The sequence below is a fragment of the Dipodomys spectabilis genome, unplaced genomic scaffold (genome assembly GCF_019054845.1).
Source record: "Dipodomys spectabilis isolate Male_0828 unplaced genomic scaffold, ASM1905484v1 ptg000002l, whole genome shotgun sequence".
Taxonomy (NCBI): domain Eukaryota; kingdom Metazoa; phylum Chordata; class Mammalia; order Rodentia; family Heteromyidae; genus Dipodomys; species Dipodomys spectabilis.
Genome location: NW_024870679.1, coordinates 8,555,085 through 8,843,442, shown reverse-complemented (window position 1 = coordinate 8,843,442; position 288,358 = coordinate 8,555,085). Strand labels below are relative to the sequence as shown.

Genomic DNA, 288,358 nt, shown 5'->3' with positions numbered 1-288,358 from the left:
TCAAATTATCACTTAATGTACTACTGAAAATCCAAATTGGAGAACTTGACAGCTACAATCATATTCTAAATATATCACATGGCATATCTAAGGTATTTTCTACCACATCAAAGTTCAGCACTAAAAGTTTATGTTCTCTCCATGATGACAGAGCCTTACTATTTCATCCAGCTACATCCTTATTCATCCAACTGAAACTTCGACTCACCAAAAATACAAGTCACTCTTCTCGTGGATCGGAGATGCAAAACCAGAAAGAAAACAACCAGCTTCCCTTTCCACACAACAATACATGTAGAGAGCAGGACAATTGATAGGGACAGAGGACATAAGAACATTTATAAAATATAGTCTATTAAACTCATCTCTCTTCCTAGACTTCCTTAAAAAAATCACACATCTTCATTCTATTAAGTTTTATTTCCCTCTTTATCTGTATAACCTTAGGAACTAGGGTTCATAAGACATGCTTTGAGAGATCATTTTCCAAAATCTGTTAGTGACTTTGAAAAACTCAAAGGGAGTCACATCAAATTAATCAATTCTTTTGATGATGCATCTGCCATGTTGTAAAACATTCTATGTATTCTCCTTACTGCTTTATGAACAACAAAAAAATATGAAAATGGTCACATTTTATGGAATCACAATATCAGAATTGGATGGCGGAGGAGAAGCTGGAATCTGAACAAGCTCTTGCATAGAAAACAGTTTCAGAGTTCCAGTGAACAGTCCCAAGCCAGAGAATCACACCAAGTGTGCCATCACAGGACAGAGAGTTAGTCAAGAGAGGGGAAGCCAAGCAGACACATCTGAGCAGCTGCCGCTGCGGCGGCAGGGTCGCAGCGGCGACCACCGCCGCGGAGGCATACCTGAGACGCAGTCCGGGACGAAGGAGCCAGACGCAGCGGACGAGCGGATTCTACTCAACACCAGCAAGAACCGACAAGGAGCGGACAACTTCATCCTGCACTTTGCAGACCAGAGACGACCCGGGATCCAAGACTCGGCGTGAGTAGAAGCCCGACTTCCTCACTCCTTCTCTGGGAGCAGAGGAGGGAAGGCCAACCTTCCCCCCCCAGCACCGGTGATCTCCATCTTGGATACCAACAAAGCTCAGAGGAGCGGCTAGCTCCAGCTCAGGCCTTGGAATAAAACTAGTCATTTAGCAGGTCACAAGAACTTAACGGCAAAGTGACCTCACAGACTCAGTTCCATCCAGGGAAAAGTCACCCAGCTCAGGCGCCAGCCATTGGAGTGGCTCTCCTCACTGGGTAACCAGAGCCAGAGGCTGCCCCTCCCTCTAGCAGCCACCACAATCAGTTGAAAAACAGAAACCCTGAGAATGGCTCCAGGCTGGGTGCTGTGAGTTTTTTTTCACAAAATAGCCCCAGGGAAAAGCTACTGTTCGTTGAAAGGCCTCAACTCTACCCAGAACCTAGCCTCATCACTGCATCCCCCTCTTTTGTGATTCTCAAAGCAGATCACCCTCCCAGTAAACTAACCTGGGAGGGGGATCTCAAAATCTTGGGTAAAGCAGAGCATTTTTCTGCCTGTTCCAACAAACTGACTTAAGAAACCAATCAAGCCACAGGACCTCAAGCTGACCAGAGACTCCAACCAGACTCTGGTTACAGACAAAAGGGAGATACAGGACTCTTCCCACCCCTCCCAAAAAAAAAAAAAAATCAAAGAACTTTTTTTTCTTCTTCTTCTTTTCTTTTTTTCTTTTTTTTGTTTTGTTTTTTTTTCGTTTTTTGTTACCTTATATATATAAAAAAAAATTTTTTGTTTTTCTAAAACTTTTATTAATCTTTAATTTTTGCCTCTTCTGAAAAAATAATTGTTTTCCATTAACTTTTTTTTTTCTCCTCTTATAATTTTTATTTTAGGAATACGTGAATGTGTGTTTTCCTTTCTTTTCTTGTCTTCTTTCTCTTTTTCTTTCATTCTTAATTATCTTTTTGTTTTTTTTTTCTAGCTCTACTGAACTTCTGATCTTTTCTTCTCACTTTCCTATCCTTTCCATCTTTTCCTCTTTGTTCTTCTTTATGTGACTTAACTCTTGTCCTGCACATCCTCATATAAACCCGTAGTTAACCAGTAGACCCTATCCCCCATTGTGTACACACTTAATCCACAAACTTATTACTCAATTCAAAACCTCTGAGACTTAAATTCATTAATAGCAGTACTACCTCTTTATACCTATATAATATTTTAAGCATTTTTTTAAAGTTTTTCTCATCTCCTCTATGTCCCTCCCTTTCTCTCAACATATTCATATTCCTCTATAAATAGATGGTCTTTTAATCTCTAAAATAACATTAATTTTTACGTTTCTATTTTTTTTTCTGCTCTCTTTTCATTCCCCTTTCCCTTTCTTCTTTTTCTCTCTCTCTCTACTTGCATCCTTCCCAACCTATTTCCTGCATTGTGATTAGGACATAGTTAACTCTCCCTGTGCCTCCCCACACCAATCTATTCCTATTTTTTACCCACATCTCTCCCTAACCCTAATAATTTCTGGTTTTCCAAATTCTTCTCTGCGGTTCGAAGTCCTTTAACATATAGTTGTTTGATGTCGAATAGATGTATCTGTTGAACTAGATTGTATCTGTAGACTATTGACTGTACAAATGCAAACTTTGGTTGATGGTTGCCTTAAGATAGTGTTCTAGCACAAAACTGGTGCTATCTTCATCTCAAATGGGCAGAGTAAGCCGGAAAAACACAAGAAAAATGGCAAATTCGGGTATCTCAATTCCCAATCCTGATAATCAGGGGTTAGAACAGATAATGAATAATCCAGAGGAGAGTTCCCAAACAGCTCTACAAACACTGCTGGCAAACATGATAAATGAAAAGTTTGACAACGTACAAAGGACTCTGTATGAGCGTGATAGGGAGAGAGAGGAGGCCAACCGACTTCAACAATTCATCCAAAAAATCATACACCACGATCAAACAGGATTCATTTCAGGGATGCAAAGCTGGTTCAATATACGCAAATCAATTAATATTATTCATCACATCAACAGGAGCAAGAATAAGAACCACATGGTTATCTCAATAGACGCAGAAAAAGCATTCGACAAGATCCAACACCCCTTTATGATGAAGGTTTTGGAAAAATTAGGAATCCATGGAACATTCCTCAATACAATAAAGGCTGTATATGACAAACCTACAGCCAGCATTATACTCAATGGTGAAAAACTAAAGCCATTTCCTCTTAACTCAGGAACAAGACAAGAATGCCCACTCTCTCCACTTCTCTTCAATCTAGTATTAGAATGCCTAGCTACAGCAATAAGACAAGATGCAGACATAAAGGGGAACCAAATAGGGAAAGAAGAAATAAAACTCTCCCTCTTTGCAGATGACATGATCTTGTATTTAAAGAACCCGATAGACTCCACTCCCAAATTACTCAAGCTGATTCAAAACTTTGGCAAAGTAGCAGGTTATAAAATTAACCCCCCAAAATCAATGGCTTTTCTGTATGCCAACAATGAGAAAAGTGTGGCTGAAATTAGGAAAGCAACTCCATTTGTAATAGTCCCACAAAAAATAAAATACCTAGGAATTAACTTAACTAAAGAAGTGAAGGACCTCTATGATGAAAACTTTAAAATCTTGAAAAAGGAAATCAACACAGAACTTAAAAAATGGCAAAACCTCCCATGCTCCTGGATTGGAAAGATTAACATCGTGAAAATGGCAATACTTCCCAAGGCTATCTACAAATTCAACGCAATACCTATCCAAATTCCACCCTCATTCTTCAAGGAAATAGAAGAGGCAATCCAAAAATTCATATGGAACAATAAAAGACCCCGAATAGCAAAAACGCTCCTCAACGGAAAGAACACTGCTGGAGGAATATCAATACCAAATTTCAAACTCTACTATAAAGCCATAGTAATCAAAACAGCTTGGTATTGGCATAAGAACAGACCTCAGGACCAATGGAATAGAATTGAAAACCCAGAAATGAACCTACAGACCTATAGCCATCTAATCTTCGATAAGGGAGCTAAAACAATAGAATGGAAGACAGACAGCCTCTTCAGTAAATGGTGCTGGCAAAACTGGTTAACTACATGTAGAAAACTAAAGCTAGATCCTTATATATCACCCTGCACCAAAATCAACTCCAAATGGATCAAAGACCTTGAACTCAAAGCAGACACTCTGAAAACATTACAGGATGGAATAGGAGAAACCCTGGGTCTCCTTGGCTCAGGCTGAAATTTTCTGAATAGAGACCCGGAAACACAACAAATCAAAGAAAGGCTGGACAAATGGGATTGTATAAGGTTGCAGAGCTTCTGCAGGGCAAATGACATAGCTAGCAAGATCAATAGAAAGCCCACGGACTGGGAGAAGATCTTTACTAGCCATACAACGGACAAGGATCTCATATCTAAAATATACTTGGAACTCAAAAAATTAAACCACCCAACAACAAATCCTCAAGGAAACAACTGCCCAATAAGTAAGTGGGCGAAAGACTTAAAGAGAAGCTTCTCTGAAGAAGAAAGAAGGATGGCCAATAGACACATGAAGAAATGTTCAACATCCCTAGCCATAAAAGAAATGCAAATCAAAACAACATTGAGATATCACCTCACTCCAGTTAGAACAGCAAAAATCAAGAACTCTAACAACAACAGATGCTGGAGGGGATGTGGACAGAAAGGTACCTTACTTCATTGTTGGTGGGAATGTAAACTTGTTCAACCACTTTGGAAAGCAGTATGGAGGTTCCTCAAAAGACTCCACATAGAGCTCCCCAATGACCCAGCAATCCCACTTTTGGGCATTTACCCAAATGATCACAAACAAGGCCACACTAAAGCTACCAGCACAACTATGTTTATTGCAGCATTATTTACCATAGCTAAGATATGGAACCAACCCAGATGCCCCTCAGTAGATGAATGGATCAAGAAAATGTGGTATATATACACAATGGAATTCTATGCCTCCATCAGAAAGAATGACATTTCCCCATTTGTTAGGAAATGGAAAGGCTTGGAAAAAATTATATTAAGTGAAGTATGCCAGGCCCAAAGAAACATAGGTCCCATGGTTTCTCTTATTTGCAATATCTAGTATAGGTATGAGTCAAGCGGAAAAAGTCAGATAATGTGATGTTAGGAAAACGAAACCTCAAATATGTATTTTAATGTTTTTGTATCTTTCATGCATGTGTTTCTAACGCATTTATAAGATTATTTCTTTGTTGCTTTGTATGTCCCTCCCCCACAGTGTAACCCCCGCTTTCACTATATTTGATGTCAGTATAACATGTGGAGGAGATGGGGACAAACAAGTCGTTTAAGGATTCAGGTGGACCTGTTGCAACAATGAGAAGTACAAAATGTCATGTCAAAACCAGCTTTACAATGTCGGTGGGGGGGAGGGGGGGTATGATTGGGTGGGAGGGAGGGGGGAGGCTGGGAAGGGAGGTGAAGGGTAAACAAAGGAGGAGGCTGCAATGCTTGGTAAGAAATGTATGCATTATCCTGCCCATGTAATTGTAACTCCTCTGTACAGCATGTTCTCAAATAAAATAAAATAAAATTAAAAAAAAAATATCAGAATTTGGGGACAGCTGCCAGTGGTTCAGGCTTGTAATCCTAATTACTTAAGAAGATGAGATCTAATGATCAAGCTTCAGAACCAGCTAGAGCCGAAAAATTCATGCGACTCTGTTTTCCAATTAATCACCAAAAGTTGGAAGTGGATCTGTGGCTCAAGTTGTAGTGTGCTAGTCTTTGGAATTCCCAAGGCCGAAGTACACACACACACACACACACACACACACACACACACACACACACACACACACATATACACAAAAACACATTGATCATCTAAAAGGCCATCAAACGCAGTATCCTTATTTCATAAACTTGCCCAATGTCCTGTGAGATGCTGGTTTTATTGATTACCGAGATGAGAAATATCCATCACCAGCTATAACTGATTACTTTCTTTGACTTTCAAAGCAACCTATCTATATGATATATGTGGTAAAATGAAAAACAGGTAGGCAGCTACCAGTTTTCTTCTTCTGGACACGCATCCCTTGCTGTGTACCTTTGTGCTCCCACATTGACCCTTGTCTTGGCTAGGTTAACTTGCTCTCAAGCATGGGGATTTATGAAGTGTGATGCATGCAAAAGTTTGGGAACGTTTGTGAGTAGGATGCTTCTTTTGCAGCTCTGGAGACACTCTCCACTACCATGTGGAACATTCAGGCTCCCCGTGTGACTTATGGCAGCCCAGTAGACATGAGGGTCTGTTCTCCCATACCAGTGAGCCCAGTCCTGACCACACACACGAATGAATCAAGCCAAGTTTAGTAGAAGCATCTGCCATCAGAGGTCAGCCCTCACAATTCCAGCATACGGAAGTCAACAAAACGTTATGCTACACAGAAAAAGCAAGCCAATAAAACTGGTTTGTGAATACACTGGTTTTTTTTGTTTGTTTGTTTGTTTGTTTGGTGTGTGTGTGTGTGTGTGTGTGTGTGTGTGTATTAATTCTGGGGCTTGAACTAAGAACTTCTGGTTCTCACTTGGCTTCTTTGCTCGTGGCTGGCACTCCACCACTTGAGCCACATCTCCACTTTGAGCTTTTTTGCTGACTAATTGGGGGTAAAAATCCAATACACTTTTTTACCCGCGCTGATTTTGATTTAGCCTTCTGAATAGCTTGGATTACAGGGTGGGCCAATAACACCTGGCTTTGTGAATTCGCTGGGTGGCTCAGTGGTAGAGTGTTTACCTTGCGTGTATGGGGCCCTGGGTTCAATTCCTCAGCACCACATAAGCAGAAAAAGCCAGAATTGGCACTGTGGCTCAAGTGGTAGAGCACTAGTCTTGAACTGAAGAGCTCAGGGACAGTACCCAGGCCCAGAGTTCAGGCCCCACAACCAACAACAAAAAGGAAAAAAAAAAAAAATCAAATGGCAAGTCTCCCCAGTTCATGTACTGTCATACACCGGAAGGTACAAGCTGTTTTCCTCCAAACAATACAATCACTTACTAAAAAGAAGAACATCACAGACCCTGATATAAAATTTAAAAATTTTTGTCCTGAAGACTTGTTGGTTGTTCATTTGTTGTATCAGAAAGATTTTATTCCTTCAGTAGCCGAGTCTCTTTGTTACTGTTCTCTAGTCCTTTTCAACTTACCAATTGATTTTGGCATGTCCTGTGCTTCAAAAAGAAGCAAGGAAGCATTCTGTGACAAAAAAAATCCACTTTTGACAGTGCTCAGGAAAAAATAACTATGGTACTTGAAAGCCATCTAACATATTCAGAGAGGGTGCTTACGTGTATGACATGCTTCATAGACATAGGTAGAATGTCCATTTACATTCCTTTAAGATCTTATCCATTTATATTCCTTTAAGAAATTATAACATTTCTTACTCTTACATTATTGTGGAAAGCATCAACTAGTTGTACTGTTTATTGACCTTGATTGTGGTTTCATAGTGTTCTTCATAGCAGGCAGAGTGCTAGATTAGGGCACAAAAATGGCACACAAATGATTAAGGCACACGAATGATTATTTAGCTTTTATTTTCCCTCAGATTTCCAAGAAATCCCAAGAAGTATTTCATTGGCGTTACTGTAAGGTAAGTGAATGTTTATCAAGGACCTTTTAATGTGCTTTTGAATATATAATTTATTCTGGAAGTACATGCTATAAATTTAAAATATGTGTTTTTGTGTTGCCCCAAATATATGTTTTTATTGGGAAATTGACTTTCCATTTTCCAGTAACTTTTAGATATTTTCCCTCATGTGTAGTATTAGGTAAACTATACATAAATATATATGGTGTTTTTAAAAGTAAACTTCACCTTACAGGATGGAAGCAATGAATGTAGACCATTTGGCTGTGTATAGCATCATGGAAAAGAGCTGGTATACTTGAACTACCAAAAGAAGGTAAATAGAAAAAATGTAAGGAAGTATTGTTTTATCTTGTGTATAAACCACAGAAGACAACGTTTCTACATCTATTACAAATAAGCTACACAATGGATTTCAGCTATATTATAATCTTGAAGAGAGAGGATGATGTCAATCATAAAGCAAGCAATAAAAACACATCAGAAAGATAAAGCAGGACTAAGTGATTTTCAGGTGGTGAATACACAGGCAAGGTAAATAAATGAATATGAATGAGATACGCTGGGAAGCTAATGTTGATTCAAGGGTATCTATTACAGAACTTGTATTTTAAATTATTTTAAATGTTCTGTTTCCCAAGGGACAAAGTCCAGCCTTTAAGTTGCAGGTGTTACAAGATGATGCCAGGATATGATCCTGAAATTATGAACTCAAAGCTGGGATAGATGAAAATGAGTATGAAAAAAGACAAGAGAAATACAATACATAAGAGTAATTGCTCAGCCTTTAAACACATTTTTGTGAAGAACGCACCATACCCAAAGCATCACCTCAGTGGATGGTAGAGGTCTAGCGCAGAGGACCTACAAATGATGATAAAAGAGTTTAGCTAGAGTAGTGAACTGTTAACACATGCTTAGCTTTTAGTTTTAGTAATTTTATATATTTGGCCCCGTACTTCAATATACATAATTGTTTACATTAAGCTGGTAAATTGCCTTTCCTACTTTCGTAGGGCCATTTACTAATGAGCATTAAACTCCTTAATTATTATTTGTTGTATCACAAATTACATATGAATGACTATTGACATTAAAGCATTGTTTTCTCTACTTATAAATACCAAGCAGCTAAATGCTAATGGATATATTTTGCTTTCACAAGCTAAGAAAGTGTCTCTCACTGTACCAAGGACATGACTTCTTTTCAAAGGTTGGCCATTCTCGTGGGTATTGTTCTTCTTGAATAACCAGAACAGGATCCTTCTCCTTGGGTCACGGACAGTTCTTAAACTTGCATATTATACTGTGTATTTTGTATTTTAAAATGCTGACTCAAAAACAGAAAAACAAAAAGAGGAAATGGAATTTGAGCTGCATCTCCCACAGACAGTGTTACTTCATTTCTGTCTTTCCAATATCCATTGGCATGCCTGATACATACCATGTTTCATAATTATTTGTGGAATAAACAAATTATGGATTAATTAATCATGAGGCCAGTTCTCGCTACTCTCTATTTTGATAAGACTGTCCACTCCAAAAGAAAAGGAATGTGAAATTATAAGTAATGGATAGATAGAGAGATAAGGAGAGAGAGAGAGAGAGAGAGAGAGAGAGAGAGAGAGAGAGAGAGAGATTGCTCTCTTTATCTTGATCTTGGCATGAAACTCCTAAAATCCTTGTAATTTCCTGATCAATAAAGGGGTGCTAAGATAATTTTGTCTGATACTTGGTTTTAGATCCCAATTCCCTACATAGAGCTCTTAAGACCTTATAATTTCCTGAAGATTTGGAGCAAGTTACACACAGTTATTACATCCTCTGGAATTGGGTGAGCTATTATTCCATTGAAGAAATTCTGATGGGTCCTTGGCCAGAGGCTGTATAGAATCTTGAAGATTTCAGCCCTAATCCTCTTTTCCTGGGGTGAGAAGAGCTAAAAATAAATTGAATGATATATTAAACCAACATGTTGAAATACCCTTAAAATTCTCTGAATTTAGGGGTTCACAGTGCTTCTGGGCCAATGAAGACATCCTTTTTTTGTTGTACATTTTTAACTGAAAGAATACTGTAGAGAGGGGATACAGTTACATGAGTAAGGTAATACATGCATTTCCTATCAAGCATTGTTGCCGCCTCCTTTGTTTTCCAGTAAGATCCCTTCCCTCCCACCTCCAAAACTACCCTTCCCTCCCCCCTCCCTCCCCTTACCCCTCCACCCTGCCCCCGGACAAAGTTGTAAAATTCTTTTACTTTTTTTTTAAAAAATAAGTTTTTTATTGTGAAAATTCTGTACAGAGGAGTTAGTTAAATGAGCAAGGTAATGATTACATTTCTTATCAAGCATTGTTGCCTCCTCCTTTTTTTTTCCCCTACCATCCCTTCCCTCCCATCTCCACAACTACACTCCCCCCCTCCTAAATTGTAAGGTTCATTTTTTGACATAACGTCTTGTACGTCTCATTGTTGGGTCAACCTGTATCCCTGTTTAAACAATTTGTTTTTTCCCTTCCACTCCCCAAGTTATACCAACATCAAATACAGTGAAAACAGGGGTTATACTGTGGGGTGGGGGGGAACATACAAAGCAACAAAAAAATCACGTGGTACCTTATAAATACATTAGAAACAATAGCAAGAAAGAAAAAAACATGTGAATACTTATCTTGGGGTTCATTTCGCTTAACATCAATTTTTCTGACCTTTTCTGTTTATCTCCAGACATATACTAGTTATTGCACATAAGGGAAACCATGGGACCTATGTTTCTTTGGGCCTGGATTATTTCACTTAATGTATTTGTTTCCAGGTCTTTCCATTTCCTAACAAATGGTGCAATGTCATTCTTTCTGATGGAGGAATAGAATTCCATTGTGTATAGACACTACATTTTCTTGATCCATTCATCTACTGAGGGGCATCTGGGTTGGTTCCATATCTTAGCTATGGTAAATAATGCTGCGATAAACATAGTTGTGCTGGTAGCTTTAGTATGGTCTTGTTTGTGATCATTTGGGTAAATGCCCCAAAGTGGGATTGTGGGTCATAGGGAACTCTATGTGGAATTTTTTGAGGAATCCTCATACTACTTTCCAAAATGGTTGAACAAGTTTACACTCCCACCAACAATGCAGTAGGCAGCATCTGTTGTTATTAGAGTTCTTGATTATAGCCATTCTAACTGGGGTGAGGTGGTATCTCAATGTTGTTTTGACTTGCATTTCTTTTATGGCTAGAGAGGTTGAGCATTTCTTCATGTGTCTATTGGCCATTCTAAAAACCTGAAAAGGAAATCAAAACAGAACTTAAAAAGTTGAAAAACCTCTCATGCTCCTGGATTGGAAGGATCAACATCATGAAAATGGCAATATTTCCCAAGGCTATCTACAAATTCAATGTGATACCTATTCCAACGTCATTCTTCAAGGAAATAGAAGAGGCAATTCAAAAATTTGTATGAAACAATAAAAGACCCTGAATAGAAAAAACTTTCCTTAAGAGAAAGAACAATGCTGGAGGAATATCAATATCAAATTTCAAACTCTACTACAAAGCCATAGTAATCAAACCAGCTTGGTACTGGCACAAGAACAGACCTCAGGACCAATGGAATAGAATTGAAACCCAGAAATGAACCCACAGACCTACAGCCGCCTAATCTTTGATAAGGGAGCTAAAAAATAAAGAATGGAAGAAATGGAAGAAAGACAGCTTCTTCAGTAAATGATGCTGGCAAAATTGGTTAATCACTTGTAGAAAACTAAAGCTAGATCCTTATATATTACCCTGCAACAGAATTAACTCCAAATGGATCAAAGACCTTGGAGTCAAAGCAGACACCCTGAAAATAGTACAGCACAGAATAGGAGAATCCCTAGGTCTTCTTGGCACAGGAGACCCAGAAACACAACAAATCAAAAAAAGGTTGGACAAATGGGATTGCATGAAGTTGCAGAGCTTCTACCTGGCAAAGGACATAGCTAGCAAGATCAACTGAAAACCTGCAGACTGGGAGAAGAACTTCACTAGCCATACAACAGACAAGGGTCTCATATCTAAAATATACCTGTAACTCAAAAAGTTAACTTAAAATTTTTTAATTAAATTTGAAATTTAAAAAAACTAAGGACCCCAACAACCAATCCTCAAAGAATCAACTGCCCAATAAATAAGTGGGCTAAAGACTTAAAGAGAAACTTCTCTGAAGAGGAAAAAAGAATGGCCAGTTAAGTTTGTTTTCAACATAGTGTTTTGTATGTCTCATTGTTAGTTCAACCTGTATCCTGATTTAAGCATTTTGTTTTTTCCATTACTCTCCCCAAATTAGAGAAGTGTATATACAAGATGTCAAGCAGAAAATGTCAATGTGACCATATAAGAATATGTTATGGGAGATGAACCCCAAGATATGGACACAAATAACTTCTTTCTTACTTGCTATTGTTTCTAATGTATTTATAATGTACCATGTGATTTTTTTTTGTTTCTTTGTATATTCCACCCCATGGTATAACCTCTGTTTTCACTGTATTTGATGTTGGTTCCCTGCATCTTGTTTATACACTTTCCTAATTCAACAAAGACATCCTTAATGTAAAGATGATGATATCTCCCACTTCCACTAGGACAAAAGGTCTGACATTGTGGGCCCTTCCTAATTTCATCCAATATATCTCTCCATGTAACTCTATCCTTTATTATGGTCTATATTAATATTACAATGGGCAAATTGTACATGTTTTTCTCAGTTTGTGAGTCATACAATGAAATTAAGTGTACCCAAAGAAAAAGGTCATGGAAAACCTGAGACAGAAGAATGGGTTAGAGATTTCTATGATGATTCTGGAGAAGGAATCTGTCTTGCAGAACTGAGACCTTAATCTTTAGTCTCAGGCCCAAACTCCAGGCAGAATTCAGTATTGCATTTAATTATAAGGCACCCATGTAGTTTAAATTATAGAATGTAATAATAAGCTGAAATATTTGGCATCAGATGAAAAATATTCCTTACTATATTGAGGGTTCTGAAAGATGTAAAATATCTTTGCCTGGCAGGAGATGGACTTCTAAATTAAACAAGAAATTTTTGAGAGGAAATAAAAATCCCATACCTTTAAATTAAGGAGAGGAGAGAATGTGTCCGTCTTTCTAGATGTATGAACACCAGTTTCTATTTAGAAAGAGATCCAAGGAAGTGTTGTAAGGCAGAAATTTGAGCCTTGTCATCTAGCAAAATCTATTTATTAACTGTGTTGACACAAACCTGAGGATGTTGGAAATTGACCAGATGGGACTCAAATAATGGGCATTTTTAGTCCTCAGGAACTGCCATTTCTGAAAGCTGTCTCTTCTCTCTCTATAGAGGGGGCAAATCCCTTTACCCTCAAGATAGAGGCAGCATGTTCGTGGATATGATGGCTCCTTCACAGGGTAGTCAGCTTCCCAAGTCATTCTCCACACGTACAATGTCCAGGCTTGAATGATCTGTAAGATTAGGAAAATTTTCTATTCCCTCCTATTGTTTTTATCCTCTTTTCCTCCTTGTATAGTTAAACAGTGAAACAAAGACACTGGGAAGAAAGCAAATTGAACTTACTTCAAGTTAATTAATTTACTTCATTTAATTCATCTGCTTCACTACATAAATGAAGCGACAACTACAAGTTCCCAAACTCTGTGTATTAAAAACAAGTATTTGGTTAAGTCATCTACACAGTATATTGGCAAATGCCAGGCTAAATAAATTAAACCAAATCTGATAGCAGGGAAAGAAGATCTATTATCCCAAATGAACATTCAACTACAAGAAAAAGTAATAAATCTTCATGCAATATACAAACCAATCTGGGTGGTATAGTATATCTCAATAAGAGCTGTTTTATTTTAACCTTATCTGAATTACTTGCTTGAAATTTGAATGTCCTTTTTTCTAGGGCCAAAGTAACAAATTCTAAGTTTTGGTCAAGGTTGGTTGGTGGACTGACTATTCTTTGCCACAATGGAAGTACCCATAAAATGGAATGAAGCTTCAATTCTCATCTTGATAATGATATATGCATGCAATGCCAACTATTTAGCAAAATGAGTTAATTAGGGAATCCCATTGTGAATGATTAAAGGCACATTAAATAGCTAATTTGTAATGTAGTCTCCAGATCATTGTTACATTTGTGCTGTAATGAGTTAATGTGTTTAAAGAAAGAAGATGTGAGGCTACAGTTATTTTAATTTGAAAAGAAGGAGGCTCTTAATTAGAATTTTCATAGACTCTCCTTGTTAAACTTCTTGCGTTTATAAAGGAATTAAAAAAGAGCACAAATAAATTTTGAAAATGCTAATGAGAGGACATGATAAAACAATGACCAACTGGGTTATAAAAAAGGCCCAGTTTCATAAGAGTTTAATCAGAATATCTAGAAATTAGAAGAATGATAGGAACAGCAGGAAATAAACCTCCTCATAAATGTAATGTCAAGAGAGAAACTTTAGACAATGTGAATTATAGTCTGAGCACAAAATAATTCACAACATGGGCAGCCCTTGGAAGTGGAGAGGTTGTGTAACTTCCCAGGGCCAGATGATATTTATAGACAGAGAGAGGGAATTGAAGTATAGACAACAGATGTGAATTACACAGAGTTCAAATAGACAAAACCTACTGTTTTCCTTAATTGAACCTAGTTTGATTAAAGCTGGTCCATTGTGATTGGCTGATATTTACTATATGTTTTGATGCCAAATTCCTGATAGCTTTGTTTGCATGCTGAGGAAGGTTACAGTTTACTACCTAACGAAGCTTATGAATATAAGGTTTTCTTTGGAAAAATGGGGTATAGATGAATTCAAACTAACTAATTTGACCTTGTTACCCAGACAAATTGTGTGTTAAATACTTAAAGTGTCATCTTGCACTCAATTCATATAGGTAAGGATTGTATTATCTTGTAGATTGCATTGCACCTGATATATAGAGCTGTTTTAGGAAATATCTAATCTATAAAAATTTTTGAATACACTCCGTAGACCAAATATGCTCAGGTTTGACTTGTGATAGCGACAGTCTGGTAAATCAAATTTCATGAGACTATATTTTATCTTTGAGATTATGGTTTATCAATTCTGAGTTTCAGGAGAACTACTTGAAGGGAAAAATAAATATTATTTATTTTGTCTCAATACCTAGCAAATCATATGTTTAAGCTGATTTATAAATGATAAGCAAACCCTGCATGGAAAGTGAGTCACCGTATTTTCACGATAAATCATTACTTCAGATGGATGCTATTTCTGACAGAAAGCAAAGGATACATCAAGTGATTCTGTTTTTGTCATTATCTTCCTCACCACCATCACAACAATCATTCAAATTATTTGTCACCATCATAGCTTCAAAGGATTTGCACTCATTGATTGTCATTTTAAATGCTAGCCTAAGGATTATCCTAGATAACAAAGTGGGATCATTCTCATCTATTCCTAGAGGTGTCATTCACAGAGAACTTCCAAATTCATTAAATCTGTAGGCTCATCTTGACTGAAAGCAGGGAACAAAATATTAGTCTCTGTAATAGCTTCCCTCTTAACTTTGATAATTCATTCTTTCACATAGACGTGATAAAACTGATACTTTTTTCTTGCCTAGCATGGTGGCTTAAGCCTGAAATACTAAATACTTAAAGGAAGAGATATGGTCAGCCTGGGGAAAAATAAATAGTTCATGAGATTCTATCTCAAACAAGTAGGCCCATTGGCATGGACATGTCATCCTAAGGAAATTGTGGAAGAACAAATCAAGAGAATTCTAGACCAACCCCACCTAGTCCTAAATGAAATGCTACCCCAAAAATAACCAGTGTAAAAATAAAAGGGGGGGCTGGGGATGTGGCTGCAGAGTATAGTATCAACCTCGCAAGCAAGGCTCTGATTTCAATTACACATACTATCTCTTTTCAGAAAGAGAAAATATATTGGTATTTGTATCATATTAATAAGTGCATTCACAGAGGAAAGAGATATTTTATAACACTTTTAACATTTTTTGGAAGCATGGTTTATTTAATGGATATTTCTTCCCATCCAAACTAATTTCAACCTGACAAGTTATATAGAAAATCATTGGTGATTCTACTTCTACATTTCATTTTTATGGTTGAATTGAAAATCTAAATAAAGTGATAAAATAAGGGATTTCTAGCCTGGAAAAGCAAGTATGTTTGATTTTGATATTTTAATTAGGGAACGTTCTCTCATACAGCTTGCTGATTAAGTCCAGCAAGGCAAATATAAAGAATATAGTGTTCCAGTTTTATATTTTTTTCCATAAAGAGAATGATACGGAGGGACAGTAATTATTACTATTTATTTGGCTCATTAACTGGGGACCTTACTAAACTTATAAAGCAGTGAATTCCTGGAGATTCAAGAAAGCAGAACGGTCATTCTCTATCATGTCGAGCTCTTTTCTGGAAAGTAGTCACACAATACAGGTGGTTATTTATTGTCTTTCCAAATACCATAAAAACTTAACTTTCAATGGGAAACCGGGATCTATAAAATCAAGCAAATTTGAAATATAAAATCCATCTAGCTCACAAGTGATTAGAATTCCTCAGTACTTTTCATTCTAGAAATTTGAATCTGAAAAGTTTTAGAGCCAGCAACAAAATGTCAAATACAAATATATATTAAGAACTGGATGTGGAAAAATTTTGAACTGAATGACATTTTCAGAGATATAGAAGGCAAACTTAGTTAAACACTGAGCACTGGTTGGGGCAAACAATGTGATACAAATTAGCATAGACAAATAAGCAAAGGTTTGTGGTAGATAAAATCTCAACATGTAATTTGTAGTATAAAATTTCCAATTCAGAGAGGAGAGTAAGAAAGCAAAACTATGCATATTATAAGTTACAGAAACAAAGGAAAAGTAGACGGTCCATAATTAAGGTGGTAAACTGGAAGCCTCAAAGAGAAAATAAGAAGAGATGAAACAGAAATATTTTCGTAAAAATTTACAGGAGACAAAGTTATTTTCAAATGATATGATCAGATGATGTCACACCATGGTAGATTCTTGGAAGTAAAATGAATTTCCAATCAGAGAACAAAACAAGAGTGAAATTTTCATTAAAACAGAGATATTAGAAGATACTAGCAATCCATTTTCTTTGTTCAGGACACATTCTATACTACTAAGAAATTGTTTGTTACGTTTATTTCCTTTGAATCCTAAAAAAAATTACTAACCACACAAAATTGGTAATATCAGCAGTTGGAATGTATTGAAACATACACATTGTTCATGTGTATATTACAATACTATAGTTACTCAAAAATGTCAGAAGGTTGTTCACTTATTAGAGAGAAAAATAGCTTTAGTGGGACTCATACGGCACATGAATTATAGCTCTTATCCACAATGCTGCCCTCTGTTTGTTTCTGAACTTTTAATGTAAGCATTCATAAGATTTTTTTTTTTACTTAGCTCACACCTAGAAGCCTCACTACTTGGAAATTAGGGAAATTGTGGTTGCAGAAGCCTGGGAATAAAAGTTCACAAGATTTTCTCCACCAATGGCTGGGCACAGAGATGTGTTGTCATCACCAAGGTAACACAAATAAACCAATCAGGGTGCAGGCTTCCTAGGCGTGAAGTGAGACTCCCAAATATAACTGACTCTGAAAAATGCGCAGGAGGAGTAGCATGCATAGGGAACCACTTGCTTAGTAAGTGTGAAGCCCTAATGAACTTCTCATTAATGCCCTTTGTATATGGGTTAATATTAAAATATCTGAGCATGCCTGTAGACTTCCCCAACTTATTAAGGCAGCTCACTGGGGCTCATTAGCCTCTACTCATTTCCACAAGCACAGGACTAATCATTGATTTTTTTTTCTTATTTATCCTCTCAGAATATACATACTACTCACAGGAATTTTTACACTTTGTCCACTCAATAGAATTTCTATTTTTGGTAGTACTGGAGTTTGAAATCAGGGGTTCACAATGGCTAGGCAGGAGTTCTGATTTGAGCCACACCAATATCACTCCACCATAAATAACTCACATTTAATTCATTTAGTTTGTGTTCTCATGGAATATCTCTTTTAATTTAGTAATTACAATAGATTTGCATGGGAACTGCATGTAGATGAGAATAATAAAAATTTGGGATAAAAAAAAAATTTGGGATAAATAAGTTAGTTTATGTAGACTCTCTAGCCTTTAAAATATGGCATAATACGGGGCAAATTTCCTTGAAAACTCAAAGAAACATGAAGATGTATAGGAATGAAACATTAGGAAAAAAATGAAAATTTATGAAACTTTGATCATGAAATTTGGCTGCATTTTACATAAAGGATCTTTGTGATGACTGATAAAGTATAAATAGAAGGAATGGAAAATGTATTAATCAGAACTTCTGAAATTATATATATATATATATATATATATAGTCACATATATATAGAGAGAGAGACAGAGCATCTGTATTTGAAGTAAATTGGTATGAATAATTGCACAACTACCACAGATCTTTTTTGATATATTAAACATGGTGTTTGGCTTTTATCTGTTGATAGTTTCTTTGGTATAGAAGTTTCAACATACAAAATTATTGAACAGAAGGCTTCCCATACTCACACTTTGTCCCAACCAGCATTAGAAACATTGAGAAGAAAATTTCAGCTTCTTTGTTAATCTAGATACTTACTTCAAACTTCTTTAGCACCATTATGTAATGTTTTGAGGACAGAAAAGTACCATTCAGAATATTCCAGAAGGAATATGTGCAACTAGTGCCAGCAAGATGCACGGAAACCAACATGGTGATCTCTCAGGCAGAAAGAAATGATCTAGAGAGGGCTACTCAACCTTGAGTGAATTGAGAGACTAACAATGACTATATACCATAAAAGAAAAAGCTCTAATTCAAAAAGGAGAAAGTTTCCCTCAGCCTGATAATCATTTAGTCAGAGATACAATCATATGACTGGATCCATGGATAATCAAGGCTCTAAGATTTATTCCCCCATAGTCATCAAACTATACTTTCAATTTTCGTTACTAATTATTTTTAAAAACTAGTAAAAGTAATTGTGTGTTTCTCACATGTTTTTGTTTTCTTGTATGTGTTAGATAACATTAGGTTGTAAACCTAACTTCTTAAGTGAGAAACAACTTGAAATTCTTTATTCAATTTTAATTCCATGTTCAAAAGATCGAGTATTATTTCTCTACAATTAGGTGTGATAAATCATGATATTCTCGATATTATTTTCATGTGGTACACATAAATAGCTTTTCCACACAATTCATAAATGCATGGCTGATTCCTTTAGGGAGAGCTTGAGTAGCCTCTTAAAAATGTAGCCAGATGCATTTATGAGCTTTCTTTTTAATCTTCAAGCCCTTTCTTGTTTGTCACTGTTTTTCATTATTAAAATTCAAGGAGTGTTTACTTCAAAGATGCTCTTCTTAAAGAGCACCTTAAAATTGCCTACACGGAATACTTTGAGTTGTTGTTTCTATAATAAAATAAAATAAAAGCCAGGGAAATTGATTATTATTTGCTTTCATCTTGTGACATAAATTATGTTTAATGTTGTCTAACAACAAACTTTTCTTGAAAAATTGAAAAGTTTACTTATAAAAGATCTTCCATATACAGGTGGACCTGTTGCAACAATGAGAAGTACAAGTTGTTATGTCGAAAATGAACTTTACAACTTTATAGCGGGGGCAGGGAGGATTGAGTGGGGTGGGCGGGGGGAGGATGGGAAGGGATGGGAAGGAGAAACAAAGGAGGAGGCTACAATGCTTGATAAGAAATGTACTCATTATCTTGCCCATGTAATTGTAACCTCTCTGTGCAGTATTTTCACAATAAAAAATAAATAAATAAAAGATTTTTCAGAAAATTTTACTTCAAAGGTAAGATCTCAATACCTACAAGAATCATTGAATTGAATTTAAACTGGGACATCACTAAGTTTTGGTCAAAAAGAGATAATTGACTATTTCACGAGCTTTCAGGAAAATTATATAACAGAAATTCAAACCTCTCTAGTAGGTGCTAATGAGTAATGCTGAGCTATTTCAGACTATGAGTTTATCCTGAGAATAGAAACAATCTCTAGGTACCTTATGACTTTATCAAGTAGCCTTATCAGATAGTGAATTCCATAATAATTCTCCTAAGAGAATACATATATATATATATATATATATATATACACACATACATACATACCACTACAAAACTGTATTGCAACCTATTGTAAATTTGGCTCTGAGGTTGCTACTCAGGAAACTCAATTGATTGGTTCAGGTAACAAGATTTTGTCTTTCAAAATTATTATCTACCAAAATATACTTTAATTCACTTTCCCTACATATACATAAAGGAATATGTAGCCAATTTGTGAGGATAATGTGTAATGTATATATCACATATACATCGCATGTATACATATTATCACACATATAAATCATACAAATGATATTATGTTATATATATCACATATAACATAATATTTTGTGTGATCTTTGACTCAAACACTTCTCAACAATGTGAAGATTAAAAGGCATAAAGTTTTCTTTAATCATTAATATGTGATTTTAAAAAAAAGTAGTTCTAGACTAAGAAGGTGGCTTATTGGTAGAGTGCTTGCCTAGCATGCATGAAGCCCTGGGTTCAATTTCTCAGTACAAAATAAACAGAAAAAGCTGGAAAGTGGAGCTGTGGCTCAAGTGGTAGAGTGCTAGCTTTGAGTAAAAGAACAGTGACATTGCCCAGGCCCTGAGCTCAAGCTCCAGGACTGGAAAAAAAAGAGAAATTCTATATCTCCCTTTGTTGTTGTTATTATTATTATTACTATTATTAGTCAGTCATAGGGCTTGAACTCTGGACTGGGCTCTGTCCCTGAGCTCTTCAGCTCAAGGCTAGCCCTCTACAACTTGAGCCATAACACCACTTCCAGTTTTCTGGTGGTTAATTGGAGATGAGTGTATTAATGGACATTCCTGCTTAGGCTGGCTTTGATCCATAATCCTCAGATCTCAGTCTCCTGTGTAGCTAGGATTACAGGCTTGAGTCACCAGTACCTGGCTCTATCCCTTTATTTTTAACCAATATGTAATATACTGGGGAATGTCAATCAAAATCATCAAAATATATTAAAAACCTATACAAAATACGTGGCCAGGTGCATTAATGCGACTTATCTCATTGAACCTAAAAGGAAGCAGAAAGGGTTGTTTATTAACTTCTTTGTATAAGTGATTTGTGGTAGGTTTCAAATGGATACAAATAGAGTTCTCATGATATAAAATTTAATTTCCTTACTATGAAAACATTGTGCATACATTGGGGAGCATACATGATTTAACAGAAAGTTTCTCTCATGGTTTGTTCCAGAATTAATTTTGCAATGTAGAATAACAGAAGTATATCTGAGAGAAAAGTTGAAGAATTTACTTTCATCCATTCTCCATTTGAGGTGACCGAAGGATATTGAAGGCGATAAGGAGACAATTGATTAAACAGGGATAAAGCCAGGACAGAGGACACAAGACTGACAGGGAGATTTGAGAGTCATTAGCATATAGATGAAAAAGAAGGCTGCTATATCATCAGGCTGTAACACTGGAAGAGCAGTGGTCCAAGAATGGTACTGTGGCATGGGCAGATGAGGAGATGCCCATAAAGGAAAATCAGAATAGGCAGGGGAGAACACTAAGGATCAGGTGAGGCGAGAGGACAGGACAGAATCCCCTAGAAGGACACAGTTCACAGTGTTAACATCCCAGGGAAGGGTAATGACATAAGAAACAACAAAAATGTGTTGGACCTGAGACATGGAAGAAGACATGGAAGAAGACTGAAGATTAGAGGTTAAAAATTAAATGAAAAATACACACACACGCGCACACACACACACACACCATTATCTACATAAAGATATTTTCCTATAGTATGGTAATTCTTATTTATACTATTTCAATTGCTATAGACTTTCTCTTGGCTTAGGTCAAATTCCCCAGAACCAGATTCTATGGCAGGATATGTGTGCAAGTGATTTATTAAAGCAGTACTCCCAGAAGTAATTTATAAGAAATGCGAAAAGCAGAAAACAGAAGGGAAAAGCAAAAATCTCGCCTTCAGTCTTATCCCATGGTGAATTTGGGGGCATAAATTATTCTACGTTGTTTGACCTGCCTAAAGTAAAACAGTCAGATTTTCAAATTCACTCACCAGTCCATCGCTGATTAAGGGACACATGGAGGGATACAAATTCCAAAAGTCTAAAAATACTTCCAACTCTCAGAAGCACAAGACAATTCCTCTGAAAAAGGTCACAGGTATAAGCCTAGAAGGAAGACACACAGAAGGAGATGGAATGTCATATAAAAGAAATCAAGGCATCTAAATAGATCTAACACCTATCATTTTGCTGTGTTTTCTATCACGATATCTCACACACAATGAAATGGAATTCATGTTTTCTAACTAAGAAGATTCTGAGAGCTCTTAAGGTGGTACTGGACATTGGATGCTCTTATCTTTAAAATCATAAATTATAAAACTGCAAGGACACAATTTAACAAAACTAATGTGCTGTCTATGTCCCTCGTCTCCAAAAAGAAGATGAAATGCAGCTGAAATACAAAGTATAATGCCTAAGAAGAATAAGATGATAAATATTTTTGACCACTCAAATGGAAAATAGTAATGGATGAGCCTCTTATTGGTCCAATGATGAGTAGTTACTTTTACGTGTCTGCCAATGTACTTATGGTCCATATTTATTTGACCAGGAAATTGAATTTATGGAATGAAATCCTTAATTTCTCATTACTTAGAAAAATTGACAGCTGCTCCTATTGGCTCACAGTACTTAATCTTCATTCAGAATTTTAACATGGTTGCATTTGTAGTCATATGCACACACAGTCTGGGCTGTGGGTGAAGTGTAACATTAGAAAAAAATTAAACCTGAAATTTGTGATTTGTATTTACTCTAGATAAATATTTAGAAAAAAAAGTGCCTTATTAAATTCACATTGAAAAGCATGACAACTTTGCTTACTTAATGTCCTTAATATGTACTAATACAACCAAAAGACCTAATCTTTTTCTAAAAACAACAATAACAATATCAAGTATGAAATTTGGAGCGAAGCATACCAAATGTTTCAAATATTAAACACTCTAAAATTTCAGTTTTGAAAACATCATATTTTTACCAATTCATGAAATAAAATAGAGTAGCAAAATTGTAGCCATATTTTTCAGTCTCTACATTTCTGAAAATCAACTCTTGAATAAGAAATAAAATGAGACTAGTACTGGTGACTTATGCCTGTCATCCTACTCTGGAGAGTGAGATCTGATGATCAAACACAGCCCAGGCAGGAAAGTCCATGAGATTCTTATCTCCAAATAACAATAGAAAACTGAAAGAGGAGCTGTGGTTCATAGTGGTAGAGTGATAGCCTTGAGTATAAGAACTCAGGGACTACGCCTGAGTGCAAGCCCCACAAATGAAAAGATAAGTAAGTAAGTAAATAAATAGGATGTATGTCTTTAAAATGAAGATCCTGCTTTACAATGGGAAACCTAAGAGATATCTGGTATGATTTTTAAGAATGAATTCCTAACAGATGGTTAAACATTAGGTTAGGTTAGGTGAGTACAGGGTCATTCAAATTTGGTCAGAAGAAGTTTGAAACATGTGTTTAAACTGCTGAAGAGTCTCAGGGTAGGTTCCTGTCCTCATCTTTAGATAATTTCACAAGCTTGTAGTCCCTCCTGATCGCCCTTCCAGTCCCTCCTTTGGGCACTTTTAGAAGGAAGTAAGATTCTTTCTGATTAATCCTGCTTATTAAAATATTTTTTTCTGAGGTCAAATGTGTTGCATAAGAAACATTATAAATGCTCAAAAGGTGATAGTAATTTAACTACTATATTATTATACCTGGAAATTTCTGGTTAAGGAATCATTTTTGTTGTTATTTTGTTGTTTTGTTTTTATTCATTATGTTGAATAGAGTGGACTTCAAATTTCACATTCAACAGACGTGTACTATTTCCCAATAATTAGAATAATTAGATTTCTATGCTGCTGAGTATGGATTATTTTAATTTTGGCCACAATAAGAGCATTTTATAATGCTCAAAATAAAGCACTTCTTTTAAACCTTAAATATCTTTCCAACTCTCTAGTAGAACAGAAACATAAACACCAATACTGCAGAGAATTCATGATATTCTAACTTTAAATTCATCACTATTAAAAATTGTGTATAGCTGGGTGCTGGTGACTCACCCTTGTAATCCTAACTACTCTGAAGGTTGAGATTTGAGGATTGTGGTTCAAAGCCAGCCCAGGCAAATAGTCCTTGAGACTCTTATCGCCAATAAACTACTCAGAAAGAACCAGAAGTGGGGCTGGGATTCAAGTACTAGAATGCTAGCCTTGAGCAAAAGAAGCTCAGGGACAGTACCTAGGCCTGAGTTCAAGTCCCAGGAGGGACACACACACACACACACACACACACACACACACACACACACACACACACACACACACACATATACACGGTTGTGTATTAGGAAGTTATATTATTAAACACAATTTTTTTAAAAAGTATTTCAATGGAAAAGCCATGGAAATAGTAGGATATTAATATAAATAAAGTGTTAATTGGCACAATGACAATATAATAGGGCCAACCACAAAGGTTATTTGAAAATGTGATAATGAATAAATCATAGTTTTTTTGTTTCTTTGTTTTGTTGTTGTCGTTGTTTTTGTTTTGTCTGTCGTGAGGCTTGAACTCTGGACCTGGACACTGTCCCCAAGCTCTTCAGCTCAAGGCGAGCACTCTACCACTTGAGACACAGCACAGCTTCTGGTTTTCTGGTGGTTTATTGGAAATAAGGGTCTCATGGACTTTCCTGACCAGATTGGCTTTGAATCGTGATTCTCAGCTCTCAGCCTCTTGAGTAGCTAGGATTATAGGCATGAGCCCCCAGTGCCTTGCCTAAATCATATTTTTTTATTGACCAGAAACAAAACAGATAGATCATATTCAATTTCACATTAAAATTGTTCATTTATTAGCATTTCAAATATTGTAAAGTAAGGAGAAGGGTTAAAGGAGTTATATAATTGCAAGTTAAAATTATTTTCCCCACCATTACAGAAATAGAATTAGCTTAAAACATAGAGTCCAATAACTGAACAGGGAATAAACAATAGATTGTGTGGGGAAAAGCAATATTTGCTATAATCTTTTTAAAAGGTTTTTACCACATAAAATCAACATGATTTGTGTTTAGAAATAATAATGCACAGGAAAGTTGTAAAAGAAAGTACAAAAATAACACTTCAACATCTTTCTTAAAGGACATTAGTATCTTAGATAATATTTTCTGCAACAAATTTTGCAAAAAATATCCATTATTGAAAATTAACCATAAGACTAGTATTTGAAATTGAAGGGAGATTAAGGAGAAGGTATAGACTGATGAACAGTAAAAGGGGAAATGGAATCATGACATTCAGTATATATCCTATAAATATAAGAAAATTGAGAGGAAGGGATAGGTTGGAAGGGAATGGGGGAGCATGCTGAAAGGTGGGACATTTATCAAGATGAATTGTATTCACAAACTAATTTGTTGAATATTAACTCCTTTGTACAACTACTTAATGATGACAAAAATATAATAACAATACATGAACCATACACTTTAGTCAAAAATGAACTGAAATTCTGATTTCTAGATTATACTTGTATTTAGTAGTTTATATTGCCAGGGTTATTAAATCTTCTTTGAAATATCTACAAGTAGTCTAAAGCCACTTCAAAGACATTAGTTGGAACTCTTAGGGGGTAATGGCAAAAATCTAAATTGTCATTTATATTTTAGTAGCTATTAAAGGGAAACTCTTCCTCGGGGAAATATTCAATACCAATGAAGTAGTTCACTAAAATCAGAAGACTGCATAACTTGAAGAGTTTTTTTTTTCACCTAATTTCATCTACCATGTTCAATGTGTACATTTTGCATATTTAAAAAGGAAAAGGAAACTTAAAAAAAACTTGAAGCATCAGTTAATTAATATTCCAATCCTCTTCCTAAATGCTGTATTTTTCTCTAGGGTTTGCTCAGGATGAAAGACAGTTGTTCAACAAAAATGCTAACAAAGTGTTATGATAAACCCATCTGTGAGAATTCCTTGGGCACTCATACTGGAACAATTAGAGAAGCTCACATGATCAACTCAGCAGCATTTCTTGGCTTTCAGGAGCAATGGTGCAGACAACATTTCAACAATTTCCTCAGAGGGACTTATTTCAGGAGCAACTGGGAAATACTCACCGAAGATTAAAGTATAGCAAGAAACTGTTCCGACTTAGAAATGCACTCCTTTGGACTTTGAAGCATGAAACGCTTTAAGGACATGTTTAACACAATAGCATGGGTACACCTTTAAAGCATCGGGGAAAAAAATAATGCCTTTACCACATCAGTCACTTATTTCAAGTAATGTGTTCCTAAGTCATGAATCATTTTTCGATGAGCAATATGCAGTCCTGAAAATCAAGGTCAACGTGTGAAAATTTGTCAAGAGTACTTGTGTGTGGTTAAGAACAATAGGCCCTGGAACTGAAATGAATGAAATAGTTTTTATAGGTAAAAGCTGTGTCAGGAGATGATTTGGTAAAGATAAATATTTTTTTCTTAATCTCAATTGTTTTGCTGACTAAGAAATATCAGTAGATTTCTTCATTATCTCCTCTCTTCCTCAATATCTTTGCTGTGAAATTTGCCACTTAACAGCATCAGGAATATCATCACAATCATAAGGTGAAAATAACTCAATTTCATGGTGTGCAGCAATATGTTTCTAACAGGATGAAGTACGGGGTCAGTATTGTATTATATCTCAAAGAGAAAAATTCTTACACTCATAGAATTTTAGATTAAAGGTCAAACCCAGCATTAATGAGTAAGGCAGAAGGTGCTAAAATGAGCAAGTTCGAGGTGACCAAGAATATGTTATCCTTGGTAGTTTTTCCTATCTGAATTTTTAAAACCATCTGATAATAAAGACAATCTGCTATGTAATAGTCAATAGGCATCAAGCTCAGCAGAAAATGCCAATTAACCTGATCCCAGCTATTTGGGTCAAATGCTTAGTCAGTCACTTTTCTTAATGTTTAATAACGCAGAACTCTTCATCAATTTTCAGTGTCACAGAAAGGAAATACAAATCGTTGAATTATAAACCTTCTATAGTAACCTGAAATAGTCTATATAAAATAGCATATTTCTTTTTGTTAGAACTCAAAACATTGTGTTTGCTTATGCTCTTGTCACGTACTAAAGCCCTGTTGCTTATTTGTTTGTTTGTCTGTTTATGCTGGTTTGGGGACTTTTTTGAGCCATTAAAGGAACATAAATTATTAGCTTTGCACTCTCTCTTACCATTTTTTTTGTTTTGGTCGGTTGTGGGACTTGAACTCTGGGCCTGTGAGATGTCCCTCAGCTCAAGGCGAGTGCCCTACCCCTTGAGCCACAGCGCCACTTCCAGTTTTCTAGTGGTTTATTGGAGATAAGATTTTCACGGACTTTTCCTGCCCAGGCTGGCTTTGAACCGAGATCCTCAGATCTCAGCCTCCTGAGTAGCTACGATTACAGAGAACGCCACCACCTCTCTCATGGCTTTCTCTTTGCTTTTTTCACTCAAGGCTGCCACTGTATCACTTGTGCCATAGCTCTACTCCTGGCTTTTCTTCCTCATTAATTGGAAATAATAGTCTCTAGATATGTCTGCCTTGGCTTCCTTCAAATTGGGAAATCAGATCTCAGTCTCCTGAGTAGCTAGGATTATAGGTTTAAGCCATTAGTACCCAACTTCAGTTCTGGGACTTGAACTCAGATCCTTGGATTCTGGCTTGGCACTTTTTTTGTACATGGCTGGTACTCTATCATTTGACTCAACCTTCCCCTTCTGACATGGATATATGAAGAGTCTCACAAATTTATTTGCCAGGCTGCCTGTGAACCATGATTCTCAAATCTCAGCTTCTTGAGTCACTGGGCTTATATTTAGGAGCCACTGGTTTCTGGCCACTCTTTTTTTATTTTTATTTTTGGTCAGTCGTGGGCCTGGGCACTGTCCCTGAGCTCTTCAGCTCAAGGCTCTCTACCACTTGAGCCACAGCACCACTTGAAGCTTTTCCTGCTTATATGGTGCTGAGGAATCAAACCCAGGGCCTCATGAATGCAAGACAAGTGCTCTACCACTGAGCCACCTTCCCAGCCCCACTCTTGATATTTTTGAACAAGGTTTCACCTTTTCCCAGCTCAGTGTTGACCACACATCCTCATTATTTATGCTTCTCACACATCTTGATGCCAGCCCCATGGCACTGTCCCTGGGATTTTTTTTAATTGCTTGAGTTAGGATCTCGTGAACCTTTTTCTCAGGCTGACCTCAAATCACAGTCCTCCAGATCAGATCTCATTCTCCCAGCAACTTTAATTCCACATGTAGACACTGCTTATTGTTTGCATTTTTAACTTTCATGACAGTCTTTTTTATGTTTATGCATTTTCTCCCTGTCCACTTTGTCATTTCTCCCTAGTCTCTCTTGACAATGGATCAAGGAAGCCCACACTCTTATTAACAGCAGTGAGTACTAAAAGCACCCGAGTGACATTTTAAATGAAGACAAATTACCTGCAGAAAATCCAGTGGCTACGTATTCTGCAAAGGAAAAGACTGTTGTAATGCTCCAAATTAAAGTGAAAGGAAAATAGAAGCTATGTCCTTTGCTGTGCACTGACTGTGCTGTGCACATCCATAGTGTTTACTAAAGGTACCATATTATTATCTCTTTGATGATAATGGCATCCTTAACAATTTATGGAATCAAATACAGTATCTCTAAGTGGTATTCATACCTGTAAAACACTAAGTTAAATGTATTTTTCATTGCTGTAGGCCAGTAAAAGAAGCACAAATATTCCACATTTAGTAAACAAATCACCATGATCAGCATCTTGATGAGTACACAAAGAAGAAAGAAAAGAAAAATACTAAGAACAACAACAACAAAACATTAAAACGGCAAGCCTTTCCTGGAAGAGCACACCGATATGCACATACAACAGCACATTGATTGTAGGCTTTGTTTAGGCATTCAAAAATGTATTCCGGAACTCTACAATAAACAGCAAGAGCGAGATAACCATTTTTTCAGTATGCAAGACAGGAAATTAAAACTGTGGACTGTTGCTTACTGATACCTGAGCTGATGAGTGGGAATAATTTACTATGGGGCTATCTTACCAAAGATTTAAAATGTAGCAGGGCTCTGAAGGAAAAAAAAAGAAAGTGCAACAATAAAAATAAGATATGCTTGGGCTTCAATGTCTCAGGCCTACAATCCTAGCTATTTTGGAGTTGGCAATTACAAAAAGGACTTCAGTTTAAGGCTAGTTGGGCAAGGGGTTTGGGGATTAGGTTGTGGTTCTTTAAGTTGCTACTGACAATGTTTGGTTGAGATAGCTAATATATTTGAGGACAAACGTTTCCAAGGATCCAAAATCTGAAACTGACAAAAAATTAGAAAGTATCTATGATATCGGAGGAAAAATAGTTAAATTTAGGTTCAAAAGTTGCATTAAGTAGCTACACAGATAGATATTTCTGTATATATGGTAATGTCTGAGAAAGAAAGCTGTTTCGAAGCCAAATGCTACTTGCTCATAGCTATAATCTTAGATACTCAAGAGGCTGAGTTCTGCAAAATCGAGGACTGAAGGCACTCAGGGCAGAAAAATCTCTTTGAGACACCATCTTTAAAAATCACTGGTTAAAAATAAATGGACTAGAGGTATAGATCAAGTGGCTAAGGACAAGCAATTTAAACAAGGTAAGCAAGAAAGATGCCCTGAGTTTAAACCTTGGTACCAACAAGGAAGGAAGGAAGGAAGGAAGGAAGGAAGGAAGGAAGGGAGGGAGGGAGGGAGGGTGGGAGGAGAGGGAGGGAGGGAGGGAGGGACGAACAAAGGAAGATAGTTATTAGTGAGTTTCTTTTTGATATATATGTATATATATCATATATATGTGTGACATGCATATGCATATATACATATATACACATACCTTTTCCATACTTGTTTCTTTCTGAAAAATCCCTCCCCCTAAAATAACTAATCCCTTTTTTTACAATAATGCCTTGTACATTTCCTTTGCTCTAAGATTGTACATATAAGCAAAATCATGCAGCATTTGTTCTTCTGAATTTGGCTCATCTTATCCAATACTATGATATGCCGAACAGTATATTACTCATGGAAATAGTATTTAAGAATTTGATTTAAAAATCATCTAACTTAAATAGGGATACAGGTTGATCCATTGTAACAATGAGATGCACAAGATACTATGTTGAAAAATGAACTTTACAATTTAAGCGGGGGGGGGGGGGGGGGGGGGGGGAGGGGGGGGGCGGGGGGGGAATGGGGAGGGGAGAGTATAGTTGTGGAGGTGGGAGGGAAGGGAAGGTAGGGGAAAAACAAAGGAGGAGGTAACAATGCTTGATAGGAAATGTACTCATTACCTTGCTCATGTAACTGTCACCCCTCTGTACAGTTTTTTTTTTACAATAAAAATGTATAAAAATCATCTAACTTTCACAGTGTTACCTTTCCCAGGGTGTGCACCTTGGCAAAAGAGCTGTACTGTATCCTTCCTCTTAGACATTCAGCAATGTGTGGCATATTTAGTGTCCTACATGACTCAAACCAGCATCATTACAGATGGCACATGGGCAGCCTTTGGTTGTGGCAACCAAAAAACTGAGAGAATATTTAATGCCATTGGAATCCTTCCTCTTTTACTAAGACTTTACAGATTCCTGGTTAGTAGATTCCCCCAAGTGTAATATTAATTCTCTGACTATTCAGATTCTCTGAGTCAGTTTAAAAGGTACAGGCAGGTAATTGATTCTACAAATTGTTCTCCAATAAAAGGGATGGCAGCCTATCAATTGACTGCTTTAAAGCATTAAGAAATACATGTCATGTTTTGACCTCAGGACAGTTCACTTTTGAAAATGTAATGGATAGCAGATTGCGTATTTCAAGCTCTACAAACCACGTGTACACCTAGGAACTCATGGACAAAAGGAGATAAATGAGCCCAAGTAAAATGACATCACTTTTAACCTAATACAGTACAAAAGTCAACTCAATTACACTAGAAAAAAAATCAACCCAAGAAAATATATTCAGTCATCGAAGTTAGTGAAACTAGGAAGAGGACTGAATATTTGCGGAAGTTCAGAACAATTCACTCTTGTTTTGCTTGTAAATGAAAGATAGCAGTGCAGTTGATGCTTCTTTAAGCATTACAAACATATCTGCGTGAGCCAACTGGATTCAATTTATTCCGAGTTAATTTGAATTAACTTGATGGATCTTTTGACACATGCTGAACAGACTAATTGTTGCTTATTTGGGTGCACTGAGTCAAGGAACTTGGCAATCAGATTCTAGACAGATGTTCATAGTTTCTTTGATTGCCCAGAGTCTGAGGTTGGGAACTAAGGGAAAGAATTACTCTGCTGATTTACTTTGGTTAGTGTCTGTCACAGAACAGACAACATTCCAGATACCACTGGTGAAATAAGCAGTCATGGCAAATGAGTTTGGAAGAGTGGATAGGAATAGTAATAACAATTTTACCTCTTGACATATATAAAGTAGTTTCTAAACAGCAAGATCTGGCAATGGCCAAAAAAAGAATATAGCTACCTATGCGTCGTCAAATTTCCTTTTTATTTTACCAATATCTTCATTAGTTTCAAAGTTATTATTAATTTATTGTGGTCAGTTTAAAGGATAACTATAACTAGAGAGTTATTTTTAAAGTGCATATTCCCATCTCATTACCAACTTTGTCAAATCTTGTATTATGCACCATTTAACGCATGGTTTTTTTGTGTGTTTTTTTTTTTAATGTCAGTCATGGGGCTTGAACTCTGGGCCTGGGCGCTGTCTCTTAGCTCTTCAGCTCAAGGCTAGCTAGCTGTACTACTTGAGCCACAGTACCACTTCCAGTTTTCTGAGTGATTGATTGGAGATAAGAGTCTCACAGACTTTCTTGCTCGGGCTGGCTTTAAGCTGCTATCCTCAAATCTCAGCCTCCAGAGTATCTAGGATTACAGGCGTGAGCCACCAGCACCCAGCAACGCATGGTATTTTTAAAAAACTAGGAAATTATAAATTCGAATGCATCATTTTGGGTGTATGAGAGAAATAATTGCAAATCAACCCACTTCATAAAATGTTTACATTTGTGCTGCACAATATGTATTGTTGTCAAGAGCAGAATAAGTTACACAATGCAGAGGGAAAGGTAGAAAAATAACAATGAGTTGCATAAGAGTGAAAGAAATTCAGAGTTCAGCTCTTTAAAATTTTGAAATAACTGCTTAAAACGGTAAAGGATTCATTTTATCACACAATTGTAATTTATCTTTACTCAAGCTTCATTATTTATGCTTTTCTAAATTATTAGAGATCTGGGTTGAGGATGTGGCTTAGTGGTGGAGTGCTTGCCTAGCAGCATGAAGCCCTGGATTCGATTCCTCAGTACCACATACACAGAAAAAGCCGGAAGTGGTGCTGTGGCTCAAGTGGTAGAGTGCTAGTCTTGAGCAAAAGAAGCTAAGGAACAGTGCTCAGGCTCTGAGTTCAAGCCCCCGGACTGGCCAAAAAAAATAATAATAATTATCAGAGATCTAAAGTCGCATATGTACAAAACACAATATTTAGTATTTTAAGTTTGGCTTATTTCACTGAATATGATGAGCTCCAATTCCATCCGTTTTCCTACAAATGGTATAATTTCACCCTTCTTCATTGCTGAGTAATACAGCCGTGTGCATATAATCTATAATTTCTTTGTCCACTCGTCACTTGTTGCGTACAAGTCTGTTTCTACCAATTGGCTATTGTGAATAGCGCCTGCTGAGCATGGCCATTTAGGTATGTTTCTTTTGGCATTGCAGGTCATGAGATAGGTTTGTCTTTAACTTTTTGCCAGTATTATCCTATAGTAATCATAGTCTATGACTTTCCATTAAAAAAGTCTGTTCAGAAGTAGCCTTTCTTGACCATATCTTTATGTGTGTGTGTGTGTGTGTGTGTGTGTGCGCATGTGTGTGTAGGTCCTGAGAATGAACTCACGGACTGTGCATTGGCCTTGAGCTTTTATGCTCAAGGATAGAGCGTTACCATTTGAACAACAACTCTACCTCCAGCTGTTTCTGTGTGTGTGTGTGTGTCTGTGTGTGAGAAAGAGAGATAAAGAGAGAAAGAGAGAGATTAATTAGCGATAATCTCATGAACTTTCCTGTGCAGACTTCCTGTGAACCACCATCCTCAGATCTCAGCTTTTTAAGTATATAGGATTGTAGAAATAGGCATCTGACTGTAGTTTTTATAACTTCTATTGTTTCAGTCTTTGAAAGTTTGTCTTTAAAGAAAAACTAATTCATTTCATTATTTTGATTGCCAGATCTGGATCTTGTCGTTTTATCTTTTTTTTTTTGGTCTTGGAGCTTGAACTCAGGGCCTAGGCACTGGAGCTGCTCAAGGCTAGCTCAAGGCTAGCATTCTACCACTTTGAGCCACAGTGCCACTTATGGTTTTCTGACAGTTAATTGTAGTAAGAATCTCATGGACTTTGTAGCCTGGGCTAGCCTTGAGCCACGATCCTCAGCTCTCAGTCTCCTGAGTAGCTAGGATTGCAGGCATGAACCACCAGTGCCCAACTTTTGTCTACCTTTCTATCTTTCTCTTCCAAATTTCCTACTGTACATATGAGATCTCATTTTTTCTACTTGATATTCTTTTTTTCATATTTTACCATTCAATGTTTTTCCTGTGTTATAGCATGACAACTACTTTCTGTTTAATCAATCTGTTAGCATTATATCTAATTATCATCCAAATAAATGTATTAATGGGGAGTTGAGGGCTACTCAAAACAATTAATATGGTGATCATTCATCCTTGATGCTACATATAAACAGTAGCAAATGGTGTAAAGCATAGGATAAAAGAAGGTGTGGAGATACAGGAAGTACATAGAAAATCATCCGTGCTTATCCCTAACATTTTCTAATTGGAAAAATGCTGCATCTGGCCAGTATGTATCAATAATTCATTAGGTTTTTTTCCAGTGACTCTTTTTTCTATCTCTAAGACTATTTTTTTTTGTTTTCATTCTTCTAAGCCAACATCCTGATTACAGTTTACTTCCCAAACATTCCTGACTCAACATTCTGGGTAACAGACACATCATGGCCTTGAAAATGTGTACTCAGCTAACTAAATTAATGTATGAGATAGATCAGACATGTGAAAATCATGTATCTGCACCTTGTAAAAATGCTTGCCAAGCAAATATATAGATATAAATATCTCTAACCACCTCAAGAACTATCACAATACCTCAAGACCCTGTTCTGCCATTCCTAATAAATGACTCTCTTGAGGCTGGGAAGGTGGCTCAATGGTAGAGTGCTTGCCTTGCATACATGAGGCCCTAGGTTCGATTCCTCTGCACCACATAAGCAAAAAAAAAAAAAAAAAGCCAGAAGTGGCCCTGTGTCTCAAGTGGTAGAGTGCTAGCCTTGAGCTGAAGAGCTGAGGGACAGTGCCCATGCCCAGAGTTCAGGCCCCATGACCGGACCCAAAAAAAATAAAATAATAATAATAATAAAACAAATAAATGACCCTGTCCCCTTCTTTAGAATTAACTGCTAATTTGACTTTTGGTCATTCATCTTTAAGACTGTTTAAAAGTTTTTTTATTAGTTTATGTTAGTTGTTTAAGAGGGATTTTAAGGTAATATTTCTATGCATGCATAAAATGTCTCTTCTCTTTCTTTGTCTCTCTCTCTCTCATGCTCTCTCCTTACTTTTTCTTCTTTTTTAAAAAATAATTTTCTTATCTTTTTTTTTTTTGTCAGTCATGGACTTGAACCCTGGGCCTGGTGCTGTCCCTCAGCTCTTTAGCTCAAGGCAAGCACTCTACCACTTGAGCCACAGCACCACTTCTGGTTTTCTGGTGGTTTATTGGAGATAAGAGTCTCATGGACTTTCCTGCCCTGGATGGCTGTGAACCATGATCCTTATATCTCAGCCTCCTGTGTAGCTAGGATTATAGGTGTGAGCCACCGGTGCCCGGCTTACTTTTGTTATCTTAAGTAGTTGTACAAAAGAGGTGCCTGAATATAGTGCATCTTGATCAATGTCATCCTTTTCAACATTCTGGCCTGCCCCTTCCCTTACTTAACTTCATTTTAGGTTACGGATTTATGTTTTGGGTCTCCTTATTTCTTAAAACCATTTCAGCAGGTCCATTATTCTATTTCATCCCTACATATAAATCATTTCAACTTTATGTGCATATATGAAAATAACCATCCCCATTTACCCCCTAACATTTTAGCTTTTAATGAATACTTTACTCTGTAGTTTATTTTGGGTTACAATATCTTTTCTCTTCTTAGCAACTTAAATCATTATTTTTATAACTTCTTTGTATAACTGATGTGTGTGAGCGAAAGTACAAATTTCTTCCCAAATAATGTATTTCTGAATAAACAGCTTCATGATGATATATTATCAAGTTTAAACATCATTAGTGTAATCTTTTAATATATTTCAGGATTAATGATTTATTTTATTAATAAAAGATCTTGACCATCTTTAATCTTAAATAACTTTAAAAGAACTTTAGGTCCAATCTTAATTACATATAAGAGAACTTTAGGAACAGACTTATGCTTACAAATTTGAGGATTAACGTCAAATAATGAATTTCTTGATAAAGGCAGCCTGATCAATGCAGCCTGCCAAAACTCACATTAGACAATATTCAAAATCTCAAAGATTTATTCTTCTGCATGTGTGTGCATGTGCATGTGCGTGTGTGTGTGTGTGTGTGTGTGTGTGTGTGTGTGTGTATACCTGTATGCTAGTAATGGGTCTTGAACTCATAGCCTGGGCACTGTCTGTGAAATATATATTTTTTAGCTGAAGGCTAATGTTCTTCCTCTGTAGCCACACTTCCACTTCAGGCTTTTTTGGTGGTTAATTGGAGGTTAAAGTATCACGGACTTCCCTGTCTGGGCTACCTTTGAACTTTCTTCCTCAGATTTCAGCCTCCACTGCAGCTAGAATTATAGGTGTGAGCCACCAGGCAATGGCAATTTATTCCTTTTAAAAACAAATAAACATGAAAGCAAGTTTCCTCCAAAAGGAAATTTCTTCATTAATGATCTAGATCTAAATGCTAAGGAAAATTAGCAACAACCTACAACTAGCTACACTTGAGCTCCTCTTCATGTACCTTTTAGCATAATCTCAGGTTTATCATTGATTTGAAATGTTGTTCAAAAGTAAGAATAACAAAATGTTGTTTTTCCACAGAACAAACAAACTTACATAATAACTGTAGCACCCTCTCCCAAGAGGTATTTTCTAACCACCCCTCCCCACCCTACTCTAGCATAGAGACATCCAAAACTGTATTTGGTATTCATGTATTATTTCTGTCTCTAGACAGATTTAGTTTATAAATTAGGCCCAGTAGGAGATGAATGAAAATACCAAATAAATGCCAGAATAATGATAACAATATGCTGTAATAAAAGCTGTGAGTGGGATCTTTTGGTCTCTCCTCAAAATACCGTATTATACTGCATTCTCATTTCTTGTGATGGTATGAGCTGACTCGTATCTCTGGGTGCTGAGGGAATAACATAGCATTAAGATGCAGGCTGTAACACTGGGCTGCTTTGCAAGCTTACCTCCTCCTCCTTGTTCTTCCTCTTTCTCCTCTTCTTCCTCTCCCTTCTGACATATATCATTTGTATGTTTCTATGGGTCAAACTGTAGTAATTCAAAATATATGTCCGGTGTTTAGTAATCAAATCAGAGAAACAATCATTTCCAGTGATTAAAATATTAATCATTTTTATGTGTTGGGAATTTTCAAGTTTTCTACTCATTCATAATGCATTATGGATTGTTTTAACTCATAGTTACACTAGGCACCAAGAACGTACAAGTGCAAGACATACTGTTCAATGAATGATACAACAAGTAATCCTATATATTATTGACCCTGTACCTCAGAGGTACAGGGGTATAAATGAATTAATAGTCTGCCTCTCCAAAATGTCCGCAGCATGTCCATTGTTATTCTTTCCAACATTAAAGGAAGTGTCAGTTATGAAGTGTTTAAAATTCTGTAAATACCAATTTCCCATACATAGACTTGAATCGTTGCATATGGTTACAAAGAAATATAAAACTTATGCCTAACTCTGTTTTGCAGCTAATTTTATCATAATAATCATAGTTAATTTGGAATTAGACCAGATCTCAGCTGCTTCTAGAGAGTAATCTACACACAGTAATTACAAATTATACTAAACATGGCAAATAAGCAAACAAAAACTCATGATTTACTTAATTTTATAAATGCCACTTAAACATGTTTTTCTAAAACTAGGCACCCAATACAAAGTATAATTTTTAAGTTAATATTTTAAAGATGAATGTATTGAATAGTTAAATAGGGCTATATCCAAAGAACATTCAATATTCTACAATATCATTTGAGAGAACATGATATGTTCAAGGAAACAGAAGTCATAATACTTGGCCAGATACCAGCCAGGCTCTGGTGGCTCACCCCTTTATTCCTAGTTACTAAGGAGCCTGAGATCTAGAATCACAGTTTGAAGCCAGCCAGAATAGAAAAGTCCATGAGACACTATCTCCAATTAACCACCCCCAAACCAGAGGTGGAGCTATGGCTCAAGTGGTAGAGTGCTAGCCTTGAGCAAAAAAGCTCAAGAACATTAATCAAGCCTTGGGTTCAAGCCCCAGGACTAGCAAAATAATTAAATAAAGCCAGATGCCATTGGTTCATGCCAATAATTGTAGATGATCAGGAGGCTGAGACTTCAGAATCCTAATTTGAAGTCATCCAGGGCAATAAATCCAGGAGATTCATCTCCAATTAGTCAGTGATAATGTCCAGAGTGTTGGTGTAGCTGAAATAATAGCATTCCAGCCTTGACAGAAAAAGCCAAGTTAGAGCACAAGGCACTGAGTTCAAGCTCCAGTATTTCCATTAAAAAAAAAAAAAAAAAAAAAAAAAAAAAACAAGGCATAGACATACTGAGGTGAAGGTGACGAAGCGTGGACCATAATAAATATAGAGATGTGAGTTATTTGGAGAATACATCACACAATGATCTAGGTTATTGTTCTTTCTCTTGTGGGCAATAGGAAGTCCTTGAAATCAGATCCTGGTGTTAGAAGGACAGTGCATATGGGAGGAATTTACGGGTCCTTTGTTTGAAGGTTCAGGCACACTTAGAATTTGAATGGTGAGCTCTACAGGGAGGCAATCCCAAAGAAAAAGTAGAAGAGTTAGGGAATAAGCCAGAAATTGCATTGGACCAGACAATGCAAGACCATGTGAGATGCACTATGGAGCTTGTATTGATCCTTTTCCTATAGCAAATAATGAGATCAGAGGGCCCTACAGGCTGACCACAGACAAGATCATATTTAACTGATTGAGCCATCTAGATGATCTAGATGGATGGCGAATTATTAACCTGTGAACAACAAATGAAGCCTTTTAAAAGTCTATATTATTATTATAAAACAAGGCAAGAATTATCTTTGTAAGCAAGTTAATCAGCTGTAAAATCAAGAATTTTTAGATTTATTATCTCCCTTAAAAATAATTTCTTAATATGATATGTTAGTCATGAAACAAGAATTATATTCCCCATAAAATATGAAGATAATAAGGATGTATTAGAAGCTAAATAAAAAGTTATATTTGAGAATTCCTTGTTTAACAGGTAAGCATCCATTACATGATCTTTTTCAAACAAGACCACACCAAAGCTACCAGCACGACTATGTTTATTGCAGCACTGTTTACTATAGCTAAGATATGGAACCAACCCAGATGCCCCTCAGTAGATGAATGGATCAAGAAAATGTGGTATATATACACAATGGAATTCTATGCCTTCATCAGAAAGAATGACATTGCCCCATTTGTTAGGAAATGGAAAGACTTCGAAAAAATTATATTAAGTGAAGTAAGCCAGGCCCAAAGAAACATAGGTCCCATGGTTTCCCTTATTTGCAATAACTAGCATATGTCTGAGTCAAGCAGAAAAGGTCAGATAAGGTGATGTTAGGCAAATGAACCCTAAGATATGTATTCAAATGTTTCTTTTTCTTTCATGCGATTGTTTCTAACACATTTATAAGATTATTTCTTTGTTGCTTTGTATGTCCCTCCCCCACAGTATAACCCCTGCTTTCACTGTATTTGATGTCGATATAAGTTGTGGAGGGGAAGGGGAAAAACAAATCATTTAAATAGGGATACAGGTGGTCCAATTGCAACAATGAGATGTACAAGTCCTTATGTCGAAAATGAACTTTACAACTTCGGTGTGGGGGGGTGGGGGACAGTAGCAGGGAGGATTTGGTGGGGGGGGGGCTGGGGGAGAATGGTAAGGGATGGGAAGGGGAAACAAAGGAGGAGGCTACAATGTTTGATAAGAAATGTACTCATTATCTTGCCCATGTAATTGTAACCCCTCTGTACAGTATTTTCACAATTAAAAAAAAAAGAAAAAAAATGTTGATATTTTCAGCTCTATTGTGCAGTTCTTTCCGGTTTTGAGGAATATATGCTGAGTACTAGTTATAATGCAAAACAACCAGTTGACTAAAAATCAATCAAAGATGTTGCAGTACAAAAACATATACAGAAATGAGCAGAGTAAAGATGCCAGTCCCCAAACAAGCTAAGCAGAGGCGATACAAAACTGTGAGGCAAGCAAAATTGCTTGATATGATTCGTAATGCAATTAAGTCCATTCAGCAAACCGTGAATAAGTTCTGTATGCCAGCTTCTGTGCTCGTTATTTGGGATACAAATGTGAGTGTTATAGTTACTGACTTCTAAGACATTAACAATCTACTGGGGAAACAGATAAATGCAAAACTAAGTATATCATGAAATTCTAACAATAGTATAAATGATAGAATTAGATTCTCAAATGAGAGTTGGAGTATTTATAAACATTCACAAGAAGTGACTAGGGATGAGACTTTGAAGGTAAATAATACATCGTCAGGAATCAAATGATTGAAAAGTGTACAAGAGAGACAATGAGAAATTCACAAAATGCCACCTCTCCCATGTATTCCTGGGGCCTGGCCCTCCTACAGAAGCCATACATATATTCTGTCACCATGATGCTAAAGCACTGACTCCACTACTTATTTGTAGAGGTGTCAAATCTTTGATCCAACCAAGTGAAAAATTCTTCACAAATATTATAGCCCCAGTAGCCAGCTACTGTGTTGACAAGATTATCTAGTGTAGAAGACCATAACCTAAAACCATGATGCTATACCATATATTGCATATGTTCTTTCAAGAGGCACTGAGCAGCTAAGGGTGTTTACAGCACAGAGCAGAATCGTTATGTCTCCCTTCACTCCTTAGAATGTCTTTTCTTCCTTTAGGATACTCGTTGGAACTCCATTTCCCTCCACCCACCATGTACTGATGAGCAACTTCTGTCAACTCTGTTTAACTATGGGATGGGAGTAATTGGTGGGAACAGCCCTGCTTGGACTGCTTCAGTAACTCTGCTGCTTCTGGTCTCATCTGCACTACTTTTTCCTAATGCGTGCTCTTCAGACATAGAAATGATTTACTGTGCACTCATTTAGGGAACCATTCTTGTTACTCTTGCTATTTTTTGGGTCCAACTCTGCACAAACCTGCAATCTTGCTGCCCACTTTTCCTCATGCTTTATGTTACTTCTGGAGGAAAAACATACATCTCTATTTTAAGCAAGAATTGAAATTAAAAAATATGATTTATAACCTCAGTTATCAAGCTCTGTTTTGTTTTACTTCTGCATATGCATTACAAACCACTATTTGGTCAGGAATTTAGCACTTCTAAGTATATTGTCAATCAAAGACTATTTTAAAAATTACAATGTTGTCACTCAAGATGTTGAAACCTGTAATCTCTCCTTTTTTACCATTTTTTTAAAAAAAATTCATTCTGTCTTCTGCCTTTCAATTGACTTCAGAGTTTATATAACAAGATCATATCCTAGAAGTTTGGAAGTTAAAGATAGTGAAAACATACTCTCACACACCAAAATTATTTATCCCTAATAATTAGAATATCTGGTATATCAGACTTTTCAAATATCTAGTGAATGTTTCTCAAACTTTGTTTAAAATTGTTCTGTACTTGATATCTACTGTATTTTAATTTGATTCTCTTTTCCATACTTTGTTTTTTCTTTTAAGTTAGGTAGTTATTTCAAACTTAATACCTTATCTCCAACTAGGCAGATTTCTTATTTAACCACAATATTCTCATGTGGATAGATATAACTCTACAAGCCACTTTCCCTAAGCCTATTAAAAGTTATCTAAAAACATAAACATTACAGTGATCTGAATTACTCAATGAAAATATTTTAAAATTCTTCTCACATCATGAAATATCATATAATGGAATTGTAAAAAATGATCTTGTGATTTTTGCCAGATGAAATATTCCCACTCAGTGGAGTAATAACATATTACTCCATGTCATAACATTTACAAGTTAGACTATCCCTCCCCCCATACACACATTCAAAGAGAAGGGATTATTGATAGCATTGGACTAGCGGATAGAGATGACAGGCCTCTGACTCTTCACTACTTCTCAAATGGTCCATCAATGTCTCCTTGATAGATTTTAAAGATGATTTTAAAAATGGATATGCTCATGGATGTAGTATTTCCTTTTTTATTTAACCTCTGAATTTTATAAATACAAGTTTTGCTTCCTTTCATCTCAGAATATCCACAAACAATGTAGTCTAAAGTTAGAAAGCATCTACAAGGAAATAAGGCCCATCAAGGCAATTTTAGAAGAGTTTACTCTTTCAAACATCAATGCAGGGCAATCTCCCTTGACAAATTTGTCACAAAAAGCATTTGAGATAATGTTTCTAGGAAGGGTAGAGATTTCTTAACGTATAAGAGCATAGAATGCTGAAACATCAATAGAAAAGGAATAATGTTTTGCAATGACATCCTCTCATATTGAGTGAGTATGTTTTGCATTTGTCAAATTTCACTTGGTTAAAAGTCTTTGAGATCTAATGGCTTCCAATTATTCTCCCATCTCAGGCTGTAAAGAAAGCTACTTGGAACAGTGCTGTTTGGAATATGCTTAGTAAATGGAACCACATTGAATTCTAAACAAAAGACTAGCAGCTGTACTCCAATCATCTTCTAGAATTCATTCTTTTTAATCAATAGAATTTGTATCTTTTTCTGGATATTTTTAACAACAATCATTAGATATTTTATTTTTCTTTCTTTTTTGTATGGTGCCCATCTTGGGCTTGAACTCAATATATGGGTGCTGTCCCTGAGCTCTTCTGCTTAAGGCTAGCTTTCTACCACTTGTAGAGCCATAGTTCCACTTCCTGCTTTTGGGTGATTAATTGGAGATAAAATTCCCATGGACTTTCTACCCAGGCTGGCTTCAAATTGTAATCCTCAAATCTCAGTCTTCTGAATAAGATTAACGGCATGAGCAACTGATGCTGGCCTATCTATCGATCGTATGTATGTATGTATGTATGTATGTATGTATCTATCTATCTATCTATCTATCTATCTATCCATCTATCTATCTATTGTTATATAGAGAGGGGTTGCAGTTACTCAAGTCAGGTAAAAAGCACATTTGATTTTTTTTCTTTTTTTTTAAAATAAGTTTTTATTGTGAAAATACTGTACAGAGGGGTTACAATTACATGAGGAAGGTAATGAGTACATTTCTTATCCAGCATTGTTGCCTCCTCCTTTGATTTTCCCCTAACATCCCTGCTCCCCCTCTCCTCACCCTCACCAAAGTTGTAAAAAACGAATTGTTTAAATAGGGATACATGTGGACCCATTGCAACAATGAGATGTACAAGATGCTATGTTGAAAAAATGAACTTTACATTTGATTTTGAACCATGTCAGCCCTTCCCTTGCTCACTCCCAGTTTTTCCCTCCCATCAAAAAGTTGTATAGGTCATTTTCAACAAAGTGTTTAGTGAGTATCATTGCTGCATTTGTTCACCCTTTGTCCCTCCATTTCTCTGCTCCCAAAGACAAATAAGTGAACAAACAAGACAGAGTCATAGTGACCATGAGTTCATGCAAGGTTGTTGTACTAGAAATGATAGTTTTTTTTTTCTGTAGGTCGAGGGGCTTGAACTCTGAGCTTGGGCACTGTCCCTCAGCTCTTAAGCTCAAGGTGAGCACTCTACTGCTTGAGCCACAGTGCCACTTTTGGTTTTCTAGTGGTTTATTGGAGATTCTCACTGACTTTCCTGCACAGGCTGGCTTTGAACCGGGATCCTCAGATCTCAGCTTCCTGAGTAGCTAGGATTACAGGCATGAGCCACCAGTGCCCGGCTAGAAGTGATTCTTATATATAATCTATGTGCTACAACCTTTCTAAATTCATTTATTAGTATGTTGTTCTTGTTTGTGTAAATCCTTTGGAATTTCTACAACAATAATCACTGTGTTTGTAAATAGGATCAGTTTTATATTTTTCCTCTTCAGTCTCTTTTGCTGTGTAATTTTGTGCTTTCTCTTCAGCTTTAAAGACTCCAGAATGGAGTTTTTATTCCAGTAAATAGGTGCACCTTATTCCTGTATAAATTTATTTTACTTTTTTACATCTGCAAAGAGACCACTTCCAATTAAGGACATATTCTGCGGCTCTAAATGGACATGATGGGTTCTTGGACACACTATTCTAATCATTATATTTGAGAGTTTTATGAAATTGAAGAAAATAGGAGCCCAGAAACACCAAGGGGTATGGATATATATATAAAAAATAAAAAAACAGAAATGGGCTGACCAGTAGTAGCTCATGGCTTTCATTCTAGCTACTCAAGAGGCTGAGATGTGAGGATCATGGTTCAAAGCCAGCTGGAGTAGATAAACTCCCAAGATGCTTATCTCTAATTAACCTGCAAAAAAAACTGGACGTGGAGTCATGGCTCAAGTGGGAGAGTGTCAGCTGCAGAGAGAGCATGGGGGCCAGAGTACAAGCCCCAGGAGGAAAGAGAGTGAGAAAGAGAGAGAGAGAGAGAGAGAGAGAGAGAGAGAGAGAGAGAGAGACAGAGAGAGAGAGAGAGAGAGAGAGCCCTTATCCCTTTACCCAAAGGAAAGGAGAAGCGTGACAAGACAGATGATGTCTAGACAATAACTATTTTACTATCCAAAGTATGACCAATCTCATTGCCACCTCTAAGACCAGGCAAGGCTCAGGGAGGCACCTAAACTTCCACACTCTCGAGGCTCTGAATGAACCTCCCTCAAGTAGTGTCAGAGATCAGATGACTTGTGTCATGGAAACCAATGTGGAACGGGCACATCTTCTCTATTGGAGTAATGTCTACAACCAGAAGCAAGTTAACCTCCACTCTCCCTTGCTGGAGACTGCCTGGGTGGAGGGCAAAGCTCATTACCATTCTTGTACACTAGACGACCTGCCATATCCTGTCTGATCTTCCAAATCTTTGTATATTTGTCAGTATGAATTACAAGACTTTCACTCAGTGGAAGGAATGAGAAAACCCCATTTGCTCTGTGTGTTCACTATCAGAAATTGTCTTGGCTTTTTAGAAGAGTTGTAGAAACTTTTCCCATGCAACTTTCTTGTCCATATCCTGAAGATATCTTTAAGAAGGACCAAGTAAAATGAAATAAAATAAAAATATGCAAGCACAAGTAACATTACTTCCAAAATTTTAACCCAGGTAATGGAGTGGATCATCATTCCAATTCAGGCATATGATCTTTATTGTCAGTCCATCAGGCTTGCCTCTGATTTTAGGAAAGGTTGTTTTGTGTGTCACGTTTTGACTGTATTTTGCCTCTCAAACAGGGGTGAGGAGCTGGGTAGAAGCATCATGTACAGATTTCTCCAGGCCTTTCTTTAGGAAACCAAAGGAATAAGGAACTCACCCTCATTTCAAGGCTGAGTTCCACAAGCCTTAGGTTTCTTTAGAAACATCAGTGATCTGTTTACACTGATTTTTCAGAGCATGAAGGATTGAAAGCTACTCAGAAGTATCATGATGCCCTTCCAATGGCTCTGATAACCTCTCAAGCCTCATGAGTTTTATTTTCAGTCCCTTCTCATTTTTGTCATTACTTGTCATGACCATACTCTTTCCATTTCTCCCGCCTAAATGAAAATAACTAAATTAAATATAATCCAATGCCAAGTTGCTGATGATTTCATTTCCCAAGGATATTCAAGTTACATTGTCATCGGCCAGTGTCATGTAGAATCTCCAACTAGTGGAGCAACTGTAGATTGAAAAGCTTATCTGGAGACTTTCACTTTGGTGAGAGTTTCTTTTGTCCTTAACTGTCTTTACTATTCTAATTAAAGACTATAAACCATCCTATAATACAGCCTGTTTTATGGCCTTTATTTCTCCTTCTTCAGACTTAATTTTCTTTCTTCAGTAATTCTATTGAATTTATTCATATGCCTTTTCTGGACTTTTTCTCCCCCATCCCTCAACCCGCAATGTCTACCTTATCTTCCTCTCCCTTTGCTTCTTTCCTGGCCCAAAAGTAACACTCTCTTTAAGAATCAAATACGTAGAAGGGCTACCCAAAATAATGCAAATCAGATAAACATGCAACTTAGCCAGTATTTATGATCTGTGTAAAAGATTCTCTGGACACATATTTTATCTGAAACTCTCTATTTACATGAAAATCAGCCTTTTAAAGGTCAGCCACTAATTAAAAAAAGAAAAAAATGCAGTGAGATATATGTGAGCCAATATTATTCAGGAAATGAACGATAGGTCTGAGAGATGAATTTGGCTCTTGGTGCCCAGTTGAGAAATACTACTGTTTTCTCTTTAATGATTTTTCAAAGGGATCTTAGTGGTTATCATGCAAATAGGCCTCTGGTGGCTCATATTAATATCCCTAGGTGACATTGGAGATCTGGCCAATTTAAAGCCTACTTATGGAAGAATCATGACTCATGTCTGTTTTCAGTTCCATCTGGTCAGTGGCTCCCACCTGGTTCAAAGAATCATTGTACAGCTGACTGCTGGCAGTAGGAAAGTGCTCCTCCAAAGAACAGAGCACAGGATATCTGCCCAAATCCCCTCATCCTGGCCACGAGTCTGTCTGTATTTAATAGTTTATTCTTCCACAAGCCAATAAATAGCTTTGCAGCCACCTCTACCACAGCAGCTAAGTGCATCTGTCACACAAACTGCAGACATCAATGGCATTGTTATCTTAGGCACTGGGATTTTCTCTTCTTCGATACTTTATTTACTTCATTGGACAATATTGGATTTTCTTCAGCCTGAGTTTGGTGGGGAAGACTAAATCATCCACAGATGCCTCAAATTGTTCTCTCGATGACTGCTTGCTTCTATTCTGGGTTTCAGGTTATCTCTGAAGTACTGGTTTGTATTTTCAGACTTGGGCTTCTCTCTCTGCAGAAATAGAAGTATGTGTCTGACGCATGTCTTCTTATTTTACTACTTGTTTCTAATGTGTCAGGCTAGGATAGTTAGCAACCAACAGAAAGTAGTCAGCAATGACAGAAAGTGTCAAAGCTACACTGGAGCCAGGGGCTGATGGCTTGCATTTTTAATCCTAGCTACTTAGGAGGCTGAGATCTGAGGATCATGGCTCAACTTCAGCATGGGCATGAAAATCCATGAAACTCTTTTCTCCAGAAAACTATCAAAAAGCTTTAAGTGGAAGAGGGACTCAAGTGGTAAAGTGCCAGCCTTGATCATAATGAAAAAGCTAAGGAACAGCGTGGAAGCCCTGAGTTCAAGACCTACTATTGGTGCGCGCACGCACGCACACACACGAACTAAGAGGAAGTCTTCAAAAGAAACAGAAGTCTGCTCAGGCTTTTTGTCCTTTCAGAAATTTTTTTCCCTCTCTAATTCACAATGTAATCACTGTTTTTCTCTGTTCTTCTCTTTTCATCTCTCTTTTACTGCCAAGATAGAAAATTTCTATTCATTTTTGGGATCAGACATCCTTTCTGGTTTCCTAAGTAAGTTTTGAGCTCCTACCATTTATTACTTCAGGTCTCTGTCATTTGCTTGTTGTAAATTGTATTTCTTTTCTTTAATATCATTGTCATTGCAATTGTTTTTGATTTCCTTTTTATTTTGTTAGTCCCCTGGCTCAGGTTTCAAGTTTCAACAGTCAGGGATTATATCTATTTTATATCCCTATGCATCCCATGAGAAGAATAAATGCATAAATGCCTCCATTCAATCTATTGTCCTTGTATGTACCCACATTAATATTCAATGCTTAAGTCATTTATATTTAGCACCTTTGTGCCAAAGCAAAACAGAGGATATAGCTCATGTCACTCTCTCAATTCACTATTACTTGGCCTACTTTTTGTCATAGATATATCCTTTCCTTATGTTTATGGTATAAGGCATACTGGTCTGTCTTTTTAACTGTTGATGATTAGAACCATCTTATATACCAGGATGTAAGATTCATAATTTATAAGTTCTTAAGAATCCAGGCAAGGGGCTGGGAAGGTGGCTCAGTGGTAGAGCATTTGCCTTGCATGCATGAGGCCCTGAGTTCGATTCCTCAGCACCCCATAAGCAAAAAGAAAAAAGCCGGAAAAGGCGCTGTGGCTCAAGTGGTATAGCACTAGCCTTGAGCTGAAGAGCTGAGGGACAGTGCCCAGGCCCAGAGTTGAGACTCCACGACTGGATCCCCCCCCCCAAAAAAAAAGAATCCAGGCAAAAAAACACATTATTTATTAGTTAGTACTTATATGTCTTTCATCTGCTTTATAAGTGAAATAAGGATTTATTTAATACTTATTTAAAGATAGATGCTGGTAACTTGCTAAGGATGCTAGCAAAAAGTATTAAAACAGAGTGACTTAAACAACAGGAATTTATTGTCTCATACTTTTGGAAGGTAGATTGGCAGCAACATTTGTTCCTGGCTTTTCTTCTTGGCTTATAGCTTATTCTCGTCTTGTGTCTCATCCCACAGTTTTCCAAGTTTCTTTGTCCAAATTTCCTACTGGCTTCAATCTTAATGGTCCATTATTATCACTTCATTTAAATTTGATAACTTCTCCAAGCACTGGTGTGTCTTGCGTACAATCTTAGTTCCTCAGGAGCCTGAGATCTGAGGATCCAGATTCAAAATTAGCCTTGGAAGGATAGTCTGAGAGACTCTTAAGTTAAGCAGCAAAATATCTGTAGGGTAGCTGCGGTTCAAGCATTAGAGCAACAACCTCAAGCAAAAAAAGCAAAGCAGGAATTGAAGCCCTAATTCAAGTTCCAGTGCTGGCACACAACAGAAACAAACCCAATTACCCCTGTAAGGATTCTCTTTCCAAATACAACTCCACTTTGGAGTTTAACTCTGAACATATCTATTGTATTAACAAATTTTAGTCTTTAAGGCAAATACATGTTTTACTTTTATTAGATAGGCCATGCAAACATTCATTAAAATCAGGAGATGAGACAAATACCTAAGCCTGGAATTGTGAAGAATTCATTTTCATGCTATATAAATTCAAAAATGAAAGTAGCACTGTACAAAAGAACATTCTGAAAGCATTCAAAATGTTAATAAAGGCAGAAGTTTAAGACAAAGCTGGACTTTGATGAAAATGGAATCTTAATAATCTCTAAAAATAGCAATAGGCATTTCATGTTTGGGGTATGGGTGTTAGCACAGTGAAAGAACGAAAAAAATAAGGAGAGTGCGCTGTTCTCCATGATGAGGGCATATGAGTCAGAAAGAGGGACCATACTGAGAAAAATTAGAGAAGAAGGTTAAGTCAGAAGCATAATAGAGGGCAGACCATCTATAAGTCAGTTTTGGATGTGAAATTTTGAGAGCAAAGTTTGTGCTTCACAATAAAAATAGTTTTTTGTGCAGATTGACAGAGATCATAGTCGAACGGACAAATGGCCAGCAGCCCAATCTTTTCCTCCTTCCCTCAACCATAGGTAATGTAATAAGACTTTCTAACTTCTCCCAGTAGAGAGAGATCCCATCCCTTTTCCAGGCAACTTTCTTGTTTATGATTGCTTTGAACCAGTCGAATGTGATTTACTTAACACTGTACTTTTCTTATATAAGTATGTACCCAAAACAGAACATTTCTATAGCTCAAATACTTTCTTTGTTTCACTTTATTTCACTTAAAAAATACCTAGTTATTTTGTAATGCTAAGAAGAGGATAACTTAAAAAATTCTATAAACTATATGATCGAGGTTAGACTTTACGGAAAAATTGAAAACTAATATTCACATACTAAAGACAGCTTAGTGTTCAGATACCAATGTGCATAAGATGTCTTTGTGCTTTCAGATGACAAGATTCTCATATATGTTCCGGTTCCATAGTCTGTAAACCAAATACTAGGCCAGAGTCCTACATGTCAGAGCCATCCTTGTCACTCCTGCATACAAAATGAGAACAGTTGTGAAAAACAGGAAGGAGATTTATTACATGGGCCTTCCAAAAGAAGTGGTAAAGGGAGCATTTTGGCCCAGGTCAATGTACAGATATGACTATTAGGCTTAAACAGAATTGAGGTGGTGCAATATACTCCTAAGTATTAACTCTCCTGATTACATGTATGCCCTGGTGGTTAGGGGTATGGTCCAATAGATGTTATCACAGGAGTGGTCCAGTAGGGCCAGAAAGAAAAAAATCACTTGTGTCCCTAACTTTCGGTTTATTTCACTTAACTTCATCTTATCTGGTCATATGTACATAGCTTTTGACCTTTTCTGCTTACCCCAGACATATACTAGTTATTGCAAATAAGGGAAACCATGGGACCTATGTTTCTTTGGGCTTGGCTTACTTCACTTAATATAAATTTTTCAAGTCTTTCCATTTCCTAACAAATGGGGCAGTGTCATTGTTTCTGATGGAGGCATAGAATTCCATTGTGTATATATACCACATTTTCTTGATCCATTCATCTATTGAGGGGCATCTGGGTTGGTTCCATATCTTAGCTATGATAAATAAGGCTGCAATAAACATAGTTGTGCTGGTAGCTTTGGTATGGTCTTGTTTGTGATCATTTGGGAAAATGCCCAAAAGTGGGATTACTGGGTTTTAGGGGAGCTCTATGTGGAGTCTTTTGAGGAACCTCCATGCTGCTTTCCAAAGTGGTTGAACAAGTTTTCACTCCCACCAACAATGCAGTAGAGTTCCCTTCTGTCCACATCCCCTTCAGCATCTGTTGTTATTAGAGTTCTTGATTATAGCCATTCTAACTGGGGTGAGGTAGAATCTCAATGTTGTTTTGATTTGCATTTCTTTTATGGCTAGAGAGGTTGAGCATTTCTTCATGTGTCCATTGGCCATTCTTATTTCCTCTTCAGAGAAGTTTCTCTTTAAGTCTTTAGCCCATTTATTTATCAGGCAGCTCATATTTGTAAGGTACCATGTGATTTCTTTGTTGCTTTGTATGTCCCTCCCCCATTGTATAACCGCTGTTTTCACTATATTTAATGTTTGTATAATTTGGGGAGGGGAAGAGAAAAAACAAAATGTTTAAATAGGGATACAGGTTGACCCACTGCAACAATGAGATGTAAAAGACATAATGTTGAAAAACGAACTTTACAATTTAGGGGGACAAGGAGTGTAGTTGTGGAGGTGGGAAGGGAAGGCATGGTAGAGGAAAAACAAAGGAGGCGGCAACAATGCTTGATAAGAAATGTACTCATTATCTTGCTCATGCAACTGTAACCCCTCTGTACAGTATTTTCACAATAAAAAACTTATTAAAATTTTTTAAAAAGAAAGTAAAGGCTTTGCCAGCTGGTGAATATTTTAACCTGTGTCTCATGATGTTACCCATTAGTCTTCTCCTTTCTGGAATCCAAGGTCATTGCAAGTCGACTTCAGAGAGGACCTTGTCCAGCAAAGATGGATACAAAGTGGGAACAGAGGTCCTCACATTTTGTGTTGCTTTTAGCCATTTGTTGGGGCTTGCAAATGAGAAGTCAGTGTATTTATTAAGAGCTGTTTCTAAGTACCTGTTGTAACACATCAAGGATAATTCCAGCCTACATGTTTTCTTGACTAGATCCTTGGCTTTTACCAGTGTCTTACTGCTTATTTACATTCTTCTAATCAAAATTAAATTCTTCCTAAAATTACATTTAAAAATGTGCTGTCTGAGTTCCGAAAGTTCTAAGAAAACAAGTACTGGAGTGCACAGGATGTACATAAAACAATAGAAGTATGAATAAAATTTCTCAGGGATTTTTTTTATCTTAATGGTTATGGATAACAAGGAATGAAGATAATCAGTAGAATAAAAAAGAAATGAAGATAAGTATTTAGTATTTGAATAGTGGTAATGGGTATATGTTTCTTAAGACAGGAAAATAATACTATTAGGTCCTTTACAAACATCACATTTTTAGTCAGGTAATTTTGATTGATCTAGAGTTCTTTGAAGATACATGATGCAAATTTCCTTTAAATATCAAATTTCTTTTCCAAATCAATTATCCTTAGATAATTGTATTTGTTTATAAAAAGCTTATCTCATACAAAGCATTCAATTAAACATAAATTCAACTTCAAGAAGAAATTAGTAAGTAAGGAGGACTGAATAAAGCCTATATCTACATATACATATATAAATATACATACAAACACACACACACACACACACACACACACACACACACACACACACACACACACACATATATATCCACTTTGTTCTCTGTTTCTTGTTATTCTTCAAAGATCCAAACATCTGTACATCAGATATCATTTACTAAACATCTATGTTACTTAGAGAAAACTTGAAAATTCCAGGAATCCTAGTATTTTTGATAAAAATGTGGATTTGACTCATCGATGTCCCTATGAAGGAGGCCAAAGACTCTGCCTGAGGATCTTTACACATTCACACACTGTACAATGAGACTACCATTGAGCCTGAGTTCAGATGTCTGTCTGAATAGCGGTAACTAGAATTATCATAAAGAGCTTCTAACTTTTTTGTGTTTATTTGATGATTCATCCCTTCTTGCTTTGTTGTCATTGCAAATGAAAATTTTTACTTGGCAAGAACTGATTTCCATGATAAGAGTCAGGATATTTGTAGTTTGTTCCCCCAAATCAAAAGATGATTAAGAAAGCAAAATACAAAAAAGCTGAAATATCATTTATCTTCAGAATATGAAAAATTACCCTTGAAAGCTATCTTTTAGACTTTTACCTTTTTCCACATAGAAGCATATAGGATGATCTGTACGTTTTCTAATGATGACTTTTACAGTTTTATCATTCAGTATACAGATGAGCAATGGCAATGTTATCTTCTTTCAAAAGCCATTTCCCCTGTACTAAGCATGAAAATTATGTTTTCATTGATGTTGGCATGACTATTGAATTTTTAAGTGGCATCTTTGTGCACACAATAGCTTGACATATTTAACTTGCACAACCATGGCAAGTCACATTGTAGTTAGACAAATGAGACCAGAGTGAGCTCCTATGAGCAGAGCTCAGTTCCCTTGATCATGGGATGTCTGGTTCTATAGTGTGAATAATTCAACACGAGGGTAAAACAAGAGAACGGTATCTTAAATACTCTTTCTCTTTAATGTGTTTGGTATTTATTTCCCAATGTTTCCACAAGTAAATATTTTATCACTTTTATGAGTATAATTAATATCTTCTAGAATGAATTGCAATAGCACAGAATGGGAATATTACGTATTAGGGTGCATCACAATAAATATGGGTTCAAAAATGTTATTTCAGTTTTGTGTGTTTCTTTAAGATAACAGAGGGAGAAGGAGAGGAAGAGATTAAGAAGTATTTGTTTTATGAAAAGAATGATACAAACAAAACCAATATTGTAGGTTATGGACATTAAGTGAAGAATTTTATGTATAGGTTTTAAGGGTTTATATTGGAATTTTTTTCTTTTTTTTTTTTTTTAATGTCAGTCATGCGGCTTGAACTCTGGGCCTGGGCGCTGTCCCTCAGCTCTTCAGCTAAGGCTAGCGCTCTACCACTTGAGCTACAGCACCACTTCCTATATTGGAATGTTTATAGAAGCCTTTCTTGGAATGAGTTTAGATATAATGTTGAAAGGAATGACAGCTTTTATAATTTTGTGCTTAAAAAACCATATTACTTCGAAAGTGTCTGGTAATGAAGATGGAGAGGGAAGAAGAGGCAAGGAAGATACTCAAGAAAAGAAAGTGACAGAAATAGATGGCTGATGAATAAGAACACAAAGAGACTTATAATGACTCCTCGTGTCTTTGGATAGCATATTCCAGGGAAATAGAGCTTAGGAAGGAGAGCAAGTCTTGAAATGAGCTGTCAACTGTGGAAAACAAAATACACATTGGGTTGGTGAACATTCTCTTACTTGTGTCAAGAACTGGTTAAAGTATTAGTGAATACATTTGTACCTGAATTTATTGTATGTAAAAATTGTATATAGGTTCTACCTTTACTTTTGTGTTCCCCATTTACTTTTCATCAGACATCAAAATGTGTACTTCAGATGCGTGACTCCTTCCTCAAGACCCCTACATTTTCCATAATTTTCACACAAATAACTCACAGATGATAGGGCCTGCACTAAGAGTAAAAGGCCCTAAAATAGTTCCTAACAAATACTCATTTTTACTCCATTGAACTCAACTTTGTCCAGATTAAATCAATTATAAGGGATTAAAAATGTCAGATATTATGCAGAAAGTGCTATCCGTGTACAATAGGAAAAAAATAGGACATGTCTACTCATTCACTCTATACCCACTGTGTTATTCATTTAAAGATATAATGATGCATCTCAGATGAAAGCTTATATTCTCTTATTGATAGTAATATTTTCATCAAATGTAAATTGATGTATAGAATCCTTGATAAAACCTGGTGTTCGATGTATGCTTATGAATATATATAAAATAATATGTTCGAGACTGATTTTTTGAATGCTAAAATCAAGAACATATATTTGTGACATAAAATGCTTACTGCTAAAAAATCTTTTTATTAAATTGGAAATACCTAGTATTCTTCTATAGAAAGACAGCATTAACACATAGTGTTTAATATTTTACCCATGTGGAGAATTTAAGCAACTTGTCTCTGGAGATGGATTCATTTTTCATAAGTACAAAATTATTCTAATCTGGATGGTCATGAAAGAGGATCAAATTTATTTACTACAAAAGAGAATAACTGGGAGGCTATTTAAGAAAGAAAATGACCAATCCAGGTAGACAAGACTTGAGTTTATTTATAAGTTCATATCTCCCTTTTTGAAAGGACATTTACAAAATTGATTCCAAAAATAAAAGAAATTCTGAATGACAAATGTGCACGTTTGAATTTCAATATTACAAGTATGATCTTTTGTGATAAATTATCAGTTGAAAATGCTCCAGTGGAGTTTGGTATTAATTTAACACTTCATATAAGAAATAATAAAACATTTATTTCCCAGTCTTACATATATTACTTAAAATAGATACAAATTCAGAATGTAATATTTAATTTTTCTTTTATTTCAAGCTACCTGAAAGAACATACTGTAGTGGAAAAATGTTCATTGTCTTGAATAAGTCTAAGTTGTAAAACAATCCACCCATATGTATTTAGTCATTAGGTTGGTCAAATAATAAATGCAGTTATCTTGAAAGGAAAAAAAGAAGTATTTGTTGGGAAGTAAAATATTATTTGAGGCTATCATAATATGCAAATCAAATTCAAAAAATTGGCTGTTTAAAAATCTAATATTGCACAAATCCTTAATAATTGTTTAGTTTCCACCTTTCATATTAACCTGAAGCACTGAAGTACTGAAACACACTGAAGACAATGAAATCAGATAAAGTAGAGAAAAAATGAAAATGTACATATGGTTCTTTTCTTTAATGAAGACATCCATTTGTTCAAATTCTCTGACATACTCTCCTGTCCAAATATAAACTCACTTGTTTTCCATATACACAAGTATCCTGTGAAATCCTAAATTCTGTGGAAAAAAATTGAGGTATAGCATTGAATAAAGCATCTAAATGCGTGATATTTTTGGCTGAAATTCAACAAACACAGCATCAGAAACAAGAGTTGATTGGAGTATGTTCCCAAGTTTTTCAGGTTTTTGCTCTGTGAGAAATCTTTTAGTAACATCAAATAACTGAACTCTTCAACATCAATATATACAAAAGCATTTTATTATTAATCAAAGAAAGGGAATTAGAGTCATCTGGAATTGCAACTTTTAATTTTTTTTTTTTTTTATTTTGTCTCACAATATTCATTGCCATCACAGTTCTGTCACTTATAAAAATTAACTTGGATGGAATTCAGAGACACGTGCAAGTTTTGGAAATGGACACAGAAAACAGTGTAGAACTGTACATAAAATAATTACAATTTATTAATACACATTTTTAGCGTGTCCTTATGGACGGGAATGAGCACCATTATTTTAAGGAATATATAATTTTTCTCTCTTTTTTTTCTACAGCACCAAAGAAATCCAAATAGGGAAAGGAGAGATGAAGGTCAAGAATCAAGATTTAGCCTTGTCTCAATGCCAGCCACCTTAGCTCATATCTTTTTGATTACCAAAGCTTTCTTGGGGTGATCAGTATTTCCTAATTGGTACATGTATGTATACCAAATTGTATTCTATACCATCCTTACTCAAAGTTTGCATGTGGCATAAATTGGTTTGGTGGCATCAAGGCATATTTTCTGTTGATTTTGTGTGTTCTTTGTTTAGTCTTAGCCAAGGAAACAAACTGGACCAACTTCAAATCCAAACTTCTGATTCTGATCACCAAAATCATTGATCATGACATCAATGACAGGTACTTGATCAATTTTCGGTGTATTGATTTCAATCACAGTCTTCTCATAGCCTTTTCGGGACTGTAAAATTAAGCAGAAATTTAACGTTACAGCACTATTTAACATTGTTGAGACATTATTTTCTTCTTAGTTATCTGAGTAGGGGTAGGAAGATGGCAGAGAAAAGAATACGAAGTCTGATTTGACAGTTATTATGTAGTAACACTTCTTTTATGACAGGTGACAAGTATCTATTGTTGATCATTAAATTTAGTATTTAGCTTTAATTATGTGACTATTATACTCCAAACTATTTCACTGCTAAAATGTATCCTACTAAATTGACCAGTATGGTTTATTGTTGAATTTGCTGTTGGTACTGATCCCATCATATAAATAATGCAATCTTACTATTATAGGTATTTGAAAATTATACCTATATGTATAATTACATATAATTTACAAAATATGCCTATTATATATAATATATCTATAATATATACAATATATGTATAATATTATACATACACATATGTACATTGAAATTATCTTAAGGAAAATTGAAACACGGCATAGGAGGTCGAAAGCCAAAATATTCCTATTGCTATTGATTTTACAAATAGTTAACAATATACTAAACTAGGAAAGTTGTCCACAGTTTTTGAATCATTCATTTACTTCATTTTCTTTTCTCGGTTTTACTTGTATGCCAATCATTTCTTTTTGTGTGTTTGTTTGATCTGCAAAATTTTATTAAGCAATAGCTGGACAACTCAAAATTTCAAAAAGCAAAAGCTCACTTAATTGTACATCATTTCCTTTCAGTCATTACTATGGAGCTTAAGCAATTAGCTACCCAGGGAATCCGCATGGAGTGTTCTAGAGTATGGGAGCAAAAATGAGAGTAGCTTCCAAGCTGATATGGCAACGTGACAAATAATAAGCTCTACTGTATAGATGACAGAGTGGTTATTTGTTTTTCTGTCAATTTTAAACTCATGGATCAAGGCAGTATAGGCTACATCACTTTAAATTTGGCCTTCTATGACATAAAAATGCATGGCTGTTGTATTTTAGAGTGTCCGGCCATGCACAAAGCTACGTGAACACATTGCATCTTCCTGTCAGTGATAAGCATCAGCTCTTAATAATGACTAACATCCGTTCCACGGGAGAAATCTGTCTTCCCCAGGAAGTGGGTGGTTCCCAGCTTCTTCCCATCTCTGTGAACGAAGGCGGCAAAGGTCACACTCACCGCGCAGCCGTCATACAGAGCCTTGATGTAGGGGCTGTTCTCATAGGACATCTCCTCATCATTGGACCCCAGGAACCGAAGCGCTTTGTCATAGCTTCCCGAGGATGCATCGTACCAGGCAGCTGACTGATGACAATTGTAGGTGAAGTTCTGCCGTGCAGAGGCCGTCAGAAGTTTCAGGAATGTCATTTGCACCATATTAATAGAATTGCCTTCAACATCTAAATACGAAAGCTGGGAATAAAATAAAAACAATAAAAATCACCTCAAGACTCTTCTTTGATGACACCAAGGATCAATCACTGCTGACAGTGACGTGAGATGCCAGACACTTCAGAGAAGCAACAGACCATTTTATTCAAATGAAAAATGTGTGCCACTATGGAGAAAACACCTGGAGACAGGGATTTTAGGATCTGAGGATTGCAGCCCCTGCTCCCATGTACTGTGACTCTTACTCAACTGGTCAAAATCATCTTACCTGCCTGCATGCTCTGATTACTTATCAGTAAACACTACCAGAAAGCAAATGCTTCTGTTTCTAGGAAATAATAACATGTTTGTACAACTTTTTAACAGTGTTAAACAAGCCAGGCACTGGCTCACGCCTGTCATCCTAGCTAATCAGGAGGTTTGAATTTGGGGATTGCAGTTTGAAGCTAGCCTGGGCAGAAAAGTTATGAGACTTTTATCTCCAATTAACCACTAAAAAGCCAGAGAAGTGTAGCTGTTGCTCAAGCAGTAAAGTGCTAGCTTTGAGCAAAAAAAGCTCAAGGAGTCCTATATAATTTCATGTTCCTGTGTGTGTGTGTGTGTAAATATATATGTAAACATATATGATTACTATATACATAAATATATGTGTATGTATATCTATATATATATATAAATACACTAATCATTCAGTGTGTTTACTTGTAATAAGCCCATTCTAGCCTATATTTCTTCTGTTCTGGCTTACTTCACGTAATACAATTTTTTCCAAGTTTTTCCATTTCCTTATGAATGGTACAACATCATTCTTTCGGATGGGTAAATAGAATTCCATTGGGTATATATACCACATTTTCTTGATCCAGTCATACTCTAGACATTCACACACTGAAGCCAAAGGAGGATATGCATAGGAATGGTTGACCAAGACTCAATAGCCATGTGCATATGATCATATAAACTGTTATTTTATGAAATGAACTCCAAGGAAAGGAAACAACAGACATTTTTAGTTGCCACTGTTGCTGTTTTTGTTTTCTTTTTCTTTTGTCTTGCTTGTTAATTTGTTTGTATTGGGGAGGGTAACGGAAGGCACAGAAAAGATGGAACAAGGGTGAGCACATACAACAGTGGTACTCATAGACACTACATGGAAAATGAACTGGTTATCTTGAGGGTGGGGATAGGAGGGAAAGTCTGGGCAAAAGTGACAGAAGGGGAGACATGGTTCAAACAGAATTGTTCTCATTACTCATTACCTGACTCATGTAACTGTAACCCCTCTGTATATAAATGCTGCAACAACAATTTTTTTTTAAGAACTCAAGAGCAGTGAACTCCAAGAAAGGGACACAAATATTTTTTTTCTTTCTTGCTAGTGTTTCTAACATAGTTATAAAGTACCATGTGGTTTTTTTCTCTTTGTAGTATGCTCCTCCCTAACAGGTAAAACTCCTGTTTTCACTGTTTTTGATGTTGGTGCCTTGCATCTTGTCTATACAAGAGGGGAAGGGAAAAAACAAAATGCTTAAATAAGCCAGGACCAAAGAAACATAGGTTCTATGGTTTCCCTTATTTGCAATAACTAGCATGTGTCTACGACAAGCAGAAAAGGTCAAACGCTATGTACATATGACCAGATAAGATGATGTTAAGCAAAATGAGCCCCAAGATAGGGACGTAAGTGGTTTTTTCTTTCTTGCTATTGTTCCTAACGTATTTATAATGTACCATATAATATTTCTGTTTCTTTGTATGTTCCTCCCCCACAGTATAACCCTGGTTTATATTTGTGTATTTGATGTTGGTGCCCTGTATCTTGTATATACATTTTTCTAATTTGGGGAGGGGAAGGAAAAAAACAAAATGCTTAAATAAGGATACAGGTTGACCCATTGTAACAATGAGATGTACAAAACACTATGTTGAAAATGAACTTTACAGCTGGGGGGAGGGGTAGTTGTGGAGGTGGGAGGGAAGGAATGGTAGGGGGAAAACAAAGGAGGAGGCAACAATACTCAATAGGAAAGGTACTCATTATCTTGCTCGTGTAACTGTAACCCCTCTGTACACCATTTTTCCAATAAAAAATATACAAAAACAATAGCCTTGCTGTATATAAACAACGTACAAGTTGAGAGAGAAATCAGGAAAACAATTCCATTTGCAATAGCCTCAAAATATAAAATATTTAAGAATAAACCCAACCAAGGAAGCAAAAGACCTCTATCTTGAAGACTATTAAAAATCTGAATAAGATAAATTATATTTCATATGCATTAAAAGTTTGTTTTATTTAAAAAAAAAATAGTAGTCAGATCTTGACTCTAAGCCCCAGTATTGACACACACATAAACATGTGGTAAGAAAGTAAAATAATGAAAATGGTCTAAAGTCAATTCAATGCAGTATAGTTTCTAACTGCTGTTATGTTGTCTGATCTTACCTAAGTCTTTCAAAAGTTTCAAAACATATTCACTCAAATCTTGAGTCCTGTCCCTCGGCTTCATTTTCAACATAAATGTGTCTTTGTCCATTCTTACTTTACTATCATTTTACCACCAACATAAGCATAGTGTCCAAAATAACACAACTGAATATTTGGATCAATGTATAATATATAAATATATAAAAAAATTTATAAATGCTTAAGTAGCCAAATAAGAAACTTTGTACCATATTCATAAACTATCTTATTGGGCATATTGTCATTCTCTGGTTTTAGATGAAGTATATAAACTTAAATTAAAAAATTAAATTCATCTATATTATAGATTAACTCAGTAAAGTGTTCTTTGTGACTGCTTCCTTGTAAATCAGTTTATGTATTCTTTGCTGATTAACCAGATGATGGGGATCTTTGTGAGATTAAGAGAAATAAGTTTGAGAAACTCACTGTAGGCCATGCAAAACAACATTAAACAAAATAAACACAGTTCCATCTGTGTATGTTTTTAAAACTCATACAAAAGTAAGAACATGGATATTTAGTATGTAACTTGAAAACTGAACTAGAGAATTATAACTCAGGTACAATGCTTCACTAATAGCCATTATTATGAGTAGATTTGTTCAAGAAAAATAAACACAAGTTGTCATCAGGGGATCATAATACTTTTTTGAAGAATAATGAATAATTCATTATTGAAATAAATGGGAAATACATTAATTTGAATAATCCTTAATTAAACATATTTTAAACAGCTTCTGATATGAAGTTAATTTTTGCATCAAATCTGAATATATCTTGAGAAAATGATTAAAGTGAATTAAGTAATTGTAAAGCATTATTTAAGTAAATGTGAGCTATGATCAGTGAGTTCCTTCATTTCCAAGATAACAATGAGAAAAGAAAACATACATTCTAAAATTCTTCATGTAAATCGAAATAAAAGAATAAAGTTGGTTTCAAGTAAACACAAAATTAGCACAGAGGAAGCCAGAGACACTTATATCTTGTACTTTAAACAAAATCCACTCAATAATACGTACTCAGCTAGCTAATGGTTTGTATTCATTATGAAAGCTAACTTTTAGTAAAATTTCATGTAAACCCTGTATTTTAGTACTAAAACCTTTAGATTATTTTTAGGTAGCAAAGTCATCTAAGAGATGATATCAGATGGATAAAGTAAAAATCACATGGAGCCTGTTCATTATAATCTATACATGCAAAAAAAATCTAAGCTGTCCATAAATAATTAGGTGGAGGTTAAGATAAACCATTTCATGTTGAGGTTATAACATACCAGTTTTCCTCTTTTAAATTCACTAAACCAACTTCCTGGTTTCTCTTTTGGCCACGAGGAAATTCTTACCTGTTGAAAAGGAACAGAAAAATTAGTAACTAAATTAAGATTATAAACAATATTGCTCATGGATAGATCAGAAAATTGAGTCTTGTTGAAGACAACTGTCTATTCTGTTTTATGCAAAATGGGATAATGAGCATAATTTTAAATCGATCTTGTGAATTTCCTGTAAATAAGATTAAGTCATTTCCTTTTGGATATCTTTCCTAGATTAAAAAATGAAGGAAGAGAACCAACAAGGAGGGAAAAAAAAGAGCTCTTAAGACAACCATAGAAACCTTAGAATCCCACTCAGAATCAGTCAGCAAGGCAAGTAGCATCAGCTTTCTGCAGCAAAAAGGAGGCATTTTGAAAATATTTAACCAGTAAGGAAGGCATGATCTGGAAAAGTGATTGGCAGAAAAAAGACTAAAAATTCCCTACTGGAAAGAACATGTGGGATCTAACATTGATCTGATTTATTTATTCTTTTTTGTAAAAATCAGCCAACTATACTTTATGAGACCTCTCAGTTGGGAATTTGAATAAATGGTCCAAGGCAGGCATTTCCCATTTCTTTGAGGTCAGAGGCCTTCTATTATGCTTTGTCACATGTCACGTGAGCTTGGGAAAGTAAAATTGTTTTTCTCTTTCTCTTCCCACCCAGTCTTCATTCACAAACTTAACTTTTCTCTTGGAAAAGATTAACCACATAAAGTCATCTGCCTTAAGGAGCTCTCCTTGCTGTAGATACCTACAGTATTTCATTTTTTAAAAAGAAGAAAATGTTTTATGAATATAATAAACAGGTAAAAAATGTTTACTTATAAAGTACCTATAAAATACAATTATACTCGTGAAAACCCATTTTTTAAATTAATGATTCAGGTGAGGTTTTAGAAATACAAAGTCGCGCACGTTGCAAGTGCTGGGTGGAAAAATATTGGTTTGAATAGATCAATTAAGAACACATCTAAAGCTGGAGAACATTCATTTGATAATGAGATTCCTTCTTTATAAAATCTTGCATTTTGAGTGTCCTCTGCAGCTGTGGGTCTGTCATGTGGTAATTTTGAAGAGTTCTGTGCATGCACTACAATGTGAGATTCAGCTGTGTCATGGAAAGGCACAACATTTTAGAGAGCAAGCAGGTGCCTACAGAATACATCTGGGTGAAAATAAAGGAAAGAAGTATTTGTTAACTCTGTGTATCACTTTGGTGCTATATTCATGTTTATGCAAATGAAATGTTCTAATTACCCTGTAAGAAAAGCAGATAAATGAAACTATGACAGTATAATTTTCCTGTTTAGTTCAATATTGCAAAAACATGGCAGGAACTGTCAACATTCACCACCAAAACAGATTGCTACTTACTCCCTCAGACTTTTTGTCCGGATAAATGCAAGTCTCACCACCAGATGTGAAATTACAGTAAACTTTGAAGGAATCTCCTGAACAACCTTGATTTGGATCAATCCAATATTCACCTAGAAGGGAGGGAAGAAAGATAAGCCATTTGAAAATGTATTGATACCAAAAGGAAATGCTTTAGATACCAGATTTTATCATAAAGATAAAGGAAATGAGTTTTCATACATCTCTTTCCCTTCTTATGTTTTGGGCATATGAAGATTTGTAAATTATCTTGTGTTTCTCAGCCCCAAATCTTTACAAATGGCCCCCACAGTCTATCTGAGATACTCTTTATAATTCTTCACTATTAATCCTTTTCAAGTTTTACCTTCTGGTATCAGCTTTCCATGTAAGAAACATTTAGCACTAAACATATAAAATGTTAAAGTTCAAATTGATTTGTTTAGCACTGGAATTCTCAAAAGCACAATCCAAATACTTAATTATCTTCTACTACAAATATATAAATGGGGATAGCACTTTAATCATCAACAAATTTACTATTTATCAAGTAACTTGGATACCTTATTTAGCACAAAACATTCCTGTTTTTTTAACATAATACCAAAATGGGCAAAATATTACTATTTTTAGTAATAAAATTTGAGAGTGGAAGAGTTTATATAGAGAAATTATTTAATATTGTATTTAGAATTATAAACTCATTCAATTAAAAAGAATGGCAAAAAATAACAGCACACAAACGAAAACCCTAAATGTACACAAATTTTCAAATAAGCCATGACAGAATATTTTATAGTATATAATTTCATTGATCGTGTTTTTTTGTTATTATTCTCCAATTTTGGAGAATGTTTAAAAAATATTTTGGTGGTACTGTCTAGGGGTATGATTCAGTCTTCTGCTAGGTAAAAATGAAGGGTCAGAGGGATAGTGAAATATAGTAAAGCAGCAAGTGTATTAAAAATGAAAGTATAGACTCTTTAGAGAAGGGTCCCAGAGCTAGAAATCCATTGGAATATCCTAGGGAAGTAGCCTTTGTGCTTAATTCCTCTCCTACCCTGGGATATGATTTGTCAATGAGGATCCATTGGTCTCTAGCACTGGGTATGAGTATAAAAGTGAGTCTTTGGCCATGCCCAATCAAGCTTAAGTATGGAAGTGGATTTGATTAGCCATGCCCAGTCATGCACAAGCATCACCTCACCACTGAGGTAGGATTTTGAGACCTTGGACATTATGGGAGAACAAGCAACATTTTGTGCTGGAGCCCACTGCACTATGCAATCAAGAAGCACCATGATGGATCACATGTTGTCGGCTACATGTTAGGTCCACAATTTTCTATTCCTAGCTACGTAACATTTCCTGCTGGACCAGTGACTTAAATTCAGGGCCTGGACCCTCTCTCCAAACTTTTTTTGCTCAAGGAAAGTACTCTGCCATTTGAGCTACAGATCTACTTTTAGCTTTGAGCCACAATCCTCACATCTCAGCCTTCTAAGTAGACAGGACTATAGGTGTGAGCCACCAGGGTTTGGCTAACAGCTCCCTTTTCTCTCCTTCAGTACAGAGGATTTAACTCAGGGGCCTACGCTTGCAAAGCATGCATACCTAACACTTGAGCTACACTCACAGCCCTTTTTAATTGTTTATTTCAAAACACTGCAACTCTTCTGTACCCATTTCCTGGACTGACCTTGGAAATCTTATCCTGTGTGTCTCTTCAAGATTTTAGATTAAATAAAATTCTTATTTGCATAATAACTATCACAACATTTATGTCTATTACTTATGTTTGTTTCCCTTCTCTATTCTGTTAGATAAGGGCATTATTCTTTCTATTCATCTATGAATCCCTGTATGAAAAACAGTACTTACAACTGTGTAAATAAATATGTGAGTAATTAAATATTTAATCTTATTTTATCAGTACATAGTAGGATAAATGAATCTGGCTGTTTTATAGAAGGTGCTGGGAAATACAGTCCACAGTAAATTTACCATTACTAAAGTCATGATAGTTTTCTTATCTGCTCTGTTTTTAAATCATGCCTTTATAATGCCATCTTTCACATTTGATTTTCAGTTGCATATGATTACCTTAATCTGAGCTCTGACAGATAAAACAGACCGTACCATCTAGTTATGTATTCCATATCATCATCTAAATGCTATAGGAATTCAATTTGTTGATCTATAAGTATTTCTATTTGGGGGAATAGAAAGAGACATTTTCCAAGTCAGATTCAAACTAAATCATCTACGTCTTTGATCATATAATTCCTGTTAAAAATAAGAACCTAAGCCCGGTGCTGATGGATTATGCCTGTAATCCTAGCTACTCAAGAAACAGTTCTGGGGATTGCAGCATGAAGCCATCCTGGGCAAGACAGTTCTCAGACTCTTATCCCCAAATAATCACCAGAAAACTAGAGGTGGAGCTGTGGCTCAAGTGGTAGAGCTCTAGCTTTAAACAGAAAAACTCAGGGACAGAACCCAGGACCTGAATTTAAGTCTTAATACTGGTACACGCACGCGCACGCGCGCACACACACACACACACACACACACACACACACGACTGTAAATCACTGAAGTAAACATATCAACATTTGAAAATCTTGGATACCAGTACACGTAGGATCCTTAACATTCCTTTGTTTTGTGATGTCTTCCTTGGACTTTTTTTTTTTTTTTTTGGTCCGGTCATGGGGCCTGAACTCTGCTGTCCTTCAGCTCTTCAGCTCAAGGCTAGCGCTCTACCACTTGAGCCACAGCACCACTTCTGGCTTTTTTCTTTTTGCTTATGTGGTGCTGAGGAATCGAATCCAGGGCCTCAGGCATGCAAGGCAAGCGCTCTACCATTGAGCCACCTTCCCAGCCCCTTCTTGGACTTTTATATCTGCGTTCAATTCTTTAAATCATAGTTAGGATCTTCATTTATAGTTGATAATGCAAAACAGTACTTTCTTAGGAGCAAAGAGGAGGCAAAGTATTTCCGTATAAAAGAAGATTTAAGATCAGATAATTATCTATTGCTAGTTAGTTTGTAAGTGTATGACTTAATTATCTTGGCATACCTAAAACGGTTTCTCCTCAGAAAAAAGATAGATATTTAGAGGTCTTCTCAAACAGTAGGCATAAAAAATTGTGCTGATTATTGCTCAAATGCAAGCTGCTCATAGTTTTACAAGTTATTTATGCATCAATAAGAGATAATTTTTTTGTCTGAAGCTATCCTGATTCTTAAACATCCTATTCATTAACTATTGTTAAACTATTATATCAAATATTTATCTGTTTTGCTATTTTATCATATTTATATATGTCCATGAACAGTTGTAATAATTGATGTTAATGCACTAATACATCAATAATAATATATATCAACATGAATAATTTAATGTAACAATCACAGATATAGTTAATATGCTAGTAACAATTGTATCATAACATGGAAATGTGTGTGCACATAAAAGTTCCATTCTGTGAGCTATTTATAAGGCAAACTAAAGCTATGTTAGCTATAATCATCCAAAATAATCCTTTCACAATTTAATAAAACCTATAACACACAAGGATGGGTTTTTTTTTAAAGAAGATCATGAACTACACAGTGCAAATAATATTTTTCAGTCTATAAGGCTAGAACTAATAATTGTTTGCTTTAGTGTTATGGAGAGACTATATTAATTACACCAACTGAAATTAATAAGCAGACAAGGCACTTGAGCAACTTGGTGACTCAGTATGTTTGCTTTGCCACGTATTATTCACATACCATCTGGGAAGTCAGGATGGCTGAGTTGCAGATCTTTGCATGTCCGAGCTGGATTGCTCTGAGTGCCCATTGGAAATTTCATGTGCTCAATGTCTTGCTTCAGAGAACTGAGGGAACCAAATATCTCCTCCATTCCATCTGAGTAGTCAAGAATGTTATCCACTGCATCTGCCTGCACACTCTCAGTATGTCTTCTTGTTTTCTTGGGTGACAGGATTGGTAAAGGTTGAATGACTTCACCAGGTGGACCCTGTAGATGAGATAATGTGAGTGTCACAGTTCCATAAAGTAAAATGCTCTTCACATTTAGTGATTACTGACTGTGCTTTATAGAAGAAGGAATTATGTAGCTTTTCAGTTGCTACAAAGTATATAATATATAAAAGTTTATAAACATATATATTTAAGTTTATAGATATAGATAGCTAGATATCAGTAAAGATATGTTTAGGATGTGAAAACCTTTGTGAGTTCTTTTCTAAAAACCTAGTAACTTCTAGTGCTTTATATGTATCGTATCATATAGTGCAGATTCATGTGGAAATGTTACATACTATACTCTTATAGAGGAATCAGCCCTAATTTATGCCATCTCACTCCACAACTATAGATTTAATGTCTCTGGCATATATAGTATATTAGTATATATATATACATATATTAATATATACATATATAGTATATACATATATGTATATGTAGTATATACTGTATATATACTATATACAGTATATGTATATATTCTACTATATACATATATTGTATATAGTATATATACAGTATATACTACATATATACATATACATATACTACATACAGTATATATACATATACTGTATATAGTATATATACAGTATATACTACATATATACATATACATATATACTATATATGGTATATACTATATATACATATATACTAATTCATATATATGTATATATACATATTTATGTATTTATATGTTTATATGTATATACATATACTAATATATGTATATATACACATATATACATATATACTAATATACTTTATATATTAATGTTCTATGCTTCCCAGAAAGCTATAATATTTCATACCAATATACTATGAAAGGTATATTTCATATATATTTATAATCTAAGTATATATCTAATATATAATCTAAAATTTTGTTTTTTAACTTTCATACATTAGCAAGCATCATATGCCTAACTTAAATTTTTATAAATGAACACTTGACATAAATGCATTCAGACTTGACTTTACATACATGTAAGTGTAAAACCACACCAAATAGTTATAAGCTGAATCCTGCCCCACAGATATATGCTATGTTGAATTCTAAACCTTCAGTACAACAGAATCTGATCTTACTTGGGAACAGCAGAAAAGGATTATTCGTTAAAGTGCAGTCATTTCATGGGCTCTAGTCAAACTTGACTAATATTCTTATGAAAAGGGGAAATTTGGTCAGGGAAAAACAGGGATGATCACGAAAAGAGACACATAAAGAAGAATGCTATCTGGAAGTGAAAGAGAAAAGTTCAGAACAGACCCTTCCGTCCTCACAGCTCCAGAAGGAACCAAGACTAATGACACAGTGATGTAAAACTTTCAGCTTCCAGAACCTAGACATAACACATTCTGTATCCATTCAGGTTATCAGGGTAGCCTAATCAAATTTATCTATATGCAGATTTTAACTCAAGAAACAATAAACTTTCCTTTTCACAGACCTGTGTTTTATTCATTCATCTATTTCACGTATTGATTTTACAGAGCTGAGTACTGAATTTAGGGTCTTGCACTTGCCAGGTGCTCTTCCACTGAGCTAAATCCCCAGCCCTTAGAGTTGTATTTTAAATCTATCATTCAATAGTGTGTGAAGCTAGGGAATTGTCAGTATTAATGAGGGAGGGTAATTATTATTCCTTTTTACTATTGTCATTATATGAATTAGACGCCTGCATCTTAACTCTCTGCAGGTATAAATGTATCTTTGTGGCATATAAACTGTTGATTCCATTAAAATGTGACCAAATATATATGATTTTCTTTGAACAGTCATAAGTATCTAATTATAACTTATAATTAAGGTATCTCAAGATTTCAAGAGTAAAATCAATTCACAGGTATGTCTTGGCCAGTTGACTGTATTACTTACTTGCCATAGTTGTGTTTCTATAAAATCAGCACCTTGGACAGATTGTGCTTTTGCATTCATCTTACGAATTCAAAGAAATCAATTCCACTCTCTGGATACAAGTTATCAGAAGAACATTCTCACTGACACTCACCGGAGGTCCAGGCGGTCCAGGAAGGCCACTGTCACCCTTCTGGCCTGCAGGTCCCTATTAGAAAGAAAACAGGACAGACTATAAATAGGAGCAAAACAATCTAACAGGATTTGTGGAAAATCTAAAATGTCAAGGAGAAAAGTACTTACGGAAGAGCCTTTGTTACCCTTGGGGCCTTGAGGACCCTAGAAAGAAGAAAAACAAAAACACAGATAAAACACCGCAGCATTTGTGCCCATGGTATATTTGCAACTTGACCTGTGCAATTCATTTGCTGCATACTTACTGGTAATCCTGGAGGGCCAGGGGGGCCTATGGGGCCAGCAGGGCCTGGAATTCCCTAGTGGAAGAAGCACTCAATTTAGTAAGCTTTTCTATTTATTCCTTTTCCATGTTTTTCATATGCAATACCAATTAGAAAATTTGATAACACAAATATGATTAAGAACAGTCTAAAAATTTACCATTGTGAATCTAAGAAATAACTTGTGAGCCAGGCGCCGGTGGCTCACACCTGTCATCCTAGCTAGTCAGGAGGCTGAGATCTGAGGATTGCAGCTCAAAGCCAGCCTAGGCAGGAAAGTCCGTGAGACTCTTTTCCCCAATTAACCACCAGAAAACTGGAAGTCACTCAAGTGGTAGAGCGCTAGAGCCTTGAGCTGTAAGAGCTGAAGGATAGCGCCCAGGCCTAGAGTTCAAGCCCCTGACAAAAAAAAAAAAAAAAAGAAAAGAAAAGAAATAACCTATGAAAAGTAATCCCATTTGTCATGATATAAAACTCTCTTATTATACGTCTGACTCTAATGCTAAAGTATGAAGATCTATCTATCTATCTATCTATCTATCTATCTATCTATCTATCTATCTATCTATCTATCTATCTATGCATCTATCTATCTATATCTGCAGCATGCAGTTTAGGATCTATATATGATGAGGATTCAAGATGTTTGTACACAAGCAACAAGTGGACTCTTATTTTATCTTAACTTAGATAATAGGTTTAACCCAGTAATGCAAGAACATTTCTCTGCTGACTTTATCTTCTACTTTTTTTTTTCTTTTTGTCAGTCTTGGGGCTTGAACTCTGGGTCTGGGCATTGTCTCTGCACTCTTCAGCTCAAGGTGAGTGTTCTACTTCTTGAGCTACAGCGCCACTTCCGGTTTTCTAGTGGTTTACGGGAGATCAGAGTCTCAGGGACTTTTCTGCCAGGGCTGGCTTTGAACCATGATTCTCAGATCTCAGACTCCTGAGTAACTACAATTGATAGGCGTGAGCCACGGGCGCCCGGCTTCTTCTGCTTATTTTTAAACAATTTGTGTTATCTTTAAGTAATTGTACGAAGGATTTGCCATGCAACACAGCCATGGATGAATGCTTCTCAATCAACATCATCCTTTTCATCATTTTTCCCCAACCCTCCCAACTACACCTCTTCCCTCAAGAATATTTTTTAAACATCATTGACAAAAGCCCATTCAATGAAATATGATGTAAATTACTTCCCTGGCCCTGTTGAATGGATGTGTGCAAATATGTGGACCTATGTACGTATTATTGGAAAGAAGGAGGAAGGTCATCTGCTTTCACTCACCCCATCTCCCTTTGCTCCTGGAGATCCCTGAGTACCAGGGAGACCCCTGTCACCCTTTTCTCCTTGTTCCCCTGGAGGACCAATCAGGCCAATTAAACCAGGATGTCCCTTTGAGAGAGAGAAAGAGAGGAGAGAGAGAGAGAGAAGGAATTTAGTAACATATAAGCTATCATTATATCTTAGTCATAATATATTTGCATATCAAATTCAAGAAACAAAAAGAAAGCATAATTTAACTAAAACTATGAACGGAATTTGAGAATCTCCTCCAGTGGACCATTCAATATTACTATTAGGTCTTTATTAAGGGTTGAGGATATTTCTAAACAAAGTGATTTCTACAAATATCATCTATAAGAAAAGCAATGATAGCTCATGCATACAAGTCCTGGCTACTCTACAGGCTGAAATCTAGAGGATTGTCCTCTGAGGCCAACTTGGATAGAAAAGTCCAAGAATTTCCATTTCCAAAACAGCCAGTGAAAAGCTGCTCTGGGATCATGACTCAGAAGGTGTAGTGTTAACCAAGCAAGTGCAAGGCCCTAAATTTTAACATATTTAAAATCATCATCAATGTTACATTTGAAGTTCTTTAAACTTAAGAGACCAACAAAATGCATATATAATATTAGTGGCATAAACAATGAAAAATTCTTTCTTTAAAGAAATCTCAATATAAAACAAATCCTGGGGTGGGAAGGTGGCTCAGTGGTAGAGTGCTTGCCTTGTATGCATGAGGCCTTGGGTTTGATTCCTCAGCACCACATAAGCAAAAAAGAAAAAAAGCTGGAAGTGGCGCTGTGGCCCAAGTGGTAGAGTGCTAGCCTTGAGTGAAGAGCTGAGGGACAGCGCCCAGGCCCAGAGTTCAGGCCCCAGGACTGGACCCCCGCCCCACCCCACCCCCAAAAAAACCCAAAAAACAAAAAGCAAAAAAAAATCCTATTTTTAAGGATTCTGTAGTTTTGAAAAGACATTTGTAGGCTTAAAAATAACCCAACCAATGTTAATGACATTATAAATATGTCTTATTTCTGTATTTGTTGCATTAAAGAACCATTTTTGGAAAAAAATCAAATTGCTCCTTGAAAGATCTTTCTACTTTGTTTTCAGTCTTGAAAACATAAAAGCAGCCATTTCATTGTTCTATTTATTTTCTGAATAGCTATTTTAGTAGAACCATATGTTTTCACCATATGGTTCCTAAATCTTGCTATACCTCACTATTGCTTTGAGTCCTTTCTCTTTTCTAACTACTTCTGGGAAGCTGAGAATATGTAGTTTTCTGTGGTCAGAATCACAAAAAATGTGTTAAATTTCCATTAGTGTGGTTTTAATCAGAAAAAAAAAAGCAAAAACAGTTGCTACTATTATCCCAGTTGTTTTGCCACCTCTTCTCTTACCTTTTCTCCTTTGGAGCCAGGGTCACCTTTGAGGCCAGGTAAACCAGGAGGCCCCTAAATAAGAAGAAGAAACACAGGAGGATAGAGTCAGCATGGATTTTAAAGGATAGAGTACATGGATTTCCAAAGCCTCTCAGTAGTCAAGGAGCTAGTTTGGTTTTTGCAATACAGAGTTCAAACAAATTAATAATTAGGATTCTGGATGAATGTGTATTTTAAAAAGCATGATTTAGTCCTGGCACTGATGGCTCACAACTATAATTGTAGCTACACTGGAAGCTGAGATCTAGGATCACGGTTCAAAGCCAGCCTGCGCAAGAAATTCTATTTGACTCTTATCTCCAATAAACTACCAAAAATCCAGAAGTGGAACTGTGGGCCAACCGGTAGAGTGTCCTAGCCTTGAGCAAAAGAAACTTAGGTATCATTCACAACCCTGAGTTCAAGTACCAGAACCAGCCCAAAACAACAACAACAACAACAATATCAACAACAAATATGATTTAATATGGAATCATAATATTGACAATTTTGGTTAAATAAATGTGAGATCAGAAATAGGTCATGTTTTAATGTGGATAAGTAGCTGTCAAGAAAAATATAAATTTTGAAGTATACCGGTTTGGGTAGAAGTGGATTCTAAATTACATACCGAGATAATCAAATCTTTCTAGGCCAAACCTCAGTTTTAAAGAATACAATATTTTCAGTCAAATTTTCAACAACACCCCTCAAACTTCTAACAGTCATTTGATTTTTTTTATAAACTACAGGACAAATTAGAGATTTTAATACACTGGTGTGTTTATAATTAAACAGCAGCTCATGGCCTGCAGTATTTGTAAATATAGTGATGGAACCAGATATACAAAGACAACTTTGTATATACTAACTTAAATTTGGGTGCTGTGTAATTCTACAAGGAGAAGAGCTAACTTTCTGGATTCTGATATCAATTTTTGTTTCCTGTTTTTTTGAAAATGAACAACTTTCATTATAATTATTCGAGAGACATATACACTAAGAATACTTAGTAATCCCAATGACATTTCAGATATTAACAGTATTTTCAATATTCACAATACTGATAAAGTAGATTGTTGGCTCCTCTTGACTTGGAATAGAGTCATTTATCATGAGTATCAAAGCTGGCATTCAAGTCTAGGTCTCTGATGTGCAAAATTCTTTTCCCATATGACACTGGATTTCTTAAGAGTGGTAAAATGAGCAAGGATATGATAGCGATCAGAAAAGAAATAAGAAATACATTACAGAAAAGTAAGGCAATTTAGCAAACTACTAAAGAAAGTACATCTCCCAGGAAGTGGACTTATTTAGACTTCAAAAGCTTTGAAGGAATAAAGGCTTCTGTGAGGCTCTTTCTTTTGTGCTCAATATCCCCAGACTCTATTAAAATAAACAGTCATGCAACTTTGTTGATCCACAGACAAAAACGATGCTTTGAGGAAATTACCTATTTTTATTTAAGTATATGTTAATGGTGTCTTTCAGCACCACAACTCCATCTAGATTTAGAATAACCTTGTTATTTGATCTCAAAGAGTAGTCTTTAAAACAGCAGTGGTAGCTGTAAACATCTTAGGTAGCACTTTCTTCCACCTCACTAGACCAATGGAATGACTGTCTTTGGGATACAGATTAGTACTCTGTCCCATGCTTCAGATGCTCATTAAGGTTTAAGAAACACAGCTTCAAAACTCACTGGTATGAGGTGCCAAATTCAGTCACATCAATATGCAAAACAAAAGTGCATAAAGGATCTGAGGTATCTTAAAATAACACATGGTCTAATTAGCTTTCTAATTTATTAATTGTATGATTAAAGTAGTACTGTTTTTACCTTTACTATTTTCTGCTCTCATCAGAAATGCTTGGCGAATTATCAATCGAGAAAAGAAAATAACATTACCTGATAGCATGCATTTCAACAAAATCTTTTTGTGAGTTGTAGTACCATGTTTTTAAATAAACAATATCAGCATTATACTTTCCAAGGTCATGGCACCATCAGGTAAATATCAGACTCTGTGTCAGAATAAAGAGGCCTAGAATAGGCCCAGAAAATAGTTCTAAGAGAAGTGAAATCGTATCACAGAACTACATACTTGGAACAAGAAGAGGAAACATTTAGAAATAGTGCTTAAACCTGACCTATGCCAATTTTACAAATCAACACATTACAACCCAACACCTTCTCTAGATTGAAAATAAAAATCTATGAAAGAGATTGTATTCTTTTCTTCATTCCTGATTTTATGTTCAAACTCCCACATACCTGATACATTTAGCAGTGAGAGAATCAATGGGGCATGTTGTCTGATGAGCATGAATATTTCAACCACTGCCACAGGCACTAATTTTCAAGTGAAATATAACCTACATATCTCAGTTGTATCCACAAAATATCCTAAAAAGTGATTGTGTGCTAACATTATAATGAAAGCAAAATTAGGATAATAAAAACTGAGTAAACAATATAGCATAATACATATTCATTATTTTCCTTAGTTTTATTCATGCTACAGATGGGTATCTATCAACTTTCTCATTCCATTGTACTAGAAGACATTAGTATTTGTAATTCAAAGTGCTCATGTTTAATATAAAACATACTAAACTTTGAGTTGTAAATGCATTTTCAAGATTTTCCACACATTATTGGTGGATTTTAAAGAATTTTAATTAATAAGCTCACATGGAATTACAGTATGTATGTTCTCATATAATGATGAATTTGCCAAGCAAACACAGTTTTTTTATTTTCCTTAGGTAAAGTAGAAATTGGTAATATTATAATATTGAGAACCTTATAAATATCCCTCTGAACCTAGAACAAATAAAAAACATCAGCTCTGTATATAAAAATGTAATTCCAAGTATATGTTTTCTATTTGTTCTGAAAGTTATTGTAAATTGAAAACCCTTAGGGAAATTCAGAATTCATAGGCAATAAAGAGAAAAAGAAAACAGGGATCATACATTCTTAAGTTTTGAGAATACACATCAAATATTTTCCCGTCAACACTATGAATTATGGAATATTTGCCTTGATCTGTATCTCAAAACTCTAGTGCATTGGTGTTTAAAGAAAGTACAGATCCCACACTACATTTAGAATATAAAATCATAGCAAATTGTTTATTTTGGTGAAAAGCAAATGCTTTATTATATACAACTATTTAGTCATTATAAAATGCTTTGCATCTCATGCCTGTTTTCATGTAGCATTAAAAAAATCAGTAATGCATCCAGTCTTTTATTCAGGCTATTACTGCTTGAAAAATAATGTTCTCAGATATTTATTATTTTGTGGAAAGTAAGAATATATGATAACATTAAGATAATCTTGTCACAAGGTAAAACAATATTGTTTTCATACACTGGAATGAATAGGTTCTTAAAATAAAATAATATGAAACTAAAGCCTAAGACTAAAACAGATGATAATTCTGCCTCCAAAACATCAAATATATTTGTGAAGTTATTCAATTATGATAATTTTGCTTTTGCAGCACATGCATAATGCATTCAGTATTATTCTTCCTTTTAAAATAGTATTATTCTCATTTTGTCTGCTGACCACCTACTCAAAAACCATCAGCTTCTCTTCTTTAAAATGTACGTGAACAGAATTTTTTATCCAGGATCTTCATTGTACTTAGCTCTCTGTTCATGCTCCATGAACTACTTATCTACCCTTTTAGAATATCCACCCAATGTTTCTAAATGATTCTAAATGTGTGTCCATATGCATAATGAATTAATGCATGTGGCGAGATTTCAAAGAAATTTTGTTGTGAGAAAAAAAATAACTTTTGAAGCAAAAACATTACTGTAGAACTCCAACAGAGCTAATGACAGAGTGAGCACTGAGCAAACAGAATTTTTTTTTAATTTTCTTCTCAAGAAGATTCTGATACAATTGTTAGACAGTTAGCCATGTGTGGATGCCCTGTTTCATAGAATTCAGTTGTCTAAAGAGGCAACAGCCATTCTGGAAAGATGAAAGAAGGTAAGATTACTTGTAGCTAAGTGTTTGTTTAAAAGCGGAGAGAAATGGAAAGACCGAGCACCTTTGAAGAGAACATTACTGCTACAAATTGCCGGTATCTATGAGGAGAAGAAAAAGAGACCAATAGGTAGCTACTGAACGCTAGTGATCAGCAAGCTGTAGTCTGAACAGACATCAATGTGACAGGGAATGTATTCCTATTTACAATGAGGCAAAAATAAATTGTGGAGAAAGTGTTTATCATAAATGTCACACGGCCTCTCCTATTGGAGTTTAATGCTCACTTGTATCTTGTATGAGTTTTCAAATTTCTTGTTTGTCTCACTTCTCATATCCACACGAAAACATTCTTTTCCAGCTTAACTAGTCTGATCATACTTGCAATCAGGGAAGAAGCTCCAGAGTGGATGACATTTATGTAGCTCCACTTTGGGTGTACTTAGAATCCTCTGCTTAAAGTGTATTACAGTACTGTTGATACTGTGCTCTAATTGCTGCTAAGCGTATTTTTTCATATTTTTTATTTGATTTCTTTTAGTTTAGATTTTGGTGCTGGTCCTGGAACTTGAATAAGAGTCTCATAGACTTTCCTGCTTGGGGTGGCTTCGAACCATGATCCTCAGATCTCAGCCTTCTGAATAGCTAGGATTACAGGTAGGAGCAACTGGCACCAGCACTTTAGTATGCTTTTATAGCTAACTACTTCTAACCCAGATTGTTGGGTATACATAAACATGAACCTCAGTCCATGCTTACTTTTCATCATAATACAAAATCGACTATTTAAACAATATTTGTCATTGTACTTTCAATTAGTAATTACTTGATGCTCAATGGTTCAACCATTTTTTTTAACAAATAACTCATTTAATAAACATAAAACTCCCATACAGTAGAATGTATCAATATATCAATTTTATTTGTTTACCCTTCATAGCACTTCATGGGACAGTTGTTAAGACTACTCCCATTTTACACATAAAGAAACTGAAGGTAAAATACAAAAGAGAGAGATACTTTCCTGAGGCCATCTCACTAGATGACTGCACTCCGTTTTGAAAACAAGGAGTTTGGCTTGAGAGTTGAGGATCTGAACCACTAAGTTACTTTTAAGCACAGCAAATTACTTTTCACTCATCAAATTAACCAATTCACTTTACTCATAGCTCAGTTGAAAAGCTCATTATGTTGCCATGAATAGAATTTGAAGATGGTTTCTCCATCCACACTCACCTCAAAGCCCTGTGGGGCATTTCTGAGTGACTGAGAAATCATACTCATTATATCCAGAGCAATTATCAAGTTGCAATATGTCCATCCATGTGCTCCTCAACAAAACCCAGACAAGGAAGCGGACCCATGCTGCTTTCTCTGTTGTTAAGCATTCCAATTTGCCTATAAGGATTTTGGTTGCTCATCCTTCTCATCCAAGGAAATAACATTTACTTTAAGACTCAGAAACATGAATTTGCCAAGCTGGAATCAGCCTGGAATCATCATGTCTGATGGTTTTATTTTTATTTTTAATATTAATTGAAAGAAAAACATGGTGCTTTTTTTTCATCTGCAGAAAGGTCATAATACTAATGGAAAATGCAAAATAACAAGGAAAAGACCATCTCTAGCAAATTGGAGGATGACATTATGTCAAATTCTCTTTTCTTCCAGTCTGAGTCTGCAGCTAGGAGTTCACCTTATCTAAAGATAATATTCCCTAAATAATATTGAGAACCCTGAGCTGAGATTGTTTCAGTCAGAGCCCTATTTCTATGATGATGATTTTGTAGGCAAAACTTACTCTAGATAACCTCACGCTTTCATTCCATTAGGAACTGACATTTATGCAGTTGCAAATAAATAATCAGCAATTCCAGTTTAAAAATAAGCCCTTAATATTTATGAAATATGTGGTAAGTAAGCTAGAGGAAATTACTACAGAATCCTTATTAAGAGGAATAGCTGAAATTCTTCCTAATTAATTGGTATTTTGAATCCAGGTCTAATGGCTGAGTATGTACTATGAACAAATGAGATAATTAGTGAAGTTCATAAGGGATACTTGAATAAAGCTCAGGTTACTTTACGGAAGACTTGACCATTTAACCTATTTGCATTCATGCTTAGTCCTCCAAGCATTGTTTATTGTTTTGATTAATCCATTGTGCATAATAGTTTAGAATAATCCATTTCAAGTGTCTCTACCACCAAATAGAATCTGTGTACAAAGCAACCGAGGGACCTACTAAGCAAGTGTTTTGAAGGACAGGCTTTCCATTCTCATTTTCTGTCCATATTTTAGTAACCTTAGCTTGGGAGCCTGTCATAAACTGCTTACCAACTGAGGCTTTATTGCATTTCTCAAATGTAGAGTTTATTAGAGAGTGAAAAAATGACATTGTTTAAAATGATCATCTCTGGTTTTTTTTTTTTTCCTTTTACTCCCGAGATTTAGTGTCTTATCTCTCAGCTTATTTCTCTCATAAAGAGAACCATCTGTTTGGTCAAGAAGTCACTGCCTGTTTGTGCCAACAGTGCTCTTTCAAACGGACTGCCAGGAAACAAAGTTTAATTGCATGCATTTGGGGGAACTGTCTGTACCAGGAAAATGATGAGCTGGGCCATTAGTGACATTTTATTCTGCGTAGAAATAATATGTTTTCCTCAAAGGGTACAAGAAAGAAAAACTAATCCACCATGGAAATCCCCCAGTTAGATCAGTTGTGATTATTTTCCTCACTGTAGGACTGATGTATGAATATATTTCTTTTGAGTGTAAGACAATGTACATACTAATTTGTAAGCTAAAATTTCAGGAGTTTGAACTTGTAAGCAATTTGGTTTTAAGAATTCTCTCTTTAACCAATGATGAAAATGATAGATACTCACAATTGGGCCTGGAGGTCCATCTTGACCTGCAGCTCCTGGAAGACCTTGTTCTCCCTACAGAAAAAGAAAATGATAATCTTTTAAATTCACAGAAGAGTATTACATTTTCATTTTGAAATGTCAAAGAAGGGAGTAAACATCACCTACCAATTTATACTAGCTTAAGAATATATATGCTGGAAGGAAATTTTTTTTTTTGGGGGGGGGGTCTGGTCGTGGGGCCTGAACTCTGGGCCTGAGCGCTGTCCCTCAGCTCTTCAGCTCAAGGCTAGTACTCTACCACTTGAGCCACAGTGCCACTTCTGGCTTTTTTCTTTTTGCTTATGTGGTGCTGAGGAATTAAATCCAGGGCCTCACGCATGCAAGGAAAGCGCTCTACCACTGAGCTACCTTCCCAGCCCCTGGAAGGAAATATGTGTGTGTGTGTGTGTGTGTGTGTGTGTGTGTGTGTGTGTGTGTGTGTGTGTGTGTGTGTATGCACGTGCGCGCCACTTCTGGGGCTTGAACTCAGGGTCTAGGCTCTGTCCCTGTCGTTTTTGACTCAAGGCTAGTGTTCTACCACTTGAGCCACAGCTCCACACCCAACAGTTTTGGTGGTTAATTGGAGATAAGAGTCTCATAGACTTTCCTGACTAGGCTAGCTTTGAATTGTGATCCTCAGACCTCAACTTCCTTAATAGCCAGTATTCCAGGCATGAGCCACCAGTGCACAGCTTTCAGTGCAGTATCTTTTGACTGTGTGAATACATCTATAGACATGTATGTGCAGGCAGACACGCATTCACACAAAATTTACATCTGTGAGATGTTAGGCTTACTTGTCTCTTTTGCTTTTATAAGTTAATATTTTACTGTCAACTCATTAAATAGATGGCACTCTTAAACACTGTAAGGGCATCTGACATCATTACGCATTATTTAGTGAGTTCTCATAAAACACCCTTACTACCACTCAGGAAGTCATCCCTTCATAAACATTTCCCTCCGCTGTTGAAGAACTAGAATGTTCTATTCCAGTAGAGATGCTCACCACGGGCCCAGGGATGCCACGAAGACCTTCAGGACCAGGCTTTCCAGAAGGGCCTTGAGGACCCACAGGACCAGTTTTCCCAGGGGGACCTTCAGCACCTGCCTCTCCCTGTTGGAAAAGAAAATGTGACCAGAGTCACAGTGAATGAATTGTGAATGGTGAGCATTCAGTGTTCTGATAGATTGCAGACCCAGCCTTTACCTTAGCACCTTTTTCTCCTTGCCGTCCCTCTGCACCTGTAGTACCAGGAGGACCCTGGAAAGACAAAGGTACATTTTAGTTAAGTGCCACCTAGGAAATGAACACCACTGAGAACTGATGGACAAATACAGTCCCCTTACTGGTAACAGACTCCTGGGTTGGGAGTTAATTGGTGGTAGATCTAAAACAGTTTCCTTCATTTGTGGTAGATAGAATGTACCTGTAAATCTCTAAGTAGACATGATGGGTGGTATGGAAGTGGTAACAAATGAATTTCCTGAAGTAGCTCAAACAGGATAATCTCTCAGAAACACCAGGTCAAAGCCCAACAAAACTACTACCAGGAAATGGGTACCTTTTGTAAGGTACCAAGGGCCAAGGAGGGAGGGTTAGAAGGATGAGTAGGGGGGAGGAATGGAAGTAAGAATGCAGTCAGGAGAATTCATTGTATATAATATGAAATTAAGAAAAGGAAAGGAAAGGGTAAGTAGAGGAGAGGGGAGGATGTTGAAGAGAAGCATATTCATAAACTTCTTTGTTATATGGCACCTCCTTTGTGCAACTACTTAAAGACAATAAAAAGAAAGGAAAGGTAAACACAATAAAAAATGAGAAACAATAAAGCACATGGTTGACCACGATGGAGGGGTTATATTGATCAACCGGCGTTGTGTTTGTAATGCATTGTATTTGGCTGTGTTGAACTGACACTCCTTCACACTACTTCAAGATGATAAAAAAAATAAACAGAAAACCACAATATTGAATATCACACAATGGCTTACTTTTTGGTGAAACTGGGGTTTGAATTCGGAGCCCCAAGCTTACCCTGATGCACTATCACGTCACTGAGATACCCCCCGCTTCTTTTAATGGTTAATTGTAAGGATAGGGTCTCGCTTCATGCCAGGCAGATGCCACCAGCCTACGGTATCTTCTGTCTACTTTTAGGTTTGGAATTGGCAGGATCACAGGCCTGTTCCTCTAGGTCCAGATTCCTTACTATGAAAGCAGAGCCTCAGGGACATTTCTGCCTTCGCTGGCCTGAACATATGGTTCTCCAAATCTCAACTTCTCGTGTCATTCTGGATGGCAAGCACATGAAACAGAACTGAGCTATGCACTGCAAAGCAGGTCTCACAAACTTTTCCGCCTTGAAAAAAGCAATAGTTCCAGCTGGCCTTCAGCTACAATCCTCCCATTCTTAGCCTCCCAAGTAGTCTGTATTGAAGGGATAAGCTGCCAACAACTGGCTCTCAGAACTACCCTTTTACATACAAACTTTCACTTAGAATACTAAAGATAGAGTACAGAATTTAGTAGACTACAGATAATCATATACTATCAACATGAGCCAACATAAAGGAAAGCTTAATAAATACTGATGAATTAAAATATATTAAGTGCCCACATCCACAAATCAGCCAACGACAAATGCTGGAGGGGATGTGGAGAAAGAGGAACCCTATTACACTGCTGGTGGGAATGTACACTTATACAACCACTTTGGAAAGCAGTCTGGAGGGTCCTTAGAAAGCTAAAGATTGACCTCCCTTACGACCCAGTCATACCACTTCTAGGCATCTACCCTGAACAACAGGAACCAATATACAAGGACACGTGCACCTCCATGTTTATTGCAGCACTGTTCGCAATAGCTGGGATACGGAAACAACCTAGATGCCCCACCACAGATGAATGGATCCAAAAATTGTGGTATCTATACACAATGGAATATTATGCAGCCGTTAGAAATGACAAAATAATGGCATTTGCAGGGAAATGGATGGAGCTAGAAGGAATCATGTTGAGGGAGGTAAGCCAAGAACGAAGAGACAAACGGTACATGGTCACCCTGATAAGTGGATGCTAAATCCAAAATGTTAGGTGATACGACAAAACTAACAGGACTTAAGAAACAAAGAACTCCCACTCATCTGGTTGAACCACTACTAAATATCCCCATGCTGCTGATCACAAATATGGTATATAACATGTGAACACTGTTATATATTACAGACTGTGGTAGACAATTTGCTCCAGGGAAGTTAGAATGAACTTGTGACTTTGAAATTATGTAATCACTTAATCACAATAAAAAAAAAAAGAACCTCGGGGAAGGGAGGGAGAGAGGGGATGGTAGGGGGAAAACAATGGAGGGGGTAACAATGTTCAAGAAGAAGTGTACTCATTACCTCACTCATGTAACTGTAACCCTCTGTATAGTATCTTTACAATAAAAAAAATATATATATTAAGTGAAGTAAGCCAGGCCCAAAGAAACATAGGTCCCATGGTTTCCCTTATTTGCAATATCTAGTATATGTATGAGTCAAGCAGAAAAGGTCAGATAATGTGATGTTAGGAAAATGAACCCTTAGATATGTATTTAAATGTTTTTTTTCTTTCATGCATTTGTTTCTAACGCATTTATAAGATTATTTTTTTGTTGCTTTGTATGTTCCTCCCCCACAGTATAATCCCTGCTTTCACTGTATTTGATGTCGGTATAATTTGTGGAGGAGAAGGGGAAAAACAAGTCCTTTAAGGATACAGGTGGACCCGTTGCAACAATGAGAAGTACAAGTTGTCATGTCGTAAACGACTTGTGGGGGGGGGGGGGGGGGATTGGGTAGGGGGAGGCTGGGAAGGGATGTGAAGGGTAAACAAAGAAGGAGGCTGCAATGCTTGATAAGAAATGTACTCATTATCTTGCCCATGTAATTGTAACCCCTCTGTACAGTATGTTCACAATACAAAAAAAAATCACAAACAAAAAAAATAAAATATTTCCTATGAGTATAAATACTGAGCTATCATTTATTATGTGACACTGAAAGCTAATTACTAGAAACTAACTGAATATACAAAATTTCTCTTCTATCACACATTTGTTTTAGGAATAGCCTCTTTCTTAATCTAAGAAGATCTATATGTTTATTTTTATGGGATCATGTTGCAGCTAAAGAAAATAACATTTACAATTATGATAGCAAACATACCTATTCATGTTCTGTGGAACTGTGTAAATCACAAATAGAATTAATAGAATAAAATACCACTTTTTAATTTCTAGTATGAGAGTAAGGATAGTAAACAATGAAAAACACTCGTTATACTTAAGAAATAACATATAAGCTTAAGTACTGGGACACTAATTAGAAACTTAATGATCTCAAAGAAATTGCATTTAATTTCCTTCCATTTCTTCTTGTTCCTCATCTGTTACTCTCAAAGTCATTAACTGAAATTGTGGTGGGTGGATAGAAGGAATAATTAAAATTATGTCACTTGATGAGGCAAAGTTGAGGAAAGCAGCTCATGTTTTAGGTGCTCTTTTTATATTCTACCAGTGGATACAATATAGGCTTTCACATCAGATGTTAAAGTCTTAGTTGAAATGAGTATCAAGGATCTCATCAAACCCAGAGAATTCCATGAACTTGTTTTCTTTTAACAGACTTATGAAGATATCACTAGCAATCACATTATTTTCTATATACAAAATTTATTGGGCCTTAATCCCAAAGTATAAAGGTATAAATTCTATGAAGTATAAATGCATAAAGGTGATAGAAATATGATGAACAAAAATAGAAACATAAAAGCTCTTTATAAAGTCTGTATTATTTATATAAAAGGATTTCTGTATTGAAATATAAATACTGAATTTTTCTAGTGGTTAAATATTAAGCCATAAAATAGTAACCAAATATTAGCCAAAAGTAACCTATACAAAGTAAAATCATTATAGTGACTACTATTTTGGAAATAGAAATAATAAGATTCAATGAAAGGATAGGTAATTATTCAGCAAAGATGACACAAAAATATTGAAATAAGTGTCTGTTGTCTGTTGCCTTGACCTCAAAATACTGTACTTAGACACATGAACTTTATAGTGTAAGATTTAGGAATATCTGAGCTTAAAAGAAGAAACACATCTACTTACTAAAAACACAGGGATAAGAGAGGAAAACTATCTGAGTGGGAAGTGCTAAGAGAAATTTGACACAACTAAACTACAGCATGCCACAAATCTGTAATAAAAACAAAGGGGTTCTCCACTTCCAAAGGATGTCATGCAGAGAGTCTACATTAAAGGACTCTTCTATTCATATTTTCACGTTTTCTTTCTTTTTTTTTTGGTCCGGTCGTGGGGCCTGAACTCTGGGCCTGGGCGCTGTCCCTCAGCTCTTCAGCTCAAGGCTAGCGCTCTACCACTTGAGCCACAGCACCACTTCTGGCTTTTTTTTTCTGCTTATGTGGTGCTGAGGAATTGAACCCAGGGCCTCATGCATGCAAGGCAAGCGCTCTACTGAACCAACTTCCCAGCCTTCATGTTTTCTTTTTAAAAAATTTATTTCTTATTTTTTTTACCCCAATGCTATGTAGGTTGGTTTTGATTTTACTAAGATAAAAGTAGAAACCCTTTTACTAGGAGAGTTAAAAAATTACTTTTGTAGAATCTTATTGTCTTCTATTGTTGAGTGTCTTGAAAAGGCAGATATTGTGATTTTTTAAATAAATACTTCAGAGAAAGAGTTTGGTATTATTAAATTTACTGCCACATCAGACATGGAGGGCAGCAAGACAAATGAATCTAATCATTTACGGGACAGATCAGAGTTCAAGTTCCATTTACACGATTAACTCTTCACAGCATCCCTACCTGTTCATGTGCCTCATTCACCCAACAAATGAACAGAGTGGCTGTAGGATTACACAATACTTTATGTTCCCAACTATTTCCTCTCTATGACTCTCAGTTTAATTATTTTTATTCACAAGTTGTTCCTAAATTGCTTTTGTTTGGCAAATCTATTTCAGTTAAAAAAATAAAATGCAACTGCTATGAATTTAAATGCTCCCACTTTTGCAGTAGTTTTCCTGGGCAATCTCTTTGTAATATGTTACACGAATTTACATTTAGGAATACTCTTTTTATAGGTAACTGACATTTTTTAACAGACTTACACTATCCTCCTTTATTTTTAAAATATATTTAATTATTATATTAATGGTATTTTCTTTATGCATTGCTCAGTTAGTTCAGCACTGATCATTGTACAGCTAAAATAAAGCAAACTTCCAAAATAAAAATTGCATTGGCAAAAGTTACCAAAATATGTATTGCTAATAAGCTTTCCTATAACTTATATACCTGGGAAACTGGCAGAAAATGTTTTAATCTTGATTAAGTTGACACACAATTTTATTTGGCAACATGTTTATTTAACTTGTAATGGCCCAATTTGAAACTCTATGTCCGTTTTAAGAACAGCATCCACTTCATATTGGTGACAAATCCAGGCATTTGGCTTTATGCTTTTGCCACACACCACATTCTGCTAACTTACTCTCTTTAGCTTTAGAAATTAATTATTGTGCCCATTTATAAAATGAGAAAACCAAGACAGAAAGATGAGTTATTGTATGTCACGTTTTTTCCTTTAACAAAACATAGATTTGAAATCAGACTTGTCTGATTCTAATGCACTTTCATTGTCATCTATTTTTTGATGATAGTAAGATATGAAAAGTTTTATCCACTAAGCTGAGAAAAGCTCAAGCAAATAATTTCTCACTTAGCCTAAACAAAAAGGTGGTTAGAGAGAAAATAAATCATATACCTTTTCCAGTTCAAAATTTGATGAAGAATCATAGTGCGGTTCTTGAAAAATGCCATATATATATATATATATATATATATATATATATATATATCATATCATATGATCCATGTCTCCTTTGGATTTTATATATCCAAAGGAAATAAAATCAGTCTACCAAAGACATATACCTGCACTGCATGTTCCAAACAGCACTTTTCAGAACTGTTAAGAGAAGGAGTCAACTTTGGTGTCCACAGGTGGATCACAGGAAAGAAACAATGAGTATGCAAATCTCACATGTGTACCCTGAACATGATGACTCTGTTTGTCCATCCTCCCTCGCTCTATTTGCCTGGTCCACTTTCCTTTGACTCTACCATCTCCCAATAAAGGATGTGTCAACTTCCTGGTATTTTTGTATGGTTTTTTTTCAATTGTAAAAATGCTGTATAGAGAGGTTATAGTTACATGAGCAAGGTAATGAGTACATTTCCTATTGAGCATTGTTGACTCCTCCTTTGTTTTCCCCCTACCATTGTTACAATGGATCACTCTGTATCCTTATTTAAGTATTTTGTTTTTTCCCTTCCCCTTCCCGAATTAGAGAAGTGTGTATACCAGAAACTGTAAAGTTGGTTGTTCAAAGGAGTGACAACATTGGAATCCTCTCCTGTGCATGCCATGGTATAGTTTGTTTGTGTATATGTGCATGCCTCTATGAGTCTTATGTACTTTACTTAACCTAATATTTTGTACATCCACGCATTTCCCTCCAAATGACACATTATCATTTTTTCTGATGGATGGACAAAATTTTAAATAAAGCTTGGTTATATCAGTGAAAAGGAGAGCACTGAATGCCTATAAGTGCAAAGTTTTGAGTAGAATTGGCATTTCTGGTTCTTTTTTAAATTGATTACTTAATTAATTTTTTTTTGTAAAGGTGATGTACAGAGGGGTTAAAGGGAGGCTAATGAGTACATTCCTTTCTGAACAGGGTCGCCCCTTCCCTCCTTTTCTTCCAGGTTTTCCCTCCTGACCCTTCTCCCCCACAAGCTGTGTGGTTCATTTTCTACATAGTATCTAGTGAGCATCACTGCTGCTGTCTGATTCTGTTTTTGTTTGTTTGTTTGTTTGTTTTCTGTGTTTTTCCCCCTCATCAGTGGTTTTGTTTCTGTACTTTTTGTCTTGTATGTAAGTGTATCTAGTTTGAGGAGGGTAAGAAGGAACACAGAAAGGATGGGACAAAGGGTGAACACATACATTTCTTGTAATTCTTGCAGTTAGGATGAAATGGCTAAAGTGTGTTTGCTTTGTTTCAGGAAATATTTTAACGTGTTTAAGGCACTATATGATATTTTTCTGCATGTCAGAACTTGCCGCCTACAGCTTACATACATAATACATGTGTAAACATACATTAGCTAATGAGCAGAGATTTCAAAGAAAAAATTCAAGAAACTTACTCTTTTTCCAGGAGGACCTGGTGGGCCAGCCTCACCAGATGGACCAGGAGGACCCTATAAAACATACACACACAGCTGTGAAACTCTTCTTTTAGAAATCTGAACATTATGGGACTGGGAAGGTGGCTCAGTGGTAGAGCGCTTGCCTTGCATGCATAAGGCCCTGGGTTCGATTCCTCAGCACCACTTAAGCAGAAAAAGCCAGAAGTAGGGCTGTGGCTCAAGTGGTAGGTTCTAGCCTTGAGCTGAAGAGCTGAGGGATCGCACCCAGGCCAAAAGTTCAGGCCCCACAATCAGCAGCAAAAAAATCTGAGCATTATTTCATGGCCCACATCATTTCTTAATATCTCAGCCAGAATGAATCTTTCCTCATTTCTACCAATCCATCTTTCCTAAAACAGGAACAAATCAACAAAACTGAACCCTATTTAATATAGCTAAACTTCTTGTAGACATGTTTCAATAGAGCTAGTAAGTTCATATGGAAAATATCACTAAAAAACAATCATATTCTCTCTCTCTAAAGGTGACCTTTTAGAAAGTACTAATTTATATCCACAGCATCTGCCACAAACATTTATTAACAGAATCTTACCATTGGTGATAATACTAATAACATATAAATTAGACATATACAAATTGCCTCTAAATTTCTCCCTGTAAAACACCAACATTTTTATACCGAAGTGACAGACCAGGCCTATATCTCTACCTGCAAATATTCAGGACATATGTGTTAGGAATAGAGTTCCACTTGGTTCCTACTTAAGTTAATGCCTTCCTCTGCTTTCTTCCTAAATAATCAATATGGTCAAATTACCCTCTTGTCTCATTCCAAATCTGAAAACACTGAATAAAAAGGTTTCTATTATACTACCTTCATTTACTTCCTAAATGAATACTGGATGTTCCTGGTAAATTACTAACTTGACTTGCTCCATCGGTCTAACTTACATTTCTGAAATAATATTATTTAACACAAAATGCATTTCTTATGGCAAAATTATGAGCATAAGTATGGTTTTGATGAAATCTTTGCTGTTTATATTTCTTTGTTGCTTATATTTATTCCATGGAAGACTGATTTTCAACTAAAATTCAAACATTTTTGACAATTCTTTTAGGAAATCAGAAACACATTGAACTCTGCTTTTGAAAAGCTGAGTGCTTCTGATTATTTCTTTAAAAACGAAAGAGAGAGAGAGAAAAACCCAACTCAAGACTAGTCGAAGATGGGAAAAATAAGTGTGTGTGCTCACCGGCTGTCCGGGGTCTCCATCTTCTCCCTTATCACCTCCAACACCGTCTTGACCCTAGAATAAATTGGCAGTAGAAAATCAACCCAAATATTTCTGTGATTTTTTTTTTCTTTTTTCAGGGGGAAAAAAAAAAACTTTGCTAGACTAAGTGCATTCTTGCGATAAAGTTTTATCTGATGGGCAAATAAAATTACTATCCTTTATTTTCTTAGGATTGTAGTGCCTCTCATTCTCCATAAAGGTTTGTAAAACTGATTCACCATCAAAATGGAAAATGCATGAGGTTCTTGATTCAAAGAAAGGAAAAAGATGTGATTTGTGTCAGTCCTCTTACCAGATAAGGTGACGTCTAAGATAGGGTTTCTACTATAAAAGAGACGAAGACTAAAAACAAAGATCTCGTGACTTCAAAATAGCAACAGCTCTACTTAGAGTTATTTGTACAGTTAAAAAGGAGAGGGAAACTAATAAAAATGAAGACTTTAATCATGTAATTTATGCTACATCTAATAGTCTCCAGTGGCAGGGATGTTCTCATAGTTATGATTCCCATTTGCTTTATTTGCCTTTCTGTTTTTAATCAAGAAGGGATTTTTCTTTCTTTATTAACCCTAGCCAGAATGGAAAAGGAGCAGCAGGTTGATCCCTTTCTTTTTTTCATGATACTTACTGCAGGGCCGGGCTCCCCAGGAGGGCCGGGGTCTCCAGGAAAACCAACAGGACCCTAGAATGAGGTTTGTTAGAGGAAAATAATTAAGTGCAAAGTGATTTTCTTAATAATGTTAACATATCTTGAAATATCAGGCATTAAAAAGCTTGGGTGAGCATATTTGTTCTCCCTAGATGGAACATTTCTTGCAAGTGAAATCAATTAATAATGGTTGTGAATATAGAAAAGGATAAAACGTCCATGTCAGCAAATAGAAGCCAGAGTCTCAAATGTCTACTCTTCTCAGAGAAACGCTTCAAAGTGAGTTCGGTGTGAATGCCTCATGAAAGGGGACACAACTCACCGGGTTTCCCTTAGGACCATCGTCACCCGGTGGCCCTTTAGCACCTGGAGGTCCAGCAGCACCCGGTGGGCCAGCTTCTCCCTTTTCTCCTCTTTCTCCTTTCGGACCCTACAGTGCACATGAGCGCAGAAGTTACTTTAAAAGCTTACGATCCCATGCTCCCCACATTACCTCTCTCACTATATTGGTAGCACTAAGGTAGGAACTCTCGATCTTATGCAACTTAGTCCTTGAGTCCACGTGTTTAATGTTAGTACACATTATGCCAACCAATTCTTTGTGGTAAGAATCTGTTATATATTTCCAAGTATGCCCAATCTAAATTCACTTAATGCCAATAGCCACCACATCTTCAAGTATGCCAATCAAAAATGTCCCTAGATATGGTCAAGTGTTTCCTGGGGTTTGGGAGGGGGTTAGAAAACCCACCCCTTGTTTAAACCCATTTATGTTATAACAAGACATCCCGAAAGAAGTCATCAATATATTTATTTGATGCAGCAAATAAATTCAATACAAAAAGTAGAGCCCACCAGTGAGAAAGCAAATGGTAAACACCTTACAGTTTTTAATGCTTTAATGTTTATAGTTTTTGGTACAAATGTGATCTTTTTTTTTCAACTACATGTGAATCAAGATATACAGAACAAATGCACAGTTATTAAATATGAAGATTCTGCACTTGCACTTGTGAATACTTTTAGTGGGTGGGAAAAGGAGAATATAAAATGAAGTTACAACTAGGTAGTAAGCTACAAGCTTCAAGTGTCTCAAGGGTATTCTTTGTAACAACTGCCATCCCATACTGACACCAAGACAGCACTTACACCAGAACCTGCTTCACCAGGAGGTCCGGGGTTTCCTGCTTCTCCAGGTTCACCCTACAAAGGAAAAAAATAAATAAATCAAGTGAGGCTTAGAACATAGCAATGATAAGTTGCATCTGAAATGCTTCCTTCACCTCTGGCCATACCATCCATCGGTATACTGTTCAAAAGGCATTTAACAAGTTGAGTAAGCAAAGGAACTTTTTTGCCTTGTTCACAACAATGTACTTCTGTTTCTCAGGTGAGGAGATAGAACCAGACAGGAGGATGCCACATTTCTTGCAGATTAATCAGTGCTCTTCCCATTAAACCATGTTAACACCATATCATTATAATAATACATGTCTGCCTGTTTCCTAACAAACTATGTACTTGGTATGGTATAGAAATTCATATTATAACCAAGTGTACTGCTCAAACCTCCCAAGTGCTTGTTTTCTTTCTTTCTTTCTTTCTTTTTTTTTTTTTTGAGGTAAGGGGTAGGTTTATTCAGTAGACCTGCTGGGACCAGGCAAGGTTGGCACTCCACGTGGCTGGGAAAGGCCTGGGAAAGAGTGAGAGCTGGGAAAGAGAGGAAAGAGAGAGAAAAGAGCTACAAAAGAGGAGAGAGAGCATAGAGAGAGCCCAAGTGCTTGTTTTCATAAAAATATAAATTTTAAATGAGCAAATAATTTGCTAGTGTATTGATATTTCTGTAGAATATGCTTAGTAGAAATCTAAAGGATATAGAGAAAAGAATATGAGATCTAAAAGGTGCTTAGATGAAAATTAAAATTAGGCAATTTGAGTAATGTATGTTATATATTTGATAGCTTTTTATGATTTCTTTGTTTAGATAGCAATGGTTAATTTTTAGGTCAGCTGACTAATTAGGAATCTCCTAGATTAAAAGGTCTTAGTGAAAAAAGTCCAATTTTAACGCCTCAAATTTAGGAATGTATAAAACTGTAACTTTCTCAAAGGACGTTTTAGTGAGTTCAAGCAATACAACATTTTGCATTTCTTCCCAATACTATGGGACTGGAAATTCTAGAATTGGCGACTCTAGCAATCTCAAAAATCAAGGACTGAATTTTCTGAATTTTTTTAAAACTCCAGCATTTCTAATATTCCCATCCCAAATTTCTCCTAAATTAGGATTTGAAATTTGCTATATTAAATATAAACTTACTTGTAGGGACAATTTTGTATATAAAACTACTTGTTCTTTGAGAATAATTAATCACATTTTAAATTCTTACATTATCTATATCATGTCAGAAGACTTTCCAGGAATTTATTAGTAGTAATATTGCGTATGAATTTTGGCCTCTCACTAGATAAATAGGAAATATTTCCAATATTTTTGTGTAGAAATTTATGAGTAAAATATTACAGTTACATTATTTATAAAGAAAGTAATCATTCAGCCATCTCAGATGATGGAATGAACTATAAGTAACATTTTATAAGCCATTATTCACATATTTGAAATAACTAGTTTGCCATTCAAATCAACTATCAACTACATATTTTATATTTAAAGTCCATAAATTATTTAGAAATACAGGGAATTTACTGAATATGTACAATATATTTTCTATGTACAATACGATTTCATGGTATTTTAACAGAAAGTTAAAATTAAAGGCAGAAATATTAAATATTTTTAGGCAGTCTCTAAATGGTTGTTCTTCACTTTGCAAATGCTAAGTTAAAGCTATATATTGAATATATCACTTTGATATCTTCAAATAAAGGGTAGATGGTGACGAGGTATGTTTTAAAAAACAGTCACAATTTAAGAATGAACTTTGTTTACTACAAAGTCTCACCATATTACATGCTCACAGCAATGCGTGAGCTTGAATTTCTCCACATCTTCCCAATGGATGTTGTTTTCTCTTTGTTTGTATTGCAGTATTGATCATTCTAGTTGGTATGGGATGATACTTCTTTTTTGGGGGGGTCCCGTTGTGGGGGCTGAACTCTGGGCCTGGGCGCTGTCCCTCAGCTCTTCAGCTCAAGGCTAGTGCTCTACCACTTGAGCCACAGCGCCACTTCCGGCTTTTTTCTTTTTGTTTATGTGGTGCTGAGGAATCGAACCCAGGGCCTCATGCATGCAAGGCAAGCACTCTGCCACTGAGCCACCTTCCCAGCCCTGGGATGGTACTTCTTTGTGGCTTGATTTAAGTTTATCAAAAACTTAATTGTTGAGTCAATTACCCTTTTATGGCTTTCTATCATTGAAGAAATGTCTGTTCTTTGGCTTATTTTTAAAAATTGCATTTTGTTGTTGTTTTTGAGTTGTAGATATTCTTTGCATGTTTTGATTGTTAATACCTTATGATTAGTACTTCATGATTTGCAATTATTTTCTCTAGCATCATAACTTATGTAAAATATTTAGAAAAAAGAACAAAATGAGCACTAAATATTTTTAAAATGAAGAAATATTTTAAAAATGAAGAACAATGTATAAAGGCCCTTTTCTCATAAAGGACTTGGAAAAACTACCATTATGTATATTAGAAAAAAACATTCACAATATAAATAGTAATAATTGAAAACAATATTAATGTTCCCTAAAGTATCCATTGTGTCAAATCTTTTGAAGCTAGGTAGGGCATAAGTACAAGTAAATACAACAATGCAACAAGATTATATTATGTTCATTAAGACTATGTTTACAGTAACAAGGAGATTACACATTACACATTCTTTTTGTTTATTTTTGAGGGCAGACTCTTGGTCTTGAATTCAGGGACTGGGTGTTATCTCTGAACATTTTTGCTCAAGCTTAGTACTCTACCACTTGAACCACACCCCCACTTCTGGCTTTTTGGTAGTTAATTGAGATAAGAGTTTCATATAGATAGAGTTTTCTCAGATCTCAAGCTCTTGAGAGGCTAGAATTATAGGCATGAGCAATTAGCCTCAGCTCATTCTTAAGAATAATAATGCCAGATTGATCATATGATTTTGTACTGGTATGTAGGTGATACACAAGATTGTAACGTCCTCACTACTCACCAATTATTTAAATTTATGTCATTATCTAATATGCTTGATTAGGTAAAGTTTCTTTTAGATGCAGCAGTAAATCATTTTGTCTAGAATTATAACCATGGAGTGAATATTCAACAAAGGTGTTGATATGCTTGATTCAAGAAATTTGAAGTGCAGATGCCAGCTAGAGAAAATTTACACTACATTGAAAGAAATTGAATATCTGGGAATAAAGTATAACTAAAGGCTTCTATTTTAGTAAAGTGTCAATTCCAAAATAGGAATTGAAACATTTAATGAAAACCAAAGGAGATATCAGAAATCTGCATAATCTGTAGCAAATATTATACTACCTCAGACTCATATTGTTGTTTAGAAGTACTGAGTTTTAAACTCAGGACTTTGTACTTATTGGGCAAGTACTCTGCACCCAACTCTTTTTGTTGTAGTTATTCTTCAGATGGTGTTTCCTGACTTTTACCTGGGCTGCCCTTAGACAAAATAACCCTGTGTCTATCACCTACCAGGATTACAGGCAGCCTTACCATGCTCAGCCTCCCCAGATTCTTAAAAATATATGATTCAAGGCCTGATTATATCCTGTTTTCTGTCACATGGAAAATTGTAAATAGAAGAGTAAATTAAAACCGTGTTGTGTCATGTAACAAATTTGAGACAGGACTTTTAAGGATGTAGGAGTTAAAATCACCCAGGGGAATGAATCTTTTTCCTAAGATACAAAGTGAGCATAGTGTCACTAAACCAGGTTTTAACCAGAATGAAACTAAATAGAACTTCCCTCAAACTCCAGACACCTGGCATCAAAGTCGTCTTCAAGTATCACAGAAGCAAGAGCATAAAAATAAGCAAAGGAAGTACTTAAAACTACTCCCTCTGCATTCAGAGTCTTTAGAGATGAGTAAAATGCGCTGAGACAGCTACTAAAATAGACTATTTCTCACAACTGTCTAGACAGAGTTGGAGCCAAGAGGCGCTGGAGAAGGGAAGAGGGAAGGGTGCGAGGTTGCCTTGCTTTGCTGAAACAGCTGTATCCGCAAAGACCTACTTAACATTGTCACCTGTGCCATTCTTCTTAAGACAGCTGAGCTCCGTGAAAAATGATCTTAATCCTACTCCCATATACCAGAACAGTTTCAAGACCCAACCTCCCATTTAAAATAATAAAAATTGAGAGTGCCAAAGGATCTATACTTCGTCCACCAAGAACATGAAACTCTCAATATTTTCCAATTTAATAATTAAGAAGCTAGTTTGAATAATCATATAAGCTGAATTATAATAATGTGAATATGATTAAGCCTAAATTAACAACAAAATAACATACTTATATTGTATTTTCTGAAGGTTAAATTCTTTAATTAAAATCAATGAAGTTAGCTGGGTGTTGGTGGCTCAGGCCTGAGTAATACAGCAATACAGGAGGCTGACATCTGAGGATCATGTTCACATCTGTGAGAATCTTTTCTCCAACTAACCTTCAGCAAGTCAGAAGTGGAACTGTGACTCAATGGGTAGAGCATTAGCCTTGATCAAAAGCCTTGATTAAAAGAAGCTCAGAGCCCAGATCCTGAATTCAATCCTCAGGACTGGCAAAAGTAAAATAAAATAAAAATAAAATAAATGAATTTAGCATCATGATAAAATACACTAAAAAGAATTGAGAACAAAAAACAAAGTCACTTTTAAGAAAGTCGGATAAATCTGTACCACTGATATCCTTTAGTACTTAGTAAATTCAGAAAAAAAAACCTTGGTTTTTCCTATCTTAATGTTATATGATATGGCAGTTAAGAATTCTTCACTCCTTCAAAACTGTCCATTTAGTTTTTAAATCAAGCAAGTATCGATGATGGCTTTCTTGAAAATTCCATTAGGACATGAGCATGATGCATAAATAAGCAATCAGTGAATCATTTTGACATTTCCATGAGAGGAAGACCAGATTTTTCTGAATGAAATCATGCTTACCAGAAAAGAAAGAGATTCCAAGTCAGTTGCTATGGTCCATGCCAAGTACTTTTAGAAGTGCCAAAGACAAGTGGTAATATTGGTAATGGAAATATAACTCAAAACATGACAAAAATCAATGGTCCATTGTTCTAAGATGTGGAGAACTGTTTTCCCCTTTTAATTCAGTTAGATTAATTGATCTATTTTTCTTTACTGAATATTAGTACTGAGAAGCACTGTGTTCTCAGATATTGGTGGTTTGGAATGGATGCTCATTTAGTCACATTTTAATGATAAATATTAAATTTTGATGAGATGACTCAATGTCGAAATCTCAACTTTCTAACTTTCAAAAGCACATAATGATGTTAGCATCCTCATGAAGTAGATGCATTGCTTAAAATGTAGCCCACACATACCATTCAGTACAGAATAAAAAATATATATCATTCAAATCATTTCAACTTTAGTTAGTGCAAACAATGGAATGGATGAGATGTGAGTCTTACAAGCATATGTAAGATACTTAGAACCACACTACTATTAGAAGCAAAAAAAGTGCCCTAATATTATCAAAAGCCCTTCTTGATATTTCAAATTGTATTATCATTAAGTTCCTTACCTTTTGCCCAACACCACCAACTGAGCCAACAGATCCTGAAGGTCCTTGTGGTCCCTGCAGTGTAGAAAATACAACAAAATTATCATTATTTCTATAGTGAAATAGTTGAGTTCATGAATGTCTCCCTAGTTCATTTTTCAAATACAAATATATGTGAGAATAGTATGCAATTTGAGAAATGGTATAAAACCCATGAATTATTGTGTTCACAAATTTACTGATGGTCAATATTTGATTGCATTGCCTTTCAAAATCACTAGAATTTTGAGCATAAAACACCAGTTTCTTACAAGGCTCTGGATGTTACATGGACCATAAATTCCATCTCTCTGCCAATAAAAGTCAGGTCCAGGTCACAGGATTTGAATTTATAATGGATCAACAATGTGACTGCATCTAAGAATTACATAATTTATGTAAAAAATTAACTTAAAAACTGTCAGCCTTATAATTACTTCAAGGAAATTATACCAAAAAGCTCTTTTTAATTCAACTATTCCTAGGATGGTTGATTGAGTTCTGACCTCTAGAATTTAAATGCAGACATGAAAGCCAAGCCAAAAGAGATAGTGGCACAGACTCATTCCTTATTATCCAAACATGAAGTGAGAAGTCACTCAACCTAGAAATCCCTTAATGGTTTGCATTTCCAAACTCTAAAACACTGGATTAATTTCAGACTGGGAGAATATCTTCTTAAACAATAGCAAATCCTCCAAACTGATAAGAAGCCCAGTTAGTTACGTACTACCCTAACATGTTTTCTACATTGCAAATACAAAAGCTTTTGGATTAAAGCTTTTATAGAGATGCATACGTGAAAGAAGTTCAGAATGTAGACCAACGCCTGCACAGTTCAATCAATTATAAACCATATCTTCATGTCACTATTAGAGATGCAGCTTAAATCTGAAAGAATTCAGCAACTGCTATTAAACAGTTACTCCATGCAAAGCCCACAGTAAGAGAGTTACTCAGAACAACGTGATCGACTATAATCCAAACAACACAAGTAATATCGCTATTCTGACTATGAAACCTGTCGATGCTTGTGTGACTATTAGCTTACAAAGTCTGCAGAACCCTATAAAATGAAGCGGGGTGAGGAGGTAATCCTCAAGTCCTCATCCACTTCTCACCACACCTCAGAAAACATCTGTCCTGTTTAAATACCAATACTTAAAGCATTCAAAAACGATTAGTATAGACTCCACAGTTCTTACATCAGCTCCATTAGGGCCTTGAGGGCCTCTGGGGCCAGGAGGACCAGGTGGACCCTATGAAAGATAAAAAAGATTACAAAGACATAACTGAAATACATTTCATTTTGATGCTTTTTAAATTTTATTTTATTGTAAAGATGCTGTATAGAGGGGTTACAGTTACATGAGTAAGGTCATGAGTACACAGAAAATACATGTGTAGGATCTTTATTCGAGTGGAAGAAAAATGAAAGTGGTTAAGACTGTGAATTCATAGTCTATGAAGCGTATCAATGTGAAAGCCAATCTTGACAGAGACAACATTGTGTTATACACCATGGAAATTTGCATTTCAAAAAAGGGGGGGCAAGAAATCCTATTGCTATTATAAGACTCAATGCACTCACAAGACAATTTGTAATTTGTTTTCTTTGTGTGTGTGTGAAATCAGGGCTTGAGCACTGTCCCTAAGCTTTTATGCCCAAGACTAGTCCTTTTTTCACTTGAGACACAGCTCTACTTCCAGCTTCTTGGTGGTTATTTGAAGATAAGAATCTCATGGACTATCCTGTTCGGGCTAGCTTTAAAACTGCAATCCTCAGATCTCAGTCTCCTGAATAGCTACGATTATAGGCCTGAGGCACTAGTGCCCAGCTACAAAATTCTTTTTATGCTCTATCAACACTTGCTAATTTTGCAAATCTTGATGGAGATCATTGATTCTTATATCTCTTCTCATAAAAATCCAAAGCTAAAGGTTGAAGACTGGACAGTGGCAAATGATTAAGAAAGTGCAATGGGAGAAGTAAAAGTAGCCATGGTGCTTTTTGTAGCATATGTGTGTATTCCTATGTATATAACATATTCAGAAATGATAAACATATATAAATATTTTCAATATTTAATGACCACACACAGAGATTGAGTGAGGTTAAAAATGAGAAAGCCAATACAAAAACCATCCTAAACCTTGGACCATTTAGCCATATTGATAGTGTCTCGGGAAGATGTGAGCAGTGTGGAAATGAACCATATCCACCAAACACTAGAAATACCACTTACCATGGGGCCAACGTCACCATTTTCTCCTTTCTCACCAGGTGGGCCTGGGAGACCCTAAGAAAGTAGAAGGAAAGTTCTTGTAATTAAAAAAGTGAGTGAGGCATGTCAGCGATCCTAAATACTTGAGGTACAGATTGGCAGAATTAGGGGTTGAGGAGACCCTAAGCAAAGGTTAATTTGGACCCATCTCAAAAAGTAAAGCCAGCCATGGGGAGGCATATCTGTAAATTAATTGAAATCTTGTATTGTTATAGTAAGATGACAATAAGTAAATACATACATTGATCTTGAAATTTATGAAGACAACTATTCAATCTATGTAGCCATGGCACAACTCTTCTGAAAATTCAGCTGCCATCCACTTTAAACAGTGCGATTTTATTTTATTTTATTTTATTTTTCTTGCTGGTTGTGGGGCCTGAACTCTGGGCCTGGGCACTGTCCCTCAGCTCTTCAGCTTAAGGCTATCGCTCTACCACTTGAGCCACAGTGGCACTTCTGGCTTTTTCTGCTTATGTAGTGCTGAGGAATCAAACCCAGGGCCTCATGCTTGCAAGGCAAGCACTCTACTACTGAGCCACCTTCCCAGCCCCGCTGAACAGTGCCATTTTAAAAGCAAGCAACAGGTTGACCCATTGTAACAATGAGACATACATGAAGCTATGTTGACAATGAACTTTACAACGTTAGTGTGGGGGGAGGGAGGAGTTGGGGAAGTGAGAAGGGAAGGGATAGTAAGGGAAAAACAAAGGAGTGGGTAAGATGCTCCATAGGAAATGTACTTATGACCTTACTCATGTAACTGTAACTCCTCTGTACAGTATCTTTACAATAAAAATATAAAAAATAAAACAGCAAAACTTTTCTGAAAAATAAATATTCCAATACAGTTGCAAGGTGAAAATTTTTGACCTGTTCTTTCTTGGAATCATAAAGATTCACAAGATCATGAAACCTATGGTATTCTATTTCTTCTGCTACTCGAATTCTGTTTCCTTTATATCTAATCACATGGAAATTGCTGTATGCGATGATCTGTATTGGAACTCGAACTCATAGCAGGCTTAACTTCCTGGCTGTGTCTTCATGAGAAAGTCATTTTATTTATTTATTCATTCATTTTCATGCCTCACTTGGTCTTCCCTGTGCATAACTGTCTGTATTTCCTATTCTTTTTTCTATGTGATCTGTAACAGTGACCCTATCCCTTCTTTGTATACCTGTAATCAGGTAATCAGGGACTGCAAATGGTAGTGGTTTTTAAGCATTCATTTGTTTTAATCTCTTGCAAATGGCACTAGCCTTGTAAAAACAAGGATCTCACACATTTTTAGGGGCAGTGCATGAGATTGCTTAATGGACCATTTGTAAAATTGTTAGTAATTGCTAATGTGGCATAAATAATATCCAGATACTACATAAATGTTAAAATACATAATTGGCATTATAGTGCATTATGTTTGTTTTAGTCTTTCAGAGAATCACTGGGTAGGCACAGAATAGCCAGATGGAAGGGAAAAATCCAGATGTTTTCTGAGTCTGTAGGAATCAGAAGACATCAAGTCCAGAGGAAACCATGCAGAAGAATAAAATGTCAACCAGGTAACTTGAGTGGCTGGGTATGGTTGGAAAAGATAGGGGAGGAGAGCATGAGGGATGAGGGGGCATTGATCAAGATGCCTTGTACTCAAAATAAGCATATTGAATTGAAACCCCTTTATTCAACAATCTAAAGATAACATAGATAACTGGCCCCAGTGCAATGGACTGCCTGTGTCCAGGCATATTTGAATGAAACTTTCCCAGCCTGTAGTATTTAATTTAATATTTCCTTTCTCAAACCACCTCTATAAAATGTAAATTAGCTTTTTAATAGTAAGTTGTTTTCAACCATCAATTTACTGTTAGCCAAAAACAGTTTTCCCTATTACTGGTGAATAGCTGCTGTTCTGAGTTTGTCATTCCTCCACATGTTTTCAAATTTTGTTATGTCTTCTTAAGTACTAACTGCTTCTGATGTATTCCAAATATCTTACTTTTCATTATCAAGGACCACAAGTTTGTCATTCATTTTTGAAATAAAATAGGAAGACAGACATTAAATACACCTTAGAAACAAGTCTGTGGCTGACACATGTTCAGAGAAATTAATAATACTTGATTTTAAATCAGGAACAAGTTATAGATATTGTATATATATATATACACACACACACACACATATATATATATATATATCATACATGTACATATATATACTTAAAATGTATATGATATGTATATGAATATTTATAGTGATTATTATGGTTACGTATATACAAAGGATATATATGCTATGTTTTACTACCAAGAGGAAACCAGGTATGAGGATTGTATGAAAATGGTCAAGCCAACTGTGTGAAGAGCATCTTACCTGAAGGCCTATGGGACCAGGGGGACCTGGGAAACCTCGTGCTCCCTCATCACCCTTTTGTCCGAACATGCCCTGCTGTCCTCTAGGACCTGGTTCGCCATCACCTCCCTAAATAATAGTAAGGAAAGTTATCACATATGGAAAAGCCATTATGATAAGCTATGATAAAAAATGTGGCATTTTTAGTGTATTCAAAGCCAATCTGCCTGAAAAAGTTAATTACAATGTAGACTGAATTTCTATCATCTGCTGCGAATTCTATCATTGTTTGCTCTCAAAACATTCTTTGGTCCTGGAACATGGTTGACTTTGATTTGTAAGCCAAGTGAAGTTGTTCAAAGTTAATTTGGCATTTTTGTTCAAACGATTGTGTTCTTCAACTTCAGACATAATGTTTTAGGTTTCACTTTAATAATGTTTTTGTTTTTACTTTAATAAAGATCTGTTTGGTTCTATTAAATCATTTAAAAAGGATTCAGTGGTATGGTAAGCATATAAAATGAAACAACAACTACAAAATATGTACATGTTATATGATGGCTTATTTATTCAAGAAGCTATAAGGATTTCCCTTTGTGGAACTCAGCAGAATGAATACTTACAGCAATTCCAGGGGCTCCAACAGGTCCTTGAAGCCCTGGGGGACCAGGTGGGCCCTGTGGTACGATAAATAGCAGTGATTTTATAAGCAAGGCCATAAAAGGTCTCAACAAAATAAAACAACCCTTTGTCTCATCACAACCTATTAAACATCTGTACTTTCCTTTGGGAGAAGAGAAACATTAGCTAGAAATCTTCTGTAGCTGGAAAACCTTTACAATGGACACTGGCTGAAAACATACTCATCCAATGTACATAACTAGAAATGCATTTGTGTGCCAATACTAATTTGAAGATTCACGTGTGAAAATTTTCAGAATCTCAGGCTTGCTAATGATATATGTGTGAATCTGAGAAAGCACATGAAAAATGTATCTGTCTAGTATGTCTAACTGAGCCTCAAGATTCTAAGGCATCTATACAGAAAAAGGTAAAACATATGAAAGTTAGGAAGTTCTTTAATATATAAATTTAGTGTCATGTTTAATGTGTAGAGAATGCCTTATTTTGAGAAATATATTAATACCTGGTCAAGCTTTATAAAAAAAAATTCTAGGCACTATAGAAATAATAGTCATTGGATTGCATTGTGCTTCATGATAGCTTCCTGTTTAGGTGAAGACTTTTTAAAGCAGGTGTCTACAGAACATCAAGGAGTACATAGAAACCTTTCAGGTTTCTGCATATTCAGATCTTCCCATCACAGCTCTAAGACTTCATCATTAAGGCCACATAGACATCAGCACTAAAGATATGGAATTAATGCTTAATAAGACTACCCTCCTAGCACCAACTATATATGATAGCAACTACAATATCAGCACTGTCCCGAGAAAAACTGTCTATTCTATAAAATTGGTGTGCTTCAAAGTTCCTGCTTTGGTGTACTGATTTGGCTTTTGTTGATTACTCTGCTAAGACAGTATCAGCAAGTACAGAAAAGAGGAACTGTTTTGAGATAAGAGTCTGGAGGCAAAAACATTTGAGAATTGATGACTTCAATGACAGTCACCCAATCCTACTCAGGAGTAGGTTGTAAGAAACAAACTTTTGCAAATATGACTCTGCCTAGTGCATACAAGACTCTAGACAAATAGCATTTCTCTATTATGAAGGTAGCTAAGCAAAAATTTGAGTATGTTATTTGCTGAAGCGGAATGTATGAATTTATGTCTAGGAGTAACTTCACCAGCCACAAGCAGCTAGCTTCCTGAACAGTTTCTTATCCTGATTTTGCTGCATAAAGCCAGACATCACTGTTGCTATTTATTAGCTTAAGTTTTGTCCCACAGATTGGAAAAAAGTAACAGAAGAGCCTATTATGGGTTAAATATTGTAATGGTTTGAAGGTGGTTTGTATTTGATGCTGTTCTTCAGTTAGAAAGAAAAGAATTTTTCAGGATTTGTAGGATTTGGGGTCATTATTTCAGTCAGAACACAATCAGTTCTTGCAAATCTTTTATACAAAGTGTGGCATTTACAAATGCACTTACTAGGTGTGAGTAGCGCCTGCCTTTAATTCTCATTAATTCTGGAGGCTAAGATCTAAACATTGAGATTTGAAGCTATTTATGGCTGACAAACCTGAGATAACCACCAAACAGCCAGAAGTGGAGCTGTTGCTCAGCTGGTAGAGCACCATCCTTGGAAAAGTGAAGAGGACAGTACTGAGGAGCTAGTTCAAGCCCCAGGACTGGCACTAAATTAATTAATTAATTAATAATAAACAGTAACATCAACTCTAATAGCATGAGATGACAGATAGATCTCAGGAAATAATTATAGTGGGCTATTAGACTGCAATTGCTCAAATGTAAATTTCTATCTTGCATAAAACGTAAGTGGAAGACAGTAATATGTGCATATTAATATGTGTATTAATGTGTATAAACATATTAACATGTGCAAACACAGAAAAGGAATGAAAAATCTAAAGAACAAAATATTTCTACTTCTTTAAAGAGCATAAATTCATTAGAAAGTGGTAAAGTGTGCCAGATAACAGCATATAATTTAATCTAAAAGGGGGGGAAATTTTTAAAAAATATGCATAGACAAGGATAGTACCTGTTTAACAGTGAAGCAAAAAGTCCTAACTATATGAATTAACTGAAAATCAGAAATTATTTTGATAGAGCCATGATCTGTTAAGGAAAATTTCCAAAGTAACTATTTCTAGTGGCTAGGAACAGATTTTTTCCCATGTTAAAATACACACTGTACACATGTACATCAAAATAGTGATAATTCCTTGGGCATACACGTATACATTATTTCTCAGAATCATCTGAAAAAGTAGCTTATTTCATATCATATTAATTTGTTGTAGTGGAACTATGGGTAAGCAGCAATCTACCAACATCATACTGTATTTCATTACACAACTAGAAAGCCTCATAGATGTACATACTGTTATGGATTATGTAATCACAGAGGTCATCACTTGACTAGGAACTGAAGAACTATAATACTTGACTAGGAACTGAAGAACTACAAGGTTTGCCATGGAAAATAACAAAAGATGTTAAATGAACCAAGCCTCCTAAGGAGGAAACTTACATTCTCTCCTTTGTCACCCTTGCTGCCTTTCTGTCCCGGTTCACCAATTTCACCCTGTGTAGGAAAGAATTTAAGTTAATCTCTGGTGTGTCATACCAGCCACTGAACTGTCTTTTTCCATTTATATCCTATTTATGGAAACATAGTCAATTCCTAACAACTAAACAGAAACTTTCGAATATATAGGAGTTACAGAAAACTTTGAAAAAGGAAACATTCTACTTTCCATCTAATTTTAGGAAAATTAATTACAAAATTCATGGGAAAAAAGAACTGCATTTTCTTGAATGATTTAATAGAATAATGAACACGAACCTTATCTCCATCTTCTCCCGGGGAGCCAGCAGGACCAGCTGGCCCAGGGAGACCCACAGGGCCTTGGACCCCATCTCTTCCTGCAGGGCCTTGAGGACCTTTCTCTCCCTGTATTGAGAACCCAAAAGATCATCAATTTGCTGTAAAAACTTTTCCATTAACTATTTGCTACATGTTTAAACTGCAGTTTAGGTGGGAATGTGGATATGTTTTGGTTTTCATATGTAAATGAAAAAAAAGGTATTCTAACACTGCATTTCAAATAGCAAATAATAGTTGAAGAAATATGTACATTTTCCTTTAGTGAATTCTTCAGGAATTTTATCTTTTTTTATTTAATTCTGGGGTGAGCAATAGTAGAACTTGAACACTCTTGTGTAGCTTTTAAGCTTGAGGCAGGTGCCCTACCAATTGAGCCATACTACCGCTTCTGGCTTTTTGCTGGTTAATTGATGGTATCGCACAGACTTTCATGTTCTGGCTGGCTTCAAACCATTATCCTCAGATCTCAGCTTCTGAGTAGCTAGGATTATAGGCATGAGCCACTGGCACCAACTAAATTCTTCCTTTCAAATCTGATTTTCCTGAAACTTTGATCTGTAAAATTAATGAGGACTCAGGAATCCCTCTCAGGAAGAAAGAAATATTCATTCTCTTTACTAAATATTTCTATCAGTCAATGTAGTAATTGGTAGTCAGTTTTAGCTCCACTATCCAGAGCTACATTCAAGAGTATGTAATTTGACTGATAACTCAGGGATTTTGACTAGACCTTCTGCATTGAAATGAGTTAGTCATGTGGATAATTTTGGTTCAGGTTGGCCACGTTTTCCAAGAATCTTGAAGGTCAGGTAAGCAGACAATCATCTTGAGTTCCATGTGCTCATCATCTAATCCATTTCCTCATAGAAGCCTACATCTGCTGATAATTACATGCCATTTTAATAGCACAAGCTAGTCAGAGAAAGCAAAATTCAGAATGCATATTTAGGAAGATTTTACATTCATCCACCTCTCAGGCTATCTCTCAATTTCTCCTTGCCATGAGTGGCTCTGACAAGACAAGGCCACTTGATTTTAGACTTAATAGTCTCCAATTAAAAATATCCAATCTCTTGTATTCTGTAATAGTAACACAAAGCCAGACCCATCAGAATACTGTCACAGAATATTGAGAGAAAATACACGGACAATGAACTCAATGTATCTGCAGAGTTAACACTGCTCAATCAAGTCATATCTTTTGAAAAAATTGTTTGCTTATACTAGTTTCAAATTGGAGGAATCTGTTCCTTTTCTACACATATTTACTATATATATTTAATGAATATATCTGTATATATACATTTACTATATATGTATATATTCCAACTTCAACCCCTATCTCTTTCTCTGTCTCTCCACATCCCAAAATGATTTCAATTTTTTTTATCATTTTTACAAAAGTATTGAGCTTACATTTTTGTATATGATAGACAGTACTTTTTTAAGCTACTTTGTATTGAATCAGTTTCTGTTTTTATCTTGGAGGACAAGAGATTGCTTTTGAAAAATTAAATGACCACCATTGAATCAAAGGCAAAAACAAAAATTAAAGGGACTTCCCAGCTTCACTTCCAAAAAAACACCCTGTCAACTTGGTGAATAAAGCCCAAATCATTGAAATATAAAAGTTTAAAATCTGATAAGGACATCATGAAATAATTGGTCAAATGTTTTCTGGGTCACTTGAGAACAAAGTTCAAACTACAGGAAAAAAGCAGTTCCTTTCTTCCATACTCATTTATGAGCTTAAACAGACACTGCATTAGAGGAAGGTATTAGAGGAAGCAGGAAGGTATGGTTTTAATCAAAACTCCCAATTTTCTTTCTAAAAAAGGAGCAAAAAGAGAAGGCTTTTACATTAATAATGCTAGACTCCCACCCAGATATTAGGGTCTCATACAGTGTGCAAAAATGTCACCTCATTTAATTGAATTTGAAACGTTATTATAAATAAAAAAGGAGTTGGTTTTCTTTTTTTTATAACCCAGGCACATACTCAGAGAGAAGGCAGTGAGGTATGAGGAGCTAATATTCCTGAATAAAATGTAATAACCTGTGCAGGGCAGTCATATAGATTTTTCTCCTATGCATTACTTACTGGTGCACCTTTTTCTCCAGCTGGGCCTGGGGGGCCTTGGGGTCCCGGTCTCCCAGGCAACCCAATGGGTCCTGCGGTGCCTGCTGATCCACGTTCTCCAGGTGAGCCCTGGGAACCAAGGAAAACAGAGAAGGATTGTGTTACTAATCATGGATTATTGCTTAACGATTGCTTACCTAACCATGTGAACTTACAACCTAGCAAACGTACACACACAAAAAATGTAAAAATAACTTTGAGACAATTTTGAATCACAAAATAGAATAGTCAATCCACTTTGTGATTTATTTTGGTGTATGTGGGGGCATGTAGATGGATTCTGGGTCCCACATCTGAGCTGTTTTTGCTCATAGCTAGCTCTCTATCACTTAAGCCACATTTCCATGTCTGGATTTTTGGTGGTTTATGGGAGATAAGAGTCTCACAGGTTTTGCTTCCAGGGCTGGCTTTGAATGGTGATTCTGAGATCTCAGACTCCTGAGGAATAACCACTATTGGAGAGATGAATTCCTAGTCCTAGTACTTCAGAATGCATGAACCTTTAATATTTTATGGATGCTACCTACCATTGTAATTGTGTGCTCATGATTGTCAGTACGCATCATAAAACATGTATCCAGATAATGCCCTTTTAGAGTTTTCTTGTATCATTAGGGATTGACAGAATATTTACTTCAAACTTGCCAAATGAAAACTTCTAAATCTAGAATATGAGTTCAGAAATTCTCAAGCATAAACTTTTACCTATTGAAGAACTGAAGTTTGAAAATCTAGATGCTGGATTTTTTTCAGTAAATACTTTTTCTGATCTATCTTGGTTTTCTAGAAACATTTTGATCTTATAAGGAACACTAATATGATTCACTTTAATTTTGTCTGTATGTGTGTAGTGTGTTGTGTGTTCTACTTTGGAGGCTTTAACTAAAGACTTGTACACTGTCTCTTCACTGCTTTGTAGCTTTTTTTTTTTCACTTGTCCTAGGGATTGAACTCAGGGCCTGGGCACTGTCTCTGAGCTTCTTTGTGCTCTAGGCTAGCGCTTGACCACTTGAGCCACAGTGCCACTTCTGGCTATTTCTGAGTAGTTTATCAGAGATAAGAGTCTCACGGAGTCTTTTCTGCCATGGCTGGCTTTGAACTATGAACCTCATATCCCAACCTTCTGAGTAGCTAAGATTACAAGCACGAGCCACGTGAAGCCAGTTCGTTTCTTAGTCTTTTCACTCAAGGCAGATTCACTTTTGGCTTTTTCAGTTTAATTGAAGAAGAAGAAGAATCTCTTGGACTTATTTGCTAGTTTGGCTTGGAACTGTAGTCCTCAAATCTCAGCCTTCTGAATATCTAGGATTACAAGTTAGGTCACGGGCACCTAGTTTTAACTAATTTAAGAATATATTGAATGTAAGGTGTTGTTTGTTTGTTTGTAAATAATCTTATGGATATTGTCTATGAATTGCTTGTACAAAAATTTCAGAAAAGATTTAAGAATAAAAGAAATTCAGAGATATCTTTACTAAGTTATGTAGAGCTTGAGCAAATAAATTATTTCCAAGTTTATTTAATCAAATCAAACATCATGTTGTCTTCATACTATATTCTTGGATGGATAATTAAGTTAAATGTTATCATATCATTTCCTGATAGAATAAAATTTACAAATTAATTCCAAATAAGTTCCATTAGGAAATATGAATAACAGTATTTTTCTTCAATAAACTAACACATATAGAGGGTATCATTTCAAAACTCAGAGGAAGTTATTGGTAAAAATGGGAAATATATCACATTAGAATTTATTCACTAATATTTTCTCTGTATAAAGAATGTTATTGGAAAACCATGAATTTGTTCTCACATTATCATTCCCCAAAGAACAAATTAGATGTGAATATGAGAAATATGGTGATAATGCCGACAATTTATATTTACATAATGCTTTACAATTTACAAGTTGATTTCCATCATTTTGTCATTTGAGTCTCACAAAAGATCCAACCAACTGACAGTAATGTTGTGGCAGCTCATTTTCACAAGTGAAGGACCTGTAGTTAACTGCATTACATGTAACTAGGTCAAGGAACCCTATCCTTGAAATCTAGAGAATACTTCCTCTAAAACATCCCACCTTCTTGCTACTCTTTCATGAGGACATCAATAAATCTACTAGACTTATTTTTTATTATTTATTTATTTAATATTTTCACTAGGAAATTCTTTTTTTTCTTTTTGTCTGTTGTGTGGCTTGAACTCCGGGTCTGGGTACTATCCCTGAGCTCCTCAGCTCAAGGTGAGCACTCTGCCACTTGAACCATAAGGCCACTTCAAGTTTTCTGATGGTTTACTGGAGATAAGAGTCTCATAAACTGTCTTGCCCAGGCTGGCTTTGCACCATGATCCTCAGATCTCAGCCTCCTGAGTCGCTAGGATTACAGGATTGAGCTAGCATATTCTTTAAATTCACATCCTAATCAATTTCACTGGCCAATTAATTTATTACAAGTGTATGAGGAATTACTTTGCCACTTAATTTTCTTGACCGTATTTTCCTGACCTAATTCTCTGAGCTACATGAATATTTCCTATTTAATAAATTTGTTGATTATTAAAACACATAAAAGGAGTAGATACAGATCGGATGTTGTAAGAGACAAGAGACAAGTAAAAAATATGATGATCTTTCCCTAAAATTGTTTTCATGACTAACTGAACCACTACTTTTACTATCTTATAGTGGGTAATCTTAAATTTAGGTCAGATGAATAATTTGAAAAATACTTGCTAAAACTATGGCTAAAAACATAGTTTAAACTTGATTTAAATGACAAATGTATTTAGATCTATGTATACATGTTAACACATGTTAAGAAAGAATTTCCATATTGCATACTAATTCATGAAGAATTTTGTGAAATAACTTGTTTGCAAATCGAATACACCAAATACTATTTATGAGGACTTACAATGGAAAAATGTAGTTAGTACTTTTTAGATAACAAATGTTTACACATCCATCAATACTGATTACATTTAGTGTGATATTAAACTATTTCAACTAAGAAAATCCACAACATGTGGTATATTATAAACCAGATAACAGATTTCTGGTAAATGACTCTGGAGGACAGTGTAGAAGAAAGAAATAATTGTTAGATTTTCTTAGTATTTTATGTACAAAAAATACAGTCCTAAGTATAAAAATAACATAGATCTGTACCTAATTTTTAGAGGAAGAAAAAGAGAGAAAATTCAGGAGGAGAGGAGGCAGACAAAGAACAAAAGAATATTTCCTGAAGTAGGAAGAGTGCAAAAATATTCCTTACAAGTCTAATAACAAAAATATCCTATTTTTTCTATAAACACCAGCACTAGACAATGTGTGATCCAACTGTAGATTTTCCAATTGTCTCTGACTAAAAGCAACACCCTCAAGATTAATCCTTAGAGACAACCAATGATACAAGATGCCTTGGCTTTATCTTTAATTTAGCATTTCACTTATATAACTAGGAAAGGACATAATGCATATTGAATGCAAATAAGTTAGTATGTAAGAAAGTATGAGGATGTTAGATAAGTTTCAAAAATATAGTCTCCAAAAGTCTCATGTGAAGTCAGCATAAGTTTTCAAATTTTGCAGAACATTATAACAAATGTACATTTTCCTCTAGTATATAGAGTATCAATATTTACCAAAAAAGCATGTATTGTTTAACTGAATGTATTATGGTTGAATTATCCTATGAAAATAACTCATGGGTTTTACTAAAGAACTAATACTTGTTAAGTTAATCATGAAGTATGTTTAATAGAATTAATCAAGATATCTAAAATAATTAAGATATCTAAAATTAATTAAGACATATAAAAGTGTTTCTTTAGATATCATTTTAATGTATTGCAAGTAAGGACAGAATGATTAGACTCACTGAGAGTATATGTAGTTTGTAGCTACAATATATTATACTTTATTACAAAGCATAACTATTTTAATTTCTCCCTTAGAGCATTCATAAGATTAGATTTTTAGATTATCATCTTACTTGTGGGCCCTGCATTAAAATTAATAACAAAATATATTACTTGTCTGTGGTTAAAATATTGCTCATGATCTTGTCACAGCTCATAAACTTTTAAACAAGTGATCAAAATTCAGAGAATTTTTTTGATGGATATTTGTGCAGAAATTGCAATTGAAAGTTCCTCTTCTACTAGTTATTACAAATATTGGGCAGGCCTGGATATCTATAATAGCAGTGAGCTCTGCAGTGATTTAATTTTACACATAAATAAATGAAAAGTGAAAAATCTCTGATGGTACCAATTGATTAAACAAATAATATGGAGCAAATTCGCAAATCTTAAATATCTCCAAGTAATCTTTTTAAAGAATAAGCTTTTCAAATCCTTTAAACTCACTGGAACTGCTGAGAAGATCTATCTCATGTAAAATTAAATTTAAATCAGATATTAAAACATGGAGCCACTTACAGATTCAAAATAAATACGGTGGGAATGGTCCATCTTAGGACACTAACCATCAAGACAAAATGTATTATACTAGATGCCATCACTGAGAGACTCAAAGTGTAGATGAACTTTCTTCCATAAAGGGTAAGTACTTACTAGCAATAAATTTTTTGCATTGTTATATAGGTGGCTGTAGTAAAGATCAAAAGGTTATATAATTGTTAAATAAATGAACAAATGTATGTAAGCAAAATGTTGAGATTTAAATTTAAGATAACATAGATAATAATCAGTTCCACCAAAGAAGAGATTTCTGGTATTTTCTTCAAAAACAGAAAGCCTTATATATAAAAATAGTGTCTGAATCTGTAATCATTCTGGTGCTAGTATAAAAACCATATGAATAATTATGAATAATTGATTATGAAGAATCGATTCAGAGCCTTGTGATACTACAGACACTGGTCTTTGGTCCCCACCAAAGCAATCTTTCTCTGTAGTTCATTGCTAGTTGGATATAATTGTAGCTTACTGACATCCATGTGAACAGCATAGTGAACATATGATTTTCCACTAAAAATAATACTTGACCTAATATGAATCACAGAACTTCTTATATTTCGTAATATGCATAATATGCATTTTACTCTGCTTCAATTGTTCCAGTTACTTCAAACCTTCACTTCCCTCCCATTTGCCACTTTAGAACTTTGATAATCGTATGCCACATTATATTTCCGCTTTACCTTGGTGTTCTGTAAAATACATAGCAAAGTCGTTGGTTCTTACAAAAATTCAATGAACCTTGCGTCTCCCAAAGCATGTTCTACTTTAGGAAGAGTAGATGCTTCCATAACCATCATATTCTTCTGCCTAACATTTTCTTTATCTTAAATAGTTGTACAATCTTCTGTCATCTGTGAGGACAAGGTCTAGTGAACTCCAGCCCTGGCCTTTCCAAGGATTCCCTTCCCTGAAATCATAAATTCACTGTTATGTCCTTTCTTAGCCTGTTTCTCACCCTCCAACTTATAATAATATTAATCACATCTTTCATGTGTTATTTCATTTGCCACATATCATGTACATTGGGTCAGCACTATCTTCTGTGGTGCTTAACTGTTGCTAATTGTCAAATAAAGGATTTCTGAAGTCAATTAAATGGATAACATATTAGAACATTCCATTTGATGCATTAGTCTATAAATAACAGGATAATTATTCATGAATACTTCTATCTCCTGGAGATATACATTGGCTACAACCTCTGCAAATGCCCAGGACAATTTGCTTTCTTAATCCCTAAAATGATGGCTATAAGTCATTTAATCCTTGCTGTCATGATTCAGTTTTCAATGGTTCAGTGATTCCTGATTTAAAAATCATTTATCGTTTAAATGAGATTACTATAGAACCTGAAGGGCTGGCTAAATGGATGGCATTTTATTGGAAAATTGAAGATTTTGTGTCCAAAGTATAATTTTCCTTATTCAACAACTTACATTTCCTGGTAATATTATAGCTACTCATTTATGATTATATTTAAAATATTCTACTCAATTTTATCAATCTCATAAAATTCCAGATCTAATAACTGGAGTATTTCCTTAAAAATTTTTCAGGAGATGTCCAAAATTACATAAATCTGTGACGTTACATTTGAGTAAACAAGTCTACATTTCTACATCTCTAAGGACAGCATCAATCCACTTACAAAAAACACTAGTTACTATATCCTCAGAATCTTTATGCTTTACAAGCTCTTTTTCTTTTCCTTTTTTTATGTGCTGGTCCTGAGGCTTAAACTCAAGGCGTGGGCACTTTCCCTCAGCTATTTTGCTCAAGGATAGCTCTCTACCATTTGAGCCATAACTACACTTCTGGCTTTTTTGGTAGTTAATTGGAAATAAGAGCCTCAGGGACTTTTCTGCCCAGGCTGGCTTTCAACCAATATCCTCACATCTTAGCCTCCTGAGTAGCTAGGATTACAGGCATGAGACACCTGTGCCTGGCTGTTTTTCAAGCTTTATTTCAATATTAGTCTTGTGCTAATTTGAATAGTTAGAAAAATATGATTATTTGGGTAAATGCACAAAAGAGGGATTGCTGGGTCATAGGGAGCTCTATGTGGAGTCTTTTGAGGAACCTCCATACTGCTTTCCAGAGTGGTTGAAAAAGTTTACACTCCCACCAATAATGTAGTAAGGTTCCTTTCTGTCCACATCCCCTCCAGCATCTATTGTTATTAGAGTTCTTGATTATAACTGTTGTTATTATAGTTCTTGATTGTATGGGGTGAGGTGGTATTTCAATGTTGTTTTGATTTGCATTTCTTTTATGGCTAGGGAGGTTGAGCATTTCTTCATGTGTCTATTGGCCATTGTTATTTCCTTAAAGAGAAGTTTCTCTTTAAGTCTTTAGCCCACTTATTTATTGGGGGAGGAAAGGGGGCAGCAGGGGTGTGGGATGGGAAGGGGAAACAAAGGAGGAGGCAATAATGCTTAATAAAAAATGTACTCATTACCTTGCCGATGTAATTGTAACCCCTCTGTACGATATTTTCACAATAAATAAATAAATAAATAATAAAAGACTTTGAAGCCAGGCAAAAAAAAGAAAGAAAAGAAAAAGAAAAAGAAAAAAGATGAGTGCTATGTTCCAAGCACTGAATTGTAAACATATCCACAATAATATAGGAAGCTCACCTCTTAATGAGAGATATGATTTTTAAAATACTAATCATAACAGGAACTCTGAGGGGTTAAAATGGAGGCAATCTGTCTATAGAGAACTTAGTATTTGAACATTAGCACTTTGTTATTGAGGATTTTCACCAACAGAGTGGAGTATTTTAACAAATGGAATGGAGTATTGTAAAATTAAGGAGAGATGTAAATGCATACTCACAAAGTAGAAAATATCATAGTGATTTGAGGGGCAAAACACATGGCTAAGTACCTGTAGCTCATGCTTATAATCTTAGGTTTTCTGGAGGTAGAGACTGGAAGTATCATGATTCAAACTAGCCTGAGAAAAAAGTGCACAAGAACACATCTCCCCCAATAAAAGCCTGTGCATGGCAGCACACATCTGTCATTCCAGCTTCACAGGAAACTGGAAGTAGGTGGATTGTGGTTCCAATGTGGATGAAGTTAAAAACAAAATGGAGGGGGGGTACCACCTCAATAGAAAAAGAAGCAATCATGAAAAGACAGTTTTTATGCAATCTTATTATAACAAATTCTGAACATGGTGAGCCACATGTGTCATTCCAGTTATGGCAGGGGTGTAAAGACAAAGATGATGATGGAGGGCAGCGTGGACAAAACCAACAAGACCAGCACAACAGAAAGGAGTAGGAGCCATGATTCTAGTCAGTGGCTATACCACTGACTAGTAAGAACAAAGTCTTCAGTTAAAACCCCAGTACCATCAAAGGGAAAAGAAGTTTGATAAATTAGACTGGATAGAACTAAAATAAAAATGCCTTAAGAGAATAAAACCTCAATGTAAATAATGAATGAAAGGTTTAGAACAATGGACTCAAGGAGATGAATGAAATCACTGTCAAAGAAAGAATGAAGTATTGGAACAAATACGACCGGAGTCAGAAATGAAGAAAGAAAGATAAATCAAATGGTTTGAATGTGTAATTAATATAGATGCAATACAATGTGGATGGAAGTTGTAAAGGGATTTAAAAGAATGTTCAGCTATTCAAGATAAAGAAATAAAATCAAAAATGAGAAAGGCCATTGCATACTGGATTGTGGATGTTCTAGTGACATTTCACAGCCCAGATGGAACAAAGGTGAATTTGTAGAGAAAGCAAAGGCTGTATTCCATACTTCACTGTGCAGTATGTATGTGTGTATTTGTATATGTATGTATGTATACATATGCATGTATATGTATATATATGCATACACACAGACATATATATATATATATATATATATATATATATATATATATACATCATCAGAAGAGTCAATGTACGTATTTGCAAATGGAACTAGGATGGGTGGGGTTGGAATAACTGGGGGGAATGATGGAAGGGGTGACACTGATCACTCTTCATTGTACTCAGAATTTGTAATGAGCCTGGCACTGGTGGCTCATACCTATAATCCTAGCTACTCGGGAGGCTGAGATCTGAGGATCATAGTTTAAAGCCAGTCCAGGTAGGGAAGTCTGTGAGGCTATCCCTGATTAACCACAAAAAGCCAGAAGTAGAGCTGTGGTTCAAGTGATAGAGCACTAGCCTTGATCAGTGATCAGAAAAACTCAGAGGCACCACCCAAGCCCAGAGTTCAAGCCCTAGGACTGGAAAATTAAGAAAAGATAGAAAGAAAGAAAGGAAGGAAGGAAGAAGGAAAGAGGAATGAGTTACAACCATTTTTCACCTTATTATTTTACTACCTTATAAGATTACCTTATTAAAGGTAATAAAAATATTTATTGAAAAACAAGAAGAAATTAGGAAAATCTAATGTTTACTTATTTTTCCATTATTACATGTTTGATAATTACCATAAAACAGCACAGATAACAGAGTACACATATTTGTCATATTTGTGAGGTTTTTCTATATACCTGAAAAAATTCAAGTCTTGTCAATTACTTAGAATCAGATAAACTAAGGCTTTCTAAAAATGAATGGCAAGATATAAAAAATAAGAAATTGAGTCTTATTTTACAATCTTTTATATTACATTTTTAAATAAGAGGAAGCCCTTGAATGAATAAAAAACTTCAACCTATATTATTTCCAAACCTTCCATAATCTTGACAGAGGCAGAAGCAAACATTTCCAATTGTCTAAACCTTCCTGTTTCTGCACTCATTAGTGCATGCAATTAGTAGAAAGCAAGCATTGACTGGTTTGATTGACATGTGTTTATTTTCTCTCCCACATGCTGTGGGATCACAGCAGGAGAGTAATGAAAGAAGGGCTGTAATTTGCAACCACAGATAGCAGGTCTATTTATTATCACCATACTTACAACTGGACCTGGTGGGCCCTGGGGGCCTTCTCCTCCCTTCAGTCCAGGTGCACCCTGGGAAAGTTTAAAAAAAGAGAGAGAAACGAAGCAATGAGGAATGAATATAAATAGGAGACATAACTGACAAAATGCACCCATAAATACTATTTGACACAAATACAAACACCATGATATTCAAGTACTTAGGTTTGTATATTCCCTCTTAATTATTCATGATGCTTTAGTGAAGCTCCAAGAAAAGTGCTTCAAAGAAGAAATCTGACTTATTGGCTCATGTATATGTTGATGGTACCTGAGCTCCAGGAAGACCTCTTTCACCTGGGAAACCGCGTAACCCTGCTGGTCCATCTTTTCCTGAGATACCTTGAGGACCTGGGTCACCCTAAAAAAAATGCAACATGTATCTGTTAATTCAAAATATTTTCTACAAAAAAACTGTGATGATTTCCAACCTATAAATAAAACCTGTAAGCCAAACTTGAATATTATTTAATCATGAGACTATTCTGTGGTAGGCCACATGTATGTGTATATATATAAATACATAAAGATGAAAGAATGATATGTAGACAAGAATAAGCAAGAATTAGTTTATGGTCAGTGAGCTAATTGGTTGTATAGTACTATTTGGTAATATCTACAAATATAATAACCTTACATTAAATGTCTTCCTGACACACCTTAGTGACACTATGGCAAACTACACAGAATGAAGGGAACATGGTGAGAATTATAAGGGAAGTAAATGGATGTTCTGAGTCAAGAGGAGACCATAGGCATTCAGTACCTTGGCACCTTCTTTTCCTGCAGCACCAGGAAGACCTTGCTCTCCAGGTGGTCCAGGAGGTCCAGGATGTCCACGTTCACCTATTGGACCAGTCTCACCCGTTGGTCCCTAAATTAAACCAATCAAACTCTGTTAGAGTTTTGTTTCAATATTGTCCTTTCAATAATAAAGAGCACTGCGTATCACACAAGTTCTCTATTCTCTTTTAGGTTTCATGATAACCTTTGAAGCACATCTCATAATACAATGAGAGAATCGGATCGGGTAAAGTTCTGAGAGGATGACACTCCATCTTGTTTAGAATAACCAACCGAAAAAACATAAAGTCTGAAGAGATATTTTCTTTAATACTAGAATTGCTTCAGCGTGAGAGGCTGGATCGGGTATTAAGACTGTATGAATTTTGTTGGTTTGTTTTTGTTGGTCATGGGGCTTGAACGCCAGGACCGGGTGCTGTCTCTGTTCTCCTAGCGCTCAACCACTTGGAGCCACAGCACCATTTCCAGTTTTCTGGTGGTTCATTGGAGAGAAGAATCTCAAGGACAATCCTGCCCCAGCTGGCTTTGAAGCACGATCCTCAGATCTCAGCCTCCCGAGTAGCTAAGATTACAGATGTGAGCCACCAACTCCTGGCAAAGACTGAATTTTTTTTCTTTATAAATGCGGTTTCATCCCATTTCTCTTTTTTACAAGGTGCCAAACTAATTTAAGAATAAATGGATAAATGGCACTGGTTCCACACTGGTAAAGACTCAATGAATCCCTGCTTGCTAATAAGCCAAGATCCCTGGAAACACAAACAACCTAAAGTGGCTCCCTTTGGGGGCTCCATGAACTAGAGACCTCCCGAATGTTAATTTATATTCATTTGACAAAGAATGTGGCAGAGGCATCTGGAAGTCAGTGTGTTGGGGCCCACAGCACTTCCAGGCTGAAGGCTGTAACAAATAGCTGGCTGTTTTAAATTGCAAGCAATGCCAATGTGAAAAATGTCAGGCTGTTTACAAGTCCCCAAGTGGTGCTGTTTTGTGGTGCTCAAGTATAATAAGGTTTGAAGTATAAATAGAAAATGGTGACCAGTGGCTTTCTGTCTCCACTTAGAGCAGAAAAGCAAAGCAAAGGATTTAAGTCAAAGAGAAAGATTCCAGATGCTGTGGTCATTAAATGGTAGACTATATGATCGAAGCTGCTCTGTCATAGCATTCCCTGATTTTTTTTCTAAAATGGGAACATATTTCTAACTTTCAGTCTTGGAGACAGAAGAAATGATGACATAAAGCTCTGAATTTAAATGCCTTTATCTCTGTAATTACGGAAAATCTCCAAGGTATCATTAATGTGCAAACACATTCCCCCAAATGGCTTTTTTTTTTCCTTGAAAATCTGGACACTAAGATTAGAACTTCAACAACAAAAATTAAAAACATGTTAATTCAATAGCAATCATCACTGAAAAAACATGAGCCAGGTGCATCTTAATTCAAAAAGCGACAGGTGGAGTTAAAATTCCTTTGTGCAACTAGGTAAAGATAATTAAAAAAATAAAGATTAAAAAGTGTGCTGGGTGCTAGTGGTTTATGCCTATAATTTGAGGCTGAGATCTGAGATCTGTAAGACAATCTTATCTCCAGTTAACCACTGAAAAGCCAGAAACAGAGATGTGGCTCAAGTGGTAGAGTGGTAGTGTTGCACAAAATAAGCTAAGGAACAGTGCCCAAGTACATTCATTTTTTGTGTGTGTGCGAGAGTGCTGAAAAGTATTTTGGGGCAAAGAAAAGAGTACTTAAAGAAATTAAGTAAGACACTTATTAACTGCTCTGATTACTTCACTGAGGTAAAATCCCACCTTAATAACCTAAATCTTCTTTCCAGTCAATACATTTTGATAAAGAGGATAAGTATTATGTTCTATTCCCATGATTTATTATCTCTTGCTAAGAAATAGTTTAATTCAGGCTATTGGGCTAGATTTGAGACTGTGTCCTATCTATATTGAGCGCTACTAGAAATTGCAATTACTCATACATATTCCCCCTGCCAAAAATCTAAGATTTTCATTCTGAGGTAAATAACAGTTATAAAGTCAAAAAAAATCTTAATTTTCAAATATCTTAAAACTTAAAATGTAGTTCATTGCAAATACTAAAATACCTGTGGGGCAGTGTATTAAACTCACTATCATAATTATATTTCTAGTTCGAATTAATACTCAAAAGTTCTTATGCTATGATAACTTATGGGTGGTTAGTTCATTTAATTAAAATCCCTGGGTTTAAAATTGGATGTTACAACATAGAGGTTATGTGTTAATGTCAATTTCTCTGTGAGTTTTCTGTTTCATTATCATTATTGTCTTTCATTCATTTAGGCAAATGAAAACTATCTTTAGTGACACCAGTGAACTGAGATACATTGGATCGTGGCAACTTCCATGTATTGAAATGTAATCAGAAATCTAAAATGAGATCATTTGGAATTGTAATCAATGGATATATTTCTATGCACTTGGTAAAGTGTAAGCATACACATAAGAAATGAATCTTTAGAAAAATAAAGGAAAGCCACATACCTGTGGTCCAACCACACCTCCTGGTCCAGGGGGACCTGTCTTGCCTTGAAATCCCTAAGGAAACAAAAGCATAATCTATAAAACCTGGAGGAAGAATTAAATGTAGAGATTTAACTTGACAATGGGATTGCTACTTAAGATAAAAGAAAGTCATCTTTTGGGTAGAAACTCTTCTTTTCAAATATTAAGTATAAGTTATACTGTCCAGTTCTCCTAAAACTCAATTTGTTTTGCTCTCCCACATATCAAGTTATGATGAAGCTACCACTTTCAGTAAGCTTTTAAAAAATTAAGTTAATATGATGAAGCTGGTGTCAAAATATGGACTTTATTTTTTTTCTTTAGTAATGTAGTCCAGGCCAAAGAATATATAAAAATTTAACCTAGTGACAACATCTATATGGATGAAGTAATTCATAATTTAAACATATTGATTTTTTTTCCTTCCTTCCTTCCTTCCTTCTTACCTTCCTTCTTTCCTTCCTTCCTTTCCCTTCCTTCCTTCCTTCCTTCCTTTCTTCGTTTCTTTTTGCTGTTAATACTTGAGGTTTGATCTCAGGGCTTGTGCTGAATAGGCAAGTACTCTACCACTTGAATCCTGTCTCAGCCTTTTTTGCATTTCAGTTATTTTTCAGATATGACCTCGAGTCAGTAGTCCAGGTCAGCCTCAAACTGCAATCCTCCTAATGATGACTCTCACATAACTGAGATTTCTGTGTGCACCCTTCTGGCAAGAGTATCTATTGAGTCAGGGTTTTTGCTAACTCTTACTAGCCAGATTTGTCTCAAATATTACAGGGACCCCAAATAGATTTCTCTTATTTTAAACATCCAAAGTAAAGGGTAAGCCATGTGCTGGTGGCTCACTCCTAAAAATCTAGGTACTAAGGAAGCTGAAATCTTGAGGATCCCAGTTCAATGCCAGCTGGGGCAAGAATGTCCTTGAGACTCTTACTGTCAATTGTCTACCGAAAAAATATGGAGGCAGAGCTGTGGCTCGAGGGGTAGAGTACTATCCTTGAGCAAAAAAAAAATGTTCAGGGACAACATCCAGGCTCTTAGCTCAAGCCCAAAGGCTTGCACACGCGTGCGCGCGCACACACACACAGAACAAGACAAAAAAGAAAAAAAAAGTGACTTATTTCAAAATACATGGTCATGATAAAGGAAGATTAAAAAAATAGTTCTTCCAACTCCCAAGTTTCAAATGGAGCTGTATTCTCAATAGTTAAGCCAATTAATGCTGAGGAAAATAATAAGAAAATTTCTTTCCTGAGCCTCCACAATTAGTCATTTAATCCTTATGAAACTCTCAAAAGATAGTCTCTTCTCCTATTCCTGTAAAACTCATCTTATACAAAAGGTAATTTTCTTTTTTTCTCGGCAATTACAACACTTTTCCAATCAAATTCATTCACTTGTCCACATTAGCTAGAATCACCATCTCCCATCTCACAGAAAGACAGCCAAAACAAGTAATAAGTATGCATCAAGCAACATTAGTGGCAAAGTTCAGCCGAGTCTGCATCTCTAGTCACATCTTCAGCTTTGAAAACATGTCCTTTCTAGCTGTGCTGATTGTCCCTTTGTCTTTGAAGTGCTACACACTACATATTTGTGTGAAATGTTCACTTGATTTGCATTACCATCTTTCCAACAGTTATTCAGTAAGTGTGACTTGAAGGGGATGATCTAATTCTCAACCTCAAAAAGTTGAAAATTTTATAGAGCTTTTTGTCTTAGTAACTATGAGATCAATAGCACACAGAAACAGTTATACTAATAGATTGAAATTCATTGATTAATTAATTTGCAATCCACACATGTACTGGTATATTCATTTTCTTGTTGCCCATGTGTGCAGATCTTAGATATATACATATGTATATGTGTATATGGATATATACATATATATGTATACATATATATACATATATATATTGTAGCCCACGTGTGAAGGTCTTAGGTTTGTGTGTGTGTGTGTGTATATATATATATATATATATATATATATATACATATACATATACTTATATATACATATATATATATAAATATATATACACACACACATATATAAATACAGTGGGGAAAGCGAACTACTCAAGCTGGTATTAAAGCTTAACATTGTCCATGTGATGCTGGCTTTGCAAGCATACAGAATTAGAGAGTGATGAGGCTGCAGACATTTCCAGCCACATTTCAAGTGGTCTGGGGGATCATGCAATGTCTGCCATGGTTAGAATCCCTACCAGCGTCCCCCAGCTGGGGACTGTGAGGGGGAAGCTGAAAATGCAAGAAAGGTCAGGAAACTAGAGGTGCCATGTACATGGAATATCTGACAAGGAAAGCTGCAGACAGCAAATGAATACAACCAGCCTGAGAGAGAGGACATGAGTATTACAAAAGCAAAGGTCATAGGAACAAGGCTGCCCAAGTCATGTAGTGTCCACAGTCCCACCAGCATGTGCCTTGAACACCAAGCCCAGAGCTATAAGTTTTAATGTCTACCCCACAAGGTTTTGGTCTTGCCTTGGTTTCATCTCTTATTCCCGTACCTTGTTGCACTGTTTTGGAATGGTACTGTTTATACTGTGCAATTGTGCATCTGGAGTATGTAACATACTTGTATCTTTAGAGATTTACAGCTCAGAATCTACCTTGAGTGTAATTTGAGACAGTGTTTGAACTATGGGGATTCACTGACATTGACTGAATTAGTTTTGAATTACAAGGTGGACATGAGCCTTTTGGCTCAAGTCAAAAGGCTTATATTTGGCTTAATTTTAAGGAAGAGCTTGATGAGTGGTAAATTTATGATCTGGATTATAATTTGACCGGATACAGAGATACCTAGGAAACTGGTCAAGCACATCCCTGGATATATCTGTAGTAATATTTCCAGACAGAATTAACCACATGGGTAACACCTCCCTGAACATAGTTTTAACTATCCAATAGACGGGGAACTGGTGGAAAAAAAGAGGAAAGAAAGAAGAGTGCTCACTATGACTGGCCTTCCCCTCTCTCCTTCCTGGCATCCATGAGATAACCAGCCTCTTCCACACATGGTCCCACTGCCCCAGGTCCTGAAACTGGAGCTATGGATCTTGGATGGAAACTTCTAGGATCATTAGCTAATATAAATCTTCCTTCTTTCAAGTATGTGTGTCAGGTATTTTGTTGCAGGAATGTAATGTTGAACACAATTGGTTACAGTTGTCAGATAAAATTAAATTATATACATTTTTTTCAGTCTACATTTTCCTTTTAAACATTTGATACAGTTTCTGGTGCATTGCCCCTAATGGTTCTGACATCATCAACCATGTCATCCTTGTGGAATTGGAGGAATTGTTCTGCTATTATTCTCACAACATGCGTTTGTTTTGTATCTTTCTTTTCTTTTAGATAGGAAGAAGGTGATAAGTTTGGGAGTTATGTATCTGTCAATAGATCTCAGAGAAAGGGTCAAGGACAAACCCTGGTGGAACTATTCAAAATACAAGGGTGCCTCCCCTGTCTATTCAATCTTAAAACTCTGGTCTCAATAATAAGATTAATCATATCAATTCATACTCTGTTTTTTCCAATTTGACTGAGTATAAGCTTTGCTTTACTTATGCATTTATTTAAAGATATTAATAGAGATCCAATGCAATTCATGTACCCTATTGTCCTAGAAATGGTAATTTGATTGTTAGTGATGAAGTTATCCTTTATGACCTGCGGAGGTAGTAGAAATAGGAAATTTCAATCAAGAAAATGCTGCTACTTACAGTTTCCCCACGTTGCCCAGGGTGTCCTGGAAGCCCATCTTTCCCAGGGGGCCCCTGAAATCACAAATATTAAACACTCCATGCCATCAATAGTTCCTGGATTATCATTTAAATGCAGTATATTTAAACAGTTGTCCTTTATACCATCACTTAATGTTCTGTTTATTTTGCAGATGTTCAGGAGAATTTATATATAAGTGCATAAGTCTGCTAATATAATTCTCTAGCTCTAACTGAGGCTAATTTTTTAAAAAATAGAATATATTCCAAACATGTTTTGTAACTGGGCTCTTTATACATTGAAATAAGGATAACAGAGAAAGCTAGTGTCCTCTAGTGGTGATCTGTAGTTTTAACCAAAATAAGAAAGAAATGACAAAACAACAACAACAAAAACCACCAAAACAATGCACTGTACCCCTTAATCTGTTTTCAGTAAAGGAAACAATATGCTAGGATTAAGTCTACATGTCACCAGATCCAACTTTTCCTTCAGATTGTCTAAAATTGCCCTTGGAAAGCAAAAAGTTAAGTACTAAAGAGCAAATCTGTTGTGCTATTTATTCCAATTACTGCTATTTATGGCATTTAATGCCCTATCTTTTTCAGGTCATGGGGATTAATAAAAGAAATTATCTAATTATGTAACGCAAACTGCCAAGTTCCTATATTTTAGTGACATAGTAGCAAGAGATTCCTTCCTGATTTGTCTTGTAGATTACTTATTTGCCCCCAGAATCTGTTATTTAGGAATTCAAATGTCAAAACATGGTTAACAGGGAAGAAAAGAAATATTCTCAACTCCCTGAGAAATTGAATATGGATTCAATAGTGACACTTTTAATGATAATAGACTAATCTATTATAACATGACAATTATGGAAATAAATTTTCATATATATGTATATATATGAAATAAATATATATGTATATATTTGAAATAAATATGTATATATATATATATATATATATATATTTCTTTTTTTTTTTTTTTTGGTCAGTCATGGGACCTGAACTCAGGGCCTGGGTGCTGTCTCAGCTCTTCAGCTCAAGGCTAGGACACTACAGCTTGAGCCACAGCGCCACCTTGGCTTTTTCTGCTTATGTGGTACTGAGGAATAGAACCCAGGGCTTCATCCATGCAAAGCAAGCGTGTATGTGTTTGTGTGTGTGTGTGTGTGTGTGTGTGTGTGTGTGTGTGTGTGCATTTACACAGTGGGTCTGAACCAAAGATTTAGTTCAAAAATACTATCAATTTCACAGATAGCATTCTTGTACCAATTTCACCTAAGTAACACTTCTTTGGAGTTGCTAGTGGAGACACAGGCACTCTTGTTCTCTGATCACATCTGCATTGCACATTGTCATGGGAATTACCAGATTTAATTAAAAACTGCTTTCTATTTCACAGAAGCATGGCTTGTTCATGTTTTTCAGGACCACCGCAGTGATTCTATTGTAATTCCTCTCCTTTCAAGACTGGACTGTTTCTAATAAAGAGTGTTTAACTATATTTCTTAGGTTTCCTTTCAAAAACATAAGACAATGGATCAATGCATTAGTCTCTAGGTATATAGCAATGTCATACTCCTCTCTGCTCTCAGTTTTGACATAAAACATAGAAACTGTTCACTACTAGAATCTTTCATCTACATCAAGTTTCTCAGAACATCAAATATCAACAATTTTTCTTCTTTGTCGCTATTTTAAGTCAGATGGGAATGAATGTTTTCTAATTTAGGTCAATACTGAAGGTTTTACTAAATATAGAGCATGCCCTCCAAAGTAAATGTGGGTCCATTTCCCCCCCAATAGAAAAAATAGCTCTAAGGTGAAGTATATCATAATCACTAAACAAGAGACCCATTTCCAACACATTCATAAATATAGACAGCTAATACCTCTGCTGTTTGCTGACAGAGATGATCAGCATTAGGTTGATGTGCACTTTACGTATATTGATATTCAGTTCAAGTTATTCATGATAGTATGTACCCATGTGACTTTACTAGGATTCTATCATGATAACTAAGCATAAGAAAAAGATGTAGAACTTTATCCTGAACATCAAACATTTGAATGCATTTCATTCACTCTTAACTTTCAAAAGCAATATTTGCATTGGTTTACTTTTTTAATTTCTTTCAAGCTAGTATACTAGCTCTTCGATGTTTGACCAGTGAATAACTTCTCTTTTTCAACTCATCTGTACTTCTCTTATAAAATTTAATCCTTTAAAATAGAGATTGTAGATGTAAATGATGTCATTTAGGGATGGGCATTACAAGATGTTTAGTTATGATCTTAGTTTCAGGGAATAGAGCTAATGGCTTTAAGATTAACCATTATCATTTATCTTGACTTAAGTCTGCATTTTTAATATAAGCAATGACTCTTAATTGTAGTGGCTTGATATTACCATTTAATAAAATAAAGCAAACCAATTGTCATGAGATTTCAAAAAGTTTAAGCATTATTTAAAGGACAACTACTATTCATTAAAATCTGCTGCCTTTTTATCTACTGGGTAAAAATCAGAGACAATTCATAAAAAGAAAATATAAATAGTTGTCTAAGAATATTTCTTCTCTTCTAATTTCCAATTTTCTTAGAATATTCCTTGTGTGTGTACATGCACACACACTCATGCAAGCATGTACCTTCCTGAGCAAATTAATTCCTGGTACCATAAAGATATACTACTTAGTATGTAGATTAATCTTCTTCCTTCACCTCCATTTTTTATTTTTATGCCAAAGAGATAAAGGTATTTTTTCCAACTACATAAAAACAATGCCAGAGAAATTGTGGGTACTTCTTATTTCATGCTTTAATATTTCATTCTACAGAAAAGAGTATAAAAGCCATTCTGTTTAGCCATGAGAGCAGTATTTCTAACAGTGTCGTGTCATTCCAAGTAGGCTACATGCATCTTGAGTGTAGGTATTTATTATGCTGCTAGTACCCCTTAGAGATAAGAATGAATGCATGGTGATCAATGGCTCACCCTGCCAGAAAGACACTTAAAAGAATAGACTGATAAAAGTCTCAGGAGACATGATGCAAATGTTTCTTTTTTAAAGAATCAATATCATGTGATATCAGGAAAATAATTCATACCCACATAGGTGAGTATAAATGGAAAGAAAAGGTTGTATATCTCATGACATTTTTTGTTACTAAACATTATTGAAGCATATGGCTTCAAAATACCTGTTGTTGATATTGCAGGGCTATATTGGATTAAGAAGCTGACCAGATTGCAAATGAAAGGTAAACAATAACAGCTGAACATCAGAGACTATGCTCTTTTCCCATGAACATGTAAGTATAAAAATAATGTGTTACAATTAATTTGTAAAGAGCTGTGATGATGATATTCTAAAGAACATTTCTGTGGGATAATTTTATGAAAGAGCTATTATTCAGTAAGGGTTTTCCTTGTATTTTCTCACAATGCATTATACACACAAAAACAATATGAATGAATTATTAAATGAATCTTCACGGCATGTAAATACCAGAATGCTGAAAGGAAAACTGGGGAAATAGTAAATGAAGGAAGATGAGAAGATTCCATTTAATAATGGACAATAAAAGTGAGTTTTATAAATAGGCAATATTTGTTATCTGATAACAGTTTTACTGCCTTAAATTATATTCATTGCAATAGAGATTAGTTAACAAATTTAGATAGACAGACAGATAGATAGATAGATACATAGATAGATACCTTCAGGTGACTGGTATATTGTCAAGAGTACTTAATAAGAGGAATTTAAGTTAAATTCAGCTTAGTATTTATAAATGAAATACAGGATATGAACTTTGTACATTAAAATACATTCTTTGACACATTAAATGGAATTTTACTTTATAGAGAATTTTACCAATCTTTACATCTAAAAACTATTTAAATTGTAAACTAAGCCCTCCAAAAAGTGAAAACAATATCAAATGAAGAAAAAGAGGACCTGTGACACTTACAGGGGGGCCTTTGGGTCCTGGGAATCCGACTGGACCCTGAGGTCCTTGAGGGCCCTGAAAATTAAAACAAAAAAGGGGGGACATTTTATCAATGTGTTTAAAAAGCCATAATCTATCATGTGCAGATTATTTCTACAGACTAAATACAACATGGTGTCCAACTTCTACAGAGGAATAGAAGAGTGGTTATGCAACTTCATCATCACCCATAATCACATGGCTGGATCTTTTTCATGTGATGGAATCCCCTTCAAATCAGTACTCCTATCATAGGGATAATTTCAATATTTACAGCTCTTATATACAATGAATAGCATGTACATTGCAATGAAAAGTTTGACTGATTTGGTTTTTTACTTAAACATTGGATAGAAACATTTATGAAATATATTTCGATTCAATTCTTTAGCACTCCAAAAGAAAAATGATGTCTAAAATTACCTCTATCAAAATTCTGGCTCCAGGAACACATGACCCAAAGAAAAGTATGCAATTATCTCAACAAGATCATAAAAGATATTTCTAATTAGGCCAGCTATGTTGTGGCATTTTCGCTATCATTTATAACTTGTGTGTCTAATATATCAGGCATTTTTCTAGACAAGCTAAAAAAAGAACTTTATTGTACAATTATTCTTATTAAGATTCAATCCAAATATATATTTATATTGTTATTCCTGTTTAATGCTTAATTGGCTGTATTATTCAACTCTCACTTACATGTCTTTCAAAAGCATATAGCAGACCCAGTTACAATGATTGAACTGGGGGCAGAAAAAGAAGAGAAAAAGATAACATGTCCAAAATATAGTCCTAGTTCTCAAATGAAGATATGTAAAATGGAAGATAATATAAGTAATATTTTCTAAGTAATACAATTAGGATAGGATTTACCTATTTTCTAATTAAAAATGAAACTTACTGGCATTGGTCTTTAACAGAATTTGCTTTTGAGTTACTACTTTATAAATTAAGCTTTCATAAGGAAAATTCACATTACCAGTTCTCCTCCAATGCTACCACAGAAACCAACACAATTTTTTTTTTTTTACTATTACCAGCATTTATCCTAACATCAAAATTAATGTGACATAAAATTACCAAAGCACTGGGGAAATGTAAAGAATTTATATGTTTAAAAAATCTCATTAAACTAGAAAATACCGATTTTCAAAAGCTTATCATAAAAATCATAAACAAAAATCTATTTAAGCATAAAATTTTCAGACAGAATGCTTTAAATTTTGTGAATAACCCTGTTTTCCTAATTTCTTAAATGTCCTTGCTTTACCAAACTTTCATAGGTGTCAGAAGAATTAAATTTCATTTTAATTCCTTTAAGGAAACAAAAATAAATCTCTAGGAAACTAGATTTTGATTTGTGAATTCCATCGAAAAATGTTCACAGGTTCTTTAGTGTTAATCAAAATATAATATCCCATTCATATCTGAGGTTATACGTTACTCACTACCAGGTACCTGCTCCTAACTGTACTGTGAAAGTGGTAAGTGGAAGATTCTAGATGTAAACGATCAACATGTTTTAAACTATGCCCCATTGTGATTAACATGATGAAACCTTATGCTATGGGGTTCAGGAGAACCCCAGATGTAACTCACCCTCTGTTCAGAATATCCACAGTACATCTACGACATACTTGTCAGCCATTCAGCCTGGGCTAACATGGTACTGCTGTGTTTGTGTTCAAGCCCCCATTATTTTACTTAATAATAACCTCAAAGCACAGGAGGAACGATATTATTAATTTTTCAATAGTGCGCTACAGTTCTTCTAGTACATTTTAGTTGTTCTTGTTAACTCTTATGGTGCCTAATTTATCATCTAAACTTGATTATAGGCATATCTGAATAGGAAAAGGCAGAGTTCATTCAGTGCAGAGTTCAGTTGGCAGCATTCAGTGCTGGCTGCTGTTTCCAGTACCCCCTGCTCTAGTCTATTCTAGTACAAGTTTATAAAAACTGTGTAAAGACTGTTTTGGAACCCATTTGGATTACCCAAGCCTACTGAGAGTTGAACTGTAGGTAAATCGTGAAAACGTTTAATATGCTGTAAATCTTGCAAGAGTGTTATTTAGGTCAAAAATTACTCACTTATAGATGTACAAAACACCATGTTGACAATGAACTTTACAACTTGGGGTGGGGGAGGGAGTAGTTGGGGAGGTGGGGAGGTAGGGGCAAAACAAAGAAGGGGGTAACAATGCCTGATAGGAAATGTACTCATTACCTTACTCGTGTAACTGTAACGCCTCTGTATAGTCTTTACAATAAAAAATATAAAAAATTTTAAAAATGACTAATTTATGTAAACTTGAGTTTTATTTTTATATCTACCCTTTTGTTATTTTGGTTTAGTTTTGGTTTCCTAAATTTAGCAAACTCAGGCTAATTAGAAGCTACAACTGATACTTTAACAAAGACATAGTTAGCAAATCAGTAGTATGAGGGGTCATGTTTAACTAGAAGAATTTCCTAAAGAATTTAGATAGCTATGTATGTATGTATATATGTATGCATGATGCATTCATGCATGTTGGTAGACAGATGATAGATGTACACAAAACACATACATATGTCATATATATAGTTAACTATCGATATGTTAGTTAAAGATGTAGTAATTTAAATGGTCAAAAATAAGTGTCATTTTCTCTAATTGAATGACACTAATCTACTTCAATATACCTATTCATATATTTTAAAAAAACATTATGATATGAAAATACTTATATCATTCTTTAACTGTGTGCTTAAGACAAACTAAAATAATTCATAATATTCAAAAATGCTTGCCAATAAATGAGGTCAAGTCAGAATGCAGTGTGCCATGTAATTTGGAGAACATGCAAAACAGGTACTCATTATACAAAAACTGAATATATACAAATGTTTATTGTGATTATGTGTATAATAACCCTAACTTTGAGAGTGGTTTTACAGTTACTAGTACTTCAGCTGTTGGATTGCACAAGTGTGTTCCACATTAAAGTATAACATCATAATATAATCATTGTATTCAATTTTAAAGAGACACTGATAAAACACACAAATGTAAGACATAGGAAGAGAATAATTGCTATTTTAAATAAAAAACTAAATTGTGCTATAAATAATTCATTCATTTTAAGTAATTTAGCCGAATTCTCCCATTAAAATGTCTTAATCCATAAATATATCAAATATTTGTATTACTTATGATTTCAAAATGTACGGCATGAATAGACCTAATTAGGAATAGTTCATTGAGAATGAGAAACATTTAGTAATTTAATTTAGTAATTTAATCTAATTTATTGTTAGATGACGATGTAAGGACACTCTAATTAAATGTTTATTCTGTGACTTAGCTAGTTATACTTCTATTAACCAACAGAAACTCAGTTTCACTTACTGCTTCTTACAAAAAAGAAATATTTATGCTGTTTTAAGTTTAAAGTAACATAATACTTGTGATTTTCTGTTCATCAACCATTTTAAGTTTCAAATATGTGATAATATATGAAAATACATGAAATGCCCTCATGATACTTAAATTATTTTTAATAGAATATGAAGAAAAGTTTCAATTTTCTTTGTATGTAACAGATTTTAGATTGAAAATTCTTACAGAAAAATCTAGCTATCAAAATGCTGCTTTTTGAAAAAAAAATAAAAGCCAAACAAAGGATATGCTTACTCATCTGTATTTGAATTTATTTTACATCAATAGCAAGTCAATTTACTAATTTTTTTTCTAATTACTGGAATAGATAGATGTTTTATCCTGACTTGAATGTGTATTGATTCTGGCTTAATGGCTATGGTAGCTTGTATACTACCAGCCTAATATAGTAATGTCACTGGCAAAACCTGAGGCAAATTGACTACTAATAAGGACAAGAAGACACAGGGTATATGTAAAGGTACTTAAAAACATATTTAAGACAAAAATCTTTATTTGTCCTGAACTTAAGAGTGATGTCTTAGGCCAATTGCACATAGTATTCTTTATTTCTATAACAGAACTCAGTGCATATAACCAGTTTAACTTTTTAAATTATGGAGTAAAAACAAATAATTGAAGAACAAGAATTTCTTAACTGGGACTAGATTATGAGGATGAATGTGTGCGTGCATTTGCATATCTACATATGTGTTTCCATATATGCATTTGCATATTTTTCCCAGAATTTTAAATACTGGTACACACACACACACACACACACACACACACACACACACACACACACACACGATTTTCTCTGATACATACCCTTTCACCAGGAGGGCCTGGAGGGCCATCTCCACCAGAAGTGCCCTGGCAACAAGAAAAGAGAGAATAATAATTGAAAAGAAAGAGTCTCGGTTATTTGCCACAGCCTCCATCATCTGGAAGAGGAGATGAGGCAGGCACCCAATATGACATTTGCCAAAGTACCTTTAGGCCCGGCTTCCCAGTGGGGCCTCTGGCTCCCCTCGAACCTCGAGGACCCTACGAATGAGAGCACAAAAGAGATGTGATCTAAACACTATCTTAAAATTATTAATCCCGAATGAAAGTCAATGTTGTGAAACACAGTACCCACCGTTGGACCACGCTGACCGCGAGGGCCTGGTTTCCCAGCTACTCCCTGCCAAAGACAATGCAAACTCCATCAGTACTCAGTGAGGGTAACCACATTAGTGAGTTTCTTCATGAGAGATGGGTGCTCATTCAGGGACATTTACACCAACTAGTTCAGAACAAAGTAAGTCATACCCGTGCACCTTTCTCCCCGTTGGCACCTGGAAATCCGGGAAATCCAGTGGAACCCTAAAATTATAAAAAAAAAAATACATAAATAAAAACAAAAACACTCTACCATGTTCAAATGTGCGGGTCGTAGCTGCCATTCGTTTGGAAAGCAGTCATATGGCACAGCTGACTATATATATATATATATATATACACATATATGTGTGTATATATATATATATACACACATATATGTGTATATATATATATATATATATACACACATATATGTGTATATATATATATATATATCCAAACATATAAGTAAACATATATGTAAGTTTAGGATATCATAAAATACCTTTCACATTGTAAACAAAGTTTATAACAAGTTTATAAACAAACTTACAATGATATCTGAAATCCTGGAAGCATGGAAAAGTATGAATGGATTAAAAAGGAACACATATTTTTAGTATTTAACTTTACAAGTAAGATAATCAAATATTATCATATCTCATTTATTAGGGAGCAATTAAAGGATATCACTGTAGAACTCAAAATATATTCATTTTCTTCCATGGAAGACCTTATTCCAATTACAAGGCAGTAGCTAACTGCACTTCTCATGATCCTATTTCCCATGATCTTCCAATCCCAGATTGCCAGGGTTCCTATTATCCCTGCACTCCAGATGTCCACATGCCCTATGTATGGCCCTTTTCTATCTCACACACACACACACACACACACACACACACACACACTCACACACACACATATACAAGCATATATACACACATCTGTAATAAACATGCATAATAAGTTTAATGTTTAATATATTAATACTTTTTATTTGCAGTCCTGAGGACCAAACAGAAGGAAACTGAATTTTAAGTCTTTATTTTCTCTTTTACAAACTGTAAAGGAATCATAAGTGATTAATTTTAATGTTTTTCTAATAGGCTGAAAAACTATATAAAATAAATGAATAATTTTACCTTTGGACCTTGTCTTCCTGGATATCCTGGTAATCCTGGAACTCCAAGTTTTCCCTAAAATTAAAAAAATAATGTATCTATATGTATCTATGTATGTAAATATAACATATATAAATGCCCTAAATAGAATTGCTTTTGTCAATCTGAATCAATTTTTAGATATAGAACATCAACACTGTACATGTGAAAGCAAGATTTCCAATATTCATGTTAATGTACTTTTGTTATTCATATTCATTTTCACAAGAAATGAAAAATCACTGCCTAGGACACATTTCCAATGCTTTTATCTTGCTTAATAGTCTCTGTTTAGAAAGAAATATACCATCTTTAGAAACACAATACCCTTAACTAAAGAGATCTCACTATACCTTTATGACCTCAGAGGTATAATAGTAAAAAAGCAAATCCTAGCCGGGCACCTGTGGCTCACGCCTGTAATCCTAGCTACTCAGGAGGCTGAGATCTGAGGATCATGGTTCAAAGCCAGCCAGGACAGGAAAGTCCATGAAACTCTTATCTCCAATAAACCACCAGAAAACCGCAAGTGGCACTGTAGCTCAAGTGGTAGAACACTAGCCTTGAGCTGAAGAGCTGAGGGACAGCACTCAGGCCCAGATTTCAAGCCCCACAACCGACCAAAAAAAAAAAAAAAGCAAATCCTAATCTCTGTTATTTCAAGTCAGTTTATATAGATGGAAGCATATTTAGATGTTATAAGTAGGATTATTTCATTGTTTTGTTTTTCCAATTCTAAATGTAAGTATATGTAACTTTTTCCTCATTCAGTATAAATGATATAATTAAATATAAATATTTGTGTCAATAACATGGATCAAGAGGCATTTTCCTAATAAATAGATATATTGAACTGGAACCCCTTTGTACAACTGAAGATAAGTTTTAATAATTAATTAAATAAATAAAAAGAAATTTTGTCAGGCCAGGGGCTCAGGCCTACAATCCTACTACTAAGAAGTAGGTAGGGATCAGGAAGATTAAGGTTGGAGGACAGCGTGGACAAAAAGTTTGCAAAACTTTATTTCGAACCGTAGCTGAGAGTTGTTGTAGGCATCTGTCACTATAGTGACCTGGAACACTATGATTAGGAGGATCATGGCTCCAAGCCAGCTCAGGCAGAAAGAAAAACACTGGTCTCCTGGTGCATGTCTTTTATCTCAGCTACTAGTGAAGATTAGAAGGATTGTAATCCAGGTTAGCCTAGCAAAAAAGAAAGATCCTATCTCAACAAATATCCAAAGGGCTGAAGGCATGACTTAAGCACTACAGTATCAGTGTAGCAAGCACAAATCCTATGTCTAAACCCCAAAACTGCAAAAGGAAAGAAAAGGAAAGGAAAAGGAAAGGAAAGAGAAGGAAAAGAAAAGAAGGAGGAAGGCAAGCAGGCAGATGGGCAGAAAGGCAGGAAGGAAGAGAGGGATGGAGGGAAGGAGGGAGGGAAGGAGGGAGAGAAGGAAGGAAGGAAGGAAGGAAGGAAGGAAGGAAGGAAGGAAGGAAGGAAGGAAGGAAGGAAGGAAGGAAGGAAAGGAAGAAAAGAAACAAAGAAGAAATTTCGAATTTCATTTTGAACAAAATTTGCTTACTTGTTCAAAGATTAGATTAATCTGAATTTATAAATATACTACCTGTGGAATGCTGGAAATCAAATGCTACTTTTTGTGGAGCGTTAAATTCTTAAAATAGATACTTGAATGTGACAGTACTTTGTCACTGTACAGTGAAGTAATCTCTCAATCTAAAATAGCTGGATAAAATGTAGTGCAAAATCAGTTTCCACAACACACTACAAATACTAAGATATTTAAAACATTATTCTAAAGAAATAGCCCTCCCAAAGTTGTTACATTAGTAAAAATACAAATAGGTTGATAAATAAATGAGCTAAAGAAATGTTTGTAAAATTTTACTATGCATTGTGTTCTGCAATAAAAGTGTGCATGTATAATTTTACAAAATATTATGCCTTACAGTCTTAAAGATTAGTAACCATAAGTTTATCAACATATCCAATGAATGATAAAATAAGAAAGGCCACACACATAAAGATTAGTGTATGCAATGCTCAAAAGACTAAAAGGTGAAGAACAACTTAAAAATTGTAGTGGGTGAAGCACAGCAATAAATTCAGAACATAGTTCGTGACTTGTTATACACTGAATTAAGGAATTGTGCACAGATAAGCCATGTTCAGATGCAAAATATGAAAACTAGCCCCAAGAAGCATACTGATAATGATGTGGCCTTGGGGATATTAAGGTTTCATAGTATATTCTGTGTCACTAATGTTAAGGTTAATGAAATTCTCTGATTATGATCCCAAAGTTATCTCTGTTCTCTGATAATGGCTACATTAGAATGTGCACTCATTCGTTTTTGAATCATGGACAGGAAAAGTGGTTGTATTTTCAATAGGGTGATAGATAACTAATAAGTGGGGATGTATTAGTGAACCGTGGGCAGATGCGATTCCTAATGCCTGAGACTAGTGTGGGAAAGAAAGCACAAACAACAGTGTGGGGCTGGCAACCAGGCCAAAGAGCCTTTCACTCCAATAACTGGGCAGTAAGTGCTGGGTGCAGGGCTTTGCCGGCCCCGTGGTGGAATCAACTGCATGGTTCATCCAGTCACACATCTCAAGCTTTTTCATTTGTGAACCTTTAGAAACTGTCCCATCAGAAAACATGAGAAAATGGTTTGTTTTTCATTTGTCCCACAATCTCTATAGAATACCTATAATGATTTTCTCCTGAGGTAGGAGGTATAGAAGCGGGAAAAATGACTTCATTGAATAGCATGGAATTGCTTTATTTTATAGCATGCTCACTGTAAAAAAACAAAATGTGTTTAGAGAAGTATTTGAATTAAAGCACCAGCATACAACAACTACTTATCTTTGGCTTTAATGTGCAAATGGGATAATGCTTATCATAGATAGCTCTAGCTTATCTCTCTTCAATCTGTTGCAAACCTTTTGGACCTAGCATGTATGGTCCAGTGTGTCTCAAAGCTGTAAATATTAGAATTATCTGGGAATCTTTCAAAACATTTAAGCTGGTGTCGATAATGGCCTAAAATTAAAATCTCTTAAAGTGATTTTACCATAAATACTCTTTGTTCCAGGTTATGTTTCTATGTAACATAAATGGACCTGGACACAAATACTTCTTAAAATACTACTTGAAAATATGTTTATATTTAATTTCGAAAAAGGATATTTACAGACCAAGTACAATAAAGACAGTTCTGCTTGGTACAAACAATAAATAGATCATCACACCATTGGTTCTTTGATACTTTAATCATACTCAAATTCTCAATATTTAATGTGGAAGCTTTAACTCTGGCTGATCCCACATGAGAAGACAAGAAACAGCCTGGGTAAAAATGGAAAGTGTGCCTATTTCATGAGTGTATTCTCAGGAGTTCATGGACATGTTTCCAATATCATACAACCCTACCATTTCCTGGTGTCCGTGGTGAAAATCATTCTAAAGTGACACTACAGTATTATCCAGAAAAGAACTGGAGGAGTTCATATTACCAACCTTCTCTCCTGCCTGACCAGAGGGACCAGGGTCTCCAGTTGGCCCTGCACGACCTTTGGGGCCTTCAGGACCATCTTCTCCTCTTGGGCCTAGTTGACCAACTTCTCCCTGAAATACAAAGTAATAACATTCTCCTCACTTAAAATGCATTCAGATGTTTTGATAGGCAGAGATTTCAGATGATCAATAATGTATTCTTGGAGTCTTACGTTTTTATATATGTTTCATATGTGACCAAAAGAGGTTTGGAAATATTTGGCTTCATAAACCATTTTGTTACTGAATAAGAAACAAAGTATCTTCCGATGCTGAAAACTAATAGAATCCTGATGTTACCACATATAAGATGAATTTGCTTACTAAATTGTGGTGGGATCCAGAAAAAAAAAGATGTTGGGGAAAAAAAAGGAGAAAAAAAAAGACAGGAGAAAAAGGAATAGGAGGAAGCAAAAAGGAGGAATACGGAAGAAAAAAAGGAAGAAAGGAGATGAAAGATGATAAGGCAATTTGTTGAAAACCATTGTTTATAACACACAAAAATCATTAATTTGGACATGCTGTTTATATTTTATGTATTAAGAACTGTTGAGAAAGTTATTTTTCCCAACTGGACAAACTTTCTATACATTTAGGGAAATAAAGCTATCTCACAATATGGCTCTTACAACAGTTGTGTTGTACGATTATGAAAGTTATTGAATAAATCTTCCCAAGAAAGCATTTAATTGGCTTTTGTTTGCTTTCTAAAACTCCTTACCAGATATACTTTATTTTTCAACTCTGAAATTGCAGACCACCATAACAATGAATAATCATGAAAGTTGCTGGCTTATTGTTTTGAGGAAGCATGGTTCACTATGCATGAAATTTAGGGGAAAATAAAAAAACTACCCAATCACTTATTTGAATTAAGCAGATCATTATTTTAAAACCACCCATGAAGAATAATATCCAATAATATATGATAAATATGATATGGTAGAGTTTTGTCTGCATTAGAAATAATATTCATGAGGACCTCAGTTGAAATCCCAGTAATCCCCAAAGCAATATATATTTAATACATCTAAGCTTCTGAGATTCATAGCTAAACCAAGTCTACCTAAACCATGTTCAAAATATTTACAGTTGGGGGAAAAGTATCCAACAAAAAGTCTATTCTATAAGGAAGCGTTGACTATGTAAGTTACCAAATGAGAGTTACTAAAAACGAGAAACAAAATGATTATGTGATTTCACTATCATGAAGTTAAAATAATGTTGGAGTCAAAATCAAGTCAGAGATTATTTTTATAAACCTAGGAAGTATTTGTAAAGACATACGGACTTTGCTTTACAGATTTTTGGATTTACAGAAATAGTGAAAGAGCATTAGGTCATTGGATTTTTGAATTTCCAGGATAGGAACACAAGGTGAGCTAGTATACGTCAAAGCTGAGCAGCAACTCAGAATATGGATCTCATTCACCATGTGATCCTGAGGTGAACCAGTCATTCTCTACAATGAATTACTGTCGCTAAAGTACATGTTTAAAATTATTTGTGTGTGAGTGTGTGTGTGTGTGTGTGTGTGTGTGTGTGTGTGTGTGTGTATGGTAGGGAGGTGCTGATGCTGGGCTTTGAACTCAGGACTTCACATTTCCTCTGGGCTTTCTCTGCCTAACACACTGGTGCTCTATCACTTGATCCACAGCTCTACTGCTAGCTTTTGCCTGGTCACGTGGAGATTAGAGTCGCATAGTCTTTTTTGCCAAGTTGACATCAAACTGTGATCCTCTCATCTTAGCTTCCTGAGTGGCTAAACATGAGCCATAATAGTCCAGCTTTTCAATGCATATTTAACTTACAATATTTCCAATACAATGGATCTATGGAGCCATTACTTTATTGAAAGTAGAGAAGGATCTGTATAAAGACTTCTGTGTACAGACATGACCTATAAAAAGTTTGCAACATTGCTTCTAGAAAACCATTAAAACGGGCTGGGAAGGTGGCTCAGTGGTAGAACACTTGCTTGCATGCCTGAGGCCCTGGTTTCGATTTCACAGCACCACATAAGCAAAAAGAAAAAAGCCGGAGATGGCATTGTGGCTCAAGTGGTAGAGCACTAGCCTTGAGCTGAAGAGCTGAGGGACAGCGCCCAGGCCCAGAGTTCAGGCCCCATGACCGGACCAAAAAAAAAAGAAAGAAAAGAAAACCATTAAAACATCATCATCTTTCCAAAAATCGTAATCACTAACCTTCACATAAAACCTTAAATGAGCAAATTCTTTGGTATTATGAACATTTTATAGAACCAGAGCTGGCTGTAATCAAAATAAGAAAAGATTACGTAAATATATAGTTTTAGATATCAGTGCAGATTTTCTTGTTACTCACTCTGTCACCTTTGAGACCCATGTCACCTTTGAATCCTGGAAAGCCATCTTCACCCTAAAAACAACAAAGCAACAAACAATGAATAAACAAGAGTTTAATTCATCATTTGGTAGCATCTATATTACATATGGCTATGTAAGATAAGTAGATATGTAAGATATTAGGGGAAAGTTCTTTTAAGTCATAGGAAGCCCAGTAGAAAACCTGCTTACTTCTTTTCCATTTCTGTTCTCTTCCTTTTATCGCCAGATTCTTTCCATGTCCCTATACTATTGCTGTAAACTACAGAACTATTCACAAGTATGGCTGTGATGGCTTCTCTATCTCAAGGAAAAAACGATCTTTCTCTCATAATAACATTTATCTGATGCTACTTAAATAAAAAATAGTAAATACTTAAAATAACTTTAAAATCAATTTAGTGGATTATGAAACCTTAGCTGAGAAAATATTTTTAACCATTAATTCACTATTTATACTTCAGCTTATTTTTTAATTATTCTTTTGTAATTTACTTTTTAGATGAACCTTCTAGTTCACCTCCTACTCCATATTCTCATCTCTTCTCAGGTGAGAACTATGCAAATAAATTATTTTCTAGAGAGCGATTGTTCTTTGTGATATCATTTGTCCAGCAACAATGCTGGAAACAGGTATCTACTTGCAAAGAAGACCAAAAATATTTATAGTATTTCTATAAACAGCTATACTTTAACAATAGGTATTTATAGAGATGGAATTCCCACTGAAGTCTGAAAGCTTCAGGATCAACATCATTATTTTTTATTATTATTTTATTTATTATTTTATTATTATTTATTTTTTTAATTTCAAGAAAATACTAAATTCCTAAAGGATAATAAGTTGCATTTGGATAATATTAAGTGAGCATGAGCATTACTGTATTTTAATAATTTGGATTTACCAATGACAACGAAACAGTAAAGAATCAGCTCTAATTGTGGTACCAGGGAGGCGGAATGAGGAAATAAGCTATTAGCATAATGATGATGGTGGTGGTGGTTAGGCAAGAAGTGAATCAGAGAAGTTTTGAAGGAGGATTGGTGTTTTGCTTCCTTGAATGAAATGGATACTACATGCAGAATTTGAGGACAAAACTTTGGAGGTTGGTTATAAAAACAAAACTAGGCAGGACAGACATACATGCATCTCCATATTTATATATTTCCCAAAGTAACTCCAAATCTCAAAAGCTGATGAAGTCAGCTTTACTTTAAAAGTCCTCAATACTTCCAAACTGCCCAAATATGATGTGTGCCTTTTATGCGTTTTATGCTTTTATGTTTTTTATGCTTTTTCAGCCATTATGTCTGGAATTCCCCCTCCTTCCTCACATAAGTCTGAGGATTGACTTCTAGAAATAAACATAGAATTACTTGCATTTCCTTCACAACACACTTGTAAGTACTGTCTCTTCTCTGCATATCTGGTGATTTTTTACTTTTCATTCTTCAAGTCTCAGCTTCTGTTTATGTCTGGGAAGGATTTTCCTGATCTTAATTTTTTCCTCCTAAAACTGACCTGTCCATTATGTCTGCCCCAGATACCTACTCATTATTGCAAAAGTATGCCTTCTGGCACTTATTAGAGAGCAGAGTACTTTTGTTTCCACACAAGAAAGATTAAAACCAAGAATCATAAACAACTTGGTGGCTAATACTCTCCTGACCTTCAAAACCATGATGCTTAGTAAACACTCCATAAATATCTGGAAAACACACAGTGATGTTAACTTTCACCTACCTCTGCCTAGTTTTCATGTACTTCCCTCCTCATAACCCTTTCACTTTGTATGTAACATAGTGATGCATGACTTCTTTTTCCACCAGTTGACTTACTTAGAAGACGTTTAACTTTATATGTTACAATACATTTTGAATTTGGTGGACTTGGGTATAGAGTAAAGAAGAAATATTCCTCTGTCCAAACACTAGCAGAGCCATTCATGAGGCGACTCATATGATTTATAAAAGTTTAAGTAAACCTGGGAAACAAGACTAACACAAACCTTTGCTTCTGTCCTACAATTTAACCTTCACTCTAGGATACAAAGAGTTACTTTTTCTAAGGTTTGTAGAATACAGGTTACAAAACTAAACTTTTATTGTCTGCTACATAAATATTCAGTCTATTTCAGAAAGAAAATATAAGTTGAATAAGTTGCAATTTTATATACCAGAAAAAGAAGGAATGAAAAATGGCCTAACAATGATAAGTGTACCTTTTCGCCTTTAGATCCCTTGAGACCTCTAACGCCATCCGCTCCCTATGGAAGAAATAAGAAGTATTAAGTGTCTAGGCATGCCATGGTGAAATTGAAGAAGGGAAAAACAGCTGAATATTTACCTTCACTCCTCGGGGACCAGGGTAGCCAATAGGACCTTGGGGACCAGGAGGACCCTGCAAAGAATTCATTGCAATTTAGATATACGGCACATTGACAAGATACTCACACAAATACTATCATGTTAACCCCATATGGTATATTTGTTCCTAATATTCACATTTGGCAATATGTCTTGGTTAGTTTATCATTTGTTGTGGTAGCCAGCTATGATCGACAGAGATGAGAAAGGTGAAGGGGTCTTTGAAGGGTATAGGACTGGTAATAGGCAGCTGCTCATTGTGAGGGACAGATGTAATTATTCCCTTGGAAAAGGTTAATGCTGTGCTCCCCAGAACTAGGAAAGCAGGCAACTGGAGAAAAGCCCTCAGTCTCCTCTGGCTTCATCATTTGATCCCTTTGTCTCTCACACATTGCACTTACTTTATGAAAATGGACATTTTGTGGTGCAGCACAGAGGGCCTCCACAGAGACTACACTGTGGGATCACTTTCCAAAGTATAAGCTGATTAAACCTCTCTTCCTCATACAGTACCTAGCATGCAACATTTTGTTATATCATATTAGGAAATATATCCATATAGTAACGGAACTAATTCATTTGAGTGACAGAAATATCATTCTAATGAATCACTTAAACAATTCATATTTAGATACATTAATAACATTTAGATAATGTTTGGGGGGAAATTTTCATTGTGTCTACTGTCTACTATAGATAAATTAAACAACTGAATCAATATTTTCTAATACAGAGTTTATATGTTTGTAGCATTCTCATCATTAAAAACACAGTCAAGAATAAACAGTTCCCATAATTGAATCCATTGTCTAGTAGGTCTAAAAAATAAAGTATAACTTAGCATAACTTACATACATAAAGCATAACAGTACTTCTGTAGTAATAAGAAGAATCTCAGTGCTGTGCTTATAATACTAAAGTCGTGTATCTAAACAAAAATGATCGTGCCACTACTACTATAATCTAAAATAATTCTAATAGTTTTTATTTTGATGTCCCATTGAGAAATTTTGATAATTATTTCTTTTAAAGATTAATATCCTCTTCCTTAAATGTGACAAAAAATAATCCGTAGATATAAAATGGGGGTTACATAAAGAATTTAATGATATTCAGTAATTATTATTCAATCTCATTATTACAATTATGATTACAAACTACATATATGCCACATATGCTGAACATAAGCAATGAGTATGAGATGAATTTTTATAAAATGGAAAGTATACTCTATTTTGTAAATTTATTAACATAAAATTAAAATTACACAAGACATACTTTTATATTATATGAAAAATGACCAAGACCTGGTTTATATGAAAACTATAGAGAAAACCATTTAGTAAAATAAACATGATTCACAAAGAGTGACAATATTTGCTGGTACTCATTTCCTAATATTCACATTCCTTGGACAAGACAGAAAGCATATGATGGAGAATAAATCCAGACATCCCTTACTTGGAAACAAGTTGACAGTCATTGAAATGAATACTTTATCACCTACCAGAGCACCCTTTTCCCCAGACTGGCCTTCTTTTCCTGGATGACCCTATATTTAGCAAAGATATATACATTGATAAAAATACAATGATAATGACAGTAGCTATTAGTATGAATTTCTTCCTCTGATTTTTGTTCAAATCTATTGAGGTCATTGTTTAAACCTTTTCAGAAAATATTTTAAAAAATTGCTTCAGAGTTTCCAGCTCAAAATAATATTGGAAATTATTATATTTAGAAAGAAATACAGTAAGTCCAGATTTGGTTGGTATCTATTGCATTCAATAGGCGATGTTTTTTAGAGAGTTTGGATAAAAAGCACTTTCAAGTAAGATAATATGCATTCTTCATTTTCAATTCAATTATATTTCAGAAACATATGCAAAGTATTTTAATATGACATATTTTGCATATCAGGGAGAGCATGCATATCTTCAAAAGCAAGAAGCAGCATTTGGATGAGAAATGTAAACACATAGCAAGATCTAAAATACTGATAGCATTAATAATTGCATCAGTAAATCTACATAACTGCATTACAATTACACTCAACAAGCTGAAGGAGGATGAGGAATTTTGTATTGTGGCTCTCATAAATCTGACTACATAGAGTGAAGAGGGAAAAATGCACAACTAACAATTCTTTCAAAAACAAGGGCAAATGTTTGCATGATTGACTTCCGTGTGTGGGAAAAGGACAGATGCAGCTAAGTCTCACAGTCTGAAATACTTTTATGAAATTCATGTGACACATTTTATGAACCTGTACAGTTTCACCCAGGCCTAGCAAACAACAGAAAAGGAAAAGAGGATGAATAGATAAGTTAGTGAAAATACATAGAAAGAGAAAGGCATGGGCATCGAACACATGTTGAGAAAACTGTGAATGGGAACTAAACTGTGATTCCTTGTAATTCATGAGTCATGATGAAAAGAAAAATCAACAGGCTTCTGGAAGGTTCTATTGTGCCACACGAGGATAAGTTCATTTAAAAGTCATTGTAGTGGCCTTACTAAAATTTTAGCAATACAGATAGTATTTTAGAGAGATCAAGGTTGAGAAACTGTTACAATCTACTTCATGACTATCTACATATAATCATTACTAAAACCTACAAGAAATCTACTTTTGGAGACTCCAGATGAATATTCTCATGACCAGATAATCATTACTCACAGGAGGCCCATCAGCACCAGGAAGTCCAGCAAGTCCTGGTTTTCCTTGTGGTCCCTAATCAAATAGAAAAGGAGAATACTTTTATCTTTACAAAGAAAACAACAAAGAGCTTCACATTATGCTTAGGAATATATTACTACATATACTATTAAAAACATACTTAACTTGAGATAGTGGCTTTTATTTGAAAGTGATATATACATTATGTTTTAACAATTTATGTGTAAAGAAAGGCAATGTAAAGTTAAAATGAACACTGACTTTAATTTTGTCAAAAACATGCTAGGTTTTAGTCTGCTTATGCAGTCATTAATATGTCTCTTTAAAATGAACCTATTAATTTTAAAATCAACTAAAAATAAACAAGAAAATAAACCAGAAATCCATAGACTTAGAGTACATAGAGTTTAACACTGAATATGTAATAGGTTAATTAGAAACAATGTTAATATACACCAATTCAGATACAGCCATGAACTGTGTAGTCATGTTTCAGGAAAAGATGGACAACATATACAACTATGGATCCGTGGGAGAATTCCTATCCCTTAGTGAAATTACAGCCATTAAATTCAGTGGGATAACCAATTACCCAGGTATTTATGGTTATCTTTTACAAACAAACCATGTTTCCAGTTGTATAATAGTGCTGCATATATACTATGTATAATATAATTTTAGAGAAAGCTAATAACTATTCATTTGTATATTTACTGTACTATGAATTTTATAAATCCAGAGTACAATTGTACTTATTGAAAAGTTTACTGTGAAATACTGTGCCATATTATGCTGGCAACAACTTCACACATATCCATTTACTACATCTTTGTGTGTGTGTGTGTGTGTGTGTGTTTGTGTACTAGTACTTGAGCTTGAGCTCAGAGTCTTGTGCTCTCACTCTGTGTTACTGGCTCATGGCTACCATTTGAGCCATACTTCCAATTCAGCATTTTCCTAGTTAGTTAAAGACTTTTCTGCTTGGACTGGCACACAACCATGATCAGATCTCAGCATCCTGAGTAGTTAAGATTAAAGGTGTGAGACACTAGCACTAGGATACCAGATATCATGATTGAAATAAGAGGCTACAGAAGTAGTTGAACAATGTCTTCTTTTTGGGGGGGGAAGGGGGTCCGGTCATGGGGCCTGAACTCTGGGCCTGGGTGCTGTCCCTCGGCTCTTCAGCTCAAGGCTAGCCATAGCGCCACTTCTGGCTTTTTCCTTTTTGCTTATGTGGTGCTGGGGAATCGAACCCAGGGCCTCAGGCATGCAAGGCAAGCGCTCTACCACTGAGCCACCTTCCCAGCCCCAACAATGTCTTCTGTATGTGATATTCATACAATGACAAATGGCCGAATGCATCCTTTGTTAAGGAACATGTGATTATAATTCCAGTTGAAATTCCAGTTATCAAATTCCAGGTATTATTAAATTAATAGAAATTCCAGTAATTATTAATTTTTATATAGTACATTTACTATATAAAAATTATTTTGTAATAGTTACTTGTAGAATTCATTAATATATGCATTTATGTAAATTAGCATGATGTAATATGTAAATAACAAATAATAAAAAGTATTCATCATATTACCACCTTCTTAACCACAGAACCACTAAGTTCGGAACATGGTAAGAACTCCTATTGAAAGAAGAATACCCTCCCTTCATAGAAAAGTAGCTGTTTTGCTGACATTATTAATGTTATTTAGTTCTAGTCATTATTATTTACTGGCCAATTAATTATCCATGACTGAGAAATAATGGAAAAGGCAAGGAGCATAGTTTAGAGTTTTTCCTTTCTCAGAGAAGATTCAGAATTAGTAATGTATGCATGTATACTGCCATGCTTCCAAGTTGTAGAGAGGAGCACTAATTAAGTCACTACAGAGCACACACATTAAAAGTAAACTTCAAATTGGAGAGTTAGATTTTTGTAGCTGAAATTAACTGCCCCTCATTCAAAGGACTTCAGTTTTCCATCTCCTTCACCAGTCTGCAAATTCATACTCAAGTCAAGTAATTGAACATTGGGTGATTAATAATTATTGCCCAACACTAAGTTGTTCATGGCAGAATTTTGTTTGTCATGGAAATTAACTTTCACTTTCAAGACAATGGTCTTGTGTCTTCAAAACAAAATGATACTCAAATACAGGACTAGCTGTGGAATTCTTGTATGACATTGACTTGGTGACCGATAAATACTAAATGGACTTTTTTGGGTTGTTCTATATTTGAGGGTCATCTAGAAACATTAAAACTCTTGTACAATGATTTCTCAAAAAAAATTGAAATCAATCTATCTCTTGGAGAATGAGTTTTATGACAGCATACTGTTTTTGTCTGCTTTGAATCCCATGAAAGAACATCATCAATATGTGACAGAGTCCCAGTCTGAATGATTCCAGATCCACACCCTTGTCTCCTTTTAACAGGCATTTATTTTGTGTCTTGAAGTTTCACCCTAAACTCATACAGTGACCATTTATTGGACAAAAAGCACACTAATATATGAAGGATATGAGTTCTGAATCATAAATCACATCACATCACATCAAATACATCACATATCCCAATAATGTAAGAAAAAAATATAGTTGACTTATCCAGCTTACATCATTGACTTAATCTTTATGAGATATCTTACCATACATAAAATAGAATTCGAGCTGTAATAATGTCCAAACATACAAACATTTTAAGCTTGACATGTATGATATTGATCGTATTATATTTAAATGTTATATAACACTAAAAAACAGTTAAAAATACCTTTATCAATTTTTGAAAAACAAAATTTGACTCAGAATAAATAAATCAAAATATATGATAAGAAAAAATAACATTTATTTTTAATATAGATTTAATGAGAATAAAATATTTTCTCTCATATTTTTGAGCTCCTATTCTTTCTGACTGAATAAGATTGCTTTGAATTCATAAGCTGAATATATTCAGTCAGAAGCAGCACCTATGTAACACAACACTCTTGTTGACATGAGACATTCATGAATTAAACCCTGTATTTCACTAGTGGCCAGGGAAGGAAATTCACATATATCAATGTTCCCTAAAAGCAGATCTTCCTTTATCTGCAACCTGGGGTTTAAACTCAGAAACTAGGCACTCTCCCTAATTTATTTTTTTTCTTTTTGCATAAGATGAGCAGTCTACCACTTAACCTATAGTTCCACTTATGGATTTTTTAAATAGTTTATTGGATATAACAGTCTCATTGACTTTTTTCCTAGGTTGGCTTTGAACAATGATCCACAGATCTTAACATTCTGAATAGCTAGGATTATAGGTGTGAGACAAAGTACCTGGCTAGCAAATTCTTTATACTTAAGTATACGTTAGAAAAATCTCAGTACAAAATCTGAGTTAAGTGTTTTATGTTCAATTTTATACTGAATATAATATAAATATGAGTACATATGCTCGTGAGCTACAATTGACTCTAAATAATACTACTGGCCTAAAGTACACATTTAGGGTACATGTATTATATTAAATCTATATTCAAAAGTAAATTTAAGTAAGCAGCTCACTGTCACAGCATGTGCCTAAAAGGTTAAAATCATATTTAGAAACTAAGAACTACAATTATTAGAACATACTCCAATAATATATCTCAATTATAATGATACAGAAAACATTTGCCCCCAAAAGTTATTCAAAGACCAATTCAATAAATCTTTTAACTCCATAAAATAATATATAGCCTAATTAGAATATTATTCGCAGTCTGAATAGAAAGTGTAAGAGAAAAGTTATAGAAATGGCTATGACAAGCCAGGTGCCGGTAGCTCACACCTATAATCCTAGCTATTCAGGAGGCTAAGATGTGAGGATCACAGTTCAAAGCCAGCTCTGGCAGGAAAGTCCAAGAGACTTATCTCCAATAAACAACCAGAAAACCAGAAGTGGTGCTGTGGCTCAAGTGGTAAAGCACTCACTTGCCTTTAGCTGAAGAGCTGAGGGACAGTTCCAGGCCCAGAGTTCAAGCCCCATGACTGACCAAAAAAAAAAAAAAAAAGAAAGAAAGAAAAGAAGAAGAAGAAAGAAAGAAAGAAATAGCTATGACAAAGATACTCAAGATCACTAGAGATAAGGGAAATGCAAATTGAAAACACAGTGCAATCCCAGTTCACACTAAAAGAATTATCTTAAGGGAGACACTAAGAAGTATTAATGGGAGCAAGAAGAAACTACTTCTGTATTGCTGGTGGAAAAAGGACAACAATAGTGAAACCACTTAGGAAAACAATGTATATGCTTCTCAAAATGTTAATCATGAATTTTCTCTATAACTAGCACATCTAAGTACCTATCAAAAGAAATAAAATATGGCTATGAAAATACTTGCATGCAAATATTCACGGAAGTGCCATTTTCTGATTAATGGCTAAAAAGTATAAAGTACCTGTCTGGTATAACTGCTGAGCAAGTGAAAAGAGCTTTGAAAATGGTATATTTAAGCTAATAGGAAGTATTAAACATCAATAGATACTCCAAAGTAGGTAAACATAAAAAAATTATATCAAAAAGAAGGTTGTAAACATCCTGTTATATTTAATCATTGATTAAATTCATTGATTAAATCCACACCTATATTCACAGGAAATATGCAGAAATAATATATACAGACAGACTGCAAATTAGTTGTTGTCTTACTATAGGGCATGTAAACAGCAAATGGAAGCAAGGATTCCTTCTTTCTAAAGTGATGTAAATATTCCAAAAATTTACATGGTGAGAGGACTAGAAATATAGTGAAAATAATTTAAGAGAAGTGAAATCTTGTGGTTAATCAAGTATACTTCAACAAGGAGTTATCTGGGCGCCAGTGGCTCACACCTGTAATCCTAGCTACTCAGAAGGATGCGATCTGAGGATCACAGTTCAAAGCTAGCCCGGGCAGGAAAGTCCGAGAGACTCTTATCTCCAATAAACCACTCAGAAAACCAGAAGTGGAGCAGTGGCTCAAATGTTAGAGCACTAGTCTTGAGCTGAAGAGCTGAGGGGCAGCGCTCAGGCACAGAGTTCAAGCCCCATGGATGACAAAAACAAAACAAACAACAAAAAAAAACACAAGGAATTAATAATATAAAAAAATGAAACAAAATAAGATGGTATGCTCATAGATAACAACAAAGGCAAGAAAAAATAGCATTAGAGAAAGATGGGTACCAACTCTGTTTTAAAACCTAGACAGTAAATGCTAGTCCTGAAATATAGAATAGAACTCTGAGAAAAAGACATCTCTCTAATTAGAGAAGTATTCTTTTAATCCACATTATATTGCTAATAAGTACATCATCTGTCGTTTATACATAAGACATGATGACAATGAGAACTTCACAATTTCACCTCAATCAGATATTAGAATAAATTATTTGTTGTAAGTGAACATAGTCACACTTTTTTAACAAAAGGGGAAGAAGGGGGAAACAAAATATCCATTCATACCAGTTAATTTCTAAAATTAGTAGTCCTGAACATGTTACATTTGAAAGATTGCTGTGTTAACCCTGCAAAATTCTATCATTTGTAGGTTAAAGACATATGAATGAATTTTATCTACACCATATTCTCCTCAACTTCAGATTGGTGTTTTATGTGTCCTGCTATTTCGATATCTTAACAAGGACAGAAGACACCTGTCTGAGGCAGGTTGTCCTTATTTGTCCTCCAGTCATTATGATAATGATAAAGTAACTTACTTTTTCACCAGGAGGACCAATTGGACCTTGAGGACCAGGAAGACCCTGTTTTAACAGAATTTATTTAATGTTAGGAATCACATGACAAGAATATATTGTTAAGTTAATTGTTACACTGCTACTGAACATGAAAAGATTTATAAGTATGTGAGGATTCTGACTCAGAAATACACACACATACATACCCACAAACACACACCCACACCCACATCCATTGCTCTTTCCAGAGACGGTAGAATACCATGCATGTTACAGAAGCTACTCTATTTTGCAAAGGGACTGTAATGTGATTCTAGTCAAAGCCCTCTACAGGTGTGTCTATTCATCAAAGCATCTTGCATGACTCATTTTTCTCTTGGAAGAAAGGTACGGGTGGGGAGGGGTCCCTCTGAAAGTTGACTAAATGAAAGAAGAAGAAGAAAAAAGAAGGAATACAAAGTATCTTCCTTTATCCACAGTTGAAATAGTTTTATTTAGTCCTCCCCAGAAGCATTTGCAATTGTGCATTCTCCTGGAAACGATGCTTCTTCCCTCACCCGCCCATTGGAACTTACTTGAGGTCCTGGATTTCCTTGCTGGCCAGGAGGTCCTGGCTCTCCTTGGGGACCCTGCCATAGGAAAAATAGTCTTTATTCAGGTTTAATGTATTTTTTTTTCCTTGTTAACTGAAAAGTAACCTCCCAGACCAGATTTTGCTCAAGAGAATCTGGAAAATATTGCAAAAGATGAAGGCTAGGAGTAGCTAGTATATTTAACAAAATATAATCAGGAAAGTGTTTTTTTTTTTCTTTTACATTTAGCAACAAAACTATTTAGTTCTGAGATAGTTGAGATATTTATTTAAGGGTGCTTGCTACATACCATGTTACCTTTGGGTCCTGGGGGGCCATCTATGCCTGCAATACCCTGCAAAGAAGAAAACAATACACAGGGGTGTTTAAATTTTTTTTTTTTTTGTCGGTCATGGGGCTTGAACTCTGAGCCTGGGCGCTGTCCCTCAGCTCTTCAGCTCAAGGCGAGCGCTCTATCACTTGAGCTACAGCACCACTTCCGGTTTTCTGGTGGTTTATTGGAAATAGGAGTCTCACGTTCTCTCCTGCCCGGGCTGGCTTTGAACCGCGATGCTCAGATCTCAGCCTCCTGAGTAGCTAGGATTACAGGCATGAGCTACCAGCGCCCGGCTTGGTGTTTAAAATTTTTACATCCAAAATAACAAATGAAAAGGCTACTCTAATACCCAGCCACTCACTAGCGTAAGGTGACTAAATCATATTTTCAGGATTATAGGAATTAATGATTTAGGATTGCATAAAAATGAGGTCTATATTCTATTCATGTCTACATTACAAGGGATCTAGCATTGTTTTCCATTGTATGCTGGACATTTATCATGAAACCTGTAAGACAGAAATACTAAAGGAAAGAAAAACACAGAAAGAGAGGGAGAGAGAGGACAGGTTAGTCAGAGAGACACATTCTTAGCACTTAGAAGAAAGAGGAAGTTAACTCTTGGCCTTGTGCTGAGAGACACAATGGTCTCTCAGAAAACAGTTTGGCCATTAATTTCCTCTTAGAATACCAGACTCTTTCCAGCCATACATACAGGTTGCCCTGTAGGGCCTGGGGTTCCTCGTGGTCCCAGCAAACCTCGTGGGCCCTAAGAGGGAAAAGAAAAGAAAATGTTCTCAAAACAATGCCTCTCGCATTGCAAAACCATCTCATGTAACATTTAGAAGAAAAGTATTTGCTCATCTTCTCTTAAAATACCGTTTGGGGGTGTTTTTTTTTTCAAAAACATGAATACATAGTGTTTCTCCTGACCCAAAAGCCAAAATAAATAACATGAAGTCTTTAGTGCAGAAATTCAGATTTTGTACATTTACATATGAATCACCTGGGAATTTTTTTTAAATAAAATAGTTTAATACTTATAGTAAGGCACTTTGTATTATTTTCTGATCTGAAGGGCAAGCTGAAGCTTATTATGCAATTTGATGGACTGTACAGATATTAAGTGGGCCCTGCTTTTCATTTATTTTCCGTCTAGGTAAATCCCCTCTTGAGAGGATGCGGATTGAAGAACAGAAACAAGCATCTGGATGCTTACATATTTAGATTAGAAAAACCAGTTTCTTGGTAGATCATTTCTTAGATTGTTTCTCTTTAATCGCTTTACTCTCCTCCTCTTCTCCCCCGCCTTTATCGATTCACCTGTCTCCCGAAACTGGCAGACTATAGTGTAACTGATCATCTCTCTCACAGAGCAAATTATGACTGAAATTCAGAAGTCTTTTTGTTTGACAACCAAAAGTCTTTTTGGTTGTTTCTGTTGTCCCCTCGCTCTGAGTAAATATTCCTGGATCAGGTTTTTGTGTGTGTGTGTTTTCCTTTACTAATAGATGGTGGATTAAAAAGATATAATCTTAATATGTAGCATTTACTACATTGCTCATTCTTTCACTATTTCTGGTCCTAAGATTAATGTATTCAAATTTATTCAAATACTTCATGGTGTTGATGAAAAGAAATAAAGCAAATAAGAACAAAAACTAGACGGTGGTTTCCACTGCAAAATGTTACAGCCCTCATTTTTTTTCTCACGTATCTAATATTTTCTTATTTAACAAAAGAAGCCTATATAGGTTACTCTTTCTTTTGTTTCTTTTTTTTTTTCTGTGCTGGTCCTGGGACTTGATCCCTGGACCTCAGGGCTGTCCTAAGTTTTGTGCTCAAAGCTAGTGTTCTATTTTTGAGCCACAGCTCTACTTTCATGGTGCTTAACTGGAAATAAGAGTCTCACTGACTTTTCTGCCCAGGCTGGCTTTGAACCATGATCCTCAAATCTCTGTCTCCTGCGTAGCTGATATTACAGACAGGAGTCACTAGCACCTGGAAGTTATTCTATTTTTCACATGACAGTTAATTTAGTTTATCATTGCTTTTCTGTATGTAAGCTCAGTCACAAGTCCCCCCAAACAGGAATGTTATTATTTAAAAAGAAAGATAAAAATGCTTACAGCTTCACCTGGAAGACCACGTGGCCCTATTTCTCCATCTTCTCCCTGTCACCAAGCAGATGCAAGGGCAGTACAATTAGGTATCATTTTAAAACAGTTTTTTTACATTAATTTTTGTTGTAAAGGTGAGGTTCAGGGAGGCTTACAGTTTCATAAGTCAGGCATTAAGTACATATCTTTTTAAACAGTGACACGCCCTCCCTCATTTTCTCCCAGTTGTTTTATTCCTGTTCATTTTTAAACAAATTTATTTATTTATTAAAGGTGTCTTTTAAAGAAATGAAATATTACTATACCCTCATTCCATCATCGCCTGGAAGGCCTGGAGGGCCTTGGGGACCGCGTTCACCCTAACAGAAAAAGACAAATATAATTAGCACAGGAAATAAGTCTACCAGGCCGCCATCTCGTACAGGCATAGCAGGACACGTGGCCAGGAAAACTTAGGTTCTAGTTGCCTCTCTGGTACCTCAGACATAATTACAACTTTGCCATTCTCCCTAGCTTTACATATTACTATGCTAGGAAAAATGTAATCTTTGTTTAACACCAAACATTTAAGTAATATACGTCCCCAAAGCACTTCTCAAATGAGTTAAAGCATTAAGAAACTTACTTGCTACAGATTGTTAGGTAAGGATTTACTTTGTGTATGTGTATATAAATATGTTTTAGTTTTCAATCATTTACATTAATCAAGCATAATTCAAGAAGACTAAGTGAATTTCTTGTTTTAAGAGAAATTATAAAGGGAGTTGAACTAAAATAGTAGGTAGTGTTTATTATCTAGCAAGCTCTAGATTCTTTCAAGAGCTCTAAATCCAATCACCATTATCAAAAACAAAACAAACAACAGCTGTATATATGAACTCTCTCTGTTTAATATCCCACTGAAAATATCCACGGGAATGCTCTTCATAATGGTGGTTTGTTTAGCTTTGGCAAATTATGAGTTCTTGCATTGGAGAAAACCTCATGCCATCACAAAGTAATAACAAATTGGCAGTATGTTATTATACTCGTTATTATACTAATGGCAGACTGATCACAGATGTCTTTTAAGTGTATTTCCATGGACAAAAACTAAGAAAGAAATTTAGGAATTTTTAAGGAAGAAGGTACAAAATTAAATCATGTCTTTCTATTGACATCTTCTTTCCCCACGTCCACAAAACTAAACGTCTTATCTCAACTTAGTATAGATACTAGAGTCTCTTTATATGAAATGTCTGAAAACAATTTTAGAACTGATACTGTACAAGTGGTATTATCTGTGTTTCCCAGAACTAGATAGAATGACTGATAAATGGATTCACAAGTATTTGTTTTCTTCTGATTTCCTAAAGCCCCTTAGTGCTGGCATGTTTCATAGCATTCACATTATTCCAGGACAAAAACGTAACAGCAGAAGCTTACCCTGTGACCTTTGTCCCCTGGCAGACCAGGTAGGCCATCAAACCCTCGATCTCCCTGTAAAAATCACAATCATCGTCACCAAACAGTCCAAACATGCACTGCAATTCGAATGTCAAATTTCATTTTGCATCTTCCACTTTGGTGACAGCATATATAATTTCCCAGGGTAAAATGACAAACAAGAGGTGAAGATCCAAATCCCTGACCCAGGATGAACTGCTGACCTTTGACCCAGGTTCTCCAGGCATTCCTCTTCCTCCATCAGCACCTGGGCGTCCCTGGTGAAACCCAAGAATAGAATTCAGCCAAAGGGATACCTATCAAGAGGAAGCTACAGAAAACAAATTAACTGATCATGGCAATTTGAGCAAATTAACCATGAACACTTGGCCATACCCTTTTTCCGGGTTTTCCTGTCGGACCAGGTGGACCTTGAACACCTCGAGGACCCTAAATCAAACCATTGAAAGCAGAGGGTAGAGTTTTGGATTAGTAAGCACAATATCTCCAAGAGAAATGGCTTCAGAGATTGATGTCCTCTAGGAATTTACTTCTATATAAAATAGTCACATAAAACACAGAAGACAAGGGAACTAAATTTTTAGCAACAGCTTCTCATAAGAAAAGACATACTGCTATTTCAGTTTGTTGTGTAGACGTGATTGTGTAATAGCAAAAAAAAAACACAAAAAACACAGAGTATCATGATGAATTTCTAAAACTTGCAAATATCCCGAATTATGCATTTCTTCACAGGGGCTTCACATTTCCATTGACTGAAAGCCATCCATTCCTATTTTCTTCTCTTTTTAAACCTTCTTCACTTTTCCTCACATTTTTAAAATGTCTTCTAGTCATTCTCTTTCTCATTCCAGTTATGTTGAATAGTGATTACCATTTCCCATATTTGAATATTTCTATTAGATTATTAGCTACTAAAGTTTTCAAGTTTCTGTTTCAAATACTTTTTTTTGAAATTCCATTTCATTATTTTTTTCTATTTTTTTTTTATTGTAAATACATAGGGGTTACAATTCTATGAGCAAGGTAATGAGTACATTCTTTAACTTAGGACAACTCCTGTGATGTGTTTCTCCAATCATGTCCAGAATGCTGGAGAATTTCTTCTTCATTTCCCATGGGTTAGCTATGCATTTAGTAGCAATACATCCTAATGTTATCTTAACGCATATCTTATACCAGAATTGATAAGCATTTTTAAAATATATTACTACATAGCTAATACTAAATCAAGAGTATTGCCAGTACAAATATTATGTATGCCTCTATATTTATCCTTTTATACTCTTCGACATTAACATTAAATATTAGTATACACTGAATGCAATAGAAAATAAACATTTGAAATTATAAGTAACTTTACAATTACTGCAAAATGCACCTTCTTGAAATGCAATGATAAGATTAACTAGGGTCTCAAATAAATTATGGGCTAAGAACATAGCTTTAAGAATAACTTGCTGCCACATTTGTGAACTTTGCAAAATAATTATAGTCTGGCCCTTCATGTATTGAATGTTAATATCTTGATGCAGTTCTCAGGAAGTACAAATACCTTCCGTGCCTCTAGAGACATATTAATGAAGCTTGAGAACAAGGCAGCGTTATCTTGAGTTAGTCCAATAATTTCAGCAGTTTTCCCTGGATTTTTGTTTTTTCATTTTTGCCAAAAGCTGTGGTTCACATATACAAGGGAACGCTCCTCCTAGTAATAAACTCTTGGATCCTTAAACAGATTTGAGCTTATATGTTCACATTTTTCTCAATTTCCTCACCACTCTGAACGTTTGAGGCTGGTTGAGTTCTTTTAAATATATTAAATAACTTTTATGAGACATGGCGCTAAATTGACTCTCCACAGAAAACATGGGCAACTATAATTGTTCTGCCCCGCTCTACAGAATCTCTAGCTAATTGAGTATTCAGAAGGCTTATTTCTTTCAAGTCTGCTCCAATTACAATTGAAATATTGTTTAAGTTATCCAGATTATTGACCGCCAGTGGTCAACTATTTGATTTATCAATTAAGGAGAGGATGGGAGTTTTAAGGTAAATAGATTTCTTTACTTGCAAAAAGAGACAACAGATGTTTCATTAGTACTCATATGTAAAATGCAGTCAAGAATAATTGGGTGTGAGGAAGAATAGACTATTTGTTTGTTTTACCTGAGGACCTGGGTCACCACTCTCACCTTTGGCCCCCGCAGAACCAGGGCCCCCCTGTAGAGAAAAATTGAGAACATAACCCAGTTTAGCTATCACCTAAGCATTTTAACCATTTCCATTATTGAAATAAACTCACATATTTAGTCACATTGTTAAGATCTCATTAATTAATGCAATAAGTTTTCAAGTCTACTTCTTTTGTTTTGTTTTGTTTTTTGTCAGTCTTAGGACTTCAACTCTAGGCCATGGGCGCTGTCCCTCAGCCCATAAGCTCAAGGCTAGCCTAGCGCTCTACCACTTGAGCCACAGCACCACTTCCAGTTTTCTGAGTGGTTTTATTGGAGATAAGAGTCTCACAGACTTTCCTGCCCGGGCTGGCTTTGAACCACAACCCTCAGATCTCAGTCCCCCTGAGTAGCTAGGATTATAGACGTGAGCCACCAGCACACAGCTTCAAAGTCTACTTCTCAACATACAACTGATCTCAGTATATTAACTGAATGTCAGTGTGTGAACTATAAGCAAAAATATAGTTCACTCATTTCTATGAGAAGTTATTTCCATGAAATCAGAGCACTTTTTGCTCTGATTTTTACAACATTTGCGTTGATAAATAAAGCATTATTAAATCAATCTATACTGTGATATAGTACTGTGGCATATTTTAATGAATCATATTGAATTGAGTCCTTTTATATAATAAAAAATTTGGCAAAATTCTGCTCATTTTAAAGACAGGGATTTTTAGATGCTGAATGGCATAACAATAAAATTTCCCAGACAAATGTTATTGGTATAATTGTTCTGAAAAACATGTCAAAGCATTTGTTCCTAGCTGGCTTTTCTTTTCCTGATGAAAATAACTTAGAATAATTATTGGTTGCTATAAACATACATAATTTGAAAAGAGCTATGAAAATTTGGCTTGTTAGCAATATAAAAAATAAATTGCTTCATAAAGGAGTTGTAAGTTCAAAAAACATATACACTAGGCTAATCACACTCCCTAAAAGCATTGTAACATTAAAAATGAACACAGCAGTTATAGTAACTTCATGATGAAGACATATACTGTGTATGTTTCAGTAGTTTCTGATTCTTAAAATAATCAACACATATTCTATTGATTCAAGTATTGTATCAAACCACAATAAAAATGAGCATTATGAAAAAAAATCTATGAAAAGCTCTCTAGAGCCTCCTGGTGGTACTCAAGTAAAGTAACTATTACGATTATTCCCAAGAAATATAGGAAGTCAGGAAGCATAAGTTTTCTAATACTGAAAATTAAAATAATCATGACTTTCTACCTTCAAATAAAGGATTCTTGCAACTGACTTTCTGCAGGAGGAAGTACAGAGCTTTTCTTTAAATCTGATTATTAATCACTGAATAGAATATAGTTATTAAATGACCCGTTTATTCATAATTAATTAGTTGCATTATATAACCTGCTTATGAGCACTAATTAATCAACAGATTAGTTAGTACCTTGCCTAAGGACACACTTTAAAAATTGTCCCATAAAAACATAGGATCAAAATATGGGAAAAAAACAATCTATATATTCTGTGCATATTAAAAATAGCTAGACTAAAATAACTGCATAAAATATGCTTACATTAAGATAATGTATATATTATTTTGAAATATTGATATAGACTTTTTAAATTTAATGGATTTAATACATTGTACTCTAAAATCAGATATTTGAAACTGTAACAATGCGTTGCTAGAGAGTATAATAGAAATAATAATTAACCATTTTAAAGCAATAATGCTGAAAAGAAAATGAAAATGGTGAGTTATTTTCTCTCCATGTCTATGCTTTGACATTCTCTTTCATATATTTTTTTAAGTTTTTAATTTTTTTGTTGGTCAGGGCCTGAACTCTGGGCCTGGGCACTGTCCCTCAGCTCTTCCTCAGCTCAAGGTTAGTGTTCTACCACTTGAGCCACAGTGCCACTTCTGATTTTTTCAGCTTATGTGGTGCTGAGGAATCGAACCCAGGGTTTCATGCATTCAAGGCAAGCACTCTACTACTGAGCCACTTTCCCAGCTTTTTAATATTTTTAATCAGCATAAATTAAATATACAAGAAGGTGATACTCACCTAAATGCTTGTGGTGTACTTTGACAAAGTTAACCCCCTCTATATTAACTTTCTTCATATCTTTTTGAGTGTGCTAGTACTGGGTTTGAAAATATATTGACTTTTTTTTTTTTTACATTTTTGCTGCTATTACTAAGACCTTATAATTTTTTTCTTCCAGTCATAAGGCCTGAACGCTGTCCCTCAGCTCTTCAGCTCAAAGCTAGCACTCTACCACTTGAGCCACAGCACTACTTCTGCCTTTTCTGAGGAATCGAACCCAGGGCCTCCTGCATGCAAGGCAAGCACTCTACCACTGAGCCATCTTCCCAGCCTCAGGGCTTACAGTTCTATAGGTCAAGTTATGGGTATATAACTTGGTCAGTGTCACCCCTTCCTTCTTTCCTCCTCATGTTCCCTCTCCTATCCCTACCCTGAAGTGCCATAGGTCAGATTTTACATAATGTAGGCTGACTATAATGACATTTGCTACCCTTCCTCCCTCAATTTGTGTGCCCTCCCATTTGCTCACTCACCCCCCTCAAACATATCTCCATTTCCTGGTACTTTTTTAGATAAACAGTTCGTTAGTTGTTCAGAGGAGTTAGGCATTTGGATTCCTCCTCTAAGTATATCCTTAGTCAGTTTGTTTGGATGCTAATGCACTGAGAAAGTATGTTTTCTGTTTTCTTCTCCAAACTCCTTGTTGTGTTCTTAGTGATACTCCTTCCGTAACATATATGCTTCATCCTTTCCCTTTCTCCCTACCCCACTGGCTCACAGTCCCAGAAAGACAAATATTGCAGAATTTAGACTTAAAAATAAATTCTTTAATTACCTTTTTACTAGGACACTGATTAATAATGTTTATGTGGTTATAAACATCTTTTTTTTTTTTTTTTGTCGGTCATGGGTCTTGACCTCTGGGCCTGGGTGCTGGCCCTCAGCTCTTCAGCTCAAGGCGAGTGTTCTACCTCTTGAGCCACAGCACCACTTCCGGTTTTTTGTTGGTTAATTGCAGATAAAAGTCTCACGCATTTTCCTGCCTGGGCTGGCATTGAACCGCGATCCTCAGATCTCAGCTTTCTGAGTAGCTGGGCGTGAGCCACTAGCTCCTGACTCTTTGCCAAGGCAATCTGATACAACTCAATGACCCTTTCTAATTGGTGAAGGATCTAATATGGCCTGCGTCTCTTGGCTATAGTCAATCTCTACCCTTACTCTGCATAAGCAGTTATTTGTGATTGTCACCATGATTCAAAGTTCCTTTGTATAATTCACTTTTCAAGTTTCTAGAATGCAGCTTAGAGATGGTACAACAGATTTCCAAATATGTATGACCTTAAAAGTCAATCTAGGCATTCATGAAAATGCAGTTCATTAGGTCCAATTCTGAAAATATACAATCAGAGTCCTATGTTCTGGAACCAAAAAAAAAAAAAAAATTAAATATCAACGTAAGGCTTCATCCTCACAAAATTGTAAAACCCCAACATACTTTCTTTAGGTATGTAAATTTGAGTTTCTAACTAGCAACTAAAATGTTCACATTCATTATTTATTTTTAGGACCAATCTTACACATTACTTCATTAATAAAGAGGTATATTGGAGCTGAATGTATACCAGTAAGAACATTAGAGAAAAATTAATCACATCTTTATTAGGAACCTACCACAGGACCGGGCCTTCCAGTGAGACCCATTGGGCCTGGTGGACCTCTTAGTGCAATCTAGAAAACAAAACACGTCAAGTTCAGAAAAGTTTCAGAAAAGAGCATATTAAAACCCTGTAGCTATTTGCACAAGTACTATGGCTGTATATTACAAAGAATGAAATGAAAGTTTCTAGAATGAAAATGTCCAATGGAATTCTGAGCCATCTTTTACCATGCAGAAACTTATCATGGATGGCGTGTTAGGTTTTCATCATTAGTAAAAGTTAAAATTGATTTTAGAACAGCAAATTTAACCAGTGATAGTTTTCAACTATGAGGTATACTTGAAAATAAATATCTTTTTCCTCTTAAGTGTATGATATAATTCTTATTCAAAATTTTAATTATTTCAAATAAAATGTTTGATTTTTCTGGAATTTTTTTCCTGGAATTAAATCTTTTTCCTGGAATTATATTGGGAAAAATTATTTAAAGTCAAGCAGCACAAAACAAGACTGCGCCAGAAGTGTTAGGATGATATGATTTTAACATGCTTCAATTTATTATTATTTGCTATCTTTATCTTCTATAATAATAAGCATAGTAGACTTATTACACACTACTGTTTCACTGACTATTGAAATGTGAAATGATCATATTCAAAATGTAGGAAAACATACATTAGAAAGGAAAAAATACATTAGTATGATGTAGTGATATGATGTTTTGAACATTAGCTCGTCCAAAAGGCAAACCACAGTAAATAAAAATAATACTGTGATGGAACCATCATATTAGAATGTGTGTGAGATGTAAAGAATGAGAACTCCAACATTCCACTACTAACTCACCACAAGACTTTTTGACAATACACTTCTTAATCCTTGAGAGTAAATATCAGGAAAATTAGAATTATATGCTTGCTACCTATTTTTCAAGCAAGATAAGAATAAAATCAGGAATTCTATGGCCTTTAAACATGTGCATGCAAATAACCACCTTATACATTTAAAAATAATATCATTTATGTAAAAAGAACTCATTAGTAAATCATTATGGATATCTTTATGTTAATTACAAAAGATTTTTGCTACTTTTAAACATGATACAAATAGTGCTTTTTTAAGATTAATAAACTGGGAAGTACGTAACAAATGAGAGTGAGTTACAATTTCACTCATAGTTTGTGGTGTTCAACAATTTGAGGATAAAAGAGAATTGCTGACATAATGTGAAAATGGTTGCCATATTCATACCAATCATAAACTCTATATTTACTTTTTTCCTTCAAAAGAAATACAATAATATGAATGAAATATTAAGTAATTTATAATTCCTTCCTGATTTATTCTTTTGCTTATCACACACGTATCTAAATATGTTTTTAACTAAAATACAATTTAACTAAACAATATTTTAGTAAAAATAATTATGGTTCATAGATTACTGGCATATTTTAAATAACCTATAAGGATAAAATAAAGAACTGTCTTTCAGAGTGTAGTCTCTTAATTACATCAAACAATTAATCACTGATTCCTGCCTTCACAGGTGTGAAAGATGGCAAATACTAGATGTAAATCTAGCAATACTCTTCTGTGTATATATGCATATATATTCCTATATATACATATATATTATACATATATATTATACATATACATTTCCATTATTTTAAGAAGCTAAAAAAAGGAGTTGTCATTTAACAAAGCAGTCTGTAAAAACAATGCATCTTGATCAATATCATCCTTTCAAAAATCATCTTCTTAATTTTATTTTGTACACTGAATTATTTTTTAAAGAATTTTATTGTACAGAGGGGTTTTATTGTACAGAGGAGTTTTATTGTACATATGTAAGGTAATGAATACATTCTTGTATACTGAATTTTTGATGTCATTTGCCTCTTCTCTTTATTTGCCTACTACATTCTCCTTGATCTCACCCAACCCAACCCCTTTCAAGTACCTGGTTTCTGGTGTCTATTTTGTCTTTCTAGGAATTACACTATTTGAGTTTGCCTTTGAATCTACTGTATTTCAGTTAATACATCTGTGTATACTTGCATACCACCCAATGTATTTTCTTACAAGTTATAAGCCAATTCTAGCTTCTACACATAAGGGAAATCATGCTTCCCTTTGTCTCTCTCGTCCTGACTTACATAATTGTCATATCATTTTCCCAGATGTTTTCATTTCTGTACAAATGGTACAGCATCATTCTTTCTAATAGATAAGTAAAATATGAAAATTCATGTGTGTGGTAGGAGACTCTCAGAATTACAAGGGTCAGGTATTTATTAAGTAATGACTATGTATTGCTACAAAAAATGAATATAATTTTACCATTTTCTACCTATGCATGTATACTGTTCATAATGGTAGACTTTTCATGGGCAGGCATGTGTATTTGACATAGTGTAAGGTTTTGAGAATCAACATGATTTCTTACCCGAGCCTGCTGCAGAATGGCCTGGGCTTGTGCTTCCTGAGCAGAGATGGTTGGTCCTTTGGAACCATCACCACCATAACGGAACTAAGACAAGACAACATACAGAAAATCAAAGCTGAGCTTTCTTAAACTTGTTAAGTCAAGTACCTTAATCAACAGACAAAAACGACTTACCTGATGTGTTAAATTTTACAAACTCCAAACACACTCACAGTGGGAAATCATGGTGTTTAAATTCTATTAAAATTCTGCAGCTATCTCTTCTGGAAAAAGGCTCTTCTAGCATTTAATCATTTGTGAAAAAGATTAGAAAGTGTTTTCAAACTTTAAATTCTCTAACTTCAAATACTTTAGAAAAACCATCATGTTATTTCTAGCTACTGCAATTCTACTCATGCTACCAATTCGCTTGTAAAAATTCCTAATGAACTAACTCCAGAAATGGCTGATCTCAATGTTGACCAAAATTTCTGGCATCTTCACAAACACAGAGCTAATATTTTCCTTCTAGCATGATCATTTTGCTAATTCTTGAGCAATATACTAGAAAATAGATCTTCCCCACATCCCTTCATAAAATTTTAAAGATCTGATTTAATTTCAAGTTCAGTGAGAGTAATTTTCACTCTAAGTAATAATTTCTTTGAATTTTATTCCATTGAAAATAATCAATCAAAAGAGTTTTACAAAGGACTCATCCAGTGAAACCAATCAATTTTGGACAATGAAAAATAGCATAGTAGATATGACTTCTTAAAAGTCAATCAACTCTTGTCAATATAATCATATGATGTTCAATAACATCTGAAACATCTTTTTTGAGTACCACCAGTCAGTGTAAGGAACTACTTGACTAGAAACATTAAGAAAATCTTTGACAAAAGTGTGATCAACTGTTTTAACAGTTTCAGTGCAGAGATTCTGAGTGCTTACCAGAATTACATTAAAATTCCCCTAATTTCCAAAAGCTCTTTGATACCATATTTTTCTAACTCATGAAATGTGACAGTTTTTGTTTGGGGGGTTAATTTTGGTTTGTTTGTTTGTTTGTTTGTTGTTTTGGTCAATGGTATAGTTAAAAGTCTTTTTCAGATACAATATGACAACGCAATCATCTTCACAAAATTCACATACCGGTAACATCAGCATAGTACCAGGAGGGCCAGGCAGGCCATCAGCCCCTGGTAAGCCAGGGCGTCCGGGGGGGCCCTAGGAGAATAAACGAAACAAACAAGATTTGTCAGAAGTAAAATAATTTAGGACAACACAAGTCTACATTATGGAACTCTCAATTGCCTTCTTCAGGTTGGTAAATTAATAAAACTCCTTTTAGTTAATATATCTACAAAGGAACCTTGTTTCTTTGCACATGTTTCTGAGGGTTTTACTAATCCTTGGTTATTAATGTACAATGAAATCAATGTAAGGATTCTGTTCAAACTGCAGAAGTTAAAGTATTCCCACATACTGTGGGGACAATCCCTATGAGGAAAATTAGGGAAGCAAGTAACATTCTTACAATTCAAAACAAAACTTAAACTGGACATCAATGGCTCATGGCTATAATCCTATCTATTAAAGAGGCTGAGATCTGAGGATCATAGTCTGAAACCAGAATAGTCAGGGAAGTCTATAAAACTGATTTCCAATTAACCACAAAAAAAGCTGACACAACTTCCTGGAGCAAAAATACTAGGGTAGGCACCTATGCCCTGAGTTTAATCCCCAGGACCAGCAAAAAAACAACAGATAGAAAAGAAACTGATCCACCACCGGTGGCTCACTCCTATAATCCTAGCTGCTCAGGAGGCTGAGATCTGAGGACCACAGTTCAAAGCCAGCCCACCAGAAAACCAGAAGTGGCTCTGTGGCTCAAAGTGGTAGAGTGCTCACCTTGAGCTGAAGAGCTCAGGAGCAGCACTCAGGCCCAGAGTTCAAAACCCACAACCCACAAAAAAAAAAGAAAGAAAAGAAATAGAGAAAAATGAGGACAGGGGTTAGAAGTTTGACAAGAAATGTACTCACTACCTCACTTATGCAACTGTAATCCCTCTGTACACTACCTCGACAATCAAATTTAAAACAAAAAGAAAAGAAAATGAAAGAAACAAATTAATGTATGTGTAAGTATTCTTTAATAGTCTATTTAATAGACCACCTAGATATATTATGTTCATCTTCATGTTACATGACATGTCCTTTTTGAAATCAATATTTCATGAATAAAATCATTAATCTTAATATTAAGAATAACATGTTAAATTTAGTCAGAATCTCATTTTTAAAGTATACTTAGTGTGTGGATTTATGCAGGCAAACTTATGTATGCGTGGAAGCATTTATGCCAGTTAACAATAGCTATGTATATGATTATAAAGAATATCACATATAGGTATGTGGGTATATGCAGATGACTTGTATATAATTGTAAAACCCTTCACTCACCCTATCACCAGGGTCACCGGGGGGTCCAGAAGGACCCTGTAGGCCTGGGGGACCCATAAGGCCCTACAGAGGAGAAAACATAATAACAAGATGTCAGTAAGGACTCTCACTTCATTAGCATGCATGCACATTCAAGTTGCTAACATCAACAAGCACTTCACTTATACTTAATAAATACAGCCTTACCTTGGAAACACCTGTCATACTTAGCTTCCTGCAAGAAGACAACTTAGAGCAGCTACTGTTAGCATACCTGCTCCTTTAGGAGGCGGATCTCTGGTGAAGGCCAAGTTCACCAGATAAACCAGGACAGAGAACATGGTAGTGTACAGACCCAAGAGGAATGCTGGTTGCTAGTAATTTCTAAAGAAATGCTTTACACCTAACAGTAGACCTAAAAAATATGATAGAAACTTGAAAATGCAAGCCTTTACATATTTTTATCTAGGCATGTCAAACATTATTGCACCTATGATCCTAGTTACTCAGAAGGCTGAGATCTGAGGATCACAGTTTGAAGCCAGCCTGGGTAGGAAAGTCCATGAGATTCTCATCTCCAATAAACTACTTAGAAAAGCCAGAAGTGGCATGGTGACTCAAGTGGTAGACTGCTAACCTTGAGAAGATGAAGCTCAGGGATTGTGCCCAGTCCCTGAGTTCAAGCCCCAGGACTGGCAAAAAACAAAAACAAATAATAACAACAAAAACAGCTCCACTGTAATTAGAAATCTCAGTTCCAAGCAGAGACATAACTACATCTTCTTAATAAATAAAAGAATACCATTCTTTCTAATTTTATAATTTCCCTGATAATTGGTTAGAAAGTGTATACATATTTAAGGGACAAAAATCTTCAAAGTCAGCTCTAATTACGATGCTCCAAAGAAAGAGCAAATCAGAAGAGAGGGCAAATCTACCATGTCTTCTAAAATATTTGCCATTAGCATTTGATATTCTAATTTCTCTCAAATATACAAATCCAATAATAGAAGAATCTTATACATTCAATTGCTATAAACATCAGAAAAAAATATTCTTAGATGGTTTACATACTGCAGGTCCTGCTGGTCCAGGGGGTCCTTCAACAAGCATTCCCTATAGCAAGAAAAGACAGGCAATCTTTACCTAGAAACACCACTGTCAGTCTCTTAACTAAGTGACTATAACAGAACACTGTATCATTGCATTTTAAGTAAACAAACTGTTGTACGTTTATAATCTTTAGCTGCTCAGGAAGCAGAGAACCGGAGGATCGCAGTTCTAGGACAAGTGGGCAAGAGTGTTAGCAACACCACAAACTAATTACCCAAGTGGATGTGGTGCTGCACACCAGCTAAAAGTGTAGACATTTTACCATGTGTGTAGAATTACACCATGGTATAACCCCTGCTTTCACTATATATGATGTTGGTATATGTGGAGGGGAAGGGAAAAAACAAATTGTTAAAACAGGAATACAGGAGGACCCATTGCAACAATGAGATGTACAAGTCGTTATGTAGAAAAACGAACTTTACAACTTTGGTGGGGGGGACCGAGGTGGGGCGGGAGGATACGAAGGGATGGGAAGGGGAAACAAAGCAGGAGGCTACAATGCTTGATAAGAAATGTGCTCATTATCTTACCCATGTAATTGTAACCCCTCTGTACAGTATTTTCACAATAAAAATATATTAAAAATATAATTATACCATGGGCAAAATATAGACCTTGTCCAAGAAATAACTAAAGAATAATCTGGGGTTGTTGCTCAAGTGGTAGAATACTGGAAAGTGCTGTGGGTTCACACTCCATGTTGCCAAAAACAAAAGCTGACTTTTCTATTCCTAAAATTATAAAATTAGCTACAAACATGTTTGCTCAGGAAAAGGGAGAATTACAGAAAAAAAAAGAAATGGACATTTAACAGCACAAGTGTTAGCAAGAAAAAGATTTTGGACTGGGTTTTCCCTGGTGCTCAGGGAAATTCTATCACTAGATAAGAATTTGACAAATCTACATGTGTGAAGGAGTAAGCAGAAGTGCTAACCTGAGCACTTGTGTTCAGGAAAGTGGAGAAAAATCCAGTCCAGAGGAACATAGAGGACATATAAGATATACTCGAGGCAAGAAGAGGGTTATGGGAAATATTCATGATTGAAATGAAGTTGGAAATGATAATGTCTACTTAAAAATGTGTTGGTGAGGGGCTGGGAAGGTGGCTTAGTGGTAGTGTGCTTGCCTTGCATGCATGAGGTCCTTGCATGCATGAGGTCCTGGGTTCGATTCCTTAGCACCACATAAGCAAAAAGAAAAAAGCCAGAAGTGGTGCTGTGGCTCAAGTGGTAGAGTGCTAACCTTAGGCTGAAGAGCTGAGGGACAGCGCCCAGGACCAGAGTTCAGGCCCCACGACCGGACCCCCCCCCCCCAAAATATGAGTTGGTGATGTTTTATAACAGATAAATTTACTTTGAAAAAATCTCTAAGCCTGTCATAGATATGGACAGCCAAAGACCTCAAAACTTGTAACATTATTTTTTTAACTTTATCTCTGTTATTCTTTGTATTTTTAATATCTGTGTCCTTGCCATTTGTACAAAGACACCATGACTCTGAGTTAAACATGCTACTCCCAATGATAACGCGTTTACACCCTCAAGTGGTGGGCTTAGAAGAACAATAGTAAAATTACTTCTTAGCAAAATGTTCCTCATTGATACTGAGGGTAACAATAACAACTCAAATTTTAGAATTTTTACTTTGGAAGGAAATAGAGATTTATTTCATCATAGAAGTCAAAGAGGTGATTTAATATATATATATATATATATATATATATACACACACACACACATATATATATATATATAGTAGAACAAAATACAATTTGGATCTGAAAGAATTAAATGTGCTAACTAATACATTTCTAATACATTAAGGGAGAAATCATAAGGATTAAAAATTAGGGAAGCTAAAAATCATGTCCTATTTGACATTTGAAACTTCATTTTGGATGAGGGGGTTTTAGAAAGATACACATTAATTTAAAGTGTTTGAGCTGACCGAGTTCACATATACATTATAGGTATCCAGGATGTATGTATTCAGTCACACATATACTTTTTATTAATTTTTTAATCTGAGCTTCAAGAGGTTGTACTGAGGGTTCCCAATTTGACATGTCCAGTTAAGTGCTCACTGCTTCCTGAACAGTCACCCCTTCCATCTCTCCACCCCTCCCTGTTTCTTCTGTCCCCCAGACTCATTTCACATTCTCCATTTTCTCTATCACATATGTACACCGAGTATTCTGACTATATTTGTCCTCTGCTCCCTATTTTATTCATCCTACTACCCCCCACCTGCTACCCCGCCTAGGAAAATTATTTTAGACCATTTTGGTTCATTTGTGTTGCTGGCAAATGAGAGAATCAGACTGTTAAAAAAAAATCTCAGATACTTTCCAATTCCAAAATGGCATATCTGTATAACTTCTTGGTTTCACTGAAACCGCATTTCCCAGAAGGGACATTTATGACTTACTTATTAGTGGCAGATTGTTGACATCAGGCCACAAAATATTTTCACTGTCAATGCATGAACAGACACTTGTAATTAAGGATGATGGTGGTTTATAATATGAATTAAACAGTATCTCCAATGTATTGAAGCACAACTTACAGGTTCCACCACAGCCGGTTCACCCTTCTGTCCTTTTTCTCCATAGGCACCATGGCCATTTATCTGTTGGATGAAAATTTTCAAACAGCCAAAATGACTTTGATCCAATACATCCATTTTTCAAGGGTTGAAGAAAAATTTAATCACCTTAATGTATTTAAAACAATCATTAAGTATGTACTTTAAACAAGAGAAACTGACTACAGTCCAGTAGTGGAAATACACATTAATATTTAAGATGAGACAAAAGAGTAACTTCCTATCAGAGAAACATGACGATTTCAGTAACCTCATTTACTAGGTTACTTAATGATTAACAGATTTGATATCATTGGATTAAATTAAAAATAATAATCTAAAATGAAAAAATCAGGCTTACTAATGGTAGTAACAGTGGCTATATTTTAATTTTCTTAATGACAAGAAATGCTGGATTTAACTCTATTCAAGGTTATATAGTCAAAGGAAGATTCCAGCAAAGAGGACTGAGATGACCACCACCCCCTCCCCTCTTCCCCACCAAGAGGCTTAAGAGGCTAACTTTTTGTCATTGATATACAAACTCAACCTGCAATGTTAAACCTGAAAAGACATTGAGACAAAGATGAAAACAGACAAACCCACGAAGAAGACACATAAGGACACACAGCCTAATGCTGACTTACACTTGTCTCTGTGAAATCAGTTTCTGCTGGTACGCCTGGCCCAAATTCTTCAATAGAGGGGCTGGTTGGTTTATCTTCATAGTCATAAAAATCATATTCGCCTAAATCTCCATCTACCGGAAGGTCAGAGTCCCTGCCGTCTATTTCTTTGTTTTCATATAGTGTATCCTCGGAATTTTTCCTCTGAGGGTCATAATCCTCTCCAGTAAGATATTCTTCAGTAAAACCTTCTTCAACAGGATATGGCTATTCATGTAAGTTGTAAGGGATTGGAGAATATGACGTTTACTGTTAGTAAAGCAAGGTAAGCATGTGCGATTACAGCTTAATGGCATGTGACGAGAAAAAATTTTTATTACTACTCAAGTAAGACTGAAGGCCAGGAAAGCTTTCAGTCTCATTGGAAGAAATATATTTGTACATTTAGATGCACAAAGAAATATTGCTTTCCAAAAGCTTTCATAGAAAATAACTTGTTAGTTGACTTTAGTTTTTAAGATTTGAAAATTTTAATTATGCACACCAGTAAATTTTCAAATCTTACAGCATATCATTTTGAAATATAATGGCTATAAGCTTGATATTCAGTCCCTGAAATAAAATATCAGTGATCTATTATTGAGATGATTACTCAGAATATAGTATATGCAGAAAAGCATATACTTACTGGAAGTAAGTAAAATATGAATTACAGTTCTCACAATTTATTATAATAAGATAGAAAATATTAATAAATGATCCTATAAGGGATGAGTATTCGAGATCTGATAGTGCATAATCTCATAATCCCAGGTACTCTGGAGGCAAAGACTTGGAGATCTGTTGTTCAAGTTAACTTGAGAACAGCCCCAAGACAGTCTCAAAAATAAACATGGAGCTGGGCACCAGTGGCTCACACCTGTAATCCTAGCTACTCAAAAGGCTGAGATCTGAGGATTGTAGTTCAAAACCAGCCCAGGCAAAAATGTCTATGAGCCAGAAGTGGTGCTGTGGCTCAAGTGGTAGAGCACTGACTTTGAGCACAAAGAGGTTCAGGGACGGTGCCTAGGTCCTGAGTTCAAACCTAGGATGGGCAAAAATGAACAAATAAACTGGGTATGGTTGTGCATACCCTTAATTCTAGATACTCAGTTGGAAAGGCAAGAGAACAGTGGTCTGAGCCAACTTTGTACTAAAACACAGACCTTAAAAACACCAAAAACACCATTAAAAATGTAAGGACTAGAGGCATGACTCAAATGAGAGAGTGCTTATTTAGCAAACTCCATTACTGAAAAAAAGGAAAAAAAATAGGCCAAAACTATATATATATGTATATATATATAAATATATATCTTCCATATATATGCATATATAATATATATTATAGGTATATATATTATACTATATATATCTAAAACAAATGGTATAATTTTCTTTTCCTCATGATAATTTCTTATGGATAGCATAAATTCCACTATATATATATATATAAATATATATATAGTAAATTTTATGCCTTTTGTGTTTGATAAGGAAAAAAATAAATAACTTTTTGAATTTCACTTTTAAGTAGCATGTTTTCCAAGGTAACTGAATATAGATGGTAGAGTAATATTGAATAGATAAGCAATAGCATATTATGTGAATAAAAATATGTAGATATTTATTCACAACACCTTGATTGACTTAGAAATTGTTAACTAAAATAAAATGCCTAATAATCATAATATTTGTACTCTTAGATAAGGAATATGGATGATCAAAATATTAAATAATTATATCCCTGAATTAAAAGCTTTGCTTGAGTTTGAATAGATTAAAACTTAAAATTATCCATACTCAAAATATTATTCTAAAATATTTGCATGTTTTTTTGTCACAATGGGACAAATGTTTACAAATATACTAAATTACTCACAGACTCTTTAAATTCATTTTCTGATTTGAAGAACATATGTTAAAAAAGTAAACTGGATTGGAATTTGATCTTTTTCATGGTCAGATTCCATGTCCAGGCCAGGCAACTCCCACCTCCCATCCTAGCTGCTCAAAAAGCTGAGACCTAAGGATTGTGGCAGAAAAATTGGGGAGATTCTTATCTATAATGAACCAGTGCAGGTGTGGATCAAGTGGTAGAGCACCAGCATTGAGCACAGAATTTGAAGGGATAATCTGAGTTCAAGGCACAGTATTGGTACCAAAATAAAAAATAAAAAACTCATGTAAGATACAAAATTCAGGAAGGAAGATTTATATCAGTGTGCACTTAAATATTTTTCACAGAAAATTATGGAATGGTTAACATATACTATTCAAACATAATTGATCTTACATTCTTTACAAGTTTGAAAACAAAAATTGTTATCAAAATCCACTAAGAGTACATTCACTCAAAACTCTTGCTGATGTTAGAATTATGCGTGATTATGGCTCAGCTGAAATGAAATTCTAATTGTATCAGTGAATGATACAATTTTCACTTCAGAAGATTCTTCTCAGAACCATTGCGAGAATGTCACAGGAGCAACAGTGAAAATGGTATCATTGGCCAATTCAGTTTCACCAGTTTTCTCCTTGCATAAAGCAAAGAATTATGCAAATCCTGAATTGCCATTGTCTGTGAATGAACAGCTTATAGTAATAGTAACCCAATGCTATGGTTTCTCTGACCCTTCATGAAACTATAAATACATCCCATGTTTTAGAAATTATTAATTCTTCCAGAGTGAAGCACATCAAAATTTATTGAACATTAAAAAGAAAAACAGTCAATGCTGAGGTAAGGCTACTTATGTGTATTACCTCATTCGTGCCAGACACAGGAACAGGAGTTTCTGTCTGGTAACTTTCCATTGTTCCATAGTTATACTCTTGGAAATCCTCTACAATATTGGCCTAATGATAAAGGTAAAAGAAAAACAATTAGCAAACATATAAGGGAATCCCAAAGAGGTGAAAAAAATCATGAATTAATTGGGGTATAGTATTAGCTAAGTGATAATGTATCTAGTTGGGGTAAGTGTATGGCTCATCATCATAGATCTTCCAGCTTATCTAGGAGAGATCTTGATTGCTTTTTTTCTTGCTACCTTTACCCCTAGCTTGGCTTTTGCTGGTGCTTGATAACTTTTCTTCTTCTTGGATGCAAATTTTTCAGATTTGGGGGGTGTAAACTTTTTGGTTTTCTTTGAGGAAGTAGTCACTGTCCTTGTCTTCTTTTTGAAATTGGATTTCTTTTTCTGTAAAACGTGATGAAAGATGGGATGGACAACATAAATAAAGTGAGAAGAGAAATAAAGAACACGGCTGAAAGGAAAGATGAGCAAAAGTGAAAGGCGGATACTGTCTGCACTCCACCAGGAAAGCTATTGTTGAAAAATAAATCCTTGTTAGTATTTAACAAAAAAAAAGGATGAATGACAGGTTTGTGATAAGTCTGAAGAACAGTTGGCACAAAGAACCACAAGATGACGAACAGTGGGACACCATATACAGAGACACTACTTTGTGTTTACCTCCGTTTGTGCTACTGTCTCCTCTGTAACAGGGGGTCCCTCTGTTACAAGCTCAGTCTCTTTATATTCTGTTTCTCCATACTCATAGTCATATTCGAAAACATCCTCAGGTGCATACTACATTGCAGAGGAAAAAATACCAGGTGTTGTGGTTAGCGGCAAGTGATACAGTTAACAAAGTGAGAATCCTGTTCTTAACCTTTTACTTAGGGTAAAGGTAAAGAGACAGGGAAATACTGTTATTTCAAAGTTACATTGCAAAAGCAAGTATTATACTGACTTCTTTGGAGTATAATAACACAGGAATGAAAAAGCATGGTTTCTAAAAGCAAGGCAGACGTTATGATTGTGAGGAAAGTAAAGGGTTTGAATCCTGATTCAAATTCTCTAGTTATTGAATATTAACTTAAACATAGCATGTTCTTGGACATAGCTATTAAATATTCATGTTAGTTTTGAATGCAAAAAAGATAGGTAAAGTTCCACTGAAAGGATTTTGTCAAAATTTCAATAGGTATGTATTTTGTTAAACAATCTGTTTAACAATGAATACATGAAGAACAATTGTCTCTAAAAGGAAAAGATTATCATGCCTATTTTGCAGGAATGAGAAAAGGAGGGAAAGGAATACAAAGAATATGACCTGGACAACGAATATGTTCTAGAAATTATAACCAATAGAAAATTGAAATCTAAAATTTATTCAGAAGTCTCTGATTTCTTGTAGAATTACCTATTTCACAATGAACATGTAATACTTAGTCTGAAATTAGTGATTTTTCTCTCTATTGAAAAAAAAGATCATACCGTTGAGGCATCTTAAATTCTTTAAACTGAACTCCTATTGGAAAAATAGTAATTTATTCTAGATACTGTGTTTGAAGGGGAGGGGTAGAAGTGTGGGAGCGGGTAGGAGGGGGAGGGAAGGGATAGTGGGAAGTGGTAACAATGATAACAATGATCGACAAGTAATGTACTCATTGCTTTACTCATGTATCCATAACCCCTCTGTACAACACCTTAACAATAAAATAAAAAAAAAGAAATAATAACTTGTAGATAAAACTTTGAAATGACTTATGAATTGGTGGACCCAAATAAGTCATAGCTAAATATGTGGAATCTCAAATAAAAAAAATTAATTTGTGAAATGAAAGAACACCCTATTTGCTAAAAGAAGAAGGAAATAATGTCTTCACTTGTGATGCTAAGTATCTACATGAAAGCTTTAATTTTCCATCAAGCACACAAATGTTCAGAAACATGAATATTTTTTAATTCAAAATAACTATTAAAACACTAATGATATACACAGCATAAAGATTTTAGCAATAAGTTCAATAAGCTCAAACTAAATTATGTACATCCAAAAAATGCAAAAAAGAACCTATCTCTACTAGAATTTTCCTTGTGTTCCTTCTAATTTCTTTTAATCTTCCAGCAAGATAGCAGTGAGCTACAAGTATTTCCGGAAGTATCTTAGAAAGCCAGCTAACAGGCTCTATTAGAGACAGCAATGCAAATGCATGCAGACTTCACAGACATAATATGTCTAAATTGATCCCATAGACATTTTGCACATCTGAGCTCAGTGAAAATAAATCCACTAGAGTGAATGCTTCTAGATGATCCAGCTAAAGGCTTATGGAAAAATAAATAGAGCATTCCTTTGGTGCTCCTTAGGGTTGCCAAAACTCCAATTTGTTAAGATTAATAAACAAACTGAGATGTTTCCCTTTTAGTGCAAAGTTCATTTGCAATGAACATACAGGGGAAGCAATACAGCAGATTCTTATTAGAATTTCCCTACATTTGGTAAAATAGAAAAACACATGTAGAAAGTAAATTTTGGGGGTTTTCATTCATTTCAGGCAAAACACAGTGCCTCAAACTTCCAGGAAATGTAATCCAAATCATTATTGAGTAAATACCATGTTTAGCTACATATTAAGTAAATACTAATGGTGACTGAATAATATCCAATGAGTAATTTTCCTATAATTACAGTCATCCATGCAGGAAGAGAAAATGTTATGTTTCTGAAATTACTAGCTACCACTTTGAAATAAAACATGTGAAAATCTGTAAGTCCAGTATCAAGTCTCTAATCCCAGTACTCAAGAAACTGAGGAAGGACAGTAATAAATTTGAGGCAGAATGGTGGTAAGTTGGAGGCCAGCTGGGGCTACATAGTGAGACCATGCCAAACATACAAACAAACAAACAAGAAGAGAGGAGAGGGAAGACGGAAAAGTGAGGGAAGGAAGAGGAAGAGAGGGAAGGGGAAGAAATTGGAGAAAAGGGGAGGGGAAGAAAGAGGAGGGAAGATATTTCCAGCTTAAACTTTAGAGTTTTAAGTTTAAGTAGCCTTTTTAGAATGAATTATAAAGATCTAAAGCAGCAAAAGCATGGAAAAAGTTGTAGTTTTAAATCGATATCAGAGGAACTAACTTTATATTCTGCTTTTCTATCCAGAGAGGAAAATCTCTTCCAACCTTCCTAATCTCTTCTATTGGAAGCCTTGCAGAATGAAGAAATGTCAGCAAAGTTGTGAGGGAAATGGGGTATAGAAGACATACATTTCGTGGAGCAGTAGAGTAAAAACCATACTTCTTTTAGGGTTTATTTAGGAGTCAATAAACAAAAATCATTTTCCTTCTTCTTATTTCTTTATCTGACCAGCATCAATTTGGGGGGGGGGGGGCAGGGAAGGAATATTTAGTGTGCTTAGGTCATCTTTGGTGTACAAGAAGCTCTATAAGCTTTTGGGAATATGCTGCTCACTGTAGAATTCTGAGAATGGCTTGATGAATACATACAAGGAGGTGCATAGAGACAGAGACTGATTCCAACTCTGAGCTCTGACTCAGCTAGGAGATATCAGAATCTATGATGAGAAAAGATCTTCTGAAAATATTGTAAACTTTGTCCTCAGCTCGTTAGACAAACAGTGTCATCAGTAAAGTCCTGTGTATCTCTGAGAAGTGATTACAGTACTTATTCGGGGGAAGTCTGTCTTTATGAAAGATTTTCTTTCCTTGGCTTTATTTTCCTTTTATATTCTTTGTAGAAAAGAATATAAATTGCATGACATATGACATTAGATGTAGTGTGTGTAAGAAGAATGATTCATATAGAAATATAACATATAAATTCTTAATATAATAAGGAGATCATTTAGTTACTGTTGTAGTTAAGAGGTAGCGTGTAAGTTTAAGTAGGATTAAAATTGATGACATTATTGTAAAATTAAAAATCTATCAATAATATATATATCTCACTCCATGATGTGTCAAGCACATACACAGTTGCATGTGGACTAGAGTGAGTTAAATGGACTAGAGTGAGTTATACAAATATAGCAATGGACAAAATTACAACTTGGAAAAAGCATAGGTGAGTTAGTGTACAAAAATGTAATGCCATAAACTTAGTGATTGCCTATTTAAGAATGTAAAGTACAACTTTAATGATTATTATAATATGCAATTTATGTTCATTAATCACTGGCAAGTTATTGTTTTGCTGTTTTGCTTAGGTAAACTATCGATTATGAAAACATATACTGAAATGACATATTAAGGACACTGTACAAAATTAATATAAATATGTCTACTAAGCTATTAACTAGCATTTTAACTTCTAGTGTGGAATGTTTATTTTTGGAAATGACAATCGAATCTAGGCTTATAGAAGAAAACTAGAGCTAATTCTTCCTTTAGGAAAGTAACAAACATTTTATTGTAACCTATTCAACATATAAACTAGTAACAAATGTAATTTTCTATTGCATTAGTCAACCAATTTCTACTATAGCTGGGTGTAATTTTTTCATCAAATTCTTCTGGTAAAAACAAATTTGTGATCATAGTATCATGTTAAATATTCATTTAAACTAAAATAGAAACAAGGAAAGCTTACTTTTAAATAAATTTTACAAGCTGAACAAGAACTAAGCTAATTTGCAATAGTTCAGCAGAAGTGACATTACAGCAGTAAAAAAATGTGTGAACAAACCACTCAAAGGCAATGTATTAAAAGTGCATACCATCCTATTTCCAAAAGTCAGAGCCACCGCTGTAACTGAAAACAATAGGCATCATTTTCCATAAGAAAGTAGCAAAGTAGCCATGTGCTAGTGGTTCGTGCCTGTAATACAAGCTACTCAAGAAAGTGAGATCTGAGGATCACAGTTCAAAGCCAGCCTGTGCAGGAAGGACTGAAATTATTATCTCCAATTAGCCAACAAAGTGCTGGAAATGAACGTGTAGCTCAAGTGTTGAGTGGAAAAAGCTAAGCAAGAAAGGAAAGAAAAGGGAAGAGAAGGAAAAAGAGACAAGGGGAGAGGTGAGAGGTGAGGGAGTGGAAGAAAGAAAGAAAAAACAAGGAAGGAAGGAAGGAAGGAAGGAAGGAAGGAAGGAAGGAAGGAAGAAAGGAAGGAAGGAAGGCAGGCAGGCAGGCAGGCAGGCAGGCAGGCAGGCAGGCAGGAGAGAAAGGAAAATGTAAATCTATAAATCTTGTCCAGTAAATGCTATATATTTAAACTGAACCTTCACACGGCCCATGACAAACAAGAACCCAAATCAATAGGTATTCCACTGTTGTCCTGGAGTACATAGAAAAAACTATTCAGTGAATCTTGAGGAAATGAACAGAATGAAGTACTTGGGAATCATTAAGCAGTTGAACAAAGTATCCAAATATTTTTTCTTTGCTCTTTAATAATTTCCTTCCTGCTCGCTTCTTAAGACATTACCTGTTTTAGGAAAACATTGACATTTAATCATGGAATAAATGATTGCAAAAGAATTTTTCTCTCTTTAAAAATAAAATGCTAATGTCAAATATATACTTTCACAGCTTAATCATAAGATCAAAGTTGAATTCATATCATAAATAACAATAAATTTTAAAAGCACTATCATCAGCTATCTTAACTACATAAAACTCAGAAGATTGGAACTCATATTTTAAAGGGAATAAAAATAGTGTCTGAGCTATCTTTTAGAACAGTTTGAGTTCTAGGTCCATTCTAAAGCTGAAAACCTAATTTTATTTCTACCAAATAAAATCTCTTAGCCTTTGTTGTAGCCATTCTATGAGAAACAAAAGGAAAGAATAAAAGCAAACCTCTAAATTTTCATTCAAATAAACCTGGCAACATTACAGTAGTAATTGTCAAAGACTCTCAGAGACAATTTCCACCTCGAAAATATATTCCTTTTATCTCCAGTGTTTGTTAACTATTTAAATGTAAAGAATAGAAATACAGCTATAAGAAATTGCAATTCATACAAATACACCACACACACAAACACACACACACACACACACGTTTGTGGATATGCTCAAATGAAGTACCTCTATTTCTGATAAAAATGAAGTTACAAAGTATTTAAGAAACAAGAAAAAAAATACTAAATATCTTGGAGTCCCTTCTCACCGGAAATATGAAATGAGTATTAAATATAATGTACAGTTTAATTGAAATTAAGAGCCAAATAGTGCAGGATATGTCCAAGACCTTGATTGAAAGTTCCTCCCTCACCTCGTCGATCTGAGGCTCCTGAGCCTGCGCAGCTTTGGGTGCGGTGGAGTCACAGTCAGGACTGTAGTGCTCACAGTAGTCATATGCGGCCTTGGGATCGCTAGAGATCAGGAACTGCTGAATGTCACCCTGAAAACAGACACAGATATCATCAGCCTAGTTAAAGATGCATGACTATAGCAAGTTCTTCAGAAGTCAACGTGTCTTTTATTTGTCCTATATGAAGAAAATGTACACACTGCTACTTTTATATAAAGACTAATCGTGAGAAAAATGAGGGAGGGGGTAACAAGTTAGACAAGAAATCTGCTCACTGCCTTACTTAGGTAACTGTCACCCCTCTGTACATCACCTTGACAATAAAATTAAAATAAAAAATTAAAAACAACTAACCATGAAAGAAACACATTTATTTCAGAAACCAGCAACAATAGAAAACGGTTGTCCTATATTATTTACAAGTTGAGGAAATCTGTGGGGTGTTCCTTCATTCATTAAAATCCAATGCACTACATTCACAGTGAACTTTCCCTGGTGAAGGGCAAATGAAATGTTAGTAAAGTACTTTACTTCTAATATTAAAAAGAAGAATAAATGAGAAAAAAATCTAAGTAGCAAAGTATTACTTTTGGACATATTTATTATGAAAAAAAGTGGTTTTAAGCATATATGAAAAGTCACATATTAGAAATCTGTAATTTTCAAAAAATGACATATTAAAATAATTAGAGTTTTCAAGAGCTTTCTATTTTGTGTGTGTATGTGTGCACACCTTTACCGGTGCTTGAAGAGTCTGGTACTCTCCCTTAGCTGTTTCCACTCAAAATTATCCCCTCTAGCTTTCTGTTAGTTAAGTGGAGATAACAATTTCAATATTTTCCTGCCCCAGCTAGCTTCAGACTGTGATCCTCAGATCTCAACCTCCTGAGTAGCAATGGTAGCAAGCGTGAGCCACCAGAGCCTAGAAAGATTACAGAGGCTGGTATTTGTTGGTAAGGTTGTGTTCTTAGTTTTCTATGTATGGCCACTGTGCTCACTGCTTGATGAGGTTAGTGATCAGCAAAGGATTTGCATAAATTCTTAAGGATTTTGAACTGTCAGGTATTTCAAGAGGCTTTATGCATCAAGGCACATATAAATTCTGACTTTTTTCTACTCTGTCTTAGCCTCTGCTTCCTGCTGTGCAGAATCTCAACATCAGCAACATCTGACATACCAAGACCTATTTAATTAAGTCTTTTAGGTCTTATAGATATCCATAAGAGTACTGGAGCTTTGCAAAGTCTTTTATGAACATCTCATTCCAGACTTTTCATTTTAAGTCTTTCTTTCCTGGTTTTTGTTTTTTTGGTTTTTTTTTTTTTGTAAAAATGATATACAGAGGGGTTACAGTTACATAAGTAAGGAATGGAATACAATTCTTATTGAAAAGTGTTACTACATTTCTCATCTTTTGCTCCATATTCTGACTATTAAATTGACATTGCCAAATATTTGCTGAAAAATCTTCATCTACCAAGTCTCATTGTCACTAAAATGAAGAAATTGTAAAAGTAAAGCTGGAATGGGGCATGGGTGGCTCGCACCTGTAATCCTACCTACTTAGGAGGTTGAGATCTGAGGATTGCAGTTCAAAGCCAGCCTGAGCCAGAAACTCCAACTGATACAGAAAAAGCTGGAAATGGTGCTGTGGCTCAAAGTGGTAGAGCACTAACCTTGAGCAAAAGAGCTCAGGGACAGCATCTGGGCCCTGAGTTCAAGCCCCATGGCCTATTAAAAAAAAAACAAAATTATATCTGGTATGTTTCATGTCCACACTCCAAGCTACCCTAAGACTAGTCCTTAGATCTCAATGAACAACAATGAAAAATCAGACAGGGTCACGCATGCCTGTCTTCCTACTTACAGAGAAGCATTTGTAAAAGAATCACCTTCTAGACATACCTGCTGTCAGCTCCCCCCCCCCCCAAAAAAAAGTGTGAGACCCTACAGGAGCAATAACTAAAGTAAAAATGGCTATAAGTATGGCTCAAGTGGGAAACTGGCTAATGAGCCATGATAAGTCCTGCCACACACAAGAAAAGTAAAAAATACGCATGCACCAAAACAACCTCACTAATACACAAAATAGCTCTCAATATTTGAGTATTTTTTCGATAAGTTTTGTTAAGCTTAGAAATTTGTTGACTGAGTTCTCAATATCTGTTACTCATTCAAGTAATTTATTCATTTTTTCATTTATTTAAGGTATTCGTTAAATATATGTACACACGGGAGTATGTTTAGATGTACTCCCAATAAGGTAAAACATATGTTAATTTTCAGTGAAACATGAAGTAGAGCAAATTCAGTAAAACTCCACTCCAAAAATGTGTGAATTATAAGTCCGCTGATAGTAATATTGCCAACCTGAACATATTTACTTACATAAGTGATGAGCAATAGAGACAAATGACAACATTAGATTTCTGAGACATTTTTCCATAGGTTTTGTGAATATTATAGGTAAGCAATACTATTGATATCTATGAATTCTGAATCTGTTCACAGTAAATATATATATCTTCCTGAAATATATTGAGGATTCCTCTAACACCAGCCAATCAAATCCTGAGCAGCCAAACAGGATGGGAATAACCATATGAAACAAAAATAAATTTGGATATACAGTTCTTCACTCTGCTGTTTAAGAAATTAAAAATAAGACATCAGTTGGTACATTTATTATACCACTTGCGAATAGCATCACTGAAAGATTTCTGTTAGAAACTCTAATTCCTAAATTTTCTCATTAAGGACTTGCAACTGTGAATCTTCTACACTAACTGAAATGAATGCATTGAAAGACAATATTGAAGATCCTCCCTCCACACCAATTCTAGACCTCTTTACTTAGCTGCATAGAAATTACAATGAAGCAAGGCAAACTGTTGCTAGAATGCAAATATATACATGTGCAGAGATATAGTTGGTATTCTTACACTACTGCATTTTTCAGAGGAATGTCATTCTCCTATACTTATTATTCCATTTAAGCTATTTGACTTCATTAACGGGAAAGCTGCCAAGCTTTCCACTATAAATTCTTATTTCAGGTGTTTAATAGTTACCCATAAAATACACTCCTGGAAAGAAATTGGAAAATTCAGTTTAGAAAAATCAGTAGTGCTCTTTTTCCCCAGGAAGCATTTTACAGTGTTTTAATTATAGGTCATGTTGTGTGAGACAGTCTGTAAATAAGAGCATCATGACAGGTGGAATAAGTTCTAAATAGTTGGAGTTGATAATGTTATAAAAATTTCCACAGCTGGAAAAGGGTGAAGTTGCCATGTGAAACTGGCATCTACAACATGCAAGGCATGGAAAAACCATCTTGGTCCACTAATGATCTACAGAGCCAAGATTTAAGGTGGACTTGATACAATCGCCCAGGAGCTACATCTGTGTCAATAGATCTATGCCACAATCTTCTTCATAGACATCTGAATCTCAAGAACTTTGTACACAAATGAAGGTCATGTGCATTGCAAAAGAAATTCAGCGCACTTGTATTACTGCCAAGTAAATAAATAACAGTCTACAATATTTTCAAAGAGTACTGCATGTGTTAATAATTTTAAATTTCTCTGTACCCTTTGATTCACATGCATACACAAACACACGTATATGTCCTAAGTATTTGCAAGACTACTGCTCTGTATTTTCTATGCCAAAAGGGGATTCACATTCTTTAAAAACACAAATCAAATATTGACTTTATGAGTGCATGTGTGAGCAAAAACCCCATATTTATTGACTGATTGACTGTGTTATGGAACACTCATCTAATAGGTGTCAATGTTCAGCATGTGGATTTTCAGATTCAGCTCTCATCCTTTTTTTTTTAATAAGTTTTTATTGTGAAAATACCGTACAGAGGGGTTACAATTACATGAGCATGGTAATGAGTACATTTCTTATCAAGCATTGTTGCCTCCTCCTTTTTTTCCCCTACCATCCCTTCCCTCCCGTCTCCACAACTACACCCTCCCCCCTCGCCTAAATTGTAAAGTTCGTTTTCTGACATAGTGTCTTGTACATCTCATTGTTGCAATGGGTCCACCTGTCTCCCTATTTCAACAATTTATTTTTTCCCTTCTCCTCCCCCAAATTATACCAACTCAAATACAGTGAAAACAGGGGTTATATCGTGGGGGAGGTACATACAAAGCAACAAAAAAATCATGTGGTACCTTATAAATATGTTACAAACAATAGCAAGAAAGAAAAACCACTTGTGTCCTTATCTTGGGGTTCATTTCGCTTAACATCATCTTATCTGACCTTTTCTGCTTGTCTCAGACATATACTAGTTACTGCAAATTAGGGAAACCATGGGCCTGGCTTACTTCTCTTAATATACTTGATTTACTTCAGCTCCTAGTCTGAATACCCACTAAACTGGAAAGCATAGGAGTTTATTGTTGAATAAGCAATGAAGATCACAGCTCCAATAAATTGTCCTATTCAACTCATCTGATTGAACTGTATGACCTATAAACAGAAACAGACTTGGGACATAGTCCTACCACAAGAAAGGCTGATGATATGCAGGAAAATTTACATAGATAATACAGATGGTGGATCATTGTTCAAACTATAACTGAAGTATAATGGTCCATTCTGACTGTCAAGCTAGCAAATATTGACTGCATTTCCCATAGACTATCAATTCCACTCTGAATCATGGAAGATCTGAAATTTTACTATTAAAACCTGGACAAGCCAGATATCTGTGGCTCATGCTTGTTATTCTAGCTACTCAGGAGGCTGAGATCAAAGGATCATGGTTTGAAGACTCTTTTCTTCCATTAACCAGAAAATGCCAGAAATAGATTGTTTCTGTCAAACTCTAGCTCACACTGACCTCCTGCCACAGTTTCCCGTATTCAATGTTATCAAAAAGCCTATTCATAAAAGACTGGTACCTAGGACTTAGGATTTAGAAAGGGATTCAGGGACCCAACCCTCTTTCTTTCCTTACTTTGGCTTACCTCGTGATTGTTCTTCCTATACATGTTTCCATCTTGGGATGCTGCCCTCAGCTGCCCTCAACAAGTGCCAAACCAAGCAGTCACCTGAGTTAAGAGTTTGAATTTCAAGAAAGTGTGAGCTGCACATATCCTTCCTCCTAAAAATTGGGATTTTCTTTTAATAACACGAAGATATCTAAATGGAAATTCAGGTGCACAGAGTGGGGTCATTAATATAAACTATACTAAAAGCTGTGGAGAAATCTTCAAAATAGGATAAGTGGAATAAGCTGGAAGATTTTAAGGGAGCAGGGTAAAGAATGCCTAGAATTCTGTACACTGAGCATTTCAGATGATTCTGGCTGAGTCCCAGGACCAAAATGCAGATAGAGGTACAAACAGTATAGTTAAGGTTAATGGAATACAGATGGATAGGGGATTCAGATAGTGGCTGCAGTAAAGGTCATACTCTTTACACCTTGCCAGAGAAATCAGATGTATCGCATTCATGCTCTAAACGTTTTGGAAGGCTAAACTAAAAGCTGATTGAGTAATTTATTTGACAGAGGCAATTTTAAGATAGCAAAGCACTCATATGGTACTGTGGCCATTACTGGCTACTTTTAGTCAGGTGAATAGTGACCAAAATGAAGCTGGGAAGGGAAAATTTTCAGCCAAGCCAGGAAAACTGGAAAGAAAAAGCAGATTTGAGGGACAAAAACACGGCCAAGAAGGGTGTCATTAGTAGCCACTTCCTAAAGAGACTACCAAGAATCATTCGCCATTAATCATTAAGGCAAAAAGGAAGATGCTTTGAGACATTCTCAACATTTTTCAAGGCCCTCACTTCCATCACAGGACCATGAAAAGTCTAAAAATATAAAGGAAAATGTACTGGAGGACACGTGCGGTAAGCTTTGCATGTTCAGGGTCATCTTGATATCCTGGATAGCCAGTGAGTACAACAGGACTGCTGTGGCTGGGTCCGGCTGCAGCTAATGCTGGAGACAGCCTCGCATTCTCCAAGTGGTTCTGGTTTTGCAGTGAGCTGAATGTAAGAGTTATGGAGTGATGGCAGCTTCCACTGAAATGTAATAGAACCTGGAAAGACAAGCAGTGTACTGTACTGCAGGGTTAGAGTCGCCACCAGAAGCTCCTGATTGATGGGGCCTGGGAAAGGAGTGAAGTAGGAGTGAACTGAAGCTGAAGACAAAGTGAAATCCTCAGAAAGACAAAAGTTCCAGGCATTTGCAATGCCTTATGGGAAAATCTGCAAGCAATGCTTTGTTAAACCAAACCAGCATCTGGGCCATGACTAGCCCAGCAGTAAGGCTACGGCTGCCAAGCAAACCCTCAAGGGCAGATCTGGGGCCTAGAGGGTGCCCATGAGACCAGAGATGAAACATGAAGGTGTAGCATTAGACCTACTGGACTATAATTTTACTCTGGGTCAATTCCTCTTTTCATCCTCTTTAGAGTTAGACATCCTGTGTCTTGAGTTTGAACCCTTTGCCTTGAGCTATGTGACTTGAATTTGCACATTTTTCAGGAGCTCACAGCTAAGTGTCAGCGGACAGTTTGTCCTCAGTCTTGTAGCAATGCTAGATCAGCTGGGTATGTGGAAGATATAACGGATGTGTTTGCATTGAAGGCCAGACAAAAAGTTACTCATTAGATACTGAAATGTTTCTTACAAAAAGACTGTTCCAGGCTGGGAAGGTGGCTCAGTGGTAAAGTGCCTGCTTTGCATGCATGAGGCCCTGGGTTCAATTCCTCAGCGCCACATAAGCAGAAAAAGCTGGAAGTGGTGCTGTGGCTCAAGTGGTAGCACTAGCCTTGAGCTGAAGAGCTGAGGGACATTGTCCAGGCCCAGAGTTCAGGCCCCACAAGTGACTAAATAAATAAATAAATAAATAAATAAGACTATTTCTCAGGCTGCCACAACTTGGAGGTGGAAGAAAGCTGTGGAAGAAAGGGCCAAGTACTTAGGTTATTGGAAATAGGCCTTCAAGAGGGATTATGAAACCCTGGCCATTCTCAGTCTCTGTGCTTAAGTTAGAATTCTTACCATGGTGAGATATAACCTGCTGTCCTCACCAGGTGTCAAAAAAGTGGGATCAAAACTAACTCAAGCCTTTTCTCTTTATAGGTTAACTACCCCTGGCACTTCACTATGGCACTGCAAAGCAGACAAATACAGATCTGAACCTCTGTCTTTCATCCCTTTGTGTCTTAGAAGGGGAGACGCCAGTCAAAAGATCTCATCTAATTTAAAGCTGTACGATAGTAATGGACGTTTTCCATTAGTAAGAACACATGCTATGTGAAAGGATCAATTCGTATGTGTGTCGATTCACAGCAAAGTTCTAGGTCTATACAAAAAACTAAAATGTTAAGTGTTTAGAACGCAAGCTTCTCCTCATTACCAGTCCATCTGTTTGGCTCGATTAAGTTTCCTGGGCACAAAGTTCATGAAAGTGGTGGTCTTGTTCTTTGTGGTTGCCATAGTACATAATGAGGCCTGAATTTACTAGATTCTCAGTAGACATTCAATGAATCCTCCTCTAAGCAAAATCATTACACCGCTGAAAGATTCTATCACTGTATGTGTCAGTTATGAATAGAAATAGCAGTCTTGGCTTCCAAAGAAATCCAGAAATTAATGTCACGTTGAACATTTGGAAAACTTAAAATTACATACAACATATGGTACTTAATCATAGTATTTGGAGTCGATCAAAAGAGAACACAAGGGGCTGGGAAGGTGGCTCAGTGGTAGAGCACTTGCCTTGCATGCTCGAGGCCCTGGGTTCGATTCCTCAGCGCCACATAAGAAAAAAGCCAGAAGTGGCACTGTGGCTCAAGTGGTAGAGTGCTAGCCTTGAGCTGAAGAGCTGAGGGACAGCACCCAGGCCCAGAGTTCAGGCCCCACGACTGGACCCAAAAAAAAAAAAAAAAAAAAGAGAACACAAATTTCAATCATCAACATCTAGATAATGTGTATAACAGTGTTATAAAACTTAAGGAGCTGGGCACTGGTGGCTCACGCCTATAATCCTAGCTACTCAGGAGGCTGAGATCTGAGGATCACGATTCAAAGCCAGCCCAGGCAGGAAAGTCTGTGAAACTCTTATCTCCAATAAACCACCAGAAAAACCAGAGATGGCGCTGTAGCTCAAGTGGTAGAGCACTAGCCTTGAGCTGAAGAGCTGAGGAACAGCGCTCAGGCCCAGAGTTCAAGCCCCACAATTGACCAAAAAAAAAAAAGCTGGAAGTAGATATGTGGCTGAATTCTCAAGTGGTAGAATTCCAGCATTGAGCAGAAAAGCTAAGGGACCAGACCCTGAGTTCAACACCAAGTAATGGCACGAAACCAAACAACAACAAAAACAGCCCTCATTTTAGGAGTCCCAAAGTCATTATTCTGTAAGCCAAGTGCATTAGGGGAAAAAAAAAATGTAATGGATGGAGAAGAAAGAAAAATACATTTAGCTAAGTAGCCTAGCATGTGCCTCTGTAAAAGCAAGAGTGTAACACAATTCTACAGGAGTTTCATAAGATACTCCCTGTACACCAAAATTTCTATTCACATTTGATATTAGAGCTTGGTTGAAAATATGGTGAGTCTTAGCAGAGGTTTTTGATTGCATATCCAGGAACAAGGCTGACATGAAATCTGAAACATGGTCAAAAATTCTTTAAAAATTAACTACCATTATCAGAAGATTAATTGAAAACCTATGTTTCCTGTCTACTCAGACTTCTGAATTTGCCAAGATATTAACTCTCATCAGAGTTGTTTCCCCTCCTCCCCCTGCAAGCATTCCATATAGTTAATGATTCTTTCTCAGCTATTTTGTGTGGCAAAGGATTGCTGCCAAAATACTTAGAATTTTAGTGCAATTGAAAAAAATGCATCAGAGATTGCATGTCAACCATAATTCAAAGGAAAGAATGAAAGAAACCACATAATCACAGACAGAAATGCTACCCACACAGCCCTCATGTTACCCAAATCCCCAGACCAGCTTAAGACACCGATGTTATGAAAATGAGTAGTGTCCTACATGGCTTCAATGTATCTTTAATTCAACATGGACCAATGTCACAGAAAATGCCTTATAGTGTGCTTCTGTAAAGGTATACATGTCTCTTGTACTTTCTAAATAATCAGCCTGTGTTAATCAAGAGTTCTTAAGGATAACTGTCAGTAGGGTACCATTCTACGACATGAATAAATGAAATGCAATAATAAAGGGAAAATGAAATATAATGATTAGAAAAAGACATATGGACTGACATCTCCCCATTCACCCCCATTTCTGTTTTGGCCATATGTAATCTATATTTCTTGTTAGTAAGAGCTGGAAAGTGTACTTATTTTTCATTCATTAACAAAATAATATTACATGGCAGGTACCATTTTAGATTTTGCAAATACAACACAATGCCCCTGCCCTCATGGAGCTTAGATTTTAGAGGAAGAAACAAGATGAACAAATTGTAGTATGTCAAACATTGACAAATGAAGTAAATATAAATCATTAAAGAATAAAAGAGAAAGTTCAGAAGATAGGATACTATCAGTGAAGTAGGACTCTTGGAAGTTTCATGGACTAAGGAACATTAAGACAGAGAAAACTAAGGAACCAAAGGAGCAAAAATGCAAATATCTGAGAAAGGGTCTTCTAGGAAGGAAGATTCCTGCATGCATAGATAGAGTAGCTCTTCTTTGTCGAGCAGAATGCTCAATATACTCCACAAAGGGATACTTTGTGAGCTAAGAGGAAGAAGATGGAAAGGAGCCCTTGTTGAAGTAGGAGAGAAGGGGTAGAGGGTATGGTATGGATCACAATGAACCCTAGCATACTTCTGAAAGATCCTGAATTTATGCCTAAGTGAGGAAAGGCTACTGGATGGTTTAGAACAAAAAGGTGACATCATTCAGCAAGCATTCACTCTTACAGATGTGTATTACTTCACAGTGACAGGCTTGCTATTCAAAGCACTGTGCTTGGAGAACAAACTCACAGATAAGGCACCAGCAGTGAGGTCAATTAAATTTAAAAAGCAGATAATACTAGTAGTTGAATTAAAAGATAGCACTTAGTGAGCTGTACTTGCTATATACCTGCCAATGATTAAAATATTAGATGTAGTCATTATAATAAGAAATAAACTAGAAACTGACTTAACATATCAAGATCTTAAAACATCTAAGCAAGAATTTGAATAATTTCTTGAGGTAATAATGACTTCATAATAATGGTTTACTTACTATAAACATCAGGAAATTAAAAAATATTGAAATAATATTTTGTCTCAAGTATTTTTTAAAAGTATGTTAAAAATCATAGTTGATAAATCATAAAAGGGTAGTTAAAGACCTTTAACTTAGCAAAATTCCCAAAGAGTGTATGTGTGTGTGCAAATATCTCTTATATACTAGTTATATATCAGTGCTAGAAATCTAAAGTATAAAATTCTCTTTTCCTTATGTATGCTAAAAAAAAACATAAAACAAACAAACAAAAAACAAGCATAACCCAAGAGCTACTAATTCCAGCCCATGCTGGCATCTTGAAGTTGTACCTTATCAAACCTTCCCTTCACCTCTTCTGCTCTGCCCTGTTCTCTGTTCAAAGCACACTACATTTGAATAAATATCCAACACTTCACCACTTTTATTCTTTTCCAGAAGGTTCTCCCTATTCTCGACAAGCTTTCTCCTACAGCCACGGCATATAGCTGAATGTTGTATTCTTCTGCTTCAAGATCCCTGATCCTCCAAGTTAAAGTACAAACTTCCAGCATAATGTAAAAAGCAATGAGGTTGTTATATATCAGGCTAAGTCATCTCTTGCATGTTTGTAAACCAGAGTTCTCAGAGCTACTTTATTCATTCCAAATGCTCTTCTATTCATACACATGTCCTTTTTATAAACATGTCCTCATTTGTAAACCCTGTTATTTTCTGTCATTCTGGGTTAGCTGTTACAACATCTTGTTATGAATACAATTGCATTTTATTACAACTACCTTATTACAGGGGTATGGTCCTTGTTTAAACACAAATAAACATGTTTGGCAAATAAACATCTAACCCCTAAACAAATTTTGCTATCTTACATTTTCCTCACCCTTTCTACTCCAATACCTTCAACAGATATATTCATTGACTATAAATACTGCCAAATTTTGTGCTTGATGCTGAAGTACAGCATAGTTCAAACATAAATAAAGATATACTCTAAGAATATAATCTTAAAAAGATAACTTTACACTAACAGATAATTATATAACAGGATAGTATTTGAGATATGAAAACATGAATGCAAATTGGAGGCCACACAATTCTACAGAAAGTTAAAAAATGTACAGTTTAAAAAGTTACAGATTAGTAATGAGCTTTGTTATCTATCTCTCTATCTTTCATTAGTGAATGAAAGCGAGGTCTTACACTTGTTAGGCAAATGCTCTATCACTTAAGTCATGCCTCTGAATAATAGATGATAATAAGGGCAATGAAAAAGTACTCACTACTTTATATATGCAAAGGTAACCCCTCTGTATATCATCTTAACAATAAAATTAATTTTTAAAAAAGCTTACAAATGGCATAAAAGAAAAGGAAACCAAGCAACAAATTGTCTTACAGTATGAAGACACATAATTAATAAAGATGTGACATACTATTGTGCAAGGTTGGCAGATGATCTAGTGATACACTAATCCACAAAATAGAAAACTAAATCACTGAGGCTTTTACAGGACAAGTAGCATAGCATCTTTTACATAGTGGCACTTCGGATCTATGTAGAATTAAAATCTGAACCTATCCTAAACATTTCATTCAGCTTCCAATCATAAAATCTACCAATTGTACAATCATAAAAATAAGGAAAAGACCAAATTATAGGCTCTTTTCTGCAGATCAAAATACAGGCTCCATTTGACATGGTCTGAATGGCAATAGGATGCCATACAGTTGTTGCTCAATAAGTTCTGAAAAGAACTGAGGATATGCCCTATTTAACTCTTGATGCTCTCGTAAATCACGCAGCACACTGACATGTATTATTCTTTGCACATATGTCAGACCAAATCACTATGCAGCAATGATAACTCTAAAGGCATAGCTAGTGCTGGTGGCTGCCTGAGTCATCAGTCAACTAGCTGTCATCCTAACTAATCACGAGGCTGAGATATGAGGATCAGAATTTGAAGTCAGGCACAGCAGAAAAGTCTGTAAGACTCTTGTCTGCAATTAAATTTCAAAAGTGAGGTTGTAGCTCAAGCAGTAGCACTAGGTTTGACTAAAACAATTAACGGACAGTGTCCAGGACCTGAGTTCAAATACTAATAATCTCTTTCTCTCTCTCTGTCGCACAGACACACACACATACACACACATACACACACACAAAGTACTTGTACATCAAACAGGCAAAAGAGATTTGTTCAGCTGTCATTAAGGAAAATTCTCAAAAAGGGAAAAACCAAAATTGTGCATGTGCCATCGGCAGTTGGACTAAATTAAGCATCTCCTAAAATAGAAATTTGATATTGAGGTTTGCAAGTCACTAGTTAATTATTAATATCAGTACAAATATACTTGCAATACACATACCTGCATACCTCACAATTATTAGCTACATTAATGTTCAAATTACTACAGAAGATAAATAACAGTCATCTGAAGGTACAGATAAGGAACAAAAGAGCAGCTGTATATATCGCCATTATCTCCAAAGTAGTTAATTTCCAACTTCTAACATGGAACCTAGGGCTAACTGACAATAGTCCATACTATCAACCCCCTTGAATTTGCTAAAATTTTCTATTGAGAAGGGAAAAATGCTCCTCTACCCCTCATTTTCTTTTGTGGTTTCTTCAACTAGATCTAAGAAGTGAGTTACTCAAGGCAGAAGAACTAAAACAACATGTAAATTATTTAATTATACCTATATAAATTATGTAATTTATTTAAATTCACATGTAAATGGGGATGTTTCTAACCCATAAAATATATATTAATGAAGAAGAAAGAAGCAAATTGATCTCAGGATGTTAGAATACTACTAAGAGTTATATGGAAGTGTGTAAAACCTATTAGAAGATAAGAACGTATGCACTCAATTTAATGACAGCCCATTTGCCACCCTCTGGTGATTAAAGCTGTTTCTTCACCTTGATATGGATTGGACACATTTCACTAAAGAATTTTGATGGCTAGCTTTAGGTAGGAAAAGACAGGGCAAATGGCTCTTCCTTCAGTAATTGTTCTCAAGTGATTTCACCCTAAATGGTTCAAATTATCAATGTAGAATACTGAGGCGAGACATGTGTCTGTCCTTCAAAGACAAACATTTAACTATCATCACTCTCATATTTTTCACTCGATCATTCTTGCACTTCTCAGATCCTAATTGATGCCATTAGCTTCAGTGTAATTTCCCAAGTGAAATCATTGCAATTTCTTCATCAGTGCCCATTCCCTTCCACCTTTTTGTTCCTGAGGTTTATGTTAGGAACACCTTTCTAAATATTGACACAGCACAGACAAAATTGAAATAAATAATTACTAGATGTAATGTTCTATATACGAAAGCAGCCAGATAGGGAGCATATAATGAGTGATGGTTTCCTTTTTTTTTTTTCCTTTTTACTCAGAGAGCTTTCCTAGGGAAATCAGAGGAAGAAGATATTAGAATTCTAAGGTAATAAAATGTCATCCATTTTAGTAAGGCAAGAGGAAGACCAAGTTTCCTGCTCTGGTTTCCATAGTATAAATGTCACTCAGAAAGAATGAATATACTTGAGAGGTTTCCATTTTAGAGATATCTTAGAAGAGGGGAAAGGATAAATCTTTTTAAGTATGTCAAAATATTCTGCTGTACTAAATGAAACATATCTTCAGGAGAAATTGCTTAACCACGGCCTAACTGACTGGGATTTTACCAAAACTGGAGCTTTCTTCACCAGCTCCAGCTGGGTTTCATCATCACAGGAGGTTGATAACCAAATCTGGTCACCAGGACACATTTATTCTGTCAGAGAAAGGAAATCTCAATTTGAGTCCCTCCAGCCTTCCACAGGGAAGAAGGCAAATATGCAACCTCACCCCTCCAGCCATCCCATCACACCTCAGAGAGAGGGGGTGAAGAAGAACTTTCACAGGCCATGAGTTCAGATGCACTTACACTTTCTATTTCTTGTTCTTTTTTTCTACCCTTATTCTCTCTTTTATTTGCCTACAGTTATTCTACTTCAGAAAAGATCCCAGAATTCTTTTATTTTCTCCATTTTATCATGTTCACTTTCAACAGAAAATGACAAGGCATATATAAAAGCAAAATACACATTTTAAGGAGATTAAGCCAGGGTCAAAACGGAGTCGGATGTAGTGGGGAGTTTGAAATTGAACATAACCCTTTCTCCAATGCTAGGATTATAGGCATGTACTCACATGTCTGGCTCTAAAATAAGTTTGTAAAATATAACTGAGAAGAGAAAAAATAGAATGCTACTGAACTAGCAAAATATAGAAACCACAAAATATAGAAAATGGAAAAAGAAAAGCCAATATTAAATAGGAAACAAATATGATAGTAATCAATATATAATTAATCACTTTAAAACTTCATTATGTGAATATATCCACTAAAGGCACAAATCACCAGCATAGATCAAAGAACAATAGCTACCTATTTGCTGCCCAAGAAGAAACAAACTTTAGAAATAATGACACCTAGAGAGCAAAAGTAAAAAGCTATCCCATGTTAATACTGATCAAAAATATCAGAAGTGATCCTGTTGACTTCAGACAAAGCAGATTTCACAGCAAAGAAAGTTTTCAGAGCTAATACTATTCCTGAAATAATAATTATTACTTAATATAATTATTTAATAATGATAATAGATCTGTCAATGCTGTAATACAAGTAACAATCTATAATGCATATGTGCTAACAAGAGAAGGTAGAATACAGAAAGCAAAGTCTAGCAGAAGGTCAAGGATGAGTGGATGGATGCACTGATGGCTGCTAAGAACTTTTAACTTCCTTCTATCTAAAAAGAGCAAACAGAACGAGCAGAAATAGAGAAGATATAACTGAACTAATAATGATTACTAGTATGACTGTCATCTATTGACCGCACCAAAATTGTAAATTACGTATCATTTTAAAACTGATAGGGGCATTCGCTACGGAGTCTACATTCTTGGCCACAAAATATTTCTTAACAAATTTGAAAGCTATCATTGTCTTCTCTCAGACGACAATGGAAGTAAGCTAGAATTTTTAACAGAAAGATAGCTAGTAAAACCCCAAACACTTGAGTGTTAAAAGTTATCATGCTCCAGACCTTGGTGGCTCATGCCTATAACCCTACCTACTCAGGAGACTGAGACAGGAGGATCCCAGTTCAAAGTCAGCCTGTGAAGAAAAGTCACCATGAAACTCGTATGTCCAATTAACTGCTAAACAACCGGAAGTGGAACTAAATTGTAGAGTGCTAGCCTTTAGCAAAAGCGCTCATGTACATTTGACCATATAAGATGATGTTAAACGAAATGAACCCCAAGAAAGGGACACAATTATCTTTTTTTTCTTGCTTGCTATTGTTTCTAACTTATTCTAATGTACTATGTGATTTTTTTTGTTTCTTTGCAGTATGTTCCTCCCCCATGGTATAAATCCTGTTCGCACTGTATTTGATGTTGGTGCCCTGCATCTTGTATATACACTTCTCTAATTCAAGGAGGGGAAGTAAAAAACAAAATGCTTAAATAAGGATACAGGCTGACCCATTGTAACAATGAGATGTACAAGACACTATGTTGAAAATGAACTCTACAACTCGGGTGGGGAGTTGGGGGGAGGGGTTGTAGAGGTGGGAGGGAAGGGATGTTAGGGGAAAAACAAAGGAGGAGGCAACAATGCTCAATAGGAAATGTACTCATTACCTTACTCATGTAACGGTACCCCTCTGTACAGCATTTTTTATTTATTTTTTTATTGTGAAAATACTGTACTTACATGGGCAAGATAATGAGTACATTTCTTATCAAGCATTGTAGCCTCTTCCTTTGTTTACCCTTCCCATCCCTTGCCATTCTCCTCCCACCCGCCCCCCACCCAATCCCCCCCCCACCAAAGTTGTAAAGTTCGTTTTCGACATAACGACTTATACATCTCATTGTTGCAATGGGTCCACCTGTATCCCTATTGAAACGATTTGGTTTTCCCCTTCCCCTCCACAAATCATACCGACATCAAATATAGTGAAAGCAGGGTTATACCGTGGGGGAGGGACATACAAAGCAACAAAGAAATAATCTTATAAATGTGTTAGAAACAATCGCATGAAAGAAAAAAAAACATTTGAATACATAACTTAGGGTTCATTTCCCTAACATCAACCTATCTGACCTTTTCTGCTTGACTCAGACATATACTAGTTATTGCAAATAAGGGAAACCATAGGACCTATGTTTCTTTGGGCCTGGCTTACTTCACTTAATATAATTTTTTTCCATGTCTTTCCATTTCCTAACAAATGGGGCAATGTCATTCTTTGTGATGGAGGCATAGAATTCCATTATATATATATATATATATATATATATATATATATATATATATATATATACCACATTTTCTTGATCCATTCATCTACTGAGGGGCATTTGGGTTGGTTCCATATCTTAGCTATGGTAAATAATGCTGCAATAAACATAGATGTGCTGGTAGCTTTAGTATGGTCTTGTTTGTAAACATTTTGGTAAATACCCAAAAGTGGGATTGCTGTGTCACAGGGGAGCTCTATGTGGAGTCTTTTGAGGAACCTCCATACTGCTTTCCAAAGTGATTAAACAAGTTTACACTCCCACCAACAATGCAGTAAGGTTCCCTTCTGTCCACATCCTCTCCAGCATCCATTGTTATTAGAGTTCTTGATTATAGCCATTCTACCTAGGATGAGGTGGAATCTCGATGTTGTTTTGATTTGCAATTCTTTTATGGGTAAGGAGGCTGAGAATTTCTATGTACTGGTTTGGCATTGAAAGAGCCTATATTGAAGACAGATAAACAGATGGATAGAGACAGACAGAGAAACAAATGAGGTGGAAGGGAGAGGAACAAAGAGAGGAAGAGAAGATGAGAAAAGAAATTCAATGCTGTTTTTCAAGAGTAGAGGAAATAAATTTATTGATGTTATAGTATATTATGGACTTACGATCCTAGAAGATAAGGTTACATGGATTATAAAAACAAACAAAAATATGTTAGCTTATGAAACTAATGTTTATGTATGATTGTATTTTAAAATAAGACTGCAGGTCTAAAAATCATATAATTATTGTGTGTAATGTTCATTCATCTGTTAAATAATCATGTACTATTGTGTGTACAATCAATGAATGGCACTGGAAAATCTGTACAATTATTAGAACAAGTTCATTACTTTGTTCAGTATAATGCAGTGGATTAAAATACTTTATGGATAATACAATCCATAATTACATACTAGTAGAAAAAATAAAAAATAAATAATCATAAATAACATGCAAAATGTCATAAATGTTCATTATTTTTAGCATTGTGCCATAGGGTATGTACATAAATACAAGATGCAATAGTCTATGTGGTAATGTGAGCTCACATTATTCTTTTTAAGAATATGTGTACTGCCTATATGTGTTACATGTCTGTGCAACATGTGTATGCTTATATCTGTTTTGATTCACATATCAGCAAAAGATAGCAAACCTTTCATATAATATGTAAGTCTCAATCTGTATTGCAGTACACAGCTTTACTCTGCTGTACTCTGAAATATTAATGAGTCGGAAATTATGCTAAAACCATCATGAAAATAATGACTAATGTCTCAGAAGGACATCTGTTTATTGGTCTGGAATCAGATTAATTTCTTCTGCTACAAAAAATCCTGAAATTTAAGGCATGAATCACCCTGTCTAATGATTAAATAAAAATTTTTAAAAAAAGATTGAAAGAAAAAAATGCCCTTGCAATAATCAGTGAAATAATCAGAAGTGTCATCCCATGACTTTCCCCTTACTTAAAAAATAAAATAAAAAGGCTTACAACTTGGAGTTCATCTTTTTACAAGTATTATCTCCACCTTGTCCCTATTCAAAGACAAAACAAGGCTGAATGAATATAGGACTGCTGCTTTTTTTTTTTTTTTAGAATTAATCTTCCACACAAGGAAATGAAGAAAACGTGTTATTTCTTCCAGAGAAAATAATGCATAGTGCTAAGAATGCAGCCTTTTGTACTTCCCAGGAGAATAGTATCCCTATGTTCAAATCATCCCATCACTTAATGGGCTTCCTGGAAGTTAGTCACCAATTACATATGGTTCTCCTATCCAACAATGGAAAACACCTCCGCCACACCCACAGAGGAAGAAGGTCACCCTCCAGAGATTGCCACTTAGCTTTATCACATATATTGATTACAGGCCCTGGCATTTCCCAGCAGTCAGCATAAGCAAGTTTGACTTATTGGTACCTCAAAAACTTCTTCATCCAAAATCCTTGTTCCAAACACGGTAATCCCATTGGTATCCACAATCGATCTCTCGCTTCTGTCGAGTGGTTTTGTGGTTTTCTTCTTACAATCCACAATCATCGTCACAGTTTTCTTCTCCACGCTGATTGCTACTCGATGCCACCTGCGAAAGTCAAAGTCATTCTTTGGTTAAGTCTGGAAGACCTGGGGTGCCAAACCATTATACAGGTAAAAATGCTGTGAAAGACACATTTCAAAACTGAGCTGAAATACAATTAGACAATAAAAAACTCTTCAGCTCCTGTATCAAGGGAGTTGGTCATCAGTGACTATGTGTGGTCTATTCCTTGAGATTGCCCATCAATGATATGTCTTCTCCTTGAAAGACTGCCCTCCATCCTTCCGCAGCTCCTGAACGTTCTAATTGTAAAACACGATGCACTATACTCCTGTCTTTCCTCCCATCTATTCCCAGGGCATACATTTTATATCCTCCCCCCACCCCCCAGCTTTAAATTCAAGACGGTTAGAGATCACAACTGTGAGCAGGATCCAAGACTGAGACACAATATCTGTCCTTCTTTTCCACAGTGGTTGGCAGGCAATGGAGGGAGGCTGGAAGAAAGTAGGGTCAGGGTGTGTATGGACTGAGAGGGTAGATTCACTTCGCAGATACTGCTGGGTGCTGCTGGGGGAGGGATGATGGCAAGCATAGAGGGGAGACCAAGCCAGCCTTTTAGAAACGCACCCTAACTTTACTGTTAAAGAAGTGGGTTTTATTAGCCAAATCTGGTGCTAACATAAACCACTAAGTACAGCTCACTTGGATTCTGTAAGCCTTTCTGGGTTATATTTTATTTATTTTCCAAATGGAAAAGTGCTAGATTAATATTCCAGAAGTGTCTAGGACTCGATCCATAAAAGAAAGTACCAAGAAAGTTGCAGGAGCCTTCTTCAAATGTCTGTTTCCCTGATACTTGGCATGGCTACTGATGAGGACCAAATGTATTTCCATATACACTTCATCTCTTACTCTTTCCACCAGCACATTCAGCAAGCATAGATGCCTGCCACATTTGAATACAGCAAAGATTTCTATAAAGAGCCACTTAATACACTGAGAGTCAAATTTACACATAGCTCATGCCAAGAAGCCTGTGTCTTCACTTAAACCTTTCCTAGTATGGCTGATTGGTGCTTTTCATTAGCAAAATAAAGATGAATTCAATTGTCCAAGCTGATTAGGTCTTTAAACTTGACCTTGTGCTGAATAACTGAACTGTGGGAATGAAAGCTCATCGCAGCATCTCACCTAATATGCAAAATGCTAAATGAACACAATTTTTTATGTCTTTAATTATTTTCATCCTGCTATAACACTCTTGTACATCCTCCAAAAAATAATTTTTTCTAATTCTTATTAATGCATGTTAGTTGTATAAAGGGTTGTATTGTATCAGCACTTGTAAAAAGGGTGATTTTTCAATACGTGCATGCAGTATACTCTGATCAACTTCTTCCCCCTCCTTTCTAGATATCCGCTGGCTTGCTGTCCTCTTCATCCTACTGGACTAGTGTTTCTGATATTGCTTAATATAAAGGGGCCACTAGAAGCAGGATGTTGCATCTGCATCCTTCCTCCTGGAACACACACACACACAGTGCTATGCCTTCACCTTTCTGATGGACCACCACCTAGGTGAAGAACTAATTCCCCGATTTCTCCTCTTAAAATTGCACTGCCAACGTTATTGCCTAACCTCTGTTCTGTTCCACTTTACCCTTATATCATTTGTACAATTGATCAATAATTTTATCTTAAAATAGTCTTTGTTTGTCTGCCCAGACTGTGAAGTAAACTGGGCATAAGGTAATATTTTACTATTCATTTATTTTTTTCATAATAATTGACACAAACAGCTGTTAAGTGATTGAACGAAAGCATTATTTTCAGCACACTCAAAACATTCATTACTTACTTTCCATCAGCAATATTAACAGTTCTAAAGAGGGGATAGTCTTCTGGGGCGGGTTTTCCAGTGTGGTCTTCAAACAGAAAAACAGGTGATCTTCCAACCTCAACACCAACTTGCTGAATACCATGTTCATTATAGATAGATAAAAGGAAAGATTGAATTCCTTTTTTGGGTTTTACTGTGAATAATATTGAGAAATCTTCAGGGAAATTTCCTGATGAGAAACGAAGAACAGAGAGTTAGAAATTTCAGATTTGCAAAAAGTTCATTATCACACACATTATTTCAGTACAGAAATGTTGTAGTGACATGTCATGAACAGTATTAATTTTATCATCCTTTCAACAACTAAAGAGTTTCTGATCACACAATACAATTTTACTAATGAGTGCATGTATCACTATCCATCAGAACTATTATTTATAGTTACATGCAGCTATTCTAAATTAACAAATGTATACTCAATTATCCCTCCATCTTCTCTTTCCTTGACATGGAAAACGGACACAAGTATCCCTCACACTATCTGAACTACACATGTACGTGGTAAACACCTAATAAATAAACATGCCATTTAGGGATTACCACAAGTAGTATATTTCAAATAGCTAAGCAATAATTTTTTTTTTTGTCGGTCATGGGGGCTGAACTCTGGGCCTGGGCGCTGTCCCTCAGCTCTTCAGCTCAAGGCTAGCGCCCTACCACTTGAGCCATAGCACCACTTCCGGCTTTTTTCTGTTTATGTGGTACTGAGGAATCGAACCCATGGCCTCATTTATGCTAGGCAAGCACTCTACCACTGAGCCAACTTCCCAGCCCAAGCAATTACTACTTATTGTACTTTTATAAAAAGTCACTGAATATAAATTTATTAAATTGTGGGCTTTATTTTTCAAAGAAGATCTACACATAATCTATGAATATAGCATATATTATATATATCATACATTATAACATATATATTATATTATATACAACATACTATTTGAGCTTACTAATATTCTGGCAAATAAGTGAAATAGAAAATATTATTTGAGGCATAAGATTACTCAATTCATAAATTTTCCAATTGCAAAGATGTATATTTTCCAATGTCTTGGCTATGTTCAAGAGCATCCTTATTCAAGCCATTCAGCCCAAATTCTATTACAGATAATAGTAAAAGATGATGAAAGTATTGAATATCACCCTCACACATTCACACATTCAAAGATTGAAAGGCATCGGTCATTCTGCTTGTAAGCAGAAAAGGAAAATTATGTGTAAAGATATTGTGAATAGATGTATTTTTTGTCAATTCATCAGAGCACACCTCATAATTATAAAATATTAAGTATGAGTTGCAATGATTGAGGCTGGGTGAAGAAAACAGAAAATACCTACATAGTAAAATCTGATGATGAGATTATTTAAAATAAAGTAAAACAAAGATGTTTATGAGTTGGAAATTATTAGAAAAGTATGATAAAAGGGACAGTAACGAGTAATATAAATATATTTTAAGTTACAAATGTATGCGTAAGATAGTTGGAAGCTTGAAAATTATCTCAGTTACAATTTTTGGATCTTGTCAGATCATTTGGCTCCTTTCCCTATGAACAAGCAAATTACCGAATATCTCTTAGCTGACTTCCAATCCATTAACTGGGCTAATGATGTTAACTGGAGCTAAACTGCTTACAAAAAGACCCTAAAGCACCATGAAGTCAGGTTTAATAATACATTAAATATTTGCCTTAAAATACATCAGCTAGAATTAAATATAACTTGGTCAAATCAGAGAAAGTCTATGAAACACCATGTATTCTGTTAACTACGAATGAGGACACCCAACTTGACTCCCTTCAGTAGCAAGGATGTGCAATGAGCTACCTGCTTGGAAAGTATGATGCTTGAAATGTGCATCTCATCTCCATTTCCTCATGATTTCTAGGCAATCAACGCCATTATGTCAACTATGCCTTTACAGGCAAAAATAAATGCTAAGCATATTTTCAGTACCATTATGGGAACCTGACAACTGAAGACTTAAAATATCTGTGGTTCCAGAACTCCCACCAATGCAAGAATATCACACAATAAATAATGCAGCACTCACCTCTTCAACACAAGTGTTTCTTTCAACAAGAGGCTTTAGGAAGTCATGAATAAAATAAACCAAAATTTTCATGCTTCCAAAAGTAACCTAAGTACTCATTAAAGGGAAAGTTTTCCCACCCTCACTAAACTTCAATGAATATGATCTACACAATTACAAATAAAAATGGATTGTCACAAAACTATTTATATCTTTGTGTTTTGTCATCTTGAAATAATGAATTCTGGGGCTGGGCAGGTGGCTCAGTGGTAGGTAGCATGCATGAGGCCTTGAGTTCGATTCCTCAGCAGGACATAAGCAGAAAAAACCCGAAGTAACTCTGTGGTTCAAGTGATAGAGCACTAGCCTTGAGCTGAAGAGCTGAGGGACAGCACCGAGGCCAAGTTCTGGCCCCATGACCAGAAAAAAAAAAAAAGAAAAACAGAAAGAAAGAAAGGATGAATTCTTAAATACAAGTAAGCATATTTGCTATAATTGCTCAAGTATGACTGACAATTACTGATTTTCACTATATCAATTTAAGTTTACAATTTATTTGGTGCTTAATGTATAAAAATTACATTTTTCCTGTAAGTGGGTATGACATAGCATGATCAAAAGAAATAGTAACAAGTAAAGCAATAGTAACAACAATAGTAGTGGCAATACTAATAATAAGATAAACAAACCTGGAAAGAGTTGTTTGGTTGGGGCACTGATTTGTGCTAGCTTTGAAACTCTGTAAGCAGTATCTGACCCTTTTGAATTCTTTCTGTTTGTGCAGAATCCTGTTGTTTTTGTTATTCCCTCTGGAGATTTGTGAAAATCTAGTGCTTTTAGTACATCAACTGGAGCAGCTGAAACATAGTTAAAAAAATAATTAAACATGCAAAATGAGAATATAAACAAGTGCTTTTATAACACAGGGAAAAGCAATTCATTTAATTCTCCAAATCTGTCACTTACCATGCTTCAACATCTGAGTCAGTATGGTGCTTAGACTATAGATAGTAATACAAACCATATGATAGTCTAAAGTTCAAATGAAGCAAATCTGAAATAAAATTATGGGCAAGGAAAACAGAAGTTGGGTATGTATATATTTGAGACTCTATATAGACAACATAGTCTCTGTGCAATTGTATTTGTGTATATGTATCCTATATGTATAAGAAATTTATTTTTACCCACTAATATTTCCAGTTTTTCCATCAACACATTTTCATGCTTTAGGATGCACACTGAAAGCCAATACATTTAAATAAAATTATGTTTATTCCCACTAATAGGTGGCCTTAGGATGTATAACATCTGGCTTCTTGTTGATAAAAGCCTATATTCCTAAACCCAATTCATTCCACGTACCTCTAGCTACTAGGAATAGTCAATATTAAATAGGTTTAGGATAGTCAACTTTTCTGCTTGAAGGGTGACTTGTTTATCTTGCCTATAATCCTACCTAGTTAAGAGGATGAGATGTGAGGATCATGGTTTGAATCCAGCCCTATCAGGGAAGTTTGTAAGACTTTTATCTCCAATAAATAACATCCCTCCTTCTTTCCCCCCCCCCTCCAAAAAAAGTGTAAGTGGATCTCTGAGTCAAGTAGTGGAGCACTAGTCTTGAGCTAAAGAAGCTCAGAGACAGCACAAAAGCCCTGAGTTGAAGCCAAAGGGATAGCACAAAAAAAGAAAGGAAGGTAGGAAGGAAGGAAGGAAGGAAGGAAGGAAGGAAGGAAGGAAGGAAGGAAGGAAGGAAGGAAGGAAGGAAGGGACGGAGGGAGAGAGGGAGGTAGGGGGGTAGGGAGGGAGGAAAAAGAAAGAAGGAAAGAAAAGGAAGAAGGAAAGAAGGAAAGAAAGAAAAGAGACTTGTTTGTATAAATAGCGTTTAAATGAAATAAAACAAACATGCTTTCCCCGTTTGAAATTTACAATTCAATTGCTTAGAGTATATTGTGATGTTACTATTTTTAACTGTAACAAATCCATATAACATAAAAATTTGCATATTAAACATCCAATTCTGTAGCATGAATTATACTCACAGTGGTGTAACCACCACTATTATCTATTTCTAAAACGTCCCATTCTCACATTCCTTCTACAATCTACTTTCAATCCCTCTGAAGTGGCATATTCTAGAAATTTCATGTAAGTAGAATAAAACAGTATTCCCCTAAGCTTTAAACATAAATGTACCACATAATTCCACCACTAGGTGTAGACCCAAAAGAAATCTTATGGTGAGATAATTGCATGCTGTTGATAACTGCACCATAATTCACAAAAATCAAGAAGCAGAAATCAAGATTGCTTCAAGAGATGAATGTACTTACAGAAAATGATATATAGAAGTTGATTTTGACCAAAACAAAATGGAATGAAGTCCTAGTATATTAAATTATCTGGGCATCACACTGGAATACGGAATAAACTGCTCTTGAGATAATGATCCTATTACAACATGGGTGAACTTTAACATTAAGTTGCGTAAAGTTTTCAAATGTATATTTTTTAAATCCTCAGTCTCCTTGTTTCACAAAATACTTCATCCACTAGGGAAGTCAAAATGCAAATCCAATAGTCTAAGGATTGCTATAAAAATGATTTTTAAACTGACAATGAGTGGTTCATGCCTGTTATTTTACCTATTCAAGAAGGCTGAGATCAGAGGAACTCAAGCCTACTTAGGGCAGAAACATCTGAAGACCCCATTTCCAAAATAACGAGCACAGAACTGTGCTGGAAGCGTGGCTCAAGTCGTTAAGTAAAAGTTATGCAAGAAAATCAAACAGGTATGAAGTCCTGAGTTCAAACTCAAATAATGGGTGTTAAAACCCATAACCTTCAATAAGAATTGATATGTTGTATTTATATCTGTATTCAAAAATGAAATATTCAGAGTAGACCATGTACTAGCAATAATTTTTACTCAGCAGGCCTGAGATGTAGTCCCTACCTCATGTATTCCAATTGGAAGCACTAGATATCCACAGCCACTACCATGAGAGGCAGGGTTTACTGTTACAGAAATACAAAAAGCACTGTTTTGTTTGTTCCTGTCTGAAAGCAGTAACTACTAGTATTGATAATTATTATTAATAATAATATTGCACCTGAGTTTCAATTGTTACAAGACTGTCATTACATTTCACAATATATTTTACACTGTAAATGTGCTGTGTCTTCAGAGGACCAGATGAAAAGACAGGGCCTGATTGTAGCACCAGGAAATAATAACACCACAACTTCTTTCTCCCCAAATTAGAGGCTAACAAACAACAGGGTTTTTTTCTCTTTGAAAATGACGATTTTCAATTACATTAAGTCAGGTAGTGAGCATATTTCCTTCTTATGGTGTCTTCTGTTCCCTCATGCAATTGTAATCCCTCTGAACATCACTGTCATAATAACAATAAATTAATTTAAAAAAGAAAAAAAATATTGTGGTTTTCACCTGTATTTGTTTACAGTAATCATAGTAATTATAGGATATATGAGACTAAAAATGAGAGCTTTTGAGCAGTATGCATCTGATTTCTGCTTCACACATTTTGAGGATACTGACTTCTATGTGTACAAAATATGTATGAGGATGTGTGTATCATGCTTTATATGGTATAATGTATGTGATTCTCATTAATAAAAAGGCCTGCCAAAAACACTGATTCAAGCCCATCACCATAACAACTTTGTAGGGAGAGATCAGGGAATCACATTTTGAGGTCAACTTGGGCATAAAAATTCACAAGACGCCATCTCAACCAAGTGCTGGGTATGGGAGTATGAACCTGTGAGCCCAGAGTCACCAATAAGCACAGATAGGAAGATGTAATCCAGTCTGGCCCAAGCATAAAAAGAGATCATACTCTAAAGGTAACTAATGAAATATAGAGAGAAAGAAAGAGTGAAAGAAAGAAAGAGCTGAAGGAAAGAAGGAAGGAAGGAAGGAAGGAAGGAAGGAAGGAAGGAAGGAAGGAAGGAAGGAAGGAAGGAAGGGAAAGGGAAAGGGAAAGGGAAAGGGAAAGGGAAAAGGAGGGGCTAGATGTAAGTCCATGAGAACAGTTCCCAGTATTACCAGAAACAAGTTTAAAAACAAGTAACGATAACAATAACAACAATAATAATACCCTGTCTGTTTGTTGTATCAAGTTTCTGAATGAAAATCAATGTATTATAGAGTACAGCACACATTATCCATATTATTTTTTTAAAAAAATATAAGGAACAGATACTTCAAGTAGAATACCTGTGGCTCAAACCATGGCTCATACTTATTCAGGAGTTTCAGAGAAAAGGATCATAGTGGAAAGCCAGCCCATGGAGAAAAGTTTGTGAGACTTTTACTATATCTCTAATTAACCACAAAAAAAAAAAGAAAAAAAAACCAGAGATAGAGCTGAAGCTCAAGGAGTAGAGAGCTAGCTTTGAGCAAAAAATCTCAGGGACCAGGATCAACAACACCAAAAAAAAAAAAATGAAGAAAAGAACAGATACTTTGTGAAAATAAGACATTTCAGAAAAAAAGTGTATTTTTGTTGGATGTGGTTATATTTAGTGCAATCTTGGAATACTTTAAGAAAATCATAATAGTATTTGGGAACATATCTTTTACAAGTCATAGTTGCAATGGTCTGTTTAGACCAATAAGATTGCTATTCTTATTTTCTTATTTTTGTAATGATAAAACTAAGAAAATAAGGTTTATAGACCCTTCTATGTCAGATAGCCCATTGTGTACCAATTACTAAGAAGGCTCTTCGAAGACAATAATATTCACAACAATGGAGCAGCAAAGAGCAAATTAAAGATACCTGCCCAGCCTCTGCTGGTCAGTATAAATGCAAGTCTGCTTTTTTCCTTTCACCACCCTCATTTCTATATGCCACAAATAAAACTTTGCAAAACAGAACTGAAAAACATACATATAATTGCCCCAAATTATCTTGAGTCAGCTAATTGATTCCTGATGTAGATAGTTATTTTAAATTAAACTTGATTCATAATTGCAGGATATAAGTTACAGTGAAGGCAAATGTTATTGAGAAACCACAGCATTGTATCTGCTTTATTTTATCTTCTTGCCCTGGATGGAGTTAAGACTCCAGCACAGACCCAAACACAGCCATGAAGATTGAAAGAAAGAAAGAAAGAATACAGGGTCATGGTCAAAGTCTGCCATAGGTAAATGGTACCCACAATGGACCACAACATTCTCTTTCTTTGTAGAGTATCTTTTAGCACAATGACCTTTTACAAGAGCACAGACTTTGTCACATTTATTCCTTTCTAATTTGAAATCAATGTGATAAGAACACACTCCTTCTACAGGATTCAAAATAAGGGCATGGCTTTTAAAGTCTGACAAAGTACTTTGTAAGAGACATATGATATGAAATCACAATTGCCTCCTAAAAACAGAAAAAGAAAATAGAGACATATAATAAAGGTTTTAGTTATTTTTTTTTCTAAAAAGACATATGAAGTTACAGAGCAGTAAAACTTAAGTGGGTCTTGAAGGTTTCATCTCTTCTTTAGTTCAAGTGGAGTAAATAATAAGTTCAGCCAATGTGAAATTCTAACTGCTATTTGATCTTACAAACCTCATTGTCAGTGCTTAACAAAGTCTCATAATCTGAATTTTACTGTTTATGTTCACACATATGTATGTTGAGGAAACTATTGTTCAGATTTTGTTAGCTTTCTTTAAAAATTAAAAGCAATAATTTATTGTGGTTGATGTGAGATTTTTTTTTCATTTTTGTTATCATAACGGTGATGTACAGAGAATATGAGACACTTTAAAAAGTGAAATTTTTCACTCTTCAAAGCAATCCATCAGTGACTTCATCTTTTGTTTCCAAATAGCTTCACAGACCATAGTTAAGCATTTCAGATATGTCTAATTCATTACAGTATATGATGAATGTCTAATTCAGATATGCTTAATTCAGCAATAATCTCCTATCTTGTATTACATACCTATAGGCTAATTAAATAGAGGAATAGATGCCAGAAGAAAGGCCCCAGTGGAAAGTCCACTTAGCTGGATTCCTGTCTTTTCCCATCAACCTCCATACCATTGCTTGACTGAGCTTCCAAAATTTCCTGCTTCAAGTCACTCTGCTACTCAAATGCCTTCAGAGAACCCCAGGATTTCCAGATGGGATCCACATACCACATTCCTTGCATATAAACTCCCCAGGAACTGGAGACACCCACTTATCCCAGCAATCCTCTCCAGCGGCTTGTGGAATAGGACTAAGATCTCTCATTGTTCTGTATTTCCTTCTTCAGCCAGTGCTCTGGTAATACAGTTCATACTAAATCTCAATGTTCATTTCCCCAACTCCTAAGGATGACTTAGGTGTACAGACACCTCTAGTACAGCATCCTTCATTCTTGATTTCAACTATTTGCAGATTCTTTCCTTTTTACCCTCAAACTAGAAAATAATAGGCATGCACACACATGCATACACCCACCAACACAAACATACACAACCTGAACCTTGGAAATGCTAAATGACTATATTTACTATGTAAAAGTACACAATAGTAAACTTCCTGTGAAGACCCCAGGTCTTTGCAGTCATGACAGAAGAATTTGCGTGGCTTATGCATGTCTTTTGGATTGGGTTCTGTTGACTTTCTGAATGCCTCCACTTGTTCATCAACCACTTTGATCACAAGTCTTTGATCCCTTTTGCATGTGGCACTCAGCATCCACATGTCTTTCTGATTTAAGATCTCAGAGGATTATTTCCTCTCATTCCTCCTATCAGCCTCTTTGCATATCCCCATGGCATGTTGTGAACAGAATTCATATAATGTTGGAAATCAGGCTGCCACTGAGTTCTACCCCTACCACTAAGACGCTAACCTTTGTGATGGTGAGTGTTATTGCCTCCATTTCCACATCTTTAAAGTAAGAATAACTGAAAAGAGGTTTTGCCAGAAGAGTTGACATTTGTTGTCATCAATATCATTAAACAGTTGCTGAGAACCATTTCTGACTTAAGACCTCATTGCTCCCTTGTTTTATATGGTACATAATCCTAGCTACTCAGGAGGTTGAGATCTGTGGATCATAGTTCGAAGCCAGCCCAGGCAGAAAAGTCCCCATGAGACTTTTGAGAGTGTGGGGGGAGGGAGGGGGCATGGGGCTTAAACTCTGGGCCTGGGTGCTGTCCCTCAGCTCTTCAGCTCAAGGCTAGTGCTCTACCACTTGAGCTACAGCACCACTTCCAGTTTTCTGGTGGTTTATTGGAGATAAGATTTTCACAGACTTTCTTGTCCAGTCTTTGAACTGCAATCCACAGATCTCAGCCTCCTGAGTAGCTAGGATTACAGGTGTGAGCCACCGGCACCCAGCTTCCATAAGACTCAACTAAAACTAACCACTCAAAAATTGGAAATGGAGCTGTGGCTCAGAGTGGTAGAATGCTACCCTTGAAGAAGAGCTCAGGGACAGCGCCAAGGCCCAGAGTTCAAAAGCCATGACTGACAAAAATAAATTTAAAAAGTTCTGTGAGACATTAAAACTATAAAATTTAAACTGCAGTATTTATATGTAAAGTTTTTATTAGGGCATAGAACACTCATTCATTACTTTACTGCTTATAGCTCTTTTCTGCACTAAAATGACTCAGTAAAGTCTATACAACCTGCAGTAGCTAACATCTTTTATCTGATCATTATAAAGTGAGTCCTGGAGGATAAAAAGAATCAATGAAGAGGAGAGACAAGAAACATCAAATTCCACAGCATAGATGCCACAAAGCATAGAGTTAAGCCAATGATAGCATCAAGCTTGCCAATAAGACATCAACACAGCACATTGGGCTGCCAAATTCTCCCCAGTGCACCTCACCCATGGCTGCTGAACTCCAGGGGCAGTGCTCACCTGCCATGAATTGGTCACTGGCTGAAAACTCCTAGGGCGTTCATCCCCAAGTTACTATTCCTTATCAGAAAAGAACACATCGGAACCTCAAACTTTTTTATTCCAGAATACCTTTCTATTCGTCTACTTCCAAACGTATCACTCCAGGTGGAATAAACTTCTTTCAGCCTCTACAATGTACCTTGATAGCTTTGTCTGGAGGAGTTGCTTTCCCACCCTGCCTAATCTATTAGTTAAAAACAGTTGATTGGTTTCTTAACCTTGTTACTGGAATCACTTAGAATGCATTACATATATATTACATATATAACATAATGTTTCATTATATATAAAATGCATATATATGCATTATATGCGTTCTAAGTATACATATGTATGTATATATGCATTAAACTCAAGGCCTTATACTTTGCTAGATAATTGCTCTACCATTTGAGATACTTCTCCAGCTCCTTTTTATATTTTGCACTTTATGCCTGGGTTAGGTCAGGCTATGGACCTCCTACCTGTGATTTTCAGTGTTACTGGGGATGGTAGATAATGGGCCCAAGCATGGGTTGAGATGGAACCACACAAGTTTTCTGCCCAGGCTGGCCTTAAACCATGATCATCCAATCTCCACCTCACAAGTAGTAGGATAAAGGTCATGAACCACTATGCCCCGCTTACCTAAAGAACCTTTTTTTTTCTCTGAACAGGAGAGTGTCTACATTCCATCCCAGAACCAGCACACTAGAATGACCCAGGTGGGTTTCAGGCATCCAGATGTTTTAAGAATTTACCAAGTGAATTTAATGTGCAGCCATGAATGAAACCTGATTGATTCAGATGCAGTTGACCTTTGAACTAGCTCTACACATGATCTCCAGGAAATCTGTACTTTTTTTGCAATGTGGGCACGTAACCCTCTCACAATGCCCTCTATGCTCTTTTTAAATGGTTTTTTTTATTGTAAAAATAGTGTACAGAGGGGTTACAGTTACATGAGTAAGGTAATGAGTACATTTCTTATTGAGCATTGTTACCCCCTCCTTCGTTTTTCCCCTGCCATCCCTTCCCTCCCCACTTCCCCAACTCCCCTTTCCCCTCCCAAGTTGTAAAGTTCATTTTCTCCATAGTGTCTTGTACATTTCATTTGTTACAATGGGTCAATCTGTATCCTTGTTTCAGCATTTTGTTATTTCCTTCCCCTCTCCCAATTAGAAAACTATATGTACAAGATGCAGGGCACCGACATCAAATACAGTGGAAACAGGGGTTATACCATGGGGGAAGAACATACAAGAAGCGTTCCATAGACTGTTGGTTTGTTTGTTTTTTTTTTTTTTTTGTAAAATCATTAGATTGTAGTTGCAGACTATATGCTCTTAGATTACTGTTTTTCCCAATCGCATACTGATACCAATCTCTTTCCTTCTAATTCTCTCTCCCTTTCTCCCTTCCTCCCTCTCTCCCTCTCTCCCTCTCTTCCATGCTAGATTGGTAACTCTGTAATAATAAATGTTAGTAGTAGTACCATTAATGTTAACTGTTGTATTGCCAAGGCATAGACACTGAAAACACAATGAGTAACCAATAGGGAGGTATTTAATGAATGAATGAGTAGCATCCTGCATCCTGTCTCTGAGTTGAAGCATCTTTCTCACCAACCTGAAAAGGGAGAGGAAGAAAGATAGAAGTACCAATTAACTAACAACTTCAAGAGTTTCCAGATTTATTATGTCTTTTTTTTAAATTCAGATATGGTAATAATAATAATAAATTTAAAAATCAAATGTGAAGTAGCCTTTCTAATACACTTTATCCTGACTGTGTACCTCCTATCAAAGGCAATGCACAAAGCAGACAAAGATGGAAAGAAATACAGAATTTTTAAAATGAGAAGGAATTCTGAGCCATCTTCCACCAGAGATACAAAATGCTTTGCTACTCAGATGAGTATCCAAAGCAATAAAATGTGTGTGTGCATGTGTGCATGTGTCAGGAGACAAAATGGACTGTTACAATTTACCTACTACAAATACTATTCTAGATGTCAAACTCATAAAAACTTTTCACAAATTGTCTAGAGCTTGGGATCTGCCATGTTTTCAGACAATAATTAACAAGTCAGTTTCTGCTAACTCAAGCTCAGCAGTTATTATCTGTGTGACTTTAGCTAACCTACTTTATCCTCCAAGTACTAGTTTTAGATTCTAATTCATAGTGAAATGTTCAATAAAAATAACAACTATAATTATTATTCCTGGAAGTTCCAGAGTTTCAGGACAATTTCAATAGGACATTACTAGTGAATTCCATCCATAGTTTCCCAGAGCCATAATTAACTCAGTTCCTGGTATCTGCTTGAGTACCTGGGAAAGAATAGCTCAATAGCCATCTCTTGGTAAATGCTCACTATACATCATCCATAAAATGTACACATCGCCTAGCAATCTACCCAGTATACTCATATGTTATTCCAGTTACATAGGACTCGGGAGGTTTTCTGGAACCTAGCTTATACAACCAAACTCATCTCAAATCAACACCTATGTCCAGCACTCCACTATCAACATCCAGCATGACCTAATACTGATATACTCTTTCTATATATATTATATACAATACTAATATATTCTCTCTCTATATATTGTCTTTTCATGTTTTTTCCATTGTATTGCATAAAATTGCTAAAATTATAGCTTAAACAGAGTAACCCAGATTATTACATTGTTTGAATGGTCTAATGTTTTCGAGTATTAGATTATTATTTTCTAGCACTATTATCTCATTTATTTATGCACCTATTTACCAATACTGTGGTTTGAACTCAGGCCTTAAGCTTGCTTAACTTGCATGCTAGGCTGGTTCTCTAACCACCTGAGCCATTCCTTAGGCCATATTTTGTTGGTAATAGGTGAAGGAGCCATGTGTAATTTCCTGATAAGGCTGCTTTCAAACAGGATTCCTCCAGACCTCAACTTCCTAAGTAGCTCTGATTACATATGTGAGCCATTCTAGCCAGCTCTTTTATTCATTTTATATGTCCATATGTCACACATGAACCTTGCATTATAAAGTAAAACAAAGTATTAGCAAACTAAGAATATTGAATTAAATTCTGCAATATTTCAAAAGATGCATTAGTTCAACTTTTGATGACCATGTGCCACAAATAATGTCAATAGAAGTCATATGGATAGGTTCCTAAATACCAACCTGAAATTATTAGACTTTCTATTTTTATCTAAAATCTCATTTTTGTTGTTGAAACAGCACAGTCAGGCATGGTGGTATATTCTAGATCTTGGGAGACTGAAGTAGAATCATGAGTTTAAGGCCAGCCCAGGATTCAGTGCATGACCTTGTCTAAAACACACAAAAACCACTAACAACAAAAACAAAATAGAGAAAACAGAAGATAACACCAAAACAGCACAGTTAGACAAATGATCTGCCTACTACAATAGTAACCAATAAAATGATATTAGAAAGCCTATAATTTTATAGTTTACATTATTCCATGTAGTAACACTCAAAAAAGTGTTATAGTCAACTGAAATATATTATAATTAATACTTTGATTACTTAATGCCTATACATATACACTCATAAAATAGTATGAATAAGGCTATCACAAAACTCCCTATTTTGATTGGCATCCTGGAAAAAAGTATATTGAAATAAAAAATAGTATAAATTTATGGATGATATGGACAAAATCCATATTAACTAGCACTCTAGAGATTCAGAAATCTTGTAATGGAGCTGGGTGCTGGTGGCTCCTGCTGGTAATTCTAGCTACTCGGAAAGCTGAGAGTGGAGGCTTGCTGTTCCAATTCAGTCTGGGTAGAAAAGATTCTTTAATTAATTTCCAAACAAAAAGCAAGTAAGAGAGGTGTGGCTCAACTGATAGAGGATTAGCCTTAAGTGAATGCTAAAACTCGGCCCTGTGTTCAAGCCCCAGTATCAACACACACTCACACACACACACACACACACACACACACACAGAAATCTGGAAATTATTGTATAACTGTAGCCTAGATTCTACTAACATCTGTAAGTACAGCTACTGATCATACTGGTACTAATTCTTATCTAATACTATATTTTATATGATTATGTAATTCTATATAAATATCAATCTAATTCTATATTATCTAATTCTTGCATCTTATCTAATTCTAATTAGACCTACTTGTCTGTTTTATATAAAACATTAAAATAATCTGTTAATTTAAATATTTCATTATGATTTTTATATAGAATAAATATCTGAGATTAGTACTACATGGGAAAATAAATCAGGAAATGATTACAGATGAGTTTGCAAACAAATGAATTACGATATCAAATAAACTCTTATCAAGGGAGTACTTGATAAGAAAAAGTATATGTAGAATCCAAGAAGCCACAAGAGGCTCCTCTGTCCTAACAATTTTGCATAATATATTAATATTCATAAAGGAAAAACATATTGGGAAAACCTGGCGTGAGTCAACTTAGTTTATTGGAGGAAAGGCAAGGAGAAGAGGGTATAAAGGAACTGAGAAAGTAGGTCAGAGAAATGAGTGGCATTGTTAATGAAGGCAGATGATGCAAATGCTATGGAATCTACAAGAGACTGGATTTCATTCCAAGCGAGATGGAACCCACCAGAAGGTTAAAGGGAGATAGATGATGTGAACCAACTTTTTTCATGACTCTTTATTTCAGAGAAGATTTAGGTTCACAGGCAAATTGAGAGTAAGGAGCAGAAATTTCCCATTAAACTTAATATTTTCAGACCACTGAGACAACAGTGCTGTGGAGCAGAATCACGGAGGAGTGAGAAATATTTACCATCCTGAAGACATGAAATGCTGCTCTCTTACTGTGAGGTGAAATGCTTGGTTGGCCTCTGATGATGTGTGAAATCACAGTGGACAGGAATTGGGAATGGGTTAGATATGGAATATGAGAATAATAGTCGAAAATGACTGAAAGCTGTGCACCAGTAGTTCGTGTCTATAATCCTAATGACTCAGGAGTCTGAAATCAGAGCATCTCACTTCGAAGATAGTCTGGATAGAAAAGTTTTTGAGGCTCTCATCTCTAATTGGTGAGCAAAAAGCTGGAGATGAAGCTGTGGCTCATGTGGTAGAACACCAGCCTTGAGCAAAAAAGGTAAGGGACAGTGCCCAAGCCTTGAGTTTAAGCCCAAGTGTCCACATAAAAAAATTTTTTTTAAAGGCTTCAAAACATAGAGCCCATGGTTTCCCTTATTTGCAATAACTAGTATAAGTCGAGGACAAGCAGAAAAGGTCAAAAGCTATGTACATATGATCATAGAAGATAATGGTAAGTGAAATGAGCCCCAAGATAGGGACACAACTTGATTTTTTTCTTTCTTTGTATTGTTTTTAATGTATCTAAAATATACTATGTGATTTTTTTTGTTTCTCTTGTATGTTCTTCCCCCACGGTATAACCCCTGTTTTCACTGTATTTGATGTCGATGCCTTGCATCTTGTATATACATTTTTCTAATTTGGGGAGGGGAAGGGAAATAACAAAATGTTGAAACAAGGATACAGGTTGACCCATTGTAACAAAGGAAATGTACAAGACACTATGTAGAAAATGAAATTTACAACTTGCCAGGGGAGGGAGAGGGAGTTGGGGTAGTGGGGAGGGAAGGGATGGTAGGGGAAAAACAGAGGAAATAACAATGCTCATTACCTTATTCATGTAACTGTAACCCCTCTGTACACTATTTACAATAAAAAATTTAAAAAGGCTTCACATTTTTATTTGAAAATTAGGATTGAGTTTATTACCATAAACCCATAAGATAAAGAAAAATGAGAACAGATTTCCAAAGAGGAGTAAATAGTTAAAAGCATGATACGTTTGTGATAACTTTAATGTCATTAGGAATGGTTGAATGGACAGGGAAGTTCCTGAGTGTAAAATTCAGGGAAAAGATCTGAACTAGAATAAAACTTTTAAATGAGGCAGTCTACCAACATTGTTCAAACCAATACTCCATCAATGATAAGGCTATTTAAAAGCATCACTAGCATAGCATTCAGTAGAGGAAATAATTATTCCCTAAAAAATAATTACAAGAATTTGTTCTCTCAGTTGAAATAACAGCAATAGCCCAACAGGTACCCTCAGAAACCAAAAGATCACAAATAAAATTTTATGTTCTAAAAAAATTATAGAATTGGGATAATCAGAAGGACAATCATAGAAGGCTTTAAATTACTTGTCTGACAGGTTTTATTAAGTGTGTATATATCTTTGTTTCATGAACATTACAAAATAGGAAGATAACATATATATATATATATATATATATATATATATATATATATGTCTGTAGATCTCAGGTCTCTGATGATATGACTCCATATAAGTTGTGACTGAAATGCACAAATCAGTGTTGAGACTCACAGTTTACTTTGTGGTAGGTAAACTGTTCCAGAAAGGGGAGCATGGCCCTAGGACCCTGGCTATTTGTCAGAAGATCCAATAGTTACCATCAATTGGGGCTACCTTGCAAAACCCAAGAATGCATCAACCCTGTCAAGTTAGCAGTCTCCATGACCTTTTCAATTACAGGCTTCTGTTTCATGCAGAAATGCATATTTATGTGATCTTTTTTTAAATAAGTTTTTTATTGTGAGGATACTGTACAAAGGAGGGGTTACAGCAAGGTAATGAGTACATTTCTTATCAAGCATTGTTATCTCCTCTTTTGTTTTTCATCCTTTGCCTACTTCTCTTTTGTCTACTTCTCACATTTATACCCTTATTTCTTTTCTTTAGCTATATTGTTAAACCTTGTTCTTCAAGTCTTTTGTCCTGTGCCTGTAATGTTCTTTCCTGCTTCCTTCATTTGATTTTTCAATATTCCAATGGTACTTCAGGGAAGACTTATTTGTCTGTATTTCCCTACAACCATGCACCTGTCCTTCAAAGTATCAATCACTGTTATAGACTCAAATATCCTTATGTTACTAATTACCCTGATTGTCTTTGCTCAGCAACTGGCTAGAGCATATATTATGCTCCTGGCATGTTCTTGCTGACCATGTGATTGAATGAGCTTAGAATACAACTTGAACACATAGTAGAGATCTAATAATGCGTGTTTGTTGAATCAATGACAAATGAGTGCGTTAATTGCCTTTTCAATTCACATAGTAATGTGAATGCCCCATGAGAAAACAGATAGACATGCTGTTTGCCATTGTGGCTTGGTATCCAAGACAGTGATTGTGCCCTGGAGATGGTAGTCAGTTATTACTTGAAGTTACTGAATAGGCATCATCCTCAACTGTGTCATATAATTAAGGTTTATCTGAACTGAAAATTGAAAGCAGAAATAATGTCAAAAATTCTAAACAAAGAAATAAACAAATGAGGATGTTTGGAAAGTACAACATTTCTGTCTTTAAAAAATAGTTAAGGTTATTTTAAACTAGACTATTAAGAAAGTTTATTTCCAATATAACTATCTGACTAATGTTGAAAAGAAAAATGGTTACTGAAAATCTGATTGATTACATATTCTGGAAAGGAGAATGGACATAAGATATATTTTTTCACTATGATCAATGTATCTGATGATTCAGTTCTCACCAAATCTTTGCTGTTTGGCAATAGAATGTTTAGCAAATGATTTGAGCAGAGCAATGATTACCTTGCACCTGACCTTCCTGTATCAGGTTACAAAGGCCAGACACCTTCCCATTTGTGGAGCTATATATGCACTGTGTCTGAGGATTTATAAACTCTTGGCTGTGCATCAAAATTACCTGTAGAATGTCACAAAATAGCTATGCCTGAATTCCATTCAAAATCTACTCAGGCAAAATCTCCAAGTTTGGGATTAGAAATAGCTATTATACACTAATTTAGAAACAATTATGCACCCTTTTGAGTGCACTTAAAATCATTGATCCAACAAGTATTTTATTGACTATCTAGTATGCTTCATAATGTAACTATTGTATGCATATAGTATATAAATTATATTATAAGCTAAAGTAATAATTTATTAAAATAAGCATATAAAGGTTTGGAGGCATGGTTGATTTGGTAGAGCTCTAGCCAATGTGCAAAATCATTAGGTCCTGAGTTCAAGTCCCAGTCTAAGACCAAATAGAATATGATAATCATATACACAGGAGCCTCTTTCCAATTGTTATTTAAGCAAAACTAATTTATCTCAATTAACATTCAAAGAACATAAAAGATTCAAAAGTGAATACGTGACAGGAATATTTGCACTGAACAATTTCCCAGATTGTTATTCTTGTCTTAAACTTTCTCTGCTAGTGCATGAGTAAAAGACAAAATGATTTATGTCCCTGTCAGTCTGAAAAATGTCACTTTATTTTCTATCTTAAAGTGAAGCACAGTCCTAGTGGTAACGTAGTCAATCCATATTTCCAAATATACAGAGGCATTTCTGGAGAGAATGTGCAAAATTGCTTTCCATATGGAAAAGCTTAGCAATGAATTCCGCCTTATTGACATTTAGAGAAAAGAAAAATAAAGGCAGGGATGGAATCTCTGCTAATACCATGACAAGAGAAGATCCTTCAGTATTTTCTGCATCACTCCAGGTTAACTAGATTTGAAGCTTGTCCTTCCTTGCTAGGATAAATGAATAATTAATAACCTACAGAGACACTTTTTCAAATCCTGTACTTTCTGCCATGGTGGTAGACACCTGGTGACACAAATGAAACTATGTGACAGTTATTCTGCATTCCTATACATTTGAAAGAAAAACTGGTACAAAACTGAGTAGTTTTTGGTTTTTTTATTTTATTTAATCCTATGTGTGTGTGTGTGTGTGTGTGTGTGTGCGCACGCGCCTGTGTGTGTGTGTGTGTGTGTGTGTGTGTGTGTGTGTGTGTGTGTGTGCTGGTCCTGGGGCTGGATTCAGCTTGGCACCACCCCTGAGCTTCATCTCCACTTCTACATATACACGAAAGAAAGGAAAGAAAGTATTTACTACTGAGCAATGTATTGATTGCAGTGCTTTAGAGTTGGATTTTTTTTTTCATACTAACTTTGTAAAGAAGAACTCATGACTTTAATATATACAAAAATAGCCATGCATCGGTGGTTCATGCCTATAATCCTAGCTGGAATCTGGGATCTGAGGATCACAGTTCAAAGCCAGCCTGGTCAGGAAAGTCCATTAGATTCTTATCTCCAATAAACTAACCCCTACCCCTACCCCACCCCAAAGCAGGAGGAAGTGGAGCTGTCTTGAGCAAAAAAGCTCAGGGTAGCACCCTGTCCCTGAGTTTAATGCTCAGGACCAGCACAAAATGCATATATATGTATATACAAAGATAAGCAAATTGAGTTCTCAGTACTAGTTGTGACATAATTTAATCCCATTTGATGTATGGTAGAGTTGGGTGGCTAGATAAGGTTACTGCTGGTACATGTGGGTTCAGGCTATTTTCTTTTCTTTCTTTCTTTTTTTAAATTATCAAGGTGATGTATAGAAGGGTTATAGTTACATAAGTAAGGTAATAAGTACAATCCAATTCTAGCTTTTACTGAATAGTATATTAGAAATAAGAGTCTCAGACTGACCTGTGCAGGTTAGCTTCAAACTGTGATCCTCCAATGCAAGCTTCCTGAGTAGCTAGGATTACAGGCATGAGCCATGGGCACCTGCTATTTGCTAATTTTTTGAGACAAGTTCTCCTCGTGTCCAAGCTGACCACAAACTCATGACATTTTAACCTCAGCCTTCCAAGTACTGGAAGTATAAGTATACATCACCACACCCAGATAGAGAAGTAATTTTAAATCAAATGATAATGTTTATCAAAGTGTTGAAATTGTTACTCTCCTTGTTAGGGCTTAGTAAAGATAAACTATGTTGTTCAATTACAATCTTCTAGTTGATTCCTTTCCAAATAGCTTTCGATGAACACATCTGGCATTTTTATACTGAAGGTAATAAACACTACAACTATCAGTACCACCTATTAACTTCTTAACTTAGAAACAAAATCGCATTTCATGGGTTCCAATAACTCGCTGTTGGGTTCTCCATCACCTTTTGAGCTTAGTTTCTCCATGAAAGGATAAAAGGACTTCTACCATTAAACTTCCATGGAGGCTGAAAACCTATCTGAATAACATGACCCTTTACCAGAACCATTTCACGGACCTCCTTCTTGAAGCTCAAGTTTCTATTCCCATAATTAACATGAGGTTCACTGTGGTACAGCTGCCTTAATTGTGGTACATTAAAACTAAGTAAATGAATTAATTTTAACTCATTAATTATAAATTACCCACTAGAATCAATTGACCATTTTAATCAATAATAATAATTAGTAATGATTGTAGTACAGTTGAGAGGCCCACAGGTATTATAATTATAGGATAAAGTAAAGCTACTCTAAAAACATTAGAATACCCAAGAAGTAAGCATGAACAAAGAATCCGAGAATAAGGGCTCTGTAACAAGCTTGTGTGTTTTTTCTTTTCTACCAGTCCTGGGTTTTAAACTCCAGGCCAGAGTACTGTCCCTGTCATTTGAGTCACAGCTCCACTTTTGGATTTCCTTTTTTTCTTTCTTTTCTTTTCTTTTCTTCCTTCCTTCCCTTCCTTCCCCCCTTCCTTTCTTCCTTCCTTCCTTCCTTTTTTCTCTCTTCTCTTTCTTTCTTCTCTCTCTTTCTTTCTTTCTCTTTCTCTTTCTTTTTTGGTGGTGGGGGGTGTGTTTAATTGGAGATAAGAGTCTCACAGGCTTTCCTGCTTGGGATGGCTTTGAACTATAATCCTCAGATCTCAGCTTCCTGAGTAGCTAGGATTACAGGCGTTGAGCCACCATTGCCTGGTTTAAGATTGCATGTGAACCCTGGGTCCAAAAGTTACCATAGTACCTCATACTAGAAAACCCCCACTGGGCAGTCTTCCTGTAGCTGAATGAGAAGACCTCATGGGGCTGTGACATTTAGACAAGCACTGAGGTATAAAGTGTTAGAGGGGCATCTGGCTGCAGGGAGAGGGCCTGGTGACAGGGAAAGTATGAGAAGAATTTTAACAAGAGTCAAGTGAAGAGTAGAAGCAAGCTGACTGGAAAGGTGAGAAATGATGAGCAATGTCCTGCACACACAGAGCGAACACAATCTGAAGACCACCCTACATTATGCTAACTCATTTGGACAGAAACCCTACCACTCAACAGTTAAGTATTAAGAATACTGAGGAGGATTCAAAAGGAAAGGGGCCATCCATTAATAGGATGTGCTGCTTTGCTAGACTTCTGTCCCGAGGGAAGCAAACACACCCTTTAATATGAATATTACGGCTCGTGTTCTTCTGTAGAGCTGAGAGGGCCAAATAGAAAAAGGCAGCTGAATTTTCATTAGCCTGTTCAAGGCTAATGCAACTAACTCTTTCCCTTCCCATCCTCCTGTGCTGGGGCTTGAACTCAGGACATGGCAACTGTCCTTTAGCTTTTTCACTCAAACCTGTTCTTCTACCTCTAAAGCCACAGTTCCACTTCTGGCTTTTTGCTGATTAATTGGAAGTAAGCATCTCACAGACTCTCCTACTCAGGCTGGCTTTGAACCAAGATGTTCAGATCGCAGCCTCTTGAAGAGCTAGGACGACAGCTGTGAGCCACTGACTCCAGCCTGAAACTATCTCTAGGAGTCATCCTTTCAGGTAACTGTATGTGAAAAATCTAAGTGAAGAGGAAAGCCAAGTACCCTGCACAGTCTGAGATTCATTCCTTTATGCCCGGATGTCAGTTTGCCAGCTAGCCAGAGGAAGGAAGCATCCGCTGATACTCTATAAGCTCAATGAATAGGGACCTTCAATTGCTTGTACAGTCCAGGGCCATTCAAGAGCAATTAAATTTAGTTAAAATAAGAAAGAAATGCTTTTTAAGGAAAAAAAGAAGGTTTGAGGAGTTTGCAAAAAGTTGATTGTGCTAGAGCACTTTTACACAGGTTGTTTTAGTTCTCAATTGTCAAGTTGTATTTAAGCTGGTCTCTTACGCTGAAATATGATAACCTTTCTTTTCTCTGAGTTCTTTCTCCTAAATTAATAGCACTGTCTCTAATTCCATGAGCAGCAAGCAAAGAGTTTATTTTACCAGATAACAGTAGTTCTGGTGATCAGCCAATGTCTAAAGACCCACTGGCCAAGTCAATAGGAGGCCAAAAACTGCACCTGGTAAATAGATATTACTCATTAAATCACTTTAAAATTGTCTTTCATCTTCTCTACGAGCTAGTATTATGTATGTAGTCCTGACACACTGAAAGAAGAAAAGATACCTATAAACTTAAAACCACACTAAGGTTTTAAAGTAAGGAGAAATAAATGTAGTAGCTGTAATGTAGGAAGTAATTTAAATTTTTTAGTGCTCCTAACTTTTGAATTAATATGCATGAGAAATTAGGAGGAAAAAATATGCCCCAAGTTGTAGATGAGACAGCAATGGAGAATATGGAAATCCACACGTAAGTTGGAATATGTGGAAAACTACACTTAAGTTGACTATAAGGGGAAAACATTTAGAGAACATTGCAACTTTTTATAACATCTATGTATTCCTCTCATTCTTCTTTGCTAACAAACAGAACTTCAATGGTTTAAAATAAAAAAGTTGGATTTCCTCTCAGCACTCCCAATCCAGGTCACATTTCTCCTGAATTAAATGAGGGAAGTACAGGAGTAAAAGCAGAAATGAAGACCAGTCTTGGGCCCCCACTTTGCAGCTGACTGGAATTCCTAATGAGTACACCAACTGCCCTTAATTATTTCTCCAAAGGGAAGGAGGTAAGAAAAGTATATTTCATATCGAAAAATTGAGGACTTGAAAAACCTAATAATGATCCATAAAAATTATATAAATTGCTGGGGATGGCTCATTATCAAACTCCTTGTTCACGTAAGGAGTCCATTATGACTGTAAGAATTTATTGTAAATGTACCAAGAACAGTATCACATTTAAGTTCTTAAGGGTATCAATGTGTTCGTTTTCGCCCAAAATATAGAATGACTATGTATTTGGTACATATACCTGCTCTTACAAATTAGACTGCTGGAAATAAAGGTTATGGTATAAAATTAAATTCCCCTACTTCCTGATAGTTTCTCATGTGGAATAAAGTTTGTCCTCAATGTTGCTAGTGCAACAGGCATCTCGACAATCCAAAGAGAACTGAATGCTTCCTAGAAATGAACTGCCCCAAGTCATACAGGACAAAGTATTTATGTAGTTGAAGATGCTTAGACAATCAAAAATAAATTAGAACTTGCATGACCAAACTCTCCCCATAGTTTTCTAAATTTGACTATTATTTGGGAAAAAAGGATGGTTAATACCTAGTAAAACCATGATAACGATTATTACACTTAACTGACTAAAGCCATATTATGCATATGACATGTCATACAGCCAGTTAAAATTAAGATAGGTCAGCAATGTGACAATATTTTCCTCATTTGAAGTAAATATGTAATTTTATGGCATATTCAATATGTACACAAGATGTACACAAAAATATTTTGGAAAAAAATTCCTTTTCACTAGAAATTAGATAATATTGCACAATCACATAAGTAGGTGGATTGACAACAAGATCAAATAATCCAAAACCACTTTGCTCAAATTTAGGAAATTGTGAAATTCTAAAATGCATTCTATAACTTGGTCTTGATCTGATTTTCCTTAAATCAGGTATTTCCATTGATTCGTATCCTCACTAATCTAAACTCCAGCACATATATCAAGTAATGCTTTGGTCAATCCATCAAGATAATTCCTACCATCATTAAAGATCTTTATAGTGTTTAGAAAAATCTTGATTATAAAAAATATCTTATGAGAAAGCATATTCTTTTTATATCTTAGTTTCACATTAGTACAGTGAGCAAGTAAGATTAATTAGTAATTACTCTATTTCCTAGGTTTGGCACTTTCAAGAATCTCATCAAAAAACCTTTTCTTACTTTGAAAAATATTAGCATTTTGTTACAGACACTCTCAACCAACCTTAACTTGAATTTTTGTTATTAATTAATGGAAATGATAAATCAAAGCCTCAATAAATCAATCTTTTCTCAAATATTTTTTAGAAAACAAAGTAGTATGTACATTTTTGCCATTTAACAAAAGTTTCTGAATACAATATATCTTTTTAACAAATAGACAATCTGCCTACAAATGCAAAATGAAGTGATGTGTGCTTTGTTGTTTTTTAGGAATAAACAAAGTAATGTTTCCTTTTATTTTGGTCACAAGAGACACAAAAAATCTAAATGAAATTAGCTCAATTATCTGTAAACTTATCATATTATACATAAATATATTTCTCATTTTTCTATTTTATAATTTTGTTTGAACTTACCCATATACCTCTTAGAAAGTAGCCTTCATGAAATAGCACCTCAGTCTAGTATTTATTATGAAGCAAATTTCACTCTATGACATGAATGAGCTTAAAACCACTTGGCAACTAATTAACATGTCTGCAATTAACTACCTATGCATTCTCTCAAATGAGGATTACCTCTACAAAGTGTGAGCCAGCTCTTATACTTTAATAAGAGACACAATAATAATAACCCTATCCAATGCTTCCTTCGTTAGCAGAAGCCTGTGTGACTTTTGAACTGATTTGTAATTAAGTAACTGAAGGGACACACTGAATCGAAGCATGAGGTTGAATCAAACACACTCTGGAAAACAGCACCATTTCACCTGCTGATCCCGGGCACTCAAAACAGTACTTCTGCAGGACTTAACTACTCATGGCTGCTAAGCTACTGAAGTTTCTCCTAAAACATTTTACAAGACACATTTGACTTCATGGCTAAAGGCAAAAACCTATTTTAATCAGTAAAACAACAAAAATAAAAGAGATGCTATTAAATAGTATATTGCCTAGTGTTCAATTCAACCTAGCGGTTGCATAAACTACTTTTAAAGTGCTTCCAGTAAGCTGTATATCATAATATAATCATAGCACAGTTACTGTAAAGTCCTGGAAAATCCAACATCCTATCTAAAGTATGTAATGGACTATCACAAAAAAAGTCCATATAGTCCCCAGGAACTGTACAAAATACAGCATTATATCTAATATTAATTGATATTTATTAAAATAACACTTCATCTTGCATGTAAAATTCCTAGAGGAGATTGAGGGGTTTTTTAAATATGCATGTTAAATTTTCCATGTGAATCTGGATTTTCAAAGTAAAGCAATATGACTGTCAAATGAAATTCTTCAATTCTTTAACTTCTAAGAAAAAAATCTGTATTATTTCCTTCAGAATCTATATTTCCTATAAATCAGAACTTTTGTTTAAAGCTTTAATGTTTTAATTGTATCTAAAGATAATTTGATATGAAAAGAGGCCTTGTTGAAAATTTAGTAATGGTAGCACACTGCCACACCTCAAAGAAATAAGTCATAGGTTAATGCTAGAATATAATACTTTTATTCAGAAACTAGTACAAAAATCTCACTCCTTCAACTGAAAAACTAAAGGCTCATTTTTGAACTGGAGGCTGAGTTCATTTTTCCCCTATGTGGTCATTCAGGCTTTGAAACCACTACTCACTTTTCAACCATCAATATAATATTTTTTTTTTCTTTAAGACATTTATTAGGTGAACAGAAAGTCTGCAAGGACATGTTAAAGTCAACATGTGACCACCCACACAGCAATAAGCACCAAGCAACTTGAGAAAATACTAAAATCCTCACAATATGGATATCTAAAGTACCATAATATCCACAGTATTCCACCTGAAATGACAAACAGAAACCCAACAACCTTATACTTTACTATGAAAGGGAGTTTGTGTTTTGGGGTTTTTTTTTTCTGTTTATTTGATGTAGTACTTAGATAAATCTGTTACAATGTGTGGCAACATTCAAGTAGAAAAAAATGCATTAAAAGTATAGGAATTTGATTTTTTATGCTCTTCTTAGAGCTTTCCTGGAAAGCTTAATGTGGGAAAGAAATAAAAGTACCTACATTTAAGTTATCTATCAGTGAATTCACACAATAGTGTCCTTTCAACATATTTCACTGCTTTTGCATATTTTAATACATGACTGTTTTAACAAGTCTATGTCTACGTGTGTCTGACTGAAAAAGAAATGGCACGTCCGTTCTTCATTAAGAGACTTTGTATGCGTAGCCAGAGGAACTTTAAGGGACCTCATTTGCTGTAGCAGAGGACTGAATTCCAGAGCATCAGCAATACCAGCAGAGGGCAGAGCTGCTGACCAAACGCACCAGTCCAGCTGGTGACCAGGTACCAAAGGTGAAACGTGTAGCCTCTAACGCATTCCACTTTCAAAGATATTTATTCATCCTTGCAAAAAATACATGCAAATAAGCGTATCCACACACTGACCTAACTCATTTCACAGTTCAAATCTAGCCCCGAGGAGGCTCTGCCCGGAGTCACTATTAAATGTCAGAGTCATCCAGAAGTTGCCTGCTACTTGGGATAGTGAAAGCCAAGTTTCAGACATGGTGGCAGGGTTGGGCCTCCTACTCTCATATCTAGCCTCTTCTTCCCTCTCCATCCTCCATTCTGTCCCTGGGTTTCTTGGCACCCCACCCCCACCCACCGACAAAGCTTCCTGTCTACTCTTCATTGCTTGGGCTCCTTGAACTCCTGGGATTCTGGCCTGCAAGGGGGTCCACAGCATCTAAGGGACCACTCCAGCTCAGCCAGATGCCTTTTTTTTCTGGAAAGGGCGGGGCGTGCGAGGAAGCAGGCCAGAGGAGGAGGGAAGTCACTCTCCTTGCTTGGGTACTGACAGGGCTGCAGTCTTCTAAGCAGGTCTGCTTGCTCATTCAATATTTGGTGGTGCCACGTAGGAACTTTTCCTTACCTCTCTCCTCCCACCCCCAGCCCCCTCCCCTTCCCCCTCATTCCCTGTTCCTCCGCCCCCACTCAATTTGCTAGGCAATTTTTTTATCATCCTCCAGGAAAACTATGAAGTATGTGTTGGGGGGACACAGAAGAGTAAGAGAGGGGGGAAAAAGTGGAGGGCTGAAATTTAGGGAAAAGTGTTCTGCCTAAAACCTTTTATTTTATCATCTGTGCAGTAGTTTCCAGGAAAATCTCTTTATGATTTTGCACACACACACACACACACACACACACACTTGTGTTCTCAAATTCTGAATTCACTTCCTCATTCTTTTAAGTCCCCCCAAATAAAAAACAAACAACAACCAAAAAAAAAAAAAGAGCCTGTTTCTCACTTCCTGGCAGACAAAGAACTTTATCAGGGTTCATTTTATACCCTTCCTCTATATTTTTCTCCTCAGCTCACCCTTAAAAAGATATCTCCACTTGTTAGAACCCGAGGAAACCAAAAGATTTGTTCAAAAAGCATATTTGAGCGCTGGACCTCAAACAAAAGCTTAGTACAACTGCTCTTTCTGTTCAAGGTAATTCTTTTTTTTTTCTCTCTTGTCAAAGAGACTGGAAAGTGGTAAAGTGCATTTTCCATCCAGTCCAGTGCCTGCGTGACAGATCTTTTTTATCTGCTACCTCTATTATTGTACTCTCTCTCTTTCTCTCTCTTCTCTTTCCTCTCTTCCTCTGTTCTTCTCTCTCTTCCTCTCCACTCTCCTCTCTCCTCCCTCCTCCCCCTCTCCTCTTTCCTCTCTTCCTCCTTCTCTCCTCTCTCCTCTCTCTTTTCCTCTCCACTCTCCTCTCTCCTCCCCCCTCTCTCTCGCTCTCTCTCTCTTTCCTCCCTCCCCCCACCTCCTCCCTTCCCACTTCCAACCTGGTGGCAGCGACAATCTGGATTCTATTTAAGAGAATGGGGGGGGGGGGGAAGGGGCGGAGGGGGAGGGGCGCTGGAGGAGAGAGCCCCGCAGCCGGTCGCCCACCTTCCCAAGCCGGGGGCATTCCTTACCTCCTCTAACCTCGCGGGCTGGGAACAGGAGCGTCACGACGAGGGTTGTCAGGGTGAAATCCCACAGCCACCGTTTCGTTTTCCACCTGGAGGACCACGGCTCCATCGTTCAGCCCCCCAACTCAAACCCCCACCCCCCAAAACAAACAAATAAATTGCAACTACTGATCAAGTTCGTCCCTTCCCCGGGTCTCGCTGGTGGTGGTCGCTACACGGCCATTCGAGGAGGGCAGCGAAGATTTAAAAAGAAAAATTAAAGTCAAAAGTTTCTTTTCTTTTCTTTCTTTTCGAAGGTGATGCTCTGCTTCCTTCCCGGCTCTCTCGCCCCCCACCCACCCACCCACCCACCCCAAACTTGGCTTCCACGCTGGATTGGTCCCGGGCACCGAGACCCCAGGGTCTGTCCTCTCCCGGGTCCTGCCTTCCTTCACACTGAAGGCGGATGAGGGGCTTTAACCAAAAAGCTGAGAGCACGGCGTAGCCCCTAAAGGCTTCATGCCGTCAGTGGGCCGGACGAGAGGCTCAGGGCAGCCCCCTCCCCCGCCCACTGCCCTCCCCCCCACCCGCCCTCCCCGCGCACCCCCACCCCTCCCCGACCCAGGGCGAAACTGACAAGCAGCAAGCTCAGGGTCGCACCCAATCACACGCCTCTGGGGCAGCCCCGAGCCCGCCCCCCTCTCTGCCGGTGTGCCCAGGAATCAGGACTTCTGCAAGCCCAGCCCACCGGCCACCACCACCCCCATCTCGCCTGGCCTCTCCTCTCCCCTCTCCCGGCACCCCCCCCCCCCCCACAAGCCCCTGGATAGAAACCCAAGGGAGTTCTGCAGGACGCCTGGCTTGCACTTCTAGCACTTTGGGAATGAAAGGGATCCCTAGAGGTCCCGGGAAGCACACACACACGGAGTTTGTCCAGGAGCTGTGGCTGGGTTTCAATGAGAACAGCTACTGGTCTACTGGCATCATCCGTCTGTCTGCAGGCCTCCGTCTGTCCGAAGGGATGGGCGGAGCCACTACGCTGCAGGAGTCCCCGACTGGCCGCTAGGCCGGGGTAACCTTACCCAGCTGCGAAAATGGGACCTGCAGACTCAGGGTATAGGGCCTTCCCCGAAAAAAAAAAAATCATGTCTTATTATTCTTTAATCCTCCATTCAGAAAGGATTGAAGGCGACATGAAAGGGACCCAGGAGCTTGTAGGAAAACTCTCATTGGAGAGACAACACTGGTAGATTTCCCTCTTCAAACTTTAAACTCAGTACCAGGTAACATTCGGGAAGTTGGCATCATAAAGAGTTGAAGCATACTCCGAGAGAGGAGGACCAAGATATTTATGAGAGCTGACATTAAGGGGTGAGTGCTTTAGTGTTTCCAGCTGATAATGCCTGATCCATGATGCAAGCAAGCCAAAGGGGCACAGGAAAGAGAAAAGGAAAGCAAATAACGGGAATCTTCACCCCTGCCCCCAAATGGCTGGGCTTGAAGTTTCTCCTAGGGGTCTGGTCCTTCCCTTGTGGGGGAACTAGAAAGAAAAATCATGATCACAGTAAACGTAGCATCTGCTTCGTCCATCCTCCAGGTAATCTTGAAACCTGGAATTGAGATTGTCCCCTACATCTAAATGAGCCCATTCGATTGAGATCCACAGCTTATTTCTTGCAAACTTTGAAAGGAATGTCCCACAGCGGACAGCAATCAGAGGTGTCTAACAGGGTGCTGACATACATTAACCACTCCATAAAGACGTACTGAGTCAACAAACACCTTTGTCTGTTAACAGAAGAAACTAGAAGCCTTGTCTGGAGCAACCTTTGAGTTTTTAAGACATTTGAATGCTTGAGAGGTTTCTTCAATTCAGTTTACCAAATACATATGACCAATTAGGATCACAAATATCAATTGATCATCAGCATATGGTCCATTTGATTATTCAAAGCCATTCTTATGGCTTAAGAGTTGAGAAGAGGGCAATGTAGGGATTGAAAACCAAGATGGAATTCCTGAACAACTGGAAGAAAAACACTTTAAAATGGAAGAGCACCTGGAGTTATCTTCTATATGAAAGTCTTGCTCTGTGATCAGGAACCATGCCCACACAAGTTTATCTAGATCACTCATTTCTAATTCAGTTAGCACAATAACTGAGATGTTTTGTATCAACTTCAGAGAAATATGGTCACCTTGCTTTTCAAATGAGAACCTCAAATTATTAATACCATTTCCAAAAATAATTTAATATGCTGCATTTGAACTTAGAATGTATAACTATACATTAACAACCCTGCACTGGAAATATAGATTAATTTACCATCTTTTGTATGCCTCAAAAATGTGCACAAAGAGAAAATCTGTATGTAGTTGCCAAACTTTTGGAACTTATCTTTTCTAATCTTTTGTATCTGTGGCAAATCAATGTCTAGTTCTTCTCTTAAAGATAAAGCAGCAAAAGGACCTGCAAATGCAGCAGTGATACTCATTAGACACTGGGATGAAAATGAACTTTACAACTTATGGGGGAGGAAGGAAAAAACAAAACAAAACAAAACCAAAAAGGGAGCGAAGAAGGGACACTGTTCAAAAAGAAATTTACTAATTACCTAACTTATGTAACTGTAACCCCTCTGTACATCACATTTACAATAACAATGAAAAAACAAAGCAGTGAATTTGAAAAATACCTATGTGTGAGGTTGTGAGAATCTTAATTCAGTAGCTAGGGATAGTTACAGCGCTGGCCTCAGTTGTAGAGATGAGACTCCTAATTGTTTCTCTATAGCTCCCCTATGTACCAAAACCTCCATGCTTGGATACAGATAAGAAATGATGCACTCCCGGTAGCAGACTCTACCTCCTGGTTACATCTCAGACTTTCTCAGTGCTTGTGAAAGGGTCCTTTCAGGCAAAGCACCTCGGGTGAATAGAGTTATTACTACCTTATACTCTCTGTACTCTGTGGTCGAAATTCCTCTGGCCATTGCCCAACTAGGCATAAGCTGTGTCTGAGTTAATGCCTGTGGAAGGAAACATAGGAGATTCATGGTAAGGTATAATTATGTCTAACTTGGAGTCTGTAACAAACGGCCAAATCTAGAGTCTCCCAGAAACAGACAAACCCAATAACAAAGATGGCAGAGGAAAACCAGCAAAGAACTACATCCACTGTCTTCAGCTTCTCACTGGGGAACGAGCCAATGGGTTTGTTTCCGGGGTCACCATTCAGCCAGTTTTTGCTAATTTTGTACACATAGGTTTAAAGTGTAATAGAATGTGACAAGTCCCTCCATGCCATTTTCTTTAGAAGCTCAGTCATGTGCATTTTGTCACATTTAAAAATGTCAGAGGTGTTTATTCAACTTTAGAGAATTGGATGTTACAACACAAGTCTTATAAAATACAAGGGAGAGAAATCAAGAGAAAAGCGGTTTCCTTTGTATCAATATCTAAAATCAGCTATTTGTCTATATTGGCTTTCAGAGAAAACAAGATAACTTGGTAATAGACTGGGACATCAGAAAAAAGAAAACTTGAAAGTTCTAAACAATCTTCAGAGTTCATGGTGCCTGACTAAATATTGTTAAAATCACACAGGACCCCCTTAATTTCATAAATTTAGGTTTCAGGATGTTCAAGTTTAGTACTAATGTTTAAAATACATAGACTAAAATACCAATAGATATGGGAGTCATCCATGGCGGAGTGTGCCTAAGGCAACATTAAAAGATCAGAAGCAGAGACACCAATGCCATAATCTTTAAATTATCATAGGATCAATTAAGGGAAAGAAGAAGCTAATTAGGTAGTAAATGTTAGAAATGACACATTGTCTATTCAATCACTTAGGATTCATTTTTCCTATCATCCTTCTGTTTCATTTTGTTTGTAGATTTCGTCACTTGATAAAATGTTAAGTTGAATTTCTATTTCTTCCATAACACAGGAAGGAAACAGGACCTCAGGTGGTACACTGTCCATCACTCAATCTATTCAGCAATATACAACAATATAATTCAAATATAAAAGATATCTTACATAACAGGAAAGAGATACACCTCTGTCTTCTGTGATTCAAAGGGATGAGAAGTCTCAAATTCCAGATTGGTATATCTGAAGTGTAGATCACATGTAACATGTGGTAAATAACATTTAACGGAGGCAAAAGTACTATAGTATACCAGCATAAATATATATATATAATTATATATACCTGATATATATGCCTGTACCATATAATAAAAATCACTCATCCTTCCTATTTTGACTGATACATACTATCTATGTTTATACATGAGTAGATGGAAATTATTTCTCCACTTTACAGAATTATAATTATTACACCAATCAACTTAATAAATGAGAAATAATTGAAGAAGGGGACAACTTGATGCATGTCAGCCATGTTCAAATATTTGGAAAAAATTTCTTTTGAATGTGATCCTTATGGTACTGCATTTTATGGTTTGTCTGTCTTGCTATTTTCTTAAGTTAACTATTTTAAGGAAGGAATGACTAAGCCTTTTAATATTCATTTACACGTTTTTCTATTAATTGGATCATAAAAAGTCTCTTTTAAAGTGTAATTAGTCCCTCTTACCTCACAGATGAACCACTGAGTTGAAGAAAGTAGGAGTTGAGAGGAGCAGAGGTGTTTATTTGATCTACCTCACAAGAGCCCCACTGGACATTGTTCTATGACTTTACTATAATATCCAGAACATCAAAGAAACCCATATTTAACGAAATTTTCACAGTGCAACAGACAATGAAAAGTCATGCTTGTGAGATGTTAAATGAGCCAAGTGGAAGACAGTAAACCCACTTTTCTTTTCTTTTTTTCTTGTCTTTTTTTTCTTTTTTTTCATTTCTTTTTTGGGGGGAGAGAGGCTTGAACTCGGGGCCTGGAAGCTGTCTCTGAGCCTCTTTTTGCTCAAGGCTAGAGTTCTATCACTTGAGCCACAGAGCCACTTCCAGTTTCTGAGTAGTTAACTGGAGATAACAGTCTCACAGGGACTTTTCTGCTCAGGCTGGCATCGAACCTGGATCCTCAGATCTCAGCCTACTGAGTAGCTAGGATAACAGGTGTTAGCCACCAGTGCCCAGCCCATCTTTTTCTAAATGTTGAAAATCAAATCAAAATGAACTTACAATAACAAGGAGGCAGACTGTGCACTTTCATGTATATCACTCTTTAAAATATTTGGTTCACTCTGAGTGCAAGACACTGTTGGAGATACTTTTTCATAGTTCTTTAATCAAAGACAGAATGGAAGAAGACTGAATTGGATGATTCAGAGTAGAACTCATATATTGGATATATTTTGTAACTTTGTCAAGGTATCTCTTTTCCTCTTTTGGTATAGCTATGGCTTTTAATTCACCCTTGAGGCATTCTGCGAATATGTGTGACTTCCAATATATAACAAGCCTTTCATATTTTTTCTAAATAAATTTTATTATCTTTAAGTAGCATTTAACAAAGCACTTTATGAATACAACGTGTCACTCCGTTATCATTCTTGACCCCTTTTAATCTACCCCTTCCCTTGCTTTTCTTAACTTTGTTGTATATACTGTGAGTTCTTGATTGCCTTTTCCCCATTTCCCAGCTTCATTTGTCTACTCTTCTCCCTTGGTTTTCCCTCTCCGGCCACTCCTGCAAGAACTCATTTCCTGGTGTCTTTGTACATAATAGAATAGCACCAGCATCTCTACTGAAAGAGGCAAAGAAAGGAACATTAACTATTTAATGAACCACATTACCTAACAAAAGGGAATACCATAGAAAATCACCTAACAGTGATGTTTATATGAAATCAAGCTATCACTTGAGTGGCATTGTCTTGATTCATATTGGCCATCCCTAAAAAATTAATGCTGTTTAAGACAGGGCTTTTAACTTTTTAAAAGGTATTATTTATTCTTTAAATTTTAGGGGCTGGGAAGGTGGCTCAGTGGTAGAGCGCTTGCTTTGCATGCCTGAGGCCCTGGGTTCGATTCCTCAGCACCACATAAGCAAATAGAAAAAAAACTGAAGTGGCGCTGTGGCTCAAATGGTAGAGCGCTAGCCTTGAGCTGAAGAGCTGAGGGACAGTGCCCAGGCCCAGAGTTCAGGCCCCATGACCGGACCAAAAAACAAAAAATAAACAAAACAAAAATTTTAGTCATAACAAGCCAGGCTTTGTGTTTCTGTAATGCCAGATGTTCAGGAGGCAGAGAAATAAGAATCAATCCTGAGCTCAGAGGCAGTGTGTGTGTGTGTGTGTGTGTGTGTGTGTGTGTGTGTGTGTGTGTGTGTGTGTGTACTGCTTAATTCAGCCCCAACATTGAAAACATATTTACTCATAACAAGAAAACACATTAAATATTAATTCTAGTAGAAAAATGATAATATACAATTTTCCTTTTACAAAATTCCATAACATAAATAAAAAGTAACATGATGCCAAATACATCATTGCATTTTCTAAAATGACCAGATTCCTGTTTTCCGACTTTATCATTTCTTCCTAGGCTGATTCACACCAAGGTTATTTCACAGTATTCTAAACTTTTATTTCCAAGCAATCAGATGCAATTAGTCTGTGCTTCTGCCATTTGGACCAACTCATTTAATTCCAAAACCAAATGCACATACTCCAAAAATCTGAAGATTCATATAAACCAGATGAGTGAAGCCTATGTAATATTTTTGTTATTTTTACATAACAGTCTTATACATTCCAAGGCAAATGCCAAATATAAGATTTAAGGCTGGTGAATATAGTTAAATGATGAAATGGATCTGATTTTTAAAACATCTGCATTGAATAACTTCAACATAATTTGTTTTGCAGATTCCCAGTGTTTAATAACCCTTTATATTTTCTGCCAGCACTGGTATGGTCAAATTATTACACATTCAAATAGTGGACAAACAATAGATAATATTTCAAAAAGTGTTTACAATCAAATCTAAAAAGACTAGAAAACTTTTGGATAGAAAATTTTGAAAAGTAATCAATATTTAATCTGGAAACTGTTTTGTTTAAAAAATAAAATCTGCTTGTTACTGGAAGGATATCCTTTTTATTTGTAATATGCAGAGGGGTTTTTTTTTGTCTTTTTTGGTTAGTCTTCATAACATCTTCATGAGTTAGGAATGTGGCAATTTGAATAGTTTGATTTTCAGGTTGAATTCTGCAATATTTAATATTTAAATTAATATTCAAATTAGGAGTACACATCCCGATGGAATGGGTTGAAATATCTGTATTCTATATTCTTTGTAAACTATGCTGCTGCTGTGTGTGTGTGTGTGTGTGTGTGTGTGTGTGTGTGTGTGTGTGTGTGTGTGCATGTGTGTGCATGCACCAACACTAATACAGGGGCTTTAACTCCTGGCCTGGTACTGTCCCTAAGGCTTTTCCCTCAAGCCTGGTTCTCTACCACTGGAGCCACACCTCCTCATAATTTTTTGCTGGTTAATTGGAGGTAAAAATCTCACTGACTATGCCAGCCAGTCTGGCTTCGAATGACAATCCTCAGTTCTCAGCTCCCTGAATAGCTAAATTTGCAGGTGTGACCTACCCATGCCCAGCCTAATGATAAAATTCTTGTAATATCATTGGTGAATTATAGGTTAACTATTAACATGAATGCTATCTCAAGTATTATAAACTTATCTTAAGGAAAGAACCATGTTTAGAACCTGAACGTTAATTATGGATCTATTTAGAGAATTAAATCTTTGAATACATTTCTATTTAAAAAATCATCACATTTTTAAAAACTAATAATGATGAGTGGTTTTAAGTGCAGAACCAAGCTTTAATTTCACTCTATTCCAGGGCCGAAAATTCATCTTATAGATTTGGCAAAGTGAAAATTCCACCAAGGTTAACTTCAAGTGATTTTATACTTTCCAAGAAGAAAATGGAAAAAAATATTCCATGTGTCAGAAGTATATGCAATAAAAATTGCATTAATATTTTGTAAATGCCTAGTTCATCTTGAAAATCATGAGTATGATATGAAAAGCATTAAGTCAGATATTAAAACTTTAGTGAAACATATGTCAAGTCTTTAGAAACCATTCTTTTCTATTTGTACAAGTCATTCTGTGCTGTGTAAACTCCATTGTCTTGCTTTCCCCTGGATTGTGTTCCAGGTGATTTTCTTGACTTGGAACTTAACTGTCCCCCTTAATTGTGCTTGAAACAAAAAATACAGCCAATTAAAATTTGTTTCTTTATATTTCTTTTATATTTTAAAGTCTTGGTTCATTGAATCTTAGTTACTGTACTCTTCGAACTTGGGCCTGAATTGGAGCTTCTGGATGGGAAAAGCCACAGTCTGGAGCTTCTCTCAATCTAGACAGGAGAGAAACATCTGTGCTATCTGTGAAACTAGACTTATCAGACACAGACAATCAACACAAAGTCTGACACATGTTCAACAAAGTTTGTGAAAAAGTTTAATGAAATCAAGGCTCAAAACTTCAAAAGGACGAACTCTGTCAGTACAGGTCCTGTCGAATTCAGATGACTTCATTGCTGGAATATCATGAGCATACAGAATCTCCACAGTATTTGTCTAGGCTTAGAAGAACTTTGATTTTGACAACTGCTAGTCATTGCTTTCCGTAATCTCTATGACTTTTCTCTTGTTCATATCCAGTAATTCAGAAGCCGCACCTTCCTGAATACATTTTGATAAATGGCTAAGGATAAAGAGAAGAAAATATCAAAAGAATTCATATTCCAGCTTTTAACTTGCAAATAATCTAATGGTGCTTATGCTTATTTCAGGTTAATAAATTCATCTTTGAGTAACAACAAGATGGTGTCATTAGTTATGCCTAGTCATGTTTCTCATACGAATAGTAAATTCACAATTATTTGAATAGACCTTACAGCCTACTTGAATTTCAAAAATATTCTATTATTAGGTAAATTAATTATCTAGAGAAAAATCACTTCTTGTAAGAACTCTTGGTTTACAAGAAAATTTTACAAAATCTACATTAATACAGTCTTAACTATATTTTTTCTTTAATGAATAAAAATTAATAATGTGACAATCTGAAATATTTTAACCACATACAGACACATTTAAATGAATAAAATCAGTGCTTCTATGGGTTAAATAAATGCCTAAATGAAATATAGATAGATCGATAGATATATAGATAGACAAATAGAATTATGAAATTTCATGTTGGATATTATGTTTAGGAAAAAATGCATAGAAATACTTGTGTTACTTTGTTCCTAACAACAAAATAGAAATGAAAATTTTATTTTTTAAATAACTTTGTTTTTCTTTCTGTAACACACTATATTTTTTTTAACTGTGACAAATTTGGGACATATTTACTAAGAATAGTTTCCCAGCCTTCTTTTGCACATTATAGAGACATGTTTAATTCCATTATATATCACATAAACAACTAAATTATTTTCCTATGTCTTGTATTGCTCACTTCTCAAAATCTCAGGAGTTAAGATAAAGCTGACTGTTCTTTCAAGAAAAGTGGTCAGCATGGGTGGATATTGTACTTTTCAGAGGAAAATGTGCTGGAATTAGGAGACAGAAATGAGGAGACATTGCATAGAGACAGGAAAGAAAGCATGGTGGCAGCCTGTAGAAATGAGAGCTGCTAAAGTCAGGAAGAGTCTCCTGAGACAGTTTTAAGAAGTGCTACTTTACAGGACATAGCTAGCAAGATCAGTAGAAAGCCCACAGATTGGGAGAAAATCTTCACTAGCCAAACAACAGACAAGGGTCTTATATATAAAATATACCTGGAACTCAAAAAATTAAATCCCCCAACAACAAATCTTCAAAGAAACAACTGCCCGATAAATAAGTGGGCTAAAGACTTAAAGAGAAATTTCTCTGAAGAGGAAAGAAGGATGACCAATAGACACATGAAGAAATGCTCAACCTCTCTAGCCATAAAATAAATGCAAATCAAAACAACATTGAGATACCACCTCACCCCAATTAGGATGGTTATAATCCAAAACTCTAATAACAACAGATGCTGGAGGGGATGTGGACAGAAGGGAACCTTACTGCATTGTTGGTAGGAGTGTAAACTTGTTCAACCACTTTGGAAAGCAGTATGGAGGTTCCTCAAAAGACTCCACATAGAGCTCCCTTATGATCCAGCAATTCCACTTTTGGGCATTTACCCAAATGTTCACAAACAAGACCACACTAAAGCTACCAGCACGACTATGTTTATTGCAGCATTATTTACCATAACTAAGATATGGAACCAACCCAGATGTCCTTCAGTAGATGAATGGATCAAGAAAATGTGATATATATATATATATATATATATATATATATATATATATATCCGCATATAATGGAATTCTATTCCTCCATCAGAAAGAATGACATTGCCCCATTTGTTAGGAAATGGAAAAAGACTTGGAAAAATTATATTAAGTGAAGTAAGCCAGGCCCAAAGAAATATAGATCCCATGGTTTCCCTTATTTGCAATAACTAGTATATGTCTGAGTCAAGCAGAAAAGGTCAGATAAGTTGATGTTAGGGAAATGAACCCTAAGATATGTATTCAAATGTTTTGTTTTCTTTCATGCAATTGTTTCTAACACATTTATAAGATTATTTCTTTGTTGCTTTGTATGTCCCTCCCCACGGTATAACCCCTGCTTTCACTGTATCTGATGTTGTTATAATTTGTGGAGGGGAAGGGAAAAAACAAAATCTTTTCAATAGGGATACAGGGGGACCCATTGCAACAATGAGACTTACAAGTCATATGTCGAAAACGAACTTTACAACTTTGGTGGGGAGGGGGAGGGTTTGGTGGGGAGTGGGGGAAGGATGGTATGGGAAGGGGAAACAAAGGAGTAGGCTACAATGCTTGATAAGTAATGTACTCATTATCTTGCCCATGTAATTGTAACCCCTCCGTACAGTATTTTCACAATAAAAATAAAATAAAAAAAGAAGTGCTGCTTTACAATGAGTTTCCTCCTGCTTCAAGGAAATTATTTAGCTGCTGAATGATTTGGTCTTAACAGAACTTAGAGGATTTCTGGCTAAAAGTCTTTGAGAATACACTATAAAATACAAAAGCTAAGTAAGATATATGTGGATGGGGAGTAGGAAGCATTCAGCTAAATAAGTATTACCCACACCAATAGGAATTACAGATGAGAAAATGCTAGTACAAAAAAGCAAACACTGCTGGCACCAATGGCTTTACGCCTGTAATCCTAGCTACTCAGGAGGCTGAGATCTGAAGATTACAGTTCAAAGCCAGCCTGGGCAGGAAGGTCTGTAAGACTCTTATCTCCAATAAACCACCAGAAAACTGGAAGTGGCGCTGTGGCTCCAGTGGTAGAGCACTAGCCTTGAGCTGAAGAGCTCAGGACAGCCCGAGGCCCAGAGTTCAAGCCCCACACCAACAAAAACAAAAAACAAACAAACAAAAAAACCTCTTATCTAAGAGGTATTGCAAGGCAATTTACAATTTAGGAGCTTGCAACAACTTTGTGAAGACATTTCTCATGATTCTGGAAGTCTGTTACACTCAACAGGCAGTCCTGACATTCACTGCGATAGCAGATGGGTGTCACTCATGGAACCAGACCTTGGCTAGAGCTGATACTTACAACATGAACACATTCACATGTCTGGTGCTCCCATGGAAGTGGCTAGAAATTCCCCACACTGACTGGGCTCCTCGTTGCCCATGATTTTATGTCAAGAGAATAGAATCAGAAGCTGTAGACCTCTTATACACTTATCTAAGAATGGGTCCCAGTTCTCACCTCTGCAACATTCTTCATCTCCAAACCAATCGTAAGGCAAGCCCAGATTTGAAGAAACACACAAGTCCAACAGGAGTTAATGGTAACCATCACTAGAAGTGATTTAACCCAATCCACTCTCCGGCTACCTGTACAAACTATCTGAAACTGTCTTCCCCAAGTCTCATTCAGTGATGTCCTTTGTCTTGATGCACAGTAGCTGAGAATCTCAATGGGTTCTAGATGCAGATGGGATTTGAATACCCATCTCTTCCATGGTCTTGTGAACTAAAAAGACAAGTTACCTGTTCTACAAGACATTCTCATTCCAAAGAAACAAAGTACCAGTCCATGGATGTTTCAAAATTCAACCATGTACAAGTGGTCACTTTTTCCCAGAAGCTGGAAATATTTTTTCTTTAAAATCCAATTATGCTATCTGATGTCTGTTTGATATTGTTTTTGTTGTTCTTTTCCCTCCAATAATCTGTTACTCTCTGTAGCTCTTAGTTCAACTCTCTGGGCTATGTGTGTTCCTCATTAAATATGATTCTTTTTCCATAAGAAAGTCTGTATTTGCAGTTTCTTTGGAAAATTTTTTATTACTTCTTTTCACTTTTTTCACTTTTATTATTTTTTAATTAAGGAGTGATGGATTTGCTGAGACGTTTTTCTTAAAACCTTATAGAAATCCATGCTCATGTCTGCAATGCTAGTACTTGAAAAGTTGAGACAGAAGGATCTTAAATTCAGGGCCCAACCTGGACCACATAGCAAGGTTCTATTCCAAACAAACAAAATCACAAGAGAACAAAACTGCAAAGCAATGCAAAAGCAAAACACAATTCCTTGTGGATCTCCTCTGAATCTTATTTGGCATTCAAAGGCTCTATCCATAATTATTTCCAGGGTAAACTACCATCTAATAGAGGCTGTTCTGATATTGTACCAAGACTGTACCCTTAGGAAAATTCTTGGTTAGATAAGATTATATAAAGTGTACCTTAAGTGTTAACACAGTTTCCAGACAATTTTAGAATAACAGACATGATTTGCTCATCTCATTCTGACACCCACTTAATACTGGCAGCAACATCCATTTGAATTTTCAAAAGTTGTATCTTACATTGAAATGTTTCTTTTTTTTAGTATCTATGTTTTTTATTGTACAGAGGTGATGTACAGAGGGGCTACAGTTACATAAGACAATAAGTACCTTGTCACACTTGTTATCCTTTCCCTCATTTTTCTCCTATTTTCCCTCCTTCCACCCCCACCCTCAAGTTGTACAGCTCATTTCCAACATACTGTCTTGTGTATATTGCTGTTGCACCGGTTCCCCCTTGTCCTTTGCCTCACCATTCTGTTGTTCCCCTCTCTTCCATAATTCAAATAAATGTGTATACAATACCAGGGTACCAAAATCAAACACAGTGACAACAGGGGATCTATCATAGGGGGAAGAACATTAAGGAAAAAAGAACACCAAAAAATCACCTAGTACATTAAAAATAACAACAACAAAGGAAAACCTCTTGTGTTCATGTCTTGGAGTTCATCTCATTTAGCATCATCTTATATGGCCATATGTACATAGTTATTGAGGTATTCTGCTCATCTGCTAAGATTATCCTAGATGTATATTAATGATTGCAAATAAGGGAAATCATGGGACCTATGTTTCTTTGGGTCTGGCTTCCTTCACTTAATATGATTTTTTTTCCAAATCTTTCTATTTCCTTACAAATGGGGTGGTGCCATTCTTTCTGATGGAGGCATAGAATATGTATATATCTTTCTTTTCAAGAACAAATGGAAAAGCCTAGATATACTCAATGAGGATTTGGAAGTTGTACATCCCTTCCTCCTGGACCGTTTTATATGCATCTCTTGTATCTAGCTGTTTCTCTGTATGCTTTATAATGAATGAGTGAATGTCAGTTGAGCTCTGTGAGTCATTCACTCTTAATAAATTAACTGAACTCAAAGAAGGGGTTTCAGGAACCCCAGGTTTGTAAACAGTCAGAAGTTAATTCACAAACTATCCCATAAAACTGGTATTAGGAGGCCTGAGAATCAGAGTGCTCAGTAGATGAGATCTGATGTTATCTCCAGGCAGATAGCAGCAGAAGTGAGTTGCTTTGCTATCCTCTGGAGAACTGGTCATTCAGTTGATGTGCATGGGGAAAAGATCCTCATACTTGCTGCCCTACATGTTGTGTTGTTTAAGTAGAAAAGAAGTTTTGATCTGCCTAGCAGTGTCACCTGCTGTCCTTCCACTCCTCACCTTGCATCTTGAGGTCAGTGTCAAGTGTTTTAGTTTTTCTGACACACCATCTAGCTTCCAAGTCCAAATTAGAATATGGAGGAGTATGGTACACTGAGGCCTGCCCTGCTAAACCATTGAGAACCTATTTAAAGAATAACCAAAGCAAAACTGGTTTGGGGACTTGGCTCAAGTGATAGAGTACCTGCCTATCAGTCCAAAACTCAGTAATGCCAAGAAAAAGAGAAACATGCTTCTGTTATTTTCTGCTCTCTAAAATCTTCCAGATACAGAATTTTAGTGAGTTTCAAATCATTTCACAATCAAGTAACTACTAAATATGTTCTGAGATATGTAGAATATCATCAATTAAATAAGCTCAGTTGTAGATAGGGTTGAGGAGTGATGATTATAATTTATGATAACAAGGAAGTAGTTTCCACGTACCCTCTACTCTCATTTTTTAAATATAAAGGCAATTAAAGTGTAGTATCATATCTTTGATGTTTTTATATCAGCAGGTAAAGTAAAGATTTTCCAAAGCAATGAACAAATCTCCACCCCATGGATCTCACTGACTGTATTGTTCTTCCTTTAGATTTTTGGAGAAACAAAACACTAACACAATGGAGTAAAATATCTCATTAATAAATAATAAGTGCCGGTAGCTCATGATGTATGCAGTCTTAGCTACTAGAGAGGTTGTGATCTGCATATCAGGTTCAGAGCCAATTTAGACAGAAGAATTTGAGAAACTCTTATCTCCATTTAGTTGTTAAGAAAGAATGAACCAAAAAAGAACGAAAGAATGAATGAATGATGAACAGAAGGAAGGAAGAGAGAGAGAAAGAAAAGAAAGAAAGAAAGAAAGAAAGAAAGAGAGAGAGAGAGAGAGAGAGAGAGAGAAAGAAAGAAAGAAAGAAAGAAAGAAAGAAAGAAAGAAAGAAAGAAAGAAAGAAAGAAAGAAAAGAAAGAAGAAACTAACAAACAAAGAAAAGAAAGGAAAATGGAAGTGGTTGTGTGGCTCCAGTGAGCACCGACCCAACCATGAGTGAAAAATAAGTCGAACAAACATGCTAGGCTCTGAGTTCATACCTCAATATTATCTAAATGGGGGGAGGCATGGGGGAGTGAAGCAGGTGCTAATGGTTCATCCCAGCAATCCTAGATATTCAGTGGTTGTGATCTGAGGATCAGCCAGCCTGCCTGAGCAGGAAAATCCACAAGACTCTTATCTCCATTAACTGTCAAAAAACAGCAAATGGAGTGTGGTTCACGTGTACAATTCCATCCTTGAGCAAAAAAGCTAATGGACAACACTTAGGCCTTGAATTCAAGTCTCAGTACCAGCACACAAATTCATACACCAAATAAATAAAATAAAGAACCAAATAAGTGGAATCTTTATATTTATTTATTGCATGGAGAGCAAGAAATGTTTTTACTTTTTTTCCTTTCTCCTTACTTTATCATGTCATACTAAAATCCTTGATATAACATCCAAAGAGAGAAAGTAATAGGTAATTTTTGCTATTTAGTCTATTACAATGCTTTAATATATATTTAATATATCAAAGCTTTTAATATATGTTTTATTTTAAAATTCATAATGAGATAGATGCATGCATGTATCAGTGTACATCATTTATACACATATTATTAGATCAGATTCCATATATAGAAATACCTCCACAGCAGTCAATCCCTAATGGTTACCCCAGTTGTTACATTAACAAAGTTGGGCCATCATTTTTGCAAGCCAGCAATTCTTCATGCAACATATGATAAGACTAGTGGCTTGCATACTCATACGTATGTTGCTGAATTTCCTTTGCTTCGTGCAGGGGATTTCTTGATTATGGATACTACCTTGACAGGTCAACCACTCTATAATCTGTCTGAGGTTACTCAAGCAGGGAAGATCCTGAGGGATCGGATTTACCACAATGTAGCCGAATTAAGTCTCTTAGTGACTCTCTGAATAGGAGCTGTACAATATAATTAGCATTCTGCCAAGTACTGACTGCCTTATTTGGAAGGTGATGTTGTACAGAAGACTCAGCAGTGACCATACTTCTGATTGGATGCCATCCGTGGCAGTAATTTTATCTTCCTGGGTTAGAGGCCTTGTCTCTTGGGTCCACGCAGAGACTCTATTTCTGTCATCATAATGCTTTCATTATTGTCCTCACTCTGCCAGCCCTGGGAGAGCCAATTATAGATGATGGCCTTTGTCAATTGGCCAAGTCATTTTGTCTAATTAGACATCATTTTTTCATGGTGGATGCTCTCTTGTGTATATTAACATGAAATTCAGAGATTTTTAAACTGCATTCCAACCCCAATAGCTCCAGATTCTTTAAGTTGGGCTTTCCATGAAACTCTCATATAATGTTTCTGCCATTATTAATATTCTAATGCTGTAAAGACTTTGAGGTACAAAGTATATGGGACTAAATCTACTACTACTACTACAGAGATCCTTTCTGGCCTGGGCCTTATCTGAAGCTTGAAGCCTTTTATGGGCAGCCTACCAAGTGTTAACCTTCCTTCTTCATGGCAAAAACGATGAGATGTAATCAGTTATATAATATTTTGGAGGAGATTCCCAGGCAACTGGACCTCTAAAAGCTTTACTGTATATCTGCCTCCCATTCCTTACATTTTTATATGACATCCTCCGGTGTACATGTGCCTCATCAAAACCTTCAACATAGTTAACACCGTGCTATTGTCCTTCCATTTCATGTGATGCTATTAAGAGAGTGAGGCAGTATGACATTCTACAGAATGGCCAAGTGACACAGAATCCTTGGCTCCATCCTGACAGAAGGCAGAAGAGTTAATAAGACTTTGGTGATAAGCTATATATATATATATATATAGATAGATAGATAGATAGATAGATATAATTTTATATTCCCACTGAATTCACCATGATTTTTACCATTCTTACTGACAGAGGTGGAAAAAAATAGATTCATCAGATCACTGACTACAAGCCATGCACCTGATTTGCAGGTTGCAGCTGAGGCCATGTTAATGTACTGTATCAAAAATGCCATTTCTGGGGCTGGAGTTGTGGCTCATGTGATATAGCATTTGCCTAGTTAGCAAATATAAGACTCTGGGTTCAATGACCAGTACCATAAAAAAATTATCCATTGAACAAAGTGTAGCTGAAGCAGCAACTGCTCTAGTAGGTGTGATTGTAGCCTTCTCTAAGATCTACTTGCATCTTTTATCTTTAAGTGTAGCACAGAGTCTGTCAGCATGTAACCCTCAAATCTGTGAGGTACTGTTGCTTTTGCTTTGCAATCTCAAGTGAAAGGTTCCAGAGTTTGAATTATTTGGCATCCTCTGCATATGAAGGTATCATGTTTTTTGTTTGTTTTTTCTTCAATCAATGCCCTTATAAGAACTGTGAAGGTGGGAGGGAAGGGATGGTAGTGGAAAAACAAAGGAAGAGGCAACAATGCTTGATAAGAAATGTGCTCATGACCTGGCTCATGTAACTGTAACCCTTCTGTACAGTATTTTCACAATAAAACACGTGTTAAAACATAAAAAAGGAATATCCTTAATTCTATAAAATTGGCCAGAATTATTGTGGGGGGGAACTGTTTTTAGGTCCTCTCTCCGTCCATCCATCCATCTTGATCTTTGTTGTTGTTAGAGACTGAACAAGAGATGGACAAGATATCTTTTCATCTTGCCTTTATGTACGCTATACTTTACAAGCCAGTTCTAGCTCTCTGCAAGCCAGAAACATTTTAGCAACACTTGTCCAAAATCCGTGCCCACTTTTCATTTGGTGGTGAAATACCACTATCTGGACCTCACGATGGCACTTAAGATCAGGCAGCTCTACTCAGATGCTGTCTGCAATAGCATGGTTTACTATCAGCAGGGGCCTAGACAAGACTGTGACATTGAGCGTTTTAGCAGCATGGACTCGCTTTGCATTTGTCAATTCTTTGGCCAATGGAATATCCACAGAATGGTTGATGGGTGCATATTCCCGTGTAGATTATCTATGTTAGTATACCTAAATCTCTGAGTCTTTTGATGTAAATGTTTTGTGATTTTCTGCAGAAGACCATAGTTTTTTTCATGCTTCTAAGACTCATCCTAAAACTTCATGATTTTTTCATGCTCTGGGTCAGAGGTACCCATCCCATGCTTCTTTCATCCAATATTTTTCTAACCAGCACACTGACTGGCATACCAGATGCTCCTTGTCCATTGCATAAACAGGTGCTTTGTAGGATTTTATATAAAAAAAAGAACAACAAAGCATTAAGACTTTGTTATAATACCATGTGGATTAATCCATTGTAGTAATTCCTCAAAACATAGATCTCTGATGTTAGGTTATTTTTTTCCAGGTAAATAATGGAAACCTTTTGGTTTAGTTTGCTTGAGATTATTTTAAATCTATGAATTCATGGACTATGAACACATTCTTTTGCAAAATTTACTTTTAAAATAAAAATGTAAGTGTTTAATAGAGGTATACTGTCTGAGTTTATTAATTACACAAAACAGTGCATTGCATTAGGACAACGCGATATCTTTTGGTAACGGATTTCCCAACTTGCCCTTTTATTTTGTTTTCATCACGATGATTCTCCTATCCATGAGCACACCTCTTGGTGTTTGTTGCACTACGTTCTAACCTTAAGAATAATAAGAGTATCATCACAGTGGTAGAATTAAGGGACATAACAAGAGAGTAGGAATAGGAATATTACAAGCGGCCATTAATGTAGAAGTAGTATAAGACAATGTTAAGTGATGTTATTTCCTCTTGCTTCTTATTTTCTAAGTCTCTCTCCGCATCTCTGTTCTCCTGCTAAGGGATGCTCCTGGGTTGGACTAGTCAGAGGAGTAAGCGCACATTGATGAGAGTCCTCAGATTGGTTCCGCACCTGTGATTGGATATGCACCTCTATGCAAGAACAAAGAAAGAACTCCTCATTGGAAGAAAGGAAGCCTGGATAACACAGCCATAAAGGGTACACTTGCTAGGACTCAAGACCTGAAGTGAACAAGGTAAGTAGTTTTAGCTACATGGCTTTTCTTTGAGATGTTGGAGGCAGTCTGGCTACCATTTTCGATCCTTAACTACCTAGCCGGAGAAACCTAACTTTCCCTCACTCACATATTTGCCTTTGGAGTTTCATAGATGTATCTTGGAATGAAAATATTACAAAACACTAATTTATGGTCGTGGGGAAAATATGACTTATTTAGGAGCAACTGTAGTTCCTTAACGTTTTATTCCTAGGCAGTCACTGGGAAAATGTGATTTATGTAAAAGGAACTTATTCCTACAACTACTTTTCTTATAAATCTCTGTGTGTGTGTGTGTGTGTGTGTGTGTGCGTGCACACACACGTGTGCATATGTGTTTGAAGTAGCTTTATATTTGCTTAGCTAGATTGTAAAATATGAAAGAGAAGAATTTTCCCACAGTTTTAACAAAAATTCCCACCTATTTTTTAAAAAAATTACAAGCTAGACGATAATAGTTCACCTCTGTAATCCTATCTACTTAGAAGGTTTAGATCTGGAGGATCACAGTTTGAGGCCAGCCAAGGCCAAAAAGTCTAGTAGAGTCCATCTTCAACTTAACCAGCAAAAAGCAGTGCTGGATGCATGCCTCAAGTGGTAGAATTCTAGTGAGTGAGCAAGCTAAACAAGTGTCATTTCAAACTCCAGTCCGGAGAAACAGAGGTGGGGGAGGGGGTGGAGAGAAAGAGGGAGGGAGCCAAAGAGACTGAGAGACAGAGAGAGACAGAGACAGAGACAAACAGAAAGAGACAGAGACCAAGAGAGAATGAGACAGATTTCAATTCAAGTTAACCAATATATATTGTTATATAAGTAGTATTTGTTTGAATCAGTAATGAGTATTCTCTTGTTTATAAAATAAACTGGATTTTAAACATTTAAAGTATTCCTTTTAGCTCTGAAATTTTTCATATAAATTCTTTACAGTTTCCAACAGCCACCAGCACCACAATAGTCAAAAGCTACATTCTGAAAATGCTCCAAAATATTAGTGAAACTTTCATTGATATATTTATTAGTCAGTGAAGAGTTCAACAAAAATTCATTTTAGACTGACTTTATGTCATGTGTTGAAATACCTCCCAAGGATTAAAAAATATAGGAAAACAAAATCACTTTCATTAATAAATCCACAGTTTCTGCTTGGCAAATTAAATTTACCATGCTCAGAAAATGCTTGTGAAAATATGTCACAGAGAATAATATCATAAAATGGAACTTGCAATGTGAAAATATTTAATCTCAAAATTAGATATATGCTTTATGAACCACAAAGCCTTAAATTAAACTAGGTGAAGCAGTTTCCCCAAACTAGTCCAAATAGGTAAAGGTAGGTGGAAAATTCCATTCAGAATGAAGTGAGCTTAGAAATTCAATTGCATTGCTTCAAATGTCAGTCACTATGGGACACCCTAAATGGGGTGGGGGGGGGTGGGAATTCTGATCATGAAACCAAACTAAGTCCTCTCTTTGTGACTAGTACTCTATTTCTGGAAAATATGCACTTCAAAGCAACTTGAAGAACTGAAATTATGAAAGAGGAATTCAAAGGTTTGAAAGCAGAGCTGTTCTGAGGTGAGGAAAAGAATGTGAGGTTTGAAACACCCAAGAACATTACCGTGTGCTTGAACTCTGGGAAATCACAGAGATCCTAAAACGACCCTTTACTCACTCAGGCTATACTGAATATTACTATTTATGATTGTCACACTTAAATCTCATCTAATTTATGTTAATCACAGGTTTTTTTGTCCTGTATAGAATTATTTTTAATGGAACACATTTGTGAAGCTATCCTTATTTTTAAAAGAGAATTTATAGTTTATTGACTAAGCTAATATTAGCATCCGCATGCATAAGAGAACATGATGCTCAGTCTAAGAAGACAAGCACCAGTTTACATAATGAAGAATCCTTTTAAATATCAATCTTTGTGTACCACCAAATTAATTTTGCTTCTACAGTTGTAATATGATGCACTTCAAAAATATGGATTTAATCAGTTGCTTCCACCTAAGTGTCAAAAAGCAGTAACAATATGGCCACAAGAAAAATTATTTTAAATATTTGGCCTTGAGTCAGACAAATATTTTCAAATAGTATTCCAAGAGTCACATCTCTTGTCTAATTTAAATTAGTGTCATTAACCGATCATCTCTGTCAAAAATGGGGGAGAGGGGAGGGAAAAGAAAAAATTGAACTAAGCACATCTACAAGGTAATGCACTTGCCAAATCCCATCGTCTCCCGGGCAGGCTGCCCAGAAAAACAAAAAGTAAATAAATAAAATAATTAATGTCACTTTCAGCTATTTGTGCTGAAGCACAGTATTCCTTTTTTGCTTGAATGGTGCTAGTGGAAGAATTTGGAAAACAGGAAATGGAGGGGAAAAAGAGGCTCTTTCATGAATTGCTGAACTTCTAGACACCCAGTTGCCTTTACCTCTGGAGTCTCTGCCTGGGAATATGCTAATTCACCTTTACACTGAAGAAATGGAGAGACATGCAACAAATTAATGGTCCAACATATAAGATTTTAGCCATTGTTAACAAATGTTTGCTCTCCAAGGTTGGTCTGTCCAGAGTCTGTAAAATAAAGACCCATAGTGATTTGTCCTTCTCTGAAAGATGCTACTTCCCAAAGAGATGAAAGGTAGTCTGGTTTCATGTCCTGATGAAGTCTCTTAGGCTTAATTTTAAAGATGTGAATTTTTTTAATATAAAAGTGGTTGGGAAAAAGAAAAGTACATTTTTGGGTTCTTAATTCCCATGTAATTTCTTAAGTTATTTCTTTTTAATTCAGCTCCTTAAATGGAAAGAGGAAAAATGCATTTTTACTGCACGACCTGTTTTTAATTTTTTCCACCCTACTTCAGTTGACTAGAAGTCTGAAGGGAAAACTAAAAACTATTTCACACTGAATGTACTGTAGGAAGGGAGCGGTGTCTGTGGTTGGAGAGTGGGTCTTTTAGCTCAGATTCGAATGTTCTATTTCTGGCTTTGTCCTGGCAAACCCTGAGGTGTGGGATGGATACTTACACAGGCTTATTCTGAGTTGCTTATCTGAGAAAGGGATGTTGTAACTCCTGTGTACTAATAAAATTTGATTCTCTACAAGATTGAAAGGTGTCTTTTATTTTAATCTGTCCACTGATCTCATTCCTTATGACAGGATTCATAAAATATTTCCAGATTCTGGTTCTTGGAAGAAAAAAAAATCACAAATATTTCCATCAGAATACTGTCAATATTGTGGTTCTGCTTCCATGAGTTCCATACATTTTCCACTAAATTCCATATTCCACCTTTATAGATGCAATCATAAGTATATCTCCATCTCTGGACGGGTTCTTTGGCTGCTGCTTTGGATGTTGCTTTCATGACTTAGCAGAATTGACTGTCATTTAGCTATGTGTATAAAAAGCCAGGCAATCTTCTGAAGAGAGTCTTGACTACAAAGCTATGCTCTATTGTATTTATCATTCATCCACTCATTCAGCAACAAATTGACTTTCTGTTATGTTTTGAGATATAGAAGGTTAGGTTAGAACATCAGTGTAATATAGTGACATTTTCTTAGGCAAGTAAACAGTTAAGTAACAATACATTGTACTCTTATTATGAGATAGGTGTGGAAGAAGCATCATGAAAGGTAGCAGTATAGAGAGGGTTAACAATAACTTTTTCCATGAGAAAACAACGGAAGTTATAGAAGGTAGAATTCTTCTAAATTGCAAGCAATTACACACACACGCACACACACACACATACACACACACACACACACACACACACACACACACACACACACACACACAGCCCTAATACAAAAATCAAGCCAAAAATGAGCTAAAACACTTAAAAGAAAATAGCACATTTCATTTGTTTTTTTCATTAATATAGTAAGTTTTCAGAAGTTACCTGTTATCAATGCTAGGTGTTACTGTATAGTTTATAATGTCAAGATCTCTACCTGAGAGACACAAAAGGGCTATGGACCTCACGTAAAAAGTTAGTTAGTTCTGATGGTTTTATCAAAAAATAGAGGGAGACACACACAGAGACAGAGACAGAGACCTTTTTACGATACACCCTGAAACTGACATATTGACATATATTAATTTCTTGTGAACATAAGATGGATCACAGGAATAAAAGGAGTTTTTTTTAATGTAATTGGTGGGGAAAGAGCAATATGAGGGGACATATGAAAGGAAGGAGGAAGGGGTAGCAACTGTAGCCATCATATTTAATGTATATTACGCAAACTTTGAACTATGTAACTTGAAGGTGGGCATGCATACGCAAAGATGGAGAATGATGGAAAGGAAGATATTTATTAAGATGCATTGTACTTATAACCTGACTTGTGGAATTGAAATCCTTTTGTATACTATGTAATTATTATCATTATTATTAAGAATAATAACATAATTGGCATCTCTAAGGCCTTTAGATATTGGTCCACCGATACCTCATACACAAGAAGACCACTGAACATTTTATCTAAAATCTTTCAGGCAGTTTGACGATCTGCACCTGCAGGTTCTACCTCCTGTTCATTTTCTGGGATAGATTAACACTACACATTTTTTTGTATAACCTCCAACTGCTCCAACTCTCACAGTATTTGCCTTGGCCTTTTCTGAACCCTACTTTAGGGATGTAGGAATTTTCCATCATCACTCTTTTTAAGATTGTTCTTTTCTCATCATCTGACTGAAATTGGACATCTGATCTACCCCCACATTGAAGCTCAGAAACTGATTGAGGTAAATTCCAGTTTGTTTTTCAACCATAGGCTGGAGAAGACTGAGCCCCTATCTTGTATAAAATCATAAGCACAGTAGAGGGATTTGACTCTAGAGTCCTCTGATTCTCTTTCCATCTCATTAGGGTGGTATTATCCATCTTAGCAACTGAATATTTTACAATTTATTTAGGATTTCTTCCATTATTTTACCCTCCATTCCCAGGAAAGACGGAAAAATCCACATGAATATCCAGTATAAGTATTTTTTGTTTTTGTTTGTTTGTTTTGGTTGGTCGTGGGGCTTGAACTCTGGGCCTGGGTGCTGTCCCTCAGCTCTTCAGCTCAAGATGAGCACTCCACCACTTGAGCCACAGCACCACTTCCAGTTTTCTGAATGGTTTATTGGAGATAAGAGTCTCATGGACTTTTCCTGCCTAGGCTGGCTTTGAACCCAGGATCCTCAGATCTCAGCCTCCTGAGTAGCTAGGCTACAGCTGTGAGCCACCGGCGCCCGGCTTAAGTATTGTTTTTAATCTACTATTTTTTCTTTAATACTTACAATACTGTGCACTAATGTACAATGAATATAATTTACAGTATATATATTGCATACTAAATATTATACTTTTTTAATACCCTATTGAAACAATACCAAACCCCTATTTTTTTCCATGAATGGGAAAGCCATATTAAATCCATCTGGTACTTCACATGCTAAAGAGGCAACCATCAGCAATAACACTTCTAATTTTTGTCAATCTTTAATCAGTTTATAGTAATTGTACAAGGAGATTTTATTTTCACATTTCTAAACATGCAGTTTAAATTACAATTGTGCTTGATTCAAGCCTCAAATTATTTTAATCTTTCTTCTCATGATCCATAAGAACTAGTTACAAATATATTTTGTTTGAATTAGCCATTTGTTGACTGGTGGTATTTTTTTTTTAATTCTCTCCTTTCTTCATTTTAGAGAATTTCTGTTTCTATTACTTACAAGTTCAGATGTTTTGTTATTCAGAGAGTCCTTTGTTAAATGGCAACTCTTTTGTACAACTACTTAAGGATAATTTTAGAAAAGGAAAGAAAAAAGAATGTCATAATAATTATTTCAGTATAAAAAGAAAATAATTATTTCATCAGTATAAAAGATTTATACTGAAATAATTATTTTCTTTTTATACTGAAATAATTATTTTCTTTTTGATTAGTTATACTAATTTTATAGATAACCGGTTTTATTATGACATTGTTTTTCTTTCCTTTTCCAAAATTATCCTTAAGTAGTTGTACAAAAGAGTTGCCATTTAACAAAGGACTCTCTGAATACAATGTATCTTGATCAATGTCATTCCATTCTCACTATTCCCCCTCAACCCATAGGTTGTAGGAATACACTGACATTGTGACTGCATTCTTCTCTTCTTCATTCATATGACATTTTTATACAAGCATAGAATGTACTTTGTCCAGTAGATTTTGTTCATTTTGTTTTGTGTGTGTCAGTGCTAGAACTTGAACTCAGGGTCTCATCTTTTCACCATTTTTATTTTTTTGCTCAGGACTGGTGCTCTACCATTTGAGCCATACTTTCACTTTCACTTTTTTATTGGTTAATTGGAGCTAAGAGTCTTTCCATTATGTCTACCTAGGTTGAACCATGAGCTTTAGATAAGACCTCTGAAGAGCTACAATTACAGATGTAAACAACTGATGCTTAGATTGTATTTTTTAAATATATATTTTTAGAACAGTTGTGCTCTTCCAGGAAAGTTGTAGGTACAATTTTCTTACATGTTTTACACTGATATTTCCCTATTATTTTATTTTTATTCTTAAAACTCTGGGTACATTATTAATTAAAATTGGAACTTTATTAATATCTCTTTGATTTTATGTAATATCCTATTTTGGTTTTAGGATGCTAAGTTCCTAAAAGAGCTTTTGACATGTACTCATCATGGCTTCTTATGTTACTCTAGACTGAGACAGTTTGTCAGAATTTCCTTGACACTGTTGATCTTTAGGACTTGGAAAATACTAGTCATTTATGTTGCAAAAGGTGTTTCAGCTTGGACTTTTTTTCTGATGACTAAACAAGGATTGTAAGTTTAGGTGAGGAAGACATGGAAATAAGGTGTAATCCTTAACATTTTATATCAATGTGATGTCATTAGTGTGACATATCTGTTGGTACTGACCTGGATCACAAGGTTTGTCTGCATTTTCCACCATAAAGTTGTCGGTCCACCTTTTCCTGTATTGTCTTGACTGGAAGGATCTATATGCAGAGACACTTGCACTTGTGAAGTTTAATCTATATTCTTGAGATGGGAGTCTCTATTTACATCTAGAATTTTTCTGCATAGTAGGTGTGTCTATTTTCTCTAGCATCCATTCATTCATTCATTCATTCATTCATTCAATCATATATTTATGTTAAAATGCATTCCATATTTATCTATAAATTCTTACATATTTATATATAAATGCATGCATTTGTTTTCTATCTTGAGTTAGAAAATCATTATCACATTCTTTGGTTTGTTGCTCCCATTTTCCAACACTTGACAGGATTACAAGACACAAATGGAACATATGCTTAAAAATGCAAATGTGGCCATTCCATTGGCCTCTATTCCTCCATATATTTTTAAGCACTTTTTAAAGTTTCTGTCATTACAGGATTGTAGGAGCCTGCCTGGGAAAGTTGGAATGGATGCCATGAATGTAAATGCAAAGAGAATGGATGTAAATAATCAGCAGAAAGCTGCTGTGTAATGAGGGATTTCTGTAATCAGGCAGTCCTGATGGGCACGAATGTGGTGAACATTTATGTGGTAAAGTTTGTGTTTGCACCATATAGATAAAGCACAGACCTTTAGCTCATCAGATAACCACAAGTAATAGTTATGTGGCCAAAATATCGTGTAGGTTTTACTTGGCTATGTACATACATCATATGTAGACTGTGAGCTCCATAAAGACAGAGGTTGATAGCCTCAGGGATTCTGTGTGCATTACCTCAAGTCTTCAACTTGTGGTCAGCTCTAATCCTCTATTATTATGCTAGGATATCATAAAATTGCAAGAACATTTAACTGAGAAGTGGCATTGTGGCTCAGTGGTAGAACCCTATCTTTGAGCTGAAGAGGTCAGGGACAGTGCCCAGGCCTAGAGTTCAAGTCCCACGACTGACAAAACAAAAAACAAACAAAAGAACATTTAAATGTTTGATTTTGACAATTAGCTAAGAGTGGACACACAAAGTTGAGGAATCTTCCTAGGGTGAGAAACAGGATGTGATCTATGATGTCCAAGTTCAGTTCAGAATTTCAGGCAGTTCTTTTCACAGGACTTTTGTGTGCCTTCCTGATGTACCTTCAGCAATAGATTTTATATTTTTTCTGGATCCTGTTCCTTTCTATCTGTATCCATTGCTTCAAACCCATTTCCTATGGACTTCTCTTCAATTGCATTTATTTTTCTAACATAGGAAAAACCAGAAGGCTGGAGGGACCTGAATCTAAGAGGGAATTCCATTCATTCTGTTGAGAGAAAGTTTCAGCACTAAACCTCACCGAAGTCTTTTTCCTTTGGAAAATAGGACTTTATCTTGGAGCAGGCACTTATGTGTTCGATGTTGCGTTCTCCTCACCATCCCCTTGCCAGGCACACCAGGACCTCTCTGCAAATCTTCATTATAACAACCAAATGGAGTTTCTGGAGAGAATGCTTAAGACTTAACTCATTGACTATTGGCCTACACTCACCTACATATTTATATGTAAATATTTCTGCATGCTTATGGTTCCAGGGGCTGCTGATACACCAAATGAGTGGCAAAAAAGGAAGGAAGGAAGGAAGGAAGGAAGGAAGGAAGGAAGGAAGGAAGGAAGGAAGGAAGGAAGGAAGGAAGGAAGGAAAGAAGGGAGTGAGAGAAGGAAAGAGGGAGGGAGGGAAGGAGGGAGAAAGGAAGGAAAGGAAGAAAGAGAAAGAAAAAGAAAGAAAGAAAGAAAGAAAGAAAGAAAGAAAGAAAGAAAGAAAGAAAGAAAGAAAGAAAGAAAGAAAGAAAGAAAGAAAGAAAGGAAAGAAAGAAAATGAAAATACATGCAAGTACATGGCACTGGAACAGTAAGAATAGGAAGAATGGCTTTAGGACATATCTAGAATGCAGACATAGGCCTGGCACTAGTAGCTCATGCTTATAATCTTAACTACTTGTGAGGCTGAAAACAAAAGAATTGTGATTTGATACCAGACCAAGCATAAAGGCTCATGAGAGCCCCTTGTGGACCTACAACTGAGTGCAATGGAGTGGGACTCTCACCCCAACCTGTGTAGGAGGCCGAGAACTAGCTGATCTCAGATGCGTGAGAATCTGCCACGAGAGTCTACTGCCTGTCTCATGGAGAGAAGCTGGATGTGGTGATTTATAATCCCAACCAGAATGGGAAGCTGAAAAGTAGATATACCATGAGTCAGACGTATGCTCAGGTTAGAGAACTTACCTTCTCCTAAAAGTCACCAGTGAGAAACAGGATTAGAAGTGTGGCTCAGTGATATCATAAAGAGCTAGGGATCTCAAGGCCTTGAGTTCAAACACCAGAAATGTCAGAAAAGAAAAAAAATACATTAAAATAAAGACATAATCCTTCATTCAAGGAAGCTCGTTGTATATCGTAGCACTCAATACTGATATTGCAGGCATGCAGAATACAAGAGTTATAGGTTCATCAAGGCTTCTACCCAGATTTCAAGGGAAACCTTTTGAAATCACCCAGTGTGTATCATGCACAATCACCCTACAGATATCTCCTGACAGGGGGCAAATGAACTTGTGGTAGTGAAACAGGAGCTTCAGGGGAGATTGTTAAAAATTTGAGATGCCAGAAGCTATAAGCCATGAGCAGGGCCTGCCCAAGAAAGTGCCATGTGGGGTGAAGGCAGCAAGGTAAACATTTATGTTTAGATGGAACTATCAGCCACAACAGTTGTATGCTTTCTTTCCTTATTACATAGGCTTCTTCATAAAATGATAAACACAGGGCATAGTATTTCATACATGAAGGCTCAGATATCCAAGAAGTGCTGTGGCCAACAAGAGGAAAGCTGTAGAACTCTTAATAAGCTAATTTCAGAAGTGACCTATTTCCCCTTTCCTGAAAGCTCTGTGACCCTATCACTCACCTACTGTTACTTCTACTGTACATTCTTCAACTTGGGGAATTAACAGCAAAATCACAAGCCAAGAAGCATCTCATGCACAGCAAAGGAAACAATGAACCAAAGGAAAACACACCCCACAGAATGTTAGAAAATATCTTCAAATTTTATCTGATAAGAGATTTGTACAGAAAGTATGCAAGGATTTCAAACACATCAGTAGGAATAAACATTCTGATTAAGCACTGTGGACTATGCCAGGTACCAGTGGCTCATGCCTGTAATCTACCTACCCAGGAGACCGAGATCTGAGGATCTTTTTCTAAGCCACCCTAGACAGGAAAAGACCCCATGAGATGCTTATCTCCAATTAACCACTCAAAAAACAGGAAGTGGTGCTGTGGCTCAAGTAGTAGAGCACTAGCCTTGAGCATATAGAGGCTAAGCAATAGCACAGAAGCCCTGAGTTAAAACAAATAAACCAAAACTGTTAAATAGGACTTAAATTGACATTCTTACAAATAAGTCACAACAGAAACATACAAAAATGCTTAACATCACTAATAGGAGATACAACTCAAAACCATATTGAGATATAAACTCACAATTATTAGAATATCTAATCAAAAAGGTAAATGACACAAATGTTTGAAGAATATAGGAATGTAAATTAGTTAGAACCATTATGGAAAACAGTATGGAGATGCCCTAAAAATTAAAGATGGAGCTCCCATATGACCCATTAATCACATTTCTTGATAAACATATCTAGGAAACAAAAGTGGACACTGGAAGAAACATGTGTATACTATAGTATTATTCACAATAACCAAGAATTAAAAACTACCAAAATTTCCTCCAACAAAATAATATAAATTGTTAAATCTTTATATGTGGAATAGTATTCAGCCATACAAATATATCCAGCCATTATGAAGACACTGGTGAAACTAAATGAAATTAAGATGCATAAAATAAACCAGACACAGAAAGACAAATTATCTCATCTATTTATGGAATAAAAAAAATTCAAACCCGTACAAAAGCAGAAGGTGGAAGGCCTAGAGGACAGCAACGATAAGCTATATCTAATCAAAGGGAAAATCTATTAATTATAGGAAAATCAAATTTTGGAATCTAGTTTGAAGCATGGAAAGTGATGACTGTATTAATTTATTTGGAGGTAGTAATAATTTCATTATATAAGTGTGAGTATATATATGCACATATATATACATATATATATATATAATTTGCCAGTTAAAAATCATATAATCAAAAGGACAGTTCTTTAAAAAGACTTTTTAGGTAAAATATTTGAATACACATAGATTGTAGAAAGTCAGTGTGTTTTATACTTTAGCTTTAAATAATCTCAATTCCTCACATCCACCCATTCTAAATTCTAGATTTATAAGCTTTCAATTGCCCGTGTTTTTGACCCAATCCCTTTCCCTCTTCGTAAATGTCATGCACCCGTAATCTGAAAAACATTCAAGAATATGTTTTCAACAAAAAGAGGTTTAAAAACCCATGCTATCAAATAACAGTTTCAATTCTGCCCAGTTATCTACTATACCTGATGCATTACTTAAAGGTCAAAGTTCCATTTGAAAGATCACTGGTAGGAAGGAATTTCTAAGTATGTCTAATGTGCAGAATTTTTCATTTAACACAGATTGCTCTATCGATGCCAGTAAAATAATATTTGCACTCCCATAAACCTTTTACACATGCTTGGGAAAATGGAAAATTGGACATCGCTGTGGTTTTGTTCAACTAGAATCTACCTCACAGCAAAAGAGGATAAAATCCCAGAATGCAATCTGTTAGTGGAATAGAAGGGAAAGGCAATGAATTTGACATTGTTATGTTACATTTTAGAGTATCTAGAATGCAACTAGACACCATCAAAAGTAACAATGAAATGTTCCAAGAAATAGATAGTATATTTTTTTTAAAAATCAGTTAAGTTGATGATTCAGGTAAAATAGCATGATCATGGAAATAATTAGGTACAGTATTTTCTTTTAAATAATATTTTAATATTATGTTGTTTTTTGCTGCACTCAAATTATTCTCATATTCCTATCTCATTGATTCTTCACAAGACCATTGCTACATTTCACACATGGGAAAATGGAAACAAATTATAGAGTTAATAAAACTCATAAATCATTTGGTGTTAAATTGACCCTGAAGACTAAATAATTGTGGTTCTCTCAGTAACAGAGAAAATACATATTTGTGTCATGAGGTCTCCATTGAAAAACAAAGAAGGTGGTTTTATTTCCTCTTTACTTCTAAGGAAAAATGATTAAAACACAATAATAAAATACCATAACTTGGTTCTTTAGAGAATATAAAAATGCTTGTAATATCTAAGAATGCTGGAAAGATACTTAGAGGAGTCTTTTTTATTCTAATATTTCTCCTAAAAACTTAATTTAAATGAGAGTAAAAGAATAAACTAGACATGAACCTATGAAGACAAACAGAATGGCTATAACAACAATCATGTCTAGGAGCCAGAAAAAATACAAGAAACATGTTGCTTGATTTGGAAGACTGGAAGAAAATAAAGCATACATCTGTGAAGAGAAATCAATAGGTTTGCTTTTCTGTCAAATTCTCTATGGATTCTAAGGATGTAAAGGCACTAGGCACCTTTTCAGAAGGGATGTTAAAAAGCATGTACAACACTTGATCCTTTCCTTTATATGAAAATAACTAATTTCTAAACTTTGGCACTTGGCAAAGACTGGATAGATTGAATATGAAAATATATATACTCGAAGATAAAGCAGAAACTGTGAGCGAGCCCTGAATAGTGGGCTTTGAAAAGAAAAATGTAGGTGATCAAGTATGTGTCAATGTAAACGTTTCTATCTGTTCTCAAGATGTGAAGCAATATTGCTCTGTGGAAATTGGGTCTTGAGGAGAGCCAACACCAGAGAAAGATCATCTCTAGCCATTCGTATTGCTATGCACAATAAACTCTTCTTTTTCTCTGATAAGCCAGTCTTGTCTCTTCTTCTGGATCCTTGAAAAAAGAGGGATCTTAATATGCTGGCTTGTCATAGGGTAAAATGTTAACCTTCAATCTTTTTCTTTTTTCTTTTTTTACTGGTACTGGGGCTTCACCACTTAAGCCACAGATCCACTTGTGGCTTCTTGCTGGTTAATTGGAGATATGAATCCTATGGACTTTCCTGCCCATGCTAGCTTTAATGCTCAGATCTCAAGTCTCCAGAGTAGTTGGGATTACAGGTATGAGACATCTTTGCCCTGGCTCTCAACAATTCTTGATGTTCACAAATGTATATATCAGAAAACAGTGCTCAGTGAGGTTAGTGTGAATGTGGTATCCTGTAGGTCCTACAATTAGCAAAGAGAAAAACACAAATGATGAACCTATGTGATAGCATTCAAGAGTACCATATAAAGTTGAAGTTTTTGAGATGGGGCAAACACATTGGTTGGTGAAAAGGATGTAGGGACAGGATATTATGAGTGTATAGTATTCATGTGCAATGTATCAGGCTTTCATCATCCTGCCTTGTAAGATCTATCTGTTAAATGCAGACCTGGTAGGGCAAGCTTGCAATGCTTGTACTGGGAAGGTTGAAGGAGGCAGACATGGCCAGCTTGGCTTTTATAATGAATTTGTGGCCAGCCTGGACTATATAAAAAGACCTAAACTCAACAAACAACCACCAAAGAATTACCTGTCTATATTTCAGAAAGTCAAGCGTTAGCTTCTTCATCTTAAAAGTCAGAAATGGACCCTAGAGCTGAAAACTTTTCCCGAGCTTCATTGTCATGTGTCCCTTCTTTTGAAAATCTTCTGGATGGCATTAATGGTACCAGTAAGGTATTAGAGCAATGTGCTGTGAAGGAACGCAGTTCTTTATTATTCTTAGCTTCACAACGAGAGTGGCAAGTGTTTAGTCCAAACAGACAATAAAAATCAAACGGAACAAACCGCAATGTGCTGTCAAACATGTGAAGCTGCTGCTGCTGCTGAGGAATCAAGAGCCCTAACCAACATCTGTCTTTCCTATTTCTTCTGATTGCCTTCCAACTACAGCAACCACAGGAATTGACTGTAGGCAGATGCAGCCCTGCATGTGTGATGGTAATCTTCACAACAAAATAAATGAGCTGGTCTGGAAAACTTCACCTTTAGAAGGAGACTTTCACTTGTGTGTGTGTGTGTGTGTGTGTGTGTGTGTGTGTGTGTGCGTGTATATTGTGTGTGTGTGTGTCTGTGTGTGAATGCATTGTTTTCCTGAGATACCTGCTGAGCACAACTACAGCCAAGTCTGCTGGACTGTAGGAAGCTATTAGAAAGCAAGCAAGAAGATCAATACCGCCGTGAAAATCTAAGAAAACAAATTCAACTCTGTTTGTTTTCACACTGATTTGAAAACACAAGTGTTTTCAATATGGTTTTCAGCAGCAGCCGTCTTTGCTCTCCCCACCTTCTGATAGACATTCAGGAGTCAAGATGTAATCAGTAATTAGCAAGCTCAAGATTTGAACTCAGCAGGTGTTAACCTTCAATGGACAATATTTTTATTTCTCACTGTTAATAAGCAGCAGGCCACCAGCTTGAGATTGTCTCTGTAATCAGAGTTTCTAAGTCACAAAGTGCTTCTTCACTTAATACATTGGTAAATTAAAACCTGGTGTGTGTGTGTGTGTGTGTGTGTGTGTGTGTAACAAATAGCTGAACTTCAGCCACTCAGAAGCAGTGAGCTGATCAGACCATGCCCCAAATAAGGCACATACCCTTTTTCACTGTAGCCAAAATAGGCAAATGCCTATTTGGAGCCAGTCAGGTGATGTCTGTGCTTTTCTGTGTGTGTTTGGCCTATAAAAACTCACTGCTCACATAACTGGGTGGAGCTCTCTGAATTTCTGGTTCTGAATGCTGCCAGATTCATGAATCATTCTTTGCTCAAATGATTTCTGTTAAATTAATCTAAAGTTTCCCTTTTAATACCATGTTGGCATGCCACTGGAAAATCCTTAATGAGAAATGAGGTTAAAATATAAATAAAAATAAAATGAAAAAGCCTTAAATAGAAATTAGTAATAATAAGATCCTGATTTTTTTATATTTTGGAATCTTCCTAAACAGTAGCATATGGTCTCTAAGATTCCAAAGAATAAAACATAAACAAAATTGAAGTCGAATGCCAGTGGCTTATGCCTGTATTCTGAGCTACTCAGGAAGAAGTCAGAGGATTCCCGTTCCAAAGCCAGCCCAGGTGGGAATGTCTGTGATAATCTTATCTCCAATTAATCATCAAAGAGCCAGAAGTGGAGCTGTGGCTCAAGTGCTAGAGTGTTAGTCTTAAGCAAAAAAGTTAAGGGACAATACCCAGCCTTGAGTTAAGGCCCAGGACCAGACTGGCACACTCATACACACAAATGCACACACATACACACACACACATTAAAATCAATCGCTAATTAAGAACATTTCTACTGTAGCTGTTCTTGCATCAATGGGCACCTTCTAAGATCTCACCTCTATTTTAATGCATGTAGTTTGATTTCTATTTTTTGACAGAGCCTAGGGGCAGATACTCTCTCCCAGCAACTAACTGGTTTCATGGTTTGATAACTTGCTAGAGATTCATACTATCACACCTCACTAACCATTTAAAACCTATTGGAAAACAGTCAATGACTTATGTCACTTACTGCATTTAGAGTTTTCTCTGAATGGGAGAGAATGATGAAAAGGCAATATAGATCAAAATGCACAGTACTTACAAACTGACATGCTGAATGCTAACCCTTTTGAACAACTACTTAAAGATAATACAGCTATAACTAAGAGAAAAAAAATAAAATTTTCTCTGCGTTTCATACAATGCAATGACCTGTGTTTAATCCATAAATTCACTAGACTTATTTTATATTGTAATTCCACATATTTTTATTTATATATTAATAGGTTGCTAGAGCTCTGATAATAGTCAAGAAATATTTCTGTAAGAACTAAGTACTGATCTGGGCATCAGTGGCTCACACCTGTAGTTCTAGCTACTTAGGAGACTAAGATCTGAGAAAGACAGTTTAAAGCCAGTCAGGCAGGAGATTCTATGAGACTCTTACCTCCAATTAATCACCAGAAAATGGAAAGTGGCACTGTGGCTCAGTGTTGGAGCACTAGCCTTGAGCAAAAGACTTGCTGGAAGTTCCCAGACTCTGAGTACCAAATTCCATGACCAACCACAAAAAAGACTAAAAGTGGAAGTCCTAGCTGTTCTCTCAGTTTTCCTCTGAGATACAATATGATAAGAACTAGAATTTTATTGATCAGTCCAATCATTTGGAATAACCATGATACATTTGAAATAGATATTTGTGATTTGAAGCTACTCATTTTATTTAAAAAAGACTATAGAAAATTGTGTGTAACTTAGTATTCAGTTATCATTGTATCTCATGATTTTTAACATTTTGTGTGTGTGAGTGTGTGTGTGTGTGTGTATGTATATGTGTGAGTGTGTATGTGTATGTGTGAGTGAGTGTGAGTGTATGTATGTGTGTGTGAGTGTGTGTTTGTGTATGTGTGTGAGTGTGTGTGTATGTGTATGTGTGAGTGTGTGTGTGTGTGTGTGAGTGTGTGTGTGTGTGTGTGTGTGTGTGTGTGTGTGTGTGTGTGTGTGTGTCTGTGCTGGTAGTGGGGCTTGGACTCAGGACCTTCCACTCCTACTTGGCTTTTTTGGTCAAGTAGTTTTGCTTCTTAATTGGATTTAAGAGTCACACACACTTTATCTACCCAATCTGGCTTTAAATTGTGATCTTCATACCTCAGGCATTTGAGGAGCTAGAAATATAGCATGATCCAGCAATACCAGGAGGGTTTGAATTTTACATCAAAGACCGCCATTTAAAACTAGTCAGCAATCTACTTTAGTTTATACCAATAGTCTTCCTAAAATTTTGAAGAAAGTAAACCATTTAAACACTATGCTCAAAAATAAAAGTTACAACTAATAGATATCTCTTTGAATGTAAAATTTAGAAAACTATCATTTGAAAGATAACACGTGTTATTATTATTTGTAATCTAGTTTGTATCACCATTACACAATGGAAGACCCTTTGGTAGAGAAGAATGAATTAAAAGGAATGATGTTTGTTTCCATGTAGAACAGGTACGATGTGAGTAGCATGTATATCTAACTCAGAAACAATTATATTTCTACTAGAGAGTCAGATAAATAGGAGGACAATGTGGACCTGAAATGGCTTAAATGCTTTCTGTGGACATGGGAACCAACCCTAAATCTTCTGAGATAAGTGACGACATGTAAGGGTTGCTTAATCACGAAGAGTGGAAACGCTACCACACATACTAGAAGTGAGAAGATAGATATCTTCTTCCGAGAAAGAAAGAGAGGAAGCTGTGGAGTGGTACAGATTGTAGCTCAGCACCAACAAAATTAAGACAATCTGCCTCTACTTTAAAAAAGAAAGACCTGATATTTGTGATTATCAAAGATATTTTGCCAGTTGCTCATACTCTATAATCTTAGCTACTCAGAAGAATGAGATCTGAGAATCACACTTTGGGCAGGAAAGTCCATGAGACTCTTATAGCCAATTAAGCCAAAAGTGGAACTGGGTCTCAAGGAGTAGAACTCTAGCCTTCAGCAAGAAAGCTTTTGAACAGCATGCAGGTCTTGAGTTCAAACCCCAGGGCCTATACAAAAAAAAAAAAAAATAGTATTGTGCTTACTGAACACAGAAAGCAACCTTCAAAAGCTATGTTTTATTTGTGAAAAACTCAGCAGGAAGTGTCTCATTTGCATGGTCTAGTTGAAGTGTTTTAGGACTATTACCTAGGGGTGCAAAAGTTTGAATTACTCAAAGAACCAGTGAGTTACCAGTCTAAATTTACAGAAGCTGGAAATGCTGCTATACAGATCCTCGGGACAAAACTCACAAACCTTAGAAGAATGAAACTATTGGCATAGCTCTTACAGGCCAGGGCTGAGGCTTTTCCACCTATACAGACCACTTTGCCTTTCTATCGTCTTTCTTATCTTCTTGCTGCTACCTCTCAAATTAGTGGCTCTCACATTGGCATATTTAGCAGTCAATTGACATCAATCTCTTGGACAACTAAAGTGTAAAGAAGGGTTGAAAAAGGGATGAGGAAGGGAGATGTTGAATAAGGAAGAACAAGCAAATAGAGTCAATTTTCCAGTGTATTTGCATTAAAAATGTTCATCTAGATTGACTGTGAGTTGATAAGAATGAGACATTTAAAAAATCTTTGCCATAATAAGTAACATGCCATTTAATGCAATCGTAAAATTCTATACAATAAGATGCAATTAGTAAATATATATATGCATATATATATATATATATATAATTTAACCTGTCAATTTTAAAAGAAGAGAACTAATTCTAAGTGGCTTACCATAAACTCAATTCATGTTCTTAGCAAATGTCTTAATGGTTTATAAAATCTTTTGAATTTAGTACTCTTAATACACTTACTTATGTAATTATACACTGACATTATTTGTGCATTTGATCATTTTTCTTCAAAGAGATACATTATAAAAATAAAGGGAAAAAAGACATAGCAAGAGGTAGTTAGATTTCTACCAGTGTGAGTCATGTGAATATAGCAACACTGAAAGAGTCCTTTAGCAATACCATGTCCAAACCCTTTCCTGCCCATTACTATGTCAAATTATATGATGACTTTCTGCTAGGATGTAAAATTTTATGTTACATTAAATGTCACCAAAATTAAATCAAGTATCTTTATATTTTTACAACAACTATGTGGACTATGTAGAAAAAAATCATTGGTCGTGAGCTTTCACATAGGAACACATGTTAGAATTAGGTGTATATGATCATTGCATCATTAAGATAGTATCAGAATCGGAGTCTTAACTAGTGTTTCAGAAGTAAGAGCCAGAACACATTTTAAAATTTAGGGCTGAAGCATAGCTTTAAAGTGAAGGTAGCTGTTACAGTATACAACTTTTCTAAAAAGACCATTATTGGGTGTCTGGAAGAGGGCTTATAACCTAACCCAATCAACTTTATCATATGTTAAAATATTTTGAAATGCATATAAGTAAGATATATGAGTATATGCCAATAGGCAATCAAAATTAAAAAAATGTAGACTGCTTTCCAGATAGTAGTGATTCTTTGATAGATCCTTACTGTTCAAGTTGATTGTATTTAACCATACCTTCAGCTGGATGAAGCTGTGCCCAGTAATTCAGTCATTAGAGTCCTAAAGTGATTTATTATGCAGCCTCAAAACAAACCTGAATTGTGGTTACCATTGGTGACTGTAGATACTCAAAGACTTGTGACTATATAATTTAAGTTTGGAAGAATAACTATTATGGCATTTAGATCCCTATCATTATGTTACATATCCTGTGCTTATATTGCAGTAGACAGGTAACCTGTTCTTATAACAGCTCATCAGACTAGAATCTTGAAAAACATGCATTGCAAAATCTCCATCTAGGGTTTTGCATGTGGAGATCTCCTACCTTTGTCAAAAAGCCTTTGTTCCTTGCAGGCAATAAACAGGCCCAGTCCCTTAGACAATTGCTAATGGGTAGAAGAGATGACATCAAGGTTCCATACCTGACTTGCCATTTTCCTGCATTCCTGTATTTTTGCTTGCATATTATGTGACACAATTTAGCAAGACTATGCAATCTCTTGTTCAGTTAAAATTCATTCAAATAACAATGGATATATTTTCCTGTATATTATGTATTAAATACTGTAATGACTCCATTGTGTCTTATCACAATATTGAAACATCAGTTTTAACACATTCGATGTACATAAAATGTCTACGTGTGATCAAACCGCAGTCAATCTTAATTCTTTTTTTACACTTTTTTATTGTAAAAATACTGTACAGAAGGGTTACAGTTACATGAGTAAGGTAATGAGTATATTTCCTAGCAAGCATTGTTACCTCCTCTTTTGTTTTTCTCCTACCATCTCTTCCCTCCCACCTCTACAATTACACTCCCCCACCCCTTGACTAAATTGTGGAGTTTGTTTTTCAACATAGTGTCTTGTGCATTTCGTTGTTACAATGGATCAACCTGTATCTCTATTTAAGCATTTTGTTTTTCTTGTATATATACTTTTCAATCTTAATTCTTGAATCAAATAGCCAAATTAATTTTGCCTTTTATATCATACTTTGCATTGAATTCAAATACATGCAAACACATTATCATTTCAGTCTATACATGAATACAAATCCATATGAAAACCTTCCTTTTTGAATTCTAATGCTAAAGCAGGGAACTAAGAGAAGAGACATTGAAAGTAACAGCATGGCATCTTGACCGGGGAGAATTCCAGTCTTGTTGACACAATCTATGCCTAAGCTTTCACTAAGAAAGACACTCCTTTGTTTGATACTCAGGAGAATTTCCAAACCTGGTGTTGTAAAGTTTCCTCCTGGGTAGGAATTATGAAAAAGGGAATTGAGAAAGGTTACTGGTTGACTAGAAATGCTATTCTGGGAACAAAAATAGGAGTCACAGGGAAGAAGCGGGATTTGGAATATTGCTTCCCCTAGTACTATGGATGCCCACTAAACTTGATTAAAGCTCACTAAACTTGATTAAAGCTCTCATATAGCCAAAACGTAACACTCGCAAGTGGATCCACAATAGTAGATCAACAATTTACTTATTTATTTATTGTTTACATATGCAAGGAACATGTTTGTCCATGTGATTGACTGAAGAGGACAATAAGTGATCTTGTAATATGCATTTTATCCAAGCAGAAGCTTAGCTATTAGGTTATTCCTTTCTTACTGACAAGACCCCACAGACCAGCAGGACCTAGCAGGGGCCAGCAGGGTTTCGTAGGATCCACAGTCTCCATTTCATCTGAATAAGAAGTAAGCATTTGTTAATCGTTTCCAGTATAATTTGCTAATTTATAGTATTTTCTGCAGCAAAAAAATATTAATAGGACTCATGAACAAAATAGGGAATATTCCTCCTTTTAAGGGGGTTACCTTCTACCTATCCTTAGTACAGGTAAATCACACATGTCCTAAAACCCCTAAATCCTAAAGGCTCCAAAATCCAACACTTTTTGAGTGTTTACATGACTGATGTCCATTGGAAAATACCACATCTAGACTTATGTGACTGGTCATAGTTACAATTCAGGTGCACTAAAAAGAGAGCAAGCGAGCAAGCAAGAGAGAGAGAGAGAGAGAGAGAGAGAGAGAGAGAGAGAGAGAGAGAGAGAGAGAGAGAGAGGGAGAGAGAATGCTTATACATATATGTGCTGTTCGGGTCGTGGGCTTGACCTCAGGGCTTGGGCTTGTTGTCTTAGCTTGTGGCTAGAACTTTATCATCTATGCCAAAGTTCCACTTCCAGATTTTTGTGTATTTCATTGTTTTCTTGTTTGTTTCGATGGTTAATTGGATATATGAGTTTCAGAAACGTTCCTGCCTGGGCTAGCTTCAAACCCCAATCCTCAAAGCTCTCTCTCCTCTGAATAGCTAGGATTACAAGTATGAGCCACTGGCATCTGGCTTATAAGGTACATATTGAACATAATTGAGTTGAAAGACTAAACTCATGATCCATTTCCCAAATAACTCTCTCTATATATGCAAATATTGCACAAACTGAAAAACAATGTGAAATCTAAACAGCCTCTTAAGCATTTTAGATTAGGGACACTTGAAGTCTGTACCAGAAAAAAAAAATTGTAGACCAGTATGAGATCAATCACAGTTAAATACTTCATCCTATTTCTTCTCACTCATGTTTTACAAGAATATTCTTTTTATTCTCTTTTTTTTTTGGGAGGGAGTTGGTGTTTTGTCAATATTACTTGGAACAAAAATAATATGTGCATAAGATCAGCACAACTTACAATGTTGTTGTTATCACTGCTCCTACTTCTATCTGAACCACCAAAAGCCCGTAAAAACATTACCATTGAATAAATCATTTCATCTTGCAGTGAAAAATCTCTGTAGAAATAAAAGAAAGAAGATTGAACTGGGAATACAATTTGTGTGTGTATGTGTAAGTGTGAGTGTGTATATATGTGTGTGTAGAGGTGTTTGTGTGTCAGTCCTAGGGCTTGTACTCGGAGTCTTGGCACTATTCTGGGCTTGTATGCTCAGGGCTAGCACAATTTGAGCTACAGTGCTACTTCTGGAATTTTTAGTTCTTAATTGGAGATAAAATTCTCACAGGCTTCCTTGCTTGGGCTGCCCAATACCACCATACAATCAACAGATTGGAAGTGTTCCATAAGTTTTCTTTTTCAACTTGTATTTTCCTTTTTTTATGTAATGCTTGTATGTAGTAAATGCCTATCCTAATACAACATCAATGCACTAAGTCAGTCAAAATGAATGCAACCATGATCACTGATAAAGAGAAAAATAAGTCAAGCCTTTGTCTATATGCTTCTTACATCCTAGAATCAATGCAAATGACAAATGATGATCACATATAAACATGCATGCATAGATAGCAATGAGTTGAAATTGTAAATTCCTAAGGGAAGGTGTTCTTAAAAAGATGCTCATTGAGAAATCCCAATCTAAAAGCAGTGAGATCTCAAAGAATACATAGGAAGACAATCAATATCAATAAAAGTTATAGGCCCAATTAAAAAATAAATAATACAATAGCAAATACTTTTAGTCACCACTGATGTTAAAGATAGATGTAAAAATAACTCCCACAGTTCTTATTTTTAAATAAAAATAGAATCTTTATTAATCAACTGACATCATCCAGAAATCTGCTGCTTAGTGTAGCATTTTGGTACAAAGTGAATAATAAAAAATATATATAATAAATTGATGTAACAAGAATATCTACTGTTCCCTTCCTAGTTTTAATCTTAAGAGAAAATGGATAAAAAGAGCAAGAAAATCTCTCTCCATTTATGAAAATACTATTTTAAACAAAAAAAAGCATTTGGAATTATCTAGTGTGCCTAAGCTCTTGATGTCAAGATTTATTATGAAGCCGTCAAAAAAGGTGAAGAATAGGTACAAGTGGTAGAGTTCACATCTTTTAGTAAAACTCCGTTGTGTGCTTGCAGTTGTTGGTGGGCAGCTGGGTGTTAACGCAACATCAAAACCAGACAGTGTTGTTCTACATAATTTTCAATGCCCTCCTTATGCAAAATCTAAACAGTAGCAGAATTATGAATTTAAGCCTAATATAAATTATACATTTTACTGCATTCTGAGTGAAATGACCTTAGTGTTCTACAGAAATCATAAGACATCTGAGGTATTTCCAAGGGCTCAAAAGTTCATTGATCAAATGTCTACATGTTGGAGAAAGGAGGACAGGGTACAAATAGGTGTAAGGGAAACACGTATTTTGGCAACAGCCTTGATTAACTATGTCCCCATTTTTCTCTCTTGCCAGCTGTGTATATTATTTTCATGTTTAAATTAATACAGTTAATATTATTCTATGGCTAGGCTACAGGAATAGACAATCTGCCAAACTTGGTAGCTTTTTAACAGAAGAGCTCTTTCATATTTAAGTTGCAAGTCTGGCCTAGGTAGCCTGGATTTTACATGGTATCTGCTCACTGTGACACAGTTTTATGGAGGGAAAAAAAAAACAAACTCTACTGAAAGTTGTGATTAACTGCAGCCAAGAGAGAGCCCTTCCACAAATGCATACTTAAATCTAAAAGCGACAAGTCATGTGCATTCACAATACACGCATGACTAAACACTCATCTGGTGGCCATATCCAACCTAGTTATATCGAATAGGTACATCACTACATTTACTACTCAATATGACCCCTATATTGCGGAAGATATTCTCTTTGTCTGCATGAAGTTCCTAGCATTGTGTTGATGACATGTGGTAAGTATTTGGAGCCACTCTTCATGCAAAGATGGAATGGGGCATCCAAGAGTGTTATAAGTGAGCAAGAGTTATGTTGCAAGCTGAATGTGTTTACACTTATGGTCTAACCCAAATTTCTTTGGTGACTATATTTTGAGTAGAAAAGATGTGTTTTTTCGCTTTTAAACACATGAAATGACATTTCTGTGACTGGCTTGTCATCATTAACTAATGTGAAATTTAGTCACAAAGTCAAAGAAGTTAAGAAATTCTGAATACTCTTTTGAATGTTTGCAGAGTGAAGCTGGTAGAATAACATCTGCATGTAGCAAAGATTTTTATTAATAATTCAAATGAATTTAAACAATATTTTGCAGCTGAGCTCTCAAGAAGTTTTTGAGGAATCAGAAAGTTAATTTTCTTCCCAAGAGCCAGGATTATTTGTTAACAGAGGCATGGAATGAAATGACTTCTTTTCACTTTCTTGCCTTGGGAGACACAGGATAACTAAAAACATTTTTGTGATTTCTCTAAGTCCTATGCTTTCGAGACCTATGTATATTCTACTTCTTATAATGAGCAAATACTGCTGTATTTCCCAATTGATTCTGAGTTACCTTGCTGATCTCTAATTGGTTAAACATCTCATATTCTCAAGAAGTAGTTGAATACAAGTAAGTGTTAGCATAAATCAAATATTAGATATAATTTCAAATAGTCTCATGAATATAAATATTAGAGTTTTAAATTATATATTTTATATACATGAGATAAGCTGGGCACAATGACTCATACCTGTAATTCTAGCTACTCAGCAGGCTGAAATATAAGGATCATGGTTTAAAATCAGCCTGGGCAGGAAATCTGTGAAACTCTTCTTTTGTTTGGGGCGGGGGAGGGGTCGGAGTCTGGTCCATGGGGCCTAAACTCTGGGTCTGGGCGCTGTCCCTCAGCTCTTCAGCTCAAGGCTAGCACTTTACCACATGAGCCCCAGCGCTACTTCCAGCTTTTTTTTTTTTTCTGCTTATATGGTGCTGAGGAATTGAACCCAGGGCCTCATGCATGCAAGGCAAGCGCTCTACCACTGAGCTACCTTCCCAGCCCTTGTGAAACTCTTCTTAATTTCATTTAACTAACAAAATAGCCAATATTGGAGCTATGGTCCAAATGATAGAGCATAGCCTTGAGAACAAAAGCTCAGGGACAGTACTCAGGCCCTGAGATCAAGCACTAAACCAGCACAAACAATACAAATGGATGAGAGAGACAGAGACAGAGACAGAGAGACAGACAGACAGAGAGAGACAGAGACAGCGAGACAAGAGAGAGAGAGAATGAGAATTAATATAAATTTGGGGCCAAGAAAAACATTAACTTCTTGGTTTAGAAAAGGAATTCTCCACTGATAACCATATATGATATATGCTTAAGTAAGGTTTGTATGTCATATACCTATACTCTATCTATCTATCTATCTATCTATCTATCTATCTATCTATCTATCTATCTATCTATCTATCTATCTATCTATCTATCTATCTATCTACCTATCTAGATAGATAGATGTGGAGCACATGGGCAGCAAAGATGGCGCTGGGAGGGGGTTGAGTGGGCAGAGCCTAATTTACTGGAGAGCACATGGCCAGCCAAGATGGCGCTGGGAGGGGGTTGAGTGGGCAGACCCCAATTGATCTTCTGACCAGTGCCTAACCATCCCGTGAAGGCTCAGGTGAATGATAGGGTGTGACCTTGACAGTGATTGGTTCCTCCTCCCTTACCATGTCACCCACCCTTGTTGTCTTTAAAAGGGGCTGCTCTATGTTAATAAACGAGTTTTTCTACCTGCTGGATTTGGCTCCCGCTGTGTCTGATTGTCTCCCGGGCTGAGGGAGGCTGGGGAACGGCACGAGCGTCGCACTTACCTTTCCTCGGACCCCGTCCGTCTTTCGTGGGACGGACGAAGACCCAACAGATAGATAGATAGGTATTTCTCTGAAAATCAAAAGCAAGCATCTATAATTTTAAGGACAATACCAGAATATCTAATGACAATTAAATTATAAATCCCCCAATGAATCTTAAGGAATTGCAACTACAATATGCACATATATTTGTGAGATTTTCTTAAGACTTTATGCTATAAGATGATGTTCAGAATACATTTTCTTCTTCTTCTACTTCTTCAAAAAAAGTTATATTCTGCAGTTTCTTCCCCTTCAGGTTTGAATAAGTGACGCCAAGTCAGATCAAATATAATCACTATGCTGCCAGCTCTGATTTGGCAAGATCAATTATTTCAACCCTGGTAGAATCCCAGAATGATTCCTAATTCCTCTTGCAGATTAAAGCTCAGCCATCCGAGTTGTGAGCTCACTACAGAGGTCAACGCTGTAGTAAAAGCTCTTAACCTCTCTGCTTCATCCTATCTCGCCTGAAATCAGGGAGTCATGTAGTATCGAGATGAATGACACTACTGTTTGGGAGACACACAGGCGATTCTCCACTATTTTTTTCTACTTGCTCATTATAAAGCAGATGTCTAAATCTATATAACAATCAATAATTCAAAACTAATTTTAAAGGAGCAATCATAACTTACAATTAACTTCATGTTCAAGATTGGAAGGTGAATGTTCCCCATCCCAATCAAGAATAAAACAGAGATGCTCATTCTTGTCATTCTTGTTAAGCATAGCATTATAGCTGCTAATTATTCAGTAAGGAAAAAAAAAATGAATAGTGTGGAAATAGGAAATGAAGTTATAATTTTCCAAAACCTGGTGATGACATTGTAAGTCTACTTAGTAACATATCAAGGCATGAATTCAGCAAAATGATTAATGTGCAAAAATTTAGCTTATAAATTTATAAGTAAATATGTTGGATGTATACAAATGTATTAACTGAAATATGGTAGATTCAAAGGAAATCACAAAGAGTGTAATTCCTTAGAAAAGCAAAGTCAAAGTTCAGCAAAATAAAAACCAGGAAGCAATTATTTGAAAAGGGAGTGAGGTCAAGGGGAAGATGGTAAACAAATGAAGAGAAGAGGAGAGAATGCAGTCAAGAATCCCACGTATATCCTACAAAATTAAGAAGATGCGGGAGGGGGTTGGTAGAAGAGGGATGGGAGAAAATGTTGAAAGGGATGATATTGATCAAGATATATTCATAAACTGCATTGTTAAATGGCAACTCCTTTGTACTATTATTTAATGATAACTTCAAAGAATTGAAAATGAATAAAATATATCACTTGCATTAGCAGGGCACTGGTGGCTTATAATCTTAGCTTATTCAGGAAGCTGATTTCTGAATTGTAGTTTGAAGTCATTTACTACAGGAAAGTCCATGAGATACATCTCCACTAAACCACCACAACCAAACAAACAAATATACAAACATAGAAGTCTGAGCCAAAATACTCAAGGAAAATATCCAGGTGCTCAGTAAAAGCTTGGGGATTAACACAAAGAACAATAATTGTATTGGCTTAATACCAGCAATAAATCCATGAGAAATAATAAATGTCTATTAAATATTTAAATAGGCCATTTCTTAAAAATAAATAAAATAATTAAATATGAACCTAACAACATATGTTATGCATTTGCATACTAAAAATTACTAACTACTGATGAATAAAAACGTAGATATAAATAAATGAGAACACACACAATTTTCATCATTTGGAAAAACCACATAGTGAAGATGTCCATTGATTTAAAATTAATGTATTTTCTGTCAAAAGTGCAATCTTACATTTTATAGGTATGAAAAGATTTTCTGGTCAGGCATGCTGCTAGCCTATAATCTGACCACTTGGGAGATAGAGGCACTTGGATCAAATTCCAAACTAGTAGTGATTACATACAATAATTTGTCTAAAAAACAAAACAAAGTAGAAACAAAATCTTATTCTAAAAGTTACATAGACATATACTAGTAATTGCAAATAATCTAACACATTTATAAGATGATTTCTTTGTTGCTTTGTATGTCCCTCCCCCATGATACAACCCCTGTTTTCACTGTATTTGATGTTGGTATAATTTGTGGAGGGGAAGGGAAAAAACAAATTGTTTAAATAGGGATACAGGTGGACCCATTGCAACAATGAGATGTACAAGACGTTATGTCGAAACAGGATCTTTACAACTTTTTCCAGGGTGTGGGGGGGAGCGGGGTAGGAGAGGGGGAGATGGGAAGGGATGGGAAGGTGAAACAAAGGAGCAGGCAACAATGCTTGATAAGAAATGTACTCATTACCTTGCGCATGTAATTGTAACCCCTCTGTATGGTATTTTCACAATTAAAAAATAAATAAATAAATAAATAAAAGTTACATAGAAAGGAAAGGGAACTAGAGTAGCCAAAGTAATTTTGAAAACCTTAAATGAGGGGGGATGGATCACTATTCAATTTTTTTTTTAAAAAAGATATTGTCTTCTTGTTATGTTGTCAAGACTGACTACAGACTCCTGGATTCAAGAGATGCTCCTGTCTTTTGCTCCCAAGTAGCAGAAACTGCAGCAATGCTCCACATTCCTTGGTTTTAAACAAGTTTAAAACCTACTAAATTACTCTAGTAAGCAGTGTGTTGTAATAGAAAAAAATTATACATAGAGAAGTAGAGCTAAACAGAGAAGATAGAACTAGGCTTATACAATACAGATGACTGTTTTTTCCTTAAAAAAATAAAAGCACAAAAGGCAATTGATGAGAAAACTATTTCTACCAGAAATTGCTGGAAGAACAGAATATTCATATACTAAAATAGGAAGTATCAATTTGAACTCACACTTAGGCAAATACTAATTCAAATGGATCAAAGATCTATCCTTCGAACATTAAACAGTGAAATGTATGGAAGAACAATAGTTTAAAAAACTCAAGATATAGAACTAAGTGAAATGTTCTTGAACATGATACTGAAACACAGTAAAGAGAATAGGCATATGTAAAGAACTTTCAAGATGTATCAGTAGCCACACACATACTCCATTTAGAACATGAATAAAATATATTAAATAAACACTTCACCAAAACAATGCATAAATGTCAAATTAGTACATAAAAGGTTTTTGGACATTGTTAAATGTTAGCGTAATGGAAATTGAAGCTACAACGATTAGATCAACTTGTAAAATAGTTACTATACTAAATGAGGTGCAGAAATGGAGACAGGAAATCACTTAATAATTACCAGTAGACCATGTAAATACTATCTCCACTTGGGAAAATATCTTGGGATTTTCCTTAAACCATTTGCCTGCCATGTGCACTAACAATACCACTACTAGTCATTTATCCCAGATAATCAAAATGTATATCCAGAAAAAAATGTATGTACAATAATTGATAATAGTTTTAGCTGTAGTAACCCTAAATAAAAAAAAACCAACTGTGGTACATCTATACCATGGAATTAAAATGAATGTACTATTGATACACACAAAAATCTGATTGGATCTCAGTGACGTTGTATTGTGTGAACTATGTCCACTTTCGAAGGTTATATACACTACCTAGTTTCATTAACATAATAATCTGAAATTGAACACTCTGTAGAAATGAAAAGCAAATTAGTGATTGTCAAAACTTTGGGACAGAAAAGGACATTTCTAATTAAGCCAAGAAGGACAATTTTAATTATGTAAGGGAGTAGCTTAGGGAAAATTTATGGTGCTGAGATATTTTTTGTTCCCTTAATTTTGGCAATAATTATGCAAATCTACTTCTTTGATAACTTGTATAGAAGTATACACACAAAATTACTCCTTAAAATGAGAAATGGAACCCAATAAAATGATAAACCTATCTGGGGACTGTACTCAAGACAGTGTCTTGTATTTTACACTATGATACGGATGCTAAATACTGCTATTGCAGGACACTGAAGGCCACATCAGACACCTATACTGTATCTGAGTGTTCTGGTGAATTTACAGTTATTATAAAATAAAAAAAACTTGAAAAGGCTAAATGATTAGAAGAGTAGCAACAAAAAATTGGCAACATTGAGGTAGTAATAAATATACAAACACGAGCCTGGCAATGTAATCTGGTCTTTCTGGGTAGGAAATACAGTTGTAAGATATCAGGCAAAGAGAATCAATCATCTGAGCTGATGTTTATAGTGCCATGAAATTAAAGAAAGTAGTAAAAATAGGATTTCTGCAATAAGAACTGAGAGTTACCACCCTGGAGAAAAATAAATCAGGTTTGGAGTATACAATTTAATATCAAATGAGAAAGAAAAACTTTAGATAATTATTTTCATGGAAGAACTATTGTTTTTAATGTGATACTAAAATCATGTATATAGTCATTGTTTAGCTATATTATGGTCCCTGGGTTTATAACAAGACAATATTTTTGTCTTGTTATCATATCAAACTTTGCAGTGTACCCTTAGGGTACACTACAAAGACTGAATTAATGTTTGCACACATGGAAAAATGATAACCCAGATTTTATGGCTCTAACTTCAGTAGCCTTGATTACACAACTGGGCTTCTAAAAAGTATTATATAGATTTACCATGACTATTTTCATGTAAGAAAATGAAATTATTTATAATGAATATTTGGTGTTCATCATTTGTAATATTTAAGTCAATGTTTCTATTTTGACACATTCTTTGTGCTTGATATATATGATTCAGTTTTTTAATAGAAAAAGAATAATCTTTAATTGATAGTAGTATAAAGTACTGTGTAACCAAAGAATTCTCACATATGAAATCTTTACCTTTGCACATCTGGATTTGCAGTATTGAATCCTCAATCATCTCAGAATGTAGCATAGCATTTTTTTACAAGTAAAACAATTCATATAAACCCTAAAAGCCGACAGTTATGTTATTCTACTTAAGCGAATGGTAAGTGAAGGACATTACATATGTGACACATTTTCCTTATGTCAGAGAAAAGAAGTGAAATATTCAGAAGAATGTTAATTCTAAAATCATGTGTATCATATATTTTATACAATTAACTGTAGAGGATTCCAGAGATTCATAATTGAAGGCAATGTTTTACTAAAATAAAGTAATAGGATTTGGTTTTTACATATGTAACACAAAAGAAAATAATGTCTAAGAATATTTGGCTACTTCCTGCTTGATGGTTCCATTTTGGTCCTGTCATAACATTTTGACATTTTTTTTAATCTAACAAATTTCAGTCTTAAGCCTATGCCTTTTGGGAGACTAATAGACTCAGAAGTACTTGTCACCAAAGGAGATTAACTCAGATTTGATTTGATTTGAATAAATGTCCAGACACTCTCTGTGGAACATCTCTAAAAAGTTGCACTCCTACAGTAAAAAAAAAAAATTAAAGAAACCTCTGCAGCATTTGATGTGTTAAGGGATATTTTTGTCTGGAAAAAATCTATTTGTAAATTCCACACTATGAATTTAATTGGGATCTAAAAATCCAATGGCTCTAAAATTTCAAGATTCCTCAAGCTCAAGGAATTGTAAAGTCATCATTGCTTAGTGTTTTTGTTGTTTGTGAACTTCTCAGTTCTTTGTTCTGTTTTCCAGATGACTGGCTAGTGGAAGCCCCTGAAAATGTGTGTTCATAATTTATTTCTAAAATAACAGCTGGCTGATAAATAGCAGAACCAAGAGCTCAAGATGATTCTAAAGTGTAAAATAAACAATGTGTGAGGGTTAGCAAATAGAGTGAATAAATTAAGGTTCTTTGTCAAGAGCTTTCTGTCACATAATTTAAGGTCATTTATAATTTTTTTATTACAGAGAGCAGGATTAGCCACACAAGAATATGGCTTTGGAAATACAAATGCCTCCTGGCTTTGGGGCTATTTATCTGCCATCAAAATGGACATATCATCCTGAATTAATTCTCCTCTGTCAGAAAGTTGTCAAATAAATATGACTATCTTCAAAGCAATTGCATCAGATATAAGAAGTCTGATTCACCCACAATATTTTATAAACTATAAACATAATTACTCAACAAATCTTAACAGTTCCAAATCCTTCATACTACCCAGGGAAAGGAGAAGCTATTCAATTTTCTAAAGAGAATCTTCTGGAGAGTCTACTTCTATTAAAATGATAATTAAATTGATCATTGAAGAGAACAAACTACAGATTTTTTAAATTTCAGAATCACATGATTTGAATTTTTTTCGGAACATCAAAAGATTATACAAAGGTGTAACCTAATGTGGGCGTCTAAGTTCTAGTGCCTTGTGACCAGAATCACCCCTTTCGTTCACCTTCCCATCTATTCTTTCTCCCAGAACCATTTCCTGATTCTTTAAAGATCACATACATACATTAAATGTTCATGCTGTATTTGTCCCCTCCTCCCTTCACTTTTTCATAAACCAAGCCTTTTAATATCCTTCCCCATTACAATTTCATTTCAGCTTCCTGATATTCTTTTTTAAAAAAACTGTTAATGGCCTGGAAGGTTTACTTTGTGGAGGTTCACTTCTGTATAGAATATGCTTTAGTCAAATACTTACTGTGTATAAGCATATCTTCCATGTGTGTTTATACAGGAGGTTGTATCTTGTGACTGAGATCCACATACGAGAAAAAAAAAATCTGCCCTTTGTCTTTCTGAGCCTGTCCTATTTCATGTAGCATGCTATTTGTCCACATGCAAGCTTAAATTTATTTAAGTATTATTTTATGATCATAAGACTATAACAATATTTTGTAAGCAAGTCAGTGGTCACTGGTTGGTTTAGTGTCCACTTGCTAATTTGAACAAGCTCGCATGAACTCAGTGAGCACCCTGCCACCCAGCCATAGCCCCAGTGAGCACTATCACTGACCAAATCAAATGAGTGCTTGCTTAATATTTGTGGAAAATTTGTGGTGCCTAAGGAAGGAAATTGGATTTACTTAATATAATTCATGGAATGCTATTTTTTTAAGCTTGACTTAGTTTTGAGAGTATATTTTCAGTTATTAAGTTATTGAAATCCTGTGTTAATGACTTCTTTATTAATATAGTGGGTTCTGAAAACTATGTGAGAATTGTTCAATGTCTTCAATCTTAGTTTCTGTGGGTTTATTTTGTCTTTGTTTTTTGGCGCCAACCCTGGGGCTTTAACTCAGGTCCTGACCCTTGTCCCTATGTTTTTTGGCTGAATGCTAGCAATCTATCACTTAAGCCACAACTCCACTCCTAGTTTCTGGTGGTTAATTGGAGATAAGTGTCTCATAGACTTTCCTTCCTGGGCTGGCTTTGCATGGTCATTCTCAGATCTCAGGCTCCTGAGTATCTAGGATTACAAGCTTGAGACAACAGCACCTAGTTTACTTTCCATACCTTTAGTATGGTGATGATAATACTTATCCAAGAACTTATTAAAGGATTAAATGAAGCAATGTTTATTTTAAAAAAAGCAGATGGGAAGTAGAAATGCACTCCATAAACAATGCTTACCAATAGCTCAGGCAAACTAACTGAAGGAACAAAAAGATACAGGTGCACTGGATATGGGGGCAGGAAGTTCTGATTGCCATTTTCTATATTATAGCTTTATAGACCATACTCACTTGGAGAAGAGGTATATTTTTTCTTGTTGAAACTTGTGAGTTAAGTTTTATATTGTTTTGTGGTACCAAGGCTTGAATTCAGGGCCTTGAGTTTGCTATGAAGACACTTTACCACGTAAGCTATGTCCCCAGCCCATTCTGTTTTACTTATTGTTTTTAATTAAGTCTCGTTTTGTTTTGGCCTGGGCTACCCCAGACGTTGATCCTCTTGTTTTTGCTTGCTGCCTAGCTGTAACAACAGGTGTTGGATTCTACACCCAGCTTTTTTATAGGTTGAGATGTGGTCTTGTCAAGTGTATCCAGGCTGGCTTCCAAATATGATAGCCCACATCTTGACTTCTCTAGTAGGTAAGATTACAGATATGAACAACCATGCCAGGCTAATGATATAATCCCTTTTCTACAGAATTAGAATAAACCCTCAAAAAGAAAATGGTACAAGGTTTAAAATACAAAAGTCAAAAACTACCAGTAATCAGGGGAAAAGTCAGAAATTGGGAGGTTTACATCCAAGGCTATTCGTTATGTGGACTAGAATATTAGAGGCATGTCTTAATTTTATGAACAGGATTCTTTTAGAGAAGATTCTGTTACTTTCAAAAATAATACAGTAGTGAGGTTTGAACTCAGAGCCTTGTGTTTGCTAGGCAAGATCTCTACCACTTCATTTTTTTGCCTGGCTGGCCTAAGTTTTTATTCTTCTCACTTATGCTTCCTGCTAGCTCGAATTACAGGTGTGTGTTATTCCATACCTGGCAAATTGGATACAATAGGGTCTCGTTGATATTTTTCCTGGTCTATAATGTGATCCTTCCAATCTCTGCCTTGTGAGCATTAACAATATCTTAACATTATTCCTGATCATAGCAAAATCAAAGCAGTGATTTTTTTGGCCTATGATTATTCAGGAGCATATGCTTCAATAATGAAATCTAAGAGGGGGCCTCCTAGGCAGTGCCATTGTCACATCTGTTGACATGTACAGGACCAGTACACAACCTATATACAAAAATGTATCTGCCTTATTTCAGTCAAGTCGAATATGAGTTAATACTGTCTTGAAACCAGGTGCGAGTGGCTCTCACTTATAATCCTAGTTACTCAGGGGGCTGAGATTAGGAGATTTGAGTTTCAAAGCCAGCCTGAACAGGGAAAGTACAATAATGACCAAAAAGATGGAAGTGGACCTGTGGCTTTGGTACTAGAGTGCTAGCCTTGAACAAAAAGTTCAGGGAGAGTGAGCAGGCCCTGAATTCAAGTTCCAGGACAGGAACATCCTAAAAAGAACAAAACAAAAAAGCAAGCTAGCAAGTAAGCAAGCAAGAAAACAACAATAATAACAAAAATGTATCCCGGAGTATAAGAAGCTACTCAAAGTGTTTGCATAAATCTGCTACTAATTCAGGCAATACCCAACAATCATCTTCTTTTTCTTCCCAGCCTATTTCTATTTCTGTAAATTAAATTAGGTGACTTTTATTTAGCTCTAAAATCATGTTTTCTAATTATGGAATAAGTAGGAACTTATTTTGCATCATGGAAGGATAGCAAAGCATATCCCACCCAATGAATGCTTATGTTTCCAGTCATCTGTCTTTTAAAATAGACTTTAGAAAGAGCACTTTTGTCCCTAACTCCCTTTCTGATTTGATGCACACCTCACAATTATTTTTTCTGATATGTGTGGTTTCTGTTGAATTTTTCTAAATCTTACCTGTCTTCCTTTCATTGTTATCCTCCTATTATTTTTAATTTCAAAACATATCTTTTCAATGTGAGAGTCTTGAAATGTGTTCTCATTATCTGCTAGAAGTGGCATCATTTCCTGAAATCACAACTTTGTTTCTATGAAGGTTGCTCAATACAGCATCTTTCTGTTAATTTATACAGAGAAATCTTGGTGAAAGATAAAAAGAAGGCTTGCTTTTTCCTGTTTTGAAGGGAAGACATACCAACCAAGCAAATAATATCTTCACCATCACATTATTTCTGTCAGACTTGGGAAAATATGACTTATCGAAGGCAAAGTCTTAGTAGACAATAAAACACTACATACAGTCAATGAGCCAATAATATTTGCAGAATGGCTAATAAATTCTGGATTGTGTGGTCTTTACCTGAAGACGGCAGGAGCATTCAGCACCTGTACAATCTATTATACTTCCTACGATTTCTTGTTTCAGTCATTATGAGCTTCTGGGAAGAATGTTTGGTATGTTGGCCAAAGACCAAATTAAGTCAATTGCTTTGAAGACAACTGTTCTTCTAAAACTGACTTTGTAATAAAGGGAGGGAACCCAGGATAGAGCAAAAGCAGAGATAATGAGGCACATTCAATGAGACCTCGTTCATTGAATCAACAGTTACAAAACATTCTAAAGGAGAAAATAAATGTGAGCCAATTTGATCTGAAAAGGCTCTGACAAAGCGTAGCATTTGAGCTCAGCATTAATAACATCTTCAATGATTATAAAGGCTACAATAATGTGTTTTGTCTTACAGCTTCCTTTTTACTCCATCCTCGATTATCTTGGAGTACCATTTTATTATGGAAATTGAAGCTAATTTTGTTGCACTTATTTTTGCAATTCTAAAATGCCTAAACTATGAATGCAAGTGAAAACAGGTGAGTGTAAAAAGGCATTTATTTCCTTATGTTTAAGCTACCAGTATTTTGTGAGCATAAAATTATCTAACCTTGAATGCGCATTCCTTTAATTCTTATTTTTTTAATGTTACATCCCATGTATTCAAATCCTGACTGATATTTTTATTTCATTTTCTACCATCCATATACTAAATGCTCTTAATTCAATCTTAATTCTATTTGTTAGAATATATTGTTTACTACAACCTATATTAATAGTATCTTATTCAACAACAACTATATTGATTTAATATTTTTTCATAGTCCTGGGTTGGAACTCAGAGCCTTGAGCTTTGTAGTCAGATGCTCTATGGTTAAGTCATGCCACTAGTCCTTTTCAGTAAAGGTTATTTTGAGATAAGTTCTCTTAACTTTTGTCTGCCTGGGCTGTCCTCGAACAAGATCCTCAGATCCCAGCCTTTTCAAGGAATACCTTGGATTACAGTGTGAGTCACCAGCAGCACCTGGTTGTAAGAACACAATTTTATCTGACATTGAGGTTCTTCTCAAAGCATATCTTAGAAAAATACTGATTTATGTTCGATTCTGTGCAAAAATTTTCTTCCTTTCAAAAGTAAATTTTTTCTCACTTTTTTTTAAACTGTGAAAATACCGTACAGAGGGGTTACAATTACATGGGCAAGGTAATGAGTACATTTCTTATCAAGCATTGTTGCCTCCTCCTTAATTTTTTTAGAAGTCAACCTGAAGACTTCCCTATTCTCTCTTTATCCCTGGGATTAACACGGAGACTATCTAATTACATAATATTTTAACAAGCTAATTCTTTCCTATAATGTGTGGGCAATTAGAAAGGAAGGGACATGTCTCGCTTATCCATTCCTATGTATGTAAATGAACAAACCAGTGAAAGATGCCATAATGTGTAGAAGGCATTGTAGGATAATTATAGATCAGACAGAAAAATTATCATAAGCATGAGAATAGAAAAATTCCAACTTTGTGCTTCACTCTAATCTCACTCATGACTAGGTTTTATGTAAATGTAAAGCAATTTCCATATGTCTTTGTAGAAAAACCTGTCCTCAAGATTATGAACTATTATCTTTGTCATGTCAATTTTCTTTGATTACATTTCCTTGAACACATTTTTTACTGGAAAGCAGCAGGAGAAATAATCAGTTCTCCCATTATCATCTTGTTCCTCTTGAATTTATAGCTTAAGCATATATGGGGCTTCAGAACAGAGAAGGAACATGTCTGGTATTTGCTCAGACAGGATTATTATATAAGAAACAGAGAAGCTGAGTTCAATACATGAATAGTAGTTTCTCAAGGGTCACCTTGAGAACTTGAAATACAGGCCAGTACTTAAAAAAAATACCCATCTTCAATTTGTTTTTAATCATATGTAAATATTTACTGAGTAAATCTTAGCATAAATGAACATTTAAGAAAAATCTAGAAATGCACATCAATTGAGATGCTGTGAAAATTCTTAACCAAAAAGATAGCTACAATGTTTAGTAAAATGCAGTGTTTATATTTGTGGTGTCAATTTTCACATTATGCAGGCATAAATGTTTCTATTCTGCAGAAATATGTTAATCACATATTTTAAGTTGCATATCTTTAATTTTGTAGCTAAAAGTATTTTTAGAATAAAGTATCATTTGCCCATTGTTGTGTCATCAACTCTTCTGGTGCTCATGAAAATAATTCCGTTTTAAGTTTCCACACATTCTTTGTTTTAAGAAACACGTGCTTGCTTGGTACAAGTTCACACTTGTAATTAGAGCTATTTAGGAGGCTGAATTCTGGAGGATTTAGGTTTGAAGCCAGTGTGGGCAGGAAAATTCATGAGATTCTCTTTCCAATTCACTAGGCTAGACTGCAACTCTGGTTCCAATGGTAGAGCTCAGGTCATGGTGATACAGTGCACGTCATGAGTAAGAAAGCCAAGTGAGATCACAAGACCCCAATACTTGTTCATGAAAGAGAGAAAAATGAAAAAAGAAAGGGAAAAAGAAAAGAAAAAAATGGGAAATTTTATCTTTTAAGGCAATGTGTGAATAAGTTGTTGAAATAATGCATGCTCAGGACACCAGTGGCTCACACTTGTAATCCTAGTTACTCTAAGAGCCTGAGATCTCAGGTTATGGTTTCAAAGCCAGCCCAGGAATGAAAGTCCAGTTCATGAGACTTGTATCTCCTCTCATCCACTAAAATCTGGAAGTAAAGCTCAAGTGGTAGAGCAAAACAAGCTTAAGGTCTGCACCTAGTCTGTGAGTTCAAGCCCCAGGGCCAACACAAAAAAACAAAACAACAACAAAAAAAAACCACATGCACACACACACACACACGCACATACACATACACACACACACGCACATACACATACATACACAAATAAACAAGATCAATACATGCATAGATAACTTTAGAAAACATATGACTATTTCTCTATATGATCAGAATTTATGATTCTGAATGAAATGTAGTCCTTCCTGTTTGTACGTTGATGAGATTTCCATGTTGAAGGAAATGAATTTCTGTGCACTTAGTTTGGTGTCAGCCTTATTTCCCTACTCAAGTAAGTCACCAATATGAAACACTCAGAACTCAACAAAAAAAAAATTCCAATCCTGATCTCTGAAGAACAGAATAAACGGTGAGTTGAAAGATTTAAAGGATAATTTTTCCTCCCAAAAAAGTTAAGAGATAAATCAAAGTATCCTGGATGAATACAGGAGACCTCTGAAAAATTTCCAAATAACCAAAGGAATTCTTCCAGAATTGTATTGATCTAGATAAGTCACGATGTGTTTATGTTATCTTTTGTAGTATTGCATTTGTGAATTTATGAACAATGTTGGCCTCCATCCATGAAAAAAAGGCCACAGATAAAGAAAAAAAATCCCACACAAATACGTGTTCACGTGACTTGATTCCTAAAACATAGTAAATGCACAGTCAAGGAAGCTTTCAGGAGTCTGCCAACCCTTCTCTCCAATCTCTTCTGTTTGAATGGATAAAGGAGCCAGCTGCACTGGGTTGCAAAGTTAAGGGAAGCCATTGTCTTCCTCTTAAAATGTTTTAGGGCTCTAAATCTCTTGAAAACACTTTGATTCTTCTATTTACTCAGGGCTGGTGTCATCAGATTATTTTGGTGTGGATTCACTGGTTTTTATTTATGGAAAATTATCTGGTTTTATTTTTATTTTTTATTTTTTGTTTGTCCCCAAGAAAGAACAGCAGTTCAATTAGGTTCTATCCATTTAATTTGTTTTCAAATGAAATGCTATGTCCTTTTGATTGGGACATCTGAACTTCCTACATCTTTATTTTTCTCTCTCTCCACATTATTTCAAACTTACATGCCTTGCCCTGTACACTTTATGGAAATATTTGTGTATACTTATTCAAACACATAAAACACTGGATTAATGTAAACTGATGCCTTAGAAACTGGAAGAATATATTCTTTAAAAATACCAATATTTTATATTAATATGTACCAATAAATCAATATATATCAATATATTAATATTTTGTAATGGTACCTGGGCTTGAATTTAAGATTCAGGCTGGCTTGAAGACAATAATTCTCCAGTTCTCATTCTCTTTAGTAGCTAATATACCAGGAATGATGTGCCGGATTATGGGTTGATGTTTTGAATTTGATTTCTACTTCTTGTAACATTGATTTATGCTAAAATTAAGGCTAATGATAGCTGGAAACATGAGGTGACTTTCCCACTGGCGATTTCAATTTTGTACTTCAAGCCTTTTATATTTTGTCTATTTTTCCTATGGTCTTTGACCAAATCTAGAGTGTGTCATCTAATTGGAAACAGACTTGCTGCTGTTTTCTACAAAACTCAGAGTGTGGGTTAAATATAAGAGATAGAAACAGTTGTACAAAATGTGAATTTATAAGGCTAGACATTCCAACTGGATCTTTGCAGCCAGGAATGTGAGTCAGTCTGGGTAGGAATTAGAAACCTGGATTATTTTAAAGTTATAATCAGTAAATCTTGAATGTAAGTGTCCATTTTGAGTTTATGTGAAAGGCTGTACTTGAGATTAAATGAACCCATGTACAAATAGTTCTCTTAGGTGATGTTAGAGTAGATACATCAAAAGTCAGTCATTGCAGGAAAAAAAAGCTAAGAGGAAATTAGGTAAAAGATGGTGGCCAGACCAGCTCCACTGTGTGGTGTGAGGAATGACTCAGCTACATTTATAAAGAGAATGGACTCAGAAAAATCCATAAACTCACTGGGAGGGAGTTGGAGATACTGCAGCAGAGATAAAAGAACCAATCATGAGACTCCACACAGCACATGCCCAGCCTTCAACCAATGAGATCAGGAGCACTCTCTGAGTGGGAGGAGGCAAGGGATCCTACATAAAGGGCCCTGGTAGAAAAACAGTGGACTCTCACTTTTAAAGAAACCCATTCTGTCTGCTTTCTACATTTTTCCTGCCCTGGAGTTATTTGATGGGCATAAGAAATGAACCTGAAACCTTAGAGAGCATCAGAACTGTGGATCCACTTCCTCTGACCTTGTTGGGCTGTAGGCCCCTAAAGTCAGCCACTTCATTTGTGTTGGAAAGGAAGTAGGAAATTAAACGGGAGTGAACACACATACATTTGTTCAAAAGGAAGATCTCGAAACAGGATGTACATGCTGTGTTTAATAACAGCAAAACCCCCTTAGGTTTACAATTCCTGCCCAGACAAACTTACATTCCTATCTGAGCAGAGCCTCCTTGGAATGTCTGATACTAAGTAACCCTGTGGGCAGAAGTGATGGATTGGGAAACAGGGATGGCTCCCACGTGCTTTTAATATGGCAGAGGCTTCAAGTGGTGAATAGAGTCAATTGGCCACCTTCACACAATTCAGAAATCAGCTTTTGTCTTTAGAGGATCTTCCTTTTTTTTTTTGTGGAATGAACCTAAAATGACGTGGCACCAATAAATCAGGGAAACATACAGCACTTGTGTGGATTCCAAAGTTCATTGAGGGCAAAAAGAATGAAAAAAAAAAAAACAGAAAACAAAAACAAAACAGTACACAATAAGAAAGTTCTAAAGCTGCTCCTTTCATTGTTGAAAGAACTCTTGGGAAATTTAAGATAAATGGCAGGCGATAGTTATATGCTCTCTGATGTTAAGACAAACAAAAGTCCAGATGTTTCTCAAATCAAACATGTGCTAGAATATCCAAGATAATAATATGCTATGATATGCAGTGAATCTGGGGCGCTGAGGTTTATGTTACCCTATTTAAGAGAAACAAGATGGTTTAATGTTAAATGTTTGGCCTAATGAATCAGCCTACATTTCAAATTATGTGCTGACTCATTTCTCTAGCCACAGAAACTATTCTAACTAAATTTAGGTTCCTGGGGTAAGAAAGGGTAGACTGGTTCCTTCAAGTCTTCTCTTTGCCTTGGATCTAGTGAGATTAAGTAATATGGCTAAGACTACAGGGAGAAGGGAAGTACTAATGTGAGAATTCAGTACAGTTCTCCAAAATCTACCTGCTCTCTTTCAGTTCCCTTGCTCCTATAGTATCAATGGTTCAACAGTAACTATACTAAAGGGAATCACAGGGGTTTTAAGGTTGTCCTGCCAACCTCTCCATTCTCACAGGAACAAAGATAGTCTCAGTTATTGATGTGACTTACAGTTGTTCTCAAAATCTCTATGTTGGAATATTTCCAGTCTCAAGTGTGGTTTTAAATGTAATAAATTTATTTATCCCTACTGTAATAGTCCATTAAGTCTGAGATGAGCCATAAAATTAAAGTGAACAGGTATTGTATCTACTACCAAAGATTTCACAGACACAGATGCTAGAATGGACAATTAATAAATTCCAAATGAAACTATTATTTAATACTTGTATGAAAAAGTAGCCAGCTAAAATCATAGGAAAGAATTGCCAAGAAAAATGTGGAAAGGTAAGTACAGAACTAGATTCTATCATGAGTTCCCTTCTCCATCTGTAAACAAAAGAACATGGATTTGTTACATCAGTGTATTATGAGAGATTCAGTTCATCTCATATTTTTTAATCATGTTATTTTTATGTTATCTGTACAATCTATAACAATCAAAATTTATACCTGGTAAAATATGGCTTACAATCATTGCCCAATTTTATCTCAACTATCTCTTCGTAGACAAAAGAAAAAAATAGAGTACTTCTTAAAGTGTGTGTATGTTTAAGCCCATATTCAAGACTCTTTAAATAGTAGCTTTCAGTATTGTTTCTGAACTAGACTATTGCTAATGGACTCTGAAAACAGTTCTTAGAGGTTTTTTTTTTATCCTCGCTTCTCTTTCCTTATGTAACACACCAGAATATCTATTAATGCTTATTAATGAATGACATTATTCCCCTTATTTGTCTTCTATTACATCTAGCACTACATATCTAAGGATGTATATCTGCTTGAGTGTCCATCAGATTGGGATTGGAACTCTAGTTCCTTCTCTGACCCTGAACTTTTGATTCAGTTCCAATGCTTGTTCAAAATAAGCAAGCATTATAGGCACTGTGAGTTTGAAAGCTCAGGAGCTTTGGTCCTGTCTTTAAGATGTATGGCAGATTAGCTAGGGAGATAACATCAACATATAATATAACTTACGCATATCAAGTGTGATAAGTGTTATACAACTAAAATGCCATGCAAACATTTTAGGAAGATTCACCTTCCAGCAGTGTATATCACAAACAATTCTCTATGTTGATAAATTGCATTACTGAAATATCAGTAGTGATATTTTACTCTAAAGAAAGTATAGTGCAATTATTATTTTTTGTAATTTTTATTGTAAAAATGCTATACAGAGGGGTTACAGCTACATGAGCAAGAAAATGAGTACATTTCCTGTTGAGCATTGGTGCCTCCTCCTTTGTTTTCCCCCTACCATCCCCTCCTTCCAACCTCCACAACTACCCTCCCTCTGCCAAAGTTTAAAGTTTGTTATTTTTTTTTTTGCTAATGATTTTCTTTATTGTGAACGAAATTCTTTTTTTTTAATTTTATTTTATTTGTGAACATACTGTACAGAGGGGTTACAATTACATGGGCAAGATAATGCATACATTTCTTACCAAGCATTGCAGCCTCCTCCTTTGTTAAAGTTTGTTATTTTTAACTTCAGTAATGATTAGAATTGCCATAAAATGTGTATGTGCTATCTAAACTTTAGGAAGTACTGGGGAATGAAATTCAGAAGTCATTAGTCCATGTAGCTCTCATATGCATTCAAGTAATGCTCTCTTGTATGTCTTAGTATTTCACATTTCCTAGCTGTGCAGATACATATTAATGTGGAGAAGTACACACAAGTGTGTATATGTATACATATACATATATATA

General features: G+C 35.7%; 1 protein-coding gene across 4 annotated transcripts; it reads right to left on the bottom strand.

The window, feature by feature from the left end:
- Positions 1 to 55,464: 55,464 nt before the first annotated feature.
- Col11a1 (collagen type XI alpha 1 chain) lies at positions 55,465 to 225,968 on the bottom strand. 4 transcript variants are annotated; one of them, XM_042678073.1, is made up of 67 exons: positions 225,863 to 225,968; positions 200,716 to 200,883; positions 197,953 to 198,163; positions 195,974 to 196,136; positions 177,418 to 177,546; positions 171,870 to 171,986; positions 171,157 to 171,249; positions 168,373 to 168,618; positions 167,708 to 167,770; positions 165,101 to 165,142; positions 164,048 to 164,110; positions 162,737 to 162,811; positions 161,603 to 161,686; positions 159,167 to 159,223; positions 155,401 to 155,454; positions 153,610 to 153,663; positions 153,438 to 153,491; positions 153,214 to 153,267; positions 152,094 to 152,147; positions 151,798 to 151,842; positions 150,384 to 150,437; positions 149,642 to 149,686; positions 149,335 to 149,388; positions 148,781 to 148,825; positions 143,049 to 143,102; positions 141,876 to 141,920; positions 140,349 to 140,402; positions 140,224 to 140,268; positions 137,982 to 138,035; positions 135,603 to 135,710; positions 132,037 to 132,090; positions 131,060 to 131,113; positions 130,887 to 130,931; positions 130,739 to 130,792; positions 130,574 to 130,618; positions 126,301 to 126,354; positions 122,314 to 122,367; positions 118,535 to 118,588; positions 115,966 to 116,073; positions 115,471 to 115,560; positions 115,179 to 115,232; positions 105,706 to 105,813; positions 103,563 to 103,670; positions 103,248 to 103,301; positions 100,691 to 100,744; positions 100,089 to 100,196; positions 97,676 to 97,729; positions 96,635 to 96,688; positions 95,412 to 95,465; positions 89,831 to 89,884; positions 89,004 to 89,111; positions 88,661 to 88,714; positions 87,991 to 88,044; positions 86,732 to 86,785; positions 79,651 to 79,704; positions 79,450 to 79,557; positions 78,420 to 78,473; positions 71,501 to 71,554; positions 70,101 to 70,208; positions 68,792 to 68,845; positions 68,655 to 68,690; positions 68,506 to 68,559; positions 66,230 to 66,479; positions 62,446 to 62,558; positions 61,027 to 61,095; positions 57,065 to 57,298; positions 55,465 to 55,890 (listed from the first exon to the last, which is right to left on the bottom strand). In XM_042678073.1, exons 1-67 carry the CDS (start codon positions 225,966 to 225,968, stop codon positions 55,744 to 55,746), a joined length of 5,409 nt encoding a protein of 1,802 aa, XP_042534007.1. In that variant the 3' UTR covers positions 55,465 to 55,743. The 4 variants fall into 4 exon arrangements, with proteins under 4 accessions (XP_042534007.1, XP_042533999.1, XP_042534014.1 ...); XM_042678065.1 differs by lacking the exon at positions 171,870 to 171,986 and adding an exon at positions 171,444 to 171,593; XM_042678080.1 differs by lacking the exon at positions 171,870 to 171,986.
- Positions 225,969 to 288,358: the final 62,390 nt, after the last annotated feature.

Bases quoted from the DNA above. Each gene is read 5' to 3' on its own strand.
- Col11a1 (XM_042678065.1), bottom strand. From the start codon at position 225,968: ATGGAGCCGTGGTCCTCCAGGTGGAAAACGAAACGGTGGCTGTGGGAT. The intron at 122,368-126,300 runs GTAAGTGTCACA...TTGTGATTTCAG, and splicing joins CAGGACCCAAAGGCCCCCCT to GGGCCCCCTGGGAAAGATGG. The intron at 100,745-103,247 runs GTAAGTTTCCTC...ATCGTACCACAG, and splicing joins AGGGTGACAAAGGAGAGAAT to GGCCCACCTGGTCCCCCAGG.